Genomic DNA, 248,480 nt, shown 5'->3' with positions numbered 1-248,480 from the left:
ATGGAGCTTACATTCTATTGATGGTGGAGGGGGGATATAGACAATCGACATGTCAACAGGTAAGTAAGGTATCTACAGATGATGTGTCAGTCATGATCTGGTTAGGGAAACCAAAAGCCCTCTAAGAGTTTCTACATACCACCTAACTCTCTTCATATCTTGCGGGGAGAAAGCCTATGAGATAGATCTCTCACTTGGCCTTCCTTTGAATCCCTTTCTATATCACATCCAAGATATCCCCCAATCTTAACAGTTCCAGCCTCTTGGCTCAAAGTTTGCCAGGACCTTGTGGTGCTGGGTAGACCTGGAACGACCGTGGTTCCAAAGAAAAAGCTGGCTGACCGATGCAGTGAAGCAGATTTTTTGGTAGAAAATGAAGTACTCTCAGAACTTTCTATTGGCTGTAGCTGTATATATACTCCTTCTGAACACAAAGCAACTCCAATCATTACCTCGTCCCAGAGGCACCGCTTTCTCAGGGCAAGCGCCAAGTTCACGATGGAGAAAGCATGAAGCGTCTTCCCACCAGGCACTAGCTCCAGGACCGAGACAGTTATGTTGGGCATATATTAAATGCACACACATGAAATAAATACTTCAATTATATATAAACAAAAGAGTAAGTGTAATTGATCAGAGGGAGAGAAGAGGGTGTGGTGAGAATCACATAGCGGGTTGAGGTCTTCTTCAAGAGTAAGCTGAGAACCAGGAGAACCTGGAAAACAGGGACCGGGAAGTAATATATAATTATTTCATTCTGTAACTGTTGCCTAACAATTGTGAAAAATGATTTCAGGAAAATATTGTGGATGGGAACATCTTACAGAGACAGGGCGCTCTGAAGTACTTGGAACATTTCAACTACTACACCCTCAGACTCTTTTATGAATCTTGATTTTAACACTACATTCATTAACTCTTTCACTTGGCAAATATTCAGAGTTTCTACTAGGGTCCAGGCCCTGAGCTAGGCACTGAGGACCAAACAAGGACCAGGGCCTGCCCTCAAGGAGCTCAAGTCTAAGCATGCGGAGGATGAAAAATGAACTGGAGGTTATAACACAGAGTGATGAGAACTACTGTGAGAGTGAGTGTAGGGTGTTGTGGGAGCATGAGGAGGTACAGCTTGTCTAATCTTGGGACTGTGAATCAAGAAAGGATTCCTGGAGGGAGTGGCGTTTAAGCTAAAAGACCAGGAGCTAGCCAAATAGACTCAGGGTCAAAGGGGATGGGGTAGAGTAAAGCAGTCAGGTATTGCAATCAGTCAGATAGCTAGAGATTAGAGCTGGAAGAGCTAAGAAGCAGGAAAAAATAAGGCTAGAGACAAGGGACGAAGAGTTTCAGGCAGGCAGTCTATTTAGACAGTGATCACCTACGGGTATCTGTTTCCTGTAAGTCTTGCATCACAGTCATGCCTGCGGTGTCAGTGCTTAGAGTAGATTTTGTTTTGCAAAGCTGAGCAGGCTTCATGTGATTTGAGAAGCATGTAAAGGACAAATCGTTCTCCACCCTAGTCTGTCAAAGGAACTTGCAATTCCAATCAGAGTCATTCCTCTGAGTTAATAAAGCCTTCCCTCAATGTCAAGGTTGTCTTTCAACTTGTCATTTAACATTTATTGAGAATCTATGTGTTGAATATTCTAGGCCCAAGTGATAGAGCAGTAAACAAAGCAAACAAGGCAAAGGATTTGAATAGATATTTCTCCAAAGATGATAGACAAATAGCCACAAAGCAGACAAAAAGATGCTCAATATCACTAATCATGAGAAAATTCCAAGTCAAAACTACATTGAAACATCAAAAGTAAATGCCACACAATTCTGTAATTCCACTGCTGGAATTAAACAAAACAAAAATATTAGTTCAGAAAGATTCATACACCCTTATGTTTACTGCAGCCTTAGTTATGATAGCCAAGATATGGAAGTAATGCAAGGGTACATCCATAGGTGAATGGATAAAGAAGATGTCTCACACACACACACACACACACACACACACACAGGAATATTATTCAGCCAAAAAGAAAAAAACAAACCAGTGAGATGTTCCCATTTGTGACAACATGGATGGAGCTAGAGAGGATTATGCCAAGTGAAATAGGTCAGATAGAGAGACATTCCCACATGATCTCACTTACATGCGGAATCTAAGAAAAAATAGACAAAGCAGACAGACTCATAAATAGAACTGATGGCTGGCAGAGGGGAAGAAAGTGGAGAAACGGGCAAAATGGGTGAAGGGGAGTGGGAGATACAGGCTTTTAGTTATGGAATGAATAAGTCATGGGAATAAAAGGTACAGCATAGGGAATACAGTCAATGGTACTGTAATAGCATTATATGGTGACAGAAGGTAGCTACACTTGTGGTGATCATGGCATAATGTAAAGACTTGTTCAATCTCAGGTGCCTGGATGGCTCAGTAGGTTAAGCGTCTGCCTTCAGCTCAGATCATGATGCCAGGATCCTGGGACTGAGTCCTATATCTGGCTCCCTGCTCAGCAAGGAGCCTGCTTCTCCCTCTCCCTCTGCCTCCCCCTGCTTGTGCTCTCTCTCTTTCTCTCTGTCAAATAAGTAAATGAAATCTAAAAAAAAAAAGACTTGTCCAATCCCTACACTGTACTAAACTTATGTAACACTGTGTGTCAACTATACTTCAAAAAAAGTCCTATGCTGAGCTATTACCTTACACCCATGAGGATAGCTATCTTAAAAAAAAAAAAAAAAAAAAAAAGGAAACAGAAAATAACAAGTATTGGTGGGAATGTGGAGAAGTTAGAACTCTTGTGTGTTGTTTGTAGGCTTGTAAAATGGTGCAACCACTTTGGAAAACAGTATGGCAGTACCTCAAAAAGTTTAAAATACAACTACCATAAGATCCAGCAATTCCACTTCTGGGTATAGATCCAAAAGAACTGAAAGCAGCATTTCAAAGACATATTTGCCCACCATGTCCATAGCACTATTCACAATAGCCAGGAGGTAGAAACAACCCGAGAGTCCATCATTGAAAGAATGGATAATCAAAATTCAGTATATACATACAATGGAATACAATGTAGCCTTAAAAGGAAGAGAATCCTGCCCCATGCTACAGCAGGGATGAACCTTGAGGACATGATGCTACATGAAATAAGCCAGCCATAAAGGGATAAATACTGTATGATTCCACTTCTATGAAGTATCTAAATTAGTCAAATTAATGATATAGAAAGTAGAATGATGGTTACCAAAGCCTGAGACAAGGGAGCAGGGTGAGGGGGTTGTAGCTGAATTAGTACAGAGTTTCAGTTCTGCAAGATGAAAAGATTCTCGATCGAGATATTTTTCACAACAATGTAAACATACTTAACACTACTGAATTGTACACTTAAAAATGGTTAAGATGATAGGGGTGCCTGGGTGGCTCAGTCAGTTAAGTGTCCAACTCTTGGTTTCAGCTCAGGTCATAATCTCAGGGTTGTGAGATTGAGCCCTGCTTTGGACTCCACATTGGGTGTGAAATGTGCTTATGATTTTCTCTCTCCCTCTCCCTCTGCCCCCTACCCATGATCTGTTTGAGCACATGCTTTCTCTCCTTCTCTCTTAAAAAAAAATGGTTAAGAAGGTAAGTTTTATGGTATGTGTTTTCTACCACAAAATTTTTTCTATGCTGTTCCAATATGTATAACCTTATTAGATAAATAATACTGATAACAATAGCATCCAATACAATGTCAACAGGAATAAAAATCTCCATTGATTGAGTGCCTAAAAACAAACAAACAATAAGACCGGGTTTCAGTCTTCTTAAGTGTTGGTCTATTTCCTATTACCTTTACGCCTGGGGAACAGTCCTCCAGTGACCCCAACTGAAAACCAGGGGTGTTTTATTGGGGTCCTTCATTCCTCATGGCTGTGGAACACCAATTTTTATTCTCCAGTAATGTGAGATTGTCAGAAGATCTGCTCAGATTCTCAGGCTGTCATCTGCCAATTGTGAATCAGCAAATGTCCTAAAGGGAAAAGTCACACGCTGTTAGGCTCACCTCACTCTGCTTCTCTTCTCCCTGAGATCTTGATCCCTCAAATCCATGCTGCCCTGATGCTTTCAGGCAGAGCTTTGAAATGTTTTATTCAGCTCTTCTGGTTACTGTCAACAAGGGTGATAGGATCAAGCTAGTCTGCTCTATCTAGAAGCAGAAATCCTTAAGAGATTTATTTTTTAAAGATGTTATTTATTTATTTGACAGACAGAGATCACAAGTAGGCAGAGAGGCAGGCAAAGAGAGGGGGAAGCAGGCTCCCTGCTGAGCAGAGAGCCCGACCCGGGACTCGATCCCAGGACCCTGAGATCGACCTGAGCCGAATGCAGAGGCTTTAATCCCCTGAGCCACCCAGGCGCCCCTTGCTTATTCCATTTAACGATGTAGTTTGGAGATTGTTCCCTATCAGCTTACGCAGAGCTACTTCATTCTTTTTCACATTAGCAGAGTTTTCTATTGAACACACATCCTGTAATAGGTCTATCTAGTACCTTATTTATGAACGTTTATGTAGTTTCTGGTATTTTGCTATTTTAACTACCAGTACAATGGATATACTTGTGTAAATTTCATTTTACATGTTTGATTATTTGCATTAGAATATCTAGAAGTGAAATGGCTGAGTCAAAAGCAGAAGGATTTAAGTTTTGGGTAAATATTACTTAATTTGGGGGGCACCTGGGTGGCTCAGTAGGTTAAAGCCTCTGCCTTCGGCTCAGGTCACGATCCCGGGATCCTGGGATCGAGCCCTGTATCGGGCTCTCTGCTCAGTGGAGAGCCTGCTTCCCCCTCTCTCTCTGCCTACTTGTGATCTCTGTCTGTCAAAAAAATAAATAAAATTAAAAAAAAAATAAATTACTTAATTTTCCTTAGAAAGCTATACCAACTTAGGGGCACCTGGGTGGCTCAGTGTCAGGTCATGATTCCAGGGTCCTGGGAAACCCTGCTTTGCAGGGTGTCTGTTTCTCCCTCTCTCTCTGCTCCTCTGCCCACTCATTCTCTCTCTCTCTCTCTCTCAAATAAATAAATAAAATCTTAAAAAAAAAAGGAAAGAAAACTATGCCAACTTACATTCCTACCAGTACTTTTAGAGAGTAACTCCCTAGCCATCACTAACTCAGAAAGCTGACAAACTATCTTTTCCAGTCTGATAGGTGAAAGAAATAATATCCCAGGGTAGTTTAATTTTGTATTTCTATTAAATGAGGCTGGACATGTTTTCATGAATTTAAGAGACACTTGAATTTTCTTTTCTGTCATATCCTTCACCCTTTTTTCTATTGATTTGTTGTTCTTTACTTACTGATTTGCAGATACCGTTTACATTAAGGAAAGTAAAAATTTGTGTTACAAGTTCCAAATATTTCTCCCAATTTGTTGTATATCTTCTAACTTTATGGAGTTTTCCAAATAAAAAAATTTAAAAGAATAAAAATTATCTATTTTTTTCTTTATGGCTTCTGAGGTTTGTGTTATATTTTAAAAGGCCTTCTCCATGCTCACTTAACAGTAAGTCTATTATCTTTTCTTCTAGTATTTTTAGGATTTAACTTTGTACATTTAGAGTTTTGATCCATCTGGAATTCATTTTGGTGTATGGTGAAAGATAGGAAACCAATTTTACTCTGCAAGCTCGTTGTCCCCAAACCATTTACTACTAAATCCTTATCTACTACTTATCTACTAAGATAATTTACTAAGATTATTTACTCCTTATCTACTAAATCCTTATTTACTACTAAATCCTCCATTGCTTCAAAGTGCCACGTTTAGCCCATACTTAATGTGTACATTTTGGTCAATGTACTTTTTCAAAAGTAGTGATATCATACTATGGTTTAATATCTAGAAAGCTGGTTATACTACACAAGAAGTCAGAAACGTAGCATGACAAGGCCCACTAGATAGTAAAACACATCTTAGATGTTTTCATCTAAAACATCTTTATATCTTCTTATATCTTTTTAGATTACATCTGATATCTTTAAGAAATTTTCTTTTGAACCTTAGAATCAGCTTTTCTAGTTTCAGAGAAAAAACTTGTTAGCATTGTTATTGGGAATGCACTAAACTTAAGAATAGCATTCTAAGTGATCTTTTATAATCATTTTTTTTAGTTGATTTATGGCTTCCAGGTAAAAAATCACATCATCTTCATGTAATGAAAAATTTATCTCTTCATTTCTCATAAAGAATCATTTTCAGAGGGAGTGAAAAAGCAGCAGCTTCATTTCTTTTTCTTTTTTTTTTTTTAACATAAGATTCTTCAAATGGGCAATGGTTCAAAGTTTTAAAAGTATAAAAGTATAAACAGGAGAAAAATCATCTTCCTACCCCATTCTCCAGCTCTCCTCCCCACAGGCACCCAGTGTTCTTTGTAGTGTCTTTTATATCTTTCTACAGATATCCCATATGCATGCAGGCCAGCACGGCTGTCCCTGAGAGTGTTCCGGGTCACACCATCTTAGATGCCTCTAGCAAAAGCTGGGCTTCAGAAAACCAAAGAGGGCCAAAGAGGAGGTCCTTTCCTGTGTCTTGTCTCCTCCATGACTAGATTAAGTTGAAATAGAAAAGACTTAGGCCCTCAGTCCCAAGATAGTTCCCAACCTTCCCTGGAAGAGTGTCCCAGACCCAGTGGGCTTAGAAGAGCAGAGGCTCTGACTTCTACTTTTAGGATATTTATTTTTCACCAACAAATTCTACCTCTTTATCTGCTTCACACAGATGAATCCCAGACACACAGGTCTATTACCAAAATAGCCACAAACAAGTAGCAACTTAAAGCCCATGATGTGTTTAGGGCCTGAGATTTGGAGTTGGATGCGGGCCTCCTAATTATGGAGTCATCTCTTCCAGAGTCTTCCAGCATTGTCCAGGTAACATCTCTGAGGGTCTCTTGAGACCACTGAAGGGGCAGGCTTAGAAGTGTCCTCTCAGCTTCTAGCTGGCAGATCTTCCCCCATTCCACCCTTCACTCCAGCCCGGCATAAGAGATAAAATGAAAAAGGGCAACTCCCAGCAGCTGGCCCAAGAGATACCAGGGGGGAGAGAGCAAGAAAAAAAGAAACATGTGTGGGAGCTCACAGGAGGAGTGGGAGGACACTCCACTGTTATAGATTCTTAAGCCAATGAGAGTACCTCCATCATTTTCTCTCGGGACAGATTCAGAAAGGCAGCCGCACGGAGCAACATTTCAAAACAGGCTTTTCTGTGGTCGAGTGGAGAAGAGCAGCCGATAGCCATGGGACAGGGTGAGCCAAGCCACTTCTCTATGGGGCTTACTCCATCATAACGTGTTTTCATTAGAAGTAGGATGGTACTGGAGGTTATGGTGGTGTGACTGGTGGAGGTGGTGGTAGGTGGTAGGTGCTGCTGGTGGTGGACGTGATGGTGGGTGGGGCTGTGTTGGGAGTGGTCGTGGGTGCTGTGGTGGTGGTAGCAGTGGTATGGCTAGGTGTGGCAATACGGTTGGTTGGTGGTGGTAAATCAGTGGTCATAGTTGTGAAGAAGATGATGACAGTTAACATGGATTTATGGCATTATAACATGATTATTCTCACCGGATTGTGATACACACAGGAGATAACGCTGGCAAAGCATGAGGGCATTATAGCCTCAAAGCTAAGTTGGAAAGAAGGGGAGGTAAGAGTCAGGGAATCCAAATTCAAGGGACAGAGGCCAACAAGCAGCAAGATAATAGGTAGAACCAGAGGACACAGAAAGCTCAGGAGCCTCTGCATGAGTCTGTTTGTATAGTTACAAGGCTTATTATAAAATGAAAACTGCTTGATAGGCTGTCATAATACTCTCAGTCCCCCTCCTTGGAAAGTTTTTCTGGGCTGCAGGAGGCTGTGGGTTTGGTGAGCCTTTAGGTGAAAGAGCCAAGTATGATCTCAGGTGAGTTGGTTCTAACTCTCTGGGCCTCACTCTTCCTGTCTATAAAACAAGAGAATCAGCTCAGCGATTTCAAAGCCAGTAAGCAAAATTCCAGGTTTTATCCACTGTTTTGGATAGGGACCAGAAAAGAAGGTCAACAATGAGGGCAAGCATCGCTCTTATTCATAATATAGTAAAAGTCTCATTGAATGAGACTTCCTACATGTCTGACACTGTGCTAAGTGTATTAATACATTAACTCATTTCACTTCTCCAACGCTGCAGAGAAGGATGATTATTCTAAGGAAGAGGAAACTGAGGTTCAGGGGGTTAAGTTACTTGCTTTAGGTGGCACAGCTAATATGTAAGTTGACCCAAGGATTTTAACCTCAGTTTAACTCTGACTTCAGGGTCTCTGCTTTTACTAGAGCTGTCACATTTACCTCATCTCCGTGACTTCCCTTTTCCACCACAGCTCTGGGGATCAAGAACTGTGACTTCCAGGCAGCAAAAAACAATGAGCACCACCACACCAAGGCCATCAGCTCCCGGCATCTCATTGTGAGGAGAGGACAGCCCTTCACCATCATCCTGCACTTCCAGGCTCCAGTCTATGCATTTACATCCAACCTGAAGAAGGTAGCCCTCATTGCACAAACTGGTGAGTGCGGCAGGCCTAGGACTGGAGAGCTTCTTGCTCTAGCACCCCCTCAGGGAACAAAGGGGCAAATGGCCCCCACTGTACCTGAGACTCAAGAAGTCCTGTCCACCTGGGAAGGCTATGGTGAGGATGAGATAACACGTCTAAAAAATAGTGTGTGTTGGGGCGCCTGGGTGGCTCAGTTGGTCAAGCGGCCAACTCTTGCTTTTGTCTCAGGTCATGATCTCAGGTCCTGGGATTGAGGCCCTTGTGTGGCCCCACACTCAATGGGGAGTCTGCTTGAGGACTCTCTCGCCCCTTCCTCCCTCCCCCTGCTCTCTCTCTAAAATAGGTAAATAGATCTTTTTAAAAATACTGTTAATTATGATTCAGAAGTTGCTGAGCGTCATTATCACTAAGGGGTTCTTTTTGGTTACAAATACATCAGTTTTGTAGAAAGCCTGAATGGATCTAATCTAGGCTCACAGCAACACTTAATCGCTACTATTTATTGAATTTGTACTGCATGTCAGAAATTGGGCCAAGGGCTTCACGTGCAGTATCGCATTAAGACTTCACATCCACCCTATGAAGAAGGCATACTACTATGCCCACTTTATACACTATGGACTTTTTTCTAGATGTAAGTCCATGAGCACAGAGAACTTGTGCTCTCCCCGCACCCTTTACTGCCTCCCATTAGTGGATGGGCTGCTTCCATTCTCATTGAAAACCAATTTTCACCTGTTCCAACTTTGTGATACGTGACTTTATTACTCTGAGTTGTGACCAAAAGGTCCAAATGACCAATTCATCTCTGTGTGACTGCAGGAGAGAATCCTTCCAAGGCCAACAAGACCCAGGCCATATTCCCAATTTCCCATCTGGGGGACCAGAAGTGGTGGAATGCAGCAGTGGAAGACAGAGATGACCATTCCTGGGCCATCTCTGTGACCGCGCCCACAGACGCCATCATTGGCCGTTACTCGCTCCTGCTGCAGGTCTTGGGCAAGAAGCAACTCCACCTAGGCCAGTTCACACTGCTCTTTAATCCTTGGGCTCGAGGTGAGTTTGGACCTGAACCAGCCTGGGCTGCACAGGGACTCCAGGCCTCAGAGCTGGAGCACAGCTCTGGAAGGAAGTGACTGCCCCAGGCCCCAGTGGGAAGTTCCCCCTCAGGACAACACCAGCATTCAGTTACTGTGGTACCTGCTCCCTGGCTGAACTGGCCTCTCAGACACAGGACCTGTGTTGGTGTCACCCTTGGCACAAACAGCCTGGGGCCTCCCACTGAAAGCAAAGGCTTATCTCACCACCAAACCCTGGTGCCAGGTCGGGCTCTTTGGTCACAGGAGCTGAGACTCACTGAAATGATCCTGGCAGAGCTACTCTTTATTGTGACAGCACAGAGGTTGAGAACTGGAAAGTGGTTCAGGAATAGATGCAACCTGAGGAATGGGCTTCTCTGTTTCTCCCCTGGGCTCCCATTGTCTGCATCCAGGGTGAATCCAGGTTTTACAGGACCTGAGGTCTATTTGTATAATTTAAGGAAAAGAACACAAAAGTTTGAACTGCTGAGGCCTAAAGTGGTCTGTGCAAGTGAAAAGGGCCCAAAGCTTCAGCTTCATCAGCTCTACAATAAATCTGCCCTGTTTGGTTGTCTTGCTTCTCTCCACTTATATGTTCTGTTACTATTGGCTGCTGGGTCCTCTCCACATTGATCTAAATATTCACTAGAGTGGCAAATGAAACAGCTAGGGACCTATAACTCAGCAGACTAAGGGTGGGCTTTCCTGAAGTCAGGCGACCTCCTGCAGCCCAACCAGTGGCCACCTCTTGGCAAAGCCCAGCCTTGGTTCTTAGGGCTATTTCATCTAAAAAAAATCATCGGAGGTGGTTGACATGTCCCAAACATGAGTAGGGCATCTCCTCTTCCTTCCCATTCTGAAGGTTGAGTCTGTCTTTCCTTTTTAAACCTGCCACCCCCCACCTTAATCCTCTGGGCTCCCTGAAGGGTTTCTTGGGGGGATGGGAAACAATTTCAACCAGTTTTCCTGTCCTCACTACCCAGACAACAAGTGCAGAGCCTTTTTCTTTCAGGAGTTTCACTGCCAGCCTGAAGGGGCCCTCTTAAGGCCGGGCTGGAGACAAAAGGAAACGGAAGCAGAGAAAATCTTCCCAGGTTTTTCCAGCCAGTTCCTAACTCCCTTTCTTTGTAGCATCTGAAACCCAGTGGGCTCCCTCTTTCCACTTTTCTTGCACAGGGTGGGGTTCTCCAATCCCCCTCCTTCAGGTAGCCCTGCCTATCCTCAGTTTAGGCTCTTATTTCCTAATCCAAGGGGATGAGCAGGTAGAGCAATGGAGGGGAACGAGTGTCCATTCAGGGGCAGCTGCCCCATGTGGGTAAATGTGGAGTCAGGGCCCCTTCAGCTGTGGGAGGACCCATGGCTCTTGACATACTTCCCTCCAAAGTTGAAGTCCTCGTGTACCTGCCTCGCTGACTCGAGCCCACAACCAGAGCTAGGCCCTCATGCCAGAGCAAAGACACAGCAAAGACAGTTCGGGAACTCTTAGCCTTGACTCCATGCCAAGTTTCTGGCCTCTAGGCTTGGTTTGACCTGCCTGGGGAAGGCCTCTCTATGTGAATCCCTGTGGAGATGTCTGTGTTGGCAGGGGTGAGTGATGGGCTCTGCTCATCTGAGAGGTGATTAAGAGATTTTCAGATTATCCAGGACTAGTCCCATCTTAGCATACTTAGAGATGGAGCCTTCTGCACTCAAAAGGAAATTTTACATCCTCTAAGTAAAGTCCTACTCAAAAGCAGAGAACTTTATAAAAGGGGGCCACACCCTGGGGGGAAAGGGGAGGATGATACAACCTGTGCTCTGATAAGGTACCTCCCAGAGCCCTGCAGAGTCTGGGGCCCAGGACCTCAGTTTGAAGTGATTTCATAGAGAGTACTCAAGATGGAGGGACAGGAGTCAAGGGCTCCTCAGGCACATGGTTATATGATTTTAGGCCTCAGGTTCTTCAGGGCTTCCCAATTTTTAATATCCTATACTTCTGTTGTTTTGCATACTGTACCCTCCTCCCAGAAGATGCCTGGAGGAATAATCTGGAAAGCCTCTTCTCTTATTAGTCCCCAGGAACCAGCCTAAGCATGCTCCTTCCCTACCCCACCCAGCAGAGAGAGACAGTTGGCAAACAGAGCAGGTCTCCCTGATGCTCCCGGCTTCCTAGAGTGTCCTCCTTAAAGCCCACCATCCTCCTCATGAACCCCAGCCTGACCCTTTGAGGAAGGAAACAGGAGAGGTGAGAGAGACTGTGGGAGTCTCAGACCCACTTGGACGCCCCCAGGGCTTCCACTAGCTTCTACTTCGCCCAGCTCCGCGGTTCTCTCTGACCCTGTCTTACCGTATGCTCCTCTTCCTTTCTGCTCACCTCTTAGGTGAGCAGAAATGTTTGATCATTTGTTTTTTTTCTGAAACACCATTTAAAAATTTTTTTAACATTTTATTTTTAAATAATCTCTATGCCCAACGTGGGTTTCCAACTTATAACTCCAAGATCAAGAGTTGCATGCTTTACTGACTGAGCCAGCCAAGCACACCTGAAATACTATTTTTTTTTCTTTTTTACTTGAACTTGTGAGATCTAACAGGTCCACTGGGAAGTTTCCTGGGCTGTTGCCAAACTCTCTTGGGCCAAAAGCACTCTGGCTGCCATGTCTTCTGGGAACCAGTAGGCTTTTTAAGCTTGACTTGTTCCCGTCTGTCTGGTTGACCAGGTAGACCACCTTGGCTGACCCCTGGGACTCTGATCCCTGTTCCCACTCTGCATCAGAGAAGACTCTGGGTCCCAGTGGGGTCAGTGAGAAAGACTCCTCCCCAGTCTTCGTCATGCCCAGAGATAAAGGGAAGGCCAGCAGCCAAACCTGGACTGGGCAGGGAGGGCAGAGGCCTAGCTGTGGAGGGCAGGCCTAGCTCCCCACAGGCCCTCATCCCTGCCTGCTTTTCACCAGAGGATGCTGTGTTCCTGAAGAAGGAGTCTCAACGCAGCGAGTACGTGTTGAACCAGAACGGCCTCATCTACCTGGGTACGGCTGACTGCTTCCACGCAGAGCCCTGGGACTTTGGCCAGGTATGGGGACCTCTGAGGAAGGACAGTGATTGCCCCATAACCTTCAGTGTTCAGACCAGACAGAGCTGGCAGATCCAAAAGCCTATAGGTAATGAGGCCATTTCTTTTCTTCTTCTTCTTCTTTTTTTTAAGGATTCATGACGTAAGTTTATTTACAAACATATTGAGTACGTTGAATTCAAGAGTTTGACCCATTTTTCAGAGAGACTGCACCTCTCAAAATGCTCTCTTCCATGTCTGTTTAATGGATTAATTTAAACACCCTTATTTCTTAAGCAGTTAGTGTCTTACTACAAAATAAGGTGAAGGAAATCCAGATCCAAGTATAGTCATCATAACTAGCAAATGCCGCTTGTTTTCCACTGAAAATAGCAAATCCTTCCCTGGGCCCTCCTCACAGTGGCTCCTACAGACCATAGAGGTTGTGAACCTTCAGATGCTGTATCCCAGCATAGCGCTCTTGGAAGTTCTGCAAAAGGTGCAGAGACCCAAGATGGACGAAATGGTGGCCCTACACAGAATCCTCCTTTTCTCACAACCTTGTTTCCTGGTGTGTCAGTGAGGTTTCTTTTGGCCATTTCCGCCATGTGGTGCCACTCTTTCCTCAGGGCCACGTCGAACCAGCCTCCACAGCTTCCAGAGCTATCCTCCTAAAGGCCACAGCAGATCAACCCTCTGTTAAATCCCCACTGTCTACAGGATAAAAAGTAAATGCCCTGGCTTAACCCCTAAGGCCCTTCAGAGCCAGGCCACTGTTTTCCTTTCCTCAAGAGCTACCCCATGCACCAGCTTCTGGCCATCCCCTGAACAAACAGGCTGAATACGTCTGGAATACCTTCCCTCCTTTTTCACTCCAGAAAATTCCTACCCATCTTTTAAGACTGTCAGAATGTTTTCCTCAGCCCCCAAAGATAAGAGCGACTCTTCTCACTATGCCCTCTGCTCTGGGCTGACATCTTTCCTAGAACACTGGCCATGTTCCTGAGATCCATAGTCTAAGTGCCTACATGACCCTCTCTGCTCCTAAACGTGGATTCCTCAAGAGCAAGAGCTGTCTTGGGTCTCCTCCCCATGTGGGTCAGTCCTAGCAGGAGATGTAGGAGCACACAAAATGGCAAATGACAGAAATGAAACGATACAGCCCTGGTCCTCAAGGGCTCCTGCCCTGCTGGGAAAGTCAGACAACAGAACAGGCAAAGGATGGGACTGCATGGACTCAGGGACCGGGGGCATGGTGGGAGGGAGGGAAAAGCCAGAACTCCCATGGGAGACAAGGCAGCGAGGCCAGAAGGAGTGGAACCTGAGTCTGGAAGAAGTCTGAGGTGATGGTGGGGGGATGAGTACCCAACCTGGATGTCTTCATCATGGTCCTGTATGCTCCTTACAGTTTGAGAGCAGTGTCATCAACCTTAGCCTCCACTTACTGAGCATGGACAAGCAGGTGGAGGAGTGGGGCAACCCTGAGCATGTGGCCCGTATTTTGGGTGCCTTGGTAAGTGAGTTGGGGAGGGAGGGGAGCCCTCTGCTAGAGCTGCCCACATTTACGGCCCTGGAAATCTTCAAATCACAAATGGTACCTTCCTCCTAGGATGCGGGGGTCAGTTCCTGGAGACAGTCTCAGTGAGGAGGGAGGACAGTACTATCCACAAGGGAGAGAAAAGCAAAGGGAAGTGTCATCCCTTGGGACACAAGCCAGGAGGACTAAAACTGGCCCGGATTTCCTCAGAGCACTTCTCCTTCCTTTTCCTCCTCCCATCAGTCCAACCTGCAGGCTTAGGTCCATGGGAGGGAGGGGATAGGGTCTAACTTGCCCAGTGTTTGCTGTTCAAGTGGTCATTTGTTTTCATTTCTAAATTATTCCCAAGAATATACAGACCTGAAGGTAGTTTGGTGCTTCCTACTGTCCCTATGTCCTTTCAGAGGAATTGTGATTTCCTCATTTCTGCTCATGCCTCTGGACTCCCCTCTGAAGAGGTGGACAAGGACAAGGTCATCCTGTGAGGAGGAGGAAGCTTGGGATAAGTGAGCCTTGAGGCCCCAAGTGCAAATGCCCTCAAAGGAATCAGGATCACGCAAGTGAGGGAGCAGTGAAACCAGCCCCCAGTGAGAGGCAGCTCTCTTGCTCTTCTTAGGATGTGAACTTTGCTTGCCAATGCGATCCACAAACCCCTGCCTTCCAGAGGACTAGAGAGAAAGGAGAATTTCCCAGGCCCCACTCCTAGAGATTATAAGTCAATGGGTAGGGTGACGCCCAGGAGTATCCAGACGATTCTGATACAGGTGGTCTAAGCCCTCCTTACTCCCCGCCCCCACTCCAGAGGCTGTTCTGTCCTGGGCCCCACATAACATGCGCTCATTTCCACAAACAGCTGCATGCTCTCAAGGAGAAGAGTGTCCTGCCCCCAACAAAGGCTGCCACTGCCCAGGAAGGGGCCTTGCTGAGCAAGCGCCGGGGCAGTGTGCCCATCCTGTGGCAGTGGGTCACAGGCCAAGGGCGACCTGTGTACGACAGTCAGGCCTGGGTGTTCGCCGCAGTTGCCTGCACAGGTACAGAGCTGGTTTGCCTGCCACACTCCTGGGTCACCTTGGCTACTGTACAGTGTGTCCACCCTGCCTTTTGGGTTTCCCCATGGCTTTCGCCCTGAAACTTTCCCTCCCCGTGCTCCAGGAGAGCAAACCCCGGTGCTCTATTGTACATTGTGTACGCCTTGCCCTACTGTAGACTCTGCTTGCTGCATACAATTTTGGTGTCTCATCTCTCGGCCTTCATGTACCCTGTGTGGGTGTGTGTTAGTCCTACCTGCCAGATGCCTGCGTCCCTCCTCTTTCCACAGTGTCAGGTGGCATTTAAGACCGTGCCTTCCCAGAGGAGACACTGAAAACACTAGCTCTACATACACAGGCCTCTCTGGCACCCCCTGACTCTCTGGCCCCTTCCACACAGTGCTGCGATGCCTGGGAATCCCTGCCCGTGTCATTACCACGTTCACCTCAGCCCAGGGAACAAGCGGACGCTTGTTGGTGGATGAATACTACAATGAGGAGGGCCTTCAGAATGGAGAAGGCCAAGGAGGCAGAATCTGGTGAGAAACCCAAGCAGGATGAGGTCCCAGACATGGAAGGGTTCCAAACCCACATGGTATAACCTCATGACAACCCCCCCACACTCTGAGTGACCCTAGCTGGGAGGAGGCCCTCAAGACTCTTGTAGCCAGGATGCTGATGGTTGGTCGTGGCATGCACCTCCCCGCACCTCCCCCCCACCCCGGGAGTGTTGCAGCCACTTTTACAGACTCCTCCCATCCCCATGGCGATAATGACTCTGCCATGTCTAGTTCTCTTTAGGACCACTTTCTTCCTCATTTGAATTACTCCTTTGGTGTCTTCAGGATCTTCCAGACTTCCACAGAGTGCTGGATGACCCGGCCTGCTTTACCCCCAGGTTATGACGGATGGCAGATTCTGTACCCATGTGTTTCCAATGGAGGTGGAGGTAATGGCTGGGGGTAGACCCACTACCATCCTGGGCTGCACAAAGCTGTGCAAGCAAGAAGTCCCTCAAAAACAGGAACAGCAGAGGTCCAAAGGGGGTCTGTGTCTTCTAAAACAGGAGAAGTAGAAGGAGTGATAGTGGTCAACAGAATGCTCACCTGAAGCCTGAAGCAGGCTCAGGGGAACAAAGGTGTTAGCTATCTAGGCCCAAGGCCATGGGGAGACTTGTCCTAGCTCAGAGCAATGGGCGAGGGAGCAGAGTCTCTGTGAAGGGTAAAAGGTCTTAAGATAGCTGGTGGATGTGCTGGGTTAGGGGCTTGTGAGAAGAAATCTCCAGGAGCCATATAAGGACTGCTCTTCCTTTCTCAGCAGCAGAACAGTAACAGAGCCTGGCACAAAGGAAACACTCAATAAAGGTGACCTATTCTTATCATATCCCGAGTAGAGCTGGCTAAGAAACTCGGCTTTACTACATTCCTCTGAGGTTCTACCTGCCCAGTTTCTGAGAGGTCTCCTGCCATAAGCCATGACCAAAAAGTACTGTCACTAAATAATTGTGAATTTCACTACTGCAGTGCCCTTCCAGAAACTTTGCCTAGTGCCCACCTCTGACCTTGATCTCGGGGAAGGGAAGATAGGGTATAGGATAGGGACTGAGGTTATACAGCTCTGACTCAAAGAAGGTCTGGGTACAGTTCCTCTGGCTCACTAAGCTTTTTCTCCCTCAGCCCTGGGGTCCTGTGATCTGACCCCTGTCAAAGCAGTCAAGGAGGGGACACTAAGCCTGACCCCTGGAGTATCAGACCTTTTTGCTGCAGTAAATGCGTCGTGTGTGGTCTGGAAGTGCCGGGAGGACGGCGCACTGGAGCTGACCAACTCCAACACTAAGTATGTTGGCAACAACATTAGCACCAAGGGTGTGGGCAGCAACCGCTGTGAGGACATCACTCAGAACTACAAGTATCCTGAAGGTACTGGGCAGGGGAGGGCCCCAGGCTTCTCAGCACCTGAAACGCCAACAGAGGGGAAGGGATGGGCCAGGAAGACGCAGGCCAGAGAGACTCAGTCTTCTCCCCATCATATAAAAGAGGATTTTGTAACCCCATTTGATACTATCAGCATTTGGAGCCAGATAACTCTCCATTGTGGGGGGCTGTGCATCACAGGATGTTCAGCAGCATCTTCAGATTGCATCCACTAGAGGCCAGCACCCCACAACGGGCTGTGACAACCAAAAAGGTCTCCAGGTGTTTCTAAATGTCCCCTGGGGGGCAAAATTACTCCCAGCTGAAAACCACTACTATAAAACAACACACTAATAACAACTCCAGCTGCCAGAAGATGTTCTCCCTCTCTCCTTGCCCTCTCTTCCAGCACCCCAAATCTGTTCCTTTCTCCATAGTGATTAATGGCACCACTGTCACCTATTTATGCAAACAAGAAGGCTTGCACTCTCCTCAACTCTCCCTCCTTCACTGCCCCATATTACTCTCACGTTTCCTCACCTCCTTCCTGACTGCTTATAGAAAATTCAGGGCCTCAACAGCTCTTGTCTGCAGCATTGTAACAGCCTCATAACTGGAACCCCCTGGGTCCAGTCTCTCCATTATCGCTCCCTTTCCAACTTAGTTTCCACGAAAGACACAAAATGATGTTACTCCCCCACTCTAGAATATTCCATGGCCCCCACTGCCCTTGGAGTAAGTCAACTCTTCACTTAGGAAGGTGTGAGTCCCTGCAGACCTGTCCTCAGAGTCAGCATGGCTTGTCCAAAGCTTGCTCTCCCACCATTCAAGGGGCAAATGCATAATACCTGAAGAACGGGAATGACCTGGAAGAGACATACTTTATCTGTGGTGGATCTGCCCAACGCAGACCTTTTTTAAGTTATATATACACACATACATATACATATATATATATTTTTTTTTTTAAAGATTTTTGTTTTATTTGACAGACAGAGATCACAAGTAGGCAGAGAGAGAAAGGAAGGAAAGCAGGCTCCCCCCTGAGCAGAGAGCCTGATGCGGGGCTCGATCCCAGGACCCTGGGATCATGACCTGAGCCAAAGGCAGAGGCTTTAACCCACTGAGCCACCCAGGCACCCCTTAAGTTTTTTATATTAATTACAGTTGGTTAACATACAGTATTAGTTTCAGGTGTACAATATGATTCAACACTTCCATACATCACCCCGTGCTCATGATGACAAGTGCAATCCTTAATCCCTGTCACCTATTTCACCCATCTCCCCCACCTACCTTCCTTCTGGTAACCAACAGTTTGTTCTCTATAGTTGAGTCTGTTTCTTGGTTTGCCTCTCTTTTTCCCCCTTTGCTCATTTGTTTCTTAAATTCCACATATGAGTGAAGTCATATGGTATCTGTCTTTCTGTGACTGAGTTACTTCACTTAGCATAATACACTCTAGCTCCAACCATAGTGTTGCAAATTGCAAGATTTCATTCTTTTTAATGACTGAATAATACTCGTGTGTGTGTGTGTGTGTGATCTTCTTATTCATTCATCAGTTGATGAACACTTGGGCTGCCTCCATAATCTGACTAGTTGTAGAAAATGCTGCTATAAACATCAGGGAGCATGCATCCCTTTGAATTAGTATTTTTGTATTCTTTGGGTAAGTACCTACCAGTGCTGGATTGCAGGGTAGTTCTATTTTTAATTTCTGGAGGAATCTCCACACTGTTCTCCAGAGTGGCTGCACCAACTTGCATTCCCACCAACAGTGCAAGAGGGCTCCCCTTTCTCCACAACCTCACCAAAACCTGTTGCTTCTTGTGTTATTTTAGCCATTCTGACAGGTGTGAGGTGATATCTCACTCTAGTTTTGATTTGCATTCTCTGATGATGAATGATGTTGAGCATCTTTTTGTGTGTCTGTTGGCCATGTATATGTCTTCTTTGGAGAAATGTCTATGCATGTCTTCTGCCCTTTTTTAAATTGGATTATTCATTTTGGGGATGACTAGTTTTATAAGTTCTTTATTTTGGATAGTACTCTGTATCAGACATGTCATTTGCCCGTATCTTCTCCCATTCCGTAGGTTGTCTTTTAGTTTTGTTGTTTGTTTCTTTTGCTATGCAGAATATTTTTATTTTGATGTAGTCCAAATAATTTTTTTAAGATTTTATTTATTTATTTGACAGAGAACACAAGTAGGTAGAGAGGCAGGCAGAGAGAGAGAAAGGGAAGCAGGGTCCCTGCTGAGCAGAGAGCCTGATGCAGGGCTCAATCCCAGGACCCCAAGATCATGACCTGAGCCAAAGGCAGAGGCTTTAACCCACTGAGCCACCCAGGAGTCCCCAATAGTTTATTTTTGCTTTTCTCTTGCCTCAGGAGACATATCTAGAAAGAAGTTACTATGGCCCATGTCAAAGAAGTTATTACCTGTGTTCTAGGACTTTTTTGTGGTTTCATGTCTCACATTAAGACAGACTTTTTTTTTTTTAAGCTAAATGTGGCTTTAGAGGGTTACAGAGCTCTTGTGATTTTGGCTTTTGAGTGGTAGTGGGTAAATGAATCTTAATCTTGGACTTTTATTAGAACAGTCTATACCCTCTAGATAAGAGGCCTGCTTTATTTCCTCTATTCTTTAGGATCTCTTCAAGAAAAAGAGGTGCTGGAGAAAGTCCAGGAAGAGAGAACCCGACATGAAAAAAACAGTGGCATCCATCCTCCCAGTCTCAAGACTGCTGAGCTTCTACACATATTCTTAAAAGTACCCTGTTCCCTAAACCTGGGAGGGGAAGCCCAGTACTCAGTGAAACTGGTTAACCTCAGTGACCAGGAGAGGGCAGTGCAGCTGACATCTGCCGTGCAGGCAATATACTACAATGGCATCCCTGCAGCTGAGCTCTGGAAGAGGAAGCAGTCCCTTATGCTCAGTTCCAAGGGTAATTCTATGGCCCCCAGATATCCCCAAACCCCAGCTTCCACCCTGACAGGCAGCAGCCTTAAGGGCACCCCTGAAGGTCTGAAGAGGTGGCTTCTAGCCCCTAATGTGCCCCCTGTTTCTCTGCCATTCAACACATATTTACTGAGCTTCACAATTCCGATTGCAGTCAGATAAGGAAACACACAATGGTAGCAGTTAAAGAAGTGTTTGATAAGGTCAACAGGGTACAATGGCAAGGGAGCATCTCACCCAGGTTACAGCAGGCTGTTCCCAGGTAAAGCAGACTGCACTGGGTCTGAAAGGATGAGTAGGAAGGGCAGTGAGAGCCAAAAAGTAAGTTACGAATATTCAAGGCACAGGGAAGAACATGAGCACAGGTTCTTCCTCCGCCCCCAAAGTCCTACTTCATTGGTCTGGGATGGGGTCCAGGCATTGGTACTTTTTAAAAGCTCCCCATGTTATCCTACAGTTGAAAGTCCCTGGACTAGAGCAGTTGCTCTCAATCTTTGCTGCCTATCAGAATCACCTGGGGAAGTTTGATGCTCAGCCTGTATCCCAGATCAATTAAATTGGAAACCCCAGGGTTGGACCCAAACATCAAAAACTGTTTAAATTCATTGAGTGATTCCAATGTGCAGATAAGAGAGAATCAGTGGACTGGAGCTTGACTACATTATTTCAACAGCCTCCTAACCAGCTCCCCTGCCTCCAATCTCTTCACCATGTTCCCTTTCTGAGGGGGGCAGAGTCTGGATCATGCAGGGACTTGTATGTCATGCCAAGGAGTTTGAGTTTTGTTCTTTGGGCAGTGGGAAGCTGGGGAACTAGAAGGGCCTATGTGATCAGAAATCCATTTGAAAAAAAAAAAATAACTTTTGTCTGAGTGGAATGGAAGAGGTCCTATTAGAATAATGACTCTCACCCTTGGCTACATGTTGAATCACCTGGGGAACTTTAAAAATACTGCTGCCTGGGCCTCACTGCCAGAGTCGAATATAATTGATCTGTTGTGTAGCCTAGCATTGGGATTGTTTTATAACACTGTATGATTCTAATGTGCATCTAATGTTGACAACCACTGGATCAGAGGTCGGAAGGTTTTATAACGGTCAAGGCAGGAAGGAAAAATTAGACTGTCAGCACTTCAAATGAAGACATATTAAGGAGGTAGGATAGATTGGACTTGTGAATATGTGTGTGGGAGGGTGGTAAGAGGGTTGCTTCCTCTCTAGAACAGGAAAAATGGGGGAGAGCACGTATGGGGAGAAGGATGATGAGTTCTGTTTGTGGCATGATGGGTTTGAAAGCCCATGAGACATCCAAACAGATGGCCAGTAGATGGCTGGACACCTAAACCTGGTATTCAAAATAAAGGCCTGGGTTGGAGACCAGAGGTGGGAATCCCCGCAAAGAGAGGGTTGCCAAGGGTCAGGGCATTGATGAGTTCCTAGGGGGTGGAAGAAAAGTTGTGAGAAGAGAAGAGGGTGAAAGGGGAACCCAGGCAGCACTGGCATGTAGGGGGCAGGGAAAGAGCAGGGAATAAGGGAAACAAAGAAGTTAAAGAGAGGAAGGAGCAACCAGAGGGCAGCAGAGTGGCCATGAGATGTCAAGGCTGAAAAGCAGACACTGAGGGAGTGGTCTTACTGAGAAGTGACGTCAAAGGCCAGCTTCCTGGGGGCTAAACAGATGAAGAGCTGAGGAAGCAAGACATAGTATGCAGTCCTTCCTGGAAGGACAGACAGAAAAAGGAGACAGGCTGAGTGGTGGTCAGCCAGGGACACTGGGTTAGAGCGAGGACTTTTTTTATTTAAGATCAGAGAGTAGAATCTGCTTATACGCTGAGGAAAATAATCAACAGAGAGGGAAAGACTGAAGCCTCAGGAAAGATGGGTTATAACTGATGGTGCAACCCTTGGGGGACTGAGAGGCAACTAGAATAACTGTAGTTACTTTTGGTAAACAGAGTGTTAAGTGTTCCATACACATCATCTCACTTATCCTTACAACAACCTTCTGAGGCAGCAGCCATTATTTTTTTTTTTAAAGATTTTATTTATTTATTTGACAGAGAGAGAGATCACAAGTAGGCAGAGAGGCAGGCAGAGAGAGAGGAGGAAGCAGGCTCCCTGTGGAGCAGAGAGCCCGATGCGGGGCTCGATCCCAGGACCCTGAGATCATGACCTGAGCCGAAGGCAGCGGCTTAATCCACTGAGCCACCCAGGCGCCCCGGCAGCAGCCATTATATTATCCCCACTTTACAGATGAGGAGATCAAGACACATAGAGGTTACATAATTTGCCCAAAAGTTACACAGCAGGCAGTGGTGGGGTCAGAATGGGGCAGAGACTTACAAAGTGGAGGGTCTGACTTGGGGAGGGAGGACATCTCATCTTCCTGGAGGTGGTAGCAGGAAGCAAGGGTAGATGACTATGTCTACGGGTTGGGACTGGGAACATGAGCTTGAGAAGATTCCTAGACAATGAGGGATGGCTTTATTTTCTCTGCAAATGGGAAACAGAAGCAGCAGAGAATAAGAAGGAACTAAGTAAGCATATATTCAGCAACGACTGTGTGGCAGAGTCTGAGATAAGCACTCGGTATCTCAGTTTAACACAAGCCACTCACCAGGTAGGTGTTATTATTAGAAAAGGAATCTGAGGCCAGAGAGCTTAACTTGTTCTAGTCTGCAGGGGCCTTCCACAGTCACGCTGAGGTGGTGTGGCAAGAGTGTTGGCGGAGGCAGTGATGGCGGTAAGTGGTGGGATCTTGACGGAGTTCCAGTTTGAACTTGCTGTGAGAAATGAGGCATCTTTCTGACTTCAGTAAGATACTGACTCCTTTGCACTACGTGTAATATTGCCTGTTGCCAGGGCACATACACCCATGATTTGCACTGACTCTGTCTGTCTTATGTTTCAGCTAACTCAATCACCAACAACCTGTCTTTCTCCCATTTTGAGCAAAGCCCACCAGAGAACAGCTTCCTCAGACTCACTGTCATGGCCACGGCAACGCACTCTGAGTCCAGCCTTAGCTGCTTTGCTCAGGAAGACATCGTCATTTGTAGACCACACCTTACCATTGAGGTAGGCAGAAGTCCTTCCCCAAGTCACTCTAATTTGCTCCTGTTTCAGAAGCAAATCAGAGGAATCAGAGCCCTTCAAGCTTTAGGGCAAACAACCATGCTCTAGGATTACCAGAAAATGTTAGGTTGAGAGCTCCTTCTCTTGAAAGAGATGGTTAAGGTCTACATCTTCCAGCTTCTTTTTTTGGTTCCATAAAGATTTTAAGAAGCAGGGCCTTGGGACGCCTGGGTGGCTCAGTGGGTTAAAGCCTCTGCCTTTGCCTGGGGTCATGATCCCAGAGTTCTGGGATGGAGAACCACATCGGACTCTCTGCTCAGCAGGGAGCCTGCTTCCTCCTCTCTCTCTGCCACTTCTCTGTCTACTTGTGATCTCTGTCAAATAAATAAATAAAATCTTAAAACAACAACAACAACAAAAAAAGCAGGGCCGCCCCAGTTGCTGCCTCCATTCTTGAATAATACTAGCCTATATTTATTTAGCCCTTTATACATATGCCAATGTATTTTCATCTTCTTTAATACAAAATCCCCGTGAAGTGGAACCATTCCCATTATTCAGATGAGGAAACAATCCTGGAGATTATCATACCATGATCATGAAAATGGGATGTTTCAGAGGCTTATGGCTCTTGATCTAGTCCTCTTCCCACATGTCTACCCTGACCAAAATGAATGCATCTGGTCCCAGCCCTCAATGAGTGTATATTATAGTTAAGTAAAGGAGACACATTGTTAGGTCTTTTATGTAAGTGCTTCAATAGAGGTACGAAGTCATTGTGGCATAAGTAAGGGGATTAATTTCAGCTGGTGGGTTTGAGGAAGACTTACTAGGAGGCGGCGTTTATGCCAGGCCTTGAAAAATAGGTAAGCTTTAGTGCAGAAGTTGAGGAAGACCACTGCAGGCCAAAGATTGAACAGAGGGGCCCCAGTAAAGGGAGTCTGAGGGGGGTGCTGGGATGTCATTTAGTCAAAGGAAGAACAGATAAGGCTGGAGAAGGGGATTAGGGTCAGACCACGAAGGGTTCTGAATGCCTACCAAAGCCGAATTCTGAAGACAATGGGAACCCCTCCAAGGTTTCTAAGTGGAGGAAAGAAACTACCAGAGATGGCCTCAGATGAATCAAGGCAAGGGTAAGTATCAATTCAGGAAGACCAGACAGAGGGGTAAAGAAGTCAGGTGTGGAGTTTGGGTGTGGGTGGCAGAGACAAGAGAGTAACTGAGGAGAGTATGGGGAGGGTGCTTAGGAGGGGAAGCAGTAACTGCAGCTCTGTGCTCATGGCATCCACTCCAGGTTTTTGCCTCTTCCTACAGATGCCAGAGACAGCAGAGCAATATCAACCTCTTAAGGCTGCAGTCCAGCTCCATAACTTCCTAGATGCTCCCTTGAAGGACTGTGTGATCTCCCTCTTTGGAAGGGGCCTCATTCACAGAGAGAGGAGGTACAGGTAAGAGACCACAAGCTTTTTGGGACACCTGGGTGGCTCAGTTGGTTAAACATCTGCCTTCAGCTCAGGTCATATCTCAGGATCCTGGGATCGAGCCCTGCATCTGGGCTCCCTGCTCAATGGGGAGCCTGCTTCTCCTTCTCCCCCTGTCCCCACCCACCCTCATTTGTGCTCTCAAATAAAATATTTTTAAAAGAGAGAGAGAGAGAGACTGCAAGCTTCTCATCTCATTGAAACACCTCAACTTATTAGAAAGTCAGGGATCCAAGATTAATGACTGCCTTTTTGCTGTGTTCATAGAGATAGAAAAAAATACCCTCTAGGGGCACCTGGGTGGCTCCGTGGGTTAAAGCCTCTGTCTTCAGCTCGGGTCATGATCCCAGGGTCCTGGGATCGAGTCCTGCATCAGGATCTCTGTTCAGCATGGAGCCTGCTTTCTCCTCTCTCTCTGCCTGCCTCTCTACCTACTTGTGATCTCTATCAAAAAATAAATAAAATCTTTAAAAAAAATACCCTCTAGAAGCAGAACTGAAAGATTAGGGCCTCCCTCCTCCTGGAAGACAGGAATGAGGAAGTGCCCCACGGGCATCCACCTAATCCCGATTGCTGCCCTGGTCATGCAGGAAGAGGCTGGGTATTGCTGGTAATTGCAGGCAAGGAGTTAGGCCTGAGTACTAGAAAATATCCCAGAGAGCTCAGGCTGCCTCTTGGTGTGGCCAAAGAGCTGCAGTCTACAAATGACAACTAATGAGCTGTTTTGGAGATTCAGCCACATGTGTCAAGCCCACTGCTCTAGCAACATAAGGCTCCATTTGGTACATCCGTACTTTCTGCCATGCCACTCTACAGTGATGGGCAACCAGAGAGCCTCCAGCTCTCAAACATCACAAATACTATTGCAATAAACAACCTCACATGTCTTCTTATACACCAGCTTGAAACTCTGGTCGGGGAGGAAGGAATGTACGTCACAGGATCTGACCTGGTTTGACTGGGTACTATCAGACTTGTCTGCACAATGACTGCAGAAGTCCACACCCCCTCCAGCAGTATAGGAGTTTCTATATTCCTACCATTTCTCCACTTTTCTCCACTCTTGGCCCTACTCAGCTTCCTTTTTTCCAAATAGAAGTAAGGTGATACCTCATTATTGTTCTGATTTGCAACTCTTCACATGTTTATTAGCCTTTTCTGTTTTCTCCTCTGTAAAATGTGTTTTTAACTTGGCCCACTTTCCTTTTGGTGTTCCTGCCTTTCCTCCTTGTTGATCTGTAGGAGTTCCCTGTATGAGTCCTTTGTTGGTTTCAGATGTTGCAAGTATCTTCCTTCATTATTTCTTCTCTCACTGTGTCTGCCACATCCTTTGCTGAAAACAGTATAGACTTCACGGTGCCTACTCCTGAAATCCCTGGTAGTTGTCTGGTTATTGAGCCAATGCCTCAGCCTTATGAAACTCAATGAATCACTACTGCCAGTAGATTGAGAGAGGAGAGACTGTCAACATTTAACTATACTTTCATGGTATCTCAGATCAACTGTGGGGGAAAGCTTCTCAAAGGAAATCTGTGCTACTCTCTTAGTCACTATGAGAAGGTTGCTGATAGGATGCCAAACACCATCTGTTAACAGACTGACATCTTCTGTATATGTCCACTGTACCCTCACAGCACTTAGCAATGTGAGGGATCAAAACCACAGCCTTCCCAAACATACCTTGGTACTACTACCAAGAGTGGGGGACCAGTAACAGGCCATAAAAGAAATAACAGATGCAGCTTGGAAGCCCTTAAATTAGGATGTTTCTCTTCTTAACCCTGCAATTGTTTGCCATAGGGAGGCTTCTGTCTTCTATCTCCTTAAAACCTCCCCTGTTTCAACAGCAAGGTACTTAAATGTTTATTTCTTCACAGTTCACCTCTTCAAGCAGGGAAGGATCAGAGTCACTGGGACTAGCAAAGCAATGGGAAAGAACTACCACTTGCCTTTTCCTTTATTTCAGATTAGCTTCCGTGTGGCCTGGAAACATCTTGTACACTGAATTCCAGTTCACACCGACACAGGTGGGGCTCCAGAGGCTCACTGTGGAAATGGACTGCGATATGTTCCAGAACGTGACCAACTACAGAAACGTCACTGTGAAAGCCTCTGAACTTTTTGCTTAAACTTCCATTAAGTATCCCTTAATTAAAGTCTGACATTGATAACGCGAACTCGGCCCACTAGAGAAATATGAAAACTATTAAGTATATAGAAAACAGGCCCTAGGAGAGAAAAATAAAAGAACTGTACTCCTTTTGTACAAAGTTATCATTTTTGTTTGTTATTTACATTATTTTGTTGATTTGGCACTCTCTCAGTTTGACTTCAGTTCCTTCTCTTTATGACTCTTATGAGAAGTATAGGATGGCGCTTGATAAAAGTAAATTAAAACTCATTTGACATAAAGAATTTCAACTCAAGTACACACAAACTGCTCAAAAGAATGACTGCTGTGGCTGATTAGAACTAAAAAGACCATGGGGACACATCAAAAGGGCAGATGGGATAAGTTACACCCATGCAAGGAACAAGATTGGCATCAGACATTGTGGAGACCTGAAGACCATGCGTAAGGCCCACGTCGGTCACCAGAATGCACATTATACAGGTTTACCCTGCTTTCCAATATGTGATCTTCTAGACCAATGCAAAAATATAATTAAATCGTGATGGCCATGCAAAAGGATTAACTAAAAAGGCCCTTAAAACTATATAAGGATGAGGGGAGTCAAGACGGGGGAGAAGTAGCACGCTGAGACTACATCAGGTAGCAGGAGATCAGCTAGATAGCTTATCAAACCACTGCAAACACCTACAAATCCAACGGGAGATCGAAGAGAAGAAGAACAGCAATTCTAGAAACAGAAAATCGACCGCTTTCTGAAAGGTAGGACCAGCAGAGAAGTGAATCCAAAGAGACGGGAAGATAGACCGCAGGGGGAGGGGCCGGCCCCTGGCAAGCACGGAGCAACGGAGCACTAAATCAGGACTTTTAAAAGTCTGCTCCAGGGGCGCCTGGGTGGCTCAGTGGGTTAAAGCCTCTGCCTTCGGCTCAGGTCATGATCCCAGCGTCCTAGGATCGAGCCCCACATCGGGCTCTCTGCTCAGCAGGGAGCCTGCTTCCTCCTCTCTCTCTCTGCCTACTTGTAATTTCTGTCTTTCAAATAAATGAATAAAATCTTTAAAAAAAAAAAAAAAAGTCTGCTCCACTGAGGGACATTGCTCCAGAGGCTAAACCGGGGTGAAGCCCACGCGGGGTCAGCGTGGCCCCAGGTCCCGCAGGGTCCAGAAGGATCAGGAGTGTCTGAATGTCGCAGAGCTCACAGGTATTAGAGTGGGGATGCCGGCTACAGAGACAGAGCCGAAGAGTGAGCTCTCAGCTCGGGGTTACCTTGAACCGGTCGCAGGCTGGGTGAGCTCAGAGCGCGGCCGGAGGCCAGGGATACGGGAGTGATACGGGAGTGATTGGGTGCTGTTCTCTGAGGGCACACTGAGGAGTGGGGCCCTGAGCTCTGGGCTCCTCCGGCCGGAGACTGGGAGGCTGCCATTTTCATTTCCGTCCTCCGGGACTCTACGGAAAGTGTTCAGGGAACAAAAGCTCCCAAAAGCGAAACCAAGCGGATTACTTAGCCCGGCTCCTGGTAAGGGTGGTGCAATTCCGCCTTGGGCAAAGACACTTGAGAATCACTACAACAGGCCCCTCCCCCAGAAGATCAGTAAGAAATCCAGCTAAGACCAAGTTCACCTATCAAGGAGAGCAGCGGAATTCTAGAGGAGGAGAAAGCAAAGCACAGAACTCATGGCGTTCTCCCCATGAACCTTTAGTCTTGCTGTTAATTTATATTTTTCTTAATTTTATTTTTTTCCTTCTGCTAAATTTTAACTTTTATCCTTTTCTTTTTTAACATTTTTAACTAGTTTATCTAATATATATATATATTTTTTTTTTCTTTTTTATATTTTTTCTTTATTTTTTTTTAATTTTTTTTTTTTTCTTTTCTGAACTTTTTATCCCCTTTCTCCCCCCCACGATTTGGGGTCTCTTCTGATTTGGTTAAAGCGCATTTTCCTGGGGTCTTTGCCACCCTTTTAGTATTTTATTTGCTCCTTCATATACTCTTATCTGGACAAAATGACAAGGTGGAAAAACTCACCACAAAAAAAAAGAACAAGAGGCAGTACCAAAGGCTAGGGACCTAATCAATACAGACTTTGGTAATATGTCAGATCTAGAGTTCAGAATGACGATTCTCAAGGTTCTAGCCGGGCTCAAAAAAGGCATGGAAGATATTAGAGAAACTCTCTCTAGAGAGATAAAAGCCCTTTCTGGAGAAATAAAAGAACTAAAATCTAACCAAGTTGAAATAAAAAAAGCTATTAATGAGGTGCAATCAAAAATGGAGGCTCTTACTGCTAGGATAAATGAGGCAGAAGGAAGAATTAGTGATATAGAAGACCAAATGACAGAATAAAGAAGCTGAGCAAAAGAAGGACAAACAGCTACTGGACCATGAGGGGAGAATTCGAGAGATAAGTGACACCGTCAGATGAAACAACATTAGAATAATTGGGATTCCAGAAGAAGAAGAAAGAGAGGGGAGCAGAAGGTATATTGGAGAGAATTATTGGAGAGAATTTCCCTAATACGGCAAAGGGAATAAGCATCAAAATCCAGAAGGTGCAGAGAGCCCCCCTCAAAATCAACAAGAATAGGTCCACACCCCATCACCTAATAGTAAAATTTACAAGTCTTAGTGACAAAGAGAAAATCCTGAAAGCAGCCAGGGACAAGAAGTCTGTAACATACAATGGTAAAAATATTAGATTGGCAGCACACTTATACACAGAGACCTGGCAGGCCAGAAAGAACTGGCATGATATATGCAGAGCACTAAACAAGAAAAACATGCAGCCAAAAATACTACATCCAGCTAGGCTATCATTGAAAATAGAAGGAGAGATAAAAAGCTTCCAGGACAAACAAAAACTGAAAGAATTTGCAAACACCAAACCAGCTCTACAGGAAATATTGAAAGGGGTCCTCTAAGCAAAGAGAGAGCGTAAAAGTAGCAGATCAGAAAGGAACAGAGACAAAATACAGTAATAGTCACCTTACAGGCAATACAATGACACTAAATTCATATCTCTCAATAGTTACCCTGAATGTTAAAGGGCTAAATGCCCCAATCAAAAGACACAGGGTATCAGAACAGATAAAAAAACAAAACCCATCAATATGTTGCCTACAAGAAACACATTTTAGACGCGAAGACACCTCCAGATTTAAAGTGAGGGGGTGGAAAACAATATACCATGCGAATGGACAACAGAAGAAAGCTGGGGTGGCAATCCTTATATCAGATCAATTAGATTTTAAGCCAAAGACTACAATAAGAGATGAGGAAGGACACTATATCATACTCAAAGGGTCTGTCCAACAAGAAGATCTAACAATTTTAAATATCTATGCCCCTAATGTGGGAGCAGCTAACTATATAAACCAATTAATAACAAAATCAAAGAAGCACATTGACAATAATACAATAATAGTAGGGGACTTTAACACTCCCCTCACTGAAATGTACAGATCATCCAAGCAAAAGATCAACAAGGAAATAAAGGCCTTAAATGGCACACTGGACCAGATGGACATCACAGATATATTCAGAACATTTCATCCCAAAGCAACAGAATACACATTCTTCTCTAGTGCACATGGAACATTCTCCAGAATAGATCACATCCTGAGTCATAAATCAGGTTTCAACTGGTATCAAAAGATGGGGATCATTCCCTGCATATTTTCAGACAGCAATGCTCTGAAGCTAGAACTCAATCACAAGAGGAAATTTGGAAAGAACCCAAATCCATGGAGACTAAACAGCATCCTTCTAAAGAATGAATGGGTCAACCAGAAAATTAAAGAATTGAAAAAATTCATGGAAACAAATGATAATGAAAACACAATGGTTCAAAATCTGTTGGACGCAGCAAAGGCAGTCCTGAGAGGAAAATATATAGCGGTACAAGCCTTTCTCAAGAAACAAGAAAGGTCTCAAATACACAATCTAACCCTACACCTAAAGGAGCTGGAGAAAGAACAACAAAGAAAGCCTAAACCCAGCAGAAGAGGAGAAATAATAAAGATCAGAGCAGAAATCAATGAAATAGAAACCAAAAAAAGAAAAAAAGAACAAATCAACCAAACCAGGAGCTGGTTCTTTGAAAGAATTAATAAGATTGATAAACCCCTGGCCAGACTTAACAAAAAGAAAAGAGAAAGGACCCAAAAAAATAAAATCATGAATGAAAGAGGAGAGATCACAACTAACACCAAAGAAATACAAACAATTATAAGAACATACTATGAGCAACTCTATGCCAACAAATTTGACAGCCTGGAAGAAATGCATGCATTCTTAGAGACATATAAACTACCACAACTGAACCAGGAAGAAATAGAAAACCTGAACAGACCCATAACCAGTAAGGAGATTGAAACAGTCATCAAAAATCTCCAAACAAACAAAAGCCCAGGGCCAGACGGCTTCCCAAGGGAATTCTACCAAACATTTAAAGAAGAACTAATTCCTATTCTTCTGAAACTGTTCCAAAAAACAGAAATGGAAGGAAAACTTCCAAACACATTTTATGAGGTCAGCATCACCTTGATCCCAAAACCAGACAAGGATCCCATCAAAAAAGAGAATTACAGACCAATATCCTTGATGAACACAGATGCAAAAATTCTCACCAAAATACTAGCCAATAGGATTCAACAGTACATTAAAAGGATTATTCACCATGACCAAGTGGGATTTATTCCAGGGCTGCAAGGTTGGTTCAACATCCGCAAATCAATGTGATACAACACATTAATAAAAGAACAAGAACCATATGATACTCTCAATAGATGCTGAAAAAGCATTTGACAAAGTACAGCATCCTTTCCTGATCAAAACTCTTCAAAGTGTTTTAGTGTTACAGAGGGCACATACCTCAATATTATCAACTCAAAGTGTTATAGAGGGCACATACCTGAATATTATCAAAGCCATCTATGAAAAACCCACTGCAAATATCATTCTCATTGGAGAAAAACTGAAAGCTTTTCCGCTAAGGTCAGGAACACAGCAGGGATGTCCATTATCACCACTGCTATTCAACATAGTACTAGAAGTCCTAGCCTCAGCAATCAGACAACAAAAAGAAATTAAAGGCATCCATATCAGCAAAGAAGAAGTCAAACTCTCACTCTTCGCAGATGATATGATACTATATGTGGAAAACCCAAAAGACTCCACTCCAAAGCTGCTAGAACTTGTACAGGAATTTAGTAAAGTGTCAGGATATAAAATCAATGCACAGAAATCAGTTGCATTTCTCTACACCAACAACAAGACAGAAGAAAGAGAAATTAAGGAGTTAATCCCATTTACAACTGCACCCCAAACCATAGGATACCTAGGAATAAACCTAACAAAAGAGGCTAAGAATCTATACTCAGAAAACTATAAAGTACTCATGAAAGAAATTAAGGAAGACACAAAGAAATGGAAAAATGTTCCATGCTCCTGGATTGGAAGAACAAACGTTGTGAAAATGTCTATGCTACCTAAAGCAATCTACACATTTAATGCAATCCCTATCAAAATCCCACCCATTTTTTTTTTTCAAAGAAATGGAACAAATAATCCTAAAATTTATATGAAACCAGAAAAGACCTCGAATAGCCAAAGGAATATTGAAAAAGAAAGCCAAAGTTGGTGGCATCACAATTCCGGAATTCAAGCTCTATTACAAAGCTGTCATCATCAAGACAGCATGGTACTGGCACAAAAACAGACACATAGATCAATGGAACAGAATAGAAAGCCCAGAAACAGACCCTCAACTCTATGGTCAACTAATCTTCGACAAAGCAGGAAAGAATGTCCAGTGGAAAAACGACAGCCTCTTCAACAAATGGTGTTGGGAAAATTGGACAGCCACATGCAGAAAAATGAAATTGGACCATTTCCTTGCACCACACACGAAAATAGACTCAAAATGGATGAAGGACCTCAATGTGAGAAAGGAATCCATCAAAATCCTTGAGGAGAACACAGGCAGCAACCTCTTCGACCTCAGCCGCAGCAAGGTCTTCCTAGGAACATCGCCAAAGGCAAGGGAAGCAAGGGCAAAATGAACTATTGGGATTTCATCAAGATCAAAGCTTTTGCACAGCAAGGGAAACAGTTAACAAAACCAAAAGACAACTGACAGAATGGGAGAAGATATTTGCAAAGGACATATCAGATAAAGGGCTAGTGTCCAAAATCTATAAAGAACTTATCAAACTCAACACTCAAAGAACAAATAATCCAATCAAGAAATGGGCAAAAGACATGAACAGGCATTTCTGCAAAGAAGACATCCAGATGGCCAACAGACACATGAAAAAATGCTCCACATCACTTGGCATCATGGAAATACAAATCAAAACCACAATGAGATACTACCTCACACCAGTCAGAATGGCTAAAATTAACAAGTCAGGAAATGACAGATGCTGGTGAGGATGCGGAGAAAGGGGAACCCTTCTACACTGTTGGTGGGAATGCAAGCTGGTGCAACCACTCTGGAAAACAGCATGGACATTCCTCAAAAAGTTGAAACGTAGTGATCCGAAGGGCCACATATACCCGCATGTTTATAGCAGCAATGTCCACAATAGCCAAACTATGGAAAGAACCTAGGTGTCCCTCAACAGATGAATGGATAAAGAAGATGTGGTGTGTGTATATATATATATATACACACACCTACATACATACATATATATATATATATATACACACACACATACATACATATATACACACTGGAATACTATGCAGCCATCAAAAGAAATGAAATCTTGCCATTTGCAATGATGTGGATGGAACTAGAGGGTATCATGCTTAGGGAAATAAGTCAATAAGAGAAAGACAAATATCCTATGATCTCCCTGATATGAGGAAGTGGAGATTCAACATGAGGGGTTTGGGGTGTAGGAAAAGACTACATGAAACAAGATGGCATTGAGAGGGAGACAAACCATAAGTGACTCTTAATCTCACAAAACAAACTGAGGGTTGCTCGGGGGAGGGGGCTCGGGAGAGAGGCATGGGGTTAGGGACATTGGGGAGGGTATGTGCTAAGGTGATTGCTGTGAACTGTGTAAACCTGGCGATTCACGGACCTGTACCCCTGGGGATAAAAATACATTAAATGTTTATTAAAAAAATTTTTTTAATTTAAAAAAAAAATCCCCCCCCCCCAAAAAACAAAGATTATCAACATGTTTAACAATGAAACAACACAGTTTATTGCAAATAGGGAATAAGGCAGCTTCTACACATATCTCTGAAAGGTGATTCAGGAACACAAACTCATGTAATTACCTTTTGAATCTAGAAAGAAAAATATATCCTACTCATATAGTTATAAATAACTGCCAGTCTGCCCTAACCAACCAACAATCTTTGGTAACAATGTCTCTTGACAAGCATGGACAGGAACTCCCTTTTAATCAGGAGCGCATTCTAGCCTCATTTTAAAAGCGGACATCAGAGGCTACCTGTGATAGTAAGGAGAGAGGAGAGTACAAACAAGCCTGAAAACTCACAATTCAAGTTCATTCTGAGTGAGTTCCTTGATTCTGTTCATACAATGATCAACAGCATTAATGAGTAAAGGGATCCAACTATCTTCTGGCTGTGGGGTCACATGACTTGCTCTGCAAATGGGATGGAGAAAAAGAGAAGTTAAATTTATACTGGAAAGGGAAAACCTACTCTCAACAAGGAGCACAAAAACTAGTAAGATAAGTCAAATTTCTTTGTAGAAACTTAGCTGCTCCACAACTGAAATGGAAAGAAAACACCACACCCACCTTCTTCCACTTGTTGAAATGGGGTTTTAGGAATTGAGAATGACTGGATGGGTTCATTCTCAAAAAAGCTATTTGATGAGAAGTCCTCATACTCACTTAGTAATTTCAAGTGCCTTCTTTAAGACAGATACAAGTTTCGCAGACTAGAAAAGAAACAAAGAAGTTACTCACCCTGAGCGCCACATAAAAAGGGAAGGAGAGCTAAGATATACTAAAAGACTGAAGTAACAAACTATTTTCAAAAAAAAAAAAGGGCAGAAAAAAATCCAAACAAACAAAAAAACCTTGAAGGAAATTGCAAAAACAAAAATTCTGATTAGGGTGGCAGGATTATGGGATTCTTCTTTATTTACAAAATCTTATTAATATTGTTGCTATAACATTCTTGTAAGTTTTAAAAAATTTTAAATACTTTTAAATTAAAAAAAAAAACTAGAAAAAGTTAGAATTTAACCTGAATTTATCCCAACTGCAGCTCTAAATATATAGCAGAAACAGCTAGTGTTCCTTTTAAAAAAAGAATATGTACAGAATTTTAAGCACACCAGTAACAAGATAACATGAGAACATATATATGCCACCAATCTATGGTACACATTTTAAAATTTTTATTTGGGGTAACTGACAAGGCATATTACTAAAGATGCTTATTTCTTAGGAAGTCAATTTTTTAAAAAAGTGAATGGGAAAAAATAGTTAACGCCCATTCTACTTTAAGGTGTTCACATATTGTGAAGATATATTTGATGAATTTAATTTCCACCATCTAATTTATCAAATATTTCAGGGCTGATAGTTCTGAATGTAAGATATAAGCCATTTGGCAGTTTTACTTCTCCTTGCAATAACTATAGAGATAATGTGAGTCTCTAAAAACGAGACAAGAGAATTCTCTCTGGCACAGGACCCAGGACTTGAAAAAATACAATAAAACCATATTTTTATAAAGACCTTGACCCTCTGTAGTTAAATCATCCAATGTGTTTATATTAGAACAGAGTATGTTTCTGGACACAGATTTTTGCCTACACCAGGAATCAGAAACTTAATGATTTTAGGTTAACAGGATCCTAAAGTCGTGTGGTAATTCAGACTTTCTTTTCAAAGTAGCATTTTCTAAGGTCTTTGGATTCTTCTAAGTGATTACCCAAATGATTATGGAAGAAAGTACTACCAGAACTTAGGGCTTCAGTAAAGATTTATCAAGCAGAAATACAAGTAAGAACTATGACATTATTGTTGTATTTGCATCTAACTGACAAATAAATATATTCCCTAGAGCTTAAAGGAAATACTAGTAGGTAGTAAAATCCTACCAGTTAGGTCAGGAGCTTTTCCCTCAAAGCTGGTACTTACATTGATTCGCACAGTCAAGTGGCACATGGGTGGATATATGCTCAGAGCCAAATCATCCACACTAAGGGCAGAAAGCAAAAATAACCATTAACAATAAAAGGAACAAAGCTCAACGGGGTGGTTTCCAGTACACAGTTAGGAATGTGACCAGTGAGAACTTAACTGTCCCATAAATGCCTATCAATTCCTTAAATTGGGTAACCAGAATCAATTCTACTGGTATTTACTAAACATATATATATCCCATTTCATTAGAAATGGGGGGAAAAAAACTCCCTTGGCCTTTATGATAGGACATGATTAATTCAGTTTAAAATGGGAGGCTCTGAGGTCACCTGGGTGGCTCAGTGGCTTGGGTGTCTGACTCTTGGTTTTGGCTCAGGTCACATCTCTAAGTCCAAGCCTGGGGATTGAGCCCCAACCCTCTGGGCTCCATGCTCAGTGGGGAGTCTGCTTCCCCTCTCCTTCTCCCTATGCTCCTCCCTGCTCCCCTGCTCATTGCTCTCTCTCTCTCTCAAATATTTTTTAAAATGGGAGGATCTGAAACCATTAATTTAATAACTGACACAAGTGGAGTTCATCCATGGAACAGCACTCAAATGGGCACTACTTTAACCAAGCGGTAAAATTTAGTACCACCAGGTGCCTGGGTGGCTTAGTCATTAAGTATCTGCCGTCAGCTCAGGTCATGATCCCAGGACCCTGGGATCCAGCCCCGCATTAGGCTCCCTGCTCAGTGGGAAGCCTGCTTCTCCTTCTCCCACTCCCCCTGCTTGTATTCCCTCTCTCGCTGTCGCTCTCTGTCAAATAAATAAATAAAATCTTAAAAAAAAAAAAGGAATTTAGTACCACCAGTAATGGGACAAACTAACATTATGTCCCTCCCCCATATGATGCAATGAGAGGCACAAAATACTCAAATACATGATATCCTTGCTAAAAAAATATTTAACTTGAAAATAATCTATAATCATGACAAAGACAATAATGTGAATCCAGACTTTTGGATATTCTGCAAAACAAGTGCCCTTTAAAAAGTCAATGTCAAAAAATACTAAAAAGGACAGAGACTGTTATAGTTGCAAGAGACTACAACCATACCAGACTACTCCAAGAGATGATAACCTAACGCAATGTGACACCATGACAGAACCCCAGATTAAAAAATAAAATAAAAAAAAAAGCAATAAAATACATTTTAGAGACCAATGGGAAAATCTGAATATTAAATATTATTCTATTTAATGTTAAGTCTCTCGGATGTAATAACAAGAATATCTATTCTTAAGAGATGCATGCTGAAGAATGTAGGGGTGAAATGTCACTGATGTCTGCAACCTATTCTCAAATAGTTCAGGAGAAAAATGGCACATCTAACCATAGAGAAATAAACCAATATTGAAAAAAACACGAGCAACAGGTGAATCTAGCTAAATGAAGGATATATAGGTGTTCACTGCAATACTTTAACTTTCCTATAGACTGATTATTTTCAAAATAAAAAACTGGGGGAAAAGCTTGGGGTGACAGCATAAGCTAAGATCATATGCTGCTACTCACATGTTTTAAGTGGGGATCCCGCTTACCTAGGGCTGATCTCATCAGAAATATCCACAATGTCATCCAGCTGGGCGACCTGATCTTTCTTCCCATTCTCTGCCACTGAGATCCGGATTTTCTTCAGGCAAGCTTTGGACGCTCTCACCAGCGCAAGGCATGGGATTATGAGCTCTTGATCCTCCTCTGACCAGTATAAGTCCCGATTGTTTGGACACCCCAACCTATCATCCTCTTCATCACCATGGCTGTCAGAGTTGTCTTCATTGTCACTTAAGAGGCCACAGTATGGGTCACATTCTTCCACGGCCTAAGATAAGCCAAAAAAAAAAGAAAGAGACTGTTATACTTTCAGCCTCATATCTGAGTTATCCCAAAACATCAGTCAGCTATTTCACCAACGGCCACACTTGAATCACTTCATAAACCCCATTCTCACTCTCCTAGCCCAGCAAAGGACAGAGGGAAATGGTATAAATCACACACTGGCATGAGGCAGGAGATAGTCAAAATCCAGGAATGAGGATGGGACTTAATGAGTCAATGCTCAGGTCATCTCTTTCCTTACATTCTCATCCACTATCATGGAGCTGTCCCCTCACCTGTTCCATTTCCTCATGTGCATCCTTCACGAGATCCACACTCTTCGTCAGCATTGAAAGGGCTGCAGCTTTGTTATCTAGGAGTGAAAAATCAGAAGCACTAGAATAAAAGAAGAAGCCTACAATTCTGTCAAGTCTGCAAATGACAACCAATAGTGTTCTCATTTGAGAAGAGCGCCCAGGATAGTCAACAAGAGCAGTGGTTTAATGTAAAAATTTTCTAATACCTATCCTCTAGGTACCCAGATAGGAGTTAAAAAGCTTTTCATCATTCACCACAAAAAGATATAAAATGGTCACACAAGGGGCTCCTGGTTGGCTCAATGGGTTAAGTATCTGCCTTTAGCTCAGGTCATGATCCCAGGGTCCTGGGATCAAGTCCCACATTGAGTTCCCTGCCCAGCTGGGAGTCTGTTCCTCCCTCTGCTCTCCTCCCCCATTTGTGCTCCCTCCCTCTCTTGCTCACACTCTCTCAAATAAATACATAAAATCTTTTTTTAAAAAAATGGTCACATGATGTTTCTCATCAAGGTCCTCATGGATGAACACTACTTTCGACCTGGCTGGCACTACCTCATAAGCGCTTCAGTGTGTTCTGGGCAGGACCAGGAGAACAAACCACATTTGTTAGACAAGATAGGGCCACAGAGGGCTAAAAAAAGTATGAGAACTAAATGGACTGGGAAAATATATGAATACTTATCTTTTGATGTTGGTGATAAACTATATATATTTTACTAAACTGTAAGTTAAAATACATCTGTGCTACAAAACTAGAAACTAGATAGGAGAGTTTCTATATGCCTTGGCCAACAGAGTCAATGGCCCATTTCCCACTCTGACCCACCTTTTGGTATCTGAGGCACCTGCTGGCATGCAGTCCAGACACTGTTGTAGGAAATAAGGTCACTGTTATCTGGGCTGGAGAAAGGAATCAATAAGGATATATCAATAACCAAGTTTCCTCTCTCCTAAAAAGCCCTTCCTACTAGTCATCATTCTCAGCTGTTAATAACTTTGCTGTTGAAATGAGTTTTTCCCCCTCCCTGAAGCAATAAATCCCATTAACTAATAACCCCAACTGTAGTATTACTACCTTTGACCTGGAGTAATGAAAAGCATATCCATAAGTTGAGCCATTCCATCTACGATGTCCAGAGTGGCGTTCCGTACCAGCTTTCTCAGGGTGATTCCTGAAGAAACCCAAAGACTAAATAGGCTGGTCTTTCCAGAAGTCACCATCTGCTTTCTTCAGAGTTTAAGCCCTTCAGAACTTGAGGTAATGTGCACCCATATCCTTTAATTGGAGTGCCAAAACAAAACTCAGGTCTTATGTATCTCCCCATGCCATTTTCTTGCTCTTCCCACCATTCCTGAGTACTGTCCTCCAAAAGAGATCTAGAACAAAATCTTTCTAAGACAGCATGTATCCATTCATTAAGGTCAATGGTCTCTTGACAACTGTGGATGAAACAGTTGAAGTTTAAAGCATCTATGACTAAACTTAAGATCCATGAGACACATATTCATTTATAATTTTGGCATGATTATAATAAAAGCATTAATCTATAGGTAGAGTTAGAGGTCACTTAACCATAAGGGAGCTCAGAAACAAGATGTGATGTAATATGGGTGGAGGAGATGGGGGGGGCCCTATAGATCCAGCATCTGTAGTGGTTAGAATGGGTTATAGAGGGAGGAGCCAGTGAGAATTAAAAGTCTTAAGAGTCAGGGAAAGCAGGGAAGATGGTAACACAGCATCCGTACCTTAGCATGAAAGTTTATTTATGGAGGTCACTGATGTTATAAAATTATCCTTGAGTGCATTTTATGGAAGAAAGATACATTACATGCTCAAATTGAGGACAAGGTAAAAGTCACAGGATATAAACTATCATATCAGCAAAGAGCTACCCTATAAATGAAACATTTCTGTGCACACAGTGGCTTACCCTGATCCTTGGGAAGTGAATAGTATACTGCAGTGATTGCCTTAATGGCAGCATAGACTTGTTCGCAGAACCTCTTGGTTTCCTATGAGGTGATGGATCAATTTCAGAATGAAAAAAAACTGGATTAGATTCATCAGTCCATCTACTATAGAAGAGAGCAGACAACTGTACAGCATGATCTACAAACATTTTCTGTAGTCCTATTATGACTTAGGGCTTCTGCTGCTCTTGCACATAGCAGAGAGGAGTTAGCTGGACACTAGAGAATGAGGTGACAACTCAATAAAATATTAAAAAAACAGCAGGAAAGGGGCGCTGGGGTGGTTCAGTTGGTTAAGCATCTGCCTTCAGCTGAGGTCATGATCCCAGGACCCTGCATCAGGCTCCCTGCTCAGCAGGAAGTCTGCTTCTCCCTCTTCCTCTACCTCTGCCCCTGCTCATGTACACTCTATCTTGCTCTCTCTCTCTCTCTCCAATAAATAAATAAAATCTTTAAAAAAAAAAAAGCAGGAAAAAACTTATTCCTAATACTCTCCACATCATGAGGTACCCATGATCTGCTATGAGGTATTCCTCTTATCTCAGACCAGGAGTTGGTAACTACAGCCTATGGACTAAATTAGATCCACTGTCAGTTTTTAAAAATAAAGTGTTACCAGCATACAGCCAAACTCTTGTTTATATATTACCTCCAGCTCTGTTCCCACTACAAGGACAAAGTTAACTAGCTCACCTTCAAAGCCTAAAATATTTACTATTTCACTTTTTATTTTTATTTATTTATTTATTTAAGATTTTATTTATTTTTTTGACAGAGATCACAAGTAGACAGAGAGGCAGGCAGAGAGAGAGAGAGACAGAGAGAGAGAGAGAGAGAGAGAGAGAGAGGAGGAAGCAGGCTCCCTGCTGAGCAGAGAGCCTGATGCGGGGCTTGATCCCAGGACCCTGAGATCATGACCCGAGCTGAAGGCAGAGGCTTTAACCCACTGAGCCACCCAGGCGCCCCTATTTCATTTTTTTTTTTATTTGACAGAGAAATCACAAGCAGGCAGAGAGGGAGAAGCAGGCTCCCTGCTGAGCAGAGAGCCTGATATGGGGCTCGATCCCAAGACCGCTGTGCCAGGAACTGCACCTGGCAATTTGGCCTTCGCTGCAATCCTGTGAGATGAGAACCGCAATCCTATTTGACAGGTGTGGAAAATAAATCCCCTGGCTTGAGTGTAAAAGGTGGAAAGAAGGTGACTGGATTCCTAATGAACGAGGCAACACAAGGATTCCAGGAAAGTAAAGCTCACCTGTGGAGAGGGCAGTGGAACTCGAGAGAAGACTTCTGTCAGAGTCGTGGCTTCCCTTGACACATTCACAGCTGCCTCATCTGAGGGGAGAAGCCTATATGTTAGTGCCAAAAGGATCAGCCTGCAGCTGCTGCATGGGCTTTAAAAATGTCAGCCTTACCAGCTGAGACCTTTCAACACACCTCCCCAAATCACTGTTTCATATCCCCAACTCCGAAGTACAAAGGATTGGTAAGGTGAAGTATCCTGAGAGGATGCGGTGGGAGGGAAAGGGGTCAGTACACTGAAAGGCATGAGAAATACAAGTCCCCAACAGGAGAGGCACTCACTGAGTCTCCTCCAAAACGTCTCAGGATTAAACTCCTTGGTGGTCTCTCGGGCTTCGCCGACTAGTGGGTTCGGCATGCGGGCCGGGCGGGGGCGAAAAGAAGAGCACAAGTAAGCCCAGCCACCCCCGACCCCCACCTCCTCCGCCCGTGCCCCCCCGCCACCGGCCTCTTCCTGAACCAAGTCCGCCCCTGCCGCCGCCCGTTTCAACGGCGTCAGCTCACCCCGCAATCCAGGCAAGAGCAACCGCAGCTCCACCGCCAAGTGCCGGAGCTGCTCCAAAGGCGGAACGACGCTGGGGACCGCGGCTGTAGGTGCAGCGGCGCTCGCCATCTCACTATATCTCCTGGAATCTCCGGACAAAAGCGACCGAGGAAGGGGCCAGGGCCGCACCGCCGTAGGCGTTCCACATCCGGGAGTCACAGATGCGGGTGCGTTTCCGGCAACAACCCGCCCAACCCCGCCCCACAGCCCCCGCCACACCTCTTCTTATCGCGCCTGGCCGGGCCACGCCTTTCTCCCCGCCCTGGAGTTCCGGCCACGCCCCCTCCCGCCCCTGGCGGTCTGGTCACTATCTGTCCCTCCCCTAGAGGCCTGGTCACGCCCCTTTGTCTCCCCGCCCCCCATATAAGCCCGGTCACGCCCCTTTGTCCACGGAGGTCTGGGTCTGGCCACTCCTCCTCCCTCTTTCAGAGGCCTGGTGTCTCTCTCTCTCTCACACACACACACACACGCGCACACACACGCAACACAGACACACACACGCAACGCCCAGTCGGGTTCTTAATCAGTACTCTTTTATTTGATCAGCTGAAAGCACCCTCACCTAAAGAACTTGAGAGCCCATAACCCCAAGGGAAAAGAAGACTTGGAGCTAATATCTCAAGGGTGGTCAGGGGAGGGCCCAAGTTCCTACCGCTTACCTACCCCTCAAGTGGCACCCTTACCCGCTGCTGAGTTCCACATACTGTGCTAGGTACTTTACATGAGGTAACCGTAAAAAATACAGTGGGCTTCTGATACTCCCATACACACAACCAGACCCTGCCCTGTGGATCTCCTGATTAGAACTTTTTCACAAAAGTAAATCAATCCCCTGCCTTCCTGGCGAGGGAAGGAATCATGGCATTATTTAGATTTTTCTTCAGTCCATTCTGCGGGAATCAGTAGTGAGTAATCCCCCCAACTCCCAGATGTCCAGGTTGCAGCAGCTCCCTGAGGCTTACCCCCAGCACTGGCCTTCCACCTGCTGCTGGGGCAGAGGCCTGGGCTAAAGAGGCAGATGGTGACACAAGACCTTCAGGAGCTCAAGTGGCTTTTTAACTGTGCTATGAAGGTTCCAAGCTCAGTGGAGTTCAGAGTCCACACGCAACGAATGATAACAGGTGTCAACAGTGTTAACCAGGTCCGCAAAGGGGAGAAGAAAAAAGCTAGAGTGCCATATGTCATATGAAGAAAGTAGCAGGAATAGACCTGCCAGATGTACAGCAGTAACATAAGTAGGTGAACAGGTATAACTTTCAAGTATTTTCCTTGATGGAGATGAGACCGGAAGTTGTGACCAAAGCACCGCTGCAGCAAGCTCCAACATAGGTAAGCCATCAAGGGTATGTTAAAAAATGCCAGCTGGAAAAAGAAGCAGAACAGAACCATGAGCAAGACCTTAGAGGGTTGGGCCTCATTAATGCATTATTAGTGGCTCCTAAGGATATGTTGCTCTCTCTCGGGGGTTAATTCTCTGATTCTTTATGCTTCAATCACATTTGCTTATAACACTCACAAGAAGTGACTTATGGTTGTATACTTGCCTGTATCCTTTTGTTCATCTTAAAAGTAGGTATCATTTATGTTGAAGTCCTCAATAATGTTTAAGGTGGAAATGAATATATGTATATATATGTACATAAACACACTTTTCTTTTTGGCAGAATGAGGGGGGACTTAGGTATTTTTTTCTTATCTCTGTGTTTTTTATTAATTTTTTCTATTTTAAGTAAACTTTACACCACACATGGGCTTGAACTCAGAACCCCAAGATCAAGAGTCGCATGCTCCACCACCTAAGCCAGCCTGGTGCCCCCATTATCTCTGTATTTTTAATTAAAGTAGCATCATGAGTACTAGAATATGAATCAGAAGATTTAAGTTATAATCTAAGTTTAGCTGCTGTATAATTCACTCATTCATTCATTCAGCAAATAATTGCCCATTACACCAAATAAATGCCCATTACACGACAGGCATGATGCCAGGCTCTAGGCTAAGGACATGCGGCAAAGATGCATCATAGAGCTTACATTCTAACAGAGAGAAGAGAGACCAAAAAAATAAACACAAGGGGCGCGTGAGTGGCTCAGTGGGTTAAAGCCTCTGCCTTCGACTCAGGTCATGATCCCAGGGTCCTGGAATCGAGCCCCACATCGGGCTCTCTGCTCAGCAGGGAGCCTGCTTCCCTTCCTCTCTCTGCCTGCCTCTCTGCCTACTTGTAATCTCTGTCAAATAAATAAATAAAATCTTTAATAAATAAATAAATAAACACAAAAGATCACTATAGTTGTGACACATTAAATGAAAGAAATAACTGAGTCACAAGAGGGTAACTGAGAGATGGGTTCTCTGAGGCCTGAAGAGCAGGAATGACTCCGTGGAAGGAAGCACATTCCAGGCAGAGGAAACAAATAACCCCTGAAGTGGGACAGGTCTTGGCCTACTTAAGACCCATGAGCCTGGAACATGGTGAGCCAAGTGGAAACTGAGGCAGTCAGCAGGACTCAGATCATGTCGCTGCTCTGCTTAAAGGGTTTTAAGCTGAGGAGTGAGCTGATTAAGGTTTTGAAAGGAGTGGCTGCTCTGTGGCAAACTGAGAGTAGGGAGGCAAGGGTAGCAGTGGGAAGACCAATCTGGGTTCCTAGAGTGGACCAGGCAAGGAATAATTATGGGTTAGACTAGCGTGGTGGTAACAGAGATGAAGAGAAGTGGTGGATTCAAGATATGCATTGGAGGGAAACCGAACAGGGTATTACTTGCTAATGGATTAGATATAGGGTATTAGAGGGAAAGGGAAAAATTAAAGATACATCCTAGAAAAACTTACTGAAATTGTAAAGAACTGGAGGAAGAAGAGGTTTGAGATAGAAATGAAAGGCCTTATTAGACACGTGATATTGAGATGCCTGTTAGATATCTTAGGGGAGATGTGAAATCGCAGGGGATAGAGACTTGAAACACAGAGAACAAGTCAAGGGCAGAGATAACACATTTGGGAGCCACGGGCCTAGATGATACATAAAATCCACTAGTGGTATACTATTTATTAAAATATGAATATAGGGGTGCCTAGGTGGCTCAGTCGTTAGGTGTCTTCAGCTTGGGTCATGATCCCAGGGTCCTGGGATGGACCTCACATTGGGCTCCCTGCTCAGCGGGAAGCCTGCTTCTCCCTCTCCCTCTCCCACTCCCCCCTGCTTGTATTCCTTCTCTGTCTCTAATAAATAAATAAAATATTTTAAAAATATATGAATATAAACCCTACCTTTTAGTAAGGCTCAGGTTTTATTTGGTATAAGAGTGCTCCTGTGAGACAGCCTCCATCTACATAATAGAAAACTGAATGAGACTCACAACCTACTCACATATAAAATGCTGCCATACAGAGAACGTTCTGGTCTGTGGTCAATGTTTACTAGGCAGAAGTCTTCCCTGGTTGTCTCTAATCCTGCCAATCACCTTTGCTGCCCTGTTATGAGGCGGTGAGCTCATTCTGAACAATGTTTTTGGATCTCTTCCCAAACATGAGATCATTACCTGAGATTTTAGTACCTTTAGCCCCAATAGGTGAATAAAATACATAGTAGGTAAATACTTTCCCAACTATATACAGACATTTGCTACTGTTTAGGGGTGTGTGTGTGTGTGTGTGTGTGCGCGCGCACGCATGTGTGTGTGTTTTAAGATTTCACTTATTTGAGAGAAAGCACAAGCAGGGGGAGAGGGAAAGGGAAAAACGGACTCCCTACTGAGCAGTGAATCTGATATGAGGCTTGATTCAGGACGCTGAGATCATGACCTGAGCTGAAGGTAGATGCTTAACCGACTGAACCACCTAGGCACCCCTGTGTATTTCTTTCAAAGCAATCTTAATATACATGTAAACCTAACCTATTAGAATTTTCCCAAACAAACAGCAGCCAAGACATCATTAAAAAGCCCAGGTCTGGTTCTTGCCCAGTGCAGCTTCCCTGGACAATGGACCTATTTTTCTTGTGTGTCTATTTTTCCTTTCCTCCCTCTGAAACATTTTACTTCTTCCTTATCATAATCAATTTTGGTTTACTTACTTATTCCACTGTAAGTCCCTTATCTTATTTTTCATCAAGGGAAAGGCACAGTAAAACAAACTACAAAGCCAAAAATCTCTTTCACTTTTTAGAAACCCTTCCTGCCGAATGTATTTAGATGTTACGAGAGAGTGGTTGAAGAAAGAGCTTAGGAAGCATTTGAAAAACATTTGAAACATTGAAAACAAACAAAACAGCAAATATTAGAGATTGCCTTGCCAGTAAATTAGGAAATATGATCTGTGGTATTTAGTTTGAGGCTCTGGATTTAATTCATAACTGTTATATAGTTAGTCCAAAAGGCCAAGGCGTTCTTACATTCCATTTCTGACCTCTTACCTGCAGAATGCCAACTACAAATGTTAGGCTGCCTTGTAGGAAATGTCCATCAACAAATATCCCAAAGGAAAAGCAGCAACCCAATTTGCCTTTGGTGATCTCACCAACAAACCATGGTCCTGAAAGAGGCAATGGGCACAAAAGGAGAAGATTAAATGACTATGATTCTGATTATATACATCACAAGGTACATTTATAGGAATAACACAGTGTGAGAGTAGTCATTGGTAAGCATTTTACTGGCATAATTTTTCTTCTTTACTGATCTGTATGTTGCACCATACATCTTAGCTCCAACCATTTGCTCCTTTGCTCCACGTTTGTCTGATGATGAAGTCATCCGAGTACATGCTATACCTGAATAGATTCCAGAAACAGGTCAGAGTACGTTCAGAAACTTTAGAAGATTCTGTTGCAATAATAATCTTAATATAATGCATTAACATTTCCTTTAAGAAGCAAAGAGGTAGTCTGTGGTAGTTGATTTTCCAGATAACTGATATTTACTCCTTTAAGCAATGAAACTTCAACCACTTTCATCTTTCTAAAATGCATTTCTTGGGGCACCTGGGTGGCTCAGTGGGTTAGGGCCTCTGCCTTCAGCTCAGGTCATGATCCCAGGATCCTGGGATCGAGCCCCGCATCGGGCTCTCTGCTCAGCGGGGAGCCTGCTTCCTCCTCTCTCTCTGCCTGCCTCTCTGCCTACTTGTGATCTCTGTCAAATAAATGAATAAAATCTTTTGAAAAAAAAATAAATAAAATGCACTTCTTCTCTTTCTTATTAATATTCATGAATGTAGTCTGACCTTTTCTTGCTGACCCAAGTCATTACTTTGAACATCAACTATATCTCAAGGTTAACATGTAAAAAATTTAATTCCTTTTTCATTTAGAATGCCAGAATAACTTTTTGCTCCTCCCTATTAATGTCCTTCCTAGCATGCAGGTTTCTGGAACTACTATATTGTCCAGAGTGATAAATGGACAGTCAAGACTTCCTTTCTCAAAATGCAAATACCATCATCTGTTAGTAAGAACAGGGTTCAGCTTTAAAAAGTCATAGGTAATTTTCTCAGATGTTATTATATAACCTCCACTGGATATAGAGTCTAAAAAAGTGTTTTCCCTGAAAGTTTCAACTTTTAAACATGGAGCAACTTCTACTCTTTTAATGTTTTCTTTTATAGCCAGGAGCCAAATCATGTGCTTCACCCTCTAGTGTAAGGCAAGTGTCTAAAATAGCTTCAACCTATCTTCTAACAAGGAAACTAACCTCCAAAGGGCCATCTGCCAAAGCCTGGTACACAAAATTGTAGAGTGTTGTATTTTTTTTTCTCTAACTACTCTCTGTTCTCTGGTGGGAGTTACTAATAGGCAAAGGAAAGTCCTGAGGTGGAATAAAAGTATAAGACAAAGACTAAGCAACGAGTAGGCTAATCTACTCCTGACTTTAAGTCACTAAGGAACATTAGTAAAAAGCTGTAAATACAGAACCACAGTGCTTCCTGCTTCCATAAGTGGCTGAGGGACTAAGTATTGGGTATGATAATATAACAGAAGAACTTGGATATGCTTGAACTCACCGCTCATCTCAGATTCTCCTTTGTGAGCTGAGTTTTTAAGGGGTATCCATAAGTAAATATTCACTTAAGTACATACTAGGCATTGTGCTTAGTGCTGGGCATAGAGGTGAACAAGACAAACAAGACTTCAGTGGATATTCTAATGAGGGAAGAGATGATAAACACAGAAGATAATCATAGGTTCTGATAAAGTAAGGAAGGAAATAAAAAGTGTGATGAAATAAAGGATAAAACTTCAAGGTACTCAAAGAAGGCTGCTCTGTACATACACACTAATTATTTAATGGTCTTCTCAGCTTAAGTTAACACCGTGTCAACTAAATGTCCTTCAAACATGTTAGGAAAGAACTTTATTTCCTAAGATCATGTTCCAGGAAATGATTTATGAAGAATCCATGTGTTGTTCATTATGCTCTCAAGAGTCTAAATGATTCTTTTGTCAAAATACTCCATACATCTTTTGGCAGAATTCTTCACAATCTCATGTTTCCTAATTGACTTACCCAGTGCTGTATACAGGGTTAGCAACAACACAGAATAGTAGAAGATGTTTAGTTTGCTCAGGACATGGAGAGAAAAGGAAGTCAAATTTATAAATCCTGGAGACCCTAAACAGAATAAATTTGAAAAAACAAACAGTGAGCACACGCAAAGTTTTCTTTCTTTCCTTCTTTCTTTTTTTCTAATTAGTTTCAGAGGTAGCATTTAATGATTGGTCAGTTGCATACAACACCCAGTGCTCAGTACATCAAGTGTAAGGCCCATCACCCAATTACCCCATCCTCCCACCCAACTCCCCTCCAGCAACCCTCAGTTTGTTTCCTAGAGTTAAGAGTCCCTTATGGTTTGTCTCCCTCTCTGATTTCATCTTCTTTTATTTTTCCTGCCCTTCCCCTATGTTCATCTGTTTTGTTTCTTAAATTCCACATGAGTGAAATTATATGATACTTGTCTTCCTCTGAGTTCAATTTCTTTATAAGATTTTCTAGAAGACTTCCCTGGGCTATCTTTTGTTATATGGTAACTATACAGATGACACCACTTTAAATTCAGAAGTTGGCAGGAATCCTGAGAAGCCAGTCCAATTAGAACTGCAGAGAGTAGAAAGTTCAAGGCAATGGTGTGGTTGGGAGATACGCACATGCACACAAGCACACACAGACTTTTAGCTGCATAAACATGTAGGTTTGAAATAGAGTGCTGTGCTCAAAGTCTCTGCTTTCTATGGGATTTAGTATCCAAATGTACAAACTTCCAAGTGGTATATAAAAATATATCAAAGAAGTATCAAAGTTTCTCCAGTCTAATCTTAAGTATGAATATCCGTCCAATATTTCTTTCCCATATGTGACATAGCTCCTAACTCATTGCTATTCTCTTACTCTAACTGAAAGGGATCCCTAAAGCTCTTCAAATTAACATCTCTTAAAATATAGTGCCAAAAATGCCAAGCATATAGGCTTCACACACAGAGTAGCTCCATTCTGTGGCCACAGACTAAAATATCACAGATCCTCAACCTCAGCCAGCCATTTTTCCACTCATGTGTATGGCTCGTCATAAACCAGAAGACATGACTGGAAGCTTGGTACACACTGAGCACCCCTAGAGGTGAAAACTACTGAAAGAACCAGTCCCAATGAAAGACAGCCTGATGTAAATTAAATAGTATGTCTTTCCTAATAGGCCAACATATCCATTTTGTACTTAAAACACTGTTCAGTCTGACAGTTGATTTTGTACAAAACCTGGTAACAAATGATCTTTCCCACTTTGTGACATTCTTGCTACTCATTCCTCTCTTAAGAGTCATTCTTGTTCTAGTCTGGTACTTCTCAAAGTAGTCATCTACATGTCCATCTTTAATAATTATTTATTTATTTTTAAAGATTTTATTTATTGGAGAGCGAGCACATGATCACGAGCGAGGAGCAGGGCAGAGGGAGAAGCAGGCTCCCCACTGAGCAGGGAAGCCTGACAGGGGGCTCAATCCCAGGCCCCTGGAATCAGGACCTAAACCGAAGGCAGACACTTAACCAAATGAACCACCCAGGAACCCCAATAATTATTATTTATTGTAAATAAATAACCCTTTAGCCTTGGAGACAGCTATGCTCCAAATTTTTTTTTTAAGATTTTATTTATTTGACAGAGAGATCATGAGTAGGCAGAGAGGCAGGCAGAAACGGGGGAAGAAGGCTCCCTGCTGAGCAGAGAGCCCGATGCAGGGCTCGATCCCAGGACCCTGGGATCATGACCTGAGCCAAAGGCAGAGGCTTTAATCCACTGAGCCACCCAGGAACCCCATGCTCCAAATTTTAAGCATGAACTTTAAACGTGATTTTCTTTTTTGGCTCCACATTAAAATAATCTGGGGGAACTCTGAAAAAATAATCATGCCCAGGTCTCACTCAACAGAGATTCAGAGTTAATTGGCCTGAGGGAGAGGAGAAGCTTAGGTTGCAACCCAGGTGATTCTAAGCAGCCAGGACTGAGAAATACTGCTTCAGTCAGAGCTGAACATCTCCACCATGACAGGCCATTGGAATCATCTGGGGAGCTTTATAAACTACTGGTGCTTAGACCCTACTCCTAGCAATTCTGATGTGATTGGTCTAGGGTGCTGGGTAGACACCAAGATTTTAAAAGATTCCCAGAGGATTCTAAGATGCAAAGTTGAGAAGTGTTGTTTACAGAAAAGAACTGACCTGGGGTCAGAAGACTTAGGTTTCGAGTCTCTCCTTTGTCTCTTACTAGTGATGAGACTTTGAAATAACCTTCACAACCTTTCCAGTCCTTAGTGTCCTAATCTTTAAAACGGGGACAATAATACCTATTTCATAGGATTGCTGTATGGATTAAGTGAGATAATGTAGGTAAAAATATGTTGCAAATTTAAAATAACTATACAAAGATATCGTTATCCCCACAGAATGAGGCTGGGCCCCTCCCTTAAACATTTATTTATTTACATTATATGCAGGAACATATATGTGTACAATAATGGTTCTTGAACTTCTTCACAGAATTTGTGAAAATATATATAGGCAGGAAAACATTCAGTGGGATGTGTACACTCCCTCTGTAGTTAGCCATTTTACTGTTGAGTCATTGCTATGGTACTCCCCTCCCCTAAAATCAGTCCCTGATCCCAGGGATTTCATCCAAGCCAGGAAGGGGTAAGGAAAATTTAGTTCAACAAGTATTTATTGTCTGTTATGCACACAGTGCTGGGTGCTGTGAGAAACAGAAAAGAAGTGGAAAACAGGAGCTCCTATAATGAGAAACTTATAGTCAGGTTGAGGAGAAAATGTATATATACATTTGGGGTGGTTACAGAAAGCAAGGTGACTGACTGGCCAAGTACAGCATTAATTGTCAGGAAGGACTCGAGGGATTCAGAGAAGCAAGAGCTCATTATGACCTGGAAAGGGCGGAGAAAATGGGACGGAAAACAAGGGTTTGAGGTGAGCCCTAAAGGAGGCTAAGATTTAGATAAGTTTAGAAAAATAACTTAAAGATAACAGCCTAGGCAAAAGCACAGAAGCATAAATGAGTATGGTGTTTGTAGGGAACAGTGGAAAACTATCTAGGCTGAAATACAGGTAACTGGTAAAAGATGTGGCTAATTAGATAAGACCCAACTTGGAGGATCTTTAATATCTAGCAGAGACATTTAGTCATTTTGAGCTATATTGTGATTTTCCCTCCCATTTCTGTTTGAGCTTCATATTATTGCAATGTAGCAGCAAAAAAAAAAAAACCTGATTTTTTTTTATTTTTTAAAGATTTTATTTATTTGAGAGAGAGTGAGAATGAGAGAGAGAGAGAGAGAGCATGAGCGGAGAGAGGTCAGAGGGAGAAGCAGGCTCTCTGCCAAGCAAGGAGCCTGTGGAACTTGATGTGGGACTTGATCCTGAGACTCTGAGATCATTTCCTGAGCTGAAGGCAGATGCTTAACCAACTGAGCCACCCACGTGCCCCAAAAAGTGAATTTAAAAAAAAAAAAGATTGAGTACTATGGAAAAAGTACAGTAAGTTTGAAGAATGCATCTCACAGAGCTAAGGCAAGGATAATTTATAATAATATTTATCACTTGGTAATAGGATATTATGTGACACTTTAGAATGAAGACATCTGAGAATACAAGGAACCATGACTAACCTTTATGCTCTGGATATCCTCGGTGCCTAAAAGTAATGAGAACAGTGAGCTGGATCAGCACAATTAACACAAAAAGGACCCGGGCCTGCAGAGAAATTGGTGTTAGTATGAAGCAGATACATGGGTACAATGACAGTTAAGGTTTTTAAAATGGCTTCATCAACAAAAATGGAAATAACACCATTGCCAGAAATGACTATGCAAGAAAAAGAAATCATCCAAGAGCGCCAAACAACTGAGCCACCAAAAAAGAAAATTATAAATAGCCTCTGCATTACTCTTTCAGAATCTGGATACTGAGACTAATATTGAAACAAAGTAATTCTTAGTTATATAAAGTGATCAAACTGAAACAGTCCACCTCACTGGCCTAGAAGTAGAACTGGTTTTATTTCAAGTTGTATAAGAGTAAAGAAAAACCAAACACAGTGCACTGCAGGCTGAATGAAGTAAGTCGGTATTTTCTTTTGCTTTCTCCTCAGGGCACAATTCACTTGGAGATTAACTCACAATGAAGAGACATAACCTAGCTTCTGGTTTCTCCAAGTATGGGATCATTGGGATCGCCCTGTGCCTGTTGGGAAGGCAGAAATCTCAGGCGCCATCTCAGCCCTACTAAATCAGAATCCGTTTCTTGTTGATGTTCCCTGGTGATTCATAACTACCTCAAAGTTTCCAAAGCCTGATCTAGGTGACTATTAAAAACCCCCAAAAGAAAAACAAATGACACTAAAGGAACTTGTAAAACTGAGATACAAATGCCCATTAGTTATATTTCCAAAAAGCTTAATCATACAAGTAATACAATTAAAATAATAAATTTACATTTTAAGTCTGTAAAGATATATGTAAAGCTATGTCTAGAAAGTGAAATTAAAGGAGGCTTAAATTTTCTTCTCAAGACGCCTGGGTGGCTCAGATGATTAAGCGTCTGCCTTTGGCTCAGGTCATCATTCCCAGGGTCCTGGGATCAAGTCCCACATTGGGCTCCGTGCTCAGTGGAGAGTCAGCTTCTCCCTCTCTCTCTGCCTCTCCCCCTGCTTGTGCTCTCTCTCTCAAATGAATAAATAAAATCTTAAAAAAATAAAGTAAAAAAAATTTCCTCTCAACATCATAGTGTGTCTCTTTGGTGTGTTTTATGACAATACCCAATTAACAAGAGATAAATGGTTAAATATATAAGGTATATTTATGCCAATCAACATCATTTTTTTAAATTTTTTTTCCATTTTATTTATTTTTTCAGCGTCCATGCAAAACGTGCCCTCCCTATTACCCACCACCTGTTCCCCCAACCTCCCACCCCTGACCCTTCAAAACCCTCAGGTTGTTTTTCAGAGTCCATAGTCTCTTATGGTTCACCTCCCCTTCCAAATTTTTTTTTTTTTTTAATAAACATATAATGTATTTTTATCCCCAGGGGTACAGGTCTGTGAATCGCCAGGTTTACACACTTCACAGCACTCACGATAGCACTTACCCTCCCCAATGTCCATAGCCCCCTCCCCCTCTCCCAATCCCACCTCCCCCCCAACATCATTTTTAAAAGTAACATAAACTGATATCAGAAAATAGTCAAAACAAATTCCTCAGTAGAAAAAAAAACTCAGACCACAAAAGAGAATGAAAATTACTATTTTATATTAAAAACTCATATACCAATATATATGAGAAAAAAAACGAGTATCATAATGACAAATACAATGGTTATAATAAGTAGTGTGATAAAAGAATAATGTGGGGCTGATTTTACTTTATTTCTAAATTTTCCAAGTTCTCTACATTAAGCATGTATTATTTATATAGAAAGAAATAATTATTTTTAAAAGATCCTTAGTCCAATTTTACGCAGTTCCTTTAATTCCCTTAGTTATTCTGGTTTTATGGTATTGGTTAGAACCGGGTTCCAAAACAGGTATTACTATTGTCAATACCTCTGCGTCTTTTAATTCAAATCAACTTTAAAGCATTGTCTTCTAGACAAATTACTAAATTTTATAAAGTTTGTCTTTCTTGCCACATGATTATATTACTACTTTGGACCCACCACTAGATTCCACCGAATCTCATCAAAAGCTGAATTTACTCACCACAATGCAATGGTCAGTAAGGAGAATAAATGATGCCAGGGGATCAAATCTGAGGTGAATATCTTCTTGAACAGAAAACAGGTGGTGAACACTCTTACTTCTTCCAGCAGAATCCTAGTTATAAGCACAGCAGTGACTCTCATGCACATTTATATGTATAATGTTCCAAGATTTAGCTTCCAGTAACATTTGTCCATTATCTCTGAATAGCTGTATTTTTTTCATTTATTTTTTGCTTCTTCCTATAAGCACTTTAAATATAACTTATTTTAAACCCTGTAATTTTTTATTTGAACTGGAAATATCAGCATGTACTCACAATACATTTTCTCTTAAAGAAAAATTTGTGTTTTCCCTCTGCTCACTGAAAAGACCTAAAAATAGTAACAAATCCAAGAGCAAGGAGCTAGCTGGGCTAGTGCCCAGATTGTACTCTCAAAATAAAATTTCTCATTATAAGATCAGTGCTCTTTAGAGAAATAGCTGATTCCAGTTCCTGAACAAGAAAGACACAGGGAGAGCTTAGAATATCTTCATGCCAGAAAGCAAGAACACTAACAAAGACTACTGCAATTATATCGAAAGACTTAGTGGCCAACTTGGAGAAGCTCCCACTAGCCAAAGGTAGAACAATTTGAACATCAAAAAATATAAATGCCATGGATTGAAACATACCAGATATATATATTTTTTTTAATTCTGAATTCACAATGATACTAAAAATAAAAGATTCATTTGGTTACCCTTGGCAGATGCTAGGGAAGCAACTCATTATTCTGAAAATTGATTTAGAAAAGGGAGGGTGGGGGAAGAATTAAGAATTTATCCTGCCTTTCCTGTATGAACTTCTCTATCTGAGTACCAAATAGGTAAGGGAATTTTTTTCTTTATGGGACTATTCTAATTAATACTCCTTTTACAAGGAGTGCCAATTTGAATACCACCATTGTACAACTCGAATGATATAATGGATCTAAGCCAAGACCATCAATAGCTGCTAGAAATCCTTCAGTGAAAAGCTGATTAGCTACTTCATAATGAATGGAGGGAAAGGCTGGCAGTGTGCTGGAGCTGGCTTGACAGACTCACAAAAGCCAATTGTTAAATTTTCAGGAATTTTGCAGGCCAGTTGATACGCTGGTAGCTTCAAATCAGCTATTTTATACTATGGAAATTGGTATAAATCAGGGAAACACGACAAATCAGCGTTCCCTCTTCAAACCTGTCCCAAGCTGGTCATTAGATATTTACCACCATATCACCGGATAAAGTTAACAACACCTGAATAGGGGCGCCTGGGTGGCTCAGTGGTTTAAGCCGCTGCCTTCGGCTCGGGTCATGATCTCAGGGTCCTGGGATCGAGTCCCGCGTCGCTTCCCTCTCACTCTCTCTGCCTGCCTCTCTGCCTACTTGTGATCTCTCTCTGTCAAATAAATAAATAAAATCTTAAAAAAAAAAAAAAAAACACCTGAATACAATGATCAATCCTAACATTACTAAAAGAGAGACAACCAGATATCACAGACTTCTGATAAAAGCATAAAACAACAAATCAAGTATTCCTGCCAGAAAAAGACTCAAACCTGATCAAACCCCTAATCTAACAGCCACTTATAGAAAACTGGAGGGGGGGGGTGAACGAACATGCTGAATGATACATGAATGTAAACAACGTAAATCAAGAATATCGAAAACTCTACAGGACAAAAGATCCAGTTTCCAAAATTTTCCAAAAAATAAATTGCAAGGAAAAAAAAGGGGGGAGAAGAGAGTGGGACTCTTGTCCGAATTCTGATTTGAACCAACCACATGCTTGTTTTATATATATATGACTAATTGGGAAAACTGAACACTAGATAGCTTGAAATTAAGGAATTACTATTAATTTTTCAAGTGTGATGGTATTATGGTTACATTAAAAAAATCATTCTTTTAGGGATACAAACTGTCATATTACAGATGAAATGACATCAAGATTGATCATGAGTTGGTACTGTTTAAGTTGGCTAAGGGATACATGGGAATTCATTATAGTATTATCTCTTGCATATATTTTTAAGTTTTCTGATCATAATACAAAAGTTTTAAAATAGCAAAAAGAATTTGCACATGTATTTATCAAATTTTTTTGCTCAAAATGTTATTTTAAGTTATACATTCTTATTTTAAAGCAGAGTTTGTCTTTAATTTTGAGATAGATTTCTGGAGTCTGCTCTTTCATTTGGCAAAGTAGGCACAATAAAGTTCTGGTTCTCAAACTTTAGTGTACATCGGAACCACCTGGGTGGACTGTTGAAACAGATGGCTGGGTCCCATCTCCAGAGTTTCTGATTCAGAAGTTTGGTATGGTACGAGAATTTACATTTTTTTAAATATTTTATTTATTTGACAGAGAGAAATCACAACTAGGCAGAGAGGCAGGCAGAGAGAGAGGAGGAAGCAGGCTCCCCGTGGAGCAGAGAGCCCGATGAGGGGCTTGATCCCAGGACCCTGAGATCATGACCTGAGCCGAAGGCAGAGGCTTTAACCCACTAAGCCACCCAGGCGCCGCGAGAATTTACATTTTTAACATGTTCCCAGGTGATGCTGATGTTACTAGTTCAGGAACCATGCTGAAAATTGATCAAAGGGTCTAGTTGCTACTAAGCTGCTCAGACCTATAGACAGTCAATAAAAATAGTGAGTGGGTAAAATGTTAAGATAATAAATTGATGTTGTCTCTCATAGATTTTTCTCAGACTTACCTATAGTATACTGTATTTGAAAGAGTAGAACTTGGGGTACCTGGGTGGCTCATTTGGTTAAGTGTCTGCCTTCGGCTTGGGTCATGATCCCAGGGTCCTGGGATTGAGTCCCGCATTGGGCTCCCTGTTCAGTGGGGAGTCTGCTTCTCCCTCTCCCCTTGCCCCTGCTTATGCTTGCTCACTCACTGTCTCTCAAATAAATAAATAATCTTTAAAAATAAAAATAAGAGAACAGAACTTTCCCGTTGACAAATGAGGGGACCAAGTTCACTATTTAATATTCAGTAGACAAATCCTTTAAAGTTATACATATAATAAAAGAAAACAGGGGCACCTGGGTGGCTCAGTGGGTTGGGCCTCTGCCTTCAGCTCGGGTCATGATCTCAGGGTTCTGGGATCGAGCCGCACATTGGGCTCTCTGCTCGGCAGGGAGCTTGCTTCCCCCCTTCCCTCTCTCTGCCTGCCTCTCTGCCTACTTGTGATCTCTACCTGTCAAATAAATAAATAAAATCTTTAAAAAATGTCACCAAATTATACTCTTTAAATATGTAGTTTTTTGTATGAAAATTATACCTCAATAATATAAGAAATGTTAAAACTACTAAGAATTTAACAAAGCAGCCGGAAATGTTTCAAGGAACATGAGCTATGGTTTTTTCCTCATAAAATCACAGAAGCTGGGGTTTTTGAGGCAATCCAAAGATTTGGGAGATGCCTATCCCTACTGTGAACACATCTCCTATGGTTGTGCTGCCTCATAACTGTAAATAAAGAAAGGGAATAATTTATTCTAGGTGTACTTGTACCTTCAGGTTTTCTTTCAATAATCTACCTTCTAACAGAAAGAACATTTAAGAGTTCATTCCCAGTCATCCTTCCTTCCATATCCTCCCTGTGAGTTTCTGCCTCCTAAGCAGAACGCTTCAAGGATGTGTGGCATTGCAGAGTGCCTTTTCTTGCTTCTTCATCTATGAACTGGGGATAAAATTCCCTACCATAAAGGATTGTTATATGGATTAAGTAAGAAATTATAAGGGTTCAGTCTTTCCTTGGAAGGAGCTCAGTAAACAGCTCCTTCCTGTTCAAAATCCTTCTCTGTGACGCACACACACATAAAAGATAATGAAAATAATTACATGTGTTTTCTGAAGGATTACTTAGTAATCTTCAAACTAAGACTTAATATTAGAAGATGAAATAGTAAAAAACTGTCATCAAATCATAAAGTTGTGGAAATTGACAGATTTTTTTTTTTCCCCCAGAAACTAATTCCTGAGCACAGTCTATCTCCTAAAGAATTTCCTAATGTTGACGAAAGTGTTCTATTTTGGTAATGAATGACCACTTGCTACCCCGGCAGGTGCTAGTGAATTAAATGCCTCAAGCTGAATTGGAATAGCAGGAAGACTGTTACTACATATGCTATCAATGCATACTCCCAAAACAAACAAACAAAAATCCTCTGGATGCCTTGAAAATTCTTATCCTACAGCTTTCCAAAACAGTGACACAATTTTCCTATATTTGGAGATAGCAAGCAAAGGCATGGGTACATAAATACATGTTTTCTGACTTATTCTATTATCTCTGGGTATGTTGGGGAATTTGCTCCCATTATTAAAAGACTCCAGGCAAAGTTGAAAGAAAATAAAAGAATAATTCCCTGGGGCCCAAAAAAAGAGGGGACTGTGGCCAGTAACTGCAAACTGAGAAGTCTAGTTTTTTGTCTAACAGAATTATTCCTCAGTGTTCATTTTCAGAAAATACTAAATCCAGTGTATTCAAGGTTTTTGTTAAGATTTTACTTATTTATTTGAGAGAGAGAGCATGCCAGGGAAGGGGGCAAGGAGCAGAGAGAGAGGGAAAGAAACAAGCAGACTCCACCTGGAGCACAGAACCTGATGCAGGGCCCAATCCCACAACCCTGAGATCATGACCAGAGTCAAAATAAACAGCTGAATGCTCAACCAACTGAGCCACCCAGGTGCCCCTCAAGTTTTTAATTAACTTAGCTTCATCTCTATCAATTGACTGAAAAAAAAAATCACATCAGAGTTTAGTGTGCTTACTCATTTATATGGCAAGTTGAAAATTACTAACTTACCTGGACAATTACTTCTATGTTATGTGTCCTGTTACTGTAGTTTTGTGGGTTCCACTTCAGTGTGAAAATAGGACCAGACAAATGAATAGCTTGCCCTAAATGAACTCCATCAATCTTAACTGTGACAGAAGTAATGGAGGTCAAGGAAAAGGCCAAGATTCTAAAATGAGAACATACATAATAAGCATGTGGTTTTAAATATTTTTACTGCTTTTAGAAGGAGAATAACTATTATAATGTGACAAAATATAAATGTAGGCAGAACCATTACATTGTGTAATTGTTTCTATGATCACTATTCATGATCTGGTTTCTTTCTAAATGGTGGCTTTTGGGGTTGTATAATTTAGCAAACCTAACTTGGTGAGAAATTAAAAACTATTTTCATACTTTTTAGAAAGGAAAATCAATTTTCTTTTTTTTTTAAAGATTTTATTTATTTATTTGACAGACAGAGATCACAAGTAGGCAGAGAGGCAGGCAGAGAGAGAGGAGGAAGCAGGCTCCCCGCTGAGCAGAGAGCTCGATGCGGGGCTCGATCCCAGGACTCTGGGATCATGACCTGAGCTGAAGGCAGAGGCTTTAACCCACTGAGCCACCCAGGCGCCCCAAGGAAAATCAATTTTCTTTTGACAAATAAAGCTGGAGTAGATCCAAAGTTCTTTCTGATAAACTCCTTAAATCCTGTTTGTTTGTTTTTTAAGATTTTATTTATTTATTTGACAGACAGAGATCACAAGTAGGCAGAGAGGCAGGCAGAGAGAGAGGAGGAAGGGGGCTCCCTGCTGAGCAAGGAGTCCGATGTGAGGCTCGATCCCAGGACCCTGAGATCAAGACCTGAGCCAAAGGCAGAGGCTTTAACCCACTGAGCCTCCCAGGTGCCCCAAATCCTGGTTTTTTACATAGGAAAAGGATATTGGTTAGACATCTTACTCTGTTAATCTCATGTTAATCCTACCATCCACTCATTTGGTTCCCAACATATCTGTCCACAAGAAGCAAGAGCACAAACAGAATCAAGGCTACCAGGCCCTTTCAGGGAATACAATGTCTGAATCAGATATCCAGTATCTATCAAAAACACCTGAGAGTCACTTCACTGCTGATGAAAAAAATAAGTCAAAACAGCTCAATACCATTTTTCCAGATTAATTTGTATATCTTTTTAAAAGTACAGCATCCAAAAATGATAACAGTGCCGTAAAATTTGTACTCATTTGCCTGGTAACATTATAAATTAGTATCTGTTCTAAAAAGTAATTGGGTACCTTATGCACTGCTCGTGGTAATGTAAAATGGTACAGCCGCTATGGAAAACAGTATGGTGGTTCCTCAAAAAATTAAACATATAATTACTATGTGATCCAGCAGTTCCATTTCCAGACATATGCCCACAACTACCGAAAGCAGGGATATGAACTGAGTATACTCACATTCACAGTAGCATTATTCATAATAGCCAAAAGGTGGAAGCAAAAGTATTGACAGACGAATAAACAAAATATTATATATACACACAAAGGAATATTGGTCCACCTTAAAAAAAAGCAAAGAAATTCTAACACTCTACAACATGGAGGAACCTTGAGGATATTATGTTCAAGAAGCCAGCCAATTAGGGACGCCTGGGTGGCTCAGTCCGTTGAGCCATTGCCTTCAGCTCAGGTCATGATCCCAGAGTCCTAGGATCAAATCCCGCATCAGGCTCCTTGCTCAGCGGGGAGCCTGCTTCTCTTTCTGCCTCTGCCTGCCACTCTGCCTGCTTGTGCTCTCTCTTTCTCTTTCTCTCTCTCACTCTGACAAATAAATAAATAAATAAAATCTTTTTTTTAATTAAAAAAAAAAAAAAGGCCAGCCAGTTAAAGGACAAATACTGTAGGATTCTCTTATATGATGTTCCTAGAATAGTGAAATTCATAGAGACAGACCAGTAGAATGCATGTTGCCACAGGCTGGGGAAAGGGGGAAATCGGGGAGTTATTGTTGGATGGGTACAGAGTTTCAGTTTGGAAAGATGGAAGTGTTGATGATGGATGGTGGTGATGGCTGCCTAACAGTATCAGTGTACTTTAATGCCACTGAACTGTACACCTAAACACTGGTGAAATGACACATTTTATGTTCCATATATTTTACCACAATTTCTTAAAAGAATAATGATTTTAGTTTAAAAAAAAGTAATTGGGCAATCTTTATCAAGAATCATAAAAGAATTCATAATGTTTCACCAAGATTCCCACCTCTAGAACTTTATCTAAAGAAATTATTCAAATGGGAAAAGCATCTACATGCATCAGATGCTCATTCCCAAGATAGAAAAGAAATGGAGAAGTTCACCAATAAGATAGGAAAATAGAAAAAATTGTAGAGCATTCTCTCTGTTGAGAGGAAAAAAAAGTTGATATTGTTTACAGACTGTGCCCTATCTTTACAACTATATAAAAACATGCCTCAAAGAGAATGCCTGAGAAGGAAAAGTCAGAAATGTCATTAACAGCTCTCTCTGGGGCTAGGGGGATTACAGCAAGGCAAAACATGAAAATAAAATGCACAAAAATGACAGTGGTAGGGCTATGGTTTCTGGATTTTTTTAAAAAATTTCAACAGCTTAAAAAATTATTTTTTAACTGAATGGGAATGACACAATAAGCATTTTATCTTTATATAATGTTCAGATTGTTGGGAAAATTAAAGTGGGGCTTCTCATTGCTTTCCCATGAGATTATAATCACATTGACTTATTCTCCATTAATATCAAACTGAAAGTAAATTCCGAAAAAGTGCTACATACCTGATGTGTGTTGAATGAAGGAGTCTTTCCAGTGGTTCATGTCTAGCACAACTATATAAGAGTGACTTAGGATTAGTGATAAGAACCACAGGCCACTCGCCAAAGACCAAATCTGCAAAGCTAAAGAGGTCATGGTCAAAAGCAAAGATTCGGTACCTAGAGACCAGAAGACAATAAGGTAATTTAGTCACTTCGTATTATAAGAGGGTATGAAGGTAATACACAGAACAAATGTAAAAATACAAAACTATAGTTTCTGAGATCATGAATTTATACAAAGTAAATAATATTGTTTCTGTCCTTCTTCCCTTGTCCCTATTGCTTTATAGTTCATGTTTGTCACAAATGGGATCTCATTGAAGACATAATTTAACTGTGCCCTAGGACAATGCCTGGTACATAGCATGCACCCTTTCATTTTCAAACAAATGCTTGATAAATTAATTCATTTGGTTTCTGTACTTTAAGACTGTTTTGAATCTAAGACATTCATCATAAGCCTAATACCTGACATTCCTCATCTCATCAAAAATGTTAATATTAACATGAACAAAATCAGAAATCTTTCATTCTTCTTTCAAACCTTTATTTCTATAATTTCAAAGGAATTAACGAATCTTATTTTGGTTTTCTAAATGCATGGTGAGAGGTACAGAGAGTCATTAAAGAATAACCAAAATTTTATATTTTCTACTTTTTGAACTGAGAAAAGAAATGATTGACTATGGCAGAAACAATAGTGCTCACCAAATACTCCACGTGCTCCCCTGCATTGCCCAGTCTCCCTGGTATTAGGTTGGGACCATGTGACTATTTCTGGTCAATGGGCTGTGAACAGAAGTGACATGTATCACACTTCTGGTCCAAAGTACTTAAGAGTGGGTGTGAGTTCTCTTCCCTGCCCTGGAATTGAGGTGTTAAGATGGAGGAAGTCTGAATCCCTGAGTCACCCCACGGAAGAGAGATTCCCTGGCTCATACCAGATTTACATATATGAAAAAATAAACATCTGTTGTGTTATTTGTGTCCACAACAAAGCCTAGCCTAATATTACTAAAGCACTTTTAAAAGCTCTTCTATTATCCTAATGCAACTTAAATGTTTAGAAGGGCAGGTAAAGGTTAGGTCATTTCAGTAAAACCCCAGGGCTGGAACAACAGGAGAGCAGGTGGGAAGAGAAAGAGAGGAAATTGTTTCATGACATCACTTAACTTATAACTATAGCATTTATAAGAAGTAAAAAAGCTGATCAAGGATTAGGAAGGCTATGTGGTAAAAGGCAATCCCAGCCTAACCCGCAACCTCACAGTCATGAATAGACAGGTCTTAGCTCAAAGTAATTACAGTTGCCAACTAATTACAGGCTTCAAGCATACCTTTAGACAGTTTCTAGCAGAGCCAATTGAAATGAATAAGTACCTTACAAGATGTAAAGCTATCTTTTAATTCATGGACGTAGTTAAAAATAGACAGATAACATATTTAGCTTGAAAAATATTTACTGAATAAAATCTTCAGAGAAGTGAGTGTGAATAAATTAAACAGTAATTGATAAAACAATGTTCAACAATGAGATGACACTCTTCCATATTTAAGCTACTGTACTTAGTTATTCTCAAAATATGTATTTAGTTCTTGTCTCTTTATATACTTAACTATACTGTATGCTTTTGATAAACAGTTATATTTTCTCATAGAAAGACTTTAATCTTAATAAAACCAACTATTGTGTATTTGAAGAACTTAAAGCACTAACATGGTAATGACTACCAAGGTAGATATAAAGTTCAGAAGGTGATACACTTACAATTCTAAAGTAAGTGTGGTCCATAGAGCACCTGGTGAGCTTTAAAAAAAAAAATGCAGTTTCTTGAGTCCTAAACCAGACCCATACAATCAAATTCTCTGGAGATAGGGCCTCCAAATTGTTATTTTTAATAACCTCCTCCACAATCCTTGTGCAGCCTAGAATTTGAGATCCATTTCCAAATGGATGCATCTTAAAAATCCAATGTAACACAGTGAGAGCAAATATAACTCTTGCAATGAGGTTTTTCACACCAACACACATAATATCTCTATTACTTTAAAAACTTAGGGAAATTAAAAGTTCTTCCTTGACTGGGATCACCCATGATAGCAATAAGAAAACTATCGTTTTAGCAAAACTTACATGTTTTATTTTGTGGGGTAGTTCCCTTACCTTCTGTTCTCTTTCCAGTCTCCCACCTCAAGTTCCAAAGTGCCCTGGAAGTGACGTGTGTGCAAAACAGGCATGAGTCCACCGAGAGTGTGCAGGTGCCCACACAAATATGCTGTAGCTGAACTAATTAGCAAAAAATGAACAGAATAAGTGAACAGGTAACTTGTTATGCCAAACTAATAAAAAGATCTCTTCAGGAGAGCAAGAGGAACATAAAAGAATTACAAGCGATTAGTTTTTATTTTGGAAGCCTGCCTCACCTCATTATAGACCGAATTCCAGGTGATGGAGAGAGGATAGTGGATGTTGTATAGTGTCCAAACCAAATACTGTGGTTGCTCCGACTACTTTCTTTGGCCAGTAGGAGAAGTTCCTCCATCCGCTTCTGAAATGGGAGAAAAACAGAGGGATTTTTAAGCAGGGTTCAGGCTGAAATCTACAGATTAAACATCTCCCTTGAACTTTTATACTAATATTATGTCTAAGGCCTAAGCCCTACTAATTAATGGCCTGTATGAACCTGTATACATTTCAAACTGTTTTCATATACATTATAATTCATTTGGTCCTAAAAATAACTCTGTACTAAGTAGGACAAGTACTAGCCGCATTTGATAGATGAGGAAACTGAGAAATAGAGAACAATCTTTAAATGGCAAAAGCTTCTTTCTTTTTTTTTAGAGAAATTCTTTATAGAAATTTCTTTATAGAAAATAAGAAGAACCACTGTTCTTTTCAGCCCTGTATGCTACACTGCAATTAATAAAGAGAAACTTGAAACTAAACTTCTAAAACAAGATGTACATATGCTGTACCTAAATGTTCACAACAGCTCAACTCAGAATAGCCCAAAACTAGAAACCATCAGTATATCCAAACAATGGAATGCTATGCAGTGATAAAAAGGAAAGAATTACTCAAACACACAAAAATATGGATGAATCGCAGAAACATTACACTGAGCAAAAGAAGCCAGACAGAAGAAGAGTATATACCATATGATTTCATTTACATAAAATCCTTTATATATCTATCTATATATATATATCTTTATATATCTATATAATCTATACTGACAGAAAACCCATCAGTGGTTCTCTAGGATTGGGGTGAAAACTGACTACACAAGAGAACTTTCTAGGATGACAGAAATGTTCTATCTTGATTGTGGTGACAGGTACACCAGCATATATATATATATATTTTTTTTAAGATTTTATTTATTTATTTAACAGAGAGAGAGAGATCACAAGTAGGCAGAGAGGCAGGCAGAGAGAGAGGAAGAAGCAGGCTCCCTGCTGTGCAGAGGCCCCCGGTGCAGGGCTCAATCCCAGGATGCTGGGATCATGACCTGAGCCGAAGGCAGAGGCCTTAACCCACTGAGCCACCCAGGCACCCCGCATATATATTTTTTGTCAAAACTCTTCAAACACTTAAAATGAGTGTATTTTATTGTATGTAAATCATCCCTCATAAAGCTGATTTCAAAAATAACTTGTACAGGGGCACCTAGGTGGCTCAATCAGTTAAGCAACTGCTCAGATCATGATCCCAGGGTCCTGGGCTCGAGTCCCCGAGCAGGGAGCCTGCTTCTCCCTCTCCCTTTGCCCTGCACCCCTGTTTGCGCGTGCATAAGCACTCTTCCTCTCTCTCTCTCTCTCTCAAATAAATAACATCTTTTAAAAAATAATTTGTACATGTATAAATACATATTAGTTATCTATAAAGTGCTTATACAATGAATTCTTGGACTGTACATTCAGGGTTTCTAATTTGACAAGTCTTGGGGAAAGTCTGAGAATCTGCATTTTTATGAGTCCAACTGATTTTCATGCAGATGATCTTTGAATCATATATTAAAAAACACTGCTCTAAGGAGTAGGCTTTAAAATAGTAAGTTAAAAAACTGTCTAAAGACAGCTGGGAGATAAGAAACAAAATATACCTTCATTAAATAAAATGTGTAGTATAATACAATGCATCTCACAATAGTCTATTTACTTGATTTCAAGGTCTTCTGAACCCTCTTATCACTTTGAATCTCTCTTGGCACTTAGCAAATTCTGCCCTTTATTATAGTTATTTCTGCACTAGTCTTACGCCCCTCCACTACAGTAAATATTCTAAGAGGCAAGTGACTTGATCTTATCGCTCTTGTATGCTTATAGGCAGGCACATATGTCTTGCCTATGGGCATGTGCTTATTAGTGAGCTGACATCTGTTGTACTAAGAAATAATGGGAGGGTGCAGATGTGACTTTCTAGACAGTTTTAATCCAGCAACAGTTTTCACCTCACTTGCTTTAACAGACATTTATTTACTTCAGTGGCTGTCCTTCTTTTATTTATTTTTTTTTTAAAGATTTTATTCATTTATTTGACAGAGAGAAATCACAAGTAGGCAGAGAGGCAGGCAGAGAGAAAGGGGGGAAGCAGGCTCCCTGCTGAGCAGAGAGCCTGATGCGGGGCTCGATCCCAGGTCCCTGAGATCATGACCTGAACTGAAGGCAGAGGCTTAACCCCTGAGCCACCCAGGCACCCCTGTCCTTCTTTTATTAAAATAAATAGAGTCCATTAGTTAGAAATGGCAACTGTGGAGATTTAGGAATATACCGCATAGTATAAAAGCTGTATGCCCTGCACCTTGCAAAGAGCATGCTGCACTTAGTACATATTTAATAAATGTTTTCTGAATAAATATAACATATGAGGTACTTCTTTATGAGATTTTGGTACTAGAACAGGGATAGCAATGATAGTGCTCAAGTAGCCAGTGATTTCTCCTAGCCATACTTGTAACCACAATAAAATTTTTCGCAAGAATTTCTAGATAAGAACTGGTTTACCTAGATAACCTTAAGTGAGACACATTTATCCAAGAAAAAACAAAATAGGTTAGCTACAAAGGGAAGGTAGATTTTTACTGTACCTCATCTAAAATTCCAAAGAAATTATAGGGTCTCTTAGGCCCTGGATTTGGGGTGGCATCCAAAGAGATGAAAGAATAGTTTCCGAAGGGAGTACTGTGGACATAATGGAAAGAGCCATCCTTACGTACAGCAGAATATTTCCTAAAAAACACAAGACAGGAAAGTTTTAGTGCAATCATAAAAAAACAGAATGAGTTTAAATTCCTCCCCGCATATCACACTATATTTTGCCTCCCTTTGATAATTTCCTAATCTGATAGAGAAATACATCAACTATTCACAATAGGCTGATTAAAAGAAATTTTAAAGATTTTTTTTTCCCATTGCCTACAAAGATTTAGGCAAACTAATTCATAAGTAACCAAACACAAGATCATCAAGCAAAGCAGAGAAGGAGATGGCTAGTTTAGACAATCCAATGAACATTTAAAGAGAGATCAATCAGAATCCAGTGAAATGGTACTTATCCATCATTGAAAAATTTAGTGAGAACCTACTAAAGTACCTAGCAGAATTCTTGGAGTAATGGGATATAAAAGGTATTTGCATCCTGAAACAGGATTACAGAGACTTAACTCACAGTAAAGCCTTGCAAAGATGAAGTCATCAAGCCAGGAGAAAAAAGTTAGCTAGGTCTGGGTCAGTAAATCTTCTTCAGTTCCTAAAAATACATCTGTAACATACACGGGGTATACATTCAGTCATGAAAGTCCTCACTACCTAAGTATCAACAGTGTTCAGGTGTCTGTAAGGTTGGAGAATGAAGAACAGAGGAGAGGGTAGGTAACACAATACACAGTGTAGGAACTCATTATTATTTGTTGAATAAATGTGAAGGAAGGTATAGATTGGGGACATACCTATATTATTCAAATGTCAAAACATTATAAGAATAAGGCACATAGGAAAAAATACAAATAAACTCCTGAAACCTAATGTGCTATCGGGGAGCTACATTTGAGACATGATAGCCATCTAATCTATCATAAAATAAACTGATTATCACAGAGAGTATAATTAAAAGCCAATTAGCTCTATTGCCTCCCTTCCTGGTATTTTAAAATTTTCTATTTTGGGAGGCATCTGGATGGCTCAGTCTGTTAAGTGAGCGACTCTTGATTTCAGCTCAGGTCATGATCTCAGGGTCATAGGATCCAGCATGGCACTGGGCTTGGCACTCAGCACAGAGTCTGCTTATCCCTTTCTCTCTTCTCCTCCCCTGGTCACATGGGCTCACAGATGTGCACACGCTCCCTCCCTGAAATAAATAAATAAAATCTATTAAAAAAATAAAATTTTCAGGGTGCCTGGGTGGCTCAGTTGGTTGAGCGTCCGCCTTCAGCTCAGGTCATGATCCCAGGGTCCTGGGATTGAGCCCCGCATCCAGCTCCCTGCTCAGCGGGGAGCCTGCTTCTCCCTCTCCCACTCCCCCACTTGTGTTCCCTCTCTTGCTGTCTCTGTCAAATGAATAAATAAAATCTTTAAATAAAATAAAATAAAATTTTCTATTTCAAGTTTTTTTCTCAGTAAAATTTTTATTTATATTTTTCCTGCTTAATTTGTTTTCAGTTATTCTTTAGGATATTATAATCTCACATATATTGCTTCCTTTTCTATATTTTTAACACATTAAAATCAACTATCAACCCAACTACTTGAAAATAGAGACTAAAATATATGATAGTTATTAACATTTTTTGAATTATGGATTTTTACATTCTCTGGGGATTTTTTTTTTTTAATTCTTTAATTTTTTTTTTTAAGATTTTATTTATTTATTTGACAGAGAGAGAGATCACAAGTAGGCAGAGAGGCAGGCAGAGAGAGAGGAGGAAGCAGGCTCCCTGCGGAGCAGAGAGCCCGATGCGGGGCTCGATCCCAGGACCCTGAGATCATGACCTGAGTGGAAGGCAGCGGCTTAATCCACTGAGCCACCCAGGTGCCCCTCTCTGGGGGATTCTTAAGATCAAGATTTAGTTTTAAGATTTTTTGTTCACCCCAATTCACTCTTCCTTTCCTTTTCCTACTGTCCTCCATGTAATTCCTTATGCTCTACAAGTGAAACCATATGATAATTAACTTTTGAGAGACTGTGTTCTCTGAGAAACAAACTGAGGGTTTTGGAAGGAAGGGGGGTGGGAGGATGGGTAAGCCTGGTGGTGGGTATTAAGGAGGGCACATATTGCATGGAGCATTGGGTGTGGTGCATAAACAATGAATCTTGAACACTGAAAAAATTAAAAAAAAAATTTTTTTTTTTTTTAAATCACAGTACCATGTTATGTAAATAAACAAATATGAGTGTTTGTTTTTAGGAGAAAAAAAAATTTTTTTTTCGTTCAATCACTCCTGGTGACTCAGTAAGTTAAGTGTCTGCCTTCAGGTCAGGTCATGATCCCAGACTCCTGGGATTGAGTCCCACATCAGGCTCCTTGCTCAGCGGGGAGGCTGCTTCTGCCTCTGCCTGCTATTCTCCCTGCCTGTGCTCACTCTCTTGCTCTCCCTCTCTGACAAATAAATAAAATCTTTAAAAAAACTTTTTTTTTTTCCTTCAGGTTGATATATCTGTAATTTATTAAAAATTCAGATGGAGTTTAGGTGCTTAGAAACAAAAATATAAAGGTAAGAAACCTTCAAGTGACTAATAGCTTTACCCTCCAGATAACCAGTCAGACCCAAAGTCCTGTTAGTTCTTCCTTGAAAATGTTCCCTACTTCCATTCCCCAGTCACCGTGAAAGATACAAATAGATAATAGAAAATGAAAGATAGTTTGTTCCTGCTCTTTGAAAAATGCCAGTGGAATTTTGATCGGGATAGCATTGAAAGTATAGATTGCTCTAGGCAGTATAGACATTTTAACAATGTTTATTCTTCTGATCCATGAGCATGAAATACTCTTAAATCTTTTTGTGTCTCCTTCAATTTCTTTCATGAGTGTTCTGTAGTTTGGTTAGGTTTATTCCCAGGTATCTTATGGTTCCTGGTGTTATGGTAAATGGAATCAATTCTCTAATTTCCCTTTCTATATTTTTTGTTAGTGTATAAGAAAGCAATTGATTTTGTATTTTGCACATTACTGAATTGCTCTAATAGTTTGGGGGTAGAGTCTTTTGGGTTTTCCATAAAAAGTATCATGTCATCTGCGAAGAGAGAGAGTTTAACTTCTTCTTTGCCAATTTGAATACCTTTTATTTCTTTTTGTTGTCTGATTCCTGTTGCTAGGCCTTCTATTACTATGTTGAACAACAGTGATGAGAGTGGACATCCTTGTCATATTCCTGATCTCAAAAGGAAGGCTGTCAGCTTTTTCCCATTGAGGATGATATTTGCTGTGGTTTTTTATGGCTAGATTTTATGACAATCCTAAAATTTGTATGGAACCAGAAGAGACCCGGAATTGCTAAGGAAATGTTGAAAAAGAAAAATAAAACTGGGAGCATCACGTTGCCTGATTTCAAGCTTTACTACAAAGCTGTGATCACCAAGACAGCATGGTATTGGCACAAAAACAGACACATAGACCAGTGGAACAGAGTAGAGAGCCCAGATATAAACCCACAACTCTATGGTCAAATAATCTTTGACAAAGCAGGAAAAAATATACAGTAGAAAAAAGACAGTCTCTTCAATAAATGGTGCTGGGAAAATTGGACAACTATGGATAGAAGAATGAAACTCTACCATTCTCTTACACCATACACAAAGATAAACTCAAAAGTCCTCAATGTGAGGTAGGAATAAATGTGGAACAAATGTAGGAATATATGTGGATAAAAGACCTCAACATGAGGTAGGAATCTATCAAAATCCTAGAGGAGAGCATAGGCAGTAACCTCTTTGACATCAGCCACAGCAACTTCTTTCAAGACATGTCCCAAAGACAAAGAAAACAAAAGCGAAAATGAACTTTTGGGACTTCATCAAGATAAAAAGTTTCTGCACAGCAAAGGAAACAGTCAACAAAACAAAGAGGCAGCCCACAGAATGGGAGAAGATATTTACAAATGACACTACAAACGAAGGGCTGATATCCAAAATCTATAAAGAACTCCTCAAACTCAACACACAAAAAAACAGATAATCAAAAAATGGGCAGAAGACATGAACAGACACTTCTCCAAAGAAGACATAAAAATGGCTAACAGACACATGAAAAAATGTTCATCATTAGCCATCAGGGAGATTCAAATCAAAACCACATTGAGATACCACCTTACACCAGTTAGAATGGCCAAAATCAACAAGACAGGAAACAACATGTGTTGGAGAGGATGTGGAGAAAGGAGAACCCTCTTACACTGTTGGTGGGAATGCAAGTTGGTGCAGCCACTTTGGAGAACAGTGTGGAGGTTCCTTAAGAAATTAAAAATAAACCCTGCAATTGCACTACTGGGTATTTACCCCAAAGATACAGATGTAGTGAAAAAAAGGGCCATCTGTACCCCAGTGTTCATAGCAGCAATGACCACAGTTGCCAAACTGTGGAAAGAATCAAGATGTCTTTCAACAGACAAATGGATAAAGAAGATATGGTCTATATATACAATGGAGTATTATTCCTCCATCAGAAAGGATGAATACCCAACTTCTGTATCGACATGGACAGGATTGGAAGAGATTATGCTGAGTGAAATAAGTCAAGAAGAGAGAGTGAATTATCATATGGTTTCTCTTACTTGTGGAGCATAAGGAAAAACACAGAGGACATTGGGAAATGGAGAGAATGAGTTAGGGGAATTCAGAGGGGGAGATGAGCCATGAGAGACTGTGGACTCTGAGAAACAAAATGAGGGTTTTGGAGTGGAAGAGGTTGGGGGGTTGGGTGAGCCTGGTGGTGGGTATTAAGGAGGGCACGTATTGCATAGAGCAGTGGGTGAGGTGCATAAACAATGAATTTTGGAACACCGAAAAGAATTTTAATTTAATAAAAAAAAAAGAAAATGAAAGATTTCCATCTCCGACCTTTTCCTTTCTCACATTGAAAAAGGACAACTTCATCCTCCAAGTTATGGTGACTCTAATTATACATTAACCAATGCTGTTTGACCTGCCACCCTCCAGCTGATGACACTGTCCCCATATCTATGGACTTCGTTAGATGGGGTATATCTCCTATACATTTCAGAAATAGCCCTTCCATATCATGCCTGGACTATTACAGGACTCCTCTATTCTACAAAACTCCAATCTCCCTGTTTTTTGCTTATTATCCCTATCTTTTTTCTTTTTTTTTTTAATATTTTATTTATTTGACAGAGAGAAATCACAAGTAGGCAGAGAGGCAGGCAGAGAGAGAGGAGGAAGCAGGCTCCCCGCGGAGCAGAGAGCCCGATGTGGGGCTCGATCCCAGGACCCTGGGATCATGACCTGAGCTGAAGACAGAGGCTTTAACCCACTGAGCCACCCAGGCGCCCCCCTATCTTTTTTCTTTTTTGTTGTGTGATTGCCCTTTATAAAGTATTATTTCATTATGTGACTTGTCTCCTTAAGAATCTATACTGGATTATGAACCATTACCCAACACATCTAAATTTCTACACTTGTCACTTAAGACCTCTGTTAACTGGCTCTAAGCTACCTACCCAATGTCATACCAGGCCTCAAAATGATCCTTTATTCTGGTGATACCAGTTTCCTTACTGTCCCTAAAAGCTCATTCTAGCTTTTAAAACTCTGGGGTTTTGCTTAAAATATACCCCTCAAAATTTCTTACTTCTCCAAATGCAATCCTTCTTTCAAGGCTGGACTCAATTTTTGCTTCTTTTATAAAGTACTAACTTGCAACTTGTAGATATATAAGTTCTGGAGATCCAATGCACAGCATGATAATTATAATCAAAAGTACCGTTTTATAAACTTCAAAGTCACCAAGAGACTAGATCTTAATTATTCCTACCACAAGAAAATGATAATTATGTGATGGTAATTGAGGTATTAGCTAACTCTATGGTGTCTTCATTTCGCAACATATAAATGCATCATGTGAACATGTTGTACATCTTAATCTTATACAATCTTATATGTCAATTATATCTCAATAATAAAATAAAGTCTCCTCTATGTCTAGCCCATACTAACTTCTGCCCTTTCCGATTTCTCATAGTGATTATCATATGTACCAAATAATATAGCATTTCATCAGTCATCCCTTCATGTTCTTTTCTAATTGTTTCCCAAACAATTCTTATCTCCCTTAACTGGACTTCCTGGAGGGTAGAGGCCATATTTTTAAATATTAGCTCTTGTATCTCTCACGCTATCCAGCTAATGATGGGCTCTCAAAAAATTCTCACTACTTGAGTGATGGTCAATGTAGGACAAAGCTCTGGAATACCCTAAAACTGGAATTGAAACTGCAACTAAAAGAACCCGAACACATTGTAACTAGAGAGCTGGTTTTCTAACTCAAAGAACCTTTCATATTCATAGCCTTTTTCACATTCATGGCATATAAAGAAAATTTTAATATTTCTGTGACATACTGGGATAAATGGACAAAGCAACCAGCGTAACCAGCTGGGCTCCTCAGCCACTCTAGAGGCTCAGAGAATCAGTTACTCAGTATTCCTAAAATCCATAGTACTCTGGTAACAAGCTCTAATCTAAGTGACTTCTGCTACAGCATGGTGACTACAGTCAAACACACTCTATTGTATATTTGAAAGTTGCTGAAAGTAGTCACAAGGAAAAAAAAGTTTCTTAACTATGTATGGTGATGGGTGTTAACTAAACTTATTATGGTTACCATTCCACAATACATACAACTATCAAATCATTGCATTGTATACCTGAAATGAATATAATGTTATATGTCAATTATATCCAAGTAAAAAAATTAAAAATAAAAAAATGACTTCTGCTCTATATCAATGGCAGGAAAAAAGTTTGTGTGAAATATTTAAAGTATCATTAGCCAATAAAAAGCATAAAGTATATGAGATAAAAGGAATTAAAGGAAAGAAAAAGTCTTGGGAAAAAAGGAACTGAATATGTCACACACACAAAAATTCGAAGTTACTACAGGTTCTTCTGTTAAAAAATGTTTTCACTCGGGGCACCTGGGTGGCTCAGTGGGTTAAGCCACTGCCTTCGGCTCAGGTCATGATCTCAGGGTCCTGGGATCGAGTCCCACATCGGTCTCTCTGCTCAGCAGCGAGCCTGCTTCCCCCTCTCTCTCTCTGCCTGCCTCTCTGTCTACTTGTGATCTCCCTCTGTCAAATAAATAAATAAAATAAAATCTTTAAAAAAAAAAAAATGTTTTCACTCAGGGCACCTAGGTGACTCAGTGGGTTAAGCCTCTGCCTTCAGCTCAGGTAATGATCTCAGGATCCTGAAATTGAGGCCCGTATTGGGCTCTCTGCTCAGTGGGAAGCCTGCTTCCCCCCCTCTCTCTGCCTGCCTCTCTGCCTACTTGAGATCTCTCTCTCTGTCAAATAAATAAATAAAATCTTAAAAAGAAAAACAAAAAAAAATGTTTTCACTCATTCACTGACTTGACTGCATCCCTCTTGTACTACTTCATGGTCTGTGTTCTGTTCACTACAGTACCTGTAATAATTCTCGACACTGTCCAGACTTGGAATGTTGAATGCATCTAATTAAAAAGAAAAGAACAATGAATCACTAAATTCTACTCCTGAAACCAATGTTATACTATATGCTAACTAAATGGAATTTAAATAAAAATTTGGGGGGAAAAAAGCACATGGAAAAAAAAAGAACAAACATCATCTATATTAAAAAGAAAAATATAAACATCTTAACAACTAAAGAAAAATGACAATACTTTCAATAACACTTTAAATGACAGAATGCCAATAAATTAGCCTGATAGTTTTTAAAACTTGGGAACAGAATTCATTTTATCTGGAAACTTATATAAGGTACTAGTATACTAAAGAATAAGAAATACTTTCATATTATGTACTATTCAGAATACATCAATTTGCAGTTCTAAGGACAGTGTTGCTGCTGTTTTAATCATGACTGATACATGGATCCATGCTAAGTGTTTCTAAACAGCTGATCACTTTGATAACAGAACCTAAGGCCATTTCTTCTTAAATCCTAAAGATTCAAAAGAAAGGTATTATATAATGGTAAGAGGTAAGGTAAAAGATGTTATAGAACACTTACCTGGAAATATAACGATTTCACAGAGCTTGATTGTCTACAATAACTAAAATTTCTTATCAGCTTAGAATTCTAAGAATCCACTACATTTCTAATAACTTCAGAGAATAAGCTGTTAAGTCCAATTTAGGATAAAAGAGCTATTATTGTGTATGCAATCCTCTTACTATATAAGAGAACAACACTGTTATAGTTAAATACATAATACATAAACATAAACACATACAGTAAGCATTTGTCCTTATACAAATCAAATTAGATTATCATGAACTCCAAAGGATGAGCTCTGTTCACAAGATCTAATCAGAAGAGTCTAATATTTATTACTTGAAATAAATCAGTAGCTTGGCTTGAAAAACTCTTTTATTATGTACAGGCTTACTTTTCATTACAAAAAAATTTGACCTATACCACTAATCAGGATCAGCAAAAAAAGGGAAATGTAAATTCAGATCTTCTTCAACTTACAATGGGGTTACATCCAGACAAATCCATTTTAATGGCAAATATTTAAGTAGAAAATGCATATCATACACTGAACCTACTGATCATCATAGCTTAGCCTCACCTACGTAAAAAATGCTCAGAATGGTTACATTAGTCTATAGTTGGGCAAAATCATCTAACACAAGGTCTGTTTCATAATAAAGTGTTGAATATCTCATGCTGAAGATCTGAGAGTGAAAAACAAAATGAAAGCACAGGCACAAAAAGGTTATAAGGTTAATGGCTCTTTACGCTGGCGGTCATGTCCAGCATCACCAGAGTATCATACTGCATTATCACTAGCCCAGGAAAAGATAAAAATTCAAAATTCAAAATAGGGTTTCTACTGAATGTGTATCACCATCATACATTGTAAAGTTGAAAAACTGTAAGTCAAGGAGTGTGTTGGTGGCTCAGTCATTTAGGCTTCTGTCTTTGGCTCAGGTCATGATCCCAGAGTCCCAGGACTGAGCGCTACATTGGGCTCCCTGCTCAGATAGGAGACTGCTTCTCCCACTGCTACTTCCTCTGCTCATGCTCAATCTCTCTCTGTCTCTCTCTCTCTCACTTGCTCTCCCTCTTGCTTGCTCGCTCTCTCGCTCTCAAATAAAATCTTAAAAAAAAATCGTATGTCAAGCCATCATAAGTTGAACCATCATAAGCTGGGGACCAGACTTATAGGGTATACCAGAGAAAGCTATAAGCCAGATACCCCATTGTCAATACATAATACATACATAATACATAATAATTCCTAGCTCCTTTGTAAGAACCATTTATAAAGATAGCATTTTCTATCAAACCAAAACTATGTATTTCACCAGACAGAATTATCTGTTTAAAATGATAGTTTAAAAAATATTTATAATGAGGCATACAGCAGCAATTAATAATCAAATGAAGCAGATCAAGTACTTAACCAATAAGAAGGTCAACCTATATAAAACAAACAAGCTTACTGTTAGGATATTTTGCTGAGATTTCCTTACTAACACTACAATAATAATGTAAAAAATGTGAAGGGATTATCTATTTCTCTCCTCATACATAGAGATTTGTTTGCAATTTTAATTTTTTTAAGTATACACAGTAAAATTCATTCACTGTAATGTACAGTTCTTTCGGTTTTGACAAATGCACAGTCATGTACCCAGCACAACGGAACAGTTCTATCATCTCCCATAATTCTCTCATGATGCCTCTTTGTAGTCAGCCTATCCTTGGCAACCCCAATCCTTGGCAACCACAATCTGTTCTCCATAGTTTTGCCTTTTCTTGAATGTTACATAAATCATACAGTATATAAACTTATGGGGGGTGGCTTCTATTAGGCAAAATGTTTATTTATTGATTTATATATATATAAATGTCATGTCATGTGAATGTATATATGTATGGACTGATTGATTTTAGGTTCCACACCCAATGTAGGGCTTGAACTCATGACTCCAGATGAAGGGTTGCATGCTCTACCGACTGAGCCAGCCAGGCACCCAAAATGGTTATACTTTTAAACACCCTCCCACACAGCTTTTGCTAGAGGCTTTTCTTCACGTAAAGAAGGACCATCCCAACTTTCCCCTCAAAGGCTAGAAGTGACATCTGAAGTTTTAAAATCACATAATATAGTTGTATTTCAGAGTTGTGGGCTTCCGTATAACTAAACCTTGTTACAAAGTTCCCATTTTATATTCCAAACTGGAGAATCTGGGCTCTTGAAGGGAAAAACATCTAGTTTTAATTATATATGGGTCTTGACTCTTACCATGATTTCCTTTAACATCAAGCCACTTGGTTTTTTCCATAACCCTTGTCTTCTTCAGAATACCCTGGTAAGTCTGCCATTCTACCTCATGCTGCCTGGATCCCAAGTGTTCCTTTGTTTTGGCATCAGTCAGGTCTCCTGTAGATTTACATAAGACTTGAATCACAATGCAAAATAAACTCAAGGGGGTTAAAAAATGTTCTCAAATGCACACTGAAGGAACAAAGATACTTAAAGTACTCAACACGTATAAGCATAACAACTTATAAGTCCATCTATGTCCAAAGCAAGCCACACAAAATAGGAATTTCTTATTTTAAAAGGACTTTGTTTCTTATAGGTTAGCAAGTACCTATTTAACTTCCCGTGATATTAGAAATGGGTTCTGAAAAAAATTATCTTTAAAGAGAGCAGTACAAAATGCATCATGAAACTCTGACAAAAATGAAAACTATAAGAAATTCCAACACTCTGGGCAGATGCCTGATATCTATGACAACCATATTTTCCACACCCAAAATCAGGATATGTAATCTGACCAAGTGTTATTCTACAGCAAGAAGTGATCTGGAGGTGTGGTTGGGCAATGAAATACCAAAATTTATGGAAAACAAAACAGACAGTTGAAATGGAGGTTTTCCATAAAATGAGGACTGATAAGCCGTCGTATCAGCAGAGGTGTTTCAGTAAGGTGGGTAGGATATGAATCCCCCAATAGAAAAGACAGATGCTCCTTTAGCTTTTTCTCCAACACATTTAGAGAGCAAATAGGAGTTGAAAGATTCTAGAGAACCCAAGTCAAAGAAGTATCAAAAGATGAAGAAAAGTGTCCTAAGTCACTTTAAGAATTGACTAATGCTGTTAAAAAAAAAAAAAAAAGGAAAATTAGTTTTTTTAAAAAAGATAACTTTTGGGGCATCTGGTTGGCTCAGTCAGTTAAGCCTCCCACTTTTGATTTCCGCTCAGGTCATGATCTCAGGGTCCTGAGATGGATCACCCGTGAGCTCTGCCCTGGGCCTGGAGCCTGCTTGAGATTCTCTCTCCCTCTGCCCCTCCCCCAACCTCAAAAAAAAAAAAAAAAGAGAGAGAGAGAGAAGGAAGGAGCGGAGGGAGGCAAGGAAGGGAGGAAACTTTTGATTTGTGGTTAAAGGGCTTTCCCTAATTCTCTCAAATCCAGAACTATAACAACGAACGAATACAAATACAGCAGACGGTATACTAAGAAGAATCATGAGCCTTGCTTCTACTGCTTTGACAAAACCTTGCTATGGCAAGTCATTGACTGGTCTTGGATCTTGACTCAATTATGCATAGGCAAAGGAAATTACAATGTCCCATCTCCCCTACAGGAGGACTCATCTGGGGCTGGGGCTATAGTGTTCCCAACATCCCCCAGGTGAAAAGCTGCAGCCCTGGCTAGCATTCTACCATCCCGACCATAGAACAACGCGACAGCACGGCAACCCTCCCTACCTGTTGCCAGGACGAGAGCTGGTTGAATGATGCCAATAGTTTCTGAACAGAACTTCTCTAAGTCTACAGCTCTGCCTGGATCACGAAACCTGCTCAGGTGAATGTCGGATATCTGCCGAAAGCAGGTATTAAACAGAGATCTGTCAGGAAGAGGCAGCACGGACTGCAGGCGACCCTGCAGCTCTCTCTGGGCGGAAGAAAATGGCAAGGATGCCCCGCAAGAACGAACCCCCCTCCAGGGAAGAACAGAGCGCCCAGCCGGGAGTTTGGGGCCGCGGAGGTCGCACCCTGGCGGAAAGTGCCCGCGTTTCACCGCGTGGTGACGGCTCTCCACCCACCCCTGCCCTGCTCCCGCTGCGTCACCTGCAGACCCCAGAAGATGTTGCCGGCTCCGGGGCCCGGCGCGGGGTGCGGGCTCCTGGAGGCGCGGAGCTGGGGCAGCGGTGAGGGCTGACCCGCCAAACCATAGTGCTCCAAGAGCACGGCCGCCAGCGCGGCTGCCGCCAGCCCCGCAACCACCCTGATGGCCAGCACCGAAGCCATTCCGCCAGCCCGGGCGCTGCCCTTGCCGTCCGGGGCTCAGCCGGTGCTGCGCCCCCGGGAGCTGCTCTAGCTGCACTTCCGGACTCTATGGTCGCGGGGGCCTAAAGCGAAGCTCGGCCGCCGCCGCAGCACCTGCACCTTGCCAGGAACCTGCTACCAGCCAACCGTCCACGTCTCTGGACTGGGTTGGCAAACGGAATGCAGGTGAAGTAAAGGAAACCGAGAACCCCAGCGCCAATCAAGGTTGCGGAGGAGTGGCGGGGAAAGAACCCTGGTCCGGGAGGCGGAGGCTAAAGTCCTGGCTCCGCCTTAGTCAATCATTCCTGACCCCAGTGGGTCAGTTTCCTTACCCATAAAACCGAGCTAATAAAGCCTCGCGTGCGTACTTCACAGGCTTGTGAGAATCACAATATGTATAAGGACGCCATTTAAATTACTGTATAGATGTGACAGCTGACTCTCTCTCGGCCCTTCCTATTATTAACAACGTGTTTCCATAGGTTTTCAATAGATGTAGTACGTGTGTTTTGTAAAGGTGTTTTTTTTCTAAACCTGATTTCTTACGCACTTGGCTATGTAATATCCCGTTGCCATTTAACAAACTGTAAATACTCCCTATGGGCAGTCACAGGAGAAGAATTAGATTCGGGTCCTGCCCTCAATTTATCTCTAACCATTCTGTTATTGTTGAACTTTTGGATTACTTATGTTCAGAAGGTTCTGAATAAACATTCTGAATAAACATATGCTGTTTTGAAAGAAAAACATTTTTATACAAATAGCACCCTTTTAAACACCTATGTGAGTTATTTTCTTGGGATATGTTTCCAATATTGAAGTTATGCCTATTTTAACTCATTAAATTCTTTTTGTGTACCTTTGGAAAGCAAGACATTGATCTCAGCAGAAAATATAAGGAAACCTAAGTAGCTAAAAAACCATGACTCATTATTTAGAAGCTTAGGTAGGAAGAGAAATATACAAGTAAGTTTAATGTAAGACCAATATGCCATTTGGCACAAGAGACAAGATATAAAAGGCCAGAAGAGGTTAACCAGAACAGATCCCATCTATATAGGATCAGGAAAAGTTTAAAGAGGTGTCATATAGAAGATGCATAGCTATTTCTGAGTGGCAGAGATTGGGGATGGGGTGGGGAGAAGCACTTTCCACCAGGACCTAACATGAATCAAAGCATTAAGATGAGAATGCAGGACCTGTTGAGGAAACAGTGAGTACTTTGGTTTGTATCGGCCTAGGGTATACTTAGAGGAATAGTAGTAATTGAACCAGACCTTTAGTTTGAGCCACATTTTGGAAGGCCTGTATAAATGTCAAGAGTGAAGATAGATCTGGCAACAGCATAGGGAACCAACTGGACAGAGGAAAGGTATAGCAGAGACTCTGTTTGGAAGAATATTGGAATAATCTAGTGCTATGGTCTGAATGTGTCCCCACAAAAGGTATATGTTGAAATCCTAATACTCAATGTAATGGAATTTAGAGATGGGCTCTTCACTTATGAACAGAATTAGTGCCCTTATAAAAGAGACGGTAGAGAGATCCCTCACCCCTTCCACCATGTGGGGACACAGTGAGAAATTGGCAATCTCCAACTTGTAAAGAGGGCTTCAACAGAATCCAACCACTCTAGCACCCTGATCTTAGAATTCCACCCTCCAGAACTATGGGAAATATACTGTTATTTACAACCTACCCAGTCTGCGATATTTTATCTTAGCAGCCCAAACAGACTGAGACTGCAGGCAGTGGGTAACTGCAAAGTTCTGAAGAAGGAAGATGAGAGAGCGTGACACTGAGATTACAAAGGAAAGATCAGATGTAAAACAACTGTGAAGACCAAAACTACAGAATTTGACAGCTGATTGGATATTTGAGGGAAGAAAAAAAGATAGCTAAAAGCTAGTGCCAAAATTTGGAACCCAAGTGACAAAAAAATACTAGGGCTATGATATATGTGTGGAGAGCACTGTCCAGATGAATAAAGTTTTTGGTTTTGTCTAATATTGCACTAGAAAAATATCTGTATGGATATCTTTAAACCAAATTTGGAAGATATGTTTGAGATGATCTGATTTAAAACATAAGCAATATGGCATGTATGACAGGCATTTGGAGAGGCCTTAGAACAACTTTAAAAATATGAGAATAATTTTCCAGAAATGGAAGACAAGAAACTGTATGATGGATGATAGGAATAGACATGCTATTAAGACATTTTGGACTGAGAAATAATGGTTTAAAGTCACAATGGCCAGCAGTCTGGATTGCAGGCACTGAAGTGTAACCAAGCTGCTTCACTCATGGTGTTCATAGTGAGTCGAAACAGGAATTGTTTAATGATGGCTAATGATTCTTTAGGGAATACAGCTAATACACCACAAATCACCATACAAGGTGATTCTCAGTTCCTAACAGCCAAAGGAGAAAGGATATTTCTTGTTATCTCATAAAGAAAGCAAGCACCAATGCACCATCAAAGCAAAATATCCTAGAACTAAAGTCAAGGGAGAATGTATCACTTGGGCATTTCACAAACAATGGACATTGTCATCAACAGTCATAAACTGAAAAACGTGACTCTCACAACATGTAGAAATTATCTTCAGATTACTATTTCTTATACTAAGTTTGTTTAAAAATCCAAAAATGCAGGGCTCATGGGTGGCTCAGTCAATTAAGCATCCAACTCTTCATTTCAGCTCAGGTCATGATGTTCAGATTGTGAGACTGAACCCCTCATCAGGCTCCAGACTCAGTGTTGAGTTTGCTTTAGATTTTCTCTCTACCTTCCCTTCTGTCCCTTTTCCATCTTGCATGGGCTCTCTCTTTCTCTCTCTCTCAAATAAATACACCTTTTTTAAAATTCCAAAAACACGGTATGTAATAACTGTTCTGTGACGTTATTTCTGTGAAGGGCTAAAGTAATGTAATCAAAGTTTTTTGTGTATGTAAGGATTTTTAAATTTCAAAACTGTCATATATAAAATTTACCATCTTAGGGGCGCCTGGGTGGCTCAGTGGGTTAAAGCCTCTGCCTTCGGCTCAGGTCATGATCTCAGGGTCCTGGGATCGAGCCCTGCATTGGGCTCTCTGCTCAGCAGGGAGCCTGCTTCCCTTCCTCTCTCTCTGCCTGCCTCTATGCCTGCTTGTGATCTCTGTCTGTCAATATATAAATAAATAATCTTTTAAAAAAAATTTACCATCTTACCCGTCTTTAAGTGTATAGTTTTGTGCCATTAAGTACATTCACATTGTTGTGCAACCATCATCACCATCCATCTCCTGAACTAAACTAAAATACTGTACCCATTAAATATTGAAGCCTCATCCTCCCGTCCCCACTCCCTAATAAATGTTTTCACCTATGTTATAGCATGGGTCAGAATTTCCTTCTGTTTTAGGGCCAAATAATATTGCATCGTACAAATATACCACATTTTCTTTATTCATTCATCTGTGAAAGGACATGAGGATTATTTCCACTATCTGGCTCTTGTGGATGCTGTTACTATGAACATCAGTGGGTACCAGACAGTTTTTCAGCTTTTTAGGGAACACTCCATTCACCCCTTAGGAAAACAAATTTGAGGAGAATTTCATCTAAGTAGTTCAGGCTCTGTATAAGGAACCTGAAACATGAGCAAAAATAAGAAATCACAGATCAAGGAAATTCTCACACATGTCATAATATGATGAACCTTTAGAAAATTATGCCAGTAAAATAAGCCGGTTGTATAAGTACAAATACTGTATGATTCCACCTATATGAGGTACTGAGAGTATTCAAATTCACAGAGACAGAAAGTAGAATGGTGGCTTCCAAGGGCAATGAGAAGTTAAGGTTTAATAAATACAAATTTTCAGTGTTGCAAGACAAGAAAGTTCTGTAGCTGGATGGTGGTGATGGTCGCACAACAATGTGAATGCATTTAATGCCACTGTACAGCTGTGGTTGGGCTCCCTGCTCAGCCAGGAGCCTGCTTCTCCTCCCACTGCCCCTCCCCCAGCTTGTGCTCTCTACTCTCTCTTTCTCTCTCAAATAAAAAAATCTTTAAATATATATGTAAAATACTAAATTAAAAAATAAGCGTGGGAAGCTTGATCTTAGGTTACTATTTTTTAAAAGATTTTATTTATTTATTTGACGAGAGAGATCACAAGTAGGCAGAGAAGCAGGCAGAGAGAGAGGGGGGTAGCAGGCTCCCTGCCAAGCAGAGAGCCCGATGCGGAGCTCGATCCCAGGACCTTGAGATCATGACCTGAGCCGAAGGCAGAGGCTTAACCCACTGAGCCACCCAGGTGCCCCTTAGGTTACTATTTTTTAAAAGATTTTATTTATTTATTTGAGAAGAGCGAGAGTGAGAAAGCAGAAGCAGGGGGAGCAGCAGGCAGAGGGAGAAGCAATTCTCCACTGAGCAGGGAGCCTGACAGTGGGCTCAATCCCAGGACTCCAGAATCATGACCTGAGCTGAAGGCAGCCGCCCAACCAACTGAGCTACTCAGGCGCCCCATCTTAGGTTACTATTAAAATGATCACCATTTAGGGGCACCTAGCTGGCTCAGTCAGTAGAGCATGAACTCTTGATCTTGGGGTTGTGAGTTTGACCCCCTGTTGGGTGTAGAGACTATTTAGAATCTTTTTTAAAAACATTTAAAACATTAAAACATTTAAAAACGATTACCATTTATATATCATTTTATGGTTGAGTAAAAAAAACACGACCACACAGCCACTTTGGGATGGGGCAATCACAGCAAGTTTGGATGACATCAAATCCATTCTTTACATCTGTTTAAATGTATATGATAGATGGGAAAACAGTCATAAGGTTGTCGGCTTTCACATTCCTAAGATACAAATGCTAATTTGCCATCCCTGCAACGAAGCATAAATCCAAAAGCCTTAAAAAAAAAAAATTGCAGAGAACTAATGCCCTCATCCAAAGTGAGAAAAAGCACCAAACTCAGAAATTAAAATTAAAAACTCCCAGAGAAATATGTTGGTCACATTATTATTACTTAAGATTTCATTTTTTAAAATTTATTTATTTGAGAGAGAGAGCACTAGTGGGGGAGGGGGGACAGGGAAGGGCAGAGGGTGAGAAAGAATCCTCAAGCAGACTTCCTACTGAGCAGGGCTCAATCTCAGGACCTGGAATCATGACCTGAGCCAAAATCAAGGGTTGGCTGTTTAACTGACTGAGCCACCCATGAAACACTTAAGATTTTATTTTTAAGTAATCTCTATACCCAATATGGGGGCTTGAACCCACAACCCCAAGAACAAAAGCCACACACTTTGCTCCACTGGCTGAGCCACCCAGGTGCCCCTGTTATTATTTTTTTAATATTTAAAAGTTAGCCTTTATTTCTTAAATTGATGGTGGATACACTGATCTTCATTTTATTGTTATTCTTTAACATGTACATATGTTACATGTAACCTTTAGTATTATAAAATATTTACCATAAATTCTTATAATAAACATTTAATAAAAATGCAATAAATGCATACTTATTTTTCCATTAAAATACGAAAAATATTTAAATGTTCACTCTTTTCAACCTGGCATTTATACTTTTTTTTTTTAAGATTTATTTATTTATTTATTTGACAGAGATCACAAGTAGGCAGAGAAGCAGGCAGAGAGAGAGGAGGAAACAGGCTCCCCGCTGAGCAGAAAACCCGATGTGGGGCTCGATCCCAGGACCCTGGGATCATGACCTGAGCCGAAGGCAGAGGCTTTAACCCACTGAGCCACCCAGGTGCCCCCCTGGCATAATTTATCCTAAGGAAATTATCCTTATAATTTATCCTAAGGAAATATATGGATGTTTATAGGGAATTACCAATAAGTATGTTTATCAAAGCAAGTTTATAATAGGAGAAAACTGAAAACAAACTACAGTGAATGTTCTACAATGAGTCCTAGAGATAAAACGACACAGCCATATAAGCCAATACCATGCAGTAATCTTAAAATAATTTTGAAAAAATATTAATAGTATGAAAATACATTGATAACATGTTAATGGGTATTTTACACACACAGAGAGAGAGAGAGAGAGAGAGAGAAAACAACCTGGAAGCATATACACCAAACTGTCAACAGTGGTTATTTTGGGATTCTGAAATTATACAAGATCATAGGTTATTTATATTTTCTTCTCTTTGCATATCCATATATTCTGAGTTTTCAACAATGACAATGTAAAGAGAAAAAAAAACCTTTTATTTTGTTTTGGTTTAGCAAAATTTTACCAGATAGTGTTTTATGCTTTGTGGGCCAGGTGTCTCCATCATGACTATTCACATCTACCGCTGTGCAAAAGCAGCCATAGTCAATATACAAACGAATAAGGTGGCAGCATTCCAATAAAGCTCTATTTATGGACGCTGAAATTTGAGGTTTATGCATTTTAAGTGTATTATAAAATATTCTTCTTTTGACCTTTTTTTAACCATGTAAAAAATGTTAAAACTATTCTTTTTTTTCTGTTTACAATTATTTATTTATTTATTTATTCCATTTAAATTTTTTATTTATTTCTTATTTTTTCTATAAACATATAATGTATTTTTATCCCCAGGGGTACAGTTCTGTGAATCACCAGGTTTACACACTTCACAGCACTCACCATAGCACATACCCTCCCCAATGTCCATAACCTCCCTCCCCCTCTCCCAACCCCACCTCCCCCCAGCAACCCCCAGTTTGTTTTGTGTGATTAAGAGTCACTTATGGTTTGTCTCCCTCCCAATCCCATCTTGTTTCATTTATTCTTCTCCTATCCCCCTAACCCCCCATGTTGCATCTCTACGTCCTCATATCAGGGAGATCATATGATCATCTGGAAAGAGGAACCAAGCTGGACCCATGAGAGTTTGAGCTCTCCGATTGACTTATTTCACTAAGCATTATACCCTCTAGCTCCATCCACCTTGTCACAAATGGCAAGATTTCATTTCTTTTGATGGCTGCATAGTATTCCATTGTGTATATATACCACATCTTCTTTATCCATTCATCTATTGATGGACATCGAGGTTCTTTCCATAGTTTGGCTATTGTAGACATTGCTGCTAGAAACATTCGGGTGCACGTGCCCCTTTGGATCACTACGTTTATATCTTTAGGGTAAATACCCAGTAGTGCAATTGCTGGGTCATAGGGTAGTTCTATGTTAAAAACTATTCTTAACTTGAAGACTATATTAAAAGAGATAGCAGGGGGAGTTGGGGCCATATTTTGTTCACTCCTGTTAAGGACAAGCTTTTGTTTTTTATTGCATTGATTTCACTGGATTTCTGCTCTGGTCTTTATTATATATATATATATTTATTATAAATAATATTATTTATTTTAAAAACAATTTTAAAGGAATAAGATGCCTGAATAGAATATACAGATGGTTGGTAGGCTGTGTTGACAGGTGCTCAAACTCTCATGGGTCCAGCTTGGTTCCTCTTTCCAGAATATACTCAGATCCTGGACCAATAAATTTGTTCATGTTTATTTAATCTGTTCACCAAAGCACTTGAATCCCATACTGATGCAGCCTACTGCAAACTGGGGCATAAAACTCCCCACAAACTTGATAGAAGGACCCACTCTGTCTCTCTCCAAGCCAGATTTTATTCTTCTGGTAGGTTGAGCCATTTCTTGCTCAACCTACCAGAAATGAGAGCATTCACTCTCATTTCTTCTCAATCATGTGCACATTTCCGTGTCCTGGCTCCTCTGTGAAGGGCATGCCTGCTGGAGTTGTATGGCTCTTGATCCACATCCTGATTCTCTATTTGTAGTACCTTCCGCAAGTTATTTTTCTATTTCTCTTCCCAGACTTCCCCCCTCCCCCCTTTATCAGGGCTAAAATTCTCTTGTGGTTGATCACTTGCACAGATAGGATTGTCTGACCAGCAGAGCCCTTAAATGAAACCTCCGGATTCAGGGCAGAGGATGAACCCAATATCCAGGCCTATATGGATCCCTAATCCAGATCTGACTCAAGTTGAACCAGCAATCTGAGTTTCACTCCAGATATGACTCCATACTCCTTGTTTTTAATTAAGGAAATCAAATAAGGTTGGTTGAAGCCAACCCCAGAAATGTAATCTCTGAACCCAGGATTGATTCTCCTAAAACTGGTGCTGAAGCATCCAGTCCTGAGTACTTTATCACAGTCGCAGGACTTTTCCAGTTCTAACAAGGGTTGATCTCCCCACAACTGTGGGAATGACCTTTGTCCGAGACTGAAAACTTCTGTTCTAATGAAGACCATCACATCGCCTCTCCATTCTGGACCCTAAAGACCATAATGATCCCCACTTCTCAGCTCAGTATGGGAGCCTTTTTCTTCAAGTATAATCTGCCCCCACATGGGGTTGCTATAGTCCACAGACTTCCTGAGAGGACCTGAGAGCCTCAGGCTCTTACCTTAGCTCAGAAACCAGCACTCTTGGAATAGCAACTTACGAATAGCAGAAGTAGAACTGAGTCCTAAGATGAGGATGGTGGTACTATTCTCTATTTTTTTCTTTTTTGTTTGCTTCTTCTTTAAAATTTGTATCTTTTAGAAAGTACAGATTTCCGTTAGGCTTTATATTGTTTTGTTTTCTAAACTAATCATGTAATAGTAAGTATCCTTCTGTCTGAAGGGTCTTGGGTTAACTTTTCCACTGAAATGCCCCAAAACAGCTGATATCAAAGATCCATAAAGAACTCCTCAAACTCGGGGCGCCTGGGTGGCTCAGTGGGTTAAGCCGCTGCCTTCGGCCCAGGTCATGATCTCAGGGTCTTGGGATCAAGTCCCATATCGGGCTCTCTGCTCAGCAAGGAGCCTGCTTCCCCCTCTCTCTCTCTGCCTGCCTTTCTGCCTACTTGTGATCTCTCTCTGACAAAAAAAAAAAAAAAAAAAAAAAAAAAAATTTAAATTTTGTAAAAAAAAAAAAAACTCCTCAAACTCAACACACACAAAACAGATAATCATGTCAAAAAATGGGCAGAAGACATGAACAGACACTTCTCCAAAGAAAACATACAAATGGCTAACAGACACATGAAAAAAGGTTCATCATCATTAGCCATCAGGGAGATTCAAATCAAAACCACATTGAGATACCACCTGACACCAGTTAGAATGGCCAAAATCAACAAGACAGGAACAACATGTGTTGGAAAGGATGTGAAGAAAGGGGAACCCTCTTACACTGTTGGTGGGAATGCAAGTTGGTGCAGCCACTTTGGAAAACAGTGCGGAGATTCCTTGGGAAATTAAAAAATTGAGCTACCCTATGACCCTGGAATTGCACTACTGGGTATTTGCCCCAAAGATACAGATGTAGTGAAAAGAAGGGCCATCTGTACCCCAATGTTCATAGCATTAGCAATAGCCACAGTTGACAAACTGTGGAAAGAACCAAGATGCCCCTCAACGGACAAACGGATTAAGAAGATATGGTCCATATATACAATGGAGTATTATGCCTCCATCAGAAAGGATGAATACCCAACTTTTTTATCAACATGGAAAGGACTGGAAGAGATTATGCTGAGTGAAATAAGTCAAGCAGAAAGAGTGAATTATCATATGGTTTCACTTACTTGTGGAGCATAAGGAATAACACGGAGGACATTGGGAAATGGAGAGGAGAAGTGAATTAGGGGAAATCAGAGGGGGAGATGAACCATGAGAGACTGTGGACTCTGAGAGACAAACTGAGGATTTTGGAGCAGAGGGGGTTGCGGGGTTGGGTGAGCCTGGTGGTGGGTATTAAGGAGGGCACGTATTACATGGAGCAGTGGGTGAGGTACATAAACAATGAAGTTTGGAACGCTGAAAAAAACTTATAAAAATACCCCAAAACAAACAAGCTAAGCAATAGACATTCACCATACGGTGAATGCCTTTTCAAGTTTGCAGAGGTACACTGGACTGTCTCTGAACATGCTTCATTTTTTTTTAAGATTTCATTTATTTATTTGACACAGAGAAACAGCAAGAGAGGGAACACAAGCAGGGGGAGTGGGAGAGGGAGAAGCAGGCTTCCTGCTGAGCAGGGAGCTGGATGCGGGGCTCAATCCCAGGACCCTGGGATCATGACCTGAGCTGAAGGCAGACGCTTAATGGCTGAGCCACCCAGGTGCCCTGAAATGCTTCATTTTTATAATCAGTTGCTGCCATTTAAAAAACATGCTCCGGATGCCTGGGTGGTTCAGTTGGTTAAGCGGCTGTCTTCGGCTCAGGTCATGATCCCAGTGTCCTGGTATCGAGTCCCACATTGGGCTCCTTACTTGGCAGGGAGCCTGCTTCTCCCTCTGCCTCTGCCTGCCACTCTGTCTGCCTGTGCTCACTCTCTCACACTCTCTCTCTGATAAATAAATAAAATCTTTAAAAAAAGAAATAATAAAAGACATGCTCCAGGGCTTCCCAATATCTCTATTTCCAACAGACCAAAGATTACGCAAAATAAAAAAGTCTTTAGTATTAAAAAGGAAGTATTTCTTGACAAAGAATGTGCCAGGCCCAACTGAGATAATCTTGTAACTCAGTCAGTGAATTGGACAAATAAAAGGCTAAGAATTGCCATACATGTAAATGAAAGAATAATTAATATATATGTATGTATATATTCAGCATCCAGGTTGAACTGAAGGTTTCTTTTTGTAAAAGTTGCCAAATTATTTTTGCAATTTTAGCAAGATTATATCCCAGTTTCCTGTTATTCTTTCATTTCCAGTGCAATGAAATCACAGAGGGAACAATTTTGCATGCTGGAAAATGAGCGAATCAGAGAACTTCTCAGAGGAAGTCAACTATAAACTGAACTCTAAAAAATAACAGAAATCCCTTTACAGAAGGAGGTGTTGTGGTGGGAGAGGGGGTATTCTAGGCCAAGGGACTAACCTATGCAAATCCACAGAAGGATGAGATTGAATGGGAAATACGGGAAAAACGGCATGGATAGTTTAAGGTGAGGGGTGGCAAGGGAGATTAGACTAGCAAAAAGTGTTTCAAGCTGGATTGAGAAGGGCTTTGGATGTCATGTTCAAGAGTTAAATTTTATGTTATAGGGCAGTTATCTAATTTATTTAGAGAAGGGAGTCACATGACTAGATTTATATTTCCAAATAATTCTGGCAGGAAAACAAGTGATGAATATGAGCAAGAGAGTGGAAACAGGGAGATCAGATGGGAAGGTTACTCTCCTCTAATCTGGATGAGGATTACCAAGAATTTGTACCAGACAGGTGGAATCATATATGCACTACTATCATCCACATAAGAAAATATCCCAAAGAAAGAAGTCTATTAAAATGGAATCACTGAGGGTTTCTCAACTGATTGCTCATTAAAAACACTTGAGTTTTTTAAAACGGCTATTCATGTCTCACTCCTTTTTAATTAAATCAGAATCATTAGAGTGAGACCTGGTGTTGGAATTTTTAAAAAGTTCTCAGGTGAGCCTAACATGTGACCAGGGTTAAAAACCTCCAGCACAATCCATAAATGAAGAGTGTAAGGAAAACAGCTCTGAGTATGGCTGTCCTGTGTCATTCTGGGGCTTTCAGAAAACTAATTAATGTATATTAGCTGTTGATGATACTTCAGACAGTAAAATGACACCTGAAAAATGACCTGTCAACTTTCAAAAGTTACTGTGAGCTGATGCTAATTTAAAAAGAAATACGTATTTGCAGAAGAATCAAAGAAATTCATAATCCTCTTCTAAAGCAGGTCAAGCCACACCTTGGTCTAGGTCAGAAAAGAGCAATGCTAATTCATAAGTTTGTATCTATATTATCTTGTTCGGACCCTAGGAAATGTCTAATATAAGCATGCTAGGATGTTAAATGTGTGCCAGATACCTGATATTTTTGTTGGTTTAATAATAAACATTTATATTACAACGTATAAAGTGGTAAAAGAGACTAAAAAATTTTTTTATCGGAGGCAGGACAGCGAAGTGGTTAAAGACACACATTTGGAAGCCATATAGACCTAGGTCTTGAATCCAGGTTTTGTTACTTAGTAATTGTGGGTTTGAACAAGCAGTCTCACTATTTCAAGCTATTGCTTTTCTGTGCAATAGTGATAACAGGAACGACATCATAAGATTGTTTCCAGAGGGGCACCTGGGTGGGTCAGTTGGTTAAGCAACTGCCTTTGGCTCGGGTCGTGATCCCAGGGTCTTGGGATTGAGCCCTGAATCGGGCTCCCTGCTCAGTGGGGAGCCTGCTTCTCCCTCTCCCTCTGCTGCTCTGTCTGCTTGTGCTCTCTTGCTCTGACAAATAAAGAAAGAAAATCCTTAGAAAAAAAAAAAAGATTGTTTCCAGAGTTATACTTTAAAATGCATCCAAAGTCTTTAACATAGTAGTTGACTTCTAAGTATGTGTCTTGGCTCTTGCACTCAAGGAACTAACAAATTAGAGAAGGAATTAAATTAGGCCATGAAAAACTGTGAGACAAGGCAGCATTATAGGTTATAAATAGTACTTTAACGGTTACAACAGATAGGATCCTAACAGCTTCAGATAATAAAAACCATCTTTAACTATCTTGAGAAAAAAGCACATCTACTGAAAGGCTATCAGAGACTCAAAGAGTCTGCAAGAAGCTAGCGACAGGCTTAGAAAAAAAAAAGCAGAAACCCAGGGAACTGCCATGGACCAAGAAGCAGGAGGCCAATGGTTTCTTAACAAGAATAGTCAGAATAGACATTGCTGGTTGAGGATACCAACCAGGCATGAATTCTAACCACATGTTTGGGAACACTGTCTCCCTCCAACAAGACTTCCTACAATGGAAAGACCTCCTGCACCAAATGGAGAAAGTGCCAAGAGATGTAGGACAACTGGGAAACAAAACAAAAACAATGTCCATCTTGAACACTAACAGGCATTGTCCTGCACAATGCCAGTCATTGAGGGCTTTAGAAAGAGTGTCTCATTAATCTTTACAACCATTATATGAGGAAAATAGTCTTATTACTGCAACTATTTTATAGATGAGGAAACCAAGTCTCAGAGAGGTTAATTTGCTTAAGGTCACACAACCAGCAAGCGGCAAAAAAAGAAATTTAAATCCAGAAAGTTCGGTTCTAGACACTAGGTATATAGCTACTAGTTCCTCCAAGAGGAGGGAAAGATCCAACCACATCTGGCTAGATCACAGAAGATATTATTATGGAGGACTTTTGAGCTTTAGAAACTATCTATCTGTCCATTCAACCATCCATCCATTCAAATACCCATCCAGGTACTTGGTATTTTATCTATTTTAAGAAATAGGCAGTAAAATTTTTTTACATAGGTCACCAGGGTGGCTCAGTCAGTTAAGCATCTGCCTTCTGCTCAGGTCGTGATCGCAGGGTCCTGGGATGCAGCCCCATGTTGGATTCCCTGCTAGCAGGAAGTCTGCTTCTCCCTCTCCCTCTGCCCCTTCCCTTGCTTGTGCTCTCTGGCTATCTTTCTGTTTCTGATAAATAAATTAAAATAAACCTAAATAAAAATTTTTACACAAGTACTAAATATTTGTTAGAGGAAGAATTAGAAAATACCAGTTAAGGAGAAAGTAGAAAATTAAAATTTCCATATTTTTGCAATCCAAGGATAACCATATGTTGGTGACTAGTATTCTTCATTGAATACATAGGTGCTTTTTTTTTTTTTTTTTTTTTTTTTGGTCTTACAAAAATAGACTCATACGGTTTTAGGAACTTGCTTTTTCCACCTAACAATATATAGTGAATATCTTCTCAAGTTAATAAAAATGCCTCTACAACAAAAACTTTTAAATCGTGTGGTCTCGGGGTGCTTGGGTGGTTCAGTGGGTTAAAACCTCTGCCTTTGGCTCGGGTCATGATCCCAGGGTCCTGGAATCAAGCCCTGCATCAGGCTCTATGCTCAGCGGGGAGCCTGCTTCCCCACCTCTCTCTCTCTCTCTCTCTGCCTACTTGTGATCTCTGTCAAATAAATAAATAAAATCTTTTAAAAAAATAAATTGTATGGTCTCAGGATCCTTTTATATGCTTAAATATTGGGGACCTTAAAGATCTTCTGTTTATGTAGGTTTTATCTATTGATATTTACATTAGAAACTAAAACTGAGACAATTTTTTTTTAAAGATTTTATTTATTTATTTGACAGAGATCACAAGTAGGCAGAGAGGCAGGCAGAGAGAGAGAGATGGGGAAGCAGGCTCCCTGCTAAGCAGAGAGCCTGATGCGGGGCTCGATCCCAGGACCCTGGGATCATGACCTGAGCTGAAGGCAGAGGCTTTAACCCACTGAGCCACCCAGGCCCCCCAAAACTGAGACAATTTTTAAATGATCTTTTAATTTGTTCAAAATAACAATTATTAACCCAATACATGTTAACATAAACATTTTTAATGAAAAATACGTTTTCCAAAAAACAACAACAAAAAAGAATTACTAAAAGGCATGGCAATGGGGGCACCTGGGTGGCTCAGTCATTGGGTGTCTGCCTTCAGTTCAGGTCCTGTTCCCAGTGTCCTAGGATTGAGCCCCACATTGGGCTCCCCGCTTGGTGGGAAGCCTGCATCTCCCTCTCCCACTTCTCCTCCTTGTATTTCCTCTCTCACTGTTTCTCTCTCAAATAAATAAAATCTTTAAAAAAAAAAGTATGGCAATGTTTTACATTTTTGGAAAATCTCTTTAACAGAAGACAGTTGGGTTCTCATAGCTACTTCTGTATTCAATGTATTGTGATATGTTGTTTTGGTTGAAATATGTAAGAAAAACTGGCCTCACACAGATACATAGTTGGAAAGGGGAGGAATATTTTAATGGTGTTTTCATGTAATTGTGGATATGCTTTGAAACTGCAGTAGAACTGGGTAAATAATAAAAGCTTAAAGATCAATTAAATGTGGAATCTAAAAGCATATTAATTAAATTGTGTACTCCATTAACATTAAATTCTTTTGGTCTATTTAGCAATGCAAAGAGATTGTTCACCCATACTTTATAGTATCCCCATTTGTCATATAGAAGATATCTGTTCAATGAGTTATACAGATCTCCCAAATGTCAATGTATTTCATAATACATTATTTAAAAAATCACATGTTAATATGACCAACTTCCTTGGGACTTTGTCAAACTCACAGTGACAGATATGTTCTCTACAGAATGTTCTCTTGAAAGCTCTAATCGTAAAATGGACAACAAAAACTGTTTTCCTTGAAGAGAAAACTTTCTTGTTCATATTTGAGAAAATGCCTGTCAAATACCTAAGTCTGAATAACCCTGCATATTTATTATATATATTTTTTTAAGGAAATTTCAGAAGTTGTTTTTTTTTTAAGATCTTATTTATTTGACAGAGAGAGAGAGATCACAAGTAGGCAGAGAGGCAGGGGGAAGCAGGCTCCCCGCTGAGCAGAGAGCCCGAGGTGGGGCTCGATCCCAGGATCCTGAGATCATGACTGGAGCCGAAGGCAGTGGCTTAACCCACTGAGCCACCCAGGTGCCCCTCTATTATATTCTTTTTTATAAAGCTTTTATTAGTCAAGTAAGTTCATCATCTGTTCAAATTTTGCTAACACAAACTTGATTATGATGAAATTTTCATAAGTAATGTACACATAATTGTTGAGAACAAGTGAACTAAATAGATTTAAGTAGTGTTAGGATTTTTTCCTTTGGTGCCTGTGGTTCTTAGTCACTTTGTTTTGAAGAATGAAGAGGTAGGCAGAGTAGTGGGCAGCAAAGCGAGGTCTATTGAGTGATAATGAGGCAAAGTTTGAGTGATAGTACAAAGCGCCCAAAGACGGAAGGGACCTGAGAGAGTTGCCTGTTACTTATTCTTGTAAGTGAATGTGATATTCCATGTAAAAATGGCCGGTTCACCTAGCAACTCAAGTATTTCTCAAGTCAACTATCATACTTTTATACACAGAAGAAAATGTTTATGTGTGCTTCTCATTTCATCATACAGAATATTTAAAAGACTCTCAGGTTGAGATTTAATATATTTTTACTGCTTCATCAAGGACATCGGGAAAAATGATTTAAATTCTCCCCCCCCCCCGCTTAACTGCAAGAGCGTGGTGGTCAAGAAATGACTTCTAGATCGCTTTGGTGACTAGTTGAATTTGGTGCCCCTGCTTTTCTTTTGTGCTAAGGGGCCAGCAGTTTCACCCACCATTTCTTCTGCAGCGGTTAGTACAAATACCACATGGTCAAAACAAAACAAAACAAAAAAAGCACATAACTTCTTTGTTATTACCATAAAAATTTTCACGTCACGAACTTTCTAAATTTGGGGAACGCTCAGAGAGTATGTGGACCACACTTTGAGAATCAATGTTCTACAACATTTTTAATGGCTGTAGAAAAATTACATTATATGAGTGACCACAGTTTATTTAGCCAGTGTCCTTTATTGAGGATATTTGAGTATTTCTAATTTTTCTCCATTATCAGTAATGACGTAGTTTAAACTTCATTTGCATCCTGAATTATATCTTTAGGATACAGCCTTAAAAATGGAATAAATGGGCCAACAAAAAGCATTTAAGAAAAAATGGCTTCTGCATATTGTCTTCCTATAGGTTTACTAATGTATATGTGCATTTTATATAACAATGAGTATCCTTTCAACTTACCAACATTGTGGTTATTTTTTCCTTAGGATTTTATTTGAGAGAGAGAGAGAGATCATGCACTAGATGGCAGAGAGTCAGAGGGAGAAGCCAGTTCCCTGCTGAGCAGGGAGAGGGTTGCAAGGCTCCATCCTAAGACCTGTGGATCAGGATCTGAGCCAAAGGCAGACTCTCCACCCACTGTGCCACCCAGGCGCCCCATGGTGGTTATTTTTAAGTAAAAACAAAACTGACCAAATTTACAGCAAAAAAAAAAAAAAAAATGGAACCTCATTTTAATTTGCATTTATTTGCTTATTAGTTAGGTTTTTTCACGTTTATAAAAGTTAGTGAGTTGCATATTTACGTATTTTGCCCATTTTTCTATTGACACAGTCTTCTTTGGGATTGGTCTGTCATGAATGTTGCAGACATTTCTTCCCAATTTTTGTTTACTTTTTAACTTTGTATAGTTTATTTTTGTATATGTTTTAATTTTGATTAAATTATCTATCCGTCTTTTTATATTTTCTGCCTTTAGTGTCACGCCTTAGTTAAAAAGCCTCCTCCAAAAAAAACAAAAAATAAACAAAAAAAGGATCCTCTTATTATAGAAATATTTCCTATTTTTTGTAGTTAACTCTTCAGTTCATTAAGAATTATTCTGATACGTATAATTTGAGGTAAAGATCACTTAATCTCTTCCCAATAGTTAACCTTTAATTCCTTCAAGAATGTTAGATTTATCGTTATTTTCCCTTTTGTTAAAAAATACTATTAAATTGGTTTGTAAACAATTTAAAATTTAAAACAATGCATATCAATCTAAAGTAGTTCATGACCAACTTCTTCCTATCTTCAGAGTTATTATTAGTTTGCTCTTTTCGTTTTCAGGCTTTTTCCTTCACATTTCAAAGCACACAACTGCAAATGTACAGTTTGCGGCAACTTGGGTTCCTCCCCCTCATTTAACTCATCCTTATTTTTCCACGATGGTCTACCTTGTTCCTTTTGACACCAACGCACGGTGTTCCATAATGAGCATGACCATGTTATATTTCGTTTTCCCTCTACCGATGCAAGACTACAAGGTTTCAATTTTTAATATTCACCACCTCTCCTCAAAGCGGCTGGGGTCTGAGCTTTCTCGTGCGCATGCGCAGGTGGCCAAGGGCTACATTCCTAAACATGGAATAGCTTTGAGGTTTTTTTGTTTTTTTTTTTTTCATTTTGTGGGTTCTGAGGAACCACTGCGGGTACGTAGGGCGACAAACACCCCCAGAACAACACAACCCGGCCTGAACGAGACGCAGACTAGGTTCTCAGCCCCTGACAGTCTTCCTCCTTCCAAAATGGACGCTGAATTTATTTTTTACCTCGCAGATGCAACAGTTCACAGCAACGAAACCAGATGCACAACCATTCAGGCAACGGGGACTACAACTAAGAAATTAGGGAAAGAAAAACCTTCAGCCCTACCGGCCGTGACGCTTGCTTCCGGGAAGCGGACCGGAAGCCACTCCTCGATTCTGCGTCAAACCCGACTTCAGGGGCCGTCGTAAAAGTGTCGCCCCTCGTTTCTTGGACCGGCCACAGGTTTCCGCTCGTCTCCGGCCGGGGGTCTGGAACTGCGGGTGTCAGTTTCCCTCAAGATGGCGGACGAGGAGGCAGGGGGTGCGGAGAGGATGGAAGTCAGTACGGAGTTGCCCCAGACCCCTCAGCTCCTGGCATCTGTAAGTCCTTGTAGGCAAGTTCCTTTTGTCCCCCCAAGTCCCTCCCTACCGCGCTCTGGAGGATGTCGGGCTTCACCCCTTATGGCGGCTCTGGGGAGGGGGGGTCGTATGGATTGATCTGGAAAGAAGCCGTCAAATAAAAGTTAGTCATTACACACATTACTGCCGACTAAGTCTACGGAATATAATGATTTTGTCATTTATTAGTCGTGACGAGTTCAAGCTTGTCTCTATCCTTAAGTAGAAAGAACTGGTGATGTTATTAGATGGCCTGGTGTGGGGGCTAAGGTGGGATTAGAGGAAAAGCCATTTTCGCATAGACGCAGTGCCAACCCCTCTTGATGACAGAAATTCAGGACGCTGCACCTAATGTTATATTGCTTAGCTGGCTGGGTGGGGCCTGATAATGGCAGGGAATACTGTCACTGTCAACTCCTCAAGATATGGGGTGTAGGAATTCTAGTGTCTCATTTCGGTGTCTTGAGAACCCCAAGCCTAACCCCTCAATGGAGAAACCCGTCATCTGTCGCTTCTTATTGAAGGTGAAGAAAAAACCTCCAGACATTTTTAATCAAAGCAGTACTATTAATTAATATAGCAGTCTGTACTTTGCCCTTGTATTTTGAAAGAATGGGAAGGCAGAAACAGCAAATTTGAGTCTATAGTCTGGCCCCAGGGAGAAAGCAGATGAGGAGGATAAGAGCTAGGGGGCAATATTGGGGAATGTTCTGGATGTCTCTGGGCATCTAGTGGGGAGATATGCAGGAAATACTCAAATACTGATCCCTGCATGATATTAAGTCTTATCACTTTGTCTTTATTGCTGCATGTAGAAAAGTGTGGGATATACACCTCTTTCTGAAGTATTTTGGTTTGTAGTTTTAATAAATGCATTTTTGGACTGTTTTAATCATGCAGACACTTCAGCATTGTTTTATGAGAGAATAAAGTGAGCTCCAGAATTAAGAATCCATCCCAGGGACTGGGGAGACTGGTTGGGAGATAGAAACCAGGTAGGGAGGGAGTTGGAATAAGGGTTTTGCCATAACTAGAGCATTGCTTGCAACCATTTTCTATCTCATATAGCAGTTAAACCTTGCTTCACTGCTGGTATTGAAGTAGGAAAGCATCTGTTTGAAATGAGAAGGTAGGGAAAACTGAGAAGCACCTGAAACATCTGGTTTTAATGGTAGCTTGTGTGTTCTACATCTTAGAAGCAGTACAGAAATTATGTGGATAGAAGTGTTATTGTAATTTTGTATTGCCAAAAATGACTAGTGCTTATTTAAAGCTTTGATACATTAATTCCTTCCAGGTGGTTGCTGTAGGTTTTACGAAGTAGTGGATAGATGCCAAAAGAAGTAGAATAGCCTGAGGGAACTCGCAGTTTAGTGACACAGATAAGACAAATGCTCAAAGAATTTAATACAAGATAGGGTGATATAAGTGGATGAAGACCTGTGACAGGCCTCATGATCATTTTTTTGGCAGATTGCTCTATCCACTTGAGGATTCCAGATATGTCTTTATGTTCCTTTTCTTTTTAAAGCTACTGTCTTCAATTTTATTCTGACAGTGGAGTGGGATACTGGCTTTCCAGTTCACTACTTCTTTGCTGTTAAGTAAAACAAGCTCAGAGGTTCTTTAACATTTGAATGATTTGTATTTTAAATCACCATTGGGAAGCAGGGAAAACAAAAATAATAAATATGAGACAGTTACAACATTTTAGAATTTTTACCAACTCCATTAGAGCCTTACTCTTGGTTTTACTTTCCGTTATCCTTAAATCAAACTTTTTTCTTAAACCCCAGATTATTTCTCTGCAATACTGCTATCAAAAACATGAAGGTTGTCAAATTCCCAATATCACCTAACATGCAATTAAGGTGAAATAATAGGTATGAATTACTGGACATTTATAAAAGTCATTGCATAAGAATCATTAGAGGAGTTGATTTTGTAGGTCTAGGGTGGGGAATTTTCACAAGCCTGCCCTGCTGATTCTGAAGTCCTGGTCTGTGAGCCACATTTTGAGTAAGACTTAGCTTAGACATTTGGAAATTCTCAATACAGAGTTGACGGTTGAGATTGTGGGAATGGTGAAGATCTTTGAGGAGAAAATTGTGTGTGTGTGTGTGTGTGTGTGTGCACGTACACATGATCACATACACACAAGTTCAGACACAGAGGGAGAGAGGGAAGGAAGAGAGGGAGAAGGACTGGGGACAGGGATGATTTGAATTTCAGGGACAGGAGATGGAGGAAGGACCAGAGAAGGACCTAGAAAGGTAGCAGCCAGGCAAGTAGGTGAGAGTAGTATGATGCCATAGGGTCTAGTTTCTAGGAGAGGGTGGTTTATTGGGTCAAGAAGGTAAGGACTGAGAAAAACTGGGAATTCAGAGAGTATGTGGGTGGTCTGACAGAACTTTTGCCTTCTGTCTATTTTGACTGGATTTTCTTTCCTCAGTCACAGAAGGTGTCTCCTGGTTTAGCACTAAGGTTTTTTCTTTTTCCTGTCTACACCCTCTGCCTATGTGATTTCATCCAGTTCTGTGGCTTTAAATACTGTTAGTATGCATTCTGTTCCCAAATTTATATCTCCAGGTCATCTCACTTCTGAACTTAACGATTCGCAGATCCAACTACTTGCCTACTTGATATAGCCACTTGGATGTCTGATAAGTGTTTGAAACGGGGGAAGCAATCAGGGAGTTACTGCTATAACCTAAGCCTTAGCTGATGGTGGTTTGTACTAGAGAGACATCACTAGAGATACAGAGAAGTGGATAGATTTGAGAGAGATATTTGCAGGTATGGTAGAAGCAAAAAGATTTGCTAATGGATTAGGCATGAGGTAAAAGGGAAGAAGCAAATGACATCTGGATCCTCAGTTTTTGGTTTAAGCATTCATGGCCATGGTTGTGTCATATTCTGAGAGAAAGAACCAGGTTTGGAGTGGGGAAAGAAGGGAGGCTGATCAAGAATTTTCTTATCCCTGTCTCATGACACTTCTGTAATAGCTCTTGAACACAAACAACTCTGTCTCCACTCCACCTCTCTAGTCCTAGCCACCATCTGTTGCCTAGGCAACTGGAGTGGCCTCTTAACTGGTCTCTTTGCTTCCATTTCTGCCCTCTTCCAGTTTATTTTCCACAGATCAACCAGAGTAATCTTTTTAAAACTAATTCAGATCATGTCAGCCTCCTGCCTAAATCCTTCTGTGACTTCCCATTTTACTTAGAATAAAATCTAAACTCATTACAAGTCTTTCAAGATCCTGCATGATCTGGCTCCTGCATTTCCCCCTCGTTTCCTGTTATTTCTTGCATTTACTGTTAGCCACATTGGCCTGTTAGTTTCTAAAACAAGCACAAGATCTGTCTTGCTCTAGGGCCTGTGCCTTTGCTTGCTGTTCTTTTTCCCAAGAGTGTTTTTCCTCTGCTTTTTCTTGATGCTTACCCGGCCTAAAAGATGGGTTCTTCTTATCCTTCTATGTGTAAGCACCCTGTTTATTTCCTTTATTGTACTTATTATAATCTGTAATTACTGTGTTGTCTTTATTATTTAAATATCTATCTTTCCCACCAGAATGCAAGCTCCGTGAAGCCAAGGATCATGTCTGACTTGTCCATTGATATATCCCAGTATGTGTTTGAAATAGTAGACATTTATGTTGTCTTAATGAATAACTGAGAATCAACATTAGGGATTTATTTTAACAAGATTGGTGGTGATTGGGGGAAGGAGTTGTGGAGGGAGGATGGGAAGAGAAATGAGGGGGCATACTAGGGTAGTAGCTAACATTGGGGTCTAGGCTGAAGGTGGGGTATAGGAAAAGCCAAAATAGGAATTCTGTGGAGAACTGGTGGGATCTGAGTTATTAAAAGTTATGATGTTGACATAAATGGAAGAACTGAACATTATGGTCTGTAAGGGCTTTTGGAGTTTGAGATCATGGAGGCACATCAGATTTTGTGATGATAGAGCTGGTTAGATGAGCCTTTGTGCATTCCTGGAGCTCCCTTTTCATATTCCTGTTGTACACAGCATGTCTCAGGCTGTCCTGAGCATTACCTGTTTGCTGTCTGTCTTTCTAGACAATAAACTCCTTGAGCATGAGCTGTCTTGTTCATACCTGTATCTCCAGTACCTAATAACATTGTTTCAGAATTTTTATTGAACGCATGCATGAATGAGTGAATGAGAAGACAATAACCGAGGTGGAGTGGAGGTGAAGGTAATAGGAGTTGAGGAGGTTAAGAGAAAATGAGGCTTAAAGGTTTAAAATTGAAAGAGGAATTAAAAAAATTAGCATTATCAAGTTAGATTTAAGTACAATAAAATTCTTCCATTTTAAGTGTTTTGGTTGATGAGTTTTGATGAATGTATACACCTGTGTAACTATTACTAAATTGGGGTACAGAACATTTCCATTACTCCCAAAGGTGTATTTTCTCCAAATGGGATTTTAGGGTTTTTTTTAAGTTTAATATTAATAACAATCATGCAATAATCATGAAAATCAAGGAAAAATTTGTCTACAATCTCATATGTGTACTGGATCTTTAAAAGATAAAAATTTATTTTGATAGTTGACCTTAAAATACTGAGATGGGGCACCTGATTGGCTTAGTTGATGGAGCATGTGACTCTTGATCTCAGGGTTATGAGTTCGAGCCCCATGTTGGGTGTACAGATTACTTAAAATGAAAATCTTTAAAAAATGAGTAAAATACTAAGATACAAAAGAAGGAACATGAAGTTATATATTATTTTCAGTAATGGTGCTATTTCTTAGAAATTGCAATCTATATCATTTTAGGCCCGAGCACAGCTTTCTATACCAAAGGCACACTTAAAATGAGAAAACTAGGATGGAAAACCAGGGTCTCTTGAGTTATGACTGAAATGCTTTGTCACCAGATCATAGCAGAGCCTAGTGTGTGTGTGTGTGTGTGTGTGTGTTTTTCTTCATTATCTCCTAATTTCTGTTGTGGACAGCTAAGGAAAATTCTGATTTTCAGTATCAGACTCTGTAGACTCAAATGTGAAGTTGAGGTGTAAAATTGCAGATTACAGTGATAGATTCAATCCCACTACCTTTAATAGTCTAGGGAAGAATAGTAATTTAGTGTGGATAAGATGGTGCTGAAGATGGACTGCTTTTGTTTAATAACAGACATTGTCCTGCAAATAAAGAGGTTTTTGTCTTCAATACTGCATGGGGAGACTGTGGGTAGATATGTGTGTAAATCAGTGGTGCAAGATGAACCAATGCAGTGTCCTGACCATTTTCTCTTCATGTGTGCTGGCCTTGAGGGTTATTTCAGATTTCCCGTGCAATCATTTTACCCATTTCTCTACAGGTGCTAATTGTACACCATGCTCTGTGAAAGTTTTCTTTAAGCTTTTAACTCATTGCCTCAGGTGACTTAAGACAAAATGTTAAAACTCTGTAGTCCCAGGTGATTTACTGTGAACTCCTTTGTATTCTTTTAAGGTATTCTGAGTTAACATGCCTCCTGTTGAAGAAACAATTGTTATTTGATGAGTTTGGTTTTTTAAAAGCATTTGGTACAGCTTTTTTTTCCAGTGTTAAGTTGTACCCTATAATACGCTAAGTGCTTATAGAAACATGCTGTACTAAATAAATGTTACTGAATGTCTCTAGGAGAGTTATTGTGTTTCCCTAAGTGCCTACTTGCTATCCGGGAATGATATAGGACCAGTCCAGGATGGAGTCTGTTGTTAATCACTTGACTATAATAATTCTCCTTCTAATAGTTTACTTAATGCCATTCTTCAGAACAAAGTCTATTTGACCTGTTTGCAGGAGTGGGGCTTAACCACTTAACTGTGTCTTTATGGATTACTTTTAAAAATCCCTTTGAACTTTGGTATTTATGGGTAAGCTAGAATGACTTGGGAACAGGAAGAAAAATCTGTTAATTTATCCTTTTTTTTTTTTTTAAGATTTTATTTATTTATTTGACAGAGGTTACAAGTAGACAGAGAGGCAGGCAGAGAGAGGAAGGGAAGCAGGCTCCCTGCTGAGGAGAGAGCCTGATGCGGGGCTCGATCCCAGGACCCTGGGATCATGACCTGAGCCAAAGGCAGAGGCTTTAACCCACTGAGTCACCCATACGCCCCTCCATTTATTTTTATAGGCACACATACTCTACTTTGTAGTCTAAGAAAGGATTTTAGTCCATTTGCACATATATTCAATACAGTAGAAATATGAGATGTTTATTCCACAGTTGAGGAAAGCAGAATTCATTGTTCCAAAGATTTCAAGGAGAGCTTAGAAAATTGGAGCATGAACCTATAATCAGAGAAGAAAAAGGAAGAGAATGACTTGGGGACAGAATGCTTTCAGAAACTAAATTTTGACAGTATGCTTGTGTATTAAAAGAAAAGAGAGGGGCCTTATTTGTCACATGATTCTATATTTGACCCTAGCTTATTTTATCAGTGCCATGAAGACATAGTATACTTACTTATCATATTTACGAACAACACAAAGCTGGCAGGGATAAGAAATACGTTATAGGACACATATACAAAATATCTCCTTAGTCTGAACATTGCCTCAGAACTAACAGTGAAATTCAGTAGGGGTGGAAAGTACAGCCTTATACCTCGGGTTAGGTATTTGTGTATTGGACCAGGTTTGTCATATGTGATTGTCCTAAGGGTTTTAGTTGTCCACAAACTCACTAAGTCGTGATATGATGTGGCTGCCAAAAAAAAAAAAAAAAGAACGTGAGTGGTTTTGAGTGGTTAAGTACCCTGGATAAGGAAGGTAAGAAATAGTCCCACTTCTCTATACAGAGGCACATTGTTCATGTTCCATGAAAGAGTAATGAACATAGAGAGTAGTCTAAATACCGTGGCATTAGGGATGACCGAATGTCATTTCTGGGGATGAACAGATTTCTTTAGTTTCTGTGTTCCAGTGTAGCTCCAGAATAGAGACTGATGGGAGACTTAATAGTTATCTTCATTTGTTTGAAAGGTTGTTTGATGAAAGACCAGAGTAAATCATATGGATTATTTCAGGCAGTATAGGATAAAAATTACAGGAGAGTAGATTTTGGTTTAATTATGAGCTATAAGAATGGACTTTGGCTGAAAGGAAGTGTTCAGACAGGCTTAGGGAACTAATTATCAGATATGTTACAGATAGTATTCCTCATGGGGTAAGCAGTTGAACTAGGCATTTTGCTGTTATTGTTTGCTTGTTTTTATGAAACTTTATGAATCTGTCCAATAGTATTAAAAGAAAACTTTGTGTAACCAAAAGATTTCTTGATGTCTGGAGATACTCCAATTACACTCATCCAGTACTTGTTATGAACAATCCTAGAGCCTCTGTATTTTGTTACTACTTTAAAACAGAAGAGCTGGGAAAAGAGTTTCAGGGAATCTGAAGCCTCATGGATGTCAGCAGTTGTCTAAAGATGTGTAAGTTGTGGTTTGAACAAAAGGAACGTTTTAAAAGTACGTTCCTTTTTCAGAATGATGTTCCCAAACAGGGATCCAAGTCCCTGGGTCAGAGTTGAGTACATATCTTAATCTCCATGGGGATGAGAAAAATGTTTGGAATGTTTGAGAATTTAAATGTTGTGAGAACTTGTTTTTACAGAACAGTCAATTAAGAAAATCCTCTCTGAACTCTAAATTTGGAAAAAAAAAATTCCCTCCCTCTGGACATTGAAATTAAAGATGCTTAATTTTATTCTTATCTGAAGTGGGTAAAAATACTGAAAACAACCAAACAAATGAATAAGAAAATCAAATCTATTCCAGGCACCCATAATTCCTGAACATGTCACCCAGTAAAGTAAAATACATGCTGTGTAGTTTTTCTTATCTGGAAAAAAAGACAAATCTTAGTTGAAAAAGATTTTTCATAGATGTGGCAGTCATCTAGGAAAAAGTCTTCATGAAAGAGTGAAATTATACCTTATCTCCTATAAGAATTCTATAGTTTTAGAAGGTTTAATGTCAATCAATATTTGCTTTGTTCTCTCTAGCAAGAATCTATAACATTCAGCAATGACTGAGAACATTTTTTTCTTTTAAGATTTTATTTATGTATTTATTTATTTAGAGAGCGGGAACGTGTTGGGGGAGGCAGGGTAGAGGGAGAGGGAGAGAATCTCAAGCAGACTCCTCACTGAACATAGAGCCCGATGTGGGGCTCAACTCCACAACTCTGAGATCATGACCCTGAACTGAAATCAAGAGTCAGATGCTTAACCAGGCACCCCAAGAGAACCTTTATTAAGTATTTGTGGTGGGCCTGTCGTGATACAGGGATTTATTTAAAAGGCAGCATTCCTCACCTCAGAGAATTTATAGTCTAGGTGAAGAGGCTAGGTGTACACAGATTAAGATAACTAATGTAGGTACTGAATAAGTACCTCCTTCAGTAAGTGCTGTATTTGAGTTACAGGGGAGAGAAATTTGTTTCAACTGATCAGTGTAGTAGTCCAGAGAGGAGTGCCTTGAGTTTGATGGACGTTAAGGAATAACTCACGGTGGGATGGAAGGATGGAGAGCTAGTGGTAAGATCACTGAAGAGGGCATTAAAGGCATCAACACCCAGACGTTCTGGCCAAATCAACCAACAATATAAAGATAACATTTCAAAGTATTATTTCACATGGTGATGCCTGGGTGGCTCAGTTCATTAAGCATCTGCCTTCGGTTTAGGTCATGATCTTGGGGTCCTGGGATTGAGTCCCACATCAGGCTCCTTATTCAGTGGGGAGTCTGCTTCTACCTCTGCCTTCTGCTCCCCCTGCTTGTGAGCACGTTCTCTGTGACAAATAAATAAATAAAATCTTTTTAAAAATAAGAATAAAATATTAGTTCACACCAAGACATGTAATGACAGAGATAGAATTTAAGTAGTACACAGGAGTGTTAGGCAGTGAATATGCTTCGTTTGGAGGAAAGAAATAAAAAGAAGGCAAAACTATGTTTCTTGTTTTGTTTATGCTTAAAATGTAATTAATTGATTGATCTTAAAGGTAAATGCAGATGTACTGTGTGCTTATATTTGGTTGAGTACAATGAGCACTGAACTCTAGGAGTTAGGATACCTAACTTCTGTTCCTGACTATGATATTAATTGGTTATTCGATCTTAGAAAAGCAGTTTGTTTCTCCCTGTGACTCAGTTTTTTTCATCTATAAATGAGAGACTTGAACCAGAAGATCCCTTAGGTTTTGGTGACTGTCAAATTTCTCATGTTCTTCAAAGTATTCTTCAAAAACTTCAACTAATTCTGTGCCTTCCATAATTAGATAATACAGAAAATTTTTTTGTTTGGTATATAGTGGCAAGTAAACAGGCCTTTTTTCATTTACTACTGTTTGGAGGAAAGAACCTTAGGTGTACAATAGAACATTAGATATTCTTTACTTTATAGTTACAGTTGTTGCTAGATTTGTGGAGGAAACAAGTTGTTGGTCTGTGCATACCCTAGAAAAGTTGGGAGTTAGAATACCAGAAGGTATAATTGTTTTTTTTAAAGGTTTTAGTAAAATATTTTTACAATTAAAAAATTCCCCCCAAATATGGAAACTGTCACTAAGAATATTATTCATATTAGGTAAGCAAATGTACAGTTTCTGTGAAAATATGCTAAACTCTCACTACCAACTGCTGTTAACATTTTGGTGTATATTCTTCCTGATTTTTTCCCCTCATGTAAAATATTTAGCCAAAATGAGATTTTATATACACTGCTTTGTAACCTGCTTTACCAAACTGTATACTATTAATAACTTTCTGTATTAGTAAATAATCATCTTCAGTATTGGTTCTTTTTTTCTCTTTATTTTGAACTCATATTAGACTTACAGAAAACTTGCAAAAATTGTAGTAACAGTTCTCTTATATCCTTCACACCTGCATTCCCTAGTGTTAGCATCTTACATAACCATAGTATAATTATCAGGGACAGGAAATTAGTATTGATAGTAACTAATCTATAGACCTTATTTGAATTATAATAGTTTTCCCACTGACATTAAATATTTTTCTGTTCCAGGATCCTATCTAGGATCTCACATTATATTTAGTTATTTCTCCTTTGTTGCCTCCAGTCTGTAATAGGGTCTTACTTTCTCCATAATCTTCAAGTTTGTAACAGCATCTTGTTCTTGCCTTATTTTTCATGACCTTGACATTTTTGAAGAATATTGAGCAATTATTTTGTAGAATGTTCCTCAGTTTGGATTGATGTTTTCTCATGATTATAATGAGGTTATGTATTTTTGGGAAAAATAACACAAAAGTGGTACCATAGCCTTCTCAGTGTGTCATATTAAGGGATTCTTGGTATCATTATTCTTATTACTGGTGATATTTATGTTAAGCACTTGGTTAAGTTGGTATCTGCAGAGTTTCTCTACTTTAAAGTTATTACCTTTTCCCCTTATAGTTAATAAATGTCTTTGAGGAGATATTCTGAGACTATTTGACATCACCTTTTTTTAGGATTTTTTTATTTTTAAGTAACCTTGTACCCCACATGGGGCTCCAACTTACAACCCCAGGATCAGGAATCACATGCTTAATCAATAAAATCTTTTTTTTTTATGATTTTGTTTATTTATTTGACAAAGAGATAGAGAGCAGGCAGAGCGAGAGGGAGAGATAGGCTTTCCACTGAGCAGGGAGCCTGATTCGGAGCTCTATCCTAGGACCCTGGGATCATGACCCAAGCCGAAGGCAGATGCTTAACTGACTGAGCCACCCAGTGCCCCAATAAATAAAATCTTTAAAAAATTTTTTTCCTCTCTTCTACTTTGCAGTAAACCCCTGGGAGCCACTGTGTAGTCCTCCATCTTGATATAGTTGTGCCTTTTCCTGAATGTCCTATAAATGGAATCATATAGTACATAGCCTTTATTTTTAGAATATAACTTTAATGTGTACAAATACAAAATTATGTATAAATACCAGTTTTTACTAACTATGAGACAAACATGAAATACCATTAACACCAGAGAGCCAGCCCATTTCACATGAATAATACTAGTTTAACTAGAAGGATGTTAAGTGCAACTAAATTGTCAGTGTTGAGTTGATAGTAGAGATTTCGTGCACTCAACCTTCTGTTCATTTAAGCTTGCTCTTACAGAATGCCATTGAAAATTTTTCAGGCTGGTCTGGTTGGGTGGTTTAGGGTAATCATACCTTACATTTAAGCCCAAATGGCCAGTGAGTAATCTCCAAATGTTTTTTTTAACAGGGCATTTTTTGAAAGCTGTTTTGTTTGAAATAAGTAAGAATGGAATGATGGTGTTATTGAAACCTGCATATAGTGTCTATGAAACCCACATTTAATGGGAATCAGGAATTTGGCGCAGGGATGAGCTCTGCTCAGTTTACACAGATGATGTCATTATGAACATGTCCCCATTTGCTAAGAGGCGGTATGTAGCCTTTTGAGTTAGACTGTTTTTACAATAATAGATTTTGACGTTGCATGTATGTAACTTCTTCTTTTTTTAAGAATTTATTTATTTATTTGACAGAGAGAGTAGGGCAGAGAGGCAGGTGGAGGAAGGAGGGAGAAGCAGACTCCCTGCTGAGCAGAGAGCCAGATGTGGGGCTCTATCCCAGAACCCTGAGATCATGACCTGAGCCGAAGGCAGAGGCTTAACCCACTGAGCCAGCCAGGCACCCCAGTAACTTCTTATTGTTGAGCAGTATTCCATGGTTTGGCTGTAATAGTTTGTTTCTAATTCACCAGTTGAAGGACAATTGGGTCATTTCTGGGTTTTGGCAGTTTAAAGCTGCTACTGTAACATTCATATATACTTTTTTGTGTGAACTTAAGTTTTCATTTCTTAGGTAGATACTTTTTTTAGAGTTGGATTGCGTCATATGGTAAGTATATGTTTAACCCTAAAGAAACTACCAAACTCTTTTGTAAAGTGACTATACCATTTTCAGTTCCTACCAGCATTTTCCTTTTCCAGTTTAATGCATCCTGTTGATACTTGGTATTGTCAGGTTTTTTTTTAATTTCTTTTCAGTGTACCAGAATTCATTGTTTATGCACCAGTATTGTCAGTTTTTTATTTTTTTTAAAGATTTTATTTATTTATTTGACAGAGAGAAATCACAAGAGAGGCAGGCAGAGAGAGAGGAAGGGAAGCAGGCTCTCCACTGAGCAGAGAGCCAGATGTGGGACTCGATCCCAGGATCCTGAGATCATGACCTGAGCCGAAGGCAGCAGCTTAACCCACTGAGCCACCCAGGCGCCCCGAGTTTTTTATTTTATTTTTATCTACACCTTAATATAATAGGGTGTGGAGGGGTATCTCACTGTCATTTTAATTTGCGTTTCTCTAATGACTTATGATGGTGAGCTTGTTTTCATGTACAAATAAGCCATCTGAAATAGTTTCCTTTATTTTTTTTTTAAGTTTAAAAAAATCTTTAAAAGATTTTTAAGGGGGATGAGAGAGGGGGGAAGCAGGCTCTCTGCTGATCAGAGAGCCCGATGTGGGGCTCGATCCCAGGATCCTGTGATCTTGACCCCAGCTGAAGGCAGAGGCTTAACCCACTGAGCCACCCAGGCGCCCCTGAAATAGTTTCTTTTAAAGTGCAGAAGGGTTTAGGTTTACTTTTTGGTGAGTCTAATTTATCCGTTTTCTTTTATGTTTAGTACTTTTGGCATTCTATAAGATCTTTTGCACTCATTCATTTTGATCTCTCAGTAAATGTTATGGTTCCTTAAAACAGTTAAACTAAGAGTGTGGGAAATGCTTTGTCTCTACAGCACCTGACTGGTAATAGAATTGTCTTCACAGACGAGGAGTTGCCCATTCCAAGAGGGAAGGGTAATTCTCATCCATTATAGCTTCTCTTTCTTTTTCCAGGTGTATATGGTATGTGGGCAACCACTTACTTCCAAGGCTATTTTTTTTTGTTACCCAGTTTGACTTTACCCACTTTCCTTTTGTATTGGTGAGGGATAAAATAATATATTGTTAATCACTTTCTCAGAAATTACAGAATTGTGCCAATATTTGTCCCCCTATATCTTAAAGAGGAAATTTGTAACAGTCTAATTTTCATTTTCTTTTCTTTCAGTGGTGGGATCAGCAAGTTGATTTTTATACTACTTTCTTGCACTATTTGGCCCAATTGGTGCCGGAAATTTATTCTGCTGAAATGGACCCAGACTTGGAAAAGCAGGAGGAGAGTATACAAATGTCCATATTCACTCCACTGGAATGGTACTTATTTGGAGAAGATCCAGATATTTGCTTAGAGAAATTGAAGCACAGTGGAGCATTTCAGCTCTGTGGGAAGGTTTTCAAAAGTGGAGAGACAACATATTCTTGTAGGTAAGTATTAGAAATTTACAGGATTGGTTACAATTTCTGTTTTGGTATTTTGTACTTATGATGTATTTTATTTTGCCTATTACTTTTTATAATATAATCATACTTAATTTCCTTTTATTATGCACTTATAAATCTGTTTCTGCTTGTATAGCTTGCTTTTGAGTATATGACTTAGACAGTTGTCTCACTTTTCTGTTCTCTAAAAGTACTTAAGTGATGGACTTTTGCGTTGCTTATAATATAGTCCACGTACTCTTACCTGAAACCCTGGGGCCGGGTGTATTTCAGAGTTCTGAACACTTTTTTCCAGCAGTGTCAAGGCAGGATCCTATCATCAAACATAGCATTTCTGTAAGAAATCTATAAATATTCACAACAAGTAGTATAAATAAAGTCTGCAGTCTCATGTCATTTCAGGTCAGTTTTTGCTACCAAGTGAGATTTGGTGTCAAGGGATTTTGGGCCTGTAGGAACAGTTGGAATTCAGTTGAGTAGAAAAGGCTAGTAGTAGGGAAACTGGAAGCAGCTTTAGGCTTTTTGTCCTTTCTAAGAGCAGGTATCTTGAACATCAGGGTAGCACAGAGAACATTTTTACTCCCTACTCCTGCCTGACGTTTTCATCTTTTACATCTTAGCTGTACTCTAGTTTTAGTGGGTTTTTTTCCCCCCTTTACTAGAGGTAGTTCAGGTTAGGAGTGAATTTTTAGACTTCATAAATTCAGAGAATTGTTTTTGGCTTCACTATAAGTCTAGGTTTACTTATAGTTAACAGTTGTTTGGCCCACAGTATCTTTATCCTGTTCTTTTCTCAGAAAAAAGTCAGCTTTTGTATCTTGTGTACTATTTTACTACATACGTAGTAAGGTTTGTTTATCTTCTTATGTATATTTTAGCTTAAGCCCAATCAGTCTCAGCTAAAGTGTGAAAGATATTTATAGATCTCACGTCTCCAAAAGTGTCATGGAGGCATTTTAAATTGTCACAACTGGGGAAATGGTACTAGCATCTAGTAGAGGACAGGATTGCTCCTGAAGCATCCTGCAGTGCACAGGACGGTCTCCTCTATCCCAGTTCGGAATGTCAGTACTGCTGAGGTTGAGAAATTCTGCTCCAAATAGTCAGTAGATCATATATATTTTCAAGAGTATAATTAGGCAATCTTTATTTCCTAATAGCCTTCAAAATCATTTTTTAAACTTGCTAGTGCCATCTCTTCAACTCTTCAAAATCAGATATTTTAAAAATTTCTTTTGTACTTTTCACCAGTTCATGTTGCTCTTAATGTTTTTCTGGAAATGTTAAAAAAGATAGTGACTTTTTAGAGTTACTATTAGGGAAGAGATTAAGAGAGATTGAATTTTTTTTGTTCATTCTATAAATATTAATTGAATACCTCTCAGGTGCCCGGCACTGTTCTAGGTGCTTAGGACATAACAATATACAAAATAAAGAAACAATCCTGCCATTACACTGCTTACATTCTAATGAATTTTGTCTTTATCCAAGCCTCATTTACCAGTGAACAATCAGTGTTTTTAAAAAAAAAAATATGTTTATAAAGGCAGGAGGGTAAGATATGAGGACATGGAGAAGCAACATGGGGGGGTAGGGGGATAGGAGAAGAATCAATGAAACAAGATGGGATTGGGAGGGAGACAAACCATAAATGACTCTTAATCTCACAAAACAAACTGGGGGTTGCTGGGGGGAGGTGGGATTGGGAGAGGGGGAGCGGGCTATGGACATTGGGGAGGGGAGGCGAACCATAAGAGACTATGGACTCTGAAAAACAACCTGAGGGTTTTGAAGGGTCAGGGGTGGGAGGTTGGGGCAACCTGAGGGTTTTGAAGGGTCAGGGGTGGGAGGTTGGGGGAACAGGTGGTGGGTAATGGGGAGGGCACGTTTTGCATGGAGCACTGGGTGTTGTGCAAAAAGAATGAATACTGTTACGCTGAAAAAATAAATAAAATGGAAAAAATAAAAAAAAATTAAAAACAAAAAACAAAAAACAAAAAAAAAACAGCTAATCATTGGTCATAAGACTAATTTCGATTTGCATCTTAACAGTCCGAAATCAGGTAAAAGCTCAAAATAGTGAGGATAACTTAAGAAGCAAAACCAATCCTAAGTATTCAAATATGGCTAAAATTATTTGGAATTTAGTGTTTGAGACATTTTCATATTCAGTTTATGCACCACACAGGAAACTCATTCACATTATATTAACACCTTAAACATCATTGGCGTCCTCTAAATTTTGGAATCTAATTTTTGATTTTTTTCAGGGACTGTGCAATTGACCCAACATGTGTACTCTGTATGGACTGCTTCCAGAATAGTGTTCATAAAAATCATCGTTATAAGGTATGAAAATAGATCCATAATATCTCTAGATTAGCAGGCACCTGGTGGCCATCTAGTCTGAATTCCTACCAGCACTTGAAATCCTGCTGTAATAGCTCTGATATGTGAACCTTTAGTTCTGGTTAAATATCATGTGATAGGAGATCTACTACCTCAAGAGGCAGCCCTTTGTAATTTTTTTGTGAGATATATCATGTTTATACAAGAGATTGTATAAAGCATATGAACTCTTAGAGAATAACTATGATGCGAATATCTGTATAACCACTACTTAGGTCAAGAATAGCCACTGTCAGCTCTCAGAGGCCTCCTGTTTATCCCTTCTAGATCAGTCTTTCTCTCTCCCGTTGTGATAACCTTTCTCCAGTGTTGTGTTATAATGGTTTCCTAGATTTCTCTTTTAGTTTATCACCCAAATCACATTGAATAGTTTTCTCTATTTTTGAGCTTTATATAGACAGAGTCATGCTATGTCTTTTTCTTGTTGAGTAGAGTATTATGTCTAGTAACTATAGTTTGTCCAGTGACCTTCAAGTGTTCAATAATCATGTTGTCTCTATTCATTGTACCATATGTGTGGATTGTTTCTAGTTTGGGGCTGTTATGAACAGTTGTGCTGTGAACATTCTTATTTGTGTATTTTGGTACACATGTCCAGTAGTTTCCCTAAAGTACATACTGGAATAGAATGCTGAGTTCCAGGGTATGTGAATCAATAGTTATAATAAATAATGTCATATTGTTTTCCTAAGTGTGTATACTAATTTATAGTCTCTCCAGCAGTATGTGAAAGTTCCCATTGCTGCACATTCTTGGAAGATTTGGTCTTGTCAGCCATTTTAATTTTAGCCAGTCTCGTGGGTCTATAATAGTATCATATTGTGGTCTTAATTTTCCTAATTACTAATGAGGTTGAGGGTTTTTTTCCTTACTTGTTACATTTTTAGATAACTTTGTTAATATGAGCTGAAATGTGTTTCTCAAATATTTATATTGGTTGTATACTTTGTATACTCTGGGCTTAGACAGATGTTGATTTTATTGATGGTTCTCTTTAACATCCTGTTAAATATGCTAAGGTCCTATATAAATGTATATAACATCTTAAAGGTATATCTGTGTCTTCTATAGAGTTGAAAGCACTATTCATGTTATGAGACTGGCCTCAACATTACTACTTCTAATTCAGGAGACGATGGGCTGTTGATAAAGATTATAAGTATTATTATTATTGTGCACAAGAGTAAAGAGTTAGAGGAACCTATGATATAGTGCAGTTAAAATGTTTTTCCATGATTGCAAAGCTAATTGCTGATGAGATTTATAAAGTTAAGCATTTGTTAACTTTATTCCATATTTCCATATTTTCTTATCACTTCCATTAATTATAGTATTGCTTATGCTGGAAAACCAAAGAAAGAATGCCGGAATTAGAGACATGAGAAAGTTGTTAATTTCTTCTCATTTTTTACTCTGGGAGACTAATGATCTCCCAGAGATGCTAAAAGTCTTAAGACCAAAGTTTTCCAGTTCCTCAGACTTCAAGACTTCTAAGCTTATGCTTTCTAAGCTTTGGGATCTTGGGGGTCAGTACAGTTTGCAAAAGCTTTGAATGAGACATAGGGTTTTCAATTTTTCTTTGGCTAATTAAGTTCAGTTTTAATTTTAAAAAGGACACATGGACAGCAAGCAAATACACCTGCCATTTCCTATAATTTTATAAAGGAAAAGACATTTTAATTCCAGGAAAGTAGGATAATCCCAGAATAAAGACCAGTCCTTTAAATTGTATCCATGTAGCTCTGTGAAAGAGCTCACTACATTTCTTACTTTTCTGGTTTTTCTGTAGAATGGTAAAAACTTGTTTGTTAAATTTTGGGAACCTTTTCAACAAGCTACCTTCAAGTTTTTTTTTAAAGCTTACCAGTGTACATCATCACCACAAAGCACTCTTTTATGGAGCATACCTAGGTTTGCCATCTTGAGGTTTTGCTGAGTTCATCTTACAGAAGAAGATGCTTACATTGACTTACTCAGGAACCTTTCAGTCATCTGAAGGATGGGCTGTTTTATGCCTAATAAAAGATGATGTCGGGGCGCCTGGGTGGCTCACTGGGTTAAAGCCTCTGACTTCGGCTCAGGTCAGGGTCCCAGGGTCCTGGGATCCAGCCCCGCATCGGGCTCTCTGCTCAGCGGGGAGCCTGCTTCCTCCTCTCTCTGCCTGCCTCTCTGCCTACTTGTGATCTCTGTCTAATAAATAAGTAAATCTTAAAAAAAAAAAAAGATGATGTCTATAAGCTTTAAAAAATATTACCCATCAGGGGCGCCTGGGTGGCTCAGTGAGTTAAAGCCTCTGCCTTTGGCTCAGGTCATGATCCCAGGGTTCTGGGATCGAGCCCCACATCAGGCTCTCTGCTCAGCAGAGGGCCTGCTTCCCCTTCTCTCTCTACCTGCCTCTCTGCCTACTTGTGATCTCTGTCTGTCAAATAAATAAATAAAATCTTTAAAAAAAATATTACCCATCAAATATGAGTGTACAGAGAACAGAACACTTTTGATGAGAGAATAAATTGATAGATTCTCTCTGGAATACCTGTATATGTGGTGAAATTTTTAAAGAAAAGCAAGTGAATGACTAATAAGCATAATATAGGTGAGTGGTAACTTCTAGGGCAGGTAAGAGAATGGGATTCTGGATGATCGCACAGGCAGTTTCAGCAGTATTAATATTCTCTTGGGTTGGGTGCTGGGTTCATGGGTGTTCATTTCATTGTTTAACTTTGTAACTTACCTGTAACTTACCTTTGTAACTTACCTTACTGTGTATATTCTTCTGTGTAATAAAACACTTCATAGGAGAAAACAGCCATTAAAAAAAAAAAAAAAGAAAGAAAGATTGGAAGAAATAAGAAGGAGTATCTGTTGCTCCAGAGAACACAAAGAAGAGTAGTGTCAGGGGACAGACCAAAGATTGGACACAATCTTTGTGAACCAAAGATTCACAAAGAACCAAGAAAAACTTTTAGTGGCAGGGTAGTCCAAACAACTTGAGAACAAGAAAATAACAAAGTTGAAATTTTGAACTGTTTGTTCTGCTGTGTGAATGTGACTCTTCATAATCTCTAGGTTCTCCATAGTTTATCCCTTAACGTACAACGTGACTATAGTTGATAACACTGTACTGTGTAGTTGAAATCTGTTAAAAGAGTACAACTTAAATGCTTGTACACACATTTTAAAAAGTACATATAAAAAAAAGAATATACTGCAGTACTATTTTTTTAAAATAACCTGAAGCTAACCTGTGCATTTTCTCTTCAAAGACCCACTGTTAAAGATTATTTTTAAATAGTAAATGTTTCCTTTATTGAAAGCAAAGAAAATGAGTTACAACCAACAATATTATAGGCATGCCTGGTTTTAGAGCACTTCACTTAACTGTGTTTTGCAGATACCATGCATTTTATACTTGAGGATTTGTGGCAATCCTGTGTCAAATCTTTTGGTACTATTTTTCCAACAGCATTTGTTCAGTCCATGTCTCTGTGTTACATTTTGGTAATTCTTGTGATATTTCAGACTTTTTTCATTATTATTACATTTGTTATGGTGATCAGTGACCTTTGCTATTACTATTGTAATTGTTTGGGGCTGTCATGAATTGTACCCATATAAGACAGCAAACTTAGTTTATAAAGGTTGTATGTGTTTTGACTGCTCTGCTGACTGCCTATTCCCCTCTCTCTCACTCTCCTTAGGCCTCCCTATTCCCTGAGACCCAAATGTATTGAAATTATGCCATTTAATAACCCTGCAGTGGCCTATAAGTGTTCAAGTGAAAGGAAGAGTCACACATCTTTTACTTTTAATCAAAAGCTAGAGATGGTTAAGCTTAGTGGGGAAGGCATGGTGAAAGCTGAGTTGGGCTGAAAGCTAGACCTCTTATGCCAGTTAGCTAAGTTCTTAAAAGAAATTAAAAGTGCTACTGCAGTGAACACATAAATGATTAGAAAGCAAAACAGCCTTATTGCTGATAGGAAAAAGACTGAGGGGTCTGGATAGAAGGTCAAATCAACTACAACAGTCCCTTAAGCCAGCCTAATCCAGAGCAAGACTGTAATGCTCTTCAATTTTGTAAAGACTGAGAGAAGTGAAAAAGCTACTGGAAAAGAGTCGGAACCTAGCAGAGGTTGGTTTAGGGGAAAAAGCCATCTCCATAATATAAATTACGAGGTAAAGAGCTAAGTGCTAATGTAGAAGCTGCAAGTTCTCCAGGAGATCTTGGTGAGATCATTAGTGAAGGTAGCTCCACTCAACAGCAGATCTTCAGTGTAGACAAAACATCTTTGTATTTGAAGAGCATGCCATCTAGGACTTTAATAGCCAGAGAGAAGTCATTGCCTGGCTTCAAAAATTCGAAAGATATGATGACTTTTTTGTTACAAGCTAATGCAGCTGATGTCTTGAAATTGAAGCCAGTGCTCATTTACATTTCTGAAAAGCCTAGGGTTTTTAAGAATTACACAAAACCTGGTTTGCCTATGCTCTGTAAATGGAACAGCAAAGCCTGGATGAAAACATTTCTGTTTACAACATGGTTTACTGAATATTTTAAGCTCACTGTTGAGATCTCGGCTCAGATAAAAGATTCTTTTCAAGGGGCACCTGGGTGGCTTAGTTGGTTAAGCAACTGCCTTCGGCTCAGGTCATGATCCTGGAGTCCCGGGATAAAGTCCCACATCAGGCTCCCTGCTCAGCAGAGAGTCTGCTTCCCCTCTCTCTCTCTGCCTGTCTCTCTGCTTACTTGTGGTCTCTGTCAAATAAATAAAATCTTTTTTTTTTTAAGAAACATACAAAAAAAGAAAAGAAAAAAATAAACATACCATAAAACTACAGCTGCTATAGATAAGTGATTCCTCTGGTGGGTCTGGGCAGAGTAAATTGAAAAGTTTATAGAGACGATTCATCATTTTAGATTAAGAACATTCATGATTCATGTGAAGAAGGAAAAAACATGAACAGGAATTTGGAAGAAGTTGATTCCAACCCTCAAGAATGACTTTGAGGGGTTCAGGACTTGACTGGAGGAAAACAACTGCAGATGTGATAGGAATAGCAAGGGAACGAAAATGAGAAGTGGATCCTAAAGATATGACTGAATTTCTGCAAGCTCATGGTAAAACTGTAATGGATGACGAGTTGCTTTTGATGGCTGAGCAGCAAAAGTGGTTTCTTGAGACAGAATCTATTCCTGGTGAAGACTGTTGAAATGACAACAAAAGATTTAGAATATTCCATAAACATAGTTGATAAATTAGTGGCAGGGTTGGAGAGGATTGACTTCAATTTTGAAAGAAGTTGTAGTGTGGGTAAAACGCCATCAGATAGCATTTCATGGAACAGAGGAATTGTTCATTGAAGACTCCGTCAATGTGGTATGCTTTATTGTTGTCTTATTTTTTTAAATTTTTTTTTATTGTTGTCTTATTTTAAGAAATTGTTGTTACAGCCATGCCTTCTCTAGCACCCACTACACTGATCAGTCAGCAGCCATCAACATCAAGGGAAGACCCTCCACCGGCAAAAAGATTACCACTATTGAAATCTTAGATGATGGCTAGCATTTTTAATAGTAAAATATTTTTAAGTTAAGGTATATACACCTTTTTTTTTTTTAACTATAATGGCACTTAATAATTTAAATACTTAATAGACTACAGTATAGTGTAAATGTAACTTTTATAAGTACTGGGAAACCAAAAAAGTCATTTGACTCACTTTATTATGCTATTTGCTGTATTTCAGTGGTGTGAAACTGAACCTGTATGATATCTGAGGTATACCCATATTCATACAATCTTCCCCTTTAATCAGAAGTAAATGTCTCCAAATGAAGTTTATAAAGTTGTGAAAGAAAAAAATTCTCATGGTATACTGTTATATGGAAATAGCAAAATATATAAATTATGCATTCAATTTTTGGTATTTCTTTTAAAACATATTGTATATATAATACTTAACCATAGTTTATTTTAACTATTACTTATTATTAGGGGAATATAATTAGGATTCAGTTGTGTTTTTTTATAGTAAGCAGTGTTGCTATAAACATCTTTTTTTTAAAGATTAATCTGTTTTAGAAAGTGCACATGTGAGCAGGAGGAGGGGCAGAGGGAGATATGGAGAAACTCAAGCTGACCCCACACTGGGGCTCCTAACTGTCTACTCTAAGATCATGAGCTAAGCCAAAATCAAGATTCAGATCCTTAACCAACAAAGCCACCCAGGCACCCTGCTATAAACATCTTTATGTGTGAGTCACTGTTCTTTTCTTTCTTTTTTTTTTTTTTTAAGATTTATTTATTTATTTGACAGAGAGAGAGATCACGAGTAAGCAGAGAGGTAGGCAGAGAGAGAGGAGGAAGCAGGCTCCCTGCTGAGCAGAGAGCCTGATGTGGGGCTCGATCCTAGGACCCTGAGATCATGACCTTAGTTGAAGGCAGAGGCTTAACCCACTGAGCCACCCAGGTGCCCCGAGTCACTTTTCTATATGTAGGGTTATTTCCTTAGGATAGGTTCTCAGAGGTGGAATTACTGGTTTAAAAAACATGGACATTTCAGGAAATAAAAAACAAGCCTCAGATTAGGTTAAAGTGTACAATACATGTATGTGATAAAGGACTGGTATCCAAAACATACAACGTACTCTTAAACAGTAAGAAAATGAACAACCCAGTTTAAAAATGGGCAAAAGATTTGAAATAGACTTCACCAAGGAGATGCATAAACGGCCAGCAAGTACATGAAAAATGCTTAGCATCGTCTGTTTTTAAAGCAAGAATGAAGTACCACTACATACCTATTAGAATGGCCAAAATCCAAAGCACTAACAACACCATATGCTGATGAGGTTAGGAGCAACAGGAACTCTTATTCATTCCTGAGGGAAATGCAAAATGGTACAGCTTCTTTGGAAAACATTTTGGCAGCTTCTTGCAGAAGTAAACATACTGTAACCATATGATCCAGCAGTTGTGTTCCTTAATATTTACCCAAATAAACTGAAAACTGCACAAGAATGTTTATAGCAGCTTTTTTCACATTTTCCAAAACTTGGAAGTAACCAAGATGTCCATCAATAGATGAATGGATAAACCAACTTTGGTATACCATTATAATGGAATATTCTTCAGTGATAAAAAGAAATGAACTATTAAAAGAGATGACAGGACCTTAAATGATCATATTGCAATGTGAAGGAAGCTACTGTGAAAGCCTACATACTGTGTGGTTCTAGCTGTATCACATTCTGGGAAAGGCAACACTGTGGACACTAAAAACTAGAGCTGACAATGGTGGTGAGAGGGATGGAGGAATGAATAGGTGGAGCACAGGGGATGTTTAGGGTAGTAAAATTATTTCTTTCTCCACAACTGTCCCCAGTCTTTATTTAATCAGTCTTTTCTTTTACATTTTGCTATCTGTTAGATTTCAGATTATTGAAGAATGTCATTACTTTAAGTTGCATATCTATTTGTAGTGTTAACATCTTTTCATATTTTAAATGTATATTCAATTTCTTTTGTGTTACTATTTCTTTACTCATTTTTCTATTTTTAAACTTATTGCTATGTTACATACTTCACAAATACTTTAATAATGTTTGTTTTTTAAAAACTTCTTTATGTGAGATTTATTGAGATAAAGTTTATATAAAATAAAATCTACACTTAAGGTGTACAGTTTGAGGTTTTCATAAACATTATATAGTTCAGTAACCATCGCCACGATCAAGATATATTTGTTCATCTGCCAAATTCCTTTGCATTCAGTTGTCTTGTCTCCAGACCCCTGGTTCCTGGTAGTCACTGAACTGTTTTTTGTCCCTATATTTTTGCCTTTTCAGGTGTCATATAAATGAAATCATATAGTATGTAGTGTTTCCTGTTTGGCTTTTTTCTCTTGCATATTGCCTTTGAGATCCTCTCATGTTTCAGCATTTGTTCCTTTTTATTGCTGAATAGTATGCCATTGTGGGGATCTGCTACAATTAATTATCTTTCATCATTGGTGCACATTTGAGTTGTTTCCAGCTTTTAAATAAAGCTTCTTTAAACATTCATGTACAAGTCTTTGTGTGGGCAAATGTTTGCATTTCATTTGGGTAACCTAGAAGTAGGATTACTGAATCATAAGTTAAGTGTATGTTTGATTTTATAAGATCTGTTTTCTGCCTTTTTTTTTTTTAAAGATTTTATTTATTTATTTGACACACAGAGATCACAAGTAGGCAGAGAGGCAGGCAGAGAGAGGGAGAGAGAGAGAAGCAGGCTCCCCACTGAGCAGAGAGCCTAATGCGGGGCTCGATCCCAGGACCCTGAGATCATGACCTGAGCTGAAGGCAGAGGCTTAACCCACTGAGCCACCCAGGCGCCCCTGTTTTCTGCCTTTTAACTTGACTTATGCTGTCATTTGTCCTGACATTTTAAATATGTATGTTGTTAAATTTGCCATATTTTTTAAAGCTTCTAAATTTTGTGCCTTCTACGCCATTCCCTATTCTAAGATGGTGCTTTTTCTTTTTTAAAAAGAAGATTTTATTTATTTATTTGACAAAGAGAGCCAAAGGGCACAAGTTGGGGGAATGACAGGGAGAGGGAGAAGCAGTCTCCCCATTGAGCAGAGAGCCCAATGCAGGACTCGATCCCAGATCCCTGGGATTGTGACCTGAGCCGAAGGCAGACCCTTAACTGACTGTGCAACCCAGGTGCCCCTAGTCTGTCAGTTTTAATGGTATCTTTAATTCCTCTTTTTTTTTTTAATTTTATCTTTCTTTCTTTTATTTTTTTTAAAGATTTTATTTATTTATTTCACAGAGAGAGATCACAAGTAGGCAGAGAGGCAGGCAAAAGAGAGAGGGGGAAGCAGGCTCCCTGCGGAACAGAGAGCCCGATGCGGGGCTTGATCCCAGGACCCTGGAATCGTGACCTGAGCTGAAGGCAGAGGCTTTAACCCACTGAGCCACCCAGGCGCCCCTCTTTAATTTCTCTTAATTTCTTCTGTATAATAGTTGATAATCTTATGTTACTTTCTCTTCCCCTTGTCCCAGTTTTTAATTGTAGCCCTTCTGATTGTTAGATCATACAATGTTTACATTCTTCGTCCATGTCCTTACTTTTGACTTGTTCTTACCTCTGCAACTAAATTTGTAAAGTGTTCACCATTTGTCCTTTTTCTCAGGTCTTCTTCGTCATCCCTTGGTCAGATGAAGCTCATACTCTAAGGGTTGATGAACTAGTTTGTGGGTCAAATCTGATTCACTGCCTGTTTTTGTATGGCCTGCAGGCTAAGTTTGTTTTTGTATTTCTAGATGTTTAGGGAAAGATAAGAAAAGTAATAATTTATGATACATGAAAATTATGTGAAATTAAAATTTCTATTTCATGAAAATTATATAAAATTAGAATTCTAGTACCCATAAATCAAGTTTTGTTGGAATATATCCATGCTCTTTTATGTATTTATTGTCTATGGCTCTTTCTGCACTACAACAGTAGATTTGAGTAATTCAGCAGAGATTATATCACCTGAAAAGCCTAACGTATTTACTGTCTGTTCCTTTTTTTTTTTAAGTAGGCCTTGCTCAGCATGGAGCCCAACAGAGGGCTTGAACTCATGAGTTCAAGACCTAAGCTGAGATCAAGAGTCACATGTTTAACTGACTGAGCCTTTCAGGCTCCCCACTACTTGTTTCTTTATACATAAAGTGTGCTGATCTCTATTCAAGTAGATTCCTCGGGAGGGGCTCATGTATACAGTATTCCTGATGTTCTGACATGTTCAAAATTGTATTTTTATAGATCAGTTAGAGATAACATCCTTGATTGGCATTTTCTTTCCTTGAAGACACAGCTCTGCTATTGTCTTGTTTTATATGTTGTCATTGAGAAGTCTGATAACGGTCTAATTTTCTTGCTACTATGTTATTTCATCTTTTTGCCAGAAAGCCTTAGGATATTTATCTTTAAAGTCTTAGAACTTTAGTAGGATATACTTCAGAGCTGATCATCCTAGGTGAGTTTTAGTGACTCATGGGTCCTTTCAGTGTGTAGACTCAGGTCTTCTTTTATTTTAGGAAGTTTCCTTGGATTACAGTTTTAAATATCAGCTCTGTTCCATTGTTTAGATTTTCTCTTTAGTGACTCCAGTCATGCCTATTTTCTGTTGCAACCCCCTTCTAACCCTGTATTTAATTACTGCATTTTCTTTTTCTTTTTTTAAAATATTTTATTTATTTGACAGAGAGAAATCACAAGCAGGCAGAGAGGCAGGCAGAGAGAGAGGAGGAAGCAGGCTCCCGCAGAGCAGAGAGCCCGATGCGGGGCTCGATCCCAGGACCCTGAGATCATGACCTGGGCTGAAGGCAGAGGCCCCAACCCACTGAGCCACCCAGGCGCCCCATAATTACCGCATTTTCATTTCTTAATTGCTTTTCCTGCTTTGTTTAATGTTATGTATTAAATTTTCATTTGACTCAATTGTCTTGGCCACCTTGTAATTTAGAATTCATATCTAATAGGATTTTCTAGTTCTCTTCTGGTTTTGTTTTGTTTTTTTCCTGAGTTCAGTCAGGTCTCATTTATTCCTTTTTTGACCACTTCTGTTCTTAGTTTCTTTATTTCTAATTAAAGGTGCTTTAATCTGATTAAGGAATTTCATATCCCCCAGATGCTTGTTTGAGGCTATGTAATTAAGTTTGGAGCCTTATATTACAATTTCCTTTAGCTTTGTGATTCGATTTTGGCTCTTACTACATTTTTGGCCTTTCTTTTTTGGTAATAGTTTTGTATGAATGTGGTCTACCTCTATTCTTTTTTATTTCATGGATAGGGTCCACAAGTGGTCTCTTCTGTCAGTTGCCCTCTTCTGTGTGATTTCTTTTATAGATGATGTTGGCGGTAGAGGTGAGGTGAGGAGAGCATTTGGCCTGTGTTGTTTCTTTCATTTCTGTAGGATACTTAATTTTTCCCTTTTTATTTCCTTGTTTCACTTACTACCACACTGTTCAGGGCTTATAACCTTTTTTAAAAAAAACATATTTCATTTTCCTCCAAAAGCAGAACTTCTCTCAGGTTGCCACTTCTGGTCATGCTCATTTTTGATCTTTCCCTGGGAACTGCCACGTCTCACCCTATGTTCCTCAGTATTGGGCGTGGCTTTATATGTGCTTCATCTAAGTCCTCTGTACCCTTCTGTTTCCTTTCTTGGAGCCTCTTAAGCCCCTCTCTCATCTGCGTTTGTAGGCTTGAAGCGATAGGCAATAGGAACTCTAATGGAACAAGTTATTTGAAGCCTGTGGCATGTATTTTTCATCTCTCAGTAATGCTGCAGACATGAATCCTGTGTGGTTTTCTTGCTCTCCTTGTTTATGTTTTGGAGAGGAAGGTTTTGGGGAAGATTAAAAATCAGGCCATAGTCATCATCCTCTATCTGGATTCATGTATGTTGCATCATTTTTGTTGTTGTTGTTGTTTGCACGAACTCTTAAAGGAAGAGTAAATAGTACCTAATAATAATAATAAAAGTAAATAATTTTAGTTTCAGTGGAACATCAAATAGTTGTAAATACTGTAAACATTTCTTAACTATGTAAGTATTATTATAATGGTTTTTAGAAGTGTGTTTAAGCAGAAAAATGTCATAACTCAAGCATTCTAGGTGTTGCATAGTAGGTTGGGTTTTTTTGCATACTTCATAGTCTTTTCTCTGCTAGTACACAATTTTAAAAACTATTATTTAAAAATTAGGTGTTTCAAAGCATGTTTGTTTCAAAATTTTGTCAATTTTGAAAGCTCATTTTTGTTGTGAATAAGTGTTCAGAGTTTGATTTATTTTGGGTAACTAAAGTGGGTTTTGGGGTGCCTGGGTGGCTCAGTGGGTTAAGCCGCTGCCTTCGGCTCAGGTCATGATCTCAGGGTCCTGGGATCGAGTCCCGCATCGGGCTCTCTGCTCGGCAGGGAGCCTGCTTCCCTCTCTCTCTCTCTGCCTGCCTCTCTGTCTACTTGTGATCTCTCTCTGTCAAATGAATAAATAAAATCTTTAAAAAATAAAAAAAAAATTAAAAAAAGTAAAAAAATAAAGTGGGTTTTGGTTTATTTGGTTTCTATTATATTAATGGCAGTTAAGTTTTAAGTATCGGGGAGCATTTGTTATTTGAGTCATCTTCATCCTCCTTGCTTTGTAATATGTTTTAAAGTCAAGACAAACTCATTTTTCATTTATCAGATGCATACTTCTACTGGAGGGGGATTTTGTGATTGCGGAGATACAGAGGCTTGGAAAACTGGCCCATTTTGTGTAAGTCATGAACCTGGAAGAGCAGGTACTACAAAAGAGGTAAGAGTACTATTTTTAAAAATTACTAATTATTTTAAGCTCGATGTAGTTAGGTAGAAAGAAATGTTATATTATGGGTTAAACTCAATTCCGTTAAGAATCCTGGTTTTTAATGTTCCAGTATTTAAATGTAAGGAGTTTTATTCTACTCTGTATTTATTTGTCTAAAGACTGAATTTCTTAGTTCTATTAGTTAAGCAGGCAATTTGATAGGCAAGAGTAAATGATATATAAGGCTTAAAGAACAAGTGGAACAGTAGAATTGACATGTAACTTCAATAATTACTTTTCTTAAAAAAAACTTTTCTGAAAGAAAAAAAAGTCAATAAATTGATTATGTGCTATACATCCTAATCAAGAAAAGTGAGTAAGCCCAGATAAAGGCTATTAGGAAGGAGAATGAAAAAATAACTATAAACCTACAGATACAGAGGAAATTAAAAGGTTTATAAAAGACTCTTTATAAGACTGCCCAAGAAGTACTTCCTATGTTCAAATGATTTCACAGAGTGACTCTTTTCAAAAACTGCAAGAAATAAATAGTTTTTGTACTTTTTAAACTGTTCCAGATAATCCTCTAGCATTGAATACGGAACCCCCAGATTTTGATCTCTTTAAGTGCCATTGCCCACTAAAAGAATTCAGGGCTTGTAAAAATACCTGAGCGGGTCTGAGTCAAGGATTAAGTAAGCTTATGAGGATGGGTTCGTGTCTAAAGAATCTAGGACCCAGCATGAAAGGGCTGTCATTGATCAGAGTTGGACAATTAGAGCCTCAAAATAATACTAATTACAGTAACTGCTGTAACTGATTGAATCATAATATATGAAAATTCATGAGTTCCTATTAAAACCAAAAAGAACTTAAATAATTTTGCCAAGGCAATGGTTATTATATCAATTTCTCACACTGAAAACTGGTAATTAAAAGAATGAACTAAGCATTTATTCTACCTCTTTTTTTTTAAGATTTTATTTATTTGTTTTAGAGAGGAAGAGAGCATGTGAACAAGAGTTGGGGGAGGGACATAGGGAGAGAGAGAATCTGAAGCACACTACACTCTGAACTTGCTCTAAACTTGGAGCCGTATTCGGGGCTCTATCCCAGGACCCTGAGATCATGACCTGAGCCGAAATTGAGAGTTGGACGCTTAACCAACTGAGCCACACAGGTACCCCTGTTCCACCATTTCAATAGGAATTGTATTTCATGGTAAATAAGTATTTCCAGTTTACAAGGTAAAGCTCTTCTTTCTGGGCGAATGCTACCTAGCTAATAGAGAAGGGATAATAGGATTAGAATAATAAACATTTTGCAAACCTTGAAGAAATATTTGGTTCAGGCAAGTTCATTAATGGATGCTAAACCCATTAAGACATGAGTTGATAAAGAACAATATTCACATAGTTCTAAATTGTCATCTCATAGATCACTTGCTAGGCATAAAGGAAAAAAGTGAAACTTTAAGTGGAGGTATTATATTGTCATCTCCTGAAACTGGTCATTGGTATTAGCATCATTACTAATAATGGAGTGAGATGGCATAATGAGCCTCCTCACAGGATGTAAAATAAAGTACATAGGTTAACATCTCAAAATCAGCTCACTTTGGTGGCACATATGCTAAAATTGGAATGATAAAGAGAAGATTAACATGGCCCCTGTGCAAGGATGACACACAAATTTGTGAAGTGCTCCATATTTTTATATGGAGTGATTTCACTCACATGTGGAATTCAAGAAACAAAACAAATGAGCATAAGGGGAAGGGAAAAAAAAGAGAGGGAGACAAACTATAAGAGAGTCTTAACTATAGAGAATAAACTGAGGGTTGCTGGGGGCAGGGGGATGGGCTATATGGGTGATGGGTATTAAGAAGGGCACTTGTGATAAGCACTAGCTATTATATGTAAGTGATGAATCTCTAAATTCTACTCCTGAAACTAGTATTACACTATATGTTAACTAAAATTTAAATAAAAATTTGAAATATTGGGAAAAAATAAAAGTTCGTAAAAAATTTTTAAAAAATGAGTTAATGTAATGTACCGTATAAACAATAAAAAACAAAACCACATGATCATCTTAGTAGATGTAGCAAAAGCATTTGACTAAATCCAACACACTTTCATCATAAAAAGACTTAACAAACTTAAAACAGAATGGAACTTCCTCAACCCTAATAGAGGACATGATGAAAAACTCCTAGCTATAAATATTTTAGATACTTTTCCTCTGAGATCAGGAACAAGACAAAGATTCTGCTCTTGTCACATCTGTTTAATACTGTATTAGAGGTTCTGGCTAGGGCAATTAGTAATGCAAGAAAAAGAAGTAAAGAGCATCCAGATTGGAAAGGAAAAAGTAGGACTAGCTCTATTTGCAGATGACATGATTTTGTTTTTTTTTTTTTTTTTTTTTTTTTTTTTTTTTAAAGATTTTATTTATTTATTTGACAGAGAGAGATACAAGTAGGCAGAGAGGCAGGCAGAGAGAGTGTGAGGGAAGCAGGCTCCCTGCCGAGCAGAGAGCCCGATGCGGGACTCGATCCCAGGACCCTGAGATCATGACCTGAGCCGAAGGCAGCGGCTTAAACCACTGAGCCACCCAGGCGCCCGATGACATGATTTTGTATATGGAAAGTCTTAAGGAATCCACACAAAAAAATTATGAGAACTATTAAGTTCAGCACGAATGTAGGATACAAGATAATTATACAGAAATCACTTGTTTATTGCATGGAGTACTAGGTGTGGTACAAAAACAATGAATTCTGTTATGCTGAAAAGAAATAAAAAAAAACCACTTGTTTTATACATCAGTAATCAAAAATCAGAAGAAAAAATTGAGAAAAAATTCCATATTGGAATATTCTATTCCAATAATTCCATATTCCATATTATAGTATCAAAGGGAATACAATATTTAGAAATAAATTAACAAAAACAGCATAAAATTTATATTCTTTCACTGTTGAAAGAAATTAAAGATGATCTCAATAAATGGAAAAATATACCACTTTTTTTTTTAAGTTTTTATTTTAATTCCAGTTAGTTAACATACAGGGTAATATTAGTTTCAGGTGTACAATATAGTGATTCAACAATTTCATACATCACCGGTGCTCATCATGACTAGTGAGCTCCTTAATCCCTATCACCTATTTCATCCATCCCTCTACACACCTCCCCTCTGGTAACCATCAGTTTGTTTTCAGTAGTTAAGAACCTGTTTCTTGGTTTGAATCTCTCTCTCTTTCTTCTTTTCCCTTTGCTCATTTGTTTCTTAAATTCCACACATGAGTGAAATCATATGGTATTTTGAAGACTTAAAATTGTTAATGTGGCAGTCCATTGGGTATTTTTTCCCCAGCATTACCAAGCGATTAAACTTAGTTCTCCATGGACACTGACCAGGTATCCCACAAATTTAACTCAAGTCTGATACTCTCTGCTTGGTGATAACATCAGATTCCAGAGATTAAGGGCACAGTCTCACAAGCTTCCCCCATTTTAGATATCACTTGGAGTCTAGGTTCTCTTTGCTTTTGCTTCTGACCAATTGGCTATAAATCAGAGATTCTCATAACTCTCTCTTCGGATTCCATTGATTTACTAGAGCAGCTCATGTAACTAAGGAAATGAGATTTCCTAGATTTGCTAGATTACCTATGTATTGTAAAGGACTGTACTTCAGAAACAGCCAGATGGAAGAGGTGCATAGGACAAGATATTTGGGGATGGGTTGTGGATTTTGCATGCCCTTTGAGTGCACCACTCTCACTAGATCTCTGTGTGTTCACCAACCTAGACGTTTCCCAAAATCTTGTCCTTTTGGGTTTTTATGGATGTTTCACTATATAGGCGCATGATTGATTGAATCATTGGTCATTGGTGGTTGATTCAGCCTTTAGCCCCTTTTCCCTCTCCAGAGGTCAGGGGATAGGACTTGAAGTTCCAACCTTCAGATCACACGATCAGTTCCCCTGGCAACCAGCCCCCATCCTTAGTTGCTTTCTAAAAATCACTTCATTAACATAATGAAAGACTTCAAAAATTCCTCCCAACACTTTGGAAATTCCAAGGGTTTTAGGAGCTCTATACCAGAAATGATGAAGACCAAATATATTTCTTCCTATACATCAGAATATCACAGGCCATACGCTCCAGTTAATCTACAGATTCGATACAATTCCTATCAGAATTCCAACTGGGAAATTTTTTTTCTCTATTTTAGTAATTGACAAGCTTATATTAAAATTTATATGGAATTATAAGGGACCCAGAATAGCCAAAACAACCTTGAAAAAGAACAAATTTGGAGAACTCACACTTCCCGATTTCAAAACCTACTACAAAACAACAGTAATCAAGACAATATGGTATGACATAATGATAAACAGAGATTATGAGAATAGGTTTGAGAGCCCAGAAATAAACCCACCTGTCTGTGGTTAGCTGTTTTCAACCAGAATATGAAGGGCATTCACTAGGAAAATAATAGTCTTTTATCAAATGATACCAGAACAACTAGATAGCCACATACAAAAGAATGAGTCTGGACCCCTAGCTCATATCATACATGAAAATTAGCTCAAAATGGATCAAAGACCTAAATGTGAGAACTAAAACTATAAAACTCTTAGAAGAAAACATAGAGGTAAATCTTTATTACCTCATATTTGGCAGTGGATTGATAGACATGACAGCAAAAGTCTGAGTAATAAAAGAAAAAATAGATAATTGGACTTCACCAAAGGACACTGTCGAGAAAATGAAAAGCCTACAGAATGGGAGAATTATGTTTGCAAATCATATTATCTAATAAAGGACTCATATCTAGAGCTTAAAAAGAGCTCTTAAAACTCCATAATAAAAAGACAACCCAGATTTTAAAACCTGCAAATAGTCACTTCTTCGTGAATAGTCATTTCTTCAAAGAATATATATACATAGATACACACGCAGCTAGTAAGCACATGAAAAGATGCTTAGCATCATTACTCATTAAGGAAATGCAAACCAAAATCATGACATTCTTTTTCATACCCACCAATGGCTATAATCAAAAAGGCAAATAATAACAAGTGTTAGAATGTGACAAAGTTGGAACCCTCATATGCTTTGGTAGAAATGTGGAATAGTGCAGCCACTTTAGAAAATAGTCTAGCAGTTCTTGAAATGATTAAATGTAGAGTTAGCATACACTCCAGCAACTCTACTTCTAGGTATATCCTCAAAATAATTGAAAACAGTTCAAGCAAATATTTAGACATAAATGTTCATGGTAACATTATTCATAATAGTATTATTAGAGAATAATATATTACTCATAATAAAAGTAGAAACATCTCAAGTCCATCAACTGATTAATGGATAAACAAATGTGAGTAAATTGGTACAATACATTATTTGGCTATAAAAGGAAGGTAATGAAACATGTTTCAGTTTGGAGGAACCCTGAAAACATTATGCTAAGTGAAAGAAGCCAATTATAAAAGATCACATTATATGACTACATTTAAATGAAATGTCTGAATAGGCACATTTAAAGGGACAGAAAATGGGATAGTGGTTCTTTAGGTCTAGGGGCATGGAGTCATTGGGTGGCAGAGGAAGAAATCACAAAGGAGTGGTTTTGTTTTTGTTTTTTTGAGGTGATGAGACTGGTCTAAAACTGATACGGTGATAGTTACAAATATGTGTAAATAAACTAAAACAATTAAATAGTATATTTTGAGTGAGTTGTATAGTATGTGAATTATATCTTAAGTTGTTAAAAAAATTGAAGTACCTAGAGCTTCACTTATTGAAATATATATATATTTTTAATATTGATTTGAGAGAGAGATTGCATGGGTTCATGTCCAGTAAGGGATAGAGGGATAGGGACAGAGAATCTCAAGCAGACTCCCCATGGAGCATGGAGCCTTTCACAGGGCTCCATCTCACGACCCATGATATCATTCATGATCTGAGCCGAAATCATGAGTGGGATGTTTAACTGACTGAGCCACCTGGCCCCACTTACGAAATACTGTTGATAAAAATGTTTAGCCTGAACTTAGTAAAACCTTGAGGTTTAACTTTTAGAAAATACAGGGGAGACATGAACACGATAAAGAAGACCACAAGGAAGATAAGTATAAAATGTAGGACATTTCAAGGTACATCTAGAATGTAGGAGTTTTTATAGGAAATATGGCCTGGTTTCTGTCATGAAGAACAAAAGGCTGGAAGTGGAGATGGGAGATTCATTTAGATATAAATGACCTAGACATAATAACCAAATGCTAGATATTTTGGGAAGAATTAGGAAATTGAATATGACCAAGACATTAGAGGATATTTAAAAATTATTAATGTTACTAGATATAATAATCATATCATAAGTATGTAAGAAAATTCTTTTTTTAGAAATGCATGTTAAGTATCTAGGTTTAGAATATGACTAATACCTTAAAATACTGGGAAAAAAACCATGGAAAAATAACAGTTATTGAATTTAGGTAAAAGTGTCTTTATTATACTGATCTTCCTGTTTTTTCCACATTTAAAAAATTTTAGTGGTTAAAAATAAAAATCAGTCAACTTAATGCCAAATAAATAACAAAAGTATAGAAACTGTCCTTAAGCATAGAAGGGGGGAAGGATAAAGTTTCCAGATTTGTTATGTAAAGCCAACATTATATTGATCTCATATCTGACAAAATAGAGAATGTACAGATCAGTTTTATTAATCATTGTTATGCTGAAACACTAAATAAAACATTAGTGAGTGAAATCAAGTGTTTTAAAACAATCATGTAACACTATCATGCTTACCTTCCTGGAATGAACTCCTCTTGGAATTCACTTGTGAAACCATTAATCCTGGCACTTTCTGAAAAAGTAGCCTCTTTTTAAAAATGATACCTGGAAAACCCAAGAATATTAACTGAAAAATGGAAACTAGAGTTTAGTCAAGTTATTGGTTACAGAACTCATGTTAAAAACCATTAGTTTGGGGCACCTGGGTGGCTCAGTGGGTTAAAGCCTCTGCCTTCGGCTCAGGTCATGATTCCAGTGTCCTGGGATGGAGCCCCGCATCGGGCTTTCTGCTCAGCGGGGTGTCTGCTTCCTCCTTCCTCTCTGCCTACTTATGATCTCTCTCTCTGTGTCAAATAAATAAATAAAATCTTTAAAAAAAAAAACCCATTTGTTTTTCTGTTTAATGTATTCAACAAATATTACTTTAATGCCCTTACAAGCAATAATATCTTTTAGAAAATGTAATGGAAGGGGCGCCTGGGTGATATAGTTGGCTAAGCATCCAAGTCTTGGTTTAGGCTTGGGTTGTGATCTGAGGGTCTTAAGATCGAGCCTCATGTTGGCCTCTTTGCTCAGTGTGAAATCTGCTTCAGATTCTCTTACCCTCTCTCTCTGCCCCTCCTGCTTATGTTCTCTCTCTCTCTCTTCCTCTCTAAAATAAAGAGATCTTGGGGGGGAAAAAGGAAAATGTAATGGAAGAGGGATGCTCGGCTGGCTCAGTCAGTGGAGCAGATGACTTTTGAGTCATGCCCCATGTTAGGTACAGAGATTTTTTTTTTTTTTTTTATGTAATGGAAGAGAAAATCTCATTCACTATAGCATGAGAAAAAAATATAATAACTTGGAAAAAATAAATCTGCCAGATTTATTTTTCAAGTTTTAAGAAACTTGAAAAATATACTCTAATAGGCATGAAAGAAAAAAATAATCAAGAGATACACTTCATTCTTGGATTGGAAGATTCAATAACTACAAAAAAATCAATATTAAAATTTTTTCTAGAGTTAATCCACAAAATCACTATATTCCCAACCAGAATAACAGCCAAATATTCTTTGGAACTTGACAAAGTTATCGGAAGTTCTTCTGGAAAAATAACCTTGAGAATTGTCAGGGAGAGCTGGAATAAAGAATTACGAGTGTGAGTAGGTGTAACAGATTTAAATGTATTAAAGAGCTCTAGTAATCCAAATACTGTGATTCTTGCTACAGGAGTAGACAGCAAAGAATGGAACAGAAAAGAGAATCTAAATCCAAATTGGTAGTAAAGATAGCACTTGAGGTCGGTGGTGGTATGTAACGGGCTACCCACTTGAGGGAAAAAAATGTATATAAAGCTTGATCAGATAAATTCCAGAAATATCAATGATTTTTAAAAGCTTTTTTTTTAAAGAAAAATTATAAACTTGTTAGGAAATATGAATGAATTTTTAAAAATAATTTTGAAGTAGGTTGGGCCTTTCTAACATTTTTTTTAAACTTCAGAAGCCATAAAAAGGAAAAGATTGATAAATGTGCTTCTGTAAAAATTAACTTCTTTATAGCAAAAACTTTTCATGAGATTAAATGACAGATTGGAAAAAACATTGCAGTGTGTCATAAAGGATAATTATCTGTCATTAAGAAACCCTTGGTAGTCTGTATATTTGTGCTATATGACCACTCGTGTATAGTATACTCTTATTTTACAAAACTCAGAATGTAAAGGATTGGAATTATATTTGGGAAAGTAAAATGTGTTGTCTTCTCTTGAGTAGGAGCATTAGAGCACAACAGTATGGGCTCTAGAACAGGTGTCCTCGGTTTGCTTCATAACCCCAGTGATAGCTCTGTGATCTTGGCAGAGTTATTCACTGTTTCTTCCTTTCAGTTTATCTGTCAACTGGAGATAATACCATCCGCCTCACAGGACTTTGAGGATTAAATGAGATAATACATGCAAAGTGCTTAGCCCTAGAATATGCCTGGTTCTAAAGGCCCAGTAAATGTTAGCTGTCATCATTAGTATTAGTATTACAGCTCCTACTACTTTTCCCATTACCTTTCTTATTTGGTACTAGTAATGTTTTAGAATTAACAGAGATCTTCCACACGAATTATATCAATTTATCCTCATTACTACTTTGTGAGGTAGATATAGTAGCTTCATTTTATAGAAGTAGAAACAGAGACTCTGTAAAGTTAAGTGACTTGTTCAGGTTTGCATTATTTAGTCAGTGGCAAAGTTGGACCTAAAATTCAGATCTTTAGATTCTGAGTTCTAGGATGTTTTTTAAAATCTTGAATTTAGATGTAATTTCAAATTTATGAAAAGCTGCAAAAATCAAAATAGTACAAAGAATATTCATATGCTTGGGATGCCTCTGTGGCTCAGTCGGTGTGTCATGATCCTGGGGTCCTGTTGCTCAGTGGGAGTCTAATTCTCCTTCTGCTCCTCCCCCACCCCCCGGCTTGTGCTCCCTCTCCCTCTCTCTCTTTGACAAGTAAATAAATAAAATCTTCTTAAAAAACTAAAAAAAAAAGAATATTCATATACTTTTTACTCTTTCACCACTGTTAGCCTTTTCCCCCATTTACTTTATTATTCAGCATTCATTTTTTAGATTGCTGCTTCTCTCTCACTCATTTTACTTGTCCTAATCTCAGACGGCCATTCCTTCATTTGACAAATATTTATCAAGTGTCTGTTACTTGATTAAATATTACCAAATGTCCATTACCTAGAATACTGTTTAAACCTTTCAAATTTATTCTCATTTTTGTTTTGTTTAATGAATGCTTTTAATTCTGATTATTTTGCTTTCCTCCTCTAATATTTTTGAAAGGGTACTCAAATATTTTGGCACATAGAGAGTAATTTGTGGCTTGGTTTTTATAACCTCTTCGTTACATAACTAGTCATTCTGCAAAAACTGTCTTTGTGTTTAAGTACCTGAAGAATCCCTGGGAGTTAAGTTGACTCGTTGAGTTTACAAAGCTTGCTTAACTTCCATCTACCTCATGGATTTCCAGTCCCTTTGGTGCTTCCTGAATCATAATGGCCTCAGAACACTGAATTTAGTACTGAACTAAGCTGATCCTGGATTTAGAATTAGATTCAAAAGGTGATTGGTCATTCAGGCTTATCCTAAAAGTAAATCTGGATATTCTGGAACTGACAGATTATCTGGAGGTAAGGGAGGGGCACCTGTGGCTAGCATATAACTAATCAATTCATTCAACACAAACAGTCCTGTGTACATAGCATTTTGTTTCATCTCTGCTTTGATGAATGTGAAAGCCGTATTGTACCAGATGCATGGCATTGTGCCAGTCATAGTGAGGATTTACCAAGTGTAATCCCGTCTGGCTGGTACTAATCAGCCAGCTTTTGGCAATGTCTTTAAAAGCAAGGCCTCTTTCCGGTATATATAAAAGCAGTTTCTCTCTAGTCCTGTAGTACATTTCTGGGTTAATTATTAAGTTCTTTTTTATTTTTTTTCTATTTAGATTATAGCCCTTTTGTTTCCTTTCTGACCTTATTTTTTAAGCTTTAGATGCATTTCTTGAAAGTTTCATATATACTTACCAGACCTCTTCTAAAGGACTTACCTCTGATTGATACGGTATGGAAGTAATGAGTTGATTCTTTTAACTCTTCACCTCAAACTATTTTTTTGAAGAATTCAAAAGGATATATTGAGCTAAAAAATATATATATACATATATATGTGTGTATATATATACACACACACGCGTGCGCGCGCGAATGAAATAGGAATGTAATGGACCAGTGTTGGTCTTAGTACTTTGGCACTCTGTGCAGCTCTCTCTAGTAAATGCTTCAGAACAAAATCTCCAGAGAGAAGGTGATATGTTGAAGAGAAGGTAAAAATTGAAATCATAAAGCATTGGGGAGTGAGAAAGGTGCAAAAGAGAATTGCATAGGTTAAGGGTTTGGTGAACACAGAATGAAATGCAGTTCATTAGAATGGTCTGCAGCAGGTAGGTTAAAATTTAACATTAAAATCTTATATTGAATTCCTACTGGATTTTTTTTTTTTTTTTTGTCTTCAAGAGCTCCTCTGTTTTTTTTCCTGTTTAGTCTTTTGTTTAAACAGCTTATTGATATGTAACTTGCATGCCATAATAAAAAATTCTCCCACTTAAAGTGTACAATTCAGCACTTTTTGGTATGTTCACAGAGTTGTTCATCCATCACCTCAATTATAGAACATTTTCATTACCCCCCAAAAAAACCCTGTATCCATCAGCAGTCACTCTCCATTTCTTATAAACTCCCTAGCCTTAGGCAATCACTATTTTACTTTCTGTCCCTATACATCTGTCTACTGTGGACATTTTATATAAATGGGATCATATAGTATGTGGTCTTTTAAGAATGGCTTTTTTCACCAGCTTAATGTTTTCAGGGTTCATCCATGTTGGACCATGTACTTTTTGGTACAAGTAATATTATGTTTTTACAGCTAAGTAATAGTCTATTGGCTAAATAAATATTCACATTTTATTAATCCATTCATCAGTTGATAGACATTGGGGTTTTTTCCACTTGTTGGCTATTATAAAAAATGCAGCTATGAATATTTGTGTATATGGTTTTGTTTCAGACGTGTTTTCATTTATTTTGGATAGATATGTAGGAGTGAAATTTCTGGGTTGTATAACTGCTAAATATTTTGAGCATCTGTCAGACTGTTTTCTAGATTGGCTTTACCATTTTATATTTCCATGAGCAATATATAAAGGTTCAAATTTCTCTACATCATAGTCAGCACTTGTTATTATATGTCTTTTTTATTATAGTAACTGTAGTAGGTGTGAGAAGTATCTCATTGTTCTGATTTGTATCAAAATCAAAAGCATTTGAATGCATTTTTTTTTTAGTTGAATGGCTTCAATAAGCCTTTTGTTAAGGAGGTAGTGGTCTGTAATAAAGAAAACACTGTTTCTTGTGGGAGCCAAATACTGGGGTTTCTGCTATTTATAGGCTCTTTTACCTTGGGTGGGTTCCTTATCCTTAAACTGTCACTAATTCTCAGGCACCTGGGTGGCTCAGTCACTTAAGCATCTGCCTTCGGTTCAGGTCATGATCTCAGGGTCCTGGGATTGAGCCCGAATAGGGCTCCCTGCTCAGCAGGGAGTCTGCTTCGCCTTCTTCCTCTGTCCCTCCCCCTTGCTCGTTCTCTTTCTTTCTCTTTCTCTCATGCTCTCTCTCTCTTGCAAATAAATAAATAAAATCTTTAAAAAAAATGTCACCAGTTCTCTCCCTTTCTTATGGAGTGGGCATGAGGATCAGTTAAAATAATAAGAAAAGTTTTTTTTTTTTTAAGATTTTTATTTATTTATTTGACAGAGAGAGATCACAAGTAGATAGAGAGGCAGGCAGAGAGAGAGAGAGAGAGAGAGGGAAGCAGGCTCCCTGCTGAGCAGAGAGCCCGATGCGGGACTCGATCCCAGGACCCCGAGATCATGACCTGAGCTGAAGGCAGCGACTTAACCCACTGAGCCACCCGGGCGCCCCAATAAGAAAAGTTTTTTATAAGCTCTAAGGGATAACCAAATGTTCTCTGATAGTACCATAATTATGCTACTCAGGAAGGCAGAGAACATTTTTAAGGGAGAGCATCACTAAAAAGGGAACTCTTGTGTTTCTGTCTCCTTTCCATTCTATCTATAGCACCAACTTGGCCATGAGGAATTAAGCTAAACTGATGTGAGTAGCAACCTCTTGAGCTCAACTTGTATTTGTTCCTGAAGAGTGGTGTAATGAAGTCATTAAAATAATTAAAAATTAGTAACCTTTTTCTCATCCATTTATTTGTATACAATGTTGGTAGTTATATTTTTTCTATACTTTCTTACAGAATTTACGTTGTCCATTGAATGAAGAGGTAATTGCCCAAGCCCGGAAAATATTCCCTTCCGTGATAAAATACATTGTAGAAATGACTATATGGGAAGAGGAAAAAGAACTGCCTCCTGAACTCCAGATAAGGTGGGGACAGTTTTCAAAAAGGAGAAGTTTTAGCAAAGGTTATTTATATTGCAAAATAAATGTTGGAAAAATGTTATGTTATACTGGTTTTAATTTATCAGGATTATGAAAATTTTGTAGAGAATTATCTTTTGAGAATACTTTCAAAGTGTCCATTTATATGAGATGCTCTGAGTAAGCATTAAACAGAAGGTAAGCCAAAAGAAGACCCTAAACTGGAGCTTCTGACTTTTAAGAAAGAAGAGTTTGGTTTTTTTGGTTTTCTTTTGTTTTGGGAGGGGTTTTTTGGTCAGAAAACAGCCAGATATTTTCACATTTTATTAGCTGTGGTATAGTCCTAGAGCTGCCTCATTCCCTCCCCTCCCCATCCCCCACCACAAGGTCCAGCCTTCCAGGAAGCCCCTGCCTTGGCTGTCTGTACCCACTGGAACTCCTGCTGCAGCTGAGCCAGGTCTCCCTCTGTTGCTCTGACTAGCAAGGTCCTGGAGCTGGGACTAATATCCCTGAATTTCAGCTGTGATATAGTCCAGCCTCTTCCCCCACTGTGGCCCAAGCCTCTCCCAGCTCCTGTTGACCAGCACAAGACCCAGAAATTTAAAGACCACATTGGACCTATCTAGCCAGGCCAGCTCCTCCTTCACGATACTACTTTCTGCGCCTCAAGCTTCTGCTGCCCTGACATGGATTTAGTCAAGTCCTTCTGTAGCTGCTGATATTTCACTCCTTTTCTCTGTAGCATAGCTTCTTCTGGATTAGCTCGGTCATGGTGGGGACAAAGATCTTTCTATCATTATTTGGGCTGGAGGTCTTGTTCTGAATTATTTGTAAGGACCTTATAGCTACCCATCCCAGTAGAGAAGTAAACTGCCCTATTTGATCCTGTTCTGGACCAGCTCCAGATTCCCCGAGAGATTTGTGATGGGAATGAGGAGATAGCCATTTTCCATGTGCTTTGAAACCTGTGATTATTTCTCTACTAGTTGTGGAGATTTAACATTTTAAAACTAAAACCCAACGATTTCTAACAGCCACAAGTCTTTCTGTGACAGTATTTGCTCTTATAAACGTACAAGAGAATTCCAGATCTGATATGATGATACAGTTTGGGCCTTGTGGGAATTTTTCTGTCTCTGTAACACTAGGAATTTCACAAATTGCATCACAAATTTAAATACTGTTATTCTTTGAGTTTACGGCTTTTTTTGTTTTAGGAGGAGAGCATTAATTTTAGTTTATAAAGACATGAAATGTATTATTTTGACTCTTGGTGGGCAATAAACTGGTTGGGGAAATAAAGGTCATCAGAGATTACATCCACAAATGCTTTAATTTCAGATATGTGATAATGTCAGTTGAACTCTTTAAGAAACTTTGTGTTGGTAAATGTGATACTAGCAATCTGCCTGCCTGAAAAGGGAGAGTTGCTTGAATTTGAGTGTATATATAGCAGCATCAGACTTCAGATTCATAGATCTGAATATGGCCTCTAACTGCTTGTTGGCATTGTGACCATAGAGAAGTTTTTTTGTTTTTGTTTTTTGGTGTTTGTTTTAAAGATTTTATTTATTTATTTGACAGAGAGAGAGAGAGAGAGATCACAAGTAGGCAGAGAGGCAGGCAGAGAGAAAGGGGAAAGCAGACTCCCCACCAAGCAGAGAGCCCAACGTGGGGATCACAACCTGAGCCGAAGGCAGAGGTTTAACCCACTGAGCCACCCAGGCGCCCCTGTGTTTTGTTTTGATTTTTTTTTTTTTATAAGCTCTGCCCTCAATGTGGGGCGTGAACTCTTGACCCCTAGATCAATAGCCAGATGCTCTACCAACTGACCCAGCCAGGCACCCCTGTTTCCTGAGCTTTAAGAGGCCTGAAAAAATCTGCTTCTTAGAGTTATGAGATGGATTGAGTATATTATAAAAGCATATTGAAACTGTTTAAAACTGATAACAACATTTGACATTTGTGTAGTCCATGACAACTGTTTTCACATTTCTTATGAGATCCTCATACCACTCTTTAATGTAGATATTATGCTCTTTTTAAAGATGGAAGAGGCATGGTCATCTCAGCAAGATTAAAAACTTAAGTAGCCTAAGGTCCTTCAGTCACATGATAGTGCTAGCACTTTCAGTCTATACATCTTTTTTTGTTAAACTTAAGTGTTCTTTAAAACCAGTATCACTTTAAGTAAGTAGAAAATAAAAGCAAAAATAAACTCAATAAAAACTAAGTGTTAATAAAATCTTACCATTTATTATTGCCTACCTGAAGGTCCTGAGCCTAGGGCTATTTCCCTTTGTGCAGTAAGAGATTAGCAAGAATTAAGAGTAGTGTTAAAAACATATTGCCAGGGGCTCCTGGGTGGCTCAGTTGGTTAAGCATCTGCCTTCAGTTCAGGTTATGATCCCAGGGTCCTGGGATCAAGTCCCACATTGGGCTCTCTGCTCAGCGGGGAGCCTGCTTCTTTCTCTGTCTGCCATTCTCCCTGCTTTTGCTCTCTCCCTCCCTCTTTCTGACAAATAAACAAATAAAATCTTTAAAAAACCCACATATTGCCACTAAAGTAATAATTGACATTGAGAGGTGATAAAAAGATGAAATGGTAATACTTTTATCAGGCTTTTTAAAATTTCATGACACTATAACACTTAAAATAACTTCCTTTATCAGTATTGCTGTGGTACTTTCTCATACGTAAGAAACTACATGGTGGTGCTTTGGTACAGATATTACATATTATTTTAGTCTATTTTTCACATTTTTAAAATTTGTTTTAGTATCTGAGTATCCATCTTTTTTTTTTTAAACAGGGAGAAAAATGAGAGATACTACTGTGTCCTTTTCAATGATGAACACCATTCGTATGACCATGTCATATACAGTCTACAAAGAGCTCTTGACTGTGAACTCGCAGAGGCCCAGCTGCACACCACTGCCATAGACAAAGAGGTTTGTGGGCTTCGTTTGAATTCTTATGCTCCCTTACATCATCTTCCTGGGAGTCAGGTGTTGACTGAGCTCTTGCCAAGTGCTCTTTAGTAATACAATATGTTAGGAACAATCATACTCTTATTCCTTATATCCTAGGTTAATTGGTTAAACTTGATTTTTCTGTATATCGTAATTATAGATAAACTATTAGCTTTCTTCTTTTATTCTAAATAATTAGAAAGTTACTGACTATATTTGGTGAAAAGTAGTTAAGAATGTCAGCTTCAGTCAGTTTCTATAATTATTTATTAAAATAGTATTCTGTAATTATTGAGTGTATGAATAAATGCATCAATTTTGACATTTTTAACATTATTTGTTACAGCTACTTTTAGTATAATACTGATTCTGTGGTTTAGCTTTTTAAAAAATACCTGTCCAAAGCAAACTGTGTTCCTCAGGTATATAGAGACAATATTAACTTAATCCTTGTTGAGAGGAGTGTAATACAATGGAAGAAGCAGCATGGCATTAGTAATCAGTGTAGTGGTCCTAGGGCTTGAGGAATCAATATCCTGGTCATACCTGTCATCCACTGGTGGATGCCAAGTATGTTGTGGAACACATGTTGTGGAACTTGTAAATTTCATTCATGGCAAGTATTTACTTACTTATTTTTTTTTAAGATTTTATTTATTTGACAGAGAGAGAGGGTGAGAGAGCACAAGCAAGGAGAGCGGCAGTCAGAGGGACAGAGAGAAGCAGTTTCGCCCGAGCAGAGAGCCTGACGTGGGGCTCAATCCCAGGCCCCGGGATCATGACCTGAGCCGAAGGCAGATGCTTAACCGACTGAAAGACCCAGACACCTGCATGAAAAGTATTTAAAACATGTACCAGGAGTTGTAAAAACATAAATTATTATTATTGGATAGAAATAGAGTACACTATAGTCCTTCACAAATGAAGGACTGACATTCTTACCAAGCAGGAAATCCAGCATCCTCAAGTGTATTCTCTACTAGGAGTATCAAAAGTTCTGAAGCTTCATAAAAGTGTTAAACATTTATTTTTATCTTCCAGGTATTGACCATCTTAGGACTTTTAGGCAGTTGACAAATGATTAAAAGCTCAGTAGGCCTTTGGACTACATTTTACTTATTGATTGGGATTGTCAGTCTGCTGCTTAATTCACATGTTTGTTTATAATTAGGGCCGTCGAGCTGTCAAAGCAGGTGCTTTTGCTGCTTGTCAGGAAGCAAAGGAAGATATAAAGGTAATTTTCTAAATTCAGGATGAAAGAGAATTATAAGAGGAATTCACATTACAAGAGCCGAAGTAGAACAATTACATTGTTGAAGTGGTTTGGCATCCTATGTAAAAGTAGGATTGGGCCATTTAGACCAAGAGATTTGAAGCTGTAAGTGTTATATAAGATATATTTGAAGAATAGATTACCTAGTTAAAACAAATTTTAAAACTAGTGTTTTGTTTTCAATATTCCTTTCACTTGTAGAGCCATTCAGAAAATGTCTCTCAACATCCACTTCACGTAGAAGTATTACACTCTGAGGTTATGGCTCATCAGAAATTTGCTTTGCGTCTTGGCTCCTGGATGAACAAAATTATGAGCTATTCAAGTAAGCATACTGCCTGTTTTTCTTATTTCTCGTAAAATACTGGTTTTTGAAATAGCCACGAATTTGAAAATGTCATTGAGTATAAAACAAATTTCTTTTTCATTTTTGGTTTATACATTTTGATTAATTTTCAGAATTGCATCTCAAATGCTCCAAATAATATTTTATCGGCTTTTGATTCTTTGGTATTGACAGAATTATTCTTGATATCAAACTGGGAAGATTGTTAGTTTTTTCACATTTTATTGTAGGAAACATACTTTTGGGAGGAATATTGTGAGAATAAAAATTATCTGAGTTCTTTTATTTGTAGGTGACTTTAGACAGATCTTTTGCCAAGCATGCCTTAGAGAAGAACCTGGCTCCGAGAATCCCTGTCTTATAAGCAGGTTAATGCTTTGGGATGCAAAGCTTTATAAAGGTAGGTAGATCTTTGCTACGATGCTTGCCACGAAGCATGACCTTAAAGTGGAGCTATAATCTTTTTTGTTTATTAAAACAGTGATCTTGATTTATGAGGTACTGTACTTTAAGAAAAAGCTAACCAATCAATATGTATTCTTCTGTGTTAAAACCCAGGGCTACTATCTTTTAATTACAGTGTCTTTTTGTTTAGTCAGGACCAGTAAAAAGAGTATGTATATATTCATGTAGTAGTGCCATTATTAAAGTTATGTTAATTTTTATTTTAAAAATCCAAATGCAGGAGCGCCTGGGTGGCTTAATCATTAAACATTTGCCTTCAGCTCAGGTCATGATCCCAGAGTCCTGGGATCGAGCCCCACATTGGGCTCCCTGCTCAGTGGGGATGTTTCTCCCTCTGCCTCTGCCTCATGCTTTGCCTACTTGTACTTTGTATCTCTGTGTCAAATAAATAAAAAAATTTTTAAAACTTTAAAAATCCCAATGCAATGTGCTATGGTGAATGCTGTGAAGTGTGTAAACCTGGTGATTCACAGACCTATATACCCCTGGGGCTAATAATACATTATATGTTTATAAAAAATTTATTTAAAAAAATCCAAATGCAGAACAAAAAGCGAAAGATGAGAAAAAAGCTAAAGTGAATGGAAAAGGGAAGACACAGAGTAAGAGTAATTTTGAGTAAAATAGAGTAAAAAGGAATGGAGAAAGCTTGAACAAGGTAGAGTGAAGTAAAGCAAAGTAGAGGGACAGAAACAGAAGGAAAAGTCATATATGTATTTTAAATTTTTGCTATTATTAATGGATTAAATGCTACTCATATTTGAGTTTTGAGGTCTATTAATATGTGAAATATTTTTATAATATTCTAACACTTCTAATAGCTGGAATTTTTTTTTTTTTTTTTGCCTTTGTGTTACTCTTCCACTTCCCCCCAAAATGATCTGTAGGTGCCCGTAAGATTCTTCACGAATTGATCTTCAGTAGTTTTTTTATGGAGATGGAGTACAAAAAATTCTTTGCTATGGAATTTGTGAAGGTAATTACTCTTTATAAATAGATATCAATAATAGAAAAAGAAAACCATTTTGGAAATGAAGCTGTTGAAACAAAGACAATTATGAATCAAGAATTTAACTTTGTGGTTTATTTTTTTTGTCAAAAGTCCGTTTATTTTCACATTTGGGAGTATGGAAGCAGTAGTCTCAAAGCAGAGATAGGTGAAAAATGACCTGTTATTTTCCTGGACAGAGCAATAGGAAGTTATCACATTCACACATACATTTATTCTTCCTAATCATTTGTCTGTTTTATAACAAATAAAATAATAACAAGTAGAAGTGACTAGGCATAGCAAGGAAAGGAACAGGTATGCATGCTAAAGGAAGGCAGAAATTAGATGAGCAAGAATTATACTTAACTGAGGCTAAAACATAAAGAGAAAACATACAGCCTTTTAATATTGTTTTATTGATCTGTTGTCTATCTCTTATATTTTTATATATATATGTATTTTGCAAGGGGCGGGATCTATCTCTCAAGTTAGATTGCAAGGTAATACATAACAAGGACTTTTTGAATCTTTCACTTTGCCATGCAGAGGTATCCAAGGGGTGCCTGGCTGGTTCAGTCAGTAGACCATGTGACTCTTGATATCAGGGATGTGAGTTCAAGCCCCATGTTGGGTGTGGAGACTATTTAAGAAAAAAAAAATTTTATATATGTGTGTGTGTGTATATATATATATTTATATATATATATATATATATAAAAGAAGACATTAAAAAGGTATCCAATAAATAAGTGTTGGTTTCCTCTGATTTTGAGTTACATACAATTCTATAAAAATTAAAACTGGTCAGAGGTAGGGTCCAGGATGGAATTGGAAGCAGAAAATGAAATAATGGTACTATGGGACAAGATACCTGCGCTCTCTGGGTTTTATAAGTAGAGTGTTAAAAGCAACACATTTAGTTTCTTGAAAGATAGTAACAGCTCAAGCTATTTAACTCTATTTTTCTAAAATTCTTAGAATATTGGACCATATCTATGATCTGAAATGATTATTTTTTTTCTTCTACAAAAGTACTTCTCCCTACTTAAATTGGATTTTTTTTTTTTTTAATATCATGATTACCTCTTTGTAGGAATTCTAGTGGATAAAATTAAATATGTAGGTCAAGGATCTAACACTGTGCTTGATACATGACTGGATGTATTATTATTTTTGTTTCCCACTATATCATGTTGATTTTCAGCTGGTATAGTTAATCTGAACCAGTATATTTAACCAGCTGCACCAGTATAGTTAAGAAGTTATTTGCAGCCAGCATCCATTCTGTCTAAGGTTGGATTGAATCCAGTTGGTTGGTTTTCTGGGTCCTATCAGTTTTTAGGTACTTCTCGAATATTGCCTCTGCCCTCTACCACTGCAGTAGAATCTGCTAAAGATTGTCCCAGATTCTGTTTAGAGAAAGGATATACGGCACTATATATACGTAGTCCGCTATGACTCTTAGATGTGTGTGTGTGGTTTTTTTTTTTTTTTTTTTGTCTTTTATAGTTTTCACTTACAATTCTGCTAGATTGGGTAGCTGAGTTCATATTTGGTCTTTCGTTTGTTATTCTCTAATATATTTTTGTTCACCATACTGTTTTCTCTTTAAAAATAGGAATTATAGGGGCACCTCGCTGGCTCAGTCAGCAGACCAGGCAACTCTTGATCTTGGGGCTGTAAGTTCAAGCCCCATGTTGGGTGTAGAGATTACTTAAAAAATACATATTAAAAAAAAAATAGGAATTACATTACTTTTCATCATATGTGTAGAAACAAATCTGCAGCAGCTATTAAAATTGGGATTCTAAAAGTTTTCAACAATTTATCATTGATTCTCCACTTACTATTCTATCTTTCAGTATTATAAACAGCTGCAGAAAGAGTATATCAGTGATGATCATGACAGAAGTATCTCGGTAACTGCACTCTCAGTTCAGATGTTTACTGTTCCTACTCTGGTAGGTATTGATCATTTCTTTGCAACCTTTCCAAGTAAAACCTGTTTTGCGTTTTAAGAATTTGCCTGGTAGCGAATCAAATTAAAATAATGTAGGAATAGTATATTGGGCTAATTTCATTTGGAAAATTGAATAATACCAGTAGTATCTGCATGTGAACTATATGTTAATGGGACCCAAGGACAAGATAGCTCTGAAGTGGGAATGCTGGCGTGACTGTTGTCCAGTGATCCTGATCTCTGCTGGGGAAGTCCAGAACTGTTTTCTCAAATTCTAGACTAATGAGAGCTGTGTCTTTTCAATACTCATACTACTTTTTTTTTTTTTTTTTTGCTGTTCTTTTATTCTGTAGTTATTGTTTGGAGGCAGGGGTATAGATTAAAATAAAACAAAGCAGAAAGAGAGAGTACTCTGAAACATTTGCATGAAGTAGTACTGATAAGGTACTGGGAAGAGAGTGGAGAATTCTCCTTTTTTTTTTTTTAATACTACTACTTTTCATGTTTCTTCTCGATAGTTTGGTTAACTATTCTTATTTTCCCATGTCAAAGGCGAGAGAAAAGGGTGGAGGAGAGACAGTGGATTAGGAGTGAAAGGGAGATAGCAATAGATAGTAATAGAATAGAACAGGTGGTAATATGATAGAAGTCATGCAGTGTATCTATGTTCTACTTTGCTCATCATGTGATTACCGATGGTGCACATTTATGTAGATAACTTGTGATGGGCTTGGAGTATCCAGACAAGTGTTACTGAGGAGTGAGGAATTATCATTTTTAGAAAATAACGTCTCAGAGAAAAAAAATGAAACAAGATGGGACCAGGGAGGGAGACAAACCGTAAGAGACTCTTAATCTCAGGAAACAAACTGAGGGTTGCTGGGGGTTGGGAGAGGAAGGATAGGGTAGCTAGGTGATAGACATTGGGGAGGGTATGTGCTATGGTGGGTGCCATAAATTGTGTAAGACTGAAGATTCACAGACCTGTATGCCTAAAGCAAATAATACATTATAAGTTAATTTTTAAAAAAGGAAAGAAAGAAAATAGCATCTCAGAATTTGCTATTCTGTGAGACTAAGGACTCTGTTTGATGCATTATTTGGAACATTTAAAATGAGTCACTGACCAACCAAATGAATGAATAAATTAAGTCCATACTATCAGGAGTTAACACTAAAGAATATTCTTGAAATACTCTGCAGGCCCGACATCTTATTGAAGAGCAGAATGTTATCTCTGTCATTACTGAAACCCTGCTAGAAGTTTTGCCTGAATACTTAGACAGGAACAACAAATTTAACTTCCAGGGTTATAGCCAGGACAAATTGGGAAGAGTATATGCAGTAATATGTGATCTAAAGTAAGTTGTTCAAGTCAAAAGGTAAGGGTACCTATTAATCACAGTGTGCTTATGTGTTCCATTTTATAAATAGACTTCTCATCATTTTGGTTATTTAGAATTCTCCTTATAATGATGGCAAGTACAAGGAACTGTTACTGTCTCATGTCAATAAATCTTTAACTGAAGTCTTATATAGAGTTACAGCCTGGTTAACAAAGAAGGTATTGAGGAGGGGCCTTTTACAGGAACTTTGGGTCTGTAGGGTCACTAAATGAATCTCCATCATAACTACCATGCCTTTCACTTACTCTCACTCATGCACTTTTGTTCCGTCCCTTTACATAGTCTATTTGTACATGGTTTCAGATAATCTTGTTGATCTGAGTTTCTTTTTAACTCCCTTTTTCATACATACAACCAAGTTATTAGTGCTCATCAGGGGTTTCTTAAGTTTTTTTTGCTGAAGAGAATAGAATTTCCTTTTAAACTAAAGTTGGAATCACATGATAGATCACTTTTGGGATTGTTGGACTTAAAAGGAATTAAGTTTCCATTTATTTTAGAATTGGTGAATATTATAAGTGTTGTGATATCAAAGTATTCAATAAATCATAAGTTCCAGAAAATTCTTTTGAGAATATATTAAAACAAAACACATTTCATTTAGTTTACTGTTTAAATTGAAGAGCTGAGCTCCAAGGTGTATAGAAATAATTATTTCTAGTCCCCAGTGGGGAAAAATCATTCTAATTTTGTCTACTTCTTTTAGTGACCATTTAGGGCATAGAGGGGTGGAAACAGGCTTCCAAACTAACCTAGAAATAGTTCAGTTTGCTTAAAAATACATTTGACAGGGGCACCTGGGTGCTTAGTCAGTTAAGTGACTGGCTTTTGATTTTGGCTCAGGTCATGATCTCAGGTTCATGAGCTGGAGCCCTGCATTGGGCTCCAAGCTCAGTGGGAAACCTGCTTTTTTCCCTTTCCCTCTGTGCCTCCCCACATTCTGACCTTCTCTCTCTCTCTCTTTCTCTTTCTCTCTTAAATAAGTATTTAAAAAAAAAAAAAAACATTTTACGGAGCTCTGGAATTATGTGTTGGATCCTTGATATTACTAAGGGAAGTTTCCAGACCTTTTCAAATTCCTCAATTTTTAAATGTGACTATAAATCTTTCTCTCAGGTTCAGCAAATTACTACATTATCACAACTTCAGTACAGAGATGGTAGGTAAATTCAGTAGTGAATCACCATTTAGCCAGTGTGCTTTACAAATTATGCATAAATTAACATGTATGCAAAACAGATAAGCAAAAAATGCACAAAAATGCCAAATGGCTCTACTTAAAAGTATCAGTGTTAAATCAGTGTATTTATTATTCCTAGGTATACTGTACAGGAAAAATCTCTTTACTGTGACCCTTACTATTGTGAAATATTCTTGTAGCTGAGTTATTTTTTTAATCCAGGGAAGTGGTGCACAATCACCTCATTGTTTTATCACATTTTATTTTGTATTATGCATTTCCAACTATAGTTATTCTCTACAATGAATACTTTAGAGTCATCACATCCCTAGATACTTTACTGTATGTTAAAACTTTAGGGTTGCTGGTTTGGATGTTAACTTTAAAGTTTTCCCAGTCTTTGGATGGTTATTAACAACTTCTCTCCTATATCCTTACCTAAATAGAAAAATCTCTAATGACAAGGAGAAGGGGAAATTCACATATTTTGAGCACCTAGAAAATCTGTATTGTGGTTGTCCATCTGTAATAGGCTAGGTTGCTTCCAAGGTTCGCTTAAGCAGAACAACTTCTGAGTAGAGAATTCAGGCTTAACTTTAATAACCGCCTCTCAAAGAGCCTTCACATTTTGCTGGTATAATTGTAGCTCTGCTTCTGATTATTTTAAGAAATTAGAATCAATAATGTTGATGAATCAACATTGTCTATAGCTCTGATAACTTTAAAATTATCTCGGACTGGGAAAGTGAAATATTTCTTTGTCTTTTGAAATGATAGGTATATCCTAATCAGCAAGCCCACAGCGTGGACAGAAAGATTAAGAATGCAGTTTCTAGAAGGTTTTCGGTCTTTTTTGAAGATTCTTACCTGTATGCAGGTATGATAGTTCTTCTGTACATCAGTAAAATAAATTCATTTTTAAAAATTTAGCCCCAGTCTTTCTTTGTTTTAAGCAAATATTAGTTGTTGTTTGAGGAAGACTGTATCTAGTAAAGTAGAATTAAATTTAAATACTGCCTCACTGATCCTGCTTTAATAGATCTTTAATAGGTATAATTCTGTATGCTTTAGTTAATGTTTATTAACTATTTAATACTTTAAATTACTCTTTACTGAATGCTTACTATGTGATATGGTAGTAAACACTTCACATGCATTATCTCTGCTGAGCATTATAGCAGTCTTCTAAGGTAGTTACTGTTATTTTTATTTTCCATATAAAGGAATTGAAGTCTAGAAATAATTTGACCAAGGTCACATGCAGCTAGAAAGTGACAGCTGGGATTTGAACTCAATTTGAACTTGTATAATAGCCATGTTAAAAAAGCTATGCATATATGAATATGAATCCTAACAATTTTATATTTTGACAGTAGAGAGCAAAGAAAGAGGACCAACTATATACATATATAGTAATCACTCTTTTCTTATAGGGAATGGAAGAAATCAGAAGACAGGTTGGGCAGCACATAGAAGTGGATCCTGACTGGGAGGCTGCCATTGCTATACAGATGCAGTTAAAGAATATTTTACTCATGTTCCAAGAGTGGTGTGCTTGTGATGTAAGTAAAATTTATTAGTAGGATCAGTGTCTTTTTAAGTGCTCTAATGGTTATCAGTAGTAAAGTTTTATGTAGCAAGTAGCTTGAGGTCAAATTTTATTACTTAAGTCGTGTGTTTGAATTTTTCTTATTAAATTTATTTATTTTTCCAAAAAAAGGGTTTTTAAAAAGATTTTTATTTATTAGAGAGAGAGACAGCAAGAGAGGGAATACAAGCAGGGGGAGTGATAGAGGGAGAAGCTGGCTTCCCGCTGAACTGGGAGCCCCATGCAGGGCTGGATCCCAGGGATCCTGGGATCCTGACCTGAGCCGAAGGCAGACACTTAATCGACTATGCCACCTGTCTTACTAAATTTAGAAGGAAAATCCAGTGTTTGGTTTTGTTCGTTTGTTTTTAAAGATTCTCTTTATTTAAAGAGAGAGAGAGAGAGCATGAGCTGGGGGAGGGGCAGAGAGAGAAGGATTGAGAATCTCAAGCAGTCTCCCCACTGCGCATGGAGCCCAGCACCAGCCTGGATCTCACAACCTGAGCCAAAATCAAGTCAGATGTTTAACTGACTGAGCTACCCGGGTGCCTCAGAGAATCCAGTTTTTTATACTTAATTAAAAAATGTGCCCCATGGTAGTTTCATTTACCTCTGGGAATAGTGGGGTTTAAACAATACAACAAAACACATTTATTTATATATGTATTCATTTATTTCCTTGGACATGAATGTTAGTGTGAAAATTAGGATTACATAGACTTTAAACTATTTCAGTAGTAGAAAAGGGTGGATATTTATTCAATCAAGAGCCCTGTTATCATATTAAACCATTAAGAAAATTAATTTCAGGGGCACCTGGGTGGCTCAGTGGATTAGGCCGCTGCCTTCGGCTCGGGTCATGATCTCAGGGTCCTGGGATCGAGCCCCGCATCGGGCTCTCTGCTCCGCAGGGAGCCTACTTCCTCCTCTCTCTCTGCCTGCCTCTCTGCCTACTTGTGATCTCTCTCTCTGTCAAATAAATAAATAAAATTGTTTAAAAAAAAAAAAAGGGAAATTAATTTCAAAATACAGAGCTAATGTATTTCCTTATGCAATTATTTTAGATCATAGCCCTCTTAAAACACACAGTCCTACCCTAGATGACATCATTTATTTCTGTTTTGAGAAAATTGACATAATCTAATCAAATTCTTTTGATTTCTCGAGTTTCTCTATTCTTCTTACATGACACAGTCTATTCTTTAAGTTTCTTTGTGTCTTCACACTTAGTCCTATTCTTTTCATCTCTTTCTTTCTAAAACTGAGGTCACTGCCTAGGCTCTTGGTCCTGAGCTGCTTCTTCCTGGAATTGGCTTCCTCATTTGTCTCCTCTGTTATTTCCCACTCTTTCATTCATCTGCCTATACACACACAGGACTCCCCTTTCCTTAAAATCAATAAGAATAAAAGCCCCTTAGTTGTCTCTGCTACCCCCGTGAACTGTAAACTCTCTTTTTTCCTCCTTTCTTCTGCTTCACCATGAGCAGTTGATCACAGGTTCAGAGTAGCAGTCATACAGATATGACAGGATTTAATCTAGCACTGTAGCTTTGTAGAACAATAAGGACAGGAAATATTGTCCAGCAACTAGCCATATCACATATTTTTTGGCAGCCCTCACCTTACGGAGGGTATGCATAATTAAATTTAAGCTGAGGTCAAAGTATGCGTTGCTCATCTTTTTTTTTTTTTTTTTTTTTTTTAAAGATTTTATTTATTTGACAGAGAGAGATCACAAGTAGGCAGAGAGGCAGAGAGAGAGAGAGGAGGAAGCAGGCTCCCTGCTGAGCAGAGAGCCCGATGCGGGGCTCGATCCCAGGACCCTGAGATCATGACCTGAGCCGAAGGCAGAGGCTCAACCCACTGAGCCACCCAGGCACCCCTGCGTTGCTCATCTTGACATGTACCAAACTTTCTGAAGTCATCTACATTTGCTCTTGTCACTCTAGCTTCTGAAACTTCTTTAGGGTCTGCTTTCTGCCCTTACCAATTGATTGGAACTGCTTTTTGAAAAAAATTTCAAAGGATCTATGTAGTAACCAAATTCAGAGAATCTTTTCTAAGTCCCCATCTTCCTTCAAATGTGTGTCATTGTATTCTCTTGAGTACCTTAATCTTTTTTTTTCTTCAAGATTTTGTTTATTAATTTGAGAGAGAGAGTGAGTACGAGCAGGGATAGGGGCACAGGCACAGGGAGAAGCAGACTCCTCGCTGAGCAGGGGACCCAACACAGGGCTTGATCCCAGGACCCTGAGCCAAAGGCAGATGCTTAACCAACTGAGCCACCCAGGCACCCCTGTTGAGTACCTTAATCTTTTTGAAACTTTCTTTCCCCCTGATTTTTACAAACCTACTTATTCTAATACTTCTGTTATTGATTTGTTAAGATTTCAGTGATTCCTCCCCTCCCCCCCCGCCCCAATTCTTTCTGCCTACTAAATGAGACATTCCCAATATTCTCTTCTTACAGTTCTAGGTCTTTCCTTTCTACCACCTCAGTTAAAACTGCATAGATGAGGGGTGCCTGGGTGGCTCAGTGGGTTAAGCCTCTGTCTTCAGCTAAAGTTCTGTTGTGTTCACATAAAATTGAGAAATGCTAGGTTGAACAAGTTCAAATAGGATTTTTAAAAATGCCACTGAACTTCTCAAACCCTTTAATTAATCAATGTGCTCATTTCTAAGTGGAATATTCCTAAAATTTATTTGCTTACAGAATCCCTTTTTTTGGGATAAAATTAGTGTAAGAAACACGGTGTTGAAAAGTCAGTTTGACTCTTCTCTCCCTGGCATACTATCCCAATTTGAGTTTTCCTTATCCTAAATTTATTTTATAATTCTAACTTATTTCCTATGTGTTCTTTCTCTTTTGCCTTGACTGCCCCCACCCCAGTTAAGACCCTGTCCCCTTAGCGTTAGACTTCTTGGTAATCTTTCTCTTGGTTCCCTTGTCTTCTAACATTACCCTCTCCAATCTGTCATCTTCAGTAACACTAATTAATTCTTTCTGAAGCAGTGTATTGACATCGTTACACTTCAGACATAATCAGTACATTCACATACTTGCCAAGGCATATTTCCAGCTTAACTGCTCATTAATTTCATCCATAAATCCTTTGATTTATCTAGTTTTTATTCTTCCATGGTGACTGAACAGGAATTGGACTTCCCCTTTTTTCTCTGTTTACCCCCATCTCTGCTTATGATGCCACTGTCACCTCAGTCCAGTAGAGTATGCGACTCTTTTTTTTTTTAAGATTTTGTTTTAGTATATGTGCTGCCAAAGTGAGCACAAGATTTTATTTTAGAGAGAGAATAGTTAGGAGAGCACATGACTCTTTTTTTTTTTTTTTTAAGATTATATTTATTGTAGGAGGAGAAAGAGACAAGCACGCAAGAGCATGATCTCAGGATCATGGGAGCAGGCAGGGCTCCAGGCTCAGTGGGGAGTCGGCTTGAGATTCCCTGCCCCTCTCTCTCCCTCTCCCTCTGCCTCTCCTGCCACCTGTTGTCATCTTTTCCCCATACTTAAATTTTTGGGCGGAAGTCCGCCCAAAAATGCTTTCATAAATATGTCTTCCCAGTTGTTTATAATTCTTTTTCCTCCCTCTTAATTTGTTTGTACCATTTACATGGTACTTAAAATGTTTTACTTTGATAGTGCATGTGTGTGTCTGTGTCTGTCTGTCTGTCTTATATTTCCACCTAGTTTGCAGATCCTCTGCAGGTGTCCCAGCTATACATAAAATAATTTTGTGCTTATATTATTTTTTATATTATTTTGCTTATTTATATATATTTGTGCTTATATTTATTGAGTGGTGTAGGAAAGTAACTTGTTAATCTATTTGCATTTTTATTTTTCTTTTAGGAAGAGCTCTTACTTGTGGCTTATAAAGAATGTCACAAAGCTGTGATGAGGTGCAGTACAAGTTTTATATCTAGTAGCAAGACAGTAGTACAATTGTGTGGTCATACTCTGGAAACTAAGTCCTACAGAGTATCCGAAGATCTTGTAAGCATACATCTGCCACTCTCTAGGACTCTTGCTGGTGAGTGTTTGTTTTTTGCAGGTTTCTATTAGCTTTGTTTTTTAGATATTCAGGGTAGTGGAATTATTTCTGTTTTTGTTCTGTGCTCAGTATGTACAGACATACTCAGATCAAATACTGCAGTTAAGAACTGTCACTGTCCTTCAAAGAACATCTATCTAAGGATGCTTGTGACCCTGGGCCTTTTTTTATCTGGATCAACTAATGGATCCTTGTAATACAAACTTAAGGATTAACTTGGTAACTCATCTTCCACTCAGACTTAAATATAGCAAAATCTTATTGCTGGTTTGTTTTTGTTTTATTGTTGTTTCAAATTTTTAAATTCTCATTTTTTTTAAATTGAAGTATGGTTAACACACATTATTCCTGGTTTTTAACACCCTCCCTGCTTGATTACACCAATGTGCTGTCTGTGTCATTGTTCTTTCAGCACTAAAAGAAAGAAATCATAAATTTTATTTAATCATTCTTTGATTTGCATTTCCATGTAAATTGGCCCTGTCAGGTTTTTTAAAACAACTTTATTTAAGTACATTTATTTATTTATTTTTAAATAATATTGATAGCAGCTTTCTAATTTAGTTAGTTGGGAAGTCAGGAAGCTCTACTCCCAATGTGGGCCTTGAGCTCACAATCCTGAGATCAAGAATCACATACCCAGGGAGCCTGTGTGGCTCAGTCAGTTAAGTGTCTGACTCTTGGTTTCAGCTCATGTCATGATCTCAGGATCATGGGATTGAGCAGGTCTGCCGGCTTATCCATCTCAGCGGGAAGTCTGCCTGATATTCTCTGCCCTGCTCTCTCACTGCCCCTCTGCCTCTCCCTCCCCCGCCACCTGCTCTCTTATGCTTGCCTTTCTCTCTCTAAAATAAATAACATCTTAAAAAAACAAGCAAACAGAGTTGCATGCTCTACTGACTGAGCCAGCCAGATGCCCCTACATATATATTTTAATTGTAGTAAATTATACATATAATATACAAAGTTTATCATTTTAACCATTTAAAAATTTTTTTTAATTTTATTAATTTTATTTTTTATTTCTTTTTTCTTTTTTTCTTTTTTATTTCTTTTTATTTTATTTTTTTTAATTTTATTTTTTTCAGTGTTCCAAAATTCATTGTTTGTGCACCACACCCAGTGCTCCATGCATTACGTGCCCTCCATAATACCCATCACCAGCCTCACCCAACCTCCCATACCCCTCCCCTCCAAAACCCTCATTTGCTTCTCAGAGTCCATAGTCTCTCACGCTTTGTCTCCCCTTCCGATTTCCCCCAACTCTGTTCTCCTCTGTATATACAGTGGCATTAAGTGCGTCACATTGCAGTCATGTGCAGTCATGTGCAATGATCACCACCATCCATGTTCAGAATTTTTTTCATCTTTCCCCACTGAAATTAGTACCTATTCAATACAATGCCTCAATCCTGACCATTCCCTGTAGTACCCCCGTCACATTTCTACTTTCCATTTCTAGGACTTAACTACTCTAGGTAGCTCACATAATTAAAATCATACAATATCCTTTAAAAACTGGCTTATTTTGGGGCACCTGGGTGGCTCAGTGGGTTAAGCTTCTGCCTTTGGCTCAGGTCATGATCTCAGTGTCCTGGGAACGAGCCCCGCATCAGGCTCTTTGCTCTGCCTGCCTCTCTGCCTACTTGTGATCTCTGTCTGTCAAATAAATAAATAAATAATCTTTTAAAAAAAAAACTGGCTTATTTCACTTACTACAATATCCTTAGTTTATCCACGTTATAGCATCAATCAGAATTTCCTTCCTTTTTTTTTTTTAAATTTCCTTCCTTTTTGAGGCTGAATAATATTCCATAGTGTGTGTGTGTGTGTGTGTGTGTGTGTGTGTGTGTGTACACACTACCTTTTGTTTATGCATTCATCCACAAATGGATGTTTGGGTTACTTCCACCTTTTGGCTGTTGTGAATAATGTCACTGTGAATATGAGTGTACAAGTATCTGTTTGAGCCCTTGTTTTCAGTTCTTTGTGGTATGTATTGTAAGTGGAATTGCTGGCTCATAAGGTAATTCTACTTTTTAATTTTTTAAGATTTTTTATTTATTCATTTGACAGAGAGATCACAAGTAAGCAGAGAGGCAGGCAGAGAGAGAGAGAGAGAGAAGCAGGCTCCCTGCTGAGCAGAAAGCCCGATGTGGGACTCGATCCCAGGACCCTGAGATCATGACCCGAGCTGAAGGCAGCGGCTTAACCCACTGAGCCACCCAGGCACCCTACTTTTTAATTTTTTGAGGAAACTCCATACTCATTTTCTTTTTTTTTTTTTTTAAGATTTTATTTATTTATTTGACAGATCACAAGTAGGCAGAGAGAGAGAGAGGAGGAAGCAGGCTCCCCACTGAGCAGAGAGCCTGATGTGGGCGTAATCCCCAGACCCTGAGATCATGACCTGAGCCAAAGGCAGAGGCTTTTACCCACTGAGCCACCCAGGCACCCCCATACTTGTTTTCATAGCAACTGCATCGTTTTACATTCCCATTGGCAGTGCCCAAGGATTCCATTTTTTCCACATCCTCACCAACACTTATTTTCTAATTTTTTTAAAAATAGCCATCCTAATGAATGAAGTGGTAGCCCATTGTGGTTTTGATGTGCATTTCCCCAATGATTAGTGACTCTTGAACATCTCTTCCTTTGGCAATGTTTATATCTTCTTTGAGAAATGTTTAAGTCCTCTGTAGTTTTTTAATCATATTTATTTGTTGTTGGAGATAGATACCAGATATATGATGTGCAAATATTTTCTCTCATTCTGTGCATTGCTTTTCTACTCTTTTGATAGTGTCCTTAGAAATTATTGCTAAATCTAATGTATTGAAGCCTTTCCCTATTTTCTTCTAAGAATTTTATAATTTTAGCTCCTGCGTATAGCTTTTTGATTAATTTGGTTAAATTTTGTACATGGTGTAATAGACATGATTTTTATGTCACTTCTATTTTTATGAAAAATGATTAAATTAGTTTTCATTTTTTTGATGCTTATTTAAGAGCAGAATAAGAAAATATCTTGGCAGCATGTTATTTTTACATAATATATAAGCACATCTTGCACAATATAGGATATTATATAGTAGTAATATTAATATATTACTGTGTTTCAAAATTAGATATCAAAAGTTTGCATTGCTAAACTCAGTAAATGTGTATTTCCATCTCATAAGATTCTAAACTTGAAGAGTTAATGAGACAATTAACTGGGTTTATTCTTTTTTGATTTTTCTCTCTCTCTTTTTTTTTTTTTTTATTAATGTTAGGTCTTCATGTGCGTTTAAGCAGGCTGGGAGCTGTTTCAAGACTGCATGAATTTGTGCCTTTTGTAAGTGACTCTATTAAGCGTTGATTTACTTATGTCCTATTTCTTTTTTTTTTTTTTTAATATTTTATTTATTTGACAGAGAGAAATCACAACTAGGCAGAGAGGCAGGCAGAGAGAGAGGAGGAAGCAGGCTCCCTGCGGAGCAGAGAGCCTGATGTGGGGCTCGATCCCAGGACCCTGGGATCATGACCCGAGCCGAAGGCAGAGGCTTTAACCCACTGAGCCACCCAGGTGCCCCGACTTATGTCCTATTTCTAAACACCTCTTGGTTGATGAGAGGGAAGAAAAATTTTGAAACCTACCTGAATTTAGTCCTTTTATGTCTCTCTATAAGTACATTGAAATCTGAATCATAAGAACTTTGAATTACTCATTCAGGTGCATCCATTTTACAGATGAGAGAACTGAGGACTGTGTAGTGCCATAACTTTGAGACACATCCAAGCCCTCTGAAAAATAACAAAATTGCTCATCTGTTTCAGGAGGACTTTCAAGTAGAGGTACTAGTGGAATATCCTTTGCGTTGTCTGGTATTGGTTGCCCAGGTTGTTGCTGAGATGTGGCGAAGAAATGGACTCTCTCTCATTAGCCAGGTATGGCAAGTCCTGTTTACATTTATGAGTATGTTCATTCTCTGATTGTTCTTTCTTTTATTTAATTTTACTTTGTGTCCCTAGATTTTGCTATTTCCTCTTCTCTTATAGAAACTCAGAAATGAAAGTTCTAGCAACCATATAGACTTTTGTTCTTCTATCCTATTGAGTAGATAGATTAAATGAAAGCCAGTAGAAACCTGTCCAATAGTATAGGTCTTTTCTGAAGATTTCCTTACTTGGGGACATGTAGTCTTCCCACCACCCTTTTTTTTGTTTGTTTTTTGTTTTTTGTCTTTTAAACATTTTGGTTATTTATCTGACAGAGAGAGAGAGAGAGAGAGCATGAGCTGGGAGGAAGAGCAAGGGGAGAAGGAGAGAAGCAGGCTCCCCTCTGAGCAGGGAGCCCAATACGGGATTCAGTCCCAGAACTCTGGGATCATGACCTGAGGTGAAGGCAGATGCTTAACCAAACCAACTGAGCCATCCAGGTGCCCCGATTTAGACATTTTAAACTCTGAAGTATTTTCATGCCATATTTCCTGCAAAATCTCACAAATCCCTTAAAATAATTCAGAGATTTACATTTTTTTCCCCACTAAGGTGTTCTTGGAATTTTTCATTTTGAGAAAATTTTAAAAAAGTTTTTGTTGAGGATTCTGTTTAAAATAAAATAATTCTTATAACTTCTGTTCTACCTTTTATTTTATAGGTATTTTATTACCAAGATGTTAAATGCAGAGAAGAAATGTATGATAAAGATATCATTATGCTTCAGGTACCTATTGAAATTACTTTTGATATTTATGTCAACTTTCCTTCTTAGATCCCTTGTAATGAGAAAGATACTATAATTATTTTTAACTTTATTTAAAGTTTTCTTGCTATTAAAAATAAAAATGGAAGGGACTACTACATTATCTTCTGCAGACTGTATACTATTTCTGAAGTCCTACTAGAGACAAATGTTTCTTCATTTAATACATGTAGAACTGTGATGCTGCCTTTCTTTCACAGATTGGTGCATCTTTAATGGATCCCAACAAGTTCTTGTTACTGGTACTTCAGAGGTATGAACTTGCTGATGCTTTTAATAAGACTATATCCACAAAAGACCAGGTAAGAACAGAAATGGGCATGTGAATAAATTCCAAAGGAAATATTTTTGTTAACAATTTTAACCATATTTTGGATTTTTTTTCTTTAGGTATATTTCTTTTTTTTTTTTTTTTTTTTTTTAATATACTAATAATATTTATTTATTTTTTTTTTCAGCATAACAGTATTCATTCTTTTTGCACAACACCCAGTGCTCCATGCAAAACGTGCCCTCCCCATCACCCACCACCTGTTCCCCCAACCTCCCACCCCTGACCCTTCAAAACCCTCAGGTTGTTTTTCAGAGTCCATAGTCTCTTATGGTTCGCCTCCCCTCCCCAATGTCCATAGCCCGCTCCCCCTCTCCCAATCCCACCTCCCCCCAGCAACCCCCAGTTTGTTTTGTGAGATTAAGAGTCACCCTCTCTGGAGATATTAAAGCCCTTTCTGGAGAAATTAAAGAACTAAAGTCTAACCAAGTTGAAATCAAAAAAGCTATTAATGAGGTGCAATCAAAAATGGAGGCTCTCACTGCTAGGATCAATGAGGCAGAAGAAAGAATTAGTGATATAGAAGACCAAATGACAGAGAATAAGGAAGCCGAGCAAAAGAGGGACAAACAGCTACTGGACCATGAGGGGAGAATTCGAGAGATAAGTGACACCATAAGACGAAACAACATTAGAATAATTGGGATTCCAGAAGAAGAAGAAACAGAGAGGGGAGCAGAGGGTCTACTGGAGAGAATCATTGGAGAGAATTTCCCTAATATGGCAAAGGGAACAAGCATTAAAATCCAGGAGATGCAGAGAACCCCCCTCAAAGTCAACAAGAATAGGTCCACACCCCGTCACCTAATAGTAAAATTTACAAGTCTTAGTGACAAAGAGAAAATCCTGAAAGCAGCCCGAGAAAAGAAATCAGTAACATACAATGGTAAAAATATTAGATTGGCGGCAGACTTATCCACAGAGACCTGGCAGGCCAGAAAGAGCTGGCATGATATATTCAGAGCACTCAACGAGAAAAACATGCAGCCAAGAATACTCTATCCAGCTAGGCTATCATTGAAAATAGAAGGAGAGATCAAAAGCTTCCAGGACAAACAAAAACTGAAAGAATTTGCAAACACCAAACCAGCTCTCCAGGAAATATTGAAAGGGGTCCTCTAAGCAAAGAGAGAGCCTAAAAGTAGTAGATCAGAAAGGTACAGAGACAATACACAGTAACAGTCACCTTACAGGCTAATAATGGCACTAAATTCATATCTCTCAATAGTTACCCTGAATGTTAATGGGCTAAATGCCCCAATCAAAAGACACAGGGTATCAGAATGGATAAAAAAACAAAACCCATCAGTATGTTGCCTACAAGAAACTCATTTTAGACGCGAAGACACCTCCAGATTTAAAGTGAGGGGGTGGAAAACAATTTACCATGCTAATGGGCATCAGAAGAAAGCTGGGGTGGCAATCCTTATATCAGATCAATTAGATTTTAAGCCAATCTTTAGGTATATTTCTAAAAATCACACATATACATACAACATGTATATCTATCTACATATGCACACATACACTCTTTAAAAAATTAGACACTATAGATTAATAATAAGAAAAATCACGTGAAACAGCCTACCTCCTAGAAATGATCACTTTTTTTTTTTTTTAAGATTTTATTTATTTATTTGACAGACAGAGATCACAAGTAGGCAGAGAGGCAGGCTGAGAGAGAGAGAGGAGGAATCAGGCTGTCCGCAGAGCAGAGAGCCCGATGCGGGGCTCGATCCCAGGACCCTGGGATCATGACCTGAGCCGAAGGCAGAGGCTTTAACCCACTGAGCCACCCAGGCACCCCAATCACTTTTTTTTTTTACATGTTATTAGTTAACACAGTGCAGTATTGGTTTCTAGAGTAGAATTCACTGATTCATCACTAATACACAATACCCAGTGCTCATCACAAGTGCCCTGTTTAAGACCCATCACCCATCTAGTCCATCCCCTCCATCAACCCTTTGTTTGTTCTCTAGCATTAAGAGTCACTTATGGGGGCACCTGGGCAGCTCAGAAGTTGAGCGTCTGCCTTTGACTTGAGTTGTGATTCCAGGGTCCTGGGATTGAGCCCCGCATTGGGCTCCCTGCTCTGTGAGCCTGCCTCTCCCTTTCTAACTCCCCTTGCTTGTGTTCCCTCCCTTGCTGTGTCTCTCTCTGTCAAATAAATAAATAAAATCTTTAGGGGAAAAAAAAGAGTCATTTATGGCAGGTATCTGTGATTCATTCGGTTAAGTGTCTGCCTTTGGCTCAGGGTTCTGGGATCAAGCCCCTCATTGGGCTCCCTGCTTAGCGGGGAAGCCTGCTTCTCCCTCTGTCTGCCACTCCCCCTGCTTGTGCTTTCTCCCTCTCTGTCTCTGTGTCAAATAAATAAAATCTTAAAAAAAAAAAAAGTCACTTTTGACTTGGTTCCCTCTCTCCTTTTTGTTTTCTGCCTTCCCATATGCTCATCTGTTTTCTTTTTTAAATTCCCCAAATGAGTGAGATCATATGGTATTTGTCTTTCTCTGACTGACTTATTTCATTTAGCATAATACACTCTAGCTCCATCCACATTGTTGGCAGGATTTCATTCTTTTTGATGGCTAAATAATATTCCATTGTGCATCTTCTTTATCCTTTTATCAGTTGATGGACATATGGGCAATTTGGCTATTGTTGATAATGCTGCTATAAACATCAGGGTGCATATTCCCCTTCAAATCTGTAATTTTTATTGTTTGGGTAAATACCTTGTAGTGCAATTGCTGGATCATACAGTAGTTCTATTTTTAACTTTTTGAGGAACCTCCGAACAGCTCTGGAGTGGCTGTACCCATGTGCATTCCCACCAACAGTGCAAGAGGGTTCCCCTTTATCCACATCCTTGCCAACACCCATTGTTTCTTGTGTTGTTAATTTTAACATTCTGTCCGGCGTGAGGTGGTATCTCATCATGGTTTTGATTTGTATTTTCCTGATGATGAGTGATGTTGATCTTTTCCTGTGTCTGTTAGCCATCTGGATATCTTCTTTGGAAAAATGTCTCCTCATGTCTTCTGCCCATTTTTTTTTTTTAAATTTTTAAAGATTTTCGTTTATTTATTTTCTCGGGGGGCGGGGGAAGAGCACAAGCGGGGGTAGCAGCAGGCAGAGGGAGAGGGAGAAACAGGCTCCCCGCTGAGCAGGGAGCTGATGTGGGGTTCGATCCCAGGACCCTGGGATCATGACTTGATTGGAAGGCAGATGCTTAACCGACTGAGCCACCCAGGTGCCCCTCTTCTGCCCATTTCTTAACTGGATTATTTGATTTGGGGGGGGGGTTGAATTTAAGTTCTTTGTAGATTTTGAATACTAACCCTTTATCAGATATGTCATTTGCAACTATCCCATTCTGAAAGCTGCCTTTTAGTTTTGCTAAATGTTTCTTTCGCTGTACAGAAGCTCTTATCTTGATGAAGTCCCAGTAGTTCAGTTTTGTTTTTGTTTCCCTTGCTTTTGGTCACATGTCTAATAAGTTGCTATGGCAGAGATCAAAGAGATTTCTGCCTGCGTTTCCCTCTAGGATTTTGATGGTTTCCTGTCTCACATTAAGGTCTTTGATCCATTTTTTTTCCCCTTTTTATTAATTTTTTCAGCGTAACAGTATTCATTCTTTTTGCACAACACCCAGTGCTCCATGCAAAACGTGCCCTCCCCATCACCCACCACCTGTTCCCCCAACCTCCCACCCCTGACCCTTCAAAACCCTCAGGTTGTTTTTCAGAGTCCATAGTCTCTTATGGTTCGCCTCCCCTCCCCAATGTCCATAGCCCGCTCCCCCTCTCCCAATCCCACCTCCCCCCAGCAACCCCCAGTTTGTTTTGTGAGATTAAGAGTCATTTATGGTTTGTCTCCCTCCCAATCCCATCTTGTTTCATTTATTCCATTTTTAATTTATTTTTCTGTATGGTGTAGGAAAGTGGTCCAGTTTCATTCTTCTGGATGATGCTGTCCAGTTTTCCCAACACAATTTAAGAGACTGTCTTTCTTCTCTCTCTCTTTTTTTAAAGATTGTATTTATTTGAGAGAGAGAGAGAGAGAGCATGAGAGGAGAGAAGGTTAGAGGGAGAAGCAGACTCCCTGGGGAGCTGGGAGTCCAATGCAGGACTTGATCCCGGGACTCCAGGATCACGACCTGAGCCGAAGGCAGTTGCTTAACCAACTGAGCCACCCAGGCCCCTAAGAGACTTTTTCTATTGAATATTCTTTTATGCTCTGTTGAAGATTATTTGACCATAGAGTTGAGAGTCATTATTGGGTTTTCTCTTCTGTTCCATTGAACTATGTGTCTTTTTTTGTGCCAATTACCATATTGTCTTGATGACAATAGGTTGTAATATAGCTTGAAATCTGGAATCATGATACCTCCAGTTTTGTTTTTCCTTTTCAGAATTGCTTTGGTTCTTTGGGGTCTTTTGTGGATCCATACAAATTTTAGGATTGTTTGTTCTATCTCTGAAAAATGCTTGTGGTATTTTGATAGGGATTGCATTAAATGTGTAGATTGCTTTGGGTAGTATAGACATTTGAATTATGTTTGTTCTTCTAATCCATGAGCATGGAATGCCTTTCCATTTCTTTGTATCCTTTTCAATTTCTTTCACAAATGTTTCTATAGTTTTCAGAGTACAGACCTTTTACTTCTATAGTTAGATTTATTCCTAGGTATCTTCTTGTTTGCAGTGCATTTGCAGATGGGATTGATTCCTTGATTTCTTCTTCTGCTGCTTCATTGTTGATGTATGGAAATGCAACACATTTCTGCACATTGATTTTATATCCTGCGACTTTACTGAATTTGGAAATGATCACTTAAGTTTTGGTGTCTTGTTTGTTTTTAACCCCAAAATTGGATCATTTTGTATGTGCTATTTGTAATTTGCTTTCTCTTCTTAATGAGATATTGTGCTATATGTTTTCTTGTCATTAAATAAATATACAAGCACATCATTTTTTACATCATAATTTTTTTTAAGATTATTTATTTATTTGACAGAGAGAGACAGCGACAAGAGGGAACACAAGTTGGGGAGTGGGAGAGGGAGAAACAGGCTTCTCACTGAGCAGGGAGCCCAACTTGGGGCTCGACCCCAGAACCCTGGGACCTTGACCTGAGCGGAAGTCAGATGCTTAATGACTGAGCCACCCAGACACCCCTACATCATAATTTTTAATGGCTGTGTATTATTGTACTATATGATTACATTATACCTTAGTCCTCTGTTGTTGAAGAGGTTTTCTAGTGTTTTGGTCTCAGAAATCTCTCTGAACCTTACGGTTTAAATACTTGCCTAATTATTCTGTTAAGATAACTTTTTAGAAGTAGATTTGCCAATGAAAACAGTGTGCGCTTTCTTAAGACTCTTAATACAGATTGTCAAATTGCTCTTGGAAAAGTCGCTCAGATTTACCCTACCACTGTGTACATCTGTAATGACACTGGTATTTTTTTTTTTTAAAGATTTTATTTATTTATTTGACAGATAGAGATCACAAGTAGGGAGAGAGAGAGAGAGAGGAGGAAGCAGGCTCCCTGCCAAGCAGAGAGCCCGATGCGGGGCTCGATCCCAGGACCCTGGGATCATGACCTGAGCGAAAGGCAGAGGCTTTAACCCACTGAGCCACCCAGGCGCCCCATGACACTGGTATTTTTAATCTTCATTGAAGCAGTAGGTGAAAGCTGGTCTTTCATTTGTAAGTGTAGTTCTTTAATTAGCGGTGAGGCTGATCATGTTTTCTTGATTATTGGCCTTTTCCTCCCCCCTTTCTGATAGTAAATTATCTTTCTAGTCCTTCAACCTTTTTCTGTTTTTGTCACAGTTCTTGTTTAATAAGGATATTCTTCATTTATTGTTACATTTCTCACAATTTATTATTTGTTGTCCTATACATTTTCATTAAACCTTTATTGCTTTGAAATGTGATATGAGCTTATAAAGGAGTCCTTACCTTACTTTGAATTCATGAATCATGTTATTTTATGCTTTTACATTAGAAGTTAGTTGCAAAGGACCAAAGTTGCAAAGGACTAAAATATAAAGCTAATTTTTAGTCATTTTATACTCAGTGACAAATGAGTATCTAATTTGCTACATTGCTTAAGTAAGAGGTGGATTAAGGAAAGCTACTGTCACTGTAACTGGGATCTATAATTTGAAGCCACTGTCCCACCAGCCCAGATAAGAAGGAAGTCATTAGAATTATTTTATTGACTTAAGGCTGTATGGCAATGATCATGAAAACAGTAATATTTTTATTGAGTTATTACTTGCCAGATATTGTGAACCTTATGGAATTTGATGTCAGAAAAGGGAATTATTCACCTAATAATCTGTTGTAGTCTGGAAGAAAATACTGGACTGCATAGGCCATAAGCCTGATCCAGAAATCTATGTCTTATGAAAGCTTTTGGTTCATAATGTAACTAATTTCTCCTTTTTTGATTCAATAGGATTTGATTAAACAATATAATACATTAATAGAGGAAATGCTTCAAGTCCTCATCTATATTGTAGGTAAGATTAAAACATGTTTGAAATAGGATATGAGTTCTTTTTAAAGAGAACATTAATAAAAACTATAATTTATCATTTTACTCGTCTCCCAAACATAGCATAGAATATTAGAGATTGATGTGACTAATATGAGTGATATATTTAGAGACCCAGCTTTTGAAAAAGCACAGCTCTATTATATCTTTATTTTTCAATACCTGATTTATAATTGGTCTTGATGTAGAGGTCTGGAATACCATTATCAAATGTAGATGAAAAATATTTATACATTGAGTGCTAAAAATCTTATTTACATATGAAATTTCAGTATAAAATAGGTCTAAATAAAATATATTTTCATCATGTCATTCTGTTAAATTACTTTGTGCAAATATTAGCCATACTTTTATTTTTTTATCTTCTATTTTATAGTCTGTTGGTTTTATCAGCTAAGTGAAAGTTCTTAACTTCTCATTCTAGCTGTTATTTCTTACTTTACTGCAGCAGACATGGCTTTACATTAGTAGTTCTTAGTGAGGATTCTAGCCATTAACTAAATCTGAAAACATGGGTTCATTTTACTTGTTGTGAAAGAGTTAATTATTTACTGGCTGCTTGTCTCAGCAGGAAGTATGATAAACCTTCATTGCTAAATGAGAAGGAAATGTGTAAAAGATTTTTAAATTAATCCTATGCTTTATTAAATTATAAAAACTTGAGGGAAATTTTAATGTTTGTTCTTGGGATGCTATATGAAGAATTTCTAGTACTGTATTGTTTTTACTATTTTATGTTTTTACTGTTTTATTATTGCTACTATTATTTTTCTGTTATAGTATTTATCCAGATTTATTGGGTTTTTCCTCCTATGTGATTTGATTTTTAGTTCACACTTGCTATATTCTTGAGTATAGTAAGTTCATTGCTTTCAGGAGTCAACATTTAATATATATCATTTATATATGTATAATTAACATATATATAATTATATAATGTTCTATAGTAATTACATGTTATATTATACATTGTATTATTAGTTATTTATATGTTATATTATTATATATTATACATTATTTTTATTTATAATATGTTAATTATCTAGAACATGCCATCTGTATTCTTTAGGTCTCAGAGTCCTGATTTGTAAAATTTGAGGCTAATCTGTATGGTCTCTAAAGTTCCTTCTAACACTGAACTTCTGGGGGATTGTTTTAGTAAAGAAAATTGAAAGTTACAAAGTGCTTTACATATGTTAAGAGGATTGATCTGTTTGAAATGAATTTTTTTCACAAAAAGTCATTCTTTGGCTAATGTGTAGAATTTATCAAATCTCTTAGGCAAAAGTTTTCTGTCGTTATAAATATCACAGGACTTGGTATATATGTTGTTTTGAAAATCAGTGGTGACATAAGGCCAGGTACTGTAGGCCTTCTTTAGGCAATTAGAATTAGATGATATGACACCAGTGAAGTTCCATAGTTAACTTAGCTATTTTTCTGTCTCCATTTGGCAGTTTATTGAAATGAAAAATGGAAACGTGATCATGTAGGCATTAGCAACACCAGTCATTCCTGACACATATTATTTTAAGTATTTTGTTTTTGAGTCTTCACTGTTCTTTCTTAAAATAATAAGTAGAGACAAAATTGAAGAAGGTCTAGAAAAGCTCTTGTTCAACAATGGCCACTGCTATTTCAGTGCCATGTACTTTGTTTTTTGATTTAGAAACACATGCTAATTTAATTGAGGGGCCTTGTTTATAATGTGTGAGTATGTGTATGTATACTTATGTGTGTTTGTATTTGTATAAATTACAAGAAATCCTGTGTTCTTTAGATCTCTTCATTTCTCTTCCTCTGACTTTTACATAAAGACTTGTTCAGATTTTAGGAACCTGCGCAAATAATTTTTGGTCCCTCTCTGATGGACTTACTGCCTTGTTCTGTGTATAAGTATTCCTGGTAGAAGAAATTTAAACAGAAAATACTTGTTTTACTTTTTCTTTTCATTGTTTGTATTAGGAGAGCGTTATGTACCTGGAGTGGGAAATGTAACCAAAGAAGAGGTCACAATGAGAGAAATTATTCACTTGCTTTGTATTGAACCCATGCCACATAGTGCCATTGCCAAAAATTTACCTGAGAATGTAAGTCCAATATTGTTTTTTACTCCATTCACCTTAAGATAGAATATTTTTTTCCTTTTTTGTTAATTGGAAACTACTTTGAAGTTTGAAGAAAACCTATTTGGCAAGTTTTGCAGATCTACAACTATCCATTCTTTAGTGGTATAAACTTTAATTCTGGACTTTTGGGTAGGAACATTTTAGAAACATTATAGCTGTTTGGAAACATCTTAGAACAAGAAACTCCTTGACTTTTTGTTTACCTTAAAATAAAATTTCTCTAGAGAAAAAGGGAGCTCCAGGAAGTACTATTTGGGTAGTGTATTAGTCTGGATCTTCCAAGATGCAGACAGATGTCAAGATAAAACATGTAAGGGTTTATTAGGAATGTTGCCTGTGAGAGAAAATGGTGAGGGAGTTTGGAAAAGCTGGGGGAGCCATCAGACTGACAGGACTGATTCCAGGAGATGGAAAGAAGGTAGGTTAGATAGAAGCATTCTAGACTACTGGTAATCTACTCCAGGCTTGACGTCTTCCTCTATCCCAGAGTGAGTCTGCGTTAGTGTCTCTGCTACCTCTGGTGCCTTCAGTGTCATTCTCAGGGCCACCACAGGTGATACTTACATTTTTGTGTATACTGATAATCAAAGTAGTAGTCCTAAAGACTATGAGTCTCCTATTTCTTTTTTTTTTTTTTGAGTCTCATATTTCTAATTATGAATTAGAACAGTGATTTTTTTTAATTTTAATTTTTTAAAAAATTTTTAAAAGATTTTATTTATTTGACAGAGAGAGAGAGAGATCACAAGTAGGCAGAGAAGCAGGCTGAGGGGGAGGAAGAAGTAAGCTCCCCGCCCAGCAGAGAGCCCAGTATGGGGCTCGATCCCAGGACCTGGGATCATGACCTGAACTGAAGGCAGAGGCTTAACCCACTGAGCCATCTAACGCACCTAGAACAATGATTCTTCTTTTTTTTTTTTTTTTTTTTTAATATTTTATTTATTTGACAGAGAGAAATCACAGCTAGGCAGAGAGGCAGGCAGAGAGAGAGGAGGAAGCAGGCTCCCCGCGGAGCAGAGAGCCTGATGTGGGGCTCGATCCCAGGACCCTGGGATCATGACCTGAGCGGAAGGCAGAGGCTTTAACCCACTGAACCACCCAGGTGCCCCTAGAACAATGATTCTTAAAAGAGGATTAGATTTATCTACTATCAAGGTGTTCTGGAGAAGCAGAGAGATAAGCTTGGACTATTGGTCATTTTTCCCAGAAAATATTTGTATCTTTTTCCAGTTCCATTCTTAACTGATTCTCAAACTAACCATTTGGCATAACACCTTTCTAATTTCTGTATATCCATCCACAAATTTTATAATTATTAATACATTTTAAGACTAAATTACTTTTTATTTATTTATTTAAATTTTATTTATTTATTTGACAGACAGAGATCACAAGTAGGCAGGGGGGGCGGGGGGAAGCACGTCCCTGCTGAGCAGAGAGCCCAATGTGGGGCTTGATCCCAGGACCCTGAGATCGACCTGAGCCGAATGCAGAGGCTTTAATCCACTGAGCCACCCAGGCGCCCTGAGACCAAATTACTTTTTTTAAGATTTATTTATTTGAGAGAGAGCTCATTAGCATAAGAGTGGGGGAGGGGTAGATGGAGAGAATCCTCAAGCAGACTCCCCACCAAGTGCAGATTCCAATGTGGGGTCCAGTCTCATGACCTAAAAGATCATGACCTGAGCTGAAATCCAGCTCACCCAGGTGCCCCTAAATTACATTTTTTCTTAGCATCTTTCTAGGCAATCCTATCAGTGAATTAGTAGGTTTAGATTCTGGATTTTTTTTTCCTAATTCATATTAAAATAATTCAAAATTTTAAGAATATATAACTGTGTGCAACGTAAAATAATTTCACATACCACTAGTGATGTACATACCATACTTTGCAAAAAGAAAGCTTTAGGGCATACTCTAACTTCATTGCTTATCCCAAGTGCAGTATTTTTTTTTTTAAAGATTTTATTTATTTATTTGTCAGAGAGAGAGAGAGCACAAGCAGGCATTGTGGCATGTAGAGGCAGAGAGAGAAGCAGGCTCCCCACCGAGCATGGAGCCCGATGCAGGACTCAATCCCAGGACTCTGGGATCATGACCTGAGCCAAAGGCAGCAGCTCAACTGACTGAGCCACCCAGGCGTCCCCCAAGTGCATTATTTTTAAAGGAGGTTAAATATCATAATTTTTACACAACTATGGGAATCTGTGAGCTTGCTTTGGTATCTTGATTTTGTTCTTATCCTGATTTTAAATGACTTCATAAAAAAAAATTACTCAATTAAGGAAAAGTTCCAGCCAATCAGAAAATTATTATAATGCAGAAGCCAGAATACATTTGGGCATCTACATGTGTTTTGCTCTAGGTCCCATTTATGTTATAACCTTGGTTTTAGGCATTGGAATAGCATGGACATGTGCTTAAATGATGTGGATGATGAACAAATTACATAAAGGAAAGCTCTTTTTCTCTGAACTGTTGGGCAGGTGTGTGTGTGTGTCTGTATGTATATACATATGGGGGCAGACTTAGATAAAATTTCTTCTGTAAGCAGTTTATTTATAGATTTTATTTCTGTTAAGAAATTGGTTCCTCAAAACAAAGCTAATTGGCTTCAGACCTCATTTTTTTTAATATTAGAAGTTGATCTTTGTTTATTGCTTACAAAGTACTTCCAGAATGTTGTTGAAATGTATTTCAGTTCACAATAAGAGAAGGAAAAGTCATAACATGAAGGTAAAAATGACAAAAATATTGTTTCAACAGGAAAATAATGAAACTGGCTTAGAGAATGTCATTAACAAAGTGGCCACATTTAAGTAAGTACTTAATATTTATGCTTATTCTGAGAGGTGGACCAATCTTTGTTCTTGTACTTTGGATACTTTGTAGAAGCTCTGAATTCCTTGCCTGAACTCCCAAGAACAAGAACGGGGTACAGATTAAAAAGGGTGAAAATGAGAGGCACACAATAAGCACTTGGTATGTGTTTGTTGAAGAAATGAGTATCTTTGACAGGTGTATGAGAAATACTCATTTATGATACTAAATGACTTAGATGATAAGACAGTTGACCCTTCAAAATGGGCTTGAATAGCATGGGTCCACTTATACCTGGAGTTTTTTTACAGTACAGTACTATAAGTATATTTTCTCTTCATTCTGATTTTCTTAAAAACATTTTCTTTCTTCCAGCTTACTTTATTATAGAATACAGTATATAATACATCTAACATAAAAAATATATGTATCAATCGCCTGTTTATGTTATTAGCAAGGCTCCTGGTCAGTAGTAGGCTATTAATAGTTCAGTTTTCTATTGATAAAAGAAATAGAAGATGAACAAACAAATAGATATTCCATGCTCGTGGATTGGAAGAATTAATATTTTTAAATGTCCAGATAATTCAAAGCAATCTGTAGATTCAGTGCAATCCCTGTCGAAATACCAAAGCATTTTTCACAAAACTGGAACAGATAATACTAAAAGTTGTATGAAACCACAAAAGACAAATAGCCAAAGAAATCTTAAGAAGAACAAAGCTAGAGGTATCACAATTCCAGATTTCAAGGTACACAGCAAAGATAGTAACCAAAACGAAAATCAAAACCATAAAAAACAGCACGTGTTGGTGGATGTGGAGAAAAAGGAACCTTCTCATACTGTTGGTGGGAATGCAAACTTGTGCAGCCACTCTGGAGAACAGTTTGGAGGTTCCTCAAAAAGTTAAAAGTAGAACTACCTTATGATCCAGTAATCGCAGTACTGGATATTTACCCAAAAAGTACAGAAACACTAATTCAAAGGAATACGTGCACCCCATGTTTATTGCAGCATTACTTATAATAGCCAAATTATGGAAGCAGCCCAAGTATCCATCGATAGATGAATGGAAAAACAAGAGGTGGTATTACTCAGCCATAAAAAAGAATGAAATTGGGCACCTGGGTGACTTATTCGTTAAGCGTCTTCCTTCAGCTCAGGTCATGAACGCAGGGTCCTGGGATCGATGCCCACATTGGGCTCCCACTGGAAGCCTGCTTCTCCCTCTCCCAGTCCCCCTGCTTGTGTTCCCTCTCTCTGTGCCTTTCTGCCAAATAAATAATAAATAAAATCTTAAAAAAAAAAAGAATGAAATCTTGCCATTTGCTGCAACATAGCCAGAGCTAGAGAGTATATAATGCCAAGTGAAATAAGTCAGTCAGAGAAAGACAGATACCATATGATCTCACTCATATGTGGAATTTAAGAAATAAAACAAATGAAAAAAGGGGTAAAGAGAGAGAGAGAAACCAAGAAACAGACTTGAAAACAGAGAACAAACTGGCGATTGCCAGAGGGAAGCTTGGTGGGGGATGGGTGAAATAGATGATGGGGAGATTAAGGAGTGCACTGGTGAAGAGCACTAGGTGTTGCATGGAATTGTTGAACCACTGTATTTTACACCTGAAACCAATATAACACTGTTAAGTATACTGGAAGAAAACTAATTTTTAAAAAATGGTATGCTACTGGCACAAAACAGGCACATAGATCGATGGAATAGAAAAGAGAGCCCAGAAGTAAACGCACAATTATATGGTCAGTTAAGCTATGGCAAAGGAGGCAAGAATATACAATGGGGGAAAACATAGTCTCCTCAGTAAGTGATATTGAGAAAAAATTAGACAACTTGATATAAAAGAATGAAACTGGACACTACCTTTTAACAACATACACAAAAATAAACATAGCATGATAAAAGACTCTAATGTGAGACCTAACACCATAAAAATCCTAGAAGAGAACACAGGCAGTAATTTCTCTGACATTGGCCATAGCAGCATTTTTATAAATATCTCCTGACGGGGGCACCTGGGTGGCTCAGTGGGTTAAGCCGCTGCCTTCGGCTCAGGTCATGATCCCAGGGTTCTGGGATCGAGCCCCACATCGGGCTCTCTGCTCTTCAGGGAGTCTGCTTCCTCCTCTCTCTCTGCCTGCCTCTCTGCCTACTTGTGATTTCTGTCAAATAAATAAATAAAATATTAAAAAATAAATAAATAAATAAATAAATATCTCCTGACAAGTGAAACAAAAGCAGAAATAAACTATTGAGAGATGACATTAAAATAAAAAGCAAACAATCCAATCAAGAAATGGGCAGAGGACATGAACAGACATTTCTGCAAAGAAGACATCCAGATGGCCAACAGACACATGAAAAAGTGCTCCACGTCACTCGGCATCATGGAAATACAAATCAAAACCACAATGAGATACTACCTCACACCAGTCAGAATGGCTAAAATTAACAAGTCAGGAAATGACAGATGCTGGCGAGGATGCAGAGAAAGGGGAACCCTCCTTCACTGTTGGTGGGAATGCAAGCTGGTGCAACCACTCTGGAAAACAGCATGGAGGTTCCTCAAAATGTTGAAAATAGAACTACCCTATGACCCAGCAATTGCACTACTGGGTATTTACCCTAAAGATACAAACATAGTGATCTGAAGGGGCACGTGTACCCGAATGTTTATAGCAGCAATGTCTACAATAGCCAAACTATGGAAAGAACCTAGATGTCCATCAACAGATGAATGGATAAAGAAGATGTGGTATATATACACAATGGAATACTATGCAGCCATCAAAAGAAATGAAATCTTGCCATTTGCGACGACGTGGATGGAACTAGAGCGTATCATGCTTAGTGAAATAAGTCAATCGGAGAAAGACAACTATCATATGATCTCCCTGATATGAGGACATGGAGAAGCAACATGGGGGGGTAGGGGGATAGGAGAAGAATAAATGAAACAAGATGGGATTGGGAGGGAGACAAACCATAAATGACTCTTAATCTCACAAAACAAACTGAGGGTTGCTGGGGGGAGGTGGGATTGGGAGAGGGGGAGCGGGCTATGGACATTGGGGAGGGGAGGCGAACCATAAGAGACTATGGACTCTGAAAAACAACCTGAGGGTTTTGAAGGGTCAGGGGTGGGAGGTTGGGGCAACCTGAGGGTTTTGAAGGGTCAGGGGTGGGAGGTTGGGGGAACAGGTGGTGGGTAATGGGGAGGGCACGTTTTGCATGGAGCACTGGGTGTTGTTCAAAAAGAATGAATACTGTTACGCTGAAAAAATAAATAAAATGGAAATTAAAAAAATAAATAAATAAATAAATAAAACAGAAAAAAAAATAAAAATAAAAAGCTTTCGCACAGTGAAGGAAATCATCAACAAAACAAAAACAGTATACATTTGAATGGGAGATTTTATAATTCTTTGATTCTTTGAGATACATGAGATGGAAATAAGATTTTAAGTGGATCAATTCTTGAAATTCAAAAAATTCCTATTGGCAGTGAATTTCTTTTTATATAATATATTCATAAATAAATTACTAGCTTTAAATAACTTAAAATAGGATGTAGCTTTTTTTATGGTTTAGTAATAACATATTTCACTTAAAAATTCAGTAGAAACCAAAAGCTGTTTAATGTGCTGAACAAATATGATGTATTCCTTTTGGCTTTGATGCTTTTCCTTATAGTACTGTATAAATGATTCAAACCTGCTTTTTCTTTCTTTCTTTTCTTTTTTTTTTAAAGATTTATTTGTTAGGGAGAGAGAGTTTGAACTTGTTCACACATAGGGGGATGGGCAGAGGGAGACAGAGAATCTCAAGCAGACTCCCCGCTGAGCACAAGCCGAACACAAGGCTCCATCTTACAACCCTGAGATCATGACCTGAGCCAAAATCAAGAGTTGGAAGCTTAATGACTGAGCCACCCAGGTGTCCCAACACTGTACTTTCATCTACAATTTGGTATCTCACTACCATTTTAGAAAGTCTTAGCAAATTAAGTAGGGCATGAGATCGGGACTGTATAATATAAACTTCCTCAGATTTACTTAAATTTCTTAATTATGAAACACAACTTGGCTGTTATCAAGACTTTGAGCTTGCAATGTAGGTTTTTAGTTTTACTGTTGGAATAAAATTAGTCATTTCCGTTTAAGCAAGCTAATTGATAAATGATCATACTAATTCTAGATTTTGACAGTTTGATTAATTTTTAGGTTCTTATTATGTCAATATTTTATGCTACAAGAGCACTGTAGTACATCTCTATATTTCTCTTTAGGAAACCAGGTGTGTCAGGCCATGGAGTTTATGAACTGAAAGATGAATCATTGAAAGACTTCAACATGTACTTTTATCATTATTCCAAAACGCAGCATAGCAAGGTAGGAAAAGATATCCTCTTCAGTAAATAAGCCTTAAATGCTTTATGGTTCCTAACTCCACAGAAAATTTCTTGGTTTTTCTGTAGTTTCATACTGATTCTCACCAATAGAGGCCATTATCTCACCCAAGAAACTGAAATTGAATCAGTAATGTTGTCTAGTGTACAGGGAACATTTAAATTTTTCTGATTTACTAGAAATAATCCTTTATCACTGTGTCATGGGGAGGAGGATTCGGTCAAGAATCCTGTACTTCATTTGGTGTCATGTTTCTGTAGTCCCATTTAATTTGGGGTAATCTTTTTGCCTTTTTTGTCTTTCATAATACTGCTATTTATCTGTAGAGTACACGCTATTGATCTTTTAAAATACCCTACATTTTGGATATGCCTGATTGTATTCTCATGGTTAGATTTAAGTTAAACTTTTTGGGGCAAGAGTATTACATAGTTAACAAGTTGTTTCACACGAGTAGGCACATAATGTCTGTTTGTCCCATTAAGGGTAATGCTAAGTTTGATCATTTAGGGTGATATTTGGACTTGTCCTTATAAATATGAATGAATAATTTCTAGCCCATAGTATGATGCCCTGAATAAACAATAGGCACTGAAAGAGTACTGTGGACTGAAAGAATGGGGAGTAAAGTCTTGAGGAGGGATGTTACTCATCTGGTTTATAGTGACTTCCTAGGATAGTCATTTTATTTCTGGCACAAGGTAACATTTTGAATACATACTTAGTATGTGTTTTGGTGGGCTCCTGGATCTTTCTTGCTTGCTTCAAAATATCCCATTTGTTTCATGTTTGCCAAACAATATATTTAAAGTTGCTGGTTTTTTGTTTGTTTGTTTGTTTTTTGATACGTAGGCAGAACATATGCAGAAAAAAAGGAGAAAACAAGAAAACAAAGATGAAGGTAAAAAGTGAGATTCTGAATTGACTCATTTTTTAAGATTTTTTTTTTTTTTTTTTTTTGAGAGAGAGAGCGAGCAGGGGGTGGGGTAGAGGGGGAGGGAGAGAGACAAGCCGACTCCACTCTGAGTGCAGAACCTAATGAAGGGCTCAGTCTCACAGGCCTGAGATCCTGAGCCAAAATCAAGAATCAGATGCGGAACGAGCTGAACCTCCTAGGTGCCCCAGAACGGACTATTTTTGACTATTTTCTGTGGTTTTTATATCAGCAAAGCATATGGTGTTTTTCATTTTTGTTTTCGTTGTTTTTTAAGGGTGGGCAACTAGTGGAAGTACAAAGAATCCGTTAATTCTTTTCCTCATATTAAGATATGACTTATACAATGACAATAGAGTTTTTTAATTTATAGCAAATAGAGTTTATTTTGGGTGACTGATATAGTAACTTATGTTCAGTGCTTTAAAGGTAACAAAAATCGTGTGTTGTTTTGCATGTAATATGTGATTTTGACATATGCAATTTAGCATGTAGGATAACCCAAATAAAAATTACTTGTCTCCTGCTGTCCATCTCCCATCATTATAGCGTTACCACCTCCACCACCTCCTGAATTCTGCCCTGCTTTCAGCAAAGTGGTTAACCTTCTCAACTGTGATATCATGATGTACATTCTCAGGACCATATTTGAGCGGGCAATTGACACAGATTCTAACTTGTGGACTGAAGGAATGCTTCAGATGGTATGTATACTTGAAATATTTTTTCTACTTCCAAAATTATCTCTACATGATAGGGTTTGTGAGGAACCAGGGAGATCTTTGGTTCCAACTTTGTAACTTCAGTCAGAACCACACTAGAGCACCTGAGACCTAGGGGTCATTAAAAATAGTTTAGATGTGGTGCAGACTTTCTTAGTCATACATTCTCATGTTTTTAGTATCCTTACTCTTGAGAACCATTTATGTTGGAAAAAATGAATTAAAACCCTGGCCTGCTAATAATAAGTTGGTATATCCTTATTGCATCGTAATTTTCTATATTTCTTATTTCACTTGTATTATAAGCAAATAATGATTAGAAGACAGACTTGAATCTTGGGTTACCCCACTTCCTATTTAGGAGCAAAGAATAATTTCTCCCTCAGTAAGTGGGTATAATTATTTCATTAAGTTTTTATAGGAAGTAGCTCATTAAGTGGAAGTGGGTGTTTTTTCTTGGTATTGTTATAGATAAATTAATAATGTATATTATTATATTAAATGTTATATTAAATGTTATAGATAAATTAATAATGTCACCTTTGGTAGCTATAACTAGGTATTTATTTAACTTAATTTAAAATTTAATTAATTTAGTTTTCTTTCTTCCTTGGCTGTTATTGATCTGGAGGTTCTAAATGCTGGTCATACCATATGTGTACTTCAGTTTTTGTTATAACAGTGGTAAATACATAACTAAAAATTTCAGGCCATGGAGATATATTTGAAATCAAAGGTTAAAATTTCTAATCCTACCTCTAGTGTCCTACCTAGGAGATAACCACTGTTAAAGGTTTGTATCTCTGGAAATCATTACACATTAGCATGTACAGGCTTGTTTCATTCTTGATAGCTGTATGTTCTGTTGTATGGATATGTATAGTGCATTTAACCTGTCTCCTGTTACTAGACATTTAGGTGTTTCCAGGTCTCTGTATAGCACTAAAATGAATACCCTTGTACAAATATCTTTGCATACTTGAGTGTATCTGTCATACTGATTCCTTTTTTTTTTTTTTCCATTTTATTTATTTTTTCAGTGTAACAGTATTCATTCTTTTTCCACAACACCCAGTGCTCCATGCAAAACGTGGCCTCCCCATTACCCACCACCTGTTCCCCCAACCTCCCACCCCCGACCCTTCAAAACCCTCAGGTTGTTTTTCAGAGTCCATAGTCTCTTATGGTTCGCCTCCCCTTCCAAATTTTTTTTTTTTAATAAACATATAATGTATTTTTATCCCCAGGGGTACAGGTCTGTGAATCGCCAGGTCATACTGATTTCTAATACTAGGTCTGTATCTTTACATTTTGGATAAATATTGTCACTGGCCTTTGAAATATTATACCAATTACTTTGCCATCACCAGTGTGGTGAAAAGTGCCTGTTTCCCAGCACCTCAGCCACCTCTGTATTTTACTAAACTCTAAAAATTTTGCCACTCTAATAGGTGAAAAACAGGATGGTCTTGTTTCAGTTCACATTTCTTTAAGTGAGGTTGGACATTTTCATATGTGTATCATTTCACTTTCTGTGAACTGCTTGTTCATAACCTTTGCCCCTTTTTTATCTGTCAGATTGCTTATTTTTTACCTTCATTTAAAGTGTATTTACCTGAGGAAGCACAGTTTTATAGATCTTTTCATATTCCTCTTTCAGGCATTTCATATTCTGGCATTGGGTTTACTAGAAGAAAAGCAACAGCTTCAAAAAGCTCCTGAAGAAGAAGTGACATTTGACTTTTACCATAAGGCTTCAAGTATGTTTTAATATTAATTTTCAGCATAGCTTCAGCTAATTACCAATTTGTAAGTGAAAGTTTAGCTCTTACAGAGTGTTAATCTACCATTCCTTAAAAAATAGACAATCTTGAAATTAAGACTTTCTCTAGCATCTTTAGTTCTTAACTGTTTTCAACAGTAAAAATAGATTTTTAATCCCCTACTACAATCTTTTGTACTGCTTAAACCCCCTCCTTTTTTTGAGTGGGGATGCAGTGCTCGCTTCGGCAGCACATATACTAAAATTGAGTGGGGATGCATACATCGATGATTTCTTACTTTCATTCTTTGTCTCAGTATTACAAATATTTACAACTTAACCATAACATTCACACTACCCATCCATGGAAGATACTTATGTTCCTGAATGTAAAATGATTGTAGACATCTGAGTGAATGATAGTGTGTTTGTCTTGCACTGTTTTCTTCCTGTCAGAAAAGGATAGGTTTAGATTAGATTGTTATTAAGATGTATTTTGATTTATTTATTAAATTAAGACAGTTTCGTCAAAGCACATTCCAGGGACATTGATTACGAGACCAATAGGAAAAAGGTATCTCATATTTTGTTTCTAGACTGTATTTTTTAGGTCCTTGAAGACATCATAAACCTCTTCAATTTATGGATATAAAAAGCCCCCACTTTCATATTTTTGGAAGCCTTGGTTCTCATTAACTACTTTTACTAGATAGTGAGCCAAGTGGAGGGAAGGGGAGAGTCAGATCATTAAAAGTAACTTTGACTAGCAGCCCCAGTGGAAAATGTATTACAAGTTCTAAAATAATTCAAGTTTTTCAAGTTGTTTAATTTAGTACTGAGTACTTTATGTCATTGCAGATTCTTCTGTTGAAAAATTAATGTAGTTAAGGGAGTGAATATGAACTTTGGTTATCAATGTGAATAACATAACACTAAAGATTATAATTATGAAGATTATTGTTTATGATTTTAACTTTTGTGTTTTAAAAAAGGATTGGGAAGTTCAGCCATGAATGCTCAGAATATACAAATGCTTTTGGAAAAACTCAAAGGAATTCCCCAGTTAGAAGGCCAGAAGGACATGATAACATGGATACTCCAGGTGAACCTGATAAATAAACTTTATCATATCTTGGTTTAAAGATTGAAGAATCCTCTGTCTGTAATGTTAAACCATTCTTCTCCAACTGTAAAGTCATTTACCACTGATTTCATGGTCACTCACATTTTTTCATGTTTTAGTGGAAGTTTTTGTTTTTGTTTTATACTAAACTAAGATTTATTCATTTGTGTCATTATTCGGTCAGCATCTGTTGCATGCCTGTTATGTGCCAGGGTCATTTCTGGACTCTGAACAGCACAGATAAGGCCCTTGCTATCATGGAGCGTACACTAGTTGAGGTACAGGCAGTGTACAAGAAAAGGATAGTTCAGTAGAGAATAGAGGGTAACTTCAGATGGATAATCTGAAAGGCCTCTTTTGGGGCACTTGGGTGGCCCAAGTTAAGTTGGCTAAGCATCCATCTCTTGGTTTTAGCGCAGGTCATGATCTCAGAGTTGTAAGATCAAGCCCCTTGTGGAGCTCTGCACTCAGGGTAGAGTCTGCTTGAGATTCTCTGTCCCTCTCCCTCCACTCCTCTGGCTAGTGCATGTTCTTTCTCTCTCTCTCCCTTTCAAATAAATAAATCTTTAAAAAAAAAAAATCCTCATTTAGGAGATAACATTGAAACTGAATAGTATGGAGGCAGACTTTAAAAAATCGGGAGGAGTATTCCACAAATAGGAAACAGCACTGCAGAAGCTCTAAGGTGGCCAGAAATAAGACCAATATGACTGAAGCACAATTAGCGGGGGAGAGAAAGGTAGGCAGCAAGGTCGCAGGGGCAGCCAAGAGCAAGATCATATAGAACCTGACAGGTGAGGGTAAAGTGGTGGATATTATTTTTGAGGACAGTGGGAAACTAGTGAAGGATTTTAAGTGTCATAATCTGGTCTCTACTTCTGTAAGATCACTATGGCTCCTGTTTGTGTAAGCAGATTATAGGGGACAAGAGTAAAAACAAGGAAACTATTAGAATACTGCTGCAGAGGGATGCCTGGGTGGCTCAGTTGTTTAAGCGTCTGCCATCAACTCAGGTCGTGATCTCAGGGTCCTGGGACCAAGCCCCATGTCAGCCTTCCTGCCCTGCAGGGAGTCTGCTTTTCCCTCTCTCTTTACCCCTACCCCCTGCTTGTGCTCTCTCTCACTATCTCTCTCTCACAAAAAAAAAAAAAAAAAAAAGTAATAAAATCTTGAGGGATGCCTGGGTGGTTCAGTTGGTTGAGCCGCTGCCTTCGGCTCAGGTCATGATCCCGGGGTCCTGGGATTGAGTCCCGCATTGGGCTCCTTCCTCGGCAGGGAGCCTGTTTCTCTCTCCCCCTCTACCTGCTTGTGCTTGCGCGCTCTCTCTCTCTCTGACAAATAAATAAATAAATAAAATCTTAAAATAAAATCTTGAAAGAAAGGAAAAAAAAACTGTTGCAGAAATCCTGTTGAGAAATGAGCATGACGAAGACTCAGATGCTGATGGTAAGAAGCTGAACTGATTCAGGTGTAATTTGGTGGCAGAATGTATAGAATTTGTTGATAGATAATGGTGGAAAGGATGAGGAAAATGAAGGAGTAAAAAATGACTCGGATTTGGAGCTTGAACTGTTGAGTGCAAGCTGCTGCCTTTGGGGAGGAGTGAATAAGGGGTAGGGAGAAAAGCCAAGGAATATATCCTTAATGGGAAACCCTCCACATGGAAACATAAAACCAAGATTATGGAGCTTCCCCTCACTGTATTTAAAAAAAAGATTCTGGTGCTCGCTCCGGCAGCACATATACTAAAAAAAGATTCTGATGTGATAAGCTAGCTAACTGTTTTGATAACTAGAATATGGAGTGATTATTTTCCATATTCATATCAATTAGAGGTCTTTGTACTGATTTGTACTTCAAGAAGTCAGCTTTTTTGGTAACTAGAGATACTCCTTAAACATGCTTGATATAAGATAATATTAAGGTTTTTCTTGGAGTAGAATTCACAAGTATTTAGTATTTGTGTTAAATTTGCTAATATAATAATTTTAAAAATGTAAAATCAAAATATAAGTATTCAACTCTTATTAAGAAAATAAAGTAGGGGAGCATCTGGGTGGCTCAGTGCGTTCAGCGTCTGCCTTCAGCTCAGGTCATGATCCCAGGGTGTTGGGATCGAGCCCTGCATTGGGCTCCTTGCCCAGGGGAGCCTGCTTCTCCCTCTCCCTCTGTCTGCTGCTCCCCTTGCTTGTGCTCTCCCTCACTCACTCTCTCTGTGTCAAATGAATAAATCTTTTTAAAAAAATAAAGGTGCCAGGGGGGCACCTGGGTAGCTTAGTTGGTTAAGTGTCTGCCTTTGGCTCAGGTCCTGGTCCTGGGTTCCTGGAATTGAGCCCCAAGTAGGGATTCCTGCTCAGCATGGAATTTCCTTCTCCCTCTCCCTCTCCTCCTGCCCCCAGCTTGTGTGTGCTCTCTCACTCTCTCTCTCAAATAAATGAATTCTAGAAAAGAAAAGGGAAAAAAAAGAAATCAGGGCACCTGGTCAGTCAGTTCAACTCTTGATTTCAGCTCAGGTCTTGATCTCAGGGTTGTGAGTTCAAGCCCCACCTTGGCCTCCACAGTGGGCATGGAGCCTATTTAAAAGGAAAAAAAAATTGAACTGCTTTTAGTTCAACATTTATATTCTGTAAATACAATGTTATCTATTGGAGATCCATTTCCAAAAATTTATTTTCATTTAGAACACCAAAGTTCGGGGTGCCTGGGTGGCTCAGTTGAGCAACTGCCTTCAGCTCGGGTCATGATTCTGGAGTACCGGGATTGAATCCCATATTGGGCTCCCTGCTCAGTGGGGGGTCTGATTCTCCCTGTGACCTTCCCCCTCTCATGCTCACTCCCTCATTCTCTCTCTCTCAAATAAATAAAGTCTTTAGAAAAAGAATACCGAAGTTCATTATCAAAATATACGAAAGTACAAGTATCAGTTCTTACAATCATTGCATATTTCCCCCCAATGTTTAATATAAAGTTATGTTGTAAGTTCCTTGTGGGAGGTTTTTATACATGAGAATGAGACTCCAAAATATAAACAAGTTTTGGGGAGGTACCATCCTATTGCTGAAACGTTGATTTTTGGTAAAAAGAATGAGACTGATCTATATAAGCTATTATGGAAGTATCTCTACAGATAAATGTTTAAGTGAAAAAGAGATAGGAAATGGTATATATGATAGGGTTGCTTTTGATGAGAATATATGTAAATATAAAGAAATATATATTCTGATAATGTTTTTCTGGCAAAAGGAGAGGGAGAGAGAGAATTTTAAGCAGGCTCCATACCCAGAGTGGAGCCCCACGCAGGGCTCGCTCTGTATGACCCTGAGATCATGAACTGAGCCGAAATCAAGAGTTGGATGCTTAACTGACTGAGCCACCCAGGTGCCCCCTAATAATCTTAATTTTGGGGAGAGCAACTGGCATCAGGAAAAGAGGATTTCACTTTCCATTTTGTATTTTTGTCTTTATATATCTTTATACTAAAAATGTTATTTTAAATTAAAGAGAAATTTTTTCTCCTGACTAAAGTATAGATATGCTCACACCTGCAGATGAAATCAGCAGGTATGCAGCCTCCTCCTTGGCTATATTGCTCATCAACTGGGGAAGGTTTGGCATAGTCAGGAGTCACTTTTTATATGCTTGAAATATTTAACTGTTTACATGTGTAACTCTTTGTGTGTGTGTATGTCAAATTTAAGTCTAAGACATTTGTGACATATGACTAAATCAAATTAGTGAGTTTTTCTGGTTTCTGGGCAGTCTAGCCAAATCTTCTTTTAACCTTTCATCTGTTTGTCATAGATGTTTGACACAGTGAAGCGATTAAGAGAAAAATCTTGTTTAATTGTGGCAACTACATCAGGATCAGAATCTATTAAGAATGATGAGGTAATAACATTATAATAATGGTGATGTTCTTCTCTGTCTTTGAACTTCAGTGGTGTAAGAGTTAACTTCACTGGCATTAAGAGAGCTGCTGCTTTTTTGTTAGAAGGAACCTGTAGTTTATGAGATGTCCATCTTCTTTTGCTTGTGTTTCTATATTACAGAGATTAGTGGTATTTGACATACAGTTGTCCAATATAAAATATGTATTTTATAAAAGCAAAGGAAATTGATGTACAATGGAGCTCTGTTGGAAATACCATATTTTATTAATTTTTAAAATATTTTAATATCTGAAATTGGGATATAGCCTATAATTAATGACTTATAATTTAATCAGCAGCATTCTTTTCTTAGCAGAACATAAGATAATTGTACATCTTAGATTCAAGGAAGTCCAGTAATATTTAGGTTACAGAATACTATAATATAACAAATCAAGTTTTGATGATTCTAATCTTAAAATTATGAGAATACTACTACTTGTGATTTTTAACTATCCCTCCTAAAAGAAAAACACTGGACTTAAGTTAGATAGAAACAATAAAAAGATACCATACATCTCAGTAATATGTTTAAGTTCTCAGTTTTAGCACTGCATCTAGCAGTAAGTGTTACGTTTCTAGTAGTAACTGTTACGTTTCTAGTAGTAACTGTTAGATATCATCAAGTTGGGTAAAATTAATTGTCGGTGATTGAATGATTGAGTTATGATTTAAAATTTTTTTCTTCTAACTTTATTTCTTAATCTACCTGCATTGAGTATAAAATACAATTTATTCGATATTCAAGGTACTTGTGGCTTTTACATTGAATTATTGAAATAACCAGAAGAGCAATTAGTTTGTATGATATATGGAGCCTGCATACTCATTTTGAGACATCAGATTGCATCGAGTTTTAAGTGGTAATCAAATTTTATCAGACTTTAACTCTAGGGAATTTTTCCTGACTGAACAATATATGTAAATTTCAACAAGGGATCTTACCTAATTTTTTGTGATTTCTTAATACCAGATTACTCATGATAAAGAAAAAGCAGAACGGAAAAGAAAAGCTGAAGCTGCTAGACTGCACCGCCAGAAGATAATGGCTCAGATGTCTGCCTTACAGAAAAACTTCATTGAAACTCACAAACTCATGTATGACAGCACCTCGGAAATGTCTGGGAAAGAAGACTCCATTATGGAGGAAGAGAGGTAAAACCAAGCAAAACTAGAAATTAGCAACTCAGTTTTGTGGAGGGAAAGTGACATATTAATTTCAAATAAAATTTTTCCAAAATATATTTTATAATAGGAGAAATTACATTATTTTTAAACTAGGAAAGGTACAGTGAAAGCTCTTAAGGTACTTAATGAATGTAAATTTATGTTCATAAGCAGTTCAAGTGCAAAGTAGTTTGGTGAGAGGCATTATGCACAAAAAGATACAAAAATGGGAATGGCAAAAATTGAGATCAACTTCTGTTATCTTGTATGCACAAGCTCTTTTTTTTATGTTAAAATGTAGGTACTAATTGTACTTTTTGTTTCTTTGAACTTATAAATTTTCTTTTATATTAACATATGTTGCAGAATATATTACATAATGCACAGACTCTCTTAGATGCACATTTATGTATCAGTTCAAATATTTCACATCTTTTTTATGATACCTTCTAAAAATGACTGTGATTGTTACAAATTGAAAACAAATTCCTTCACTTGAAAAAGGTGGTTTATGTTCATTTTTTTTTCTTAAAGAGAAAGAAGACAATGCCCATAGTTGTGGTCATGGATAGCACAGTAGAAAATGGGAATCAGTAAGTCTGGTGTTCTGGGTCCCACTGTGGTGTGCTTTTGGGGAAATCAGTTAACCTGCTGAGGGTCACGCTTTGTGGGAGGTTATATAAATACACTAAGAAAAGGAGACAAATAAGGGTACTTTTAAAAGCATTCCAATTTAAAATATTATAAATACCTCCTATGCTTATTTTTAAAAACAAGCTTCCTTTGCTCTTTAAACAATGTGTGTTGTGGATAGTTTTAGGAAATTGTGCCTTTGCAATAACAATAGTAACATTATCCATAATGTATCTGTAGTCCTGAAGTTGAACATGCTAACAAGGACCCTAAGGATGAAGACTGTATATTTTAAAAATTAAAAAAAGATATGAAGGTTAAGGTATCCTTGGGTGATGATAGTAATAAAACTAGAAATTAATACAAAACTTAAACAATTAATAAGTTCCAGCCCTCTAGATATTGCATATTAGCAACATACTGTTTAGAAAGTAATGAAAAAATTAATGAGCAACTATACACCAGCAAATTCGACAATCTGGAAGAAATAGTTGCATTCCTAGAGACGTATAAACTACCACAACTGAACCAGGAAGAAATAAAAAACCTGAACAGACCCATAACCAGTAAGGAGATTGAAACAGTCATCAAAAATCTCCCAACAAAAAAGAGCCCAGGGCCAGACGGCTTCCCAGGGGAATTATACCAAACATTTAGAGAAGAATTAATACCTATTCTTCTGAAACTGTTCCAAAAAATAGAAATGGAAGGAAAACTTCCAAACTCATCTTATGAGGCCAGCATTACCTTGATCCCAAAACCAGACAAAGACCCCATCAGAAAAGAAAATTACAGGCCAATATCCTTGATGAACACAGATGTGAAAATTCTCACCAAAATACTAGCCAATAGGATCCAACAGTACATTAAAAGGATGATTCACCATGATCACGTGGGATTTATTCCTGGACTGCAAGGCTGGTTCAACACCCACATATCAATCAATGTGATACAATACATTAATAAAAGAAAGAACAAGAACCATATGATACTCTGAATAGATGCTGGAAAAGCATTTGACAAAGTACAGTATCCATTCTTGATCAAAACTCATCAGAGTGTAGGGATAGAGGGCACATACCTCAATATCATCAAACCCGTCTATGAAAAACCCACAGCGAATATCATTCTCAGCGGGGAAAAACTGAGAGCTTTTCTGCTAAGATCAGGAACATGGCCGGGATGTCCACTACTACTGTTATTCAACATAGTACTAGAAGTCCTAGCCTCAGCAATCAGACAACAAAGAGAAATTAAAGGCATTCGAATCAGCAAAGAAGAAGTCAAACTCTCACTCTTTGCAGATGCTATGATACTTTATGTGGAAAACCCAAAAGACTCCACTCCAAAACTGCTAGAACTTGTACAGGAATTTAGTAAAGTGTCAGGATATAAAATCAATGCACAGAAATCAGTTGCATTTCTCTACACCAACAACAGACAGAAGAAAGAGAAATTAAGGAGTCAATCCCATTTACAATTGGATTGCTAGGAATAGCTAGGATAAGATAGCTAGGAATAAATCTAACCAAGGAGGCAAAGAATCTGTACTCAGAAAACTATAAAGTACTCATGAAAGAAATTGAGGAAGACAAAAAGAAATGGAAAAATGTTCCATGCTCCTGGATTGGAAGAACAAATATTGTGAAAATGTCTATGCTACCTAGAGCAATCTACACACTTAATGCAATCGCTATCAAAACACCATCCATTTTTTTCAAAGAAATGGAACAAATAATCCTAAAATTTATATGGAATCAGAAAAGACCTCAAATAGCTAGAGGAATGTTGAAAAAGAAAGCCAAAGTTGGTGGCATCACAATTCTGGAATTCAAGCTCTATTATAAAGCTGTCATCATCAAGACAGTATGGTACTGGCACAAAAACAGACACATAGAACAGTGGAACAGAATAGAGAGCCCAGAAATAGACCCTCAACTGTATGGTCAACTAATCTTTGACAAAGCAGGAAAGAATGTCCAGTGGAAAAAAGACAGTCTCTTCAACAAATGGTGTTGGGAAAATTGGACAGCCACATGCAGAAGAATGAAATTGGACCATTTCCTTACACCGTACGCTAAAATAGACTCAAAGTGGATGAAAGGAATCCATCAAAATCCTTGAGGAAAGCACAAGCAGCAACCGCTTCAACTTCAAAAACAGCAACTTCTTCCTAGAAACATTGCCAAAGGCAAGGGAAGCAAGGGCAAAAATGAACTCTTGGGACTTCATCAAGATCAAAAGCTTTTGCACTGCAAAGGGAACAGTCAACAAAACCAAAAGACAACTGACAGAATGGGAGAAGATATTTGCAAATGACAAATCAGATAAAGGGCTAGTGTCCAAAATCAATAAAGAACTTATCAAACTCAACATCCAAAGAACAAATAATCCAATCAAGAAATGGGCAGAAGACATGAACAGACATTTCGGCAAAGAAGGCATCCAGATGGCCAACAGACACATGAAAAAGTGGTCAACATCATTTGGCATTAGGGAAATACAAATCAAAACCACAGTGAGATACCACCCCACACCAGTCAGAATGGCTAAAATTACAAGTCAGGAAACTACAGATGTTGGAGAGGATGCGGAGAAAGGGGGAACCTCCTACATTTTTGGTGGGAATGCAAGCTGGTACAGCCACTCTAGAAAACAGCATGGAGGTTCCTCAAAAAGTTGAAAATAGAGCTACCCTACAACCCAGCAATCACACTACTGGGTATTTATCCTAAAGATACAAATGTAGTGATTCGAAGGGGCATGTGCACCCGAATGTTTATAGCAGCAATGTCCACAGTAGCCAAACTATGGAAAGAACCTAGATGTCCATCAACAGATAATGGATAAAGAAGATGTGGTATATATATACAATGGAATACTATGCAACCATCAAAAGAAATGAAATCTTGCCATTTGCAATGACGTGGATGGAACTAGAGGGTATTGTGCTGACCGAAATAAGTCAATCAGAGAAAGACAATTACCATATGATCTCCCTGATAGAGGAATTTGAGAGGCAGAGTGGGAGTTTTGGGGGGTAGGAAGGAAAAAATGAAACAAGATGGGATCGGGAGGGAGGCAAACCATAAGAGACTCTTAATCTCACAAAACAAACAGGGTTGCTGGAGAGAGTGTGGGTATGGAGAGGGTGGTTGGGTTATAGACATTGGGAAGGGTATGTGATATGGTGAATGCTGTGAAGTATGTAAGCCTGACGATTCACAGACCTGTACTCCTAAAGCAAATAATACATTATATGTTAATAAAAATAGCTAATAAAAAAGTAATGAAAGAGATTATCAAATATTTATCCAAACAAGAGGATATAAGCAAATATGTGCTCAGAGTTAATTAATGGCCTTAATACTTTTTATTATTTATCTTTTATTATGTGGTTGATTGCATACATAAAATTATTATGTGCTCATTGAAAACAATTCCAATAAAATATTAAGTTCCCTTTGACCATCCTTTACATAAGTCTTTCTGCACAGATAATCACTGTTAATAAGTAACTTGTGTTCTAAACTTATTTCTGTGCATTTATTTATGTGCACTTAATTGATTTTGTTTTGTTTTTTAATAGTTTATTTTACCTTGACTTTTGTTCTACAGATTGGTTTTTTACTCAGTGTCTTATAAATCTTCTCATGTTACTGTTTATAGATCTATGGTATAGATTCTACATGATTCTTTATGACTACTGCATTATAGTCCCTAGTGTGTATATATAATATTTTATTTATCAGATTTGGGGTGTTTAAGTTGATTTCCCTTATTTTCCAGTTTTCCCTTGTTATAAACAGTGTGTCAGAACATATTTTTATATTTGCCTTCTTGTACAGTTGTATTAAGTACTTCTCAAGGGTGGAATTAATATGTGAAAGGGCTGAGTTATAATTATTTGAAATTTTGATATTGCCACAATGTCCTTCTGAGTGGTTTTACCAGTTCCTACTCCCAACAGTGTTTGAGAGTTCCTATCTCCTTCTTTTTTACCAATACTTACTATTATCAGTACTTGAAAAAATTAGATACTATCAACATTATAAATCTGTGCCAGTCGGAATTTCCCTGATTACTAGTTAGTACTAGGTTGAGCATCTTTTCATAAGATTGTTCACTAGTCTGTTGTGTTTCATTTTCTGGGAACTACCTGTCACTATCCTTTGCCCATCTCTGTTGGGTACTTTGCTTTTGTTTTATTATTGATCTTTAGAAGTCCTTTAAAATTATGGGTACTAAACTTTGTTGCATGTTTCCCATATTTTGTCTCTAATTCTTTAGCATTAATTATGAAGTTTAGCTATAGAGAAGTTTTCAGTGTTAATAAGGACAGATTTATCAGTCTTTTAGAGTTTTAATTTTTTGTATCTTAAAAGGCTTTTTCAGTTCCAAAGTCACAAATACATTCTCTTACATTTTTTTAAATAAAATTTTAATTACACAGTTATATTGATACATTTTCCTTTTAAAAATCAAATGTTAGGGGCACCTGGGTGGCTCAGTGGGTTAAAGCCTCTGCCTTCAGCCCAGGTTCGAGCCCCACATCGGGCTCTCTGTTCAGCAGGGAGTCTGATTCCTCCTCTCTCTCTCTGCCTGCCTCTCTACCTACTTATGATCGGTGCCTGTCAAATAAATAAAATCTTAAAAAAATATATCAAATGTTAGACATAAAGCTAAAGTTCTGTTTGAGTACTGGCCTAAATCCAGGACCCCTTTCTGCCCTTCCTCAGAAGGTATTCTGGTTATAAGTTTTATGTTTATCCTGTCAGAATGGCTATTATGCTATTATATACAAATATATGAAACTATAGAAATTACATAGTATCATTCAGTCTTTTTGTTTTATTTGCAATAAGTGGTATTGTGTATGTGTCATTGTGCAACTTGTCATTTTCATTTGGAAATCTATGCAGTATGTTCTTACATACAAAATGAGCACAGTGTTCCTCAGTCTTGGCATGTGGGCAGCACTTCTTTTTCATGCTCCATAAATTGCAGGACAGTTAGTATCTCCGGCTCCTCATCCACTCATTCCAGTAGTGTCTCCTAGTCCTTAACAATAACCAAGAAAATAAACCTTGCCCCACATCTTGCTGAACACCTCCTATGAGGTTGTACCACATGTATCTTTTTAAACTGCACCTTTTAAAAACTACATAATATTCTGTATGATATAATTGCATTTACATTGATGATGAACATTTAAGTTATTCCCAGTTTGTCGAATGATTTCTGACATTTCAGGGAGCTTCTTGCTCAGGTAAAGCAGTATTGTAGAGAAGTTCAGAGCATGTCCTATGAAGTCAGATCATGTGGGTTAAATCCTGTCTTTGCTATTCATAGTGATGAGTCATTAGGTAAGTCTCTTACTGTCTCTAGGCCTCAGTTTCTTCATCTTAACAATGGAAGGTAATATTAGGACCTACTTCATAGGATTGTTGGAAAGATTAAATGAGTTAACGTAAAGTATTTGAAACAGTGCTTCACATCATAATTAGTGATTTATAAATATTTGCTGTTATTATATTATTATTACACACATTGAGTACATACTAAGAATTGCTAAATCATTAAGATGTAAGTTTTTATTTTAATGCCTACCAAAATAGAATAGAAACTTAAATGCCTAATAAGAGGGATGGATAAAACTATTACCGGCCCATATAGTATGAGTATTGTGCAGCCATTAAAAACAATGTTTCTGAAGAAATTTTAATGACATGAGAAAACAACTAAGATATAAGTGAATACAGGTTGCAAATCTATGTATGTAATATGATCTTAATTATGTATAAAGAATGTTACAAATAGAAAGTGAACTGGACGGGAATATACAAATGGTTATCTCTAGATTGTGAGTGTATCATGCTTTTTGTTTTCTTTTTTATACTTTGTAGATTTTCCAAAATTTCTTAATAAGCATGCATTACTTTTATAATCAGAAAAAACCAATAACCCAGCTTCTTGGTACAATAAATTAAGTATAATTATATAGTCTACTTTGTGATCTGCTATTTTTGCACTTAGCAGCACAAAGTGTATTTTCTAATAAGCAAATTAACTGATAAGAGTCAGAAAAATCAAGGGGAAAGATTTTAAGCTAATATTGCTAAGTTATCATTTTTATTTTACTATTTTTGTTCTTAAAGTTCTTACCCTATGGTTACTTAAAATCTACCAAAATATAAAGACAAGTGACCAAAACATGTGTCCTCACTTCTGGTCGTTTCTCTTGGTAGCACCCCAGCAGTCAGTGACTACTCTAGAATTGCTTTGGGTCCTAAACGGGGTCCGACTGTTACTGAAAAGGAGGTGCTGACATGCATCCTCTGCCAAGAAGAACAAGAGGTGAAAATAGAAAATAATGCCATGGTATTATCGGCCTGTGTCCAGAAATCTACCGCCTTAACCCAGAACAGGGGAAAACCTATAGAACTCTCAGGGGGTATGTATTATTTAATAAATATCCTTTTGACCATTTCTTTTCGTGTTTATGTGATTAGAAAAAATATTGAAGGAAGTTTGGGAATGAGACTGTATTTAGCTTTACTTAGATCACATTTTATCCATGTGTAAGATGGACTCTAGGTCCATGTTGGCTCCTCTGTTTTATTTTTTAATTTTAATTTTTGTTATACTTGGCCACACTGCTCAGTCTATCTCTATCTCCCTATCTCCATTTCTCTTTGCTGAACCTTTCCAAGGTAGGATGCAGGCATATGACTTTCATCCCTGAATGTTTCCACATGCATTTTCTAAAATTAAGAATAATCTATTATATATCTATCATACCATTATAACATTTAAAAAGATGAATAATAATTCAGGACTGTCACCTAATGTCAAATCCATATTTGGATTTTCCCAGTTGCCCTCAAAATATCTGTTTTTTTTTTTTAGCTAGACTTTTCTCTTTTTTAGGATCCAGATATGTTTGATGCATAACTTTTATTATGTCTATTTTAGTTTAATTTAATCTAAAATAGTCACTTAGCCTTTTTTTATGATAATTTGTTTGAAAAAATACAGACCTATTATTTTGTACAGTGTCTTACATTGTGGATTTGTCTGTTGTCTCAAGATTAGGTTCATTTTAAAGATTTTCTTGGCAGGAACACTAGGTAAGAGTTAGCTGCTTTATAACATACCTTGGAATAATAATAATAATGATGATGATTAAAAAAAGACTAACATTTATTGACTACTTATTGTATGCCAGGCACTGATGAAGTGCTTTTTTGTGTATTTACTCACTTAATCCTCACAACAACTCTTTAGTTCGGTACCAATACTAGCTCCATTTACAGATGAAGGAACTGAGGCATGGAGAAGTTAAATAATTTGCCCAAGGCCATGAGTTATATGTAATGAAACCACATTTTGAACCACTTGTCGTCTTTGCTTTTATCCAGTAGATTATAATACCTTAAAGATCCCTTAAAAAGTAATTGAAATTACTCTTAAAATTACAAAAGAAAATGAATCATAGAAAATCACTTCAATAAATAAGACAAAGCAACTTAAACCCAAAGGTCAGGTTAAAAATGCAAATCAAAAATACAAGTTGTCATTAATTCATTTTTATTTTGGAATCCTACCTAAAAGTCCAGGTTTTACTTTTCTCTAAAATTTTTATTTACTCTTAAGAATATATCTCCTGCTGTCATGATACTGTGACAGTTTAGTTGGACATTCCTAAGAAGGTTTATGGTTAAAAATTTAGACTTAATAATCTCTCTCTCTCTCTCTTTTTTTTTTTTTCTTGTCATTTTATGACCATGGGGGAGATGAATACATACCTCCTATTTTTATCTTCCTGTACCAGAAATTGTGGACCCGCTTTTCATGGATCCAGACTTGGCATATGGAACTTACACAGGAAGCTGTGGTCATGTAATGCATGCAGTGTGCTGGCAGAAGTAAGTTGTCCTTCTGACATGTTCTTGAAACAAACTAGGAATAATTGAAGTTTACTAAAGGCCACAAAAAGGCATGTTTTCTCATGTCTTTCCTTCCTTTTTTCCTTTTTATGTGACTAATTGAAGCAGTTTAATTACCAGTTTTGTTCGCATGATACTCATTATCACCTTTAGAAATGGGTGTAAAAAGTTACCAACTTTAAATTTTCACTACCCTTTGTACTTCCTCTCCATAAGCTAGTTAGTTACACTTATCAGTATTTGTATAAAAGAAGCTGTAATCTTTCTTCCTAAAAAATCTCATTTCCTTGAAAAAATGCCTTTGAGATAAAATAGGACAAATTCTAGTTCCACCTCTAAAAGAGAAAAATTTAGAACTGTAATTCCTAGGAAATCTTTATATAGGTTTCACCCTTTTGGCATTATTAAAAATACACAATTTTCCTGTCACAGCCTTTACTTACTATAGTTGGCTGTTGGAAATGAGGGAACTAGTGTCTACATTGTATTTCCATGCTGTTGAGTTAGAGCCATGTTATGATTCAGTAGAATTATTTTAAATTTGTTTCTGCCTGATACTTCTTCTAGTTTGTCCCCAAAAGAATGGGTATTCTATTTCTTCTGTAATCGTAACTTGGGTTTTGCGGCATGTAGATGCTAAAGTGTTTTATTGAAGCAAAAACTCCAGATTTTTGTCACTTGGATTAAAGATTAAAGATAAATACATTGTTCTCAATGGACACATGCCTTGGAATTTTGCAGGTATTTTGAAGCTGTACAACTGAGCTCTCAGCAACGCATTCACGTTGACCTTTTCGATTTAGAGAGTGGAGAATATCTTTGTCCTCTTTGCAAGTCTCTGTGTAATACTGTGATCCCCATTATTCCTTTGCAACCTCAAAGGATAAGCAGGTATATTTTAATTCATGTTTGGGTTAATTTTTTTAAAAGCTATCTTTAATCCTTTCATTTGTGTCTGTTTTGATTGCTAGGGTTTTTTATTTTTATTTATTTTTTTTTTTGCTATTTAAAGTAATACTTTTTCTTTTCAGAACTTGCATTCTACTTTAAAAATATGTTGAAAAGCCACAGTGTTTGGTCTCTAAAATAACTTATGTTCATTAACTCAAATCTGTATGTTGTGTGTGTATCTCTAATTGCCATGAAAGTAATAGAACTTGGATCTCTACCTTAGCATTCACATAAGGAGAGAAGATGCCAAGAAGATTCATTTCTTTCATCTAGTCCTTTGATAGGATCACAGTTACTTTTTAGAATTTGGTTTCTCTAAAGGTCTTTGTATTAATATTTTAATTCTGTTTTTTCAGAAGATCCAGTTTTCTACTTGTGGAGATGTGGACAAAATGTTAACTGTAAAAGTAAAAAAAAAAAAAAAAACATCACTAGGTTTATTGTGTATCTTGGGATAGATTTTGAGTTTTTAGACTAAGTTTTTAAACTTTTTGGTTCTGACCATCTATATATGGAACTTAACAGTGAATTTATGCATTTGTTATGATAACTGTAACAATTATATATTTTCTATGTTGTCACTGTTATACATGATGATAACAAGTATTATTGTTATTTTATTTTTTTAAAACGCAATACATTTGTAATACTTGACCTAAGTTTTGCTATAGAAAATGATTTTGTTGATAAAAACACTTTTAACATGTTTCCACAACAAAAGTGCTCAAGGTTGATAGGCTTGGCAATTAGGGTCAATAAGGAGTTGTTCTGTTCTACTATTACATGTCATTAGAAAACCTGATTTGAAAATTGTCTTCTACTCAGCATTTTGGGACATAAAATATCATATTTTAGGAAGAAGGTGGCATTGGAAGCATTTATCTTTTATTTTTTGAATAACTGATATGTTCTAGGCACTCTACCAAGCACTTGCTATATTATTTTTTTAATACTCAAATAGCCTAACAAAGGCAGGTACCGTTATTGCCATTTAAAAGATAAGGAATTAGAGACAATGATTAGTTTTTACTTGTCCCAAGACAGACCTAGGATTTGAACCCAGATCTGACTCCACCAAAGCCTTACCTAACTATATACATGAAGACAAAGATAAAACAAATCATAATAAAATTAAGTGACTTTTCCAACTTCTTGTTAGCCTGTATAAGCCTTTTTTACACAGTGGCTTCCCAAAGAAAGATTATTAAACATGTAAATTATTCTTTAAAGGAATATTCAGTCCCTACTTCCCTTGATGTCTTTAAGAATAAGATGCTTCAGGGGCGCCTGGGTGGCTCAGTTTGAGCCTCTGCCTGCAGCTCAGGTCCTGATCTCACAGTTCTGGGATCAAGCCCTTGGTTGGGCTCCCTGCTCAGTGGGGTCTGCTTCTCCCTCTCCCTCTGCCCCTCTCCATTCATGCTGTATCATGTTTGTGTGCTCTGTTTTTCTCTCTCTCTCTCTCTCAAATAAATAAATAAAATATTTTAAAGTAAAAAGGAAGATTAGTATGCTTCAGGGCAGTCCTTTCTGAAGGACTGGTCAGTCCTTACAACTGGGTCTCTTTGAACACTGTGACACTTCTAATGTGTAGTAACACCTTTGTTACTTAGGATCTGAAATATGTAATTATACATAACTTTTTTTAAATTTTTTATTTTTTTATAAACATATAATGTATTTTTATCCCCAGGGGTATAGCTCTGTGAGTTGCCAGGTTTACACACTTTATAGCACTCACCATAGCACATACCCTCCCCAATGTCCATAACCCCACCCCCCTCTCCCGACCCCCCTCCCCCCAGCAACCCTCAGTTTGTTTTGTGAGATTAAGAGGCACTTATGGTTTATCTCCCTCCCAATCCCATCTTGTTTCATTTATTCTTCTCCTACCCCCAACCCCCCATGTTGCATCTCCACTTCCTCATATCAAGGAGATCATATGATAGTTGTCTTTCTCCGATTGACTTATTTCACTAAGCATGATACCCTCTAGTTCCATCCACATCATTGCAAATGGCAAGATTTCATTTCTTTTGATGGCTGCATAGTATTCCATTGTGTATATATACCACATCTTCTTTATCCATTCATCTGTTGAGGGACATCTAGGTTCTTTCCTTGGTTTAGCTTTTGTAGACATTGCTGCTAGAAACATTCGGATGCACATGCCCCTTTGGATCACTACGTTTGTATCTTTAGGGTAAATACCCAGTAGTGCAATGCCGGGTCATAGGGTTGTTCTATTTTCAACTTTTTGAGGAACATCCATGCTGTTTTCCAGAGTGGTTGCACCAGCTTGCATTCCCACCAACAGCGTAGGAGGGTTCCCCTTTCTCTGCATCCTCTCCAACATCTGTCATTTCCTGACTTGTTAATTTTAGCCATTCTGACTGGTGTGAGGTGGTATCTCATTGTGGTTTTTGATTTGTATTTCCCTGATGCCGAGTGATGTGGAGCACTTTTTCATGTGTCTTTTGGCCATCTGGATGTCTTCTTTGCAGAAATGTGTATTCATGTCCTCTGCCCATTTCTTGATTGGATTATTTGTTCTTTGGGTGTTGAATTTGATAAGTTCTTTATAGATTTTGGACACTAGCCCTTTATCTGATATGTCATTTGCAAATATCTTCTCCCATTCTGTCAGTTGTCTTTTGGTTTTGTTAACTGTTTCCTTTGCTGTGCAAAAGCTTTTGATCTTGATGAAATCCCAATAGTTCATTTTTGCCCTTGCTTCCCTTGCCTTTGGCGATGTTCCTAGGAAGACCTTGCTGTGGCTGAGGTCGAAGAGGTTGCTGCCTGTGTTCTTCTCAAGGATTTGGATGGATTCCTTTCTCACATTGAGGTCCTTCATCCATTTTGAGTCTGTTTTCGTGTGTGGTGTAAGGAAGTGGTCCAATTTCATTTTTCTGCATGTGGCTGTCCAATTTTCCCAACACCATTTATTGAAGAGGCTGTCTTCTTTCCATTGGACATTCTTTCCTGCTTTGTCAAAGATTAGTTGACCATAGAGTTGAGGGTCTATTTCTGGGCTCTCTATTCTGTTCCATTGATCTATGTGTCTGTTTTTGTGCCAGTACCATGCTGTCTTGATAATGACAGCTTTGTAGTAGAGCTTGAATTCCGGAATTGTGATACCACCAACTTTGGCTTTCTTTTTCAATATTCCTTTGGCTATTCGAGGTCTTTTCTGGTTCCATATAAATTTTAGGATTATTTGTTCCATTTCTTTGAAAAAAAATGGGTGGGATTTTGATAGGGATTGCATTAAATGTGTAGATTGCTTTAGGTAGCATAGACATTTTCACAACATTTGTTCTTCCAATCCAGGAGCATGGAACATTTTTCCATTTTTTTGTGTCTTCCTCAATTTCTTTCATGAGTACTTTATAGTTTTCTGCATATAGATTCTTAGCCTCTTTGGTTAGGTTTATTCCTAGGTATCTTATAGTTTTGGGTGCAATTGTAAATGGGATTAACTCCTTAATTTCTCTTTCTTCTGTCTCGTTGTTGGTGTAGAGAAGTGCAACTGATTTCTGTGCATTGATTTTATATCCTGACACTTTACTAAATTCCTGTACAGGTTCTAGCAGTTTTGGAGTGGTCTTTTGGGTTTTCCACGTATAGTGTCATATCATCTGCAAAGAGTGATAGTTTGACTTCTTCTTTGCCAATTTGGATGCCTTTAAGTTCTTTTTGTTGTTGATTGCTGAGGCTAGGACTTCTAGTACTATGTTGAATAGCAGTGGTGATAATGGACATCCCTGCTGTGTTCCTGACCTTAGTGGAAAAGCTTTCAGTTTTCTCCATTGAGAATGATATTTGCAGTGGGTTTTTCATAGATGGCTTTGATAATATTGAGGTATGTGCCCTCTATCCCTACACTTTGAAGAGTTTTGATCAGGAAGGGATGCTGTACTTTGTCAAATGCTTTTTCAGCATCTATTGAAAGTATTATATGGTTCTTGTTCTTTTCTTTTCTTAATGTGTTGTATCACATTGATTGATTTGTGGATGTTGAACCAACCTTGCAGCCCTGGAATAAATCCCACTTGGTCTCAAATACACAACCTAACCCTACACCTAAAGGAGCTGGAGAAAGAACAAGAAAGAAAGCCTAAACCCAGCAGGAGAAGAGAAATCATAAAGATCAGAGCAGAAATCAATGAAATAGAAACCAAAAAAAACAACAGAACAAATCAACGAAACTAGGAGCTGGTTCTTTGAAAGAATTAATAAGATTTATAAACCCCTGGCCAGACTTATCAAAAAGAAAAGAGAAAGGACCCAAATAAATAAAATCATGAATGAAAGAGGAGAGATCACAACTAACACCAAAGAAATACAAACAATTATAAGAACATACTATGAGCAACTCTACGCCAACAAATTTGACAGTCTGGAAGAAATGGATGCATTCCTAGAGACATATAAACTACCACAACTGAACCAGGAAGAAATAGAAAACCTGAACAGACCCATAACCAGTAAGGAGATTGAAACAGTCATCAAAAATCTCCATATAAAAAATAAGAAGAAAAAAAAATCCCTTAAAAAAAAAATCTCCAAACAAAAGCCCAGGGCCAGACGGCTTCCCAGGGAAATTCTACCAACCATTTAAAGAGGAACTAATTCCTATTCTCCTGAAACTGTTCCAAAAAATATACATAACATTTTTATTAGGCACTTGAACCTTCCTATGTAGTTGGATATATTTGCCTCTTTTGTTTTTAGAAAATCAGTATGAGTATAATCTAAGATATGAAAGCTAAGTGTATAAAACAACTTAAAACTAGTAATAAACTGATATTTTTAAAGAAAATTGGTCATAACCAATCCTAGTACACTTTCTGAGAACTGAAAAATTCTTAGGTCAAGTATATGTCCAGATATGTGAATTTTGGTACAGTTCATTATATAACTTAACTTCACTCAAGACTATCCTTTCAACAGTCCCTTTTAATAACATTGTTTCTAATCTCATTGTTTGTTAATAAAAGTTTGGATCAGGTCCCTGCCCTTACAAAATTTATATTACAGAAAGGAGAGACGAACAATAAACATATGAATACAAAGTGAGAAATACTATGAGAAAGCTAAAGCAGCAAGGTAAAAGGCTAGATACAGATCAGGTGCATAAGACTATAGACACAGTCATCAGGGAGCTCCTCTTTGGGATAATGAAATTTTAATAGGAGCCCAAATGAAGTGAAAGACAAGTACTGTTAATCTCTGGGAGAAGAGAATTCCGAGCACGGGCAATAGAAAAAGCAAATGCCCCAAAGTAGGAATACATTAGCATGTATGAGGTACAGCAGACAGGTATTATGTTGGAATGGAACAAGCAAAGAACCAGATCATAAAAGGGTTTGTAAGATAAGAAATTAGAATTTTATTTTTAGTATGAAAAACAAAATATTTTATGTGTGATGGGAAACCATTGGAGTATTTTGAACAGAGGGGTGAGACCAGGTTTACATTAAAATGTCCTTTTGGCTGTTATACAATGAATACATAGATAATAATGAAGCACTGTTGTGGAAACAGGAAAAACAATGTATTGAAATAGTTCAGGTGAGGGATAATGTAACTTGGATTAGGGTAGTAACAGTGGAGGTAGAAAGAAGTGATCAACTTGGCATATGTTTTAGGAAGTTAAACCAGGAAGAGTAGCTGCTGGGTTTGAAGGTGGGCTGTGAGAGAATCTGAGAAATCAGTGATGACACCTGGTTTTTTATTTGACTAGAATGGTGATTCCCTTTGTTGACATATTTTACTTCTAGATGCTGGGCCTATGAGTGGTATCTTATTCCTTTTAACGTTCTCCTCCCTCCCCAAACTACATTTTTATTTTTATTTATTTATTTTATTTAAATATAGTTGGTACACAATGTTACCATGTTTTCGGGGGTACAACACAGTGTTTCACAGGTCTCTGTGTTATGCTGTGCTCACCACAAGTGTAGCTTCCATCTGTCACCACACACTATTACACTACCATTGGCTACATTCCCTATGCTGTGCCTTCGTCCCCATGACTTATTCTTTCAATAACTAAAAGCCTATGTTTCTCACTCCCCTACGCCCCTTTTGGCCTATTCTCTACCCTCTCCAGCAGCCATCAGTTTGTCTTTGTATTTATGAGTCTCTTTCTGCTTTGTTGGTTCATTTGTTCTGTTTCTTAGATTCCACATATACATGAAATCATATGGTATTTGTCTTTATCTGCCTGACGTACTTCACTTAGCATAATACCCTCTAAATCTGTCCATGTTGTCACAAATGGCAAGGTGTTATCCTTTTTTATGGCTCAGTAATATCCTGTTGTGTATATACTACATCTTCTTTATCCATTCATCTGTCAGTGGACACTTAGGTTCCTTCCACATTGTGGCTATTGTAAATGATGCTAAAACTATATTTATAGACATATGTGTTTCTATGACCTAGGAAGTTAATCTGAAGGAGTTTGACTTTTTTTTTTTTTTTAAAGATTTTATTTATTTATTTGACAGAGAGAGAGATCACAAGTAGGCAGAGACGCAGGCAGAGAGAGAGGAGGAAGCAGGCTTCCCGCGAGGAGTTTGACTTTTTTTATACAGCCATTTATCTATAGAAAGACTCTACAAGTGCAGCTTTTCAGTCTGACTTTGTGCCAAAGGCTTAATAATTTTTAAATGTCATTTTTCAGTGAGAATACAGAAGCTGTTGGTCAACTTTTGACCCTGGAACAATGGATACAGACTGTTCTGGCCAGAATATCAGGTTATAATATGAAACATACCAGAGGTTTGCTTAAATTTATTTTATATTTAGCTGTGTAAGATGTAAGTGTTGGAGTCTTTAATTTTTTTCTCAAGTACTTACTGCTCTAAATTATGGTTTGCCAGTACAGATTTGTTGATTATCAGGAAGTAAAGGTTTTCAAAGCCAAGACTAAGTTTGGCTTAAATCAATTTATTTGATTAAATAATTTTCATACTGGCTAGCATACAAACAGTGGTTAATCTGGAGTCACACTGCTTTTACACTGCTTGGAGTTAAATCTTAGCTCCATTGTTTACTGTCTCTGTGATCTTGAACAAGTTATTTACCCTTTCTGTGCCTCAACTTTCTTATTTGCAAGGTTGGAATAATAATGGTACCTATCTCACTGATTGAAGGATTGAGTTATCCTTTGTAAAGTGAAACAGTCCTTTATTTCCCAGCTTTGACCCCAGGGTAGCCTAAGTCACAGAGCTTTGCAATGGACATGAACAAGCAAAAAAATTCGAGAGATTCCCTCTTTTTGGCCAAAGGATCAGGAAAAGAAGCCCCCCAGAACTGGAAACTGTAAAGGGAATTCCTGTTGTGATTTTTTTTCATCTTCTGACCCTCTCCTGAGGTCAGCCCCAGTCATGGAGCTACAGTGCCATGGTGGTCATATAGACACATAAAATCCCAAGAGAAAACCAATATCTCTGGCCAGAGGAACTGGGGAAAAAAGGACCTCTGTGTTCCAAAGAAGGCAGGGAGAATCCTTATTATTTTTTCTGTCTTTGCCTCACAGCTTCACCCCACAGGTAAACCCAGTCACCTGACTTTACTTGACAACAGAGGGTACTAAAACTGAGAGAAACATGTCATTTTGGCCACAGGAACTGGGGGAAAGGGCCCCTTGGAACTAGAGAATATGGAGGAAATCACAGAGAGGAAAGAGCGTATAGAAGAGGAATGTCCTGTTTTTGAGACCAGCACAAATCTTGGGCTTGCCTCCAAGATGCACATGTGTAGAACAGGCCCAGAGAAATGGCAACAGTGTTGAGAGTGAAGGAGCATTAAACCACCACTGAGGTTATTCACTGAGGTTATTCACCTCTGAGTGATATTCACCACTGAGGGATATTCAAAATAACCAAGATAAGATCCAAAATTATTCAGCATAAGAATCTGACCAACTCTCAAGGAAAAAAAAAAATTAAATGCCAATCCTGAGATGTTTTAACATTGAACTTTTTTTACAAAAAATTTAAAACACCTGTATAATTATTAAGCATAAGGTAAAGGTGAACACTTTAGAAATGATTGGAAAAATATGAGTTCTCAGCAGAAAAAAATAGAAACTACTAAAAAAAAAAAAAGAACCAAATAGAGATAATAGAATTGAAAAAGTACTGTATGAAATAAAAATTAACTGGATGGGCTCAATAGTAGAATGGAGATGGGAAGGGTAAGAGTTAGCAAACTTGAAATTAGATCAGTGGAAATTCTCCAGTCTGAAGAATGGACAGAAAAGTGATGGGAAAAAAAGCAAAAACAAAAGAAGACAGCTTTAGAGACCTATGGATCCAATTTTTAAAAATCCAATATTTATGTCCTACAAGTCTCAAAAAGAAAAAGTATGGTAGAGAAAAAATTTCTTTTGAAAAACTAATGAATGAAAACTTCCCAAATTTGGTGAAAAACGTAAATTTGCATATTTAAGTTCAGGAAACCTCAAAAATAAACTGAAAGAAAACTACACCTATATAGATCATAGCTGTTGAAAACCGAAGATGAAGGGGGAAAAAATCTCAAAAGCAATCAGAAAAAGACAACTTGTTTCATATACGGAACAACAATTCCGATTTGATGAGGAATTGGAACCAAAAAGAGGTTAATGTTCACCCAAGGTCTTAGTCATAGTGGCAGAACTAGGATGCAAACCTACGCAGCTTGGCTCCAGATCCTCTGCTCTTACTCACTAATACATATTGCCTTACTAATAGATTACTATGCATCCATTAAAAATGAAATTAAAGAGGGGGAGTTACTGGTGTGGAAAGACATTTATGATCCGTTGGTGAAAAAACAAGATACAGAACAGTACTATGGGTTTTGTCTTTATTAAAAAATCTGTATGTGTAATGTTCATGTGGAGAACAGAAGAATATCACCCAAATATTATTAGAGAAATTTTGAATGATTACTTATTGCTTATTAGCATTTTCTAAGTTTCCTAAAATTGTCATATATAATTTTAAAAAGCTAGAAAGATGTCTTACTAAACCCTCATGATTTTTCTTTTTCCTTTTCATTTATAAGGAGAAAACCCAACAATTCCAGTCTTATTTGATCAAGGAATGGGCGATTCCACTTTTGAGTTCCATTCTATCCTCAATTTCGGAGTTCAGTCTTCGTAAGTATCTAAGTAGTTAAGAGAAGTCTGTAAATGGCTGTGAAAATAAGAATGAAGAATAATCCTTCCTCCCATCCTCCCATCTTTCCTTCCTGCTTTATTTGTAAAATTATGTACCCCATTTTTATCTTGTTTCTTTCTCCCTGAAGTTTTATTTGTACAATAAAATAAAGTGGTTTGAGGTATTAGAGTACTATGTATTAGGGTGAACCATGTCTATAATTAACCATTTTTTTAAAGATTTTATTTATTTATTTGAGAGAGAGAATGAGAGAGAAAGAGCATGAGAGGGGGGAGAGTCAGAGAGAGAAGCAGACTCCCCGCTCAGCGGGGAGCCTGATGAGGGACTCGATTCTAGGACTCCAGGATCATGACCTGAGCTGAAGGCAGCCGCTTAACCAGCTGAGCCACCTAGGCGCCCTGTAATTAACCATTTTTGACCAACAAAAATGCAAGTTCTCTATAGTCCTGTATACAATAAGAACAGCATTCAAGAGACTTTAATTAAAGTCATATCTGACCTGCCCTCTGACTTCTGAAAAGTCTCTAGTCATCCACCTCCCCGATTCATTTTTCTTGTTGGTAAAATTCAGTACCCTCTTACCTTAAATTATAAGGTTATTAGAAAAATACTTATGTGAAGACACTTTGAAAAATATAATGTATCCAAATCAGGTGTTATTATTTAATAGATACTATCTTATATACATTTTTTAGTTGTGATCCTTATTTATATTACATATCTCATTGTTATTGAAAATACTTAAGAAAGGAATGTTAGGAAAGGAAGTTCTGAAAACCAGAAATTATCACTCCAAGTACATGACATATTCTCTCTCTTTCTCTCTGTCTCTCTGTTTCTCACACACATACACATACACACACACACACATACACGCTGTTAACACTGAAGTCCTTCTTTGTCCCTTTTACAGAACTAAAACTTTTTAGGTTGGATCTGCTTCCTCTGAATTTTATTCCTTCTCTGAGTCTGCCCTTAATTTGGATCTAGATTCTTTCTGCTGTGATCATTTACTGCATCTAAGGAAGTAAAGTTATATGGGCCATTATCATTTTGTAAAAGATATTTTTCTACCTATAAGATACAGAATTCTGCTTTTCCCATTTTTTCATAATGAATAAATCTTCAGAGGCTCTAATCTCTAATTGACAAAGAGCAGTTAACTGTCAAAAGGAGTTAAATTGCTACTTCAGTACCTAGTTGGACTTCTCAGTAGGTAACCCCGTTTACTAAATTACTATACAAATTTTTCTTGTTTTATTTTTAGGATAAAATATTCTAATAGCATCAAGGAAATGGTCATTCTCTTTGCTACAACAATTTATAGAATTGGACTGAAAGTACCTCCTGATGAAACGGATCCTCGAATCCCCATGATGACCTGGAGCACATGTGCTTTCACTATCCAGGCAATTGGTAAAGCCTGTGAGAGACTGCTTTGGAGCGTTCATAGAAACAGGATTAAAATTGACCACAATTTTTCTACTTTTCCCCTAATGGCTTAAAATAGTTTGAATTGTTGGAGGAGTATTAATATTTATTATATTAATACTAATATTGATATTTCAGTATATTAGTGTGGCTTGATGCCATTTAGTCCCAGAATTTTTTTTTTAAGATTTTATTTATTCATTTGACAGAGATCATGAGTAGGCAGAGAGGCAAGCAGACAGCAAGGGTGAAGCAGCGTCCCCACTGAGCAGAGAGCCCAATGTGGGGCTCAATCCCAGGACCCTGAGATCATGATCTGAGCCAAAGGCAGAGGCTTAACCCACTGAGCCACCCAGGCGCCCCTAGTCTGAGAATTTTTTTTATCAATCCCTTTTTAACTACAGTGTTGGCTATAATCAAAATAAGCTCAAAATATTTGAAAGGTATAGCATAAAGCAAGCTATGTTTGAAAGCTGGCAGATTTACAACACTAGAAAATCAAGAAAAAAAGGCAAAGAAAGAAGAATCAAGCCAGAAATGCTCAGTAGTTTTTGTTTTTTTTACACTTTGAGAGAAAAAGAACAAAATACCAAAGTCACCTGAAACATTATCAGGATAGGGAAAGGAAGACTGAGGTAGTTAGGAGAGACAGATTAGCAGAAGGAACTAGGAGGTCAGAGGGGAGGCCCACTGACAAAATCCATACTGAAAATGCCATACTGAAAGTTCCTTACAGAAGAGTGTAGCAGTCAAATCAACATGCTGTACACCTTAAATGTACATAGTGTTATGTGTCAGTTATATCTCAGGAAAGCTGTGGGGGGAGAGAAGAGTGTAGTAGTGAAGAATTGCTTAAATTTTAAAATTAGCATACTTATTACAGTCGCAAGATACAATACTATCTTAAAAACAGTAAGAACTGTAATTCTTTTATGTCCTCTTTATCCAAGACAGTTTCAATTTCCCTTTCCAATATAGATTTTTGGCAGTTGTTTTTAATGGAGTCTACCACCTTTTCTTTTTTTCTTTTTTTTTTTAATATTTTATTTATTTATTTGTCAAAGCATACAAGCAGGGAGAGGAGCAGGCAGAGGGAGAAGCAGGCTCCCCGCCAAGCAAGGAGCCCAATGTGGGATTTGATCCCAGGACTATGGGATCATGACCTGAGCTGAAGGCAGGCGCTTAACCCACTGAGTCACCCAGGCGTCCCAGTCTACCATTTTTTCTTCATTTACATATATTTTTGTAGCAAGATGTTATTTTGCGATTCAAATTAAGTAGCATGAAGCCATCTCTTTCACAAAACCATCCTGCATATCAGCTTCAGCCTCCTAAACAGTTACATCCAAACCTGTCAGACTTAAATCATGGATAAAAGATAATACATAAATTTATATTTACTATGATTAAATAAAATGAGAAATAGGAAGAATAAGATTTTTTTTTAAAGATTATTTATTTTTTTGAGAGAGAGAAAAAGAACATGAGCAGGGAGGAGGAGCAGAGGGAGAAGCCGATTCCCCACTGAGCAGAGAGCCTGACCCGGGGCCCTATCCCAGAATGCTGGGATCATGACCTGAGCCAAAGGCAGAGGCTTAACTGAGCCACCCAGGCACCCTGGAAGAATGAGATTTAAATAGAATAGAATCTGAAGAAATGGATAAATACAAAGCATTCTTTTAGAGTCACGATCTACTACTGAGTATCTTGAGACTTCCAGTGAAAGCATTTTACACTTTACTGTCTTTGGCAAGACAAATATTAGGAATCAGGAGTTTATATTGAGACAGTTAACATTTTTAAAAATGCACAGTTTTTGTCATAAAAGTGATGAGAATTTCACTGGAGAATAGGACTAAATTTTTCTGTGTGGTTCTGCAACCTAGTAATTGGATTTTATTTGATTACTGTAGTGTTACACTGTTTTCACAGTGCTTTTTCCATTCAGGGGACCTAGTGCATAAGCCACTAACTTACCTCATTCCCTGTGCGTATGGAGAGACATATACAGGATGTGTTGGCATAGTTAGGACTACCGTTAAGGAATCAATGTATAGCATCTCTTCTTACTGTCCATTCAGAGTTGAAAAAAGAAAATTGGAAATAAGCCTTCTTTACTCATAGATATATCTTCTGCCAGAGGGCAATGAAAATACAAGTAATATAGCAGTAAATGCCCTAGCCAGCAAGGAGAAATGCATATGAATCCATGGGTTGTTTTTTTTTATTTCCACTTTTGGTTATTTTTCCTATAAATGTAGTTCTTTTTTAACAGTACCTATAAGAACAATAGTTACTTGCATCTGCCTTATGTATTTTTAAACAAAATAGGTTGTGATTATATATAAAAATGACTTGGTTAAAGATTGTTGGCATAGAAGCAATGTTCAAAGGGTGAAAAATGAATCAGGATGCTTTGTTTTTTCCGAGCGTTCTCTATAGATAACTGCAGGGGCTTTATTATTTATAGTAACAATTTGTAAGTGATCTGCATTTGTTTTTTATAATATTTTCTCACTCAAAAATTTGGAAATTTTGGCTTAAACATGAAACTTTGAAGGGGAAAAGTGCAAATCATCTGGGCAAAAATATAATCAGTTAAAGAACATCTGATAGAAACCAAGTATACAATTATAGCAGTATTCAGGATTTATTTTTGTTTTTCTTACTCTTTGAGAAAACCTCTTGGGAGATGAAGGGAAACCTCTGTTTGGAGCACTTCAAAATAGACAGGTGTGTATATTCCAGAAGGGTATGTGTAACTCATGGTAGGCTTTTTTTGGTATGGTCTAATTTAACATTAGTCTAATTTAACATTTTTAAAAATCATTATTTAATTCACTCCTTTTTCTATAAAAATTAGCAAAATTTTTTTTTTTTTTTTTTTAGCAGCTTCAGTCTCACGGGAGACTAAATGACCAACATTGTGCACTTTATTTTTTTTTAATTTATTTTTTTTTCTCACCATAGCATATACCCTCCCCAGTGTCCATCACCTGGCCACCCCATCCCTCCTACCCCCCCCTGCCCTCCACCAACCCTCAGTTTGTTTCCTGAGATTAAGAGTCTCTTATGGTTTGTCTCCCTCTCTGGTTTCATCTTGTTTCATTTTTCCCTCCCTTCCCCTATGATCCTCTATCTTATATGGAACTAGAGGGTATTATGCTAAGTGAGATAAGTCAATCAGAGAAAGACAGTTATCATATGATCTCACTGATAATGAGGAATCTGAGAAATAAGACATTGTACACTTTAGAGAGCTTACTCAATCTTGGTGGTTAAATGAGAGAGATTTCCAGTGATACTTACTTTTTCTCCCCGTACTTTGTTTACTGCCGAGTCAGAAACCTGGTGTCTCCTACATTTTCCTTCCTCACTATTTTTGCCCCATCATGTAACATTAAGTATTAGTGCTGGCTTAGCTATAAATGAATCCTCATAGTAAGTTCAAGAATAAAACTAAATCATGGCTCCTTGATGGGCAGATCTTGGCACTACAGTACTATACGCCAGGCCTATCGCCAGGCCTAAGCCTCATATTGTAGGGGACCCTGGGAAACAGTGCTCAACAAATAGCCCCATGACAAGAGTGGGCAACCAAGGATTCCCTAGACCACCCCCATCCTCGCCATTTCCCTCTTATTTTCCTGACAGCTGGCACAGGGGACTTGTAGTCCATAGTGTGCTTCCCTACAGTTCCTGGCCTTCTGGTTAGGAAGCAGGAGATCTGAATTAAATGGAACTTTTAGGGGTTTCTTGCCATCATTTTAGAATTTCTATAAATATGTTTTTTTGGTTTTTTTTGCCCAGGCCTCAGCAGGGTAAATTCGTCCAAACATTTAAGAAATTGATGGGGGAAATGAATACTTAAGTGAGAATTGAATAATTAATCGCTTTAATACCTCTTTGTCATGGGAAAATCTGTTAAAAATTTGATGAGTTCATAAAACTTTCTAAAAGTACTAAAAATATTATAATTTATTTGCAAGACTGTAAAGTATATAATAATAAGTCTGTAGCTAATTCTTGCAGACTGTGATTGAGTTGTACAGGGAGTGACTTCAGCCTATCATCTTCCCTTATCGTTTTATCTTTCCCTCTCTTACAATCTAGCATAATGGTCTGAAAGCATTAATGCAGTTTGCCATTGCACAGAAGATTACCTGTCCTCAGGTCCTGATACAGAAGCATCTGATTCGTCTCTTGTCAGGTAGTCTCCTCTTAATTATCATTACTTATATGTCTTTTTCCATTGCATTTCTGGCAGTGTATTTCATTAGGAAACAACACACTGCACTAATTTTGAATCACTCACTACAGCAACTTTACAAAAGAAAAAAACAAAAGACCTGGGTGCCGCTATAATACCTGCAATCGTATTTCAAAACTCAGGTTTTCCAAATGTTTTTAACTTTGTTTTGTTTTTTTTTTTAAGATTTTATTTATTTATTTATTTGACAGAGAGAGATCACAAGTAGAAGAGAGGCAGAGATAGAGAGAGGGAAGCAGGCTCCCTGCCGAGCAGAGAGCCCGATGCGGGACTCGATCCCAGGACCCCGAGATCATGACCCAAGCCGAAGGCAGCGGCTTAACCCACTGAGCCACCCAGGCGCCCTTAACTTTGTTTTTAACTTAACATCTACCCACCTCGGGACTTTATTGAACCAACATCCACAACTGCTAGCTAACGTATTTGTATCCTAATCTGGTTAGAAAAGGGTTCAATGACATGGATAGATCATTTTAAAATAGGTTTAATTTTGTTGGATCAGGGGGATATTCTTCATCCCCACTTCACTTGCACTGCTTTGCATGCTGTCTCTGCTCTGTATGTGTGGATACATATTCTGTGTATCACAAGACATTTAGAAATGGGTAGTTAGGGAAAAAAGTATTAAGGAACATAGTATAAAAGTAATTCTTCTTCTTCATTGAGCATATTTTTGTTGAATAATCTCTGTTTCTGTTATGCTGTTTACCTTTTTTCCTCCTGGATCTTATCTTTCAACTCTTAAATTCTATACAAGGCTTTCTAGGAGTTTTTATTAGTTTAACTTATCTTTAGTTGTGGTTCCCATATCTTAAAGGTGTGATGTTCCAGGTTACCAGTTTCTGTATTTTATAACCATGTTACATTTTTGTTTTAGGTGTTTTATATTATATTTAACTACATTGCAATCTTACTGAATGAATTACGGTGTTGTTGTTTTTCCCAGTTGTTCTTCCTAACCTAAAATCAGAAGATACACCTTGCCTTCTATCTATAGATCTCTTTCATGTTTTGGTAAGTGTTCAACAAAAATTCTTAAGTCTCTCAAGTTTCTGATTTCATGTATTTTCCCATTCAAATTCATGTTCTTTTTTCAAGATTATAAATTATTGGTGTTCAGACTATAAAGTTTAGTCCCTTTTCCATTCTGCTTATGAATAGGTACAGATTTGACTGAGACTGTCAAAATCACTTTAAAGGGCACCTGGGTGGCTCAGTCGGTTAAGTGTCTGCCTTCAGCTAAGGTCATGATCCCAGGGCCCTGGGGTCAAGTCCCGCTTCAGCTTCCCTCTTCAGCAGGGAGCCTGCTTCTCCCTCTCCTGCTCCCTCTGCTTGTACACACACATACACTCTCTCTCTCTAGCAAAAATAAGTAAATAAAAAACCTTTCTAAAAAATCACTTTAGGGGCAGCCTGGGTGGCTCAGTGGGTTAAGCCTCTGCCTTTGGCTCAGGTCATGATCTCAGGGTCCTGGGATTGAGGCGCGCATCGGGCTCTCTACTCAGCAGGGAGAATGCTTCCCCCTCTCTCTGCCTGCCTCTCTGCCTAGTTGTGATTTCTCTCTCTGTCAAATAAATAAATAAAATACAAATAAATAAATAATCACTTTTAAAATGAAAACACATTATGAAAACTAGTGGAGTGTGTCCAAAAACAAGGAATGGAGACTTAGAAGTGAGGAAGGTGGAGGTAAAGCTTCCAGAGAAATGGAAGGGCACTTCTAGCCCCTTCTGTGTCTTCTTTCAGGCAGCCTCAGCTTACCCCAAACTCTAGGTGGCTGTGAATATCTTCAGGGAAGGGCAGGTTTTGGACAAGGATTCTAGTCCCTGTTTACAGAGCCTAGGACTTTGTGCTGGAAGTGCTTACAAGCTGCAAAATAGACATGTTATATCTTCTTAATGCATCAATTTTTTCAGCGATGTGAGGGGGAAATAAATAATATAAATAAGGCTGGGATAGCCCATAGCTGACCCAGTGGCAGGACCTGTCATAAAAGCGAGGTGACCAGCCCATGCACAGTATTAAGATGAGCAGGGAACAGTGATTCTGAGTCCATGAGGTGAGACGGGCATCCTTTCTGGAAGCAGTCTGACTCCCTGGACTAGGGCTGGGGGAATATGTCTTCATGGTGACACCACCACCTGTATGCATTTACGCAATGAACACTTCAGCCAATGAATACCTATAAGATGGGACCTGTGCCGTGCACTGGAGATGCAGTGATAAATAATGGTGGGCCTGAGACCACTCTCATCATCAGTTGAGAATATCAGGTCCGCAAGAGGAGAGCAAGAACAAATGAAACCCACCAGCGTCCCCCCATCTGTCTCATCACATCCAATGACAACAATCTTCAGAGAGAGTGCTGGCCACCACTTCTCTTTTACCTTCCAAAGCTTGTGTGACTTCCTCTTTTGACAAAGTCCAGCTTGAAAATATACAGGGAAGGAGGCTCTGGGAAACATACCTCCAGCTTAACCACATTGATGGAGAACAGGCCACAACAGAATCTCTTCACTACTATCCCCACAGTTGAATTATCTACTCTTCTGGGGAAAAAAAGATAGTCTTGTCAACGTTGCGTCTGGCAAATACTTAAATTAGTGTTCCATATGAACTTAAAACATGATTTGGGGGTCATCTTCAACCTAAATACCGAGATCGATCTCAGATAGCCTCCAAACATTTGCTGTGTGGGGCCTGCTAATGATTGTATGTGCATTGATTTTTGGTTACTCAGTATGGGGTGATAGCAACACACTTTTCTTCTGGAAGCTCATCGCTGTCCCACATTTATTCATTTATTCGTTCACAAACACCTATAATTATAAGTTAAATCTATAAAAATAAAGAATGTGGAAAGAAAAAAAAATGAAAACACATTTATACTCTTTATTTTGTAACAGGTATCATCCTAGTTGATTATATATATATTATATATATATAGTTGGTGTATATATATAGTTGGTGTCTGCATATTAAATATGCATTCCTCCTCCACCTTTCTCTTGTTTACATTATAAGCATGAATGACAGTGTGAGCTATCTTAAAATCATTGATTATTTGATGTTGAGAACCAGGCCCTTGACACATCTAGGCTTCCCCCAAACACCTGTGGATGGATGGCAACTGTTTTGTGAGTTTCTTTTTTTTTTTTCCCCCTTTTTTTAAAAGATTTTTTTATTAATTCATTTGAGAGAGAGAAAGAGACAGAGCCCAGGCAGGAGAGCCAGAGGCAGAAGAAGAGGGAGAAGCAGGTTCCCCGCTTAGCATGAGGACTCTGGGATCATGACCTGTGCTGAAGGCAGACGCTTAACCATCTGAACCATCCAAGTGCCCCTGTTCTGTGGATTTCTTGGAGAGGTTTTCCCTCCCTGCAGTGACCCCATTCCTTCAAAATGAGTTCTCTAGAGAGATCATTGGTAAGGTCGGGAGCATGGAGTTTGTGAATGTGGGTTAGCCATTATTCTCTACCTGTCATTGTCCAGAACTCTGCCCAGTGGTGGTCATTCTTGTCTTTTGGAATCTTTAGGAAAACTTTGAAAAGAATGCCAGTAACTTGGCCCTATACCCTAAGATTCTTATTTGATTGGATTGGCCTGTGAATCAGTGTTATTTTAAGAGCTCCCCAAGTTACTGTAATGTGAGTCTTCTGAGCCACAGACAGGATTGAGACCACTCCTAGAATAAGAAGTTTCAGGAAAGGAGTAACCTATTTGGTGATGACTTTCGTTCTCCATTTATGGTACACTATATTTTAAGATATTCTGTTGAATAATTAGGAAAAATATGGTAGTTATTAAAAAAACACATGAACACCCTGCAGTATCTGATATATTTGGTTATAAGATTAGCCCATGCTGATGGTTGTTGTCACACATGTTGATGTCCATTTTCTCTCATAGGTTGGTGCTGTGTTAGCATTCCCATCCTTGTATTGGGAGGACACTGTTGACCTGCAGCCGTCATCAGTTAGTTCTTCTTATACGCACCTTTATCTCTTCCATTTGATCACCATGGCACACATGCTTCAGATCCTTCTTACCATAGACACAGGTAAAGCTCCATCAGTTGTTAACTGTAAATAATAATTACCTGTGGTTTGTTGGCAAAATTCATTTTGCTTGTGATTAATCATGTATATATACACATATATTTCTTTTGTTTTAAGATTTTATTTATTTGAGAGTGAGAGAGAGCATGAGAGGGGAGAGGTCAGAGGGAGAAGCAGACTCCCCGCCAAGCAGGGAGCCCGAAGGGGGACTGGATCCTGGGACTCCAGGATCATGACCTGAGCCGAAGGCAGTTGCTTAACCAACTGAGCCACCCAGGCGCATATATATATAGATAGATAGATAGATAGATAGATAGATAGATATGTATTTCTAAATTCTATGTTATATCTCTTGTTGAGTGATCATTTGTTTCTTTATGGATGCTAATTAAATAAAAAATAGCTATGAAAGGGATAAATTAGCTAAACCACTTGATTCTCTAACTAACTTGTGGCTGCTCTCCAGATATACAGAGAAACCATTTGGACCTGCTGTATCCTTCTTCAGATTTCCTAATTTCAGGTTTGGGGATTAGTCTCTCTGACATTTGTCCCTTCTAAGTAATTTCAGTTTTTCGATAAGCCTGTTTATGAAACCATTTTTGATTCCTCCAGCTAGAATGATAATAGAATGTTTTATAGCATTTGTCACATAGTATCTTATTTTATAATTCTGTGCTGTTCTGCTTCTTTCCCTGGTTCTCCGTTCTCGCTACTCCTTCCCCCCTGCAAGTTTCTTGAGTAGAGAACATTCAGATTTTAAAATCTTTTCTCATAAAGTTAAAGTCCAAATAAGTATTCATTAAATGTTTTTGAACAAATGTTCACTCACAGATACCTGAATAATACAGCATCATGGAATCATGATGTAGTTATTCTCTTAGACTCTGCTCTTAAAGTAAAGTCTACTTCCTGGCTATCAGTGATCAAGAAGAGCTCCTGGGGCGCCTGGGTGGCTCAGTGAGTTAAAGCCTCTGCCTTCGGCTCAGGTCATGATCCCGGGGTCCTGGGATCAAGCCCTGCATTGGGCTCTCTGCTTAGCAGGGAGCCTGCTTCCCCTTCTCTCTCTGCCAGCCTTTCTGCCTACTTATGATGTCTGTCTTTCAAATAATTTTTAAAATCTTAAAAAAAAAAAGGACTCCTGAAAATTCAGGTAATTTAGAAAATGGATAATTAAAGTGACTTTAGAATAATGTCTAGCAAGACTAAATATGCATTTATTCATTGACTTACCAACTCCACTTCTAAGAATCTATCCCAAAGCCATACTGGCAAAAATATGAAAGGATATATGGACATGATTATTCATTTGTGGTATTATTTGGAATAATAAAAAACTCAGAGATTGGTTGAATATCCTATAGTATATGCATATAATGGAATTTTCTGCAGGAAGCAAAGGAATGAGCAAGATCTACTGAAGAAATAATCTCTAGGAGATACTTATTAAGAGTGAAAAAAGTAGGGTGCAGAACAGTAGTTGTAGTATAATGTCTTTGTGTAAGGTATTTTAGGTATATGTATCCATATATATGCTTACATATAATCATATTTGCTTATATTTTTTATAAATGAAACAAAGGAAGTATAAACCAAAAACTGAAGAGTTGCCTCTAGATAAGGTAGAGAGACAGGGATTTGAGCAAAGACTCCTGTAAGTGTCTTTTTAGTAGTTTTTTTTTTTCTTTTCTAAAATTCTATTTATTTATTTGGGAGAGAGAACACACAAGCATGGGGAGGGGCAGAGGGAGAGGAACAAGCAGACTCCCTGCTGAGTGGGGAGTCCTACATGAGGCTCAATCCCAGGACCCCAGGATCATGACCTGAGCTGAAGGCATATGCTTAAAGAACTGAGCCACCCAGGCACCCCTAAAACACGGTATTTCAACTGATATATTCTGACAATAAAAGAACTAACAAAAAAAATCATTAAACTGAATTCATATTAACGGTACAAATGGTATTAAGTACTAGCATTCTTATTTTGAAATTATTTTAGGTAATTTTTAGGATAAACCAAGTCAGTATTTGTGTAAATGTCACCAGGACCCAAGATTTTCAGTGTAGGAAGAAGGAGACTTAGAGAATTAATTAAAAATTAGTTAAGAATTAATTAATTGAGAATTAATTCAGAACTGTGCATTCTGAAGTATGCTTCAAGTAAAAGATTTTTTTTTTTTTTGAAAAAAATTAACCGAGGGTACTAATTTAAAATAAAGCATTTCAGGGGCACTGACTGGCTCAGTCGTAAGAGCATGTGACTCTTTTTTTTTTTTTTTTTTTTTTTTTTTTTTTTGTGACTCTTGATCATGACTTCAAGCCCCACATGGGGGGTAGAGATTACTTAAATAAATAAAAAAATAAAATGAAGGGGTACATGGGTGGCTCAGTCAGTTAAGTGTCTGCCTTCAGCTCAGGTCATGATCCCAGAATCCTGGGATAGAGCCCTGTGTCAGCCTCCCGGTTCAGGAGAGAGTCTGCTTCTCCCTCTACCTTTCCCCTTGTTAGTGCTCTCTCTCTCAAATAAATAAGATCTTTTTAAAAAAATAATAAAGCATATCAGAGGGGAGGTGTGTGCAGGAATGGGTGAAATGGGTGAAGGAGATTGAAAGTACACTTATAAGGTATAGAATTGTTGAATCACTGTATTGTATACCTGGAACTACTACAACACTCTATGTTAACTATATTGGAATTAAAAGTAAAAACTTAAAAGAATAAATTCAGAAAAGTTAAATAAAAACCCAATAATTTCCCAGTCAAAATTCCAGCAAGTTATTATGTGGATATTGACAAACTGATTCTGCAGTTTATATGAAAAGGAGAAAGATCCAGCATAGCCAACTCAGTACTGAAGGGGAAGAACAAAGAGGACTGACATTACCTGACTTCAGAATTTACTCTAAAGCTACTGGAATCAAGACAGTGAAAAAAACAGACCAGTAGATTAGTGGACCAGCATAGAAGGCCCCAAAAAATCTGTATACATAAATACAGTTAATTGATCTTTGATGAAGGAACAAGGACAAATGGAGCCAAGATAGCCTGATTTTCAACAAATGTTGCTGTAACAACTGGACACCCACATATAAGACAAAGACACACATCTTACAACCTTAGTAGAAGTTAACTAAAAATGGTTCATTAAAAAAAAATGGTTGATAGGCTTGAACGTAAAATACAAAACTATTAGAAGAGAGTGTATAGGAGGAAACCTAGATGACCGTGGGGTATGCAGTGACTTTTTAGATACAAGGCCAAAGGTAAAATCCATTAAAGAAATAATTAATAAGCTGGACTTCATTACAATTAAAAACTTCTGTTCTGCAAAGGACAGTGTTGAGAATGAAAAGACAAGCCACAGACTAAGAGAAAATATTTGCAAAAGACACATCTGAATAACTGTTCTAAAATATACAGAGAACTGTTAATTCAACAATAAGAAAATAAACAACCTGATTAAAAATAAGCGAAGGACACCCAAAACCTTAAGATAGGTTATCTTAGGAATAAACCTAACCAAAGAGGCAAAGAATCTGTACTCAGAAAACTATGAAGTACTCATGAAAGAAATTGAGGAAGACACAAAGAAATGGAAAAATGTTCCATGCTCATGGGTTGAAAGAACAAATATTGTGAAAATGTCTATGCTGCATAGAGCAATCTACACATTTAATGCGATCTCTATCAAAATACCATCAACTTTTTTCAAAGAAATGGAACAAATAATCCTAAAATTGATATGGAACCAGAAAAGACCTTGAATAGGCAGAGGAATATTGAAAAAGAAAATCAAAGTTGGCAGCATCACAATTCCAGACTTCAAGCTCTATTACAAATCTGTAATCATCAAGACAGTGTGGTACTGACATAAAAACAGACACATAGATCAATGGAACAGAATAGAGAGCCCAGAAATGGACCCTCAACTATATGGTCAACTAATCTTCGACAAAGCAGGAAAGAATGTCCAGTGGGAAAAAGACAGTCTCTTCGACAAATGGTGTTGGGAAAATTGGACAGCCACATGCAGAAGAATGAAACTGGACCATTTCCTTACACCACACACGAAAATAGACTCAAAATGGATGAAAAACCTCAGCGTGAGACAGGAATCCATCAAAATCCTTGAGGAAAACACAGACAGTGACCTCTTCAACCTCAGCTGCAACAACTTCTTCCTAGACACATTAACAAAGGCAAGGGAAGCAAGGGCAAAAATGAACTCTTGGGACTTCATCAAGATCAACACCTTTTGCAAGCAAAGTAAATAGTCAACAAAACCAAAACAAAACCAAAAGAGGACAGAATGAGAGAAGATATTTGCAAATGACATATCAGATAAAGGGCTAGTCTCCAAAATCTATAAAGAACTTATCAAACTCATCACCCAAAGAATAAATAATCCAATCAAGAAATAGGCAGAAGACATGGACAGATGTTTCTGCAAAGAAGACATCCAAATGGCCAAAAGACACATGAAAAAGTGCTCAACGTCATCTGGCATCAGGGAAATACAAATCAAAACCACAGTGAGGTACAACCTCACACCAGTCAGAATGTCTAAAATTAACCAGTTAGGAAATGACAGGTGTTGGAGAGGATGTGGAGAAAGGGGAACCCTCCTACACTGTTGGTGGGAATGCAAGCTGGTGCAGCCACTCTGGAAAACAGCATGAAGCTTCTTCAAAAAGTTGAAAATTGAGCTACCCTACGACCCAGCAATCGCACTACTGGGCATTTACCCTAAAGATACAAATGTAGTGATCCGAAGGGGCACGTGCACCCCAATGTTTATAGCAGCAGTGTCCACAGTAGCCAAACTGGAAAGAACCTAGATGTCCATCAACAGATTAGTAGATAAAGAAGAAGGGGTGGCTCAGTGGGTTAAGCCTCTGCCTTCAGCTCAGGTCATGATCTCAGAGTCCTGGGATTAAGCCCCGCATGGGGCTCTCTGCTCAGCGGGGAGCCTGCTTCCCCCTCTCTCTCTGCTTGCCTCTCTGCCTACTTGTGATCTCTGCCTGACAAATAAATAAAGTCTTTAAAAAAAATTTTTTTAAAGATGTGGTGTATATATATATACAGTGGGTATATATACAATATATACTATGTACAGTGGAATACTATGCAGCCATCAAGAAAAAAAATGAAATCTTGCCATTTGCAATGATGTGGATGGAACTAGAGGGTATTATGCTAAGCGAAATAAGTCAATCAGAGAAAGACAGTTACCATATGATCCCTCTGATATGAGGAATTTGAGAGGCAGTGCAGGGGTTCGTAAGGAGAAGGGAAGAAAAAATGAAACAAGATGGGACAGGGGAGGGAGACAAACCATAAGAGACTCTTAATCTCAGGAAACAAACTGAGGGTTGGTGGGAGTCGGGGAAGAGATAGGGTGGCCGGGTGGTGGACATTGGGGAGAGTATGCTATCGTGAGTGCTGTGAATTGTGTAAGACCGACGATTCACAGACTTGTACCACTGATACAAATAATACATTATATATTAATAATAAGATAAAAATAAGCAAAAGACACCTCACTAAAGACAATCTACAGATGCCAAGTAAGCATATGGAGAGATGTTCAATATCACAAGTCATTAGGGAATTGCATATTAAAACGAGATATCATTATGCACCTATTAGAATAGTTAAAATCCAAAACACTGACAATGCTCAGTACTGGTGAGGAGGTCTTATTCATTGCTGAAAGGACTTCCGTGCCATTTTGAGATACAGTTTGGCACTTTCATACAATCCTAAACTACTCCTACCACATGATGCAGCAGTCATCTACCCAAATGAACTGAAAACCTATGTCCATACAGAAACCTACACACAGATGTTTGTCGCAGCTTTATTCATAATTTCCAAAATTTGGAAGCAACCACATGTTCTTCAGTGGATGAATGAATAAATAAACTGTGGTACATCCAGGCAATGGAATATTTTTCAGCGCAGAAAGAGACAAGCCTTCAAACAATGAACAGGCATAGAGGAAGCTTAAATGTGTGATACTTCATGAAAGAAGCAGATCTGAAAAGGCTGCATACTATATGATTCCAACCATAATAGACCCTTGAATGACACAAGTTTGAACTGAGAGGGTCTACTCATATGGGTTTTTCTTTTATTAATAAATGCAGTATAGTACTATAAATGTATTTTCTCTTACGATTTTCTTAACAAATTTTCTTTTCTCTAGCTTACTTTATTGTAAGAATACAGTATATTACATACAAAATACACAACATGTAGCATGTGTGTATATATATATATACATATATATGTGTATATATACACATATACATATATACACATATATATGTGGCTGTTGGCTGTTGGTAAGGTTTTTAGAGTGTGAAAAGGTATGGGTAGGTTTTTGACTGTGCCAGGGGTTGGCACCCTTTGCCCCCAGTATTGTTCAAGAGTTATATGTATATGACTTCTGGAAAAGGCAAAGCTTTGAAAATTGTAAAAGTATCCACGATTGCCAGAAGTTAGGGGAGAGAGATGTGTGAATGGGCAGAGCAGAGAGGATTTTTAGGGCAGTGAAACTACTCCGTATGATGCTATAATAGTAGATACATGTTATTATATATTTGTGAAAACTGTGAAATGTGAAAAATATTATATATGTGAAAAAATGTGAAAAATATTATATATTTATTATATATTTGTGAAAACCTGTCGAATATACAACACCAGGAATGAATCCTAATGGTAACTGTGGACTTTGGATGATAATGATGTGTCAGTAGAGGTTCATTGATTGTAACAAATGTACCACTCTGGTACTAGATGTCAATAGTCAGGGATGATGATGGATGTGTGCGGACAGCGAGTATATGGGAACTCTGTGCTTTCCACTCGGTTCTGTAATCAAGCTAAAATTGCTTTAAAAAAAATAAAATTTATTAACTAAAAAAAATCTTATACATGGGTGTTTGCATTTGTCAAAACTCATCAAGTGGTATTTTTAATATTTGTATATTTCATTGCATATAAAATTTACCTCAATCATGTACAAATACTGAACTGTTATATTTAAATTGGAAATATCAATACGATAATGTATTTTCCTCTTTTTAAAAAAGTGTGTATTTCTTGGGGTGCCTGGGTGACTTAGTCAGTTAAGCTTTGCCTGAGGTCATGATCCCAGTGTCCTGGGATCGAGTCCCGCATCGGGCCCTCTGCTCAGCAGGGAGTCGGCTTTTCCTTCTCCCTCTGTTGCTCCCTGTTTGCGCTCTATCTCTTTCTGTTTCTCTCTCTGTCAAGTAAATAAAATATTTTTTAAAAACTCATTTATATCCTCTAAAAAAATAAAAAATATATTTTAAAAGTATATATTTCCTTAAGAGATCCTAATTGGAAAGGAGAAAAAACTAGCAATAGAACCAAAGTAAGAGACTCGGGGTAATTTTAGTTGTTGTCTTTGAGATGAATTAATGTATATTTTTAAAAAGCATTTTTAAAGAGAGCACTATTCAAATGAGCTGTAACCATCTGTCACATTTAACTATAAGGTTGGCATTTTTGTCCCCCTTTTAATATAGTAAAACTAAAGTTAAGAGAATTTAAGTGGCTTACCCAGAGTTTTAACGTAAGTGAGTTAGCAATTGCTGGAAAGGTTTAGGATGGTTCTCCTTAAGGACAGATTAATGGAGAAAAATTACCTTACAAGGTTCTTTTTAATGTGTTTCATTGCTTGAGCATAAAGTCAGGACAGCGATATACTTCCCTTTCTAGAGGCTGAATTTCTACCTGTTACCTAAGACTCCTAGGAACCCAGAGCAGATGACCACTGATTTGTTTACCTGGTCAGATTATAATAAGATAAATATTTATTTATTTGAGAGAGAGAAAATCTCAAGCAGACTTCCTGCTGAGCACAGAGCCTGATACAGCACTCCACCCAGGGCTTGATCTCGTGCCCCTTGAGGTCATGACCTGAGCCAAAACCAGGAGTCGGACCCTTGACCAACTGCGCCACCCAGGCACCCCTGAGATAAATATTTGTTAAACATCCATATGATTCTGCCCTATTTATTTCTCCACCTAATATTCTGATAAAGTTTACTTAACAGTTTTAATCTTTAAAATCAGCTATTTAGATCGAGAACAAGGAAAAGAACCTCAGTTGAGTGACATTGTTTATTATCCTGGAACCATGAAATTGAGGTCTAATTTATACATTGAATAGCAAATTCATAGATTTATCTTTCAGAATTTCTTTTTCAGAACTTCCCCTTGCTCAGGTTCAAGAAGAGAGTGAAGAGGCTCGCTCTGCATCTTCTTTCTTGGCAGAAGTTTCTCAATACACAAATGGGTGAGTAGCACTCCATTAGTCCAGCCCATTTGAATACTGTTTTAATAATTCAACCTCTTAGGGGCACCTGGGTGGCTCAGTCGGTTGGGTGTCTACCTTTGGCTCTGGTCATAGGATCGAGCCCCACGTCTGGGCTTCCTCCTCAAAGAGGAGTCTGCTTCTCTCTCTCTCTCTCTCTCTCTCTCTCTCTCTCTCTCCCTTTGCCCCCCACCCCCGTCTCACGTTCTCTCTCTCTCTCAAATAAATAAACAAAATCTTTAAAAAAAATAAAAATAATTCTACCTCTTAGCTCAGTTGTTTGGTAGAGTAACTTTTGAACAATTTTAATTCCAGTTTTTAAAAATCAGTTAAGGGCTTTTGAAATAACAGGTACCCATTTGTTTCTGAGACTGAGACAAGTTTGGACACATCTTTACTCTTATAAAAAATGAAGATAATAATTATTTGCTTTAGAAGTCTACATGGTAAAAGATGCAAGATCTATTGTTTTCTTTAGGAAACTTTTAGGTTTAAAGATGAAAGCTACTGCCAGTTAAATATTTTGTATTAAGGGGCGCCTGGGTGGCTCAGTGGGTTAAAGCCTCTACCTTCGTCTCAGGTCATGATCCCAGGGTCCTGGGATCAAGCCCCACATCGGGCTCTCTGCTCCGCAGGGAGCCTGCTTCCTCCTCTCTCTCTGTCTGCCTCTCTGCCTAGTTGTGATTTCTCTCTGTCAAATAAATAAAATATTAAAAATATATATTTTTTTATATTAAATAGATAAAAAATATTTAAATATTTAGCTATGTTTTTAAAAGATGATGTGTCTAGAGTTTTAGTCTGATTACTATTCTGTTTTTTTCTGGAATTATTGCCTCTTAGCTGCATTGGATGTGGTGTTCCTGGCTGGTATTTGTGGACCTCACTGAAGAATGGCATCACCCCTTACCTTCGCTGCGCTGCATTGTTTTTCCATTATTTACTTGGAATAACACCACCTGAAGAACTGCTAACCAGTAAGTAGGAAGAGGAAATCTCAGAGTAGTAAATATGGGATTTTTTTCCCTTATCTTCAACCTTAGAAGTATAAAGTGGGGACAGGCAAAACCACTTGTCTACTCCCTGTCTCTTCAATCAGCACTCACTCCCAGCATGTGTGTGCCTGCTGTGGTATAGGTTAAAAGTGAGACCAAAAATGAGATTAGCCTCATAATATGCAAAACCTACTCATGGCTCCTCTCTAGGTCTAGTTTATGTACTTGAGCTTCTAAAATGCACACAGAATATAACAGAAAGGATATGCAAAAAATTAGAAACATTGGTACCTTTAGGGAAGGGAATGTTTTAGCTAAGTAGAGGGAAAACTTTTTTGTGTACTCTGTTATTTGAATTTTAAACATATGACTATTACAAAAGAACTAAACTGCTGCGAGGAGACTCCTGTTGGAACAAACCAAGGACACACATACCTGAGTAACAATCATTTCCTTTCTTTACTTGCCTTTAATCTAGATCAAAGTAGACAAGACTTCCTTGTAGCTTTGTGTAGGTGAAATTCAGAACATTTGTATATTTTATAAGCATCACCAGAATTGTTCAGAGTCATGCTTTTGTTCTTTGAGATTAAGCTGAACAGCTCAGCTTTACTGGCTCTCAGCTTTTTCTTGAACTCAGTTCAGTAGGGCTTACTTGATCTAGGTTTGTTATGGTTCTGTATACAGGCATACCTTGTTTTATTATGCATGACTTGACTTTGCTTTGCAGATACTGTGTTTTTTACAAATTAGAGGTTTGTGGCAAGCGTGTGGTAAGCAAGTCTGTCAGCACCATTTTTCCAACAGCATTTGCTCACTTCTTGTCTGTGTCACATTATGATTATTCTTGCAATAGTTCAAATTTTTTCATTGTTATATTTGTGAGGGTGACCTGTGGTGATTGATTATGACTAGCTGAAAGCTCAGATGATGGTTAGCATTTTTTAGCAGTAAAGTATTTTTTTATTTATGTCTGTACCTTGTTGTTTTAGACCTAATGCTTTTGCATACTAAATAGACTACAGTCTAGTAAAAACATAACTTTAATATGCCCTGGGAAACCGGAAATTCACTTGACTTGCTTCACTGCAATGCTGGCTTTATTGTGGCGGTCTGGAACCAAACCCGCAATTATCTCCGTGGTATGCCTGTCAATGGGGGACTAGTTGCCCATACAGATCTGTTGTTTCCATTTAGAAAAACATGTATTAACTTATCTAGTCGGTGCTGTAATACAACAGTGAGTAAGACTAAGTCTTTTATTGGGAGGAGACTAAATGTATACAAACAGATAAATGTAAGTGGTGATGAGTGCTACCAAGAAAAATAAAGCAGGTCAAGGGGATAGAGAGTGCTGGGCTGGAATAATACGTTTCGTAGATAGTCATGGAAGACTTCTCTTTGAGGACACATTGAGCAAAGAGACATTGAAATAAAGATGGGGTTGAACTGGACAGAGAGTTGAAGGAAGAGTATTCCTAAGCAGAAGGAAAATTAAAAACTAAAAACTTTGCTTGACATCATCAAAGAATAATAAAAAGATGAGTGTAGCTGAAACATAATGAACAGGGTGAGGATGGTAAGAGATGAGGTTCAAGAGGCAGCCAGGGACAGCTTATGAAGGGCCTTTATTGCCACGATAAGGACTTTGTGTTTCGTGCCTTGTGGTGGAGTGGCATTGGAGAAACCTCATCAGGAGAATGAATCTGATTTGCGTTTTGAAAGGATCACTGTGGTTTGTCTCTAAGTTTTATGGTGTATAGAAATGAACATAAACAATGAAGAAACTATTCACAGGTTGACCAGGTAAGAATAATGTGCTTATTAAATGTATTTTTATTCTCTTGCAGATTCTGCAGAAGGAGAGTACAGTGCACTCTGTAGCTATCTGTCTTTACCCACAAATTTGTTCCTACTTTTTCAGGAATATTGGGATACTGTAAGACCCCTCCTCCAGAGGTACTGTAAGAGTAAAATATCATTGTTGGGTCATTATATAGTTTGGAAATTTTAAATTAAAATTATTTGCTAAGCTTCTAGATTGATTAGACTTGATTGAAGTGGGTAACAAAAATATAGGAGATTCCTAATTCACACATTCAATGAGTTAGAGATAAGTCCAGCAGCCATGGCAGCTGGACTTTCCACTTCTCCCACCATGATTACCATTCCTGTACTACTCTTCCCCGCAGCTGCCGTTTCTTGCCAGTATCCACCACTGACCCCAGTGGGGTAATAATATCACAATTTCCTTTTGTTCCTCCAGCCTGGGAAAAGTGGTGGTTTACTACTATTGGCTAATCTTTGGATTGCCTTGCTTTTTTGTCTCCTGGTTGGGTTCCCAGCCCGTCTGTCATCTTTATTACCAATTCCTGGTATTAAATTCCTTCTTCAGAGTGGTTTCTGTTTTTCCAACAAGACCTTGATTGATTAGCCCTTTTAAAAAAAGATGAATGGGGCATTTGGGTGGCTCAGTCAGTTAAGCATCTGCCTTCAGCTCAGGTCATGATCCTAGAGTCCTGGCATTGAACCCCACATCAGGCTCCTGCTCAGGAGCCTGCTTGTCCCTCTTCTTCCTGCCTGTGCTGTATCTCGCTATCTCTGTCTCTCTCTTTCTCTCAAATAAACAAATAAAATCTTTAAATAAATAAATTAATTAAATTTAAAAGAGGTGAATAAAAGAAAAGGGGAAAAATAAACAGACACAAAAATGAAGGAAAGAAAAGCTACGGGGTAAGATGTGAGACAGAAGTCTAACAGAGGCAACATGGAAAGAAGGGACAGAAGGATTTGGAGTGGGTGGCTCATGGATGAAGACTGTGCTGAAGTTGTGATGACCTGTTTGCTTTTCTCTTGGCTCCCTATATAGGTGGTGTGCAGATCCTGCATTACTAAACTGTTTGAAGCAAAAAACCACTGTAGTAAGGTTGGTTTTCCTTCTCAATCCTTTTCCCCCATCTACAGGTTGTGTTTCCAAAAGTAATTGGTTTGTGGCTCATGCAGTCCAGTCTTTCTTCTTCATTCTCACTCAGTACATTGTTTCCCTACGTTTCTTTTAAGGCTTTGCCAGGTGCTCGCTTCGGCAGCACATATATTAAGGCTTTGCCAGAAATTGGATTCTTCCTACAACTGATTTTTTTTCTTGGAGTGGCTATCCTTTCCCTCTTAAATTGTTTTACTCCACCAGCTCCTCTTCGTTAAGCTTTAACATACTTATTAAAAGGCACAGGAGGAGATGGCATTTTGGAGCTGCCAGTGTATTAAAATCAAAAAGTAGTAACAGTATTCCAACACTCCACTTTTTTCCTTTTGAGAATAGAGTAAGATATAAATAGAACTGTTCCCTCTTCCCCTTCCCTTCTGATCTATATACTTAGACTACCCAACAAAACTGTTCCTCAGCCCCCAACTGTTATGGCTTAATCAGAATCCACCTCTTCCTCAAAGACTAATTCAAATGTGACCTCCTCCTGCAAGTCTGCTCTAGTAATATGCTCTCAGATGTGTGTGCATGTGTACCTGCCAGCACTACAAATAAGCACTGCAGGCTTACTTTCTTTGTATCCTCTCCAAGGCCTTTTTATGTTATATATGTGTCTAATTTTTATTCCAGTTGAATTGCATCAGTAAACAAGCAGAGGAATTGACCCCCAACTTAAATGCTGACATCAGTACTGTTTTCTCATGGCTAAACCAAACATTGTGACACAATGAGTATTTGCCGCCTTCTTTTCTCATCTTTCTTACCCCTCAAACTTCCTTCCCCATATGCTTCCTGCTCCTTAACCCAACTTTATTGATTTAGAGATTACAGAACCAGCTTTTATAACTTCAGTACAGTAGTATTCACATCACCAAGAAAAGAGAATAGAGAGAAAAGTTTAAAAGATGAGTACATGTTTTAAAACTGTTAATCTCACACAGTTTTTCCTTTATTTCAGTTCATTGTGTGCCTTTTAGACAACTACTATTTCCTCAGCATGGTGCTAAAATACTTTGGGAGAGTTAAAAGATCTAACACATACAGCTTTTTGGTCATGGGTAATTTACAATCTAATTATGTACATAAACTAAAGACATAAAATTAAATAGTATATGTATGAATATACTGTTAATGCTATAGAAATTTAAAGAGTAAAATATTTTTAATGATGCACAGTTGGTCTTAGAGGAGATAATTTTTAGCTGAACATAGAAGGAATTAGAAAATTTAAGTTGATTGGGGGTCACCTGGGTGGCTCCATCTGTTAAGTGTCTGCCTTCGGCTTGAGTCATGATCTCGGAGTCCTAGCATCAAGCCCCACATCAGGGTCTCCCCGCTCAGCAGTGAGTCTGCTTCTCTCTCTTCCTCTGTGATCTCTCCCACTCTTGCTCTCTCTCAAATAAAAATAAAAATAATAATAATAAAGATTTAAGTTGACTGGGATTTGAGGATAGAATTTCCACATGATTCACATGACGTTTCCAGGGTATGTGTGCAAGGCTTTTATTGTATCTGTATTGTATGGTAAGAATGAATAATAATATTTGCAAACATGTTATCAAGTACTAAGTATTTTATATTCCACTTCAATATCTTATTAAGTCCTCAATAGCTGTGAGCTTCTTCCATTACTATTATTTGTATTTAACATTTCTTAAATCAGCATGAGTCCTAAAAAAAAAAAAAAATCAGCATGAGTCCTTATATTTTTCTCCCCCCACCACCTCAGAAATGTGTTATTAAGTTGATGGTATAACTTATGACTGAGAAAGGATAATATATCCATCCTCTATTTACAGACCAGGAAATATAGGCTAAAGTTCAGTGACTTGTCAGGGATCAGAATTTAGGATTTGTAGCGAGGTCTGTCTGATTTCAAAGGAAGTCTGTGGTTTTTTGTGTGTGGGGTTTTTTTTTCTCACTTTTATAGTCCTTTTTTCTGTGTTCCTCCATCTTTTTATCTCTCTCTCTGCCTCCTACATTTAGTGAGGAGTGCCTAGGTATTAGTCATGAAGTCTGTATTCTTAACAACATCTTTATGTTACCTTCCTAGCCATCATGGAAATTTAGCTAGAACATTTAGTCTTAGGAAATAGTGGGATTTGAGTTTGGAAAGGAAACCAGATGATGAAAGATTTGTAATTCTAGGCCGACCGAGAAACTTGGATTTAATGTAGCCAACAGGAGGAATTACTGTGGGTTTCAAGTATGGATCCTTTTGTTATTTTTAAAATACTTGTCCTTCTATTACTTGGTCAATTTTTGACATGGGCTTATTTACTCAGAAGTAAAATTGTCTTTTAAATTATGTTTCTAGATACCCTAGAAAAAGAAATAGTTTGATAGAGCTTCCTGATGACTATAGCTGCCTCCTAAATCAAGCTTCTCATTTCAGGTAAGAAGAAATATATTTCTAAAAAATTTTTAAGTTTGCAATTGGTATGTATCACCACTAGCAAACTTTTTTTTAAAGTAACCACTGAGCATCCTCTATAACAGTGATTGTCAGTTTCTTTCTTATTATTGAGGTGAGAACCATAAAACAATTAATGATGGTAAATTAATGATGAGTACAATTCAGTGCTGTTTAGTGTATTCACAGTGTTGTGCAACTACCACCTCTCTCTAGTTTCAAAACTTTTTCATCACGCCAGAGAAATCCTTGTATCCACTAAATACTCACTCCCCTTTTCCCTCTTTCCCGATCCCCTGGTAACAAGTAATCTGCTTCCTGTCTCTATGGATCTGCCTACTCTGAAGTCTGATAAAAGGAGTCAAATAAAAGGAGTCACATAATGTGTGACCTTTTGTGTCTGGCTTCTTTCACTTGGTATAGTTTTTGAGGCCATTTAAGTTGTAGTATGTATTCAGTCCTTTCTTGGCTAAATTAATATTCCACCATAGGGGTGCCTGGCTGGCTTAGTCAGTGGATCATGCAGCTCTTGATCTTGGGGCTGTGAGTTTGAGCCCCATGTTAGGTGTAGAGATTATTTAAAAATAAAACCTTAAAAATAATAACAATATTCCATTGTATGAATATACCAGAGTTTGTTTATCTGTTTATCCATTGATGAGCATTTAGGTTGTTTCCCCCTTTTGACTGTTAAGAATAATGCTACCCAATGTCCACAATAGCCCAACTATGGAAAGAACCTAGATGTCCATCAACAGATAATGGATAAAGAAGATGTGGTTATATATACAATGGAATACTATGCAGCCATCAAAAGAAATGAAATCTTGCCTTTTGCAACGATGTGGATGGAACTAGAGGGTATTTTGCTGTGCAAAATAAGTCAATCAGAGAAAGACAATTGTCATATGATCTCCCTGATATGAAGAATTTGAGAGGCAGGGTGGGAGGCTTAGGGGGTAGGGATGGAAAAAATGAAACAAGGTGGGATTACAAACCATTAGAGATTCTTAATCTCACCAAACAAACTGAGGGTTGCCAGGGGAAGAGGGGTAGGGAGAGGTGGTTGGGTTATGGACATTGGGGAGGGTATGTGCTATGGTGAGTGCTGTGAAGTGTGTAAACCTGGAGATTTACAGACCTGTACCTGTGGAGCTAATAATACATTATACGTTAACAAAAAAAAAGAATAATGTTACCATTAAATTCCTGTACAAGTTTCTATGTGGACATATATTTTCATTTCTCTTGGGTATATATTCCTAGAAGTAGAATTACTTGGTAATTCTGTGTTTAAATCTTTGAATAACCACTAAACTGTTTTTCATAATTATACCATTTATATTCCCATCAACAATATAAGTGGACTCCTGTTTTTCATATCCTCGTCAACACTTGTTTTCTATTTTTTTAATGAAAACTATCCTAGTGGGTATAAAATGATAGCTCATTGAGGTTTGATATACATTTTCTTAATGACAACTGATGTTAAACATCTTTTCATGTCCTTATTGGACATTTGTGTATGTTCTTTGGAGAAATGTCTGTTTAAGTCCTTTACCCTTTTTATAATTGGACTGTCTGTTTTGTTGTTGAGTTGTAAGACTATATTGAAGGGGAGGAAAACTCTTCCTTTCTTCCCTCTAGGTTCTTTAGCCAAATAATTAAATTGACATAAGACAGATTAAGAGGAGAAAAGTTTAATTTTGCATATATGGGAGCTCATAGAAATACAAGACTCAAAGAAATGACTGGGTTTATGCCTTTTAGTCAAAGAAACAGTTTTTTATGAAGATTTGACAAAACAAAGTGGTTTAGGCTTGGAGTACCAAATTAACGAAGAATTAAGAGAGTTTGTTTATACAGCCTTCTTGACCTTGAATTCCCTATCTCTGGTGGTAAGGGTACTTTCTATGCTTCTGGTATAGGGAGGATACCTTCACATGGGAGATTTATTTCCTGCTTTCAGGAGAACAAAAGATGGTTAGAGTGTCCGTTTTGCACCTGCTGTTTCTTAAGTAACTTTAATTCAAAATAATCAATATGCCAAAGTGGCATGTTTTGGGATGACCTCTTCTGTTCTCTTTCAGTATATTCTGGATATTCAGCACTTACCAGATTCTTATTTTGCAGATATTTTCTTCCATTCTATAGGTTGTGTTTTCACATTCTTCATAATGTTTTCAATATGTAAAACTTCATTTTAGGGGCACCTGGGTGGCTCATTCCTTAAGCATCTCCCTTCAGCTCAGATCATGATCCCAGCGTCCTAGGATGGAGCCCTGCTTTGGGCTCCCCACTCAACGGAAAGCCTGCTTCTCCCTCCTACTCCCCCCTTGTGGTCCCTCTCTTGCTGTGTCTCAGTCAAATAAATAAATAAAATCTTTTTTTTTTTAAGTTCATTTTACCTATTTTTTTGTTTGTTTCTTGTGTTTTTGGTGTCAAAACTAAGAATCCATTGCCAGATCTGAGGTCATGAAGGTTTACCCCTTGTTTTCTTTGAATAGTTTTGTAGTTTTAGCTTTATGTTTAGACTGTGGATTTGGTTTTTTTGGTTTTTTTTTGTGTTTTTTTAGATTTTATTTATTAGAGAGAGAGAACAAGCAGGGGGATTGGGAGAGGAAGAAGCAGGCTTCCTGCTGAGCAGAGAGCCTGATGCGGAACTTGATCCCAGGACCCTGGGATCATGACCTGAGGTGAAGGCAGAGGCTTAACCCACTGAGCCACCCAGGTACCCCTAGACTGTGGGTTTGTTTTGAGTTAATTTCTGGAATAAGACAGGAGGTCCAACTTCATTCTTTCTTTCATATGGTTTCCAATTATCCCAGCACCATTTTTTAAGAGTTTGGATAATCTTCGCACCCATGTTGAAAATCAATTGGTCATGGATGTTTGGGTTCCTTTTTTTTTTTTTTTTTTTAATATTTTATTTATTTGACAGAGGAAATCACAACTAGGCAGAGAGGCAGACAGAGAGAGAGGAGGAAGCAGGCTCCCTGCAGAGCAGAGAGCCCGATGCGAGGCTCGATCCCAGGACCCTGAGATCATGACCTGAGCCGAAGGCAGAGGCCTCAACCCGCTGAGCCACCCAGGCACCCCCTGTTTGGGTTCCTTTCTAAATTCTAAAGTCTATTCCATTGGTCTATATGTCTATCCTGATGCTAGTACCACCTTTCTTAATTACCATGGCTGTGTAGTAAGTTTTGAAATTATAATGTGTTGCCTTTCCAACTTTTTCTTTTTCAGTGTTGCTTTGACTGTGAATAGGTCATACTTTTCTGCTTCTTTGTAAGCTTTGTTAGTTTTGTTGAAAATTGGACATTTTGATTATTGTAGTGGGTCTGTAAATCAAATTCTACCTCAACCCCAAGAATTGCCACTGTTGCTTGATAAAGGCTCCAGGTGTCTCTTTAGTGACTTTTCCAAACTGGTTTTTTGGGGTTTTTTTTGCAAAGACTGTGTTCCTTATTGTATGTCCACTAAAGTCTCTATTCCATTATCTCTGCAGTCAGCCAGTAAACTGACAAGATTTCCTTAAATTTCTGGATCGAACAAGAAAAGTGAAGAGAAGAAAAAAATATAAAGAATATTCTGTCTCTTTAAATTCCCTCTACCATCACTGCAGAGAAAGTGACTTTAGTCCATAGGGGTTGAAACAATGGCCAGTATCTCGTCAGCCCTCCAGTAAACTGCCAGGCATAACTAAACTCACAACCATGACATTTGAGGATATCATCTCTATTACCCGTCATGGTACCAGCAAGCCACACCAGAATTATGGGCAGCCACCTCCATAGCTACCTGCTATAGGGCTGGGAGTTAGAGGGTGGTAGTCACAACACAAAAAGCCAAAATCCATTGAAATTTACCAGCCTCTTTCTTTGTTAAGCACTCCTGTGGATGCTGCAAGTGTTCACCTAGATTATAAGTTCCAAAATAGTTTCTTCAGACAGTTCTTGCTAGATCAATAGGTGTATTGGTAGAAGAAACAATTCCTGGAGCTCGGAGCTCGATACTCTACCATGTTCTAGGATATATCCCTCAACTTTTTTTTAAGCTACAGGAGCCTTTTTTTTTTTTTTTAAGCACTCCAAGAATCATCATTTATTCCTGTATCTTTTAACAGTGTGCTACTGTAGAATTGTGGTCAGCACATCTGTCAACTGAAATAACACTGTTTTCAACTTCATAAACAAATAGTTCTTTTAGAAATATCTTTTATACATGTGTCGTTAAGCACTGTTATATGTGCATTAGAGTGAGGTGAGCACATCCTCACTGAAATAACACTGAAGAACCCTTGTTTGTGCAAGCTAAATCTTATATGAAATCCTATTAGAACAGCAAAACAAGTAATAGCATTGTGGCTCAGGTTTAACCCTGGGTGCTGGAGAGAGAAGTATACCACCTTAGCCTTTTTTGATACTTGTTCCCCTCTACCTCAATCAAAATAAATAACACACTAAGGCAGTGTTTCTCAGACTTTATTTTATCTTCCTCTTCCCTTTCACTGATTGCTTTCAAAAAATATCTGGATGATAAAGACTGGTAAGAAGTACAATAAACAAGTTACATTGTACTCGTTATGAATATCACATATGAATTACCTGTTAGTTACTTTTATAAGAAAACAGCATGAGCTTAAACACATGATTCGATATGATAAAGTAATGTCATATAACATTAACAGTTCACACTTACCTTGCTCTAATATGATGTAAGTTATTCAAATAACATAAATTCGTGAGCTGCACACCACCAGTGTAATGCCCCTGGATGGAGAAATTATATTCATGTCCGCCTTAGCCATTGGTGTGTGAATATTTCATATTTGAATCACAATGTATCATGTCTTAAAAATAACAGGCCAGAATTACTATTGATGCAATTATGTATCCTTGACATTCAGGTGGCATCACACCACCACCCATAGCAAACCAGATTAATAGTGATGACATGAAATTAGCAGTAATTTGTAATTAAAAGGCAGGAATCTCAGTCTGATGAAAATCAAAGCCTAGTCAAGATTTTATTGATGATGTACGGTAATAGAGCATCTTGTTTTGCAAATGGCAAGAATTCCAAAGCTCAGTTAGGAGTTCTGTAATATTAAGCATTGTACAGCAGCCAGACTTCTTAATAATTTAATTAGAGCTCTCAGAAAACACAAAGAACACTTAAATTTTGTTTCAAGGATACCAGTTAATAATTCTAATGAATTGCCTTGGCATACAAAGTGACTATTACAGTCCTTAGTCATATGTTAAATAACTTGCTGTCATTTGAAGGAGCAAAGAAAGTGATGGCAGTTGATTATAATTCTGAGGGTTTGAAGAGCCCTTATGTGGCCCACTCTGAGAATTACTGATCTCCAAAATGATTAAGGAAATTGTCCCATTCTGTTACAACCATTGCTTTGAGCCCTGAAGTCAGGGACTTTAATGGGCCCAGCAGGGGCTTGGGCAGCCCATACTCCCGCCTCTTGTACTAGGTAGAATTGATCTTGGTTTTAGTTCCCTTGCTGTTTGTCCCATGCAGATTATGTTCAACCACCTAAAGAAATGGCTGAGCCATTCACCTCTCAGCCCTTAAAACATGAGCTAGATGGTTTCAGAAATTGCATCCAGTTCCAAATGCAGTGATTCTCTTAATCTTAGGGCTGTATTGCTATCACAGAATCCCAGTGAATAGGTGAATCCCAGCGTTAAGGGATAATAAGTGAATCCCAGCCAATCACTGTTGGCTCCTAGAAGGCTCTGAGGAGAGTGTTAGTCACTAATCACAGTGAAGATCCCCCTGGATGATACTACGTACTGGTTTTAAGTAAAGTGAAAATAAATCTTACGATCTCTTCCAGTTCTTTGTCACCACCAGTTTCCAATAAGACTGAGCCATTTCTTTTTTTTTTTTTAAGATTTTATTTATTTATTTGATAGACAGAGATGACAAGTAGGCAGAGAGGCAGGCAGAGAGAGAGGGGTAAGCAGGCTCCCTGCTGAGCAGAGAGCCCGATGCGGGGCTCGATCCCAGGACCCTGGGATCATGACCTGAGCCGAAGGCAGAGGCTTTAACCCACTGAGCCACCCAGGCACCCCAAGACTGAGCCATTTCTACTGTAGGAGGGTAAGCTGCCCAGTTACTATACTTTAGGTATCACCCCTTTTTTCCTCTATAGGATATTAGTGATAGGACTCAGCTATCCTGCACTAAGTGAAAGATTTTGGCTTTATCCAAAAAGAGCTAAAATTGTGTTCTTCCCCCTGGAAGTAAAAATAGTCTCCTCACCTCCCGGACACAGGAGTGGAATACCTGTGCACGGAGTCCTTCTGCTCCTTTGTAGACAGTGGTGGTTTTATTATCTTACCTGAGAAATGAGAGATCAGAGAATAAACTGTTAATGCCTGTTGGGGATGGATGTTCTTTTGGTGCTCTTTATTCTGACCCCATTTTAAGCCTCACTGGATCTCAGCTTACTGGTTGCATTTATTTATTACTCCCCAAATAAAGGAATTCTTTTTTTTTTTTTAAAGATTTTATTTATTTGACAGAGATCACAAGTAGGCAGAGAGGCAGGCAGAGAGAAAGGAAGGGAAGCAGGCTCCCCGTTAAGCAGAAAACCTGATGCGGGGCTTGATCCCAGGACCCTGAGATCATGACCTGAGCTGAAGGCAGAGGCTTTAACCCACTGAGCCACCCAGGCACCCCCAAATAAAGGAATTCTTGATGTTTCTAATATGTCCATTAGAAGGCAGAGATAGGAGTGTAGAAAGCTTCTTTTTTTTTTTTTAAAGATAGCATTATCACTTTAATTTGGAGAGTGATACCCCTCTTTGAGGGGCATTACAGCAAGGCTCTAGCATGCTTCTGTGTAAAATGGTAGATCTCAGCGTACTACTTGGTTCAAGCAAGTCAACTCTTGTCACTTTTTCCTTCCTAAGGACTTGCTTTAAGCGTTTCCCAGATAGTGTGTGAACTCTAATACTATAGTCTTATTTTAACTCTAAAGATCTCAATACTTAAACAAAATGGACAGGAAAATGTATCTGAATGCTTACTGCACATTTGTGATTTAAAAAAAGGGGGGGGGGCGCCTGGGTGGCTCAGTGGGTTAAAGCCTCTGCCTTCGGCTCAGGTCATGATCCCAGGGTCCTGGGATAGAGCCCTGCATTGGGCTCTCTGCTCTGCAGGGAGCCTGCTTCTCTTCCTCTCTCTGTCTGCTTGTGATATCTGTCTGTCAAATAAATAAAATCTTTAAAAAAAAAATTACACCTAACCAGTTCATATTTCTCTAATACTGAAGACGTCAGCTTGACTAAACCAGTCCAGAGGAGGGAGTTGACTATAATTGGTCATGTCAGATGAATACTAGATTCTATAAAAGTATCTCAGTCTCAAGGCATATTTAATTGCCAAACTATGGGAATTATCAGGACACTGTATGTTTAATAATAAGTTTTCTTACTATGGATTAATCAGGAGATTTTTTTTGTTGTTAAGTCCTTATTAAAGAGAAATCATATAATTAAATGTTTTCTTGTGTTTTGGGGCACCTGGGTAGCTCACTCCGTTAGGCATCCAGCTCTTGATTTCAGCTCGTGTCATGATCTCTGGGTTGTGAGATGGGTCCCTACATTGGTCTCTGCGCTAGGCATGGAACCTGCTCTTCACCCTGGGCATAGAGCCTGTGTGGGATTCTCTCTTTCTCTCTCCCTCTCTAAATGAATGAGTGAATGAACATTTTCTTGTGTTTTTAAGAGCTTTCTTTGCTGCAAAGCAGCCAATGATGAATGCAGTTCATTGCTAACTGGATATGTCATGCTTTTATTGTTTCTCCCCCATACTGAATGTTTTCTTCCCCTTTGAGGTGCCCACGGTCTGCAGATGATGAGCGAAAGCACCCTGTCCTCTGTCTTTTCTGTGGAGCCATACTGTGTTCTCAGAACATTTGCTGCCAAGAAATTGTGAATGGGGAAGAGGTTGGAGCTTGCATTTTTCATGCACTTCACTGTGGAGCTGGAGTCTGCATTTTCCTAAAGTGAGTAGTGAGTGTTCTGGATGCTTCCTAATGAACTTACGGAATCTGGATCAATCTGGAGGCTATTATGGTAGGACAGTGTGTTGGTAGGAAATGGTCTATCAGCAGTTAATAGACCTGTTATTCACATGAAATTGCACTTGAGAAGATATTATAGAATATTACAAAATAAGTTTGAAAAAAGGATTCTGTTCACATTCGATTATTTGTGGTATATTTTAAGCATGATAGAGTTTGCATCGATTACTCTGGTGTTGTGTAACACTCAGGTGTGGTGATAGGGCTTGGAGTCCTCACACTTACATTAAAATACCTATGCAAAGTTATCCTTTGAATATATTCATTTTCTTCCTTTCTACTATCAGGCAACCATTGTTTTCCCTGGTCTCTCAGCAAAAGGCTGAGAGTGGAACAATAGTTAACTTAATGTTTATGAAAGAACAGTACAGGTTCCCTGAGAGAAATAAAATTCAAAGTGGAGATGGGTGCTTTTTCTTTCCATTCTCCCCATGTAATGTAGTTTCTGTTTATGTAAGCCCAAATATCTAACTATGGAATATGTAATTATTGCATGTTGGCATCTGTTGGAACAGTGGGAATAAATTCTTAGAAGCCACGCCCAAACACCTATTTTCTTCTTTTAGGAAACTTACAGCATGTAAACCCACTACCTATTCCATCTGTTTATTTTATGTCACTCTCTGGTACTTACCCTTCTGTACACGTGCATACAAACATTCTTTTTATATCTTCCTGTCTAAGCTGTAACAGGCACAAGTAACTTCACAGTGGCAGTAGTTCTTTATAATTTGCACTGTTGGAGGCTGGCTCTAACTGGAAGTGGCTTGACACTTCCCTAGCTGACCTTCTTTCTGGCCCAAAGTTATCAAAACAAGAGATGTTCTGTCCTTCTGTTAAGCTCCCCATTCTAGGTTGTAGGTCCAGAAACAACAGAAATAACCCTGGACATCATTTTCCAGTATCTGTGGCTCAAGTGGGACAGCTTCCTTCCTCTCTTCAATACATTCAGTCAGTATTAATGGTCCCAATTTCCTAAATCCACTGATCCTTTCCCATAACTTAAGTAAAAATTGCAGTGTTCACTCTCTTTTATTTAAACAAAACACAGTTTAGTCTGTTGGTCTATGTTTACTCTCTTTAGACTGAATTCCTAACAGATATTGGCCATGTCTTTTCTTTAGATTAACTTTGATTTAGTGCCTATCATTTGCATACCTAAAGTTAATAATATTTCCAATCGGTTGTTTTTTCCTTCAGAATCCGAGAATGCAGAGTAGTCCTGGTTGAAGGTAAAGCCAGAGGCTGTGCCTATCCAGCCCCTTACTTGGATGAATATGGAGAAACAGACCCTGGCCTGAAGTAAGATTGGTTTATTTATTTTTCATTTTAGTCACATTATTGGACATGGTCAGTAACAGTTCTTTAAACACAGAAACTAATGCTAAATATTGAGAGATATTTTAAAATAAGTAGAAATTAAAAATAGTAAGTATGATACCATCCTTAATGTAGCACATAATTTTGAACAGCTTTGTGCTTCTCCAGAATGTGAGGGTAATCCTCCTCTAAAATTAAAGATGTAAGCCATCCTAATGTTTGAATATTATGTTGTTTTTAATCAACCTTTGTTCAGAATTACTTAGAAGGTCTAAGTATGAAGGTAGTCTTTGGATTAAGGGAGAAAATAGCTGAATGGTGAAAGTAGTTATTGACTGAGGATAAGATCTGACTTGTTCCAGAAAGGTAAGAAGTAGCAGAATTTTTTACTTAATTAGGCTCCTTGAAAATACCCAACCAGCTGAGGCACTGAGGCTTGAGTGCCTCCAGACTAAGAATCTCACAGTTCTCCATAATTGTAACAGCCAAATTTTAGTCATTTGAAATTAGCTGTGTTAGGGACTGTACTGCCTTAGAATTGATATACTATAGTTTTGTTTAAATATTTGCTAATCACCAGCAAATTTGTTATGTCATAAAGGCAACAATAAGCAAATACTTCTGAGCAGCAGAATGTAATTCGACGGCTTAGTGTTATACTTCAGACTTAATCTCTCCTATACAAAGACCAGAAATCAAAGCTAAGTAAACTGTTTGAGGCCAAAAAGCCATTAAGGCCCCATCAGACTACCCAGAAAAGGAATAGAGCTGCTTCATGTTATAAACCTTACGTTTAAATGGGGTCTCATAATGCCTGTGATATACTTTGCCTCTTTTCTGAATAATCAAGGAGTAAATTTCTGCTTCATCAGCTAAGTGATCTGTTAAGTTTGTGGTGATTAGGGGTGAAGAGAGAATATCCCTTTTAAAACTCTGTCTTTGTGATTCCTCCCAGTTCTAAGAACATCTCAAGAGTGTGAACTAATTTAGGCAGTAAAGATGTGGCAGTTATTTGATTTGAACTTACATGTTGTTTGTTTGTTTGTTTGTTTGTTTCCCTGAAGGAGGGGCAACCCCCTTCATTTATCTCGTGAGAGATATCGGAAGCTCCATTTGGTGTGGCAACAACACTGCATTATAGAAGAGATTGCTAGGAGCCAGGAAACTAATCAGATGTTATTTGGATTCAACTGGCAATTATTGTGAGCTTCAACATTGCCTTGGGACAATCACAAATGAAGAACAGTAATGAAGACCAATTCAAAATTACGGAGATCTTTCTGAGGGCTAGGGAAGGGTTGGCGGATCTTTGCTCCATGTCCAGATTCACATACATCAATACAATATTCCTTAACGGAGTATTGCTTTCAATTAATGAAAATGTGCTTGAAGGAGAAAAAGGACATTAATTAATCTGTTTTATGTTCTAGAACACTAAAAAATGCTTCTTTACCCCAAGTGTCTGATTCTGCTATTTCCAGAAAACTCATTTCCCTTCATCATCCGTCCCACTTCTTTTCATTTCATTCACCTGGTAAATGAAGTCACATTAAGCAGTTGTGGACATTTTTTTATGTTGGCTAATTCTTCTACAGTTTTGTGTTTGCTATTTCCCGCACATACCCAGGTTTAGTTTAGCTGACATTGAAGCACTGACAGGATTCTAATCTGTAGTCTTCCGTGCAGCTAAAGAGGAATTGCAGAAACCATGCAGTATACTTCAACTGAGAAAGTTTCCAAAAGAGTAAATTTTTTTTAATTACTTCTCTTTTAAGGAAATACCCCTAATGTGCCACTTACTGTTTCAGCCAGAAATCAAACAACTCTTTCTGTGGGCAGAGTTGCCATTTTTAAGGCAAATGTCTGCTAATGTGGAAAAGCTTTTTTCCCATTGTAGACCTCAAGAATAGGATAAGATAGGATAATGTATACATCATCCTATCCTTCACTGGGCTAAAGAAACTGTAGTTCTCACCTCTTACCACAAATAGCTTTGTTGAATTTTGAAATTACACTTTCTATTTTCCAGAGGCAAATTTCTAAAATGAATTCCCTTATCTCTTGTTTGTGGCACCATCCTATTTGACTCTTAAGAACCTGATGCAGTTCTGATGTAAACTATCTCTAGAACGAGGATAAGAAAATTGCCCCAGTGAATCGAGCATGGCAGCTGTCAATAAGAACAATCAGATTGAAGCCAACTCTGTCATCTTCTGTGTCTTTGTAAAAGACAAATCCTTCCGTTGTGTGCAACCTTTCATAAACTCTGGTTTTATGACTAGTACCGACAACCAAAAAAGCCATGTGATCAGTGGTCATGTGTCCTGTTATAATATGCTGTGGTTGAGCCATCGTGTTTGTAGATAATAGAGCTCTCCCGAATCTGTGTGTAGACTTCCTGGTTTTTGGCTTTAAGTTTTTATATCGAGAACTTGTGATCTAAACAGCAGACAGAAGATAAATTGAAATCTTCCACTTTAGCTTCTGTTGTCTCTGGAGTAATGTCAAGAATTTGAAAGATGCATTCAAAGACCATCTGATTTTGCCTTTGGTGACTACCATCATATATGTGTGTAAATGTTTTCCTATCTTCTTTTTGCTCAGCAAAGGCAAACAAATAAAAATACATTTGCAAAGTGATGATGCACATTTGGGGTTAGATTTTTTTGGTGTTGTTGTGTAAAGTAAAGATGGGTTTTGTAGTAAAGGATTGGCGTGAACAGGTATCAGAATCATAATCATGATTTTATACTTGAATTATTATTCAGAAGGTATCAGGAAACAGATACAATTCCACTGAACTATTTGTAACAAGTGATGAGTGAGGATCCGAAAACTCAGTATTCTGCTTGTCCAGTTTGTCAGTATGATTAAATGATTAGAACATCTCCCTTTATTTCTGATATAATTTTTGGGGGGTGGGTGGTCTGACTGGAAAATCTGAGCCAGAATAGGCAACAGAAGATGCTGACTTCTGCCCTAACTGATCGGCCCCATTTAGCAAAGATAAACTGGCTTTTTAGTTCTAGTCTTTTTATATTCACTTCATAAACCCTTAGGTTAAGCTCTTAAGCTGCCAGAGGGACTACCCTGTCCTGGCCAGTCAGACCTTCACTGCCAAAAAACCCATTTCATATTGAGTTCCACTCTTGAGATTGATTCAGACCCCTGCACTGGAGATGAATGTGTGTCTCAGTGCTGTCCCCAGCCCTAGGGATTTCTAATTATATTCAAATATCATAGTGGTTTGCCTTCATCATTGCAAACAATTTAATTATGCTTACGGAGTTTACTTGCAAATGAGCAAAAAGTCACTTTATTTTCATTAGTGTAGAATGTGGAGGAACCAGTTCAACAGGATGGCTCCAAAACTGTGTTTTTCTAATGTTTTTGGTGAGGGGCTGACAAGAATTTTAATGATAGAGTGAAGAAAAGCATATATCTGTATAATTAATTTATTTTGCTGGTGTATGGGCTGTGAGTTCACCCATTAGTGGTCATTTGTCATTTCATAACAACTATGCATTTGGTTCACTGTGATGATGATCTATATCTAGTGACTGCAACATGTTTATACCACTGATTCAAATGCCATCCATGATGAAGTTATACAAATAATGCATATATTGATATCTTTTATTGCAAAATGTAAATTTAAAACTTGTATAATGTTCTTGTGCTTTTTGAAATAAAATATCTTATATGTGTATATTTACAAAGAAAAAAGGGACTTCTCATGTCTGGGGATTTGGGTTTGAAGTATAAAAATCTGTACCTAAAAAGAAGCTCTGATTAAATGTTACCTCTGCCAGCCCAGACAAATTCTTTAAAACACGTAGGTATTGGGACTCCTGGATGGCTCAGTCGGTTAAGTGTCTGACTTTGGCTCAGGTCATGATCCCAGGGTCCTGGGATGGAGCCCTGTGTCGGGGTCCTTGCTCAGCGGAGAGCCTGCTTCTCCCTCCCCCTCTGCCTGCTGCTCCCCCTGTTTGTGCTCTCTCTCTGACAAATAAATAAATAAAAATCTTAAAAAATAAAAGACACAAGTATTAAGCATAATGGTCTCTAAACTTTTTTTTTTTTTTAAAGATTTTATTTATTTGACAGAGAGAAATCACAAGTAAGTCAGAGAGGCAGGCAGAGAGAGAGGAGGAAGCAGGCTCCCCGCGGAGCGAGAGCCCGATGCGGGGCTTGATCCCAGGACCCCGGGATCATGACCTGAGCCGAAGGCAGAGGCTTTAACCCACTGAGCCACCCAGGTGCCCCTGGTCTCTAAACTTTCTGACCATACATTCCATCAGTAAATAATTTTTAAGCATGCACTATACATATATAGAATTTTTTATATTCAGTATGGTACTAATGTATTAAGTACATTATAAATGATTGCCCAAAAATGGAGATTTTTAAAAAGCAGCTAAAAAGTAGAATATTTCTATTTAAATATCTTCCAAGTGAATCTACGCATCTCTTTGGGTATGTACACCCTATGTGGACTCCACTGTATAGAGCAGCACTGTCTAGAGAACTCTGCAATGACAGGAATGTTCTCGATTTGCACTCCAGTATGATAGTTGCTGTCCTCATGCAGCTATTGAATGTTTTGAAATGTGGCTAGTGCAACTGAGGACGTGAATTTTTTTTATTTTACTTAATTTTAATTTTAGTAGTTTAATAGTAATTTTAATTACTAGTCATATGTGGCTAGTAGCTACTGTATTAGACAGCATAAATCTAATCTAATGGTCCTCAGACTTGACTGTTAGAGTCATTTAAAGATCATAAACAAAATAAATTTCCAGATTTCACCCTTGATCCTGAATCAGAATCTCCTGAGATTGAGCCTTTACAAAACCATTATGATTTCCTTCTGTTTCTAAACCATTACCCTTAAAGTTTAGAGCTTTCTTTGTTTTTACCTCAGTGATTTAGTCTACGTGCCAAAGAGCCTCAGAGAGAAAAGCAGATCAAAGGAGGGAAAAGTGCCAAACTTAGATAGTTGTGATATTTCATTTTGATTTTCTATGTAAACTTTCACTTAAGGAAAGGATACCTAGAGTTAAAACAAAAAGTCATTGCTTTTGTTTTAAGATTTTACAATATTCTAGGAGGGTAGTAGCTCTGAAGGCAATGAAGAAAGTGTTTTGGTTATGAAAATACAAGGAACTTGGAATGAGGAAGAAGTTACTTTCTCTGTACTTAGAGTAGCTGGCCACTACTAGGAAAAACAAATCATACAACCAGGCAGATTTTTACAATTTGCATTAAAACTTAAAACTGGAGCACCTGGGTGGCTCAGTCTGTTAAGCATTTGACTCTTGATTTCACCTCAAGGTGTGATCTCAGGGTTGTGAAATCAAGCCCTACATTGGACTCCATATTGGGAGTGAAGCCTGCTTAAGACTCTCTCTCCCCCTCACCCTCTGCTCCTCCCCACCCATGTGAACGAGTGCTCTCTCTCTCTCTTTCTCCCTCCCTCCCTCTTTAAAAAAAATTAAAACTTCAGTGCAACAAAGGACTCCATTAATAAAAAGATATCCAGAGTTAGGTGGTATGATCATATCAACAGTTACAGCTTCTGAATTTCCTCAAAACTCTTCCAGAAAACTGTATGCCCTAACCAGGATAACAAAAGAAAAAACCCAAAGTTTAACAAAACAAAGCAGCAGGAAATCTCCCATGAACTCCCGAGTATGGACAGATATATTCAAAGCACCAACAGCAGCAGGGTTGTGCAGTGGAAGTGGTGGAAAGTGAAAGGGGATACCGAGTAAGAGTTGCAGAACTGGGGGCGCCTGGGTGGCTCAGTTGATTAAGAAGGGTGAGCCTTCAGCTCAGGTAGTGATCCCAGAGTCCTGGGATTGAGCCCCACATCAGGATCCTTGCTCAGTGGGGGAGACTGCTTCTCCCTCTCACCCCTGTTCCCGCTAACTTTCTCTCTCTCAAGTAAAAAAAAAAAATTTTTTAATTTTTAAAAGATTTTATTTATTTATTTGACAGAGAGACTCAGTGAGAGAGGGAACACAACCAGGGGGAGTGGGAGAGAGAGAAGCAGGCTTCCCGCTGAGCAGGGAGCCCGATGCAGGCTCAATCCCAGGACCCTGGGATCATGATCTGAGCTGAAGGCAGATGCCCAACGACTGAGCCATCCAGGCACCCCAAATAGAATGTTTAAAAAAGAAAAAGAGTTGTAGAACTGAGAAACTGCCAACCACCCCCAAGTGGAAAGAAACCACTCAATAGAAAACCTGGACTCTCAGGACTGAGGATTACCAGCAGAGCTGATCAAAGTCCTCACATGCTGTGAGCATGGGTGAAAAACTGCTCAGTCTTCAGAGAAACAAGGTGCTGGCAGTCTAAGTCCTCTACATTCTTAAAAATAAGCATTAAATACTGCCTTCATTACAAAAAAAGCCTCACCCACCTCATGGAATACTGCTAAAAACAGAAACCAGATTGAGAACAGCAGTAATACCATTACTGGGTAAGAGAGAAAGTTCAAATTGTATGCATGAGTGATACATAACCTATTTTTAAATTCAAAATGGTTGAAAGACCTAAATGTGAGACAGAAATCCATTAAAATCCTAGAGGAGAACACAGACGCAGCCTCTTTGCCATCGGGTGTAGCGACTTCTCACTAGACACCTCACCAGACGTAAGGAAAACAAAGGCAAAACTGTACCAGGACTTCATCAAGATAGAAAACTGCACAGTGAAGGAAACAATCAACAAAACTAAAGGCAGCTTTTGGAATGGGAGAAGATATTTGCAAATGACGTATCAGTTGAAGGGCTAGTATCCAAAATCTGTAAAGAACTTCTCAAACTCAAAACCCCCAAACCAAATAATCCAGTTAAGAAATGGGCAGATGACCAAAGACACTTTTCCAAAGAAGACATCGAGATGGCTAACAACACATGAAAAGATGCCCAACCTCACTGATCAGGGAAATGGAAATCAAAACCACAATGAGAGACCACCTCACACCAGTCAGAATGTCTAAAATCAACAACACAGGAAGCAATAGATGCTGGCAAGGGTGCAGAGAAAGGGGAACCCTCCTACACCGTTGGTAAGAATGCAAACTGGTGCAGCCCCTCTGGAAATTAGTATGGAGGTTCCTCAAAAAGTTAAAAACAGGGGCACCTGGGTGGCTCAGTGGGTTAAAGCCTCTGCCTTCGGCTCAGGTCATGATCCCAGGGTTCTGGGATTGAGCCCCACATCAGGCTCTCTGCTCAGCAGGGAGGCTGCTTCCTCCTCTCTCTCTGCCTGCCTCTCTGCCTGCTTGTGATTTCTGTCTGTCAAATAAATAAATAAAATCTTTAAAAAAAAAAGTTAAAAACAGAACTACCCTATGATCCATCAATGGTAGAGAACAAACAGAGTTGGTGGGAGGGAGGTAGGTGAAGGATAGTAGATGGGTGATGGGTATTAAGGAGGGCACTCGATATGTTGAGCACTGGGTGTTTTATGTAAGTGATAAATAACTAAATTCTACTCTTGAAACCAATATTACTCTATATGTTAACTAGAATGTAAATAAAAATTTGGAGAAAAATAATGTATTAGCAAAATGCTGCATTTAAAGATGTAAGTACATGAGAGTACTGAGTACTTGACATTAAAAATAAAAGAAGTAAGTCTGAGCTATGAAACTAAAAAACATTTTCTCGACCCATCCTGTCCATTTGACAAGCACCTACCCCTGATGGTCCAGAAAATCCATCTCATTTAAAAAAGAACATAACTGGAGCGCCTGGGTGGCTCAGTGGATTAAGCCTCTGCCTTCAGCTCAGGTCATGATCTCAGGGTCCTGGGATCGAGCCCCGCATCGGGCTCTCTGCTCCGCAGGGAGCCTGCTTCCTCCTCTCTCTCTGCCTGCCTCTCTGCCTACTTGTGATCTCTCTCTCTGTCAAATAAATAAATAAATAATCAAAAAAAAAAAAAAAAAGAACATAACTGTGCTGGTTAATTTTATATATTAATTTGGCCTAAGGGATACCTGGATAGCTGGTACAACATAATTTCCGGGTTGTATCTGTGAGGGTGTTTCTGGAAAAGATGGGAATTTGATTCAGTAGACTAAGCAGAGAGATCTGTCCTCACCACAAAGAGATCTGTGGGTGGGCTTCATCCAATCCACTGGGGGTCCAAATGGAACCAAAATGTAAAGGAAGGATTATTTCCCTCCCTCTCTGAGCAGGGCTGTCTATCTTCTCCTACTCTCAGATTTTGGAGCTTCTGGATCTCAGACCTTTGGACTCGGACTGAATTATACCACCAACTTTCCTGGTTCTTTTTTTTTTTTTTTTTTTTTTTATTTATTTTTTCAGCGTAACAGTATTCATTCTTTTTGCACAACACCCAGTGCTCCATGCAAAACGTGCCCTCCCCATCACCTACCACCTGTTCCCCCAACCTCCCACCCCTGACCCTTCAAAACCCTCAGGTTGTTTTTCAGAGTCCATAGTCTCTCATGGTTCGCCTCCCCTCCCCAATGTCCATAGCCTGGTTCTTTTGCAGACTGCTGATAGTGGGACTTCTCAGCAACCATAACCACATGAGACAATTCCTATAATAAATCTCATGTGGGGCACCTGGGTGGCTCAGTTGGTTAAGCATCTGTCTTTGACTCAGGTCATGATCCTAGAGTCCTGGGATGGAGCCCCACATTGAGCTCCCTGATCAGTGGAGAGTCTGCTCCCCCCTCTCTGTCTAACACTTACCCCTGCTCGTGCTCTCACTTCCTCTCTATCTCTCCCTCAGATGAATAAATTAAAAATCTTAAAAAATGAATCTCATGTGTGTGGGGGTGTGTGTGTGTGTATTCTGTTGATTGTGTTGAGAAAAATGTAATTTTTAAAGGGGCAAAATATTTGGATATTTCTCCAAAGAAGATATGCAAATTTCTAATAAGTACATGAGAAAATGCTCGATGTCAGTTATTAGGGAAATGCAAATCAAAACCACAATAAGAAACCACTTAACACCCACTATGATTGTTATTAATAAGATGCACATATTGGCAATGGGATGTAGAGAAATTGAAACAAATACAGGCAGACCTCACTTTGTATGGTAATGCAAACTGAAACCATACAAAACATTCTTAATAATATGGGAAAGATTGTGATTGTTCCTTGGTCTTTACAAATTGTCGTGGAAACAAACTCTAATAAATGTATAGGGAAATGAAAATAGTGAAACTAACTTTTATTGAGCACAGTGTGATTTATAACATTAGAAACATTGAAAATTAAAGTGTTTCATTTATTTTAAGAAACTTAGGAAGAGGGGTACCTGGGTGGCTCAGTGGGTTAAGCCGCTGCCTTCGGCTCAGGTCATGATCTCAGGGTCCTGGGATCGAGTCCCGCATCGGGCTCTCTGCTAAGCGGGGAGCCTGCTTCCCTCTCTCTCTCTCTCTGCCTGCCTCTCTGTCTACTTGTGATCTCTCTCTGTCAAATAAATAAAATCTTTAAAAAAAAAAAAAAAGAAACTTAGGAAGAAAAAAAACATCAAGAGTGCTTGCCTTCTCTGTGTAATTTATGATACAGAGTGAGTCTCTTCTCTATGCTTTAGCAAATTGCCATTCTTTTAAGTTTGAATCAGCTTCCAGCATTGTATCCTTTGTGTTTCCAGTATTGTGAAATACTTCCAGGAGTTCCTTTCATGTGAAGTTTCATGCCAGCATTGTTTTTTCTGGGATATTAGCCATAACCACTTATTTATTTCAACAAGTGTGTATTCACAAAGTTCCTCTGACTGCGTATCAAGAGTTTCTCAAGCAGCAACAATGTCAACAATCCCACAGTGTATGTTTCTTCTAGAGTAAGCCCCGTATAACTTCTACGGCATTTATAGGTGACCCAGATTTCACTTCTGGCATTATCACCTCAGTGTCTTTGGCACTTTTATCTTTGTTGGCCAATTCCCTCTTTTGGTTATCAATTTTTGTCAAATGTCTCATGGGCTTATCACTGGGAGACAAGGAGACAGACAGCACAACTACGTGTTTTGCTTCCTGTCCCTGAACTCAGTAACAGACGTGCAATGCTAATCACCAACAGACTTTGAAAGAAGTGACATAATTGACCTCTGATCGTGACAAGCATTATTTAGTGATGTGCGAAGGGAGGGACTAGCTGCAGAGTTCACACTTTATGCAATTACAATTAATGTGCCATCTTAAATGAAATTTGAACCATTGTGGTTGAGAGACTGGTGTTTATTTAAAACAAGGTAACTGAAAA

General features: G+C 38.6%; 4 protein-coding genes, 1 non-coding gene and 2 pseudogenes across 8 annotated transcripts; 3 read left to right on the top strand and 4 right to left on the bottom strand.

Annotated features, from left to right (window-relative positions):
* The first annotated feature begins 7,269 nt into the window (after nt 1-7,269).
* On the top strand, nt 7,270-26,785 carry EPB42 (erythrocyte membrane protein band 4.2). The gene is made up of 13 exons (XM_046010213.1): nt 7,270-7,279; nt 8,380-8,565; nt 9,376-9,609; nt 12,566-12,684; nt 14,072-14,176; nt 15,054-15,231; nt 15,629-15,767; nt 16,074-16,177; nt 16,905-17,147; nt 19,794-20,090; nt 23,012-23,178; nt 24,490-24,623; nt 26,623-26,785. The coding sequence occupies exons 1-13, from the start codon at nt 7,270-7,272 to the stop codon at nt 26,783-26,785; spliced, it is 2,079 nt and encodes a 692-aa protein (XP_045866169.1).
* Nucleotides 12,949-13,137, bottom strand: LOC123944747 (annotated as a pseudogene).
* Nucleotides 26,786-33,987: 7,202 nt separating the features above from the next.
* On the bottom strand, nt 33,988-42,124 carry CCNDBP1 (cyclin D1 binding protein 1). The gene is made up of 11 exons (XM_046010214.1): nt 41,892-42,124; nt 41,670-41,729; nt 41,341-41,420; nt 40,046-40,127; nt 39,190-39,286; nt 38,941-39,014; nt 38,094-38,170; nt 37,521-37,801; nt 35,935-35,995; nt 34,675-34,721; nt 33,988-34,422 (listed from the first exon to the last, which is right to left on the bottom strand). The coding sequence occupies exons 1-11, from the start codon at nt 41,998-42,000 to the stop codon at nt 34,308-34,310; spliced, it is 1,083 nt and encodes a 360-aa protein (XP_045866170.1). The 5' UTR covers nt 42,001-42,124; the 3' UTR covers nt 33,988-34,307.
* Nucleotides 42,125-42,442: 318 nt separating this feature from the next.
* TMEM62 (transmembrane protein 62) lies at nt 42,443-97,466 on the bottom strand. Of its 3 annotated transcripts, XM_046007387.1 has the most exons (14): nt 79,175-79,572; nt 78,812-78,923; nt 77,339-77,476; nt 74,503-74,548; nt 66,953-67,094; nt 64,284-64,408; nt 64,024-64,146; nt 61,821-61,976; nt 59,030-59,189; nt 54,182-54,295; nt 52,092-52,176; nt 48,430-48,534; nt 46,344-46,462; nt 42,443-43,293 (listed from the first exon to the last, which is right to left on the bottom strand). In XM_046007387.1, the coding sequence occupies exons 1-14, from the start codon at nt 79,352-79,354 to the stop codon at nt 42,967-42,969; spliced, it is 1,932 nt and encodes a 643-aa protein (XP_045863343.1). In that variant the 5' UTR covers nt 79,355-79,572; the 3' UTR covers nt 42,443-42,966. The 3 variants fall into 3 exon arrangements, with proteins under 3 accessions (XP_045863343.1, XP_045863345.1, XP_045863344.1); XM_046007389.1 differs by lacking the exons at nt 78,812-78,923; nt 79,175-79,572 and adding an exon at nt 97,367-97,466; XM_046007388.1 differs by lacking the exon at nt 59,030-59,189 and having other exon boundaries at nt 52,092-52,117.
* Nucleotides 97,467-97,516: 50 nt separating this feature from the next.
* On the top strand, nt 97,517-240,420 carry UBR1 (ubiquitin protein ligase E3 component n-recognin 1). Of its 2 annotated transcripts, XM_046007385.1 has the most exons (47): nt 97,517-97,723; nt 110,852-111,108; nt 113,394-113,472; nt 125,758-125,868; nt 138,545-138,675; nt 141,483-141,621; nt 142,814-142,876; nt 143,117-143,240; nt 143,554-143,661; nt 144,614-144,702; nt 146,580-146,678; nt 147,881-148,038; nt 150,041-150,140; nt 150,697-150,825; nt 154,720-154,900; nt 158,197-158,258; nt 158,741-158,851; nt 159,564-159,629; nt 159,869-159,970; nt 166,475-166,538; nt 168,539-168,663; nt 171,469-171,521; nt 175,831-175,933; nt 176,804-176,852; nt 177,435-177,589; nt 179,268-179,367; nt 180,362-180,471; nt 184,294-184,380; nt 185,395-185,576; nt 192,470-192,675; nt 194,056-194,149; nt 194,912-195,061; nt 201,810-201,907; nt 204,182-204,275; nt 205,565-205,713; nt 208,406-208,461; nt 209,842-209,938; nt 210,945-211,012; nt 213,905-214,055; nt 222,298-222,385; nt 223,247-223,380; nt 225,249-225,357; nt 226,268-226,324; nt 228,699-228,776; nt 236,659-236,829; nt 238,108-238,209; nt 239,292-240,420. In XM_046007385.1, the coding sequence occupies exons 1-47, from the start codon at nt 97,643-97,645 to the stop codon at nt 239,431-239,433; spliced, it is 5,262 nt and encodes a 1,753-aa protein (XP_045863341.1). In that variant the 5' UTR covers nt 97,517-97,642; the 3' UTR covers nt 239,434-240,420. The 2 variants fall into 2 exon arrangements, with proteins under 2 accessions (XP_045863341.1, XP_045863342.1); XM_046007386.1 differs by lacking the exon at nt 184,294-184,380.
* On the top strand, nt 127,470-127,574 carry LOC123945319. Its single transcript, XR_006819163.1, has one exon. It is a non-coding gene; the product is annotated as a U6 spliceosomal RNA (small nuclear RNA).
* LOC123944746 lies at nt 139,013-139,440 on the bottom strand (annotated as a pseudogene).
* Nucleotides 240,421-248,480: the final 8,060 nt, after the last annotated feature.

This window comes from Meles meles, chromosome 6 (genome assembly GCF_922984935.1).
Source record: "Meles meles chromosome 6, mMelMel3.1 paternal haplotype, whole genome shotgun sequence".
Classification (NCBI taxonomy): domain Eukaryota; kingdom Metazoa; phylum Chordata; class Mammalia; order Carnivora; family Mustelidae; genus Meles; species Meles meles.
This window is presented reverse-complemented; position numbering and strand designations above follow the sequence as displayed.

What these genes read in the sequence shown, in the direction of transcription:
- EPB42 (XM_046010213.1), top strand. An exon ending in AGCCCTCATTGCACAAACTG is followed by an intron (nt 8,566 to 9,375) that starts GTGAGTGCGGCA and finishes GTGTGACTGCAG; the next exon opens with GAGAGAATCCTTCCAAGGCC. An exon ending in TGTTTCCAATGGAGGTGGAG is followed by an intron (nt 16,178 to 16,904) that starts GTAATGGCTGGG and finishes TTTCTCCCTCAG; the next exon opens with CCCTGGGGTCCTGTGATCTG.
- CCNDBP1 (XM_046010214.1), bottom strand. Translation starts at nt 42,000, where the DNA reads ATGGCGAGCGCCGCTGCACCTACAGCCGCGGTCCCCAGCGTCGTTCCG. An exon ending in GCTCTTGCCTGGATTGCGGG is followed by an intron (nt 41,730 to 41,891) that starts GTGAGCTGACGC and finishes CGAACCCACTAG; the next exon opens with TCGGCGAAGCCCGAGAGACC. An exon ending in GGTGCCTCAGATACCAAAAG is followed by an intron (nt 38,171 to 38,940) that starts GTGGGTCAGAGT and finishes TTTCACTCCTAG; the next exon opens with ATAACAAAGCTGCAGCCCTT.
- TMEM62 (XM_046007387.1), bottom strand. Translation starts at nt 79,354, where the DNA reads ATGGCTTCGGTGCTGGCCATCAGGGTGGTTGCGGGGCTGGCGGCAGCC. An exon ending in TGATGTTAAAGGAAATCATG is followed by an intron (nt 74,549 to 77,338) that starts GTAAGAGTCAAG and finishes CTTTTTAATTAG; the next exon opens with ATGCATTCAACATTCCAAGT. An exon ending in CTTCATTCAACACACATCAG is followed by an intron (nt 59,190 to 61,820) that starts GTATGTAGCACT and finishes TTCTCATTTTAG; the next exon opens with AATCTTGGCCTTTTCCTTGA.
- UBR1 (XM_046007385.1), top strand. Translation starts at nt 97,643, where the DNA reads ATGGCGGACGAGGAGGCAGGGGGTGCGGAGAGGATGGAAGTCAGTACG. An exon ending in AACAAAGTGGCCACATTTAA is followed by an intron (nt 171,522 to 175,830) that starts GTAAGTACTTAA and finishes ATTTCTCTTTAG; the next exon opens with GAAACCAGGTGTGTCAGGCC. An exon ending in TCCATTATGGAGGAAGAGAG is followed by an intron (nt 185,577 to 192,469) that starts GTAAAACCAAGC and finishes TTCTCTTGGTAG; the next exon opens with CACCCCAGCAGTCAGTGACT.